Here is a 218837-nt window from a genome sequence, read left to right on the forward strand (position 1 = left end):
TTTGCCAACATATGGCATCAGCTTATTGTGTCAGCATGTGACTGGGGCAGTAGATGTTTGGGCAGTGGTTTATTTCTATGCGAGGGAAGGTGGTGGCTGAGTGGGGCTAGAAAGTGAGACCCAGGCCCTGCATTTACACTAAGGACTGTTATGCTGCATTGGCTCTCTGCTGTGTGATGGATTCTGAGGCCTTTCAAGTCCTAGAGGTCACTAGGAAATACCAGGCTAATCCCCCCAGCTGTGTTATAGCATAGTTGGCTCTAGTCTGTGTATATGGGACCAAGACACATGACATTAACTAGTTACTTGATTGTGATACAGACTATAACGTAGTTCACTGATACAGTGTGGTACTGGCTATATAAGCAGGATCAAACCAGATTATGAAGCTGCCAGTGAGCTACCATGTTACAACATGATTTGCCTCCCAGCGCTGTGAAATGTACTATGGAGACACCTCCTTGGTAGTAAGAAGCCAAACAGATAAGAATAAGTATCAAGTGGGAAGTGTAAGAATTGTGAGGTGTTCTGTAGTTCAGCAATATGTATTCCAGGAGAATTGGTGTCTGTTTTTTTTTTTTTTAAAGGTAGGACAGGCTTTTGTAGATCGTATTAAGATTTAAGGAGCAGGTTAAGTGCACTTGACTCTCTCTCTCCTGTTTGACTGGCAGTCCAGTCTAGAGCTGCTGACCTGTCTGGAAAAACAAGACCATTTAGCAGAGAACAACCTGGAAATACTGGAGAAAATCTGTATGGACATTTCACCTGATCTCCTGAAAACAGTAAACAAATACAAAATGGAAAGAGGTGAGTAATTCTGAGTGGGCTGCTGTGTGTGCCCCTCCATATGCTTATCCATTTACTAGAACAGATTGAACTAGTTGCTGTGTCTGGTAGCTGGAGCTGCTGTGTGTCCCCCTCCATATGCATTGCTCCACCTGAGAAACCTAAAACTGAGGCACTTGTGGTCTTTGCATATGAGCTCTGCTTTGCTGCCTCTAGTTTTTGCTACCTGCTAGCAGCAGTGCTGTACGAGTATACATAGTAGCTCCAAAATGGCTGTGGCCAGGCAAAGCGGTCCAGTGAATGGGGCATGGGACTGGAAGTCTGGAAACCCTTCTTCTGTCCCTGACTCTGTCACTGACCCTGCTGTATGACTGTGAGAAAGTCACTTCACCTCTCTGTGCCTCAGTTTTCACATCTGTGAAATGGAGGTAACAAGACTGACCCACGATTGGATAGAGCTTTATAGTGAGTGGATGAAGTGCTATATATTGACCTGCACAGGAGGCAGGGATTCGTTGATAGGTGACAGGCTAAATGAGTGTGTGCACATGCATGTATGTTATCTGTGGTTCACTCTCCAGTAGAGTCTGCGCCGTAGCTCTTAAGCTTATTTAGTTTAGGATCTGTAGGTTAGGTATTTGGATGCTGAAAGGGCACAATGTTTCATTTAGACAGTTATCTAGAACTAGTTTTGGAGAAGCTGGACAGTCATGTCCCCCTACTGACTTCACCTTACAGGCTTCTTATCCCCTTGGTGGAATTTCTGTACATTTTAAGCATCTCTCGCTAGGTGCCTCTTCATGTTTCCCTTATTAAGGAGGTTAGTTTGTGCTGAGCCGTTTCTCTTGTTTTCACAAATTTGTTTATTATGCCTCTCCTGTTAGTTTCTCTAGCTCAGCAAACTGCATCATTTTCCCATCACATCCCTGAAGGACTGTTTCATTCTGGAGGTGATGTCAGGCTATTGACTTCCTTACAGGTATGCTGCAGTGAGCCTATTTTCTTCACTCTTGCTTCTGTATTGTCACTAACTGAAGTCTAACTAAATCATTCCTTCTGATTTGGGGAAGGGAACAGAGTCTGCTATAAATGTGGCTACCAGGGACATCAAATAATTAGTAAGGCTACGATTTAGTCACGGAATCTGTGACTTTACCGGACCTCCGTGTCTTCCTGTACTTCAGCTGTCAGCAGCCGACGCCAGGGCTGGAGGCAGGACTGTGTACCCCTGCCCTGCACCTGGGCTGCATAGCTGGAACCAGTACGGTGCAGCCCCTGCCCTGAAGCTTGCGGGGGGGAGGGGGCTGCAGCCGGGTTGTGAGCCCCTGTCCAGGAGCTGCGGCCAGCTCCAGAGCGGGAGCTGTGTGCTCCCTGTGGCTGCACCTCCACTGCATCCAGGCCCACGGCTTCCGTCAGGGGCTGCATCGGGGGGAAATGTGCCCCGCTCGCGGTGTCCCAGGGCCTTGCTGCTCCTCCCTGCTGTGGCCAGGGCTTGGCAGGGGCTGCAACCGTGACCACGCACCCCTATCCCACAGCTGCAGCCAGCTTTGGAGCAGAGGCTGCACACCCCCCATGGATGCACCGCCGCCCATGTGCAAGCCCTGCAGCTTCGGCCGGGGGCTGCAGCTGGGACCATGCGCCTCTGCCTGGCGGCTGCAGTGGGGACCATGTGCCTCCCTGTGGCTTCCCAGGGCTGCAGGCAGGGCTTGGAGGGGGCTGCAGCTGATGCCGCCCACTCATGTCCCGCATCTGCAGCCTGCTGGAATGGGGGCTGCGTGCCCCCCGTGGCTGAACCCCAGCCTTGCAGCTTACGGTGGGGACTGCAGTGGGGGCCGCATGCCCCTGCTCAGCAGCTCAGCGGGGACTGTGTATCCCCCTCATGGCTTCCCAGGGCTGGTGCCAGAGCTTGACGGGGGCTGCAGCTGGGGCCGTGCACTCATGTCCTGGAGGGGGGATGTGTGCCCCTGTGGCTGGGCCCTCCACTGTGGCCGCTGGAGGCGGGGGGATTGGCCTGTTGGTCCCACCCCTCCAGACTCCATTCTTCCACCCCTACTTAGCCCTGACCCCGGTTATTTTTAGTAAAGTCACGGACAAGTCACGCGCTCTGTGAATTTTTGTTTATTGCCTGTGACCTGTCTGAGACATTTTTATTAAAAATTACCGTGACAAAATTTTAGCCTTAATAATTAGGGTCAGAGCATCCTAAAAGCCAGTTATGCAATATTCCTCTTGAAAATATTTAGTGTTAGGAAGGGGAAGTGTCAAAAGGGATGTGTCCTTAAAGAAAGAACAACTGGATAGCTCAGGGGATTGGGAATGAGGTCAAAGCTCCCTGTAGACAAGAGCTGAGGTACATTGGGTAATCAGGAAGTTTGTGCTGCTGCTGTTAGTGGTGTACCTGGCTCATGTATAAGTTGAGAGCTTCAGTTTCCACAGCTTTCAGTCTGGCATCTTTCACAATGGAAAAACTAGCACAATTGTTTTTGTTTTTAAAGCATGGGTTGCATGAGGCCATTTTTTACTTCTCGCCCCTTCTCCTGTTTCCCTTTTTCATAATATAACAATGTAAAGGCACTCAGGGAGATAAAAAGGTAACATTTAAAATGCTAAAAAAAATATATATACACTTTAGAATAAACCTGAGGAACTTGCTGCTGCAGCATGTTATTGAAGCAAGTAGCTTACTAAGATTCAAAAGGGTTTGACATTTACACAGGTGAGAATGGTATGTGCTAGGATGCAATTGCAAGGGTTCTCAATTCTTATCCAGGGCATAAACTGCTCATCAGCTGAGGCAGGAAGAAATTTCTCCCCATAGATTGTGTACAATTAGGTGCCTCATGGGACTGGAAGCCTTCCTCCTCTAAAGCATCTATTATTGTCCCATGGTTGAAGAGAGGATACCAGAGTACACAGACAGTTGTTTTGCTCTGATATGGTAATTCCCATGTTCCTGAACCATAGGGAATTTTTATCCTGAGTGAACTGTTAGCACCACTGACATCAATAAGTTTTGCCATTGACTTCAGTGTACCCTATGTGATTGTATGTGCTGCAACATCCACTCATAAGTTCAATGGAAGTGTAGTGTTATTTAAGGACACCATATATGCTTTTTGAGTGGAGCTTCCCAGAAAATAAAATCCACTCTGTGGGCAGCACTCTCCTCTAGCTGCGCACCTCTGATGGGCTTGCTGCAGCTGTGAAATGTCTGCTCAACTGCTAAACACATTGCTGTCCTTGGGGACTCTCAGTCTTGCCCCTGTCTGCTTCCCCCTGTCTCTTTCCAAAACACCATATGGCACTGACATTTATCAAGTCTTTTTTCCTGCTAAAATCACTATTAAAATCTATTTTATTGATGTTATTACATTGATTTTTAATGCAGGTATTCCCCTCTTCCTCCTTCATATAGGAGACCCCTATCAAATCTCTGGGTTCTAGTATTTATGGTAAGTCTTTCTGGGAAGTGTTTTTATTTTTAACATCTGTGTTTCTAGTTTTGTGCGTTTCTAACTGGTTTTAGTTTACTTCAGAAAATTTTGAAGGCTCCATTTACAACAGTAGTTTTAAAATAGTTTGACTTATTTGCTTTAGCTTGGCTTTTTCTTTTCCTGTTGGCACAAGCTGGTTTGGCGGGTTGGCTGCTCACATTTAGAGAACAGTTACAGGTAATCAGCAAATGCCCCTGCTGTGGATTGTCACTTGTGACAGGGAAATAGCCAACCTGCTTTCCAGAAAGTTTAAAGAAGGGTTGGTCTGACTAGAGGCAAAAAGCTGGTCCCCCTCCCCTTCCTTCTTAATTGTACACAAATACCATGAGAGAAGGCAATAGGACTATGTTACTGTTAGTATAACTACTGATAATGTCATATTGTTAATTTCAGGGCCCATGAGACCATTTTATTTCTGTCTGTCTTGCTTTTATAGACTCTGGGAGCCTGCGGGAACATGCTGGGAGTGTGCATTTCATAGCTGCCAGACAAGGTCTGTCTTAATACATTTTTCTGTGTTTTTATTTTAAGTAGTTCATATTGCTGTCTGCCTAAAACTAGAGAGTATGAACCTGCTCTGAAAATTCAAACAGATTTGGACAGTTCCTGGAATGTCACTTGAGCAGTACTATGGTCTCTTGCCCTGGCTTGGAGGGACAGGCCAGTTGAAGGAGTAACAAGGAGAGGGCTTATTTTGCAGCTTTCTCTTTCTAAGATAATTGAGAGTGCAGCCTCAGACAGTCAGGCACTCTTATGCATAGGCAGATCACCAGTCTCTTCAATCTCACTCCTTCTCCCCTCCCTGCCACACATACAGGCTCTCCACTGCTCTGCCCAGGAACAATCCCCCCTTTCTCAGCCCTTCTATCTCCTGCATATCACCAAAAAAAAACCCTGCTGCCAGCCCCAGAACTTTGGCAACTGCGTGTGACTGTGCTATTTGCATTTCCCTAGGACAGTAGCATGTTGGAGAAATGACAGTAAATTAAGATAATTAATCAACAGGGAGTCAAGGATGGGGTGGGGGTGAGATTGCTTCCTTTCACATGGTACATCTGTGGTTTAATTAGACTCAATTAAAATCCTAGAGCTACAGGAATCCTAGAGCTACAGGATTCCCTTAGTAGGTGTACAGTGGGAAACGAGAGCTCTAGAGAAGGCAAGGTGTGTGTGTGGGGAAATATTTCTTGCCCAAATAAAAGTAATTCTGATTGTTCTACTCAGCACAAATGGCACTATGAGATTTCATATTTGCCTCAGTGACTGAAGGTCAAATTGCTGTTTAAAAGTTTAAAAACAAAAAAAATCATTTTCCCCCTCTAACTACCAGATCTCTGAATGCAGCCTGGAAATTAGAGTCAAACTGGGCTCTTCCCTGCTTCCTCCTCATCCCCTAAAAAGATTCTGTAATTGGATTTAAGGGCATGCCTATACCACAAGTTCAGCCACCTTTGGGGACTCAGGTAGAACACAGTTGACCCCCAATCTAGTGAAAAATTCTCTTGAAGATCCATGAGGCAGAATCCACATCCTCATTCTCCCAGAGCTGTGTTGATTCTGCAGTACTAATAGGAGTAAAATCTTATTTTTGTCATTGAAGTGTGTGAACAGATATGACCTGGAATAAACAGGAGCGCTGCTGAGTAAGACAATGAAATTTTGACCATCATTTTTTTTTTAGTATAATAGCACTTTAAAATGCAGCAGTTTTCACGATTATTAGTAGAACTCAGGTTTGGTGCATCTACAGACAGTAGATTTCACCCCGTAAACATTTGTATAATTTTTTTTCTAGATGACAAAGCAGTAAATGTTATGCAAGGCATCTCTGAACTAAGCCAGGAACAACCTGTGAGAATCAGCAACCCAGGAAGCAAAACAGAGGTTTGAGGCACTCGCCTAAATACTTTCCTGACTAATCAATAACTTGGAGAATTTGATTCTCAGCTTAAAAAGACAGTGCCAAATTTTCCACTGTTCTTAATACCTTCTTAGAACCCTGATGTATTTTCTTTCTCTCCTTGTACCATTGGGCAACCATGGAATTCCCCCTCTTGTCGTCTTCCCTGTGATGTGAATGGAGTTTTGGTGGGAAAATTAACACTGCTGTTTTTATTTAGCCACTTCAGTTCCTAGAATTTCTTATACCAAAATATTTGTGTTGGTGCATCAGCAACATTAACTGATGTCTGCACTGCTCTAGAAATGGTGCAGTTTGGCACCAAAGGAGTACAAGGCGCTGACCCTGATTCTGTTCCCACTAAATTGGGAGTCACTCCATTATAAAGTCAGTAGGGTTAAACTGATGTAACTGGGAGCAGAGTCAAGTTTGCTGTTTTTGAAGACTCCCCTGATAATTAGTAGCTCTTAACAATCTTGAGGATGAGTTGTAGATTTAAAGAGACAATATTTGGAGTCCAGATGACTTTTCAGTTTTTGCCATAGTCACATTGGTGACTAAGGGCCAGCCCTAGGCATGTACCAAACTTGTGGCCTCGCTTGCCCCTGTTCTGTCAGTTTTCTTTCCCAGCACATGAGTAAAAACTGCGTATGACCCCCCCCACCCTGAGAGACAAATGAGGGGATCCATGTGTCTGTGGCTTCACAGTGTCAAGGGTCCAAGACAGCCCTCCTACTAAGTGTGGAAATAATCTGTTCCTGTCCCCTCATGACAGTTATCCCCAACTCCCTACCATCTGTAGAATTCTGTTGCTAAGCCCTGCCTCAAGTGCTAACCTTTTCCCCCTCAGAGTCAAATGTACTAACAAGTTACTGAAGGCTGCCTGGGGCGCCACATCTGTCTTCTCATACAGGATGATTCCTGAGGCCTAAATTTTTAAAAGTAACTCGTGATTTTGGGTGTTTGTTTCAAACTTTTGGGTGCCTAACTTGATACACCTTAAAGAGGCTTGATTGTTAGAGAGAGAGTGTCCAGCATTTCCTGAAATAACCAGCCTCTTTGAGGTTCCTCAAATTGGGAGCCTGAAAAATTGGAGCATCCAAAATCACTGCTCACTTTGAAAATCTTGGTCTGACTCTGTTATGGGCTGAGTCCTTGCCTGACTAGTAATTATTGTAGATGGTACAATAATATCACTTCTAAATTTTGCTTGGTAGTCCTACCTTTTATCATAGCTATTATATAAGCTGTAAAATAAAGAAGTTTCATTTACTAGAAGTCTGTGGCTTTTAAACAAAGCTTAACAGCACTGTGTGGTTCATTTTTAGAGAAGTTATATGATAAAGGAGTTTGGTCTCCCTTTTCTTCCCCTAATGGTATATACCTCCCATTAATGCCAAATGGAAATATATGCACTGTGGATCTCCCTCCACGCAATTGCTAGAGAAAATAAAATATCTGACTTGCTGCACCCAATCTGAGAGTGAAAACTCTGTTTTAATACAACAGCATATATCACGGAAGACAATATATTTCTTTTGGGGCGGGGGGAGGGTACAGCAAAAGGGGCATCTCAGAAACTCTAGGCAGTACAGGGGATTGAAAACCCCAGGGGGGATACAGAAATAGTAACCTCACAGGTGGATTGCACTCTTGAACCTAAAGGCAATAGATTGTCTTCTTAAAAATAAAATTCCTTCATAAAAGCTGTGAGCTTCTGTCTCCTTCCTGTCAACAGAAGCTGATGACCTATAAAATGGATGGGCCACACAGAGGCTATTGCCTCATTATTAATAATTGTAGCTTTACTGGGACTCTTCAGAAGAGGAGAGGATCTAATAAAGATGCTGGTAAGTCACTTCTGGTTTAGGGTCTGCTCTGCCTCTTCATGGGTTGTACTTCTAATGCCCGTATAGGTTTTATTTGCTCATATTTAAGTACATAGTTATAAGCAGTGTACACTCAGACAAGTCAAATAATGCCACTTGTATTGCAAGTGAGGGGGAAAAATGACACATGACTGATTACTAGATAGGAGTGAGTTTGCATTGGCATCTTTATCAGTGCAACCAAACTGTGTCATTCCAAAAGGGTGTCCAAATTAAAACTTCTCCAGGACTTACTGTAGCTAGACCGATGGTAAGAGAAATATGTTAGTTTTCTCGGAGCACTGAACCCATTATTGTATTAAATGTGACATCTGTTGTATGTAACTGTTAATAGTTCTTTCTCTTATTTGCAGAGGCTTAATGTAAATTAAGCTAATTCACAGATCAAAAATTCCTTCAGGTTGTGATTTATCTCTTTGAGATGAGCCCAAGATATAGAGTTCTTCAGTTATAACAATGCAAAGATTATATTGTTATAATCTTATATAAAATATATTACTGAATGTGCATATTGCAATAGTGTTTAGAGGCCATCCAGGTTGGGGGCCCATTGTGTTACATGCTGTACAGACACAAAGAAAATGACAGTTCCTACCCCAAAAATTTATACATCCAAGTCTTGGTGTGGTTTAGCCACATTGACTACAGTTGATCTATGCTAGTGCAAGTGAGGAAAAAATCAGGCCCTTTAGCTCTTCTTGTTATGTAGATAATTTTGTAATGGACTGTCCTTTTTGTTCGTTGTTTGTTCACATACTCTCTAAATCACCAATTTCTGTAGTATTCCAGAGTCTCCATTGAGTAGTATGAATGAGCAGGGTTCTACTTGAAGCAAACCCAATCTGAAATTCTGCAAAGAGTGCCCAGTGTCTACCAAGAATCCCAGTTTTGCTCATCCAGTTGTGCTGTTGCGCGCACACACACACAAAAGTGTCTGTAGACCTCAGGACTTGCTTTATGAAACTCTGGCCTGAAAAACTCAGGCATGTTTGAACCTCATGATTGTGCTGGGTTTGGGTTCCATTTATCCTGTTTGGCCTCAAATCTACTCTAGCGTGTGTGTTTGTTTGCAGGTGCCACTTTGTGTGAAGTCAGTTACTCTTCAGATTAGCTTGCATAGTGATTTTATATTATGATTATACTATTCTCCAACCCTCCCCAGCTTTTCTTTCTTTCTTTTTTTTTAATAACAGAGATGCTGGCGCAAGTGTTTACATGGCTTGGTCTGGATGTGCAGACTTATATTGATAAGACATCAGTAGAAATAAAAAATCTCATGCAGGAATGGCGGTCTTCGAAAGATCACAGAGACAGGGACTGCTTTGTGTGCTGTATTCTATCTCACGGAGAGTTGGGATTGGTCTATGGGACAGATGAACGAGAAGTACCAATCCGCACGATCATGTCCTACTTCACAGCCAGACAATGCCCACAGCTGGCTGAAAAACCCAAACTCTTTTTTATCCAGGCATGTCAAGGCAAAGAGATACAACAGGCTGTCTACATTGAAGCAGATGCACAGAATCCTGACTTGCTTCCCATTCAGCAACTAGTCTCCCCTTCCGAAAGCATTCCGGAAGAAGCTGATTTCCTCCTTGGCATGGCCACAGTGGGTGGTTATGCATCTTTCCGCCACATAGAGCATGGTACTTGGTACATTCAAGCCCTCTGCAATAAGTTACAGCTCTTGGTACCAAGGTAATACTTCTGTGTAGCTTGAGAGTGAGACCTTACTGATAACATAGAGCTGTATACGTAGCAGGTTAGTGTGTGGCATGCCGGGGGAGGGTGGGGAGAATCTACAGCACGCAAGCTTGCTGTGCAGTAACATCCCATGTAGACGCTGCTACGTTGCAGTGAAAGTCCCGGAGAGCGGATTGGTGTACTGCTGCTTGAAAGTGTAATATGCCAAGCACGATTCCAGGATTTTACTGCGCTGCAGCAGTGTCCACATGGGACTTTACTGCACGGCAAGATGGTGTGCTGCAGTTTTGACCTTGGCTTCCTGTGCAGTAACTTTCCTTGTAACAAGCCCCTATACCCCAGTGAGTGAAGAAATGGGAGTGATGCTGAGTCTTTGCTCACCAAAGGCAGGCCTAAGTCTAAGGGCTTGTCCACCCACAAACTTGCACTAGGTTTTTTTTTTTTTTTTAATTGGTGCAAACTCCTACATGGACACACATCAGTTTAAAACTGGCAGTCTGTTTAGCTTGTCCCTGTAAACTTACATAAATGTGTGCAGCACCAAGGCCTTAGGGATGATCTGAGGAGGCTGGGTTTTAGTTTTACCAAACCAAACTCAACACTAAGTCTGCTTCAGGTCCAGGTTCTCTTTTTGAGTGGGTTCAGATGGAAATATTTGGTTCTACCCAAAACACAGACCATGCAGATTTTAGATCTGTTGTTATATGAATGGCCAAACTTAAGGGGGTGAGGGAAGTTTTGAATGAAGCAGGCTGGCTTTGTCCCATCTGTTAGACACCTACACAGTGTCTTCTAGATGCTATGGTGGAATTATGGAAAACACTAGTCTTACAGTGTGTGTTTCTTTGCTGCTGCGAGGTGTTCAGTTTGAGCCTTTGTTGTAGTAAGGTGCATGATGTTCACATGAGTCCAGCCATGAGGAACTCTGATTGGGTTTGTCTGCTGTAGAGAGTGGCAAGCTCCGGGGGCCAAATTTCATCCCTTGTGTAACCTCACTGACTTGGATGGAGTTACAAGGGGGGAATCTGGCCCAAGAATGCAGATTTAGGTCATTACTTTTCTTATTTCATGACTGTATTGAGGAAGAGAAGAGAGAAAGTGTGCTGTGGATAAGCTATGGCATCAGAGAGTCTCTTGGTCCCAGTTTTACACACACACGAGACAAGATGTCAGAGAGAATGTACGAAAACTTGCAAAAGGGGTGTATTAGTAGTTTATCATAATCTACACCCAAAATCTTTAATTCCATTTCCCTATAGCTCTTACCTCTCAGGCACATCCAGAATTACCTAGGGAGGTAGGCCCCTGCCTATACCCAATTCTCCCCCGTGTGCCTAGGGCTGGAAATGCTAAGGTCAGGGCAGGCTGCAAAAGTGAGAGGAGATACTCCCAAGACTGGTGGGTAAAACTGAAGACAAACTCCCGCAACCAGTCTCAAACTTTGCTTCTGATCCTCCACTCTGGTTATCAAGAAGCTGAAAAAGAAATCACAGAGCCCCCTTTATTGCATTCCAGTTTCCAGGCTCCCAGTCAGCACATAGGTCCAGTACAGTGAGAAGGTATTTCAAAACTTAGTTCACCTATACAAAAGGTTCTTCTGACCCCAAAGGGTCAGCCACGTTACCAGATCAATAGGAGTTTGGCTCTTACCCAAAATACCTCACTTCGAACCAATCCTTTAGTGTCTAAAACTACAGATTCGTTATTACTCCAGAGGGAATTATGTGCCAAAAAAGTGTTCACACAATATTTTAAAATTTTGCAAATTTTATTTGTCAATAAATGTGGAGGCTCCAGCATGGCAGGGGGTAGCCCAGGGCACTGGCTTCACAGAGGTGAGAGATCATCCTGCGGGCCCCCCGGCCCCTGCCTGGGATATGGACTCAGCAGCAAAACTGCACCTGATCCTGACACAGTGCAAGGACCAGGCCTGCCCCAGAAATAGCCTAGGGCCCTGCCCTTCCATGCCAAGCACACTAGATGTAGGCAGGCAGGCTCAGCCCAGTAGGATCCAAGGGGGGGGGGCTTAGTGTGGGGAGATCCAGGTGTGGAGGGTCTTGGTGTGGGGGAGATCTGGATGAACAGGGGTTCAGACACAATGGGACTCTGCAGGGGGGTCCAGGTGAAAGGTGGTTGGGGCTCAGCAGGGGGTCTGGGTGTAGAGTGCTCAGCAGAGGGGTCCAGGTGCTGGCCTGGTGGGGTGCGGGTACTGGCTTGGTGGGATTCAGTGGGCTGGGGATCTGGGTGTGGGGGGCTAGTCAGGGTAGTCCAGGTCCAGGTGGGGTGAGGTTTGTTGGGGAGGGGTTTCAAGTGCAGGGGGTGGTCTCAGTGCAGGGGTGGGGCTCTGATGCAGGGACGTGGAGCTGGAGGGGTATCTGGGTGTAGGGGAGGCTTTGGATGCAGAGAGTGAGGCTTGTTAGGGTGTGGGTTTGGGGGGGTCAGTGGGGTGTTCTGGGTGCAGGGGCTGATCTTGATATGAGGTGGGTCCAGATGCATGGGGGTTCGGCGGACGGAAGAGCAGCTCCCTGTACACTGCCCCCTGCCCCACATGGCTGAGGAGCAATGGGAGCAGGAGGTGTGTGTGTGGGGGGGGGTGATGCGGAGCTTCAGCCAGAGAGGTTTCTGGGGGTGGGTCTGACCCAGCCCAGGCTGCTCCTTGCAGAGGAAGAGGAAGTCCCATCCTCCCCAGCCCAGCTGGGACTAGCAGCTTAGCCTGGCACAGGGTGGGAGCAACTGGCTGGGGCGTCCCCAGCCCCCTGCCCCCATGATTTACCTCTCTGCTAGCTGCCCCAGGTACCCAAAACAATTCATCTGCGCTGCTGGGGAGTGGTGCATGACTGCTCTTGCAGCTTCCCTTTGCTTCCCCATCAGAAAATCATTTTTCTGTGGGAAAGCAAAGAAATCTGCTGGGGACATGAATTCTGTGCACACACAGTGGTGTAGAATTCCCCCAGGAGTATATTATAAAGGAAGAAGAACAAGAAGAAAGTTGTTAGATGATAAAGCACTCAAATACATACAGAGACTTCAAAGTTCATCTATCAGGTTCTTAGCAGTATTGGTGAGTTTGCTGGCTTGAAAGTTCCTTTGGAACACATCCACAGCTTGGTTGGATGGATCATTTAGTCCCTTTGTTCAGAGCTTCATTTGTAGAAAAGTTACTCCAGTGGTAAGAAGCATGAATGAAGACAAAATGGAGATGATGCAGTTGCTTTTTATATTCTTTTGCCATGAGGCTTGTACTTCCTGTGTCCCAAACACAAACTTCACAGCACATGGAAAAGCCTTAGAGTACTTTGTCCATAGGCAGGCCCCTACATGGCTCGCTGACTCATCAGATATAGTCCCTGGTCTTTCAATGGGTTTATTGTACAGTTGCCTCTTGGTGGGCCGTCAAGCAGGCAAGGCAGTGCTGATGACAGTCTGTCTGGGGGTGTCACTCAGATGCACAAATACAGATAAACCCCACATATCTACAACTCATGATACAAACATATAAGCCAGATTATCATACTTAGCAAATGATAACAATTTCGCAGATACCATAGCATATCTGGCATGACTCATTGCAATTTTACAAGTCTAGACCCCTCACACTGCCAGCAGCCACTGAGAGGACTGGTTAATTGGAGTAATTGGCTTGCAAGGCTTTTCTTTTTTTTTTCTCTCCCCATGTGGCAGTTCATTCTGTCACACCAGTATTGTTTGTGTGTGATTCTTTGTGTTAGGTGCATGGGACACTATTCTACTACCATTGAGGTCAATGAGAAAGTTGCTATTGATTTCAGTGCGAGTGGGATTGTGACCTCCATAGTCTTGAAGCCTCATACTGAATTCAGAGAAGTGTTTAGTCTGGTTTAGTGTGTTTGTAGATTACTACTGCATGTTAAGAGTACAATGTTGCAGATATGTACTATTGACATTGTTTCTGTGAATCAGGGTTAATGATAACACTGTGATTAATCAGAGATATTGTCTTTTCTCTGGCTGTAGAGGTGAAGACATCTTGTCAATTCTTACTGAAGTCAATGAAGATGTGAGCAAACGTGCAGACAACTTGGGGAAAAAGAAACAGATGCCCCAGCCAGCCTACACCTTGAGGAAGAAACTGATATTCCCAGTGCCTAGAAGTCCACCCCCATCACAGCAGCAATAGGATTTTTTTTTCTCTTCATTCACGATCCCATCTTGCATTGGATACCATCCAGTACGGCCTTTGGATAAGCCAGCGCTCTTATTAAATCAGGTGGATGGTAAATTATTACCATTCAGGATGAGGTCTTCCTGAAATTGCTAACACATGGAGCTAAAGGAGAGTATGACAGGTACAACCAGTCGGCCAACTACTCACAATGTCTGTTTGCGGAAATGACTGGTGGCGGTGGTGGTGGGGTTTGCTGGCAATATGAATATATACAGATTTTTGCAAGCACTTGTACGTTTCTGCAGGTGAAATAGGTGCTGCATGTGTTACTGTGGACACAATAGGTGCACATGGCTTTCCATATCTACACCAGAGGGGTGTTAATGGTCTGCTTTAAGCCCATTTGTTCTTTTCTCTGTACATTAATGATTTGGAATCCTGCCAGTGAGCTCTCTTATCCTGTGGAATAGTCTCCAAAACCAGAATGAACAAGACATCAGCAAACGTAGTGTAGGGAGCTAATCCTACAATGGCAGGTGGACACTGGTCTATTCCCTCTCAAATTTAAATGACTTACATTCTTTGTGGAGCCACTAGATTCCTCATGTAAAGCATTTATTAATCCCACAGTGCATGCTGTTGCCTTAAAACTGGATGTTAATCTGGTATGTGGTTGGTTTAGCATTCATTGGCCAACATCAAATAGTTCGAGAAGCACAAGATCTGCATTATTGCCTCCTCTAGGAAACCAGCTTTCTCACTGCCTTATTGTAGGGTGGGGTGGGGCTTTCAACATGAAAGAACTGCTGATTATCATTTATCTGTTAGATGGGGCATCTAACACTGCTATGGACACAACAGGTTTTGGTTAGTTTTGTTTTTAAGCACAAAGGTCTATAGGGATTAATTTCTCCATTATTTAAAAAGACCACCACAAATGTGGACATAAGAGAAATTGGTGAGAGCTAGGCTGGAACAAAACTCCTGTCTTTGGGGTCAGGGTGACTATATCCCCTGTTCCAATGAGAGTAGACTAGAGTCTGTGTAAAATCCACCTTGCAGGACTGTCTTGTGAGATTAGAAGTGAAAATCAGTGTATAGTAAAATCTTCAGTGGTGCATCTCTTACCTGGAGGTCTTTTTACTTTATTGTTTCTTGTCCAGGGGTGTTAGTGTCCTCAGGTGGTGACTGGGGTGTATGACAACATAAATGGAAATTAATGTTGTTAAAACTAACTTACATTTCTATAGCTGCTTCCATTTCAAAGTGCTTTGCCAATAATATCCATGCAGAGCTAGCTCCATCAACAAAATACAGCCACTTCTGGTTTAGAAGGCAGCAGCCAGCTTTGTATAGCAGTAGGATGGGTTTTGGGGAGAGGGAAACTTTTGGCCAAGACGAACAGGGCAATTCCCTAGTCCCACAAAACATGCAGTGGGATTTTTAGCATATACATACAGCAGACAAAGCCTCAATATTTTTTAGGGTCTCAATCTGAGACGACTCCTATACAATAAACTGCATAAAACTCATCTACCTCAAAGGCAAGTAAGGTCAATTGGACTCTGCTGAGATATGAGTCTGTGGTTCCAGAAATGCTAGCTATTTCAAACTTTATGCTCAGATAAATCATCCACTCCTGCATGTATAATAAAATGCTGCTATTTTAATAAAAGCTGGTAACATTTATTTTTCTTGGGAGTGGTGTTTTGGATTCTAAAAACTATGCTGCTGAAAAATGATCTTCCCCACTTCACCCAAAAGCGAGGCCTTGAAGTGAAGGATTAGGGCTGGGATTTAAGAGGCCTATGTTCAATTCCTGGTTTTGCCTCAGACTTCCTATGTGACATTGGGCAAATCACTTAATCCCTCTGTGCCTCAGTTCTCTGTCTATGAAATGGGGGGACAATAGCATTGCCCTACACTCTGCTGGTCTGGGGGGTGGGATAAATTAACATGTGTGAGGTACTCAGATACTTTTTGGGATGTGGGGAAGAAAGCTTTGTAAATATCTAGACAGATAGACCTGGATCTCAGGCCACAACATTTAAAGAGAAGATACTTAGGAATAAGCAAGGACCCAATCCTGTAAGGTGCTGATGCCCCACAAATCCCTCTGAAGTAAAAGGGAATTGAAGGGATTCTCCACCTCTCAGGATTGGGTCTTTATTTGCTTTCAAGGCAGAGACTTTATCTCTGCCTATCTGTAGGGTTCCACATACACAAGGGCACTGTAGAATAAATAACCCATGCTGAAGCCATTTAGGAAGCTGGTGCTCTCTGTCTCCTCAGGCTGTCTTAGCAGCTCCATCACACCTTCCTTACTAGCTTCTACACCCCAAGCAGCTGAGCTGAGGGAAAGCCAGCTTCAGAACTCTTTCCACACACTTCCCCACCAGTCATTTGCTTTGCTCTTCTGACCTGTCTTCCAAATGCTTTTTGGGGGGAGAGTATCAGAACCTTTACCCAGGCTCTACTTGACTCTTCAGTGCTGATGATGAGTTTGTTATAGATAGAAAGGTCTCACAGGCTCATTCACACTAACCACAAACACCAAAAGAGAAACATTTCCTACTCAGAGATGGACCTGCTCTGTTGGTAGGTAGTGATGGTGCTAATGCCTTTGTTTCCTGGAAAATAGCCTTCCCTCTGGGACTCCTTTAGTTTCCTAGCCACCTTAATCACTACTAGCCATTCCTCTGGCCAAACAGGTATGGAGGGGGTTCTGTTTTCAGTGCTTCCTTTAATTACCCAGAAGAATTGAGTATGTTACCTCCACTACATTTCCAACTCATGCTAGTATAGAGAGGAAGGGCCAGTAATTAAACCCTGCGACTGCATTGTGGTGGGGCACACAAGCCTACTACTGGGGTAGAAACTTAAATAATTTCTAAAAGGTTGTATATTCCACCAAATTAATTCTCTCCTTCTTATGCCTGTAGCAGAGCTGCTTCTGATGGTTATCTCCAATTAGAACAACTTTTCTGGGCCAACTTCGAGTTTGTGAGATGGTCTTCTGCAGGGGTCTCAAAGTCCCGGCCTGCAGCCATCCGTGGCCTGAGAACCACCCCACTGCAGCCCATGGAAACATTTTAAAAAGTTCTTTCATCTGGCCCTCATGGCTGCCAGCTGAGAGGGACGGGGGTGGGTGAGGGGGTGGAGCAGGCAGGAGAGATTCACATGCCATTCCCTGCATCATTGCTCCATCCTGCTGCTCCTGGGACCCTCCCAGGGGTTGCACTTGGCAACATGTCATTCACCTGGGGCAGCTCCACTCCCTGCAAGCGATTCCCTATCCCTGCTATTGCCAGCGGCTGAGGAGAGACGTATGCAGCCATGCTGACAGCTGTCTACTACAGGCACCGCCCCTGCAGCTCCCATTGCCTGGGGGAGAGGGACCGAGATACTATCATTAGTTGCTGGGCAGAGTCAGCCATGGAGGCAGCGTCACTAGTCGCTGGGCAGTCAGCTGGGACAGCATGAGGCCAAGGGAGCGTGAGAAACAGGCTGGGAGGTGGTGTGAATACCATCTTCAGTGACGACGTTGGCCCGCTGGGAGGATTTGAGGACTGGCACTGGCCCTAAGGTAAATTGAGTTTGAGACCCCTGGTCTTCTGGGTGGTGGTCTGCTTTGGCTAAGCCTCTAGATTTTCTTAAAACACTTTGTCCGAGTGACAGTAGCTCTTGGCAGTTTTCTTTTAATTGGAAGATTGTCCCAAGTGTATTGGGACAATGTCATATTTTGTTATAAGCGTTTATTTTGTGTACACTCTCGTGTTTGCAATATAGTGTGATATTTGTGCTAGCCAAATACCAGCTGAAGACCTCAGCCTAAGTTCTCCCATTGTCTACAGCTGGCCAACACTGCTCACTTCAGTGGCCACTGTGAATGTGACCCAAAATGTCTTATCTGCTCCAAGATCATCCTATAATTCTACAAACTGGAGAGCAGCTCAGGTTCAATTATGGAAAGTATTGATTAACAGCTGCACTTTTTAAATGTTTTTCTTGCAGAATAGTTTTAGGTTCAAGTTGGTATTTGGGTGATAGCATCACCTGACACTACAGTACCAGGAGGACAGGGGAAAGCAATTCTTAATTTGCACTATTAGGATTTTAGCAAATGGCCTTGCCCTTGCCAGACGTGAAGAATTAGAATACATTTGCTGAGGCAAAACAATGGCGCGCTCTTTTTAATACTAAGCCAGTGGCACCCTGGCCAGGGGCATCCTCAGTTGCAGGCTGTTGGGGCCTGCCTGTGAATTCTGGGTTTCTCAAACTTCATTACATCGTGACCCCCCTTCTGACAACAAAAATTACGACATGACCCCAGCCTGAGCCCCGCCACCCGGGGGCAGGAGGGGAAGCGAAGACAAGGCTTGAGGGCTTCAGCCCTGGGCAGTGTGGCTCTGAATTCAGCTTCATCCCCAGGCCCCAGCCCTAACGACACCATTAAAACAGGATCGCGACTCACTCTGGGGTCCCGACCCACAGTTTGAGAACCGCTGCTCTACAGTATGGCAAACAACCCAGTCCTCCTATTCTGCCTATAGTCGAGCACTCAGGAATGTGAAAGGTTTAAAAGAGCAATGTATATACGTGTGTTGCATCCAACCTGAAAGTGCTGTTCTCTTAATATTTCTTCCATTAGTATTTGTATTAGATAACAAGTTTTACTGGTGCTGATGTGGACTAATCACAGGTATAGAGCTCTGCGCATCAGGAAGATGTTTCAAGAGGTCTGGGCAGAGTTCTGTGGGAGCCTGATTGCATCTCTATGGTTGTGCTAGATAGATAGGGAATACCTCCTTGCTCTCTGTCCTCTCTCTGGAGAGAGCTCTGCACAGTTATTTTCCAGTTAAAATATCAAGGTGGTTAACAGTGGGCAGAAGGTCCTCTCATCTTGATTTGTTTCCACAGGACTGTGCCGTAGATTGGTAACTTCAATTTATGCTACTGCCACAGTCTCCCACCATGGTGAGGGCTTGTCTACACACGCATGTTGCACCAGTATCATTGACACTGAGTTACTTAACGCCATACAGCTGTTTCAGTGGGATGTGTTCACACTGCTGTGCTTACACCATAGTATGGCACAATCCTTATGAGCATGTAGCAGCACGCTGCACTGATGTGAGCAGTGCAGTGTGGGGGTGGGTATCCCAGGGTCCCTTGGACCACCTGGGCAGGGAAGTTCAGAAAGCTTGCCAGGCAGGTCAATAGAGCTTGCTCCAATAACCAACATTTCTCCCCAAGTTTCTTTCGTTAAGGACCCAAAAGGGAGTGATGGGTGGAATAGTCTGTCCTCTCATTATTTTGTCCACCATTTAGACCTAGGTTCCAGCCCACTAATTTTAGTTCATTGATTTCCAGTTCTACAGTGTTTTTGTTTACCAGGCATGATCTTAACGGAGTCTTTGAATAACAATGTCAATCCTTTTTGTTTGGACTAATTTGGTTTTTGTCTCACTTTTGCACCTTTTCCCATCAATATTTGTTGTTACAGGTTATTGTGATGTTTGACACTTTCATAGTTGAGTTCACAGTTAAGGTAGACCCAATTATCACTATGGGGGACTTTGCACAACAGAGAACAAAATGGGAAAAAAAAATAGGAATTTAGTAGCGAAACTGGTGGGATACGTAGAGGAAGAGAGAGGAAGCAGCCTGGACACCGGAAAAAGAAGATGCCTCTGAAATTGCTACAGGTGATAAAAGACCAGCCTCAGAAAGAACTGTGTGTGTAAGTGAACAACCAAGAGTTGTCCAGTTGGTAAATAAAATAACTTTCTCCACCAGGCTCTCTCTCCTTTGTTTTCTCTGCTCTTGGTACATCTGTGCAAGTGGAAACTAAATGCAAGATGATACGCTGGACATTGCAGTCTTGCAGAGGCACTGATAAAGCCAGAGAAGTCCAGAATGACATGGAGGCTGAGCTATCCTCTTCTTGATGTTTCTGTTCTGTGGATGATGAGGACTTGTGTTCTCAGGGCTATCAATCCAGGACCTTTCATAAACACTTAAAATGGGCAGGAGGGGTTTGGGGTTTTTTTTGGTAGGAATGGGCTTTTTTTGGGGGGTAGGGGGAGGATCAACCTCCAAATTTATGTGGACTTATATGGCCTTAGCTTTATGGAAGGGGACATCTTATAAATCTAAAATATATTAATGCAAATCAACAAAGCTTATGCCAACCACAATAAGGTAATGGAACCCAGCTCTCCTGATGCCTGTTCTTGTGAAGCATGGATAGCATGGAGCACCAACAACTGGCTGTTTCTGTCCCTAAGAAGTCCCCACAGCAGAAAATGACCATAACCAGCAGAGCATGCCGGATGGATGCATATAGCACTGGAGGTAGAGATCTGTGCTGGGAAGGGATTGAAAAAACTCTTTAAAGCTAGTGCACTGCCTCAGTTATGTTAAAGGCAGTTGTGATGCCGGCACATCAGGTGCTAGCTTATTCCAAGGCCCCTATGTTATGCTCATACAAAGCACATGGGATCTTTTTGGGGGGAAAGGCAAATATGCCACATTTATTGAAAATACAACAATTAGCATATGCTTTTCACACACACGTTCTGCCAGTTGATGTTTATAGTTACCTGTCTGTTGTAGGTCAAGTCAATCTAATGGCCAGTTAGATTGAGCACGAGTGAGGAGCTGGGCTCTGTCGGTCTCAATCTGATGCTCCGAGGCTTTGCAGGACTGAACCCAGAGTTCCATGGCAAAACATCCTAGCTTTATAGTTGTCAATTCCCATTTGAGTCCATGCATTGTGCAATGTCATCCTGTAATCATTAGTCCTTAAGTGATATTAATCTTGGGGTTTTCTGCTGTTATCATTTGATAGTTATTGTTGGGCTTCCCATCGTTATCTCCTATTTGTTGTCTTGTCTTCGGGGGTGCCTGCCTCACTTCTGAGGTCGTCAATGTTGCTAACATGTCGGGCATCCGATACAATGGATGTTTTCTGATTGTCTCCTGGTCTTTCCAAGTCCCTCACTTTTTCTTGACCATCTGGACATTTGTGATGGCTTTCACACCTTATCTCTTCCTGATGCACGCATTCCTCATTCTCACAAACAATCTCTTACAGAAACCTTCAAAGGTATACAGACAGCAGTATTTTATATTCAGGAGAATACATTGTAAATCAAGCCTTGCTAAATCTTATAACTAAAACAATTCACATTGGGGCTTCAGGCCCTCAACATTCCTCTAATCTCCTTAACATAGACACAGTACAAGATCCCATCTCTTACTTTCTAAACCTTAAAACAAAGAAATGTATGTTTAACTAGAGTGCCTAATTTGTAATACATATAGGAAACCATAGCAGACATTATAACTTATCCTAAAACAAAAGGGTGACCATAGTCAGTCATAAGGATTGTTCTGGTCTGTCATTCCTTTCTGCTATTCAAAAAGGGTGTCTGACAGGATGAAATCAAATCATACATTAATTCTCATAGTACAGTTATAAAATCCTGCTCCTACACCTATGCCTCACTGAACACTGACAAAGGCATAGCTGCAAACCAGTCTAGCTCACCTGTGTGTTAGAATTGTTAAAATAGGTGGTATTAGATTTATAGAGATGTGTTTGGACTTTATTAAATGCTTGTGAGTTGCTGCATTGCATCAATTTCCCATGTTATAGGAAGTGTTCACGCTGTAACTATAAAAGGGTTTGCTATGAAACTGGAAACCCCCACAGTCAGAAGAGAAGCATTGCCAAGTGTGAAATACTGCCACGAGACTTGTCATCTCCTGACCAACAGAAGTAGACCAATAGACACCAGACAAACCATTGTGGAACATCAGTGGACAAAAGACTTTGCTGATTGTTTCCCCCACACCCATGAAGATTGGACATGCACCAACGCTGGTATTGAGACAGTATTCCTGTACTAATGGTGAAATCCACATCTGCCTACAATTAGAGATGGCATCATATGATAAATTAAAACAATAACTTTGAATGATCATTTGGAAATTACAAAGCTATGTAAGAGAACTGCTTGGAAATCAAAAGCAACTCATATGCTAAGGGAAATTGAAACTAGTGCTGCTCTCTAAAATGGAGAGGATCTTGGAGATCTTTTCTCTTCATGTATTCATTCTCTCTTTTCCTTGAAACCTCCATCCCTTCTCTGCCTAATTTTGGAGGTGAGGGTCCTAACCACTGAACGCTTGGCTATTTTGGCATTGTGTCTGCCTTGCTGGTGTTTTTCATGAAAAGTTTCGAAAGGTCTCAATTTTGTTGTTCAGCATTGGACCAGAAACGGATTTTGCAACCTGTAAATATATTGCAAAACAGAATTCTTGTTTTTCAGCCAGTGGTAATCACCAATTCATTACAATATATCTTTCTGAAACACCATTCAAGAGAGAATTTAGACTTTACAGTTCCATGTGTTCACTGAGTGCCGGTTGTGTATTTGGTGGTGGTGCCTGTCTCTCTCCTTTTTTCTTTTACATAAATAAAATAGTTTTCCATAAAAAATAATATTGCACGTTAAAAATGATCCAACTGCAAAGAAAAGATGGACACTATAGTAAGATAGATGGGACTGAAGCATGGGTGGGCAAACTACGGCCCATGGGCCGAATCTGGCCCACCATTTGTTTTAATCAGGCCCTGAAGCTCCCGCTGGGGAGCGGGGTCTGGGGCTTGCCCCGCTCCGGTGCTCCAGCTAGGGAGCAGGGTAGGAGGCCACTCCATGTGGCTCCTGGAAGAAGCAGCCTGTCCCCCCTCCAGCTCCTACTAGTAGGGGCAGTCAGGGGGCTCTGCTCTGCACGCTGCCCTGCCCCAAGTGCCACCCCCACAGGTCCTATTGGCTAGGAACCACAGCCAATGGGAGCTGCAGGGGCGGTGCCTGCGATGGGGCAGCGTGCAGAGCCACGTGACTGCACCTCCACATAGGAGCCGGAGAAGGGACATGCTGCTGCTTCCGGGAGCTGCTTAAGGTAAGCGCTGGCCAGAGCCTGGACCCCTGAGCCTCTCTCCACACTCCAACTCCTTGCCCCAGCCCTGATCCCCCTTTCTGCCCTCTGAATCCCTTGATCCCAGCCTGGCGCATCCTCCTGCACCCCAAACTCCTCATTCCCAGCCCCACTCCAGAGCCTGCACCCCCAGCCAGAGCCCTCACCCCCCTGCACTCCACTCCCCCACCCCAGCCTTGACCCCCCTCCCGCACCCTGAACTCCTCATTTCTGGCCCCATCCTGGAGCCCGCACCTGCAACCAGAGCCCTCACTCCCTCCCGCGCCCCAACCCCAATTTTGTGACCATTCATGCCCCGTCATACAGTTTCTATACCCAGATGTGGCCCTTGGGCCAAGAAGTTTGCCCACCCCTGGACTGAAGGATCCAATGGCAAAGCAGGGAAGTGAGACAGAGACAAACTTTAAAGTGGAAAAGCTTTTTGAAGCAAGCATGTTTTTTTCCTGACCCTTTTATTCTTCATTTAGAGGAAACAACTCAAGTCTCCCTTCATATTAGAAGGTGTCCTGATTATGCTACCTGCTGTGCTCAAACTCCCACCTTTTTTACCAGTTATTTATTTTATTTTTACAAGCTCTGTTTCCCATGGGCACCAACTTATATGGGCTCTTGGGGCTAAAGCCCCAGGAATATTCATAATCAGGGGCTCTGCTCCACCAATATTTGGAGCTAGGTTTCCCCCCCCCCAAGCTTCCCTGCCTGAATGTAAAGAGAGCGCACAGCAAGTGTCTCTCTCCCTTCCTTTTGCTGCCGTAGCCTAAGGCTACAGCTGCAGCATTAGCATAAGAACAATGCTAACTAACTGCTGCTGTAGAGGGGGAGGGGAGTGGAGGACGGACATCACTCACCTTAGCAGCTGCTGGGGCTTCCATGAGTGTTTGACCCTATGATTTTTTATTATATTTGAGTGTTTGACCCTATGATTCCCCCCCTGCCCCAGCCCCAGCCCCCACTCCTACCCCCAGTGAGGCGCAGCAGGCTGCGCAGGGGAGGCAGGAAGCCACATGTGAAGGCAATGCCCCCTCCCCCAGCACCCACCAACCCACCTGCCACAGGAGGGATGGGAGAGGGAGGCTTCCTAGACCTGAGCAGCTGGGGCTTGGATGAATCCCCCACCCCATAGCCAGCCACCACCCTGCCTACCCCACTTCTGCCCCATGCTGGGCAAGGGGCAGCCCCATCACCCATCCACAGTGAAGTTATGGTGAGGGGCAGCATGGAAGGCCACCTGTGATGGCAACCCCCCCCCTCCAGTACCCATCATAGGGGAGGGGAGTGAGCTTTCTGGACCTGAGGGGCCCTAGGAGCATGTGCAGTGATTGTGGTGCAGAGTGAGTGTGCTGTGGGGGATAGGGGAGCAGAGGAGGGGTCCCTCCCCTGGAGCTTGCTGCTGCCAGTGGTGGTGATGGGGAGTCCTCTCTGGCCCTAGCCCTGGGGCAGCCTGTCTTCACCCCAAGTTCCTCATCCTCAGCCCTGCCTCATCCCAAAGCCTGCACCCCCAGCACCGAGCACGCTCCTGCACTGTGAACCCCTCATCCCCAGCCCCACCCCAGAACCCTCACCTGAGGGGAAAAACATGCAACTTAAATTTGGTGGTCAGTTTGGAGTATCATTGTATTTAGCACAATATTTGATTATTTTACACCCTTCAAAGTATGTAACTGGTCATATACAGGTGTTTTCTCTGAATACTGTCTGTGTGCCTCAGTTTCCCCAATGCATTTCTTAAGGCTCTAGATGGTGGGATAAGGGGGTGTGATTGTTGTAAAGCCCTAGAGGGCCAGTGTGATGCTGTCTGCACAGAGAATGGCCGACACCCTGTCTCCAGGCAACTGATGGCCTGGGCCACCCCCCTGCAAGGTGCCAACTGAAGGTGTTGGAGAACAAAGAGATCAGGTGGCCTCCTAATGCCTGGAAAAGAGACAAAGGCCAGAGGAGGGAGAGTCAGTGCCTGTGCAGACTTCCGCGAAGCACATGGTGTGGAAGGGGATGCTTTGGAACAACTCCATACAAAGCCAGTCAGGACTCTGGGGGAGCCTCCTCTCTGAGCATACTGTCTCCAGAGCAAGAAGCTCACACATTCCTGGGTCTGACCTCAGAGCATTCAGCATGCCCTTCCACACCATGCACTTTCTGCAGCGAGTGTGCCCAGGCAGGTCCTGGGGGCAACCAGAGGTCCCTGCACCCCAACTCCGCAGTCAGATGTGACTCTCAGCCAGACAGTAAAACAGAAGGTTTATTAGACAACAGGATCACAGTCTAAAACAGAGCTTGTAGGTACAGAAAACAGGACCCCTCAGTCAGGTCCATCTTGGGGGGTGGGGAGCCCAGACCCAAGTTCTGGGCCTCTCCCGATTTCCCCAGCCAGCTCCAAACTGACACTCCCTCATCTGGCCTTTGTGTCTCTTCCGGACAAGGAGGCCACCTGATCTCTTTGTCCCCAACACCGTCAGTTGGCACTTTGCAGGGGAAACTGAGGCACCCACACAGTATTCAGAGAAAACATTAAGAACATTCCCACTTCATCACAACAGATGCAACAAAATTTAATACCGTATATTGAAGCAGGCAAGTGCTGCTTCTGACTTTCCACTTTTAATTGACCCTTGTAATCTTGTGGTGCTGACGCATTGTAGCTTCATTTTATATCAGCTTACAGGGTGAGAGCGGGGGAGGGGGGGGGACCACCATTTTGGGCCCCACCAAAAATTATACGAACCTGCCGCCTATGCGAGTCCATATCTGCAATGTTTGATTAACTGAAATTGTAATGATGACAAGTTCTGGAAGTGAACAGCTCTATTTTCATTGTGTTGATATCACAATTTTCATTCTGTTGTCACTTAACTTAACCTACTATTGTAAGTCACATGACAATACACTCAGTCTCGAGACCAGTCCTTTCCTGTTGCATGACTTCCTGTTGGGACTGAGAAGGAACAAGATCCAGAGGCATTTCATCCACTGAGCTGCCTGACTCCAAAAGTAAGTGGAATCCACATCCTTAAATTCAATCTCATTTTATGTTTGAAGGCAACTGAGTTTTGCTAGGAAATTTCATCCACTGATCTGCCTGACCCCAAAAGTAAGCGAAATCGACATCCTTAACTTCAATCTCATTTTATGTTTGAAGGCAACTGAATTTTGCTAGGAACAAGATCCAGAAGCATTTCATCCACTGATCTGCCTGACCCCAAAAGTAAGTGAAATTAACATCCTTAACTTCAATCTCATTTTATGTTTGAAGGCAACCGAGTTTTGCTAGACCAATATCTCTTTCTAGTTTTTCTCTTTCCCTGTTTTGGATTATAATCTAATGCCAGAAGACAATGGAGTTAGAATTTTTAGTACACTATCCGCACAGGCAGGCATACACACATGCAGATATACTGTCTATTCTGTATACATATATAAACTATAACGTTCAAAGTTTATAGAAAGTTTGAAAGTGAAAGTGAAATTAATTCCCTTTACCTAAAGATCATTTTTATGGCTATAAATTGCTTATACCTTAATCTAGGGGTATGCATGTGTGTCAGAGGAGACCTGTTCCCCCAATCCTATACTGACAATTAGCTATCAGGTGTGTATTCTCTTTTTCCCCCCAGAGAAGTAGCAAATAAGATCAAGCAGCTGAAAGCACCGACTCCTGTCTGAATGACTCATGTGCCTAGTCTCATTAGTTTTCATATGGCCCAGAGGTGCAGATTCTCATGTTTCAAAACTAATTTTACATACATTTAAAAGAGAAATGAGGGCTGCGGAACAGAGCTTTAGATAGTGTGCTCTGTAGGACAGGGAGTGAGTTTTACTGGGTTTTTCTAGACAAGAGTTTAAGGTCCTACTGTATAGTAACCAGTTAAATGATTGGTTTCAGAGTAGCAGCTGTGTTAGTCTGTATCCGCAAAAAGAACAGGAGTACTTGTGGCACTTTAGAGACTAACAAATTTATTTCAGCATGAGCTTTCGTGAGCTACAGCCCACTTCTTTGAATGCATAGAATGGAACACACAGACAGGAGATATTTATACATACAGAGAACATGAAAAGGTGGAAGTACACATACCAACTGGAAGAGTCCAATCAATTGAGATGAGCTATCATCAGCAGGAGAAAAAAAACCTTTGAAGTGATAATTGAGATGACCCATAGAAGGTGTGAGGATGAGCCCCTGATGGTGTGGCTGATGTGATTAGGTCCTATGATGGTATCACTTGAATAGATATGTGGACAGAGCTGGCATCGGGCTTTGTTGCAAGGATAGGTTCCTGGGTTAGAGGCTCGTTCACCTGCACATCTACCAACGTGATATACTCCATCATGTGCCAGCAATGCCCCTCTGCCATGTACATTGGCCAAACCAGACAGTTTCTAAGCAAAAGAATAAATGGACATAAATCTGACATCAGGAATCATAACATTCAAAAACCAGTGGGAGAACACTTCAACCTCTCTAACCACTCAGTGACAGACTTGAAGGTGGCAATTTTGCAACAAAAAAACTTCAAAAAAACAGACTCCAAAGAGAGACTGCTGAACTCGAATTAATATGCAAATTAGATACAATTAACTTAGGTTTAAACAGAGACTGGGAATGGTTGGGTCATTACACTAATTTAATCTATTTCCCTATGTTAAGTTCTCCTCACACCTTCTATGGATCATCTCAATTATCACTTCAAAGGTTTTTTTCTCCTGCTGATGATAGCTCATCTCAATTGATGCAACTTTACTATGCAGAAGAAAAATGCTGCTTTCCCTTTATTTTTTTAGTAGTTTACATTTAAGACAGTACTGAACTGTATTTGCTCCCCCCCCGCCCGCTGCTGATTGTGCACTTCCAGTTCCAAATGAAGTATGTGGTTGACTGGTCAGTTCGAAATTCTGAGGTTCTACTGAACGTGTGTCCTGCCCTAACTGTAACCCATGACTGAGAATTCAAAGGTCACTGGGGACTTTAGGGGCACACAGGGCAGGTGCAAGGATGTTTCGCACCCTAGGCGAAACTTCCACCTTGCGCCCCCACCTCCCCGAGCCCTGTGGCAGCTCTCCGCTCTAAGGCGCCCCCCCGCGGCAGCTCCCCCCTGTCCTGAGGCCCCCCCTGTGCCAGCTCCCCCCGTGCGGCAGCTTCCCACCCCAGCTCACCTCTGCTCCCCCTCCTCCCCAAGCACGCGTCACCGCTCCACTTCTCCCACCTCCCAGGCTTGTGGCGCCAATCAGCTGTTTGGCGCCGTAAGCCTGGGAGGGAGAGAAGCAGAGCGGGGCAGCGTGCTCAGGGGAGGTGGCGGAGCAGAGGTGAGCTGGGGCGGGGAGCGGTTCCCCTGTGTGCTGCCCCCCCCTTACTTGCTGCAGGCGGCCCTCCCCGCGTCCCCAGCTCCTTTCACCTAAATGCCAATGACGACTGGGGTGGTCGAAGATCCGGCCACCACGGTTGCCGCCAAAGGACCTGAAATGCCTCCCCCCAAATGCTAGCGCCCGTCGCCTAATGGGTTGCACTGGCCCTGGGTGCAGAGTGAAATGGGAAACGTATGGCTCTAGCCTCTACTTGAGCTTTGGAAATTATCAGTATGCTCTTTATCTGATCTATATCTTGCAAATGTGCAGTGTGATAGTAAATAGCTTAGCTTGTAAGTGAGCTGTAGTTTGTAAGTGCTAGAGACAATGAGTATAAAGTGAATTATCTTTCCTAACTAAATTGGAGTGGCCTGGTTGCAGGGACCTGCAGAGGCCAGAAAAAAAATGTTTATAGAAGCAGTAGTAGCTTAGGGAAGCTTTTACTACAATTGACACATACATCTGTGATGACAGGTTTCAGAGTAGCAGCCGTGTTAGTCTGTATCCCCAAAAAGAACAGGAGTACTTGTGGCACCTTAGAGACTAACACATTTATTTGAGCATAAGCTTTCGTGGGCTACAGCCCACTTCATCGGATGCATAGAATGGAACATATAGTAAGGAGATACATATACATACAGGACATGAACATGGTCCATGTTTTCATGTTCCGTGGGTCTCATTTATTGCTGACTTTGTTGATTTTAGATCTAGGGGAAATGGGTGTCAGATATATGGCTCTTGCTTCTGGGTAGCACTGAATCTTTAGAAAAAGAATAATGCTGACTTTCCAAAGAACAACAGGCGGGATCTAGGAAAGAAAAAAGGAAGCACTTGCATGCAGCTGGATTGATTCTGCTGCCAGCAAACCCCAAACATTCTCCCAGGGAAAGCAGGAGGAGCTTGTTTCCATGACATTTTCTCTTACCTTTGCTTCTGTTCCCAAGTGCAAATTCCTAAAGCTGATGAATTGAAAGGGGACAAAAGAGACCTAACATCAAAACTATGACAGGGGGACATCAGATGTGTATTTTGTAGCATGTATCCATTTATTATGGAGCATTCCACGTGACGTGGCTCCTTTGTAATTGTGTTGACCTCGCTCACCAATCACATCATTCCATCTTCATTTCACTTTGTGTTTAGATCTGATTCCTCATCTCTCAGCCATAAAATGAGTGCAGATATATACAAGCTTCTCTTCTTCATCAGTGAGGAACTGGACTCAGAAACCCTGATGGCTCTGAAGTTTCTGAGTCTGGAGTACATCCCACTGAAGAATCAAGAAGACATTCAGGATCCCAAGGATTTCTTCCAAAAGCTCCAGAACAAGAGACTGATAGAGGAAGATGATCTGTCCTTCTTAAAGGAGCTACTGTTCAGAGTAAACCGCATAGACCTCCTGACTGGTAAACTGAGCTCCAGCAGAGACGAAATGGAGAGGGAGCTTCAAATCCCAAACAAGGCAAAAGTTTCACCATATAGGTATGGAGTATGATTGTAAGGACCTTTTGGAGCCTCTTGGGCTTAAAAAGCCCAGGTACAGGTGTTCTGTTATGTCCAGCTTCATTCTTGTTTCCTACCTGAATTGTCAGGTATTTAGCTCTATGCTCTAATGCTATTGATTGTGTCCTTGGTACTATTCCGACAGAAGTGACATCTCCATTTTTCTAAAGAGACCCAGTCTCTGAGAAGGTTTTTTTCCTGGAAATTATCTCACAATCATAGTATTGTACTGTAACTAGAGAGGGGTCAAGCAGGCTTTGGGTTGGATTTGGTCCTCTCAAATCCAGACAGAGCCTGATTAGGCCATGGCTACACTGGCAAATTTGCAGCGCTGCAGCAGGGTGTGAAAACACACCCTCTCCAGCGCTGCAAATTGCAGTGCTGCAAAGCGCCAGTGTGGTCAAAGCCCCAGCGCTGGGAGCGCAGCTCCCAGCGCTGTACGTTATTCCCCACGGGGAGGTGGAGTACGGACAGCGCTGGGAGAGCTCTCTCCCAGCGCTGGCGCTTTGTTGCAACCTGATGTGTGCTATGTACTGTCTCGTTCCTGGAAGCACTGCCACCGAGTGCTTCTGAGAGCAAGTATTTTCACTTTGAACTGCACTGATTTTCTGATACCGTGATGTTGTTCTCAGCCTTGGCTTGCAAGGATGTTGTACATAGCAGTGTTAAGGACGAAGCAAACCCCTTTATGTGGACCAGCCCATCAGGCACATGGGGCATACCTGACAGCATTTAGGTAATCTTCATTTTGGCTAATTTACTTCCTTTCTTCTGTTATTGTCAGGCAACTACTTTACAGAATCTCTGAAGAAATAACTAGTGAAGAAGTTGCCAGTGTAAGATTCCTGCTGCAAAAGGAGCTACCGAAGAAGAAGCTTCAGGACAATGCTGTAAGAGCACTTGATTGTGGTGGCTTCCTGTGCAAAGTTGGTTCTGAGTCTCTGGCTATGGCTATGCTACACCTTAAATTGACATAAGTTATATTGCTCAATGGTGTGGTTAGCCACCCCGGTGAGCGACATAACTTATGCTGACTTAGTGCTGAGCACACCGGTGCGTAAATCGATGGGAGAGCTACCGTCAGCAGGGACTGGAGTAATTAAGCCAACGGGAGCTCTCTCCCATCAGCTTAGAGCGGCTACCCAGAGAGCTTACAGTTCAGCTGCACCGCTGTACGGTCTGTAGTAGCCATAGTCTAACTCTTTCCTCAAAGGAGGTAGAGAAAACAGGTGCATGTAAATCCCAGCCTGCAGTGGGGATGGCTCATGATAAGTGGAAGAGCTGTGAGATGGTCTCCATTAGAAAATGGGTCTTTCTTTCTCCCTCCTGTCTTAGTCTCCTTTCCCCACCATTTCATCAGTCTTTCCCACGTTCTCATTGTCTTAGCCACACCATCCATCTCCCTGCCTCTGCCTCCCACAATTCAGCACGCTCCTCTTCTCTACCCACTGCTTTCAGAGTATTGATGTTTGGGTGGCACCCGAAGGAGGAGGATGTGGTCTGGAGAAATTGATCCATTGATGTGGATGTTTGGGAGTCAGACAATCCTAAATTGTAATCCTGGCTCTGTCAATGACTCGTGTGGTCCTGGGAAAGTCACTTAACCTTTCTGCCCCTTTCCTTATTTGTAACATTGGAATAATGATACTTACCTAGCTGCTTCCCAGGCTATGGTAAAGGTTAGATAGACAAATAACTAGCTTTGATGCACCCTTCCTGAGTCCATCATCCACAAGGCCTGCATTAAAACTCTCCCTAAAAGCCCCGCATCTGCTATGGTCCCTATGGGCAGATTAGTTGATACAATTACAAATTTGGAGAGTAATTAGGAATAATTTACGTAATGGAAAACCTACAGCAGTGTAACTAAATTGTTTTTAAAAAATCCATATTAGTTACACATCTGGAATAGAGATGCACTTATCCAGGGTTATACCACACTTTTTATTCTAGTTTCATTTAATTTGGTCAATTACTGGATTAAGCAAAACCAGTTTAAGAATATCTACATTAGTGGTTTGCACTGCTTTATTGAAATCTGTTTTGTTACATATGTGCAGAAAAAACATATGCAGACCAGCTCTAAAATCCCCTATCTTAGCTTTAATTTATTTTCCCATGAGGTGGCTAATTCACATCTCGACACCCGCTACCACCTTCTAACTTGGTGTATTTCTCCACCCCTGCACCCTCCCAATTCTCTGTATGTTTCTGTCTTCAGCCTGTCCTCTCTTCCGAGCAGGGAACCAGGCCTTCCTTTTGGCTTGAGAAATGCCTAATATGTTGCGGTGGTACCTGAAACTAATACATAAGCATATTTTTTTAAACAGACCATATTGAAGCTCTTTATAGAAATGGAAAAAGCTGGGATAATGAATGAAACCAAACTGAAGGTGCTGAAGAGTATTTTACGGGATGTTAGACCTGACCTGGCGCAAAAAATTAATACCTACGAAGTAGAAACACAAGGTAATGATTTTAAACTACCCATTTGAATATTCTTTTGACTGAGCCCCGAGGATCAAAGGAAGTAGCGATGAGGGAGACATTCGATGTAGTCTGCCTGCCTTAGGAACGATTGAAAAATTGTTCTGCATAGTATTATTTTCTGTGCTTTGACCAGTCTAGTTTTAAATGTCTCTAAGATTGAGACCTGCACCGCTTCCCTTGGGAGACTAGTCTGTAGGCTTACAGATCTTGCTGTCAGTGAGTTGCAAGGCTTCATTTTCCATGAGCTAGTGCAAAGGTTGGAAAGAAGATTCATGGAAAGGTTTTGAAAGGGAGGCGTTTTTACTCAAGTCGGTGCCAAATGCTTTAAAACAGAAACTGGGACATTTCCAGCACTTCCAGTTACTATGTTCTTGAGGAGCTTTGGGGGCTGAAGCAGTGACTTGTTCACCTGACAGGCCCAACGTTCAGGAAACAGTTATTGAGAGGCACCATCTTGTGGCCAGGGGAAAGTGAGAATACACAGAATTTTTCATAGCAGGTTCTCATTTGCATTTGGCTTAGTCATGTGTGTTTCTCTGAGGCCCCCTGGATGGCTCTCAGAGCATTTGGACTCTTTCTCCCAGCTACTCTAAGGATGTACTTGTGAAGTGTCACCTGTTTGGTGAGTAGAGCAGATAGTGGCTCTGAGGAAGATAGTGGCTGCATCTAATCAGGGCTGGCTCCAGGCACCAGCTTAGCAAGCAGGTGCTTGGGGCGGCCACTTCGGAGAGGGGTGGCAGGTCCAGCTATTTGGCGGCAATTCGGCAGAGGGTCCCTCACTCCCGGTCGGAGCGAGGACCTCCCGCTGAATTGCCGCAGATCGCGATCATGGCTTTTTTTTTTTTTTTTTGGCTGCTTGGGGCGGCAAAATCCCTGGAGATGGCCCTGCATCTAATCTTGACTATAAAAATTCTCCCACCAGCGATAGCAACAGTGGAAGCACTAGTGTCAAAAGAGCATTGGTGCTTTACCACCACTTGTTGTCTAATGCCGCTCAGAGTAGGTGTAAACCGTACAGTAAACGTCAGTGGGCACCTGAATGATGTCTACTACACAGTCGTGCTCTCCACTGCTACCTCTAGAGGCATTGCAACAGTGGGAGATTTCCAGGAATTTCTAGTGTTGACAAGGACTGTAGCCATGGGGGAAAATTCATCAATTCATCTCTTTAGGTGGAGCAGGAAGGGGACATATTTTTCAGCCCTGTTGCCACTACAAAAAAAAAAACCTTTTCAGCACAGCCATGTTTAAACATGATTATGACTTATTTTTGCCGGTCTAGACAGTACAAAAATGTCATAACTAGGGATGTAAAAGTGTAACTGGTTAACTGATAAGCATCAGTCTTATTGCTTTTGGTTAACAATTAAATTCTGCTGCTGGCTCTGCACCTGGGATGCGGGGCCGACAGCCAGGACCCCTTGCACTCCTAGTTTCCCGCCTGTGTGAACTTCTTAACCGTTAACTGTTTGATAGAATTTTAATAGGTTAAACTGTTACTATTTTAAACCCTATTTACATCCCCAGTCATAACAGTGATGGAGAATTATGTTTTGACCCTAGTAGATGCCTGTGTTACAACCATTTTTCACAATCCTGTTTAAATATTGTTATTTCTGTAGTATAGACAGAGCCTTTAACTCAGCCCAGGGCAACAGAAATGGTCAACCTGTCAATGGGCTAATCCATCACCACGAGGGCACGAGGGGAACCCATTCCTGGAGGGGAAGAGAAGAGAATCATCAGTCACTAATGGGAAAAGGGATCTCCTCCAATATCTAAAAATAAAACCTCAAGGGAACCCTTATTCAGTGGGACGTGACAAATATAGCGAAGAAGCTGCAGAACTGGTACAGCCACAGGGTTTCTTTCCCATGTTGAAAACTGGTGTCAGTTGATCATGATCTAATGTATTGACTGTTTAGGTAACTTCACATAGAGAGCGAGGCTCACCAGAATTGTGTGTACACTGGATGAGTTGTTTCGTCTGCCCAGGCTGTTTGTCCTTTAAGACTTCAGGGTAGTTTCTGTTGAAGACTAGGCGTGTAGCTAACCTGATGCCTTGAGAGTCTTGCTGCACTGAGACCTGGGATAGCCTCCGTTGAATTTGTCCATCATTCTTCTTGTTTCTTCCCGTTTCAGCCCCAGATGAATTGATCATGAGCTTGGAACCTCCTTTTCAGAGCCTGACATTTAGCGAAGGTATTTTGTTACCGCTCCTTAAGTAGATTAATAAATTATAAGGCCAGAAGAGACCCTTGTGATCTGGTCTGGTCTACTGTATAACACAGGCCTTAAGACTTTCCCTGAATTAATTCCTGCATGAACTAGAGCATAGGCTCACTTGATTAAATGTAACGTAGCTAAGAGTCCAGTCACTGCACTAACCATGAAGCTGTTTGTTGCCTGCATTGTTTCCCACCTAGATTCTGAAGCCTGTACAGATTTCATGGTCAGTGCCATGGAGACTCAGCCTCTTGATTCATATGGTTAAAAATAGGGCTAATCATCGCTAACTAAATACACCTAAAATCAACCTGACGTTAAGCAGTGGTAGGCCCATAGGTGCTAAGGTATAGACGTTATCTAAGTGGTAAACAATGATGAAAATGTGAGCAGTTCTCCATGTGTTAGGGGTTGGAAGTTGTCCGCACCCCACTCCTTCAGAACATTTGGATACCATTCTTTGTACTGAATTACGTTAACGTGAAGACATCCCTTTTGACTCTAAATGTCTTTTCGTGCCCATTGTAGGTCATATTCACCAGGAAGTTCCCTGCCCTAAAACATGTGCGTTTGTTGGCCCAGGTGAATCGGGAGCAAAGGAAGCAGTGTCAGTGACAAAGGTGAGAAATCCTGATGTTTACCTTGAACTGCTGCTCTGTTCCTGACCCTGATGGGCATAAATCCCATTTACAAACCCCCCAACAATTGTTGGTGAGGCCCTAGGGAGCCCTCATCCAGAATACAAGAGTAAGCCGCACCCGTTGCTGTGTTGCCTGAGGATCAACACCCCATTAGGGTTAGTGGCAGGAAACAGAGCAATGTCTGCCATTGGGGGAAGGGGGAGAGGGGAAGAGAACCACCAGGACACCCTGAAGCAATTGGAGAGTTTCCGGCAGTCATGGTTAAGCACATCCCTCCCTCCCTCAAATCATGCTGAATCAATGGATAAGAACCAATTAACCACACCAAGCAAAGGAGGTGAGGAGCAGGAATCTCAAAGGTAGCCCCCACCATGTGCTCTTGGGGGGGCGGGGTGTTGGGCTGGGGACAAACACCTGCTCCCTTTCCCTCTACTCCAGAACACTAACCTCGCCTTGGGGGAGGGAGGGAGTGCTCGGGGGGGAGGAAATAGGGTTATTATTTCCCCACTCCCTTCCATCCCCCTGCAGGCGGAGGCTAGAACTGTGCCAGATTCACAGACTTCCCCTACACCGCGTCCCCAGTGCTGCAGCCTGTGGTATGTCTGTGGGGCTTAGATGAGGCAGGATAACAATCTGTGCTTAGTCTCATTTCTCTTTTGGGTACCTTAAAACCCACAGCTCTTTATGCTGCTTTTGAGATCTTGTCATTATGCTCTGTACATCCCTACAGCTCGAGAACCCCTACACGATGGAGAATAATCCTCATGGCTATTGTGTGATACTGAACAACTCTGATTTTAAAAATCCTGATGAAACCAGGAAAGGCACAGACAAAGATGCTGGTAAGTATTTTGCTTGTTGAACTACTGGGATTTTTTTTCAAAGTTGGACTTTGTCTGAGGGAACCATTTAATCTACCCTCATTTGTGGAAGGGATAAGCTCCGGTGTTGTCACTCTTTTCTTTCACGAGACCACTCTCACCAAGCTCCCTTCCCTCCACGGTTGGTCTGACAGACATGTTGGCCATTATGGTATCAGAAAAGCTACAGTCTCTTCACTGCCAAAAAGGGCGGTCTTGTTACAGCTTGATAATTAACCCGCGTTAGTGCTCTCCCTATAAAAGCCTAAGGGAGATAAAAGTAGTTTTTACCTTGTAGTTGTTAGGTGAGGTCAACACTACACTGGCCACCTGTGGATGACCTCACCTGCCTACACTGCAGTAACAAGAGAGGCTGTCTCTGCCAGGATTTTACAGCCTGAGAGCTGACTCAGATTAGTTATCTTGCTATAAAAACACTCCTTTTAGTCTCCTTGTCAACTCCTCCATTAGAATTTGTCTGTTTATAGCTGACAGGCTTCTTTTTACCCTCTTGGACAGAATATGCTAAAAATGTAGTTTAAGGAAGGAAAGTCTTTCTGTTCTGGGCACAAGCTATTGTTTATATAGAGTGTGTATGTATGTGTGTGCCTTTTCTGCTATGGCGTCTTTCTGCTTGATGACTTCTCTTCTCTCTCTTTTTTTTTAATAGTCGTGTTCTTAGAACTGCCAGAAAGTCCTTAAGCTCTCAATTCTGTGTTCACTTAACCTACAGTCTGCAACTGGAGGATATAAGGAGACCACACTGCCAGTTAGAAAGTGTTCTGATCCAGTAGATAGACACATCTGGTTGCAGCAATGCTCAAACAAATCCAACTATTTTATCATCTTGCCATTTGCCTCTAAGCCCTTCCTCCTGCAATAACTCTGTGTCTATCTGAATCCACACATCCTTCCTTCTTAATGCTGCATCTTAAAAAAGCATATATGGCTGAATTTTAACTCTGATCCCTTTCCAGTTGCTCATTTCCCAGTCACCCTCTTTTCTCTAGGAGACTCTTCTCGCCCATTACAAAGCTAAGTCAGCAGGTACTGGGAAAGCTGTGTAGGTCCTTACCTTTGCTAAGAGCCAGATTCTGCTGCTCTTGCTCTGCGCAGAGTAGTTAATTTCAACAGGACTATTTGCAGAATAAGGAATTACTCCTTGGAAGAGTGGCAGAATCCAGCCTTAAATAAGTACATCCTCCTCCTCTTGTTTTATCAAGAGCTATTCATAAGTATCTCATATCCCTGTGCAGCATGAAGTTGGTGAAAGATGCTTAAACAAACTCAACTCTCCTTATGTATAATGATTAATTGCTATGGAAGTGAAACCTGCTTTTTTCTGGGAGGACAGCATGATGCTCAAGGCAAAGGCATCGTATCAGAAGTAAATGAATAGCTGTGTATTTCTTGCTAGGGCAATATCAGTTTGATCCAAGAGGATTGACAGGGTGTGGGACAATAAGGTGGGCTTCTTCGTGGGACTGTAACACTTTCCAAACTGCCTGACAGTGTCTCTTGTTCTCCAGTGCAGTGCCTATGGTTTTATCTTCTTCCCTCTCCTCTGTTTATGTTAAATGGGTGCTGACTCTCCTTCTCACTTTCTCTGCCAGAGGCTCTGAAACGGGTTTTTGAGTGGCTGCAGTTTGAGACAATTGAGCACCGAAACCTAGAAGCAGAGGAAATCTGTAAGACAATCAAAAAGTATAGCAACATGGACCATAGCAACATGGACTGTTTCATTTGCTGCTTGCTCTCACATGGCGAAAAGGGTAAAGTACGTGGGACAGATTGGAATTCTGCAGCCATCAAAGATCTGGTCTCCTGCTTCACTGGATCTGAGTGCCCCTCGCTCGCTGGCAAACCCAAACTCTTCTTTATTCAAGCCTGCCAAGGTATGACAGGGCAGAAAAGTATCCCAGTGAAAGAAGATTCTTCTCGACAGCTGGAGGCAGATGCTTTACCCTTGCCTTCCATTCCTGACTGGGCTGATATCCTCATTGGTATGGCTACAGTGGAAGACTTTGAGTGCTACAGATACATAGAGAGAGGCAGCGCGTTCATTCAGTGCCTCTGCAAGGAAATAGAGTCTTTCTGCCCACAGTAAGTACTACTCATATTCTGCATTTTAATAGCATGTAGAGGACTGATGAAGAGGTGGAACGCATTTGTCCCAGAAACACTTTCTTAAACTAGCTTAATAGAAACCCATTGACAATAGTACTTTCCACTTACTGTATATAGCACTTCGCATCTTCAAAGCACTGCATGTTCATTAATTAGACTTCACAACCCCTCTTTCACGTCGCTAAGTATGTATTGTTATTCCAGTTTTACAAATAAAACCGACTTAAAGTGACTTCCTGAGGTTACATGAATCAGCAGCATAGCCAGGATTATATTGCTGGACCTTCAGGTGCCCAGTCAGTCCCCAGCTCAATCCTCCACGCTGTGCTCCCTCCCCAGATGTATCCTGTACAGTATTTTACAATATTAAATGACCAATGGTTTTGTTCTTCCAATGGGAATTAATGGGAGTCAGTGGAAGCAGGCAAATCTTTTTAGTAACGAACAATGGCAAGAACCTCTCTTCACTAGGCTGCTGGTCTATAAAAAAAAGAATTGCTAGTGTTTTGGTTTAGAAATGAAGGGAAATGGTGTCTGGTGATAAGTCTTGTGTAGCATCCTGGAGAGCTGGGTGAGGGATTGGATGATGTGTTAATTTGTTTCTCCATATTATCTAAATGCTGTTCCAAGAGGGAAGACAAATGTCACTTGGTAGAAAAACACACTGACTGGCCTTTCTGAAATTCTTTTTTCTTCAGATATATGTGGAGTGTAATGGTTACATAGTAGAGTATTCAAACTGGGGGACTAGCCAGGAGTATGGGGAAGCCATTGTCTTTGTCCCAAGGGATCATGGTATCAAGCAAACATGGATAACTTTCCAGACCAGCCTCAAAGTCCTAGTTTGAAAGTACCACGTATTTCTGTGTAACTCTTTTTTCTCCTTGTAATGTGTTTAAGGTGCGTGGATCTGCTGACCATCCTGACACAAGTCAACAAAAAAATGGGAGAAAAAGATTTTAATGGGAAAAAGCAGATGCCGGAAATAAAATCAACCCTGCGGAAGCGACTGATCTTCCAGGTGCCAACGCTAGACAATTAACCAAAGCAATAAGAAGTCTGGGATACACTAAATTAGGAGCTACTTTTTGGGATGGATTCAATTTGCAGTTCCAAAAGACAAATGGACTGGATTTGTTCCGTTAGGTCCCAGTCCTGCAAGGTACTGAGGGCCCTCAACTCTCAGATCTCCATCTCTGCAATGGCTCAGCGTCCTGATTTCCAGATCTGCAGCTGTCCGAGTCACCAAATGGCCTGACTATGTGCGTGACTGACCTGCATCTGTCTACTTTAGTAGGAGTTGAGAGTGCTCAGCACCTTCTAGCATTGACCCCTTGGTCCTGATTCCAAATGAAGATGCACTCTGCAAAATCTTGATTCCCAAACAATGAGGAATTGTACAGTTTCCATTTGTCAATGTTATTCATAGATGATAAGGCCAAAAGGGACCATTGTGATGATCAGGGATCCTATTTTTCTGTGATAAGAAAATCCCCAAAATTCTCCAGTAAAAAACCATAAAAATCCGTATTTTTCCACAATTAAAATTAAAAGCTGAATTTTAGTTTCTCTAGCCACAATATGTATAGGTATCAGTTCAATGCAATGGTTTATTGATATATTTACAATTTTTTAAGCAAGTTCAAAGCCTACCTGTACCATTGGGGGGAGGGGAGATAGCTCAGTGGTTTGAGCAATTGGCCTACTAAACCCAGGGGTATGAGTTCAATCCTTGAGGGGGCCATTTAGGGATCTGGGGCAAAAATCTGCCTGGGGATTGGTCCTGCTTTGAGCAGGGGGTTGGACTAGATGACTTCCTGAGGTCCCTTCCAACCCTGATACTCTATGATCAAACAATAAAATAAAATTAATAGAATTGCAATTTGTATTTTTTACCCATACCAAATATTTGTCTGTATTCTATATTTTCAGAAAATTTTGTTGTTTTTTTTTAATGCATAAACACTTGAATGATACAGTCACAGTGGATTGTTTCTTTACTGTTGCTGGTCCTGCAAGTTCAGCCTCTTTTTTTCATTTCTTTTCATTCAGTTTGTTTAACACTTTCCATGTGCTCTAAAACTGTCTGCCTTTGAATGTAATCTATAGCCTTGCTGCATACAGAACAGAACAGGACATTACCATCAACGTGAAATTTTTCCTTGCCAAACTCAGTGACACAATCTTTAGGGATGGTTTTAAAAGTTTTTGGCCTCTTTTCATAACTTTAATTACTCATGTCTGGAGGCTGAAGTGAAATTTGAGATGCATTAAAACGCAAACCCCTATATGCTGTTGAGTAACCTCTATACACTGGAAGCAGTTTATTGGAGTATATTTAGCTATGTAAATTTAAAATGCATTCAAAAATCAACCACAAGAGGGGGAGGTTGCACGCATTGAATAAGTGACACCGGTACTTTCAGTTAAATTTAGTTAATAGTTAATATATGTTTTTATTTTTTCACAAAATGTAAAAACTGTTTTTTTTTACAGGAAATCTCTAAATTCCATGTTTTTCCATGGCATATGGATTTCTAGGATCCCTGGTGATCATCTAGTCTGATCTCCTGTACTGGAGACGTAGGACTTTCCTGAATTAATTCCTGTTTCAACTAGAGCATAACTTCTAGACATCCCATCTTGGTTTAGCAAAATCCATCTTTACTATCTCAACCCTGCCCTTTCTGACCCCCCTCACCTCCAGAAAACCTTCCTTGATTTGCATTCTGGATTTACAGATCTGATCCTGGGAAGATTCCACATGGTTCAGACACAGTCTCCATTACCAGCATGGACAGAGAAAATTGAGCTATAAATTACCGAGGGGATCAGATCTATCGCATGGTTCTCAGGGGAAAAAAGTCCCTTTATACAGTGACCATTTAATTAAATCCACAAGCAGGAAACCCACCATTTAAATCATGTTTTGCATTTGTACTTTTTAGTAGTTTACTTAAGGAAATGTTGATTTCTCATTAGTTGGTAACCACCAAAGTCTGTTGACTTGCAACTAAATATAGCCTTTACACAAAATTTGGTGGTGATTTTTGCTAACTGGGAGGATACACTATATCTGTACGTATTTATTTAAGCAACAATATAGGTTAATTTATATTTATTCAGCTTCTTTGTTTTGACATTTTTGATTGTTAGAAAATGGTGAATGAGGCATTTCGTTTTTAGTAGATGATTAATTTTTTTATTTGTGACCTTTTTCATACTCTATTTGGGTGGAAATTCAAATTAAATTAAAATTCAGAAAAATAGAATTTTATTGTTTTTATTAAATAAAATGACCTTAAAAATGCTGTATACATAAGAAAAAAGTTTATCAAACCATTAAAACTAACCAATTTATTAAACAAAGGCAGTATTATCTGTGGTTAATGAATTTAACTGATTTGTTTATGGTTACTCTGTCCTTCAAGATTTTAGAACTAGTAGATCTTACTCTCTCAAACCTACTTTTTATTCATAGAGTGGAAGAGAAAAACAGCATTCCTCCTTTTTCAGCTTCCAGTTGGGTTCTTAACTTTGAATGAGCTAGTACATGAACAGAACTAGTTGAATAAACTGAAATGAAGAAAATATTCTCTCTGCACCTATAGAAGATTCAAATTTGTTTAGCGCTTTTTAAAAAATCTATTTGTATCCACCCAGACAGCGATCAAGGAACAGGATGATAATATAACACTTTGCACTTCTCTAGCTCCTTCCATGTGAAGGGTTCAGTGTGCTTTACAAACATGAATTAATTCAGCTTCACAGCCCCAGGATCCACAGGTTTGTGACCAAATGTAAAAGTTGAGGCACTCATTTTGTTTTTTCCCTGACTCCCTCCAATCTCTGTCTAGTGTAGTTTGTTGACTGGCATAGGCATTTGTCTTTTCAGTGACTCTCCTGTGTGTCTCTCTGGCTCTGCAAGTACAGGCAATCCCTTATGGGCAGTAGGGAGACATCCACTTTGAGTCCTGGACCTCGATCACAATAAATAAGTACTTGCTTTTACCTAGCCTTGCCTCTATTGTGTGTCTGTTTCTGCTTTCCTTGCTTGAGGTGAGGCAGCGGCAGCATACAGTAGGTCGCAGAGGAAGAGTCCAGGTATGGGTTCTTTGGTCATTGAAGACAATGGGGCACTGCACTGTATGTATATATATCCATCTCCATCAAATCTCCTCCCCTTCCAGTGATGACTCCTCTCATGTTCTCCCCTTTATGTCCTTAAAGAGTTAATTCTAACATCTCTGTAAGATAGCATAGTGTTATCCTTATTTGAAAGAGGGGGGGAACTGAAGCATAGAGGGGTTAAGTGTTCCAGTGTGTTAAATGTTACGGGGTTAAGTGGATAAATTATAAAATCAGGGTCTGTGCATAATGTCTTGCTTATCTCAAGTACTGAGAAATGTGTGCTCTTGTATCAGAGTAGGATCAGCGTTAAATCAGCCTTCTAATGGCTGGCTCCCTTTTACTCTCAAAAAGGTATTTGCATATGGTGGGCACTTCAGAGCCAGTGTTTACTTATGGTTTAAGCTTTCAAGAGGCCAAGTTTCTCTCTTGAGCCATTACAGATTTTGTTCATTGCGAATCATGCTCATTTATGTAGAGGATGATTTCCTGTTCCTATACATGCTGTCTGATGCAATGATTTTTCACTGTTCAAACTCTATGTTTACAGTTGCATGATGCTTCACATATTTTTTAACTTTTGAGCAAAAGGGAGATGGTCATACTCAATATTATGGTTCTGTTTATAAAGGGTTAATGATTGATTAGTAGCTATGTTTAGGGGGGCCATATTTCCCTATGCTGCATACGGGACACCTGGTAAAATTACTAGTATTCAAGCAAGTTCAACGGCAATCAATCAGAACTATGCAGTACAAACATTCAAATTAACATGAAGTTGACTGAGCCCGTTAAATAGAAATACAGCCTAGTTGGATTCTTTTTATTTATCTTATCTTTAAGGCTTTAGGGTTCACACTGGGACGGGGGATACACCCCCCCCACACACACACACCAGGAGAGGTGACACACCTACACACCTCTCTCACAAGGTGGGGGGTGACTGACCAAACGGACCCTCCCTGCTCAGCGCTCTTCACCCTCCATGCCTGGCTGGCCCCCAGGACCACCTCGCAACACGTGGGGGGAAGCATGCTGGGTCACATGCCCCCTCTTCCCTCCCCCCCCCGCTTTCTGCCAGGATTCACACCAGAACATGGCCAGCAGCAGCCTTTCGGCACAGTGCGGTATGGAAGGGATGGGAGCTGCTTCCAGCCACAGGGACGGGGTCGGGGGGGATATGGAGGAGCAGTGGGGCTGGGGTTTAAAGGGAAAAAGCAGGGAGAAGACAGCAAGAGGAGAGCATGTAAAGGGCTGATGGTTGGGCAGCAGAGGTGACATGTAACCGGCTGGCGCCTACCCACACTCACCAGCCATCGCAGCTCACAGCGCCCAGCCGGAAATAGGGAGGAGGGCGGGTCTTGCTGGCCAAGAGCCAGCATGCAGCGGGGACTGTGCTGATGGACCGGCAGGAGGAGCAGCCGGTCCTGTGCACTGCAGCTTTGCCCCACCGCTAGCCTTGCACGACCCCCTTCCCCTCCCTGCTGGTGGGCGGGGAGGGGAAGAATAGGGATCCACCAGCAGCAGGACCCGCCGGTACTGATGGGGTTGGGGGAGAGACAGCAAATACAGGACAATTTGCCCGTTTTTAAGAAAAAGTTGGGACACCTGTAGGAAGGCTTAAAAATGGGACTGTCCCTTTAAGGATGGGACATCTCGTCACCCTAGCTATGTTACAGAAAGGAGCAGTATGTCTTACAGAGGGTAATAAGCACATCAGTGGAAGGGGTTATGATTATGCCGTAGTTATAAGCAACCTAGTGACCCGCTGGATTCTAACATTTGATTATTTATTAAAACATCTATCAAGCATTTACTAATCCTTTATAAATATATTAAGGTTCCATTTATAAACTGTGTGACTAAGAGAATAGTGTCATGATGCCTTTAAATTAAACATTCTTGTCTATTCCTAAAGATAAGGTTAAATCTGTGACGTTTCTGCAGGTTAGCCTTGTCTCTCCTATACTTCGAGTTCCTTTGCAAATTCTTCAGATTGGCTTACAAAGTTGCACACGACACTTACTTGACACTTAGGGTCTGGCTACGCTTGCAGACGTAGAGCGCTGTGAGTTAAACCCTCCTTCGTAGAGTGCAGTAGGGAAAGTGCTGCAGTCTGTCCACACTGACAGTTTCAAGCGCACTGGTGGCATTGGGAGCAGTGCATTATGGGTAGCTATCCCAGCCAGGGTTGGCTCTGGCTTTTTTGATGCCCCAAGCGAAAAAAAAAACCAACCCGGGTTCAGGGAGCCCGAGCAGTGAACCAAAAAAAACAAAAAAACAATAGGGTGCAAACTTTCGGTGCCACTTACTTGGCGGCTCACGGCTGCCTCCCCTGGCTGCGCTGGCGAGCCTCTGGGCGGGCGGCGGCTGCACTCTGGCTAGCGGGACTCCCTGTGCTGCAGACATGCCCTAGCCAGTGGAGTGTGTGCCCCGGCTAGTCTGGGGGGAGAGAGAAGGGGGGCGGCGAGGGCTTCCTTCAACCGGGGCGCTCGCCACTCGACCCCTCCCGCTGCGCCACCTGCTGGGAGGGCTCCGGCCGCTCCTGCCTGCAGGTGAATTGAAAGTCGTCGGTTGGCAGGGAGGGAAGGACATGGGCTGCCGGCAGTGGTTTCCCCAGGAATTGAAATTAGGGGGGGTGTTCGAATTTACAGGGGGGGTGTCAGGACCAATGAGATATGAAAAGATATATGAATAAAGTAAATGTTTTGTTAGGATTATGCAAATTTAACATAAGAATAATGCAAGTTACACCAAAACACATAACACGTCTAGATTTCTAAAAAAATATATACATTTTTAAAAAAAGTATTTAATTTAAATTGACTTTTGAAAAGTAAGCCATCATAGGGTAAGAGGGAAGATCCTCTCATGGATCAGTAACTGGTTAAAAGATGGGAAACAAAGGGTAGGAATAAATTATCAGTTTTCAGAATGGAGAGAGATAAATAGTGGTATCCCTGAGGGGTCGGTACTGGGACCAGTGCTGTTCAACATATTCATAAATGATCTGGAAAAATGGGTAAACAGTGAGGTGGCAAAATTTGCAGATGATACAAAACTATGCAAGATAGGTAAGTCCCAGGCAGACTGCGAAGAATTACAAAGGGATCTCATAAAACTGAGTGACTGGGCAACAAAAATGGCAGATGAAATTTAATGTTGATAAATGCAAAGTAATGTACATTGGAAAACAATCTCAACTATACATACAAAATGAAGGAGTCTGAATTAGCTGTTAACACTCAAGAAAGATCTTGCAGTCATTGTGGATAGTTCTCTGAAAACATCCACTCAGTGTGCAGCAGCAGTCAGTGATTCCCAACATTCTGTTTGCTTCTTTAAAAAGAACAGGAGCACTTGTGGCACCTTAGAGACTAACAAATTTATTTAAGCATAAGCTTTCGTGGGCTACAGTCCACTTCAACGGATGTAGCCCACAAAAGCTTATGTTCTTTTTGCAATACAGACTAACACGGCTGCTCCTCTGAAACCTTTGCTTTTTTAAGAAAGGGATAGATAATAAGACAGAAAATATCATATTGCCTCTATATAAATCCATGGCACATGTACACCTTGAATACTGTGTGCAGATCTGGTTACCCTATCCCAAAAAAGACATACTGGAAATGCAAAAAGTACAGAGATGGGCAACTAAAATGATTAGGGGTATGAAACAGGAGAAGAAATTAAAATGACTGGGAATTTTCAGCTTAGAAAAGAGACAACTAAGGGGGGATATGCTAAAGGTCTATAAAATCTTGACTGATGTGAAGAAAGTGAATAAAGTAAATGTTTTGTTAGGATAATCCAAATTTAACATAAGGAAAATGCAAGTTACACCAAAACACATAACAGATCTGGATTTCTAAAAAAAAAATTTAAAAAAAAATGTATTTAATTTAAATTGACTTTTGAAAAGTAAGCCATCATGGGGTAAGAGGGAAGATCCTCTCATGGATCAGTAACTGGTTAAAAGATGGGAAACAAAGGGTAGGAATAAATTATCAGTTTTCAGAATGGAGAGAGATAAATAGTGGTATCCTTGAGGGGTCAGTACTGGGACCAGTCCTATTCAACATATTCATCTGGAAAAATGGGTAAACAGTGAGGTGGCAAAATTTGCAGATGATACAAAATTATTCAAGATAGTTAAGTCCCAGGCAGACTGCGAAGATCTACAAAGGGGTCTCACAAAACTGGGTGACTGGGCAACAAAATGGCAAATTAAAGTCAATGCTGATAAATGCAAAGTAATGCACATTGGAAAGCAATCTCAACTATACATACAAAATGATGGCATCTGAATTAGCTGTTAACTCTCAAGGAAGAGATCTTGGAGTCATTGTGGATAGATCTCTGAAAACATCCACTCCATGTGCAGCAACAGTCACAAAAGCAAACAATGTTGGGAATCATTAAGAAAGGGATAGATAATAAGACAGAAAATATCATATTGCCTCTATATAAATCCATGGTACGTGCACACCTTGAATAGTGTGTGTAGATCTGGTCACATATCCTAAAATATATATATTGGAATTGGAAAAGGTACAGAGATGGGCAACTAAAATGATGAGGGGTATGAAACAGGAGGAGAGATTAAAGTGACTGGGAATTTTCAGCTTAGAAAAGAGATGACTAATGGGGATATGATAGAGGTCGACAAAATCTTGACTGGTGTGAAGAAAGTGAATAAGGAAATTTTATTTAATCCTTCACATTACACAAGAACTAGCAGTCACCCAATGAAATTAATAGGCAGCAGATTTAAAAAAAACAAAAGGAAGTATTTCTTCAGACAATATAAAGTCAACCCAGGGAACTCTTTGCCAGGGGATGCTGTGAAGACCAAAACTATAACAGGATTTTAAAAAGAACTAGATAAATTCCTGGAGAACAGGTCCATCTGTGGCTATTAGCCAGGATGAGAGGGATGCAACGCCATGCTCTGAGTGTCCCTAGCCTGTTTTCCAGAAGCTGGGAATGGGCAACAGGGGATGGATCACTTGATGATTCCCTGTTCTATTAATTCCCTCTGAAGCACCTGGCCTTGACCACTGTTGTAAGACAGGGTACTGGGCTATATGGACCATGGGTCTGACCCAGTACGACCATTCTTATGTAAAAATTAATTATAATAAAAATGTTTAGTACAGAAACTCCCCAACATAATGACCTCTCAAGATAGCAACAATGTGAGATAACAACCTTGGCAAATACTGCATTTTAAAAATCTTGGCCTACTGGGAAACATATTTATATAAGTTTCCATTCCCAGTCACAAATCTAGCATTCTGGAGCAAAGTGACTAAAATATAGTCCAACAAACAAATGTTTATTTAACGTGCCCCTCACTTTTCCCTCCACCGCACTCCACTCACCGGTGTTGTCCTTGGTCAGTGGAGACTCAGAGTTCAGAGGTGCTTTCACGTGAGTACACCTTCCAGGTGGGGGACAAAAAGGCACAGTTTGCTCTGGCCACGGCTGTTCGTTGTGCCATGGTTCACTTTACCACTCTGTTGCCAATGGCCCTGCACAGTCACCTTCTGCTGTCACCTACCACTGTGACCTCTGCGAGTTGGTCTCTTGAGGTTCCACCAGCTCTCAGGGTATGGCTACACTGGCGATTTGCAGCGCTGGAAAGCCTCCACCAGCGCTGCAATTAGTAAGTGGCCACACCTGCAGGGCACTTCCAGCGCTGCAACTCCCTGGCTGCAGCGCTGGCTGTACACCCCTCTCGGCATGGGGAATAAGGATTCCAGCGCTGGTGCTGCAGTGCTGGTCATCAAGTGTGGCCACACACCAGCGCTGTGATTGGCCTCCAGTGTATAAGGATGTATCCCAGAATGCTTTTATAAATTACTCTCTTTGTTTTGTTATGCAGCCTCTCTTTGTTTTGTTATGAACGAGCTCCGATCGGAGCTCCGTTGCTTATCTAAAAAACAAACAGAGCTCCTGTTTGCTGTGATCATCTGTACCTGGCTGTAAACAATCAAATGAGAGGCAGGGAGGGAGTGAAACAGCGGGGAGTCGTGTTGGCTGCAGGCTGTTTGCAATTAAGAGTTAAGACTAAGGGGTTGGAAACATGTTCTGATTTTTCAATGCAGGAAGCTAAACACACAGTGTTGGCTCCAAAAATCCCCTCTCTCTTTCCCCCCGCTCCCTGTCACACTAGACCCCACTCCACCCCCCTCTTTTGAAAAGCACGTTGCGGCCACTTGAATGCTGGGATAGCTGCCCATAATGCATCACTCCCAACAGCGCTGCAAATACTGCAAATGTGGCCACACACCAACGCTGGTAGCTGTGAGTGTGGCCACACACCAGCGCTGGCCCTGCACAGCTGGATGACCAGCACTGCAAACTACCAGCGCTGCAAACCGTAAGTGTAGCCATACCCTCAGTGATTTCAGCTGAGCTCTCAGTGCGGGAACCTTGCTGCTAGTGCAGTCTGGGCTGTCTCTTACACAAAAACACTGTACCCACAGGAACACTGTCCCCACAACAGGACTAAGCAGATTGTCAGTGATTTCAGCTGCAGTGGTCACTTAACAGAACAAAAGACTATCTATAGAGCCTAATCAGCTCTGTCTTTAAACAGTGGAGAGGGACAGGTCCCCACCCTCTCTCTTGATGCCTTCAAATCATCACAGGCTAAGTACAGTTCTACTGCCCTTTACTCATACAATAAGAACAACATTTCATCCCCCCTTCCCCGACATTCAAGTGGTTTGTAACCCAACCCCAGCCAAAATCTATCACTTGGACAACACAGCTCTGTTTGCTGGATACCTAGGTAGATTAGGTGTGAATGTAAATATAATCTGGCCCTGAAGCCTTAGCCCCCAGCTCATCACTAGCTGTCAGGGAGAACTCATTTAGACTTTGCTTACAAATCATCATTTGAAATTATTAGGTTGGCCAACATCAACTAAATGAATGCACTGACATCATAAAAAACAGCTGTATAAGGAAGCAAGGAAGCTAGTCTATGTTCATACTTTTCAAATATATTATACTTTTTCAGATACACATATTTTATCAGCAAAGAATCCTGTGGCACCTTACAGACTAACAGACGTTTTGCAGCATGAGCTTTCGTGGGTGAATACCCACTTCTTCGGACGCAAGTAGTGGAAATTTCCAGGGGCAGGTACATATATGCAAGCAAGAAGCAAGCTAGAGATAACAAGGTTAGTTCAATCAGGGAGGATGAGGCTGTGAATGGCTTGCCAACTACAGAACCAGTTTCTCCTCCCTTGGTTTTCACACCTCTACTGGTAGAACAGGGCCTCATCCTCCCTGATTGAACTAACCTCGTTATCTCTAGCTTGCTTCTTGCTTGCATATATATACCTGCCCCTGGAAATTTCCACTACTTTCATCTGAAGAAGTGGGTATTCACCCACGAAAGCTCATGCTGCAAAACGTCTGTTAGTCTATAAGGTGCCACAGGATTCTTTGCTGCTTTTACAGATCCAGATTAACACGGCTACCCCTCTGATACTTGACATATTTTACCATACACTGTATAAGCTTTTAAAGTGTGTATTAATGTTTCAGTTTAAATTCAGATTTCCAAACAGATACTAAATTGGTATGTAACTAGCTCACAAAACTTGGGGGGGTGTTGGGAAAATTCAGGGGGGGTGTACACCCCCCCTGGGGGGGGGTGTAGGGAAATCACTGGCTGCCGGGCTTGTTGCAGACCTGGCACTGGCTGGGGCAGACGGAGTGCGCAGCCTGCTCCCAGCAGAGCACTCCTCTCCTCTGCACCGCCGCCCCCTACAGTGGCGCACTGAAAGTCATCGGTGAAACAAAAGAAAAACAAACAAACAAATAAAACTACCAGGGCGCAGGGTGGCCAGAGCGGCAAACCAAAAAAAAAAAAAAAAAAAGGCGGCTGTGACGGGTTGGATCACAGAAACCCCCCTCGGAGCTGCCAACCGATGTGCCAAGACTACTTCTTTCCCTGCCAGCTCAGGACTCCAGCACCCTGTCTTGCTGAGCCAGACACTCTTGTTTACTTCTACAAAGACCCAGAGTCTGAATTACCTGCCCCAAAGCTGCAGGTTTACCTGAAAACAGCTCACAGAAGTGTGCTAGTCTTTAGCACCCAGATGCCCAACTCCCAACGGGGTCTAAACCCAAATAAATCCGTTTTACCCTGTATAAAGCTTATGCAGGGTAAACTCATAAATTGTTCGCCCTCTATAACACTGATAGAGAGATATGCACAGTTGTTTGCTCCCCCAGGTATTAATACATACTCTGAGTTAATTAATAAGTAAAAAGTGATTTTATTAAATACAGAAAGTAGGATCTAAGTGGTTCCAAGTAGTAACAGACAGAACAAAGTAAGTTACCAAGCAAAATAAAATAAAATGCGCAAATCTATGTCTAATCAAACTAAATACAGATAGTATCAGAGGGGTAGCCGTGTTCACCCACGAAAGCTCATGCTGCAAAACGTCTGTTAGTCTATAAGGTGCCACAGGATTCTTTGCTGCTAAATACAGATAGGATCCTCACCAGTTCCAGAATGCTCCCTTTTACAGGCTAATCTCCTTTTAGCCTGGGTCCAGCAATCACTCACCCGCCCTGTAGTTACTGTCCTTTGTTCCAGTTTCCTTTAAGTATCCTGGGGGGGGGGGGAGGCTCCTTCTTTAGCCAGCTGAAGACAAAATGGAGGTGTTGTGTATTTGGTTGTCATGGGTTTTGTTACTATGGCAACTGAGTTAGACTATTAAGGGATAGCTCAGCCGGTTTCAACCGGCTGAGTGAGCTCTCTGTGTCTGTAAATAAAATGGAGGTTTTGGTTAGCTGTCTGCTCTCTGGCCTCAAGTGATTGTTTCCTACACCGGCTGCCCCAAGGACTTTACACTGGCGACGAGGGTGGGATCCTGGTGCTGCTCCAGTAACAGAAGGAAGTAGAAGTCAAGGTAAAGACCAAACAAAGAAAAAAAGCTGCTTGTTTGCACTGACTGTGAAAGTGAAACTAAAAATCATGGCTACTCTGACCAGGCCCCTGGAGCCTTTTGATGAGAATACAGAGCAGTGGCATGTGTATACTGAGCGTTTTGAGCTTTTTGGTATTGCAAATGACATTACAGAAGCGAAGAAGATGCCAATATTCTTAACTGTTGTAGGGGCTAAAACCTACTCTCTGCTACACAGCTTACTGCACCCTGTTAAGCCTGAGACTAAATCTTACAGTGACATTGTGGAAATCCTGGGGTCTCATTTCTCCCCAAAACCACTGGTAATTGCTGAAAGATATAGGTTCCACAAAAGAGACCAAAAGGAAGATGAAACAGTTGTACAATTTGTAGCCATTTTAAAAAGCTAGCAGAACACTGTGAATTTAAAGAGATGTTAAATGATGCCCTGCGTGACAGGTTAGTGTGTGGCCTCTGCAGTGAAGCTATACGGAAGCGCCTACTGACAGAGGCTCAGCTTACATTACAGAAGGCTGTTGATATTGCTGTCTCCATGGAACTGGCTACAAGGGAGGCACAATACATCGGTGCATCCCCTAGGGTGCAAAAAGTGTCACAAGAACTGACCCACAAAACGGTGCAGAGTCAAGAATGTTACCGCTGTGGTAAGCTGGGTCACCAGGCATCAGAATGCTGGTGTAAGGACCTGGTGTGTCGACACTGTGGCAAAAAGGGACACATTGAGTATGCCTGTAAACAAAAGAAAAAGAAGCCTGTGGTCTGGCCGACAAAAAGAGGAACCTTGCATACCCTAGAGCAGACCCAGGATGATCAAGGTGACACCTCCTCACAAGAGGAAGTGCCACTGCATGTTTTGTCTTTGGCAGCGGGCTCACATGAATACTGGGTAACCCCCTTATTGGAGGGCAAACCTATACGCATGGAACTAGACACCGGTGCAGCTGTCTCGCTGGTTCCTGAGACTGTGTATAAGGAAAAGCTACAGCATCTTCCGCTTAAGGCAACAAAAACTGTTCTGAAGACGTATACAGGTGAAGCTGTGCCCATGTTGGGCACTATTGATGTTAAGGTGGAGCTCAATGGAAAGGCGGCTAAATTGCCACTGTTTGTGGTGAGAGGTAACTACCCAGCCTTAATGGGTAGGTCTTGGCTTGGGAAGATTCAGCTGAACTGGGCAGAAGTGCACCGGATGACTAAAGAAGAAACCAGTCTAACCCCTATACTAAGGAAACATGCTGCTGTTTTTGGAGATGATTTGGAAAGTATGAAGGGAATCACTGTGACATTGAACATTAAACCTGGCAGTCCACCAAAATATCTGAAAGGCCGAACTGTGCCATATGCCATCAGGCCAAAAGTTGAAGCAGACCTGGAGCGCCTGGTCACCAATGGAGTCCTAATACCAGTTACCCATAGCTCATGGGCCACTCCTATCGTTCCAATAGTGAAGAAAGATGGCTCTCTCCGGATTTGCGGTGATTTTAAAGTCACTGTCAACCCAGTGTTGTGTGCAGAGCAATACCCGCTTCCCCGCATCGATGACCTCTTCGCAGGCCTGGCTGGGGGACAAAAGTTCAGTAAGATTGATCTGAGTCAAGCATATTTACAGATGCACATCGATGAAAAGTCCCAAGAGCTGTTGACTATTGTGACTCATAAGGGGCTTTATCGATACTGTCGCCTACCCTTCGGAATCACATCGGCTCCCGCCCTGTTCCAGAGGGCTATGGACCAGATCTTGTGTGGCTTGTCAGGAGTTCAGTGCTATCTGGATGATATCCTGGTCACTGGAAGAAATGAAGAGGATCACTTAAGGAATTTAGAGGCTACCCTACAAAGACTGGAAGAGTATGGCCTATGAGTTCGCAAAGACAAGTGTGAATTCTTCAAGCCCTCTGTTGAATATTTGGGACACATCATCGATTCTGCAGGTCTTCATAAGGCCCCTGCAAAAGTTAAAGCTATTGTGGAGGCTCCCCCACCTCGAAATGTAAGCCAGCTGCGCTCGTTTCTAGGACTCCTGAACTATTATGGAAAGTTCATCTCACAGTTAGCCACACTGCTAAAACCACTTCATGAGCTCCTTGGGCAGAACAAGGCCTGGAAGTGGACTGAAGCCTGTGATGTTGCATTTAACAAAGCTAAGGATGCATTGTTAAATTCTGAAGTTCTAACGCACTTTGATCCATCCTTACCCCTGCAATTGGCCTGCGATGCTTCCCCTTATGGAGTGGGAGCGGTCGTGTCACACATTATGCCTTCGGGAGAAGAAAGACCTATTGCTTTTGCTTCACGCACTCTAAGCAAAGCAGAAACTAACTACGCCCAAATCGAACGTGAGGCATTAGGAATTGTTTTTGGAATTAGGAAGTTTCATCAGTACCTGTTTGGGCGAAAGTTTACTCTTCTTACAGACCATCGACCTCTGACATCAATTTTTGGACCCTACACCGGCATTCCCCCATTAGCTGCTAGTCGTATGCAACGTTGGGCATTGATACTTTCTGCACACACATATGAAATCAAATATCGGAAATCCACTCTGCACGGCAATGCAGATGGCCTCTCAAGGTTGCCTTTACCGGTCAAACATCAAGATAGTGCCCAAAAGGAAATCTTCTACTTTGAACAGGTAGAGAATACACCCATCACTGCTACTCAGATAAAGAAGGCAACCCGCGTTGACCCAGTATTATCCCAAGTTATGGACCCGGTGATGCATGGAAAAACTCGACAAACCTCTCCGGTCTCACCCGACCTTGTTCCCTACATGTCCAGCCGGACGGAGTTATCGGTCCAATCTGGTTGTTTGTTGTGGGGGAGGCGTGTCATTATTCCACCACCCCTGAGATCACAGATGTTAGAACAGCTACATTCCGGTCACTGTGGAATAGTGCGCATGAAGGAAATTGCACGAAGCTATTTTTGGTGGCCTAGATTGGACAGTGCTATTGAAGAGAAGGCAAAAGCTTGTATGTCATGCCAGAGTGTAAGAAATGCACCCCAGTGGGCACCCCTACACCCATGGGACTGGCCTGAAAACCCGTGGCAACGTATTCACGTTGACTTTGCTGGCCCCCTTGAAGGAAGCATGTTCTTGGTGGCAGTAGATGCCCATTCTAAATGGCCAGAAGTCTCTATAATGCAGTCCACTACTGCAGAGAGTACTATCCAAAAACTATGAGGACTCTTTAGTCGTTTTGGTCTGCCAGAACAACTTGTGAGCGACAACGGACCGCAGTTCGTCTCTCAGGAGTTTCAAAATTTTATGAAGGCAAATGGGATACACCACATCACGTCAGCACCATATCATCCGTCCACCAACGGATTAGCTGAAAGATTTGTGCAGACAATGAAAAACGCTTTGAAATCAGCCAAGGGGCAACACTCCATTCAAAAGCGTCTGGATACCTTCTTACTTTCCTATAGAAACACACCTCATGCTACGACCCAGGCTTCCCCAGCCTTTCTAATGATGGGATGACAGCTGCGCACTTGCTTTGATCTGCTGAAACCTTCTGAACCCAGACAAACTGTGCAACATCAGCAGCAATATCAAGTCATCAGACGGGCACCCAGAGCAAAAGACCAAACCTTTAGCCCAGGACAGCCAGTTTTGGCTCGGAATTATACTTCCAGAGCTAAATGGGTCCCGGCCACAGTCATCACTCAAACAGGACCTGTTTCCTATACAGTCCGGACTGCAGAGAATCTTACCTGGCGGCGACATGTAGATCAGCTGTTGCCAGGTCATGCCAGTCTTCAGGACCCATCTGCAGTTGAGGGGTCTGACTTCACCCCTCCTGGTGAGACACCGAATCATGAGTCACCTGTTCCTGACTGTTCTCCTCCATTACTGCCGGCAGCTGAGATACCCCTTTGCCCAGCACGAGCTGATACCGCCTCCTCACCTATTCGTGCTGCGGACCCTGAGCCCCTAGTACTTTCGGGTGCAACAACACCAGAAGTTCGCCGTAATCCACCTAGAGACAGAAGGCCTCCTCATCGGCTGGATCTTTAGTTAGGGCGAACCCACGGTTATGGGGCAAAATAATCCCCAGGGTTTAGCCGGGAATGGAGGCAGTCTACCCTCCTTCTCTAGTTTAGTGTGTGTTTTATTTAGGGGATGTTCTTATTAGGGGGGGAGGAATATGTTGTGTATTTGGTTGTCATGGGTTTTGTTACTATGGCAACTGAGTTAGACTATTAAGGGATAGCTCAGCCGGTTTCAACCGGCTGAGTGAGCTCTCTGTGTCTGTAAATAAAATGGAGGTTTTGGTTAGCTGTCTGCTCTCTGGCCTCAAGTGATTGTTTCCTACACCGGCTGCCCCAAGGACTTAACAGGAGGGGTCTCTCACGGGTTTAAATAGACGCTGTCTTGTGGGTGGAGACCCCCTTCCTCACTCCTATGCAAAGTCCAGCTCCAAGATGGAGCTCTGGCGTCACCTGGGCAAGTCATATGTCTATGCATGACTCAGTCTTTACAGGCAGAAGCCAATTTACACATGGTATCTTGTATGTCTCCAGGAAGACCTCTTATACGGATTGGAGCCTTCCAAGCGCTTTTGTCTAAGTGCTTCTGAATTGAGCAATTAATTTGCACATTCCTTTCCCAAGAAGTGACCAAATGTTTTAATTAAGGCTACTTAGAAATCAAGCAATTATACAGCCAATGTTCATAACTTTGAACACACAAATGGTGCCTGCAAACAACTAGGATGAACATAACCAGTATATCATAACCTTTACATAGACGTGTCACATGGCATATGTAGCAAAACCCTACTCCAGTTATATCATACATACATTTATGAGCACCCCCACCCCATAAAGCCTTATGGGGTACACTGTCACAGCGGCCATGTCACCCTAGGATTGGACGGAATGCCGCCCCTTAGAATCTGCCGCCCCAAGCACGAGCTTGCTTGGCTGGTGCCTGGAGTTGGCCCTGATCCCAGCATGCAAGTGATGGCAACGTGCTTTTCAAATGGGGGGTGGGTTGGAGTGTGACAGGGAGTGTGTTGTGAGTATGTGGGGGGGCAGAGAGAGAGTGGGTTTCTGGGGTGCTGAGAGTGTGTCAGCATGGTGTCTTGTAAGTTCAGACCCCGCCTCTCTCTCAATCACTCAAAGCAAACAGTAAATGTTTGCTTTTCTTGGAGCTGATAAGCAGAGGGCTTCTCCAAAACAGAGCTTTGAAAGGGCATTTCTGCATTCCTGCAGCCATCTCATAACAATGAAAAGAGTGGCCACTTGACTTAAGGGGATTATGGGATGTTTCCAGAGGCTGATCACAGTGCAGTAATGCAACACCTTGTCCACACTGGTGCCGCGGCACTCCAGCGGGGGCGCAGCAAACGTTATTGCACTCGCCAATGTGCAGTACGAGCAGCGCTGTAGCTGCAGCGTCAGAGTGCTCTACGTGCCTTGCCAGTGTGGACAGGGCGTGAGCTAGGGCGCCTGGCGCTGCTTTATTGCACTGTAACTCGCAAGCGTAGCCTTATTCAGTATATACTTTCAGATGCAGTTGTCTGGAATGTGGATGGTGTTGGAAAGCAGGAAATGCTGAGATTAAGTGAGGTAGGAACCGATAGTTGTTCTGTTATAAAAGTAAGAGAAACCCTCACAGAACAGCAGTGAGATTTAGCTTGAATTTTATTTGCTACTTCCGTGACCATGGTTTTAGGTGCTTTACTCCCCCAATGTCTGTGACTGGATCGCTAGTGATTTTGGTGCCTCCATATTTGGGGGTCCAATTCAAGAAACCATAAAGAGACTTGAGTCACCTGCCAAAAATCAGATCCCTTTAAAAGTGCCTCAAACTGAGCACCCCAATCATTACTCATGTTTGAAAAATCTTAGCCTCGCAGGTGTTAAACTGTAGTTTAAAAAACAACAACAACAAAAATAACTGGACCTTCTGGACCAAACTCAACCCTGGTGTTAGCAGCAGGCCAGCAGCAATGCCATTGGCATCAGTGCAGAAAACTCAATTGGCATTCATGTGTGTTTGTACCAGGTAATACCAGGGCTCAATCTGGGCCTCTATATTTTGAGAGTTAATTGACTGTGGAAACAAGAAAATAGAAGTTTTGATGCAGACACTTGAAATGTTATTGGTTTATACCATTCTATATGTGGCTGTGAATTTTTCTAAGCAGGGAGGGGCATAGTGGAGCTGGGGGGCAAAGGGGAAGGAAAGGTGATTTTGGTCTTGGCAGGAGAGCTCTGCTGCAAGTTGAACTGTGTGAGCAAAGCATGCCTACAACTGTGCGGCCTGGCTGAACCTTTCTGCTTGCCTCTTGTCTTGCTTTTCCATTTGCTGTAAGTCCCTTTCTCCTTTTATTCAGCCCTGTTCAGAATGTCAGCCGTAAATTCATCCCAGCTGACCAGGTCATCGTGAACCACTCAGTTCGGTGTTCGGTGCAGTACCCTACATCTGGTCAAATTCCTTGTAAGACAGGCGTGATGATGGGGAGATTTCCGAGGTTCAGTTCTGGTCCCTGGTTTGGTGATAGTTGGTCTAGAGCCACTTAATCCACTCTTTGAACTGGTCACTGGTTCAATAAATTTCCAACACTGCCAGCATCTTTGCTATTTGCTGGTAGGCCTAGTCATTCCTGGTACTAAAATTGAGTGCTTTGCTTGCCTCACACCAGAGAGTCACCAAAATCTGTCTATGTTCCTGCAACCAGGATCATGCTTGGAAAAGGACTTAGTCTGGTTAGTGGCCATGGCAAAGGCAGAAGAATGTTCACTGTGTTTGCAGCTTAGCGATCAGAATAAAATGGAAGGGTTAATAAACACCAAACTGTACTTGAACAAACCGAGTTGGCTCTATCATCTGGGAGCCAAATGGTGAGGGCTAGAGAGGACAAAGAAAACCCGCCTAAGGGGTTGTGGGAAAGCACTGGCAGACTCCCAGGGCCTGAGTTCACACAGTGAAACACTAGGGCTTGAACCCTGGTTCCTGTTTAGGCTCAGGCTCAGACCCTCCACTCGCATATGGTCCTAAGACCTTGGCTCTGAGCCACAATCCAAGACATTTGTGTCTAGACAGGTGGGGGGTGGTGGGGGTAGCACCTGAGCCTGAGTCTCAGCTTGGGCTTGCATTGCAGTGTAGCCATACCCTCATATAGTGTAGCTAGGCAGATAGATAGGTGTTACCAAGACTCATACTGAACTGAAAAGTGGTTTTGTTTTTGTTTTTTTTTGTCCTAAATACTTTTGAGTAGAAAATTCTGCTTCATTGCTTTGTTTGGGAAGTCCCTAAATTTCATTCGTGGGCTTCCCCCCATCTTTTTCTCTTGCAGTAAAGCAACTACTCACCATGACACCACTTCAGGAATTTCCCCACCCAATATGCTATTTTAAGTGCCACAGATTTTCTGTAGGTAGAAAACTTTTTCCAGGCAGCACCTTTATTCCCACCTTGGCCTGAATCTTCCTTTACTTACACTGGTTTTAGATCAGTGGATTTGCACTTGATTTACACAGCAGTATGTGATTGTAGAATTAATGCAACAGCTGCTCTTTCTTCAGGATTTGTGTTCACTAGAAAATTAGGAGTTAACACAATGTTAAATGTGACTTTGCAATCAGTCAGACTGGCCCAAGCCTAAAACCCAGATCTGAAGGTATCCCCCACCTGACATGCCTAAAGTGACCTTAAGTCTATGTTTTTCACCTGATGTAATAGGATCTTCTTTTGGAACACCTGGGATGTCCTAGCGTGTTTTTTTTTATTATTACATCTATAAAAACCATTTTTCTTTGATCACGTAAACTGCTTGTTCAAGATAGAATGCTATACTGAGTAGAATGTTCTCTGTGTTTACAAGGAACAAACAGTCCAGTGGAATGAGAGTTCAGTGTGATGAACAGTTTTTTAAGGGCAGAGAAATACCAAGTACCTGTGGAGGCTTTCAAAGCTGTTCATTAGCTCAGAAGGAATGTTAACCACACTCATTGAGTGTTTCTGGATAGAAATCGAGGGCTGGACGGGACCTTGAGAAGTCATCAAGTCCAGCCCCCAGCATTGAGGCAGGACCATGTAAACCTTAGTGGATTTCAATCTTTCCAGACTACTGTACCCTGTTCAGGAGTCTGATTTGTCTTGTGTGCTCCCAAGTTTCAGCTCACTTAAAAACTACTTGCTTACAAAATCAGACATAAAAAATATAAAGAGTCACAGCACACTGGTACTGAAACATTGCTTACTTCCTAATTTAATTAGAATTATATAATTATAAAATAAATCAACTGGAATATACATATTGATTGTACTTACATTTCAGTACATAGAGCAGTATGAATGTGAATTAATATGCAAACTAGATACTATTAACTTTGGCTTGACTAGAGACTGGGAGTGGCTGGGTCATTACACAAATTGAATCTATTTCCCCATGTTAAGTATCCTCACACCTTTTTGTCAACTGTCTGAAATGGGCCATCTTGATTATCACTACAAAAGTTTTTTTTCTCCTGCTGATAATAGCACATCTTAATTAATTAGCCTCTTAGCGTTGGTTGGGCAACTTCTACTTTTTCATGCTCTCTGTCTGTATTTATATCTTCCATTCTAAGGATCTGATGAAGTGGGCTGTAGCTCACGAAAGCTTATGCTCAGTATAAATAAAGATGCCACAAGTACTCCTGTTCTTTTTGTGGATACCGACTAACACGGCTGCTACTCTGAAACCTATGAAATTTTAGTTTGCATTGATTTTGCTAGTGCTTTTTATGTAGGCATTGTAAAAGTAGGCAAATATCTAGATGAGTTGATGTACCCTCTAGAAGACTTCTGCATACCTCCCCTCTCCCCACCCCCCGGGTATGTGTATCCCTGGTTGAGAACCACTGTCTCAGACTATTCCTGACTGGTGTTTTTTCTACCAGTTCTTAAACACGTCCAATGATGGCGATGCCACAACCTCCCTTGGAAGCCTATTCCAGAGTTTAACTATCCTTATTGTTTGTCCTAATAGCTAATTATCGGCTGCAGATTAAGCCTATTACTTCTTGTCCTACCTTCAGTGGACATGTAGAACCGCTAATCACAGTCCTCTTTATAACAGACCTTAACATATTTGAAGACGGTGCAGCTCATTCAGCCACAAAGTGGTTGAAAACAAATCCACTGCCCTGTGAAATAGGTACGTCACTGCTGTTAAGTCAGAAGCTGGCCATAATGACCCCAGCATACATTTAAAACAACCCGCCAAAACTGCTCTTTTGAGCATTCCACAGCCCTAAAACAGATACCACTAAACTGCCCTTGTTTATGATTTTGAAAATATGGTGAAATGGCACACAAGTGTGTTAGGATTTCCGGGTGCTGTATCTTTTGGGGGTGGGGGGTGGAAAAGGAAATGACATTACAAGGCTCTGACTCCCCCATGCCACGCCCCTTTAAACATACTGCTCAAGCAATGTGGTTACAGGAATAAACATGCGTCTTAATGCATAACACTTCCCCTCAGCAACCAGGCAAGTCAGGCGACCAGGAAGTCTTGAGTTAGATTGTGTGTATACAGCTTGCCTTCATGTAAAAATGTGGCTGAGTTACCACTAACCTTAAAAGCAGCCTGGAGAACTAATTGCAGTGAAGACCGTGAGGTGGGACAACTTTGTAGTTAAAACGTAAGTACCAAGTATCTCAGGAGTTGGCTTTAGAACGGTTGGTGCCCTTTCACAGGTGACTCATGCTGCCTGTAAATATACAGCTGTCACTTTAGTAAGGTACCTCTCAGATTGCTCACAAGCAATTTTGTTCCAGCCTAAAAAAGGCTCATTGGGAACCACACATTGCCAGCTATTTCTGAAATGATATTTTTATTTTTTATTAATCTTAGGATAATATTTTTATTATTATATTAGGCTAAAGCCTGAGGTCTTTCCCCCAGTTCTTACTGACGCTGGTGAACTCTCGTTGACGTCAGTGGGAGTTTGCATGAATAAGGACTGGGCTGGTCATTTGTGTTTCAAGGAACAAAGGACAGCAGAATTTATTTTTATGGGACAGCAGCACATAATATTCTGCTTGTAGTGCAAAAATCATTAATACAGAACTTTTACTTTTCAGAGTGGTAGCTGTGTTAGTCTGTATCAGCAAAAACAACGAGGAGTCCTTGTGGCACCTTAGAGACTAACACATTTATTTGGGCATAAGCTTTTGTGGGCAAAACCCACTTCATCAGATGCCTGGAGTGGAAAATACAGAAATTTTACTTGTGTAGCAGTAATCTGCTTGGCACTGTACAGACACACAGGATACAATACAACCTAAAAATCATCTATTTGTTTATATCCCGCAAAGTATTACTATTATCATTTATTATTATTATTTGTATTACCATGGTCCCTAGGATTCATAGTCAATGACTAAGATCCCCTGGTGCTAGGTGCTGTACAATTACAGAACAAAAAGATGATCCCTGTCCCAAAGAGCTGAAAAAGCTAATCTTTTTTTTTGGCAACACTGAAGGTTCTATAGTGATATGGGAAATAGGCCACAAGGCATCAACTAAGGGGATGTTCCTTTAAGATATGGCACAGCTGGTTTCATCTGTAAGACGTAAGACTGATTCAGCAAAGCACTTAAGCCATGTGCTTGACTTTAAGTACATACATAAATCCAGCCCTAGGACTAACTAAGGATTTTGATATTTGGCATGTGGTGTCTAATCCATTTTACTGCAGAAGAAGGACATTCATTAAAAGTTGACTATAAGTGTTAGGTACAGCAGGAGGTCTCAAATTGGTGGTTGGGACCCCCCCCCAAGGAGGTCACAAGATTAGTACATTGGGGGGGGGGGTCACAAGCTGTCAGCCTCCACCCCAAACATTGCTTTTCCTTCAACAGTTATAATGGTGTTAAATATATTAAAAAGTATTTTTAATTTATAAGGGGGGGGGCAGGTGTCACTCAGAGGCTTGTTGTGTCAAAAGGATCACCAGTACAAAAGTTTGAGACTCACTGGAATACAGCTTGCTGTAAACTGACTTGTTATGAAACTCCATTTAAATTGTGTTAATCTATCAAGTTCTTCTTTGTTGTTGATTTTCCTAAGGTGAAAAAACATACTTTGCTTCTTTATGGCGCATTAAGAAGGCCTGAAAACCTTGGGTGGGTTTGGGCATATCTGCGTGAACCCCCTCTCCCCCTTTGTTGTTTTAAATTAGCAATTCAGCTATTTTGTAACCCTGAAACTCCAGAAAATTGGAGGATTATTGGGTTTATAGTAGCTATTAAATTAAAATGCCTGAGAAACATTTGTGCTGGCTTTGTTAAAGCTCCAGTACTTTTTTTACTGAGGAGGGGCAGGAGGAACAAACATCACAATCTACATTTGATCAGTGTTTAATTTGCAATGAAAGGGATGCTGGGCTCAGGCTATGAACTCCCAAGCCTAGCGGTGACCCGCCAGGCCTAGCGATGCCAGGGCTCAGCCCTCGCACACATTAACTCTGCACTTGAGCCCGCCAGTGAGTCACCTCCCAGCAGCCGGAAGAACTTTGCCGTCTCCCGCCTGCCAAGGGTAACACAACACCCAGCGCACGTGGCACTACGGGTGGAGGGGGGGGCGTGGAGCCATTTCGGGCTGCACCCAGCACCAAGGCCAGAAGCTGGGGCCGCCACTCCCCGCCCCGCCAGGGCTTCATGTGTGGCCGGGCTGAGCCCGGGCACGGCTTTCGTTGCGCCTCCGGCCCTGCCCCCACTCCCCGCCTCGGACTGGGTCGGGCCTGGCTTCGCCGCCAGCGCCGCGTCTCTTTGTTCCCCCCAGCGGCATGGGCGTGCGGGGCAGGGGAGGCGCGGAGCCCCAGCGGGGCGGGGCGGGGCAGCCCTGCGGGACGGGCCGGGACGGGCGGAGGGACGTTTTTGGGCGGCCGAGGGCGCCGTGGCGGCTTCTCCGCGCGGTGACTGCGGGCGTGTGGCGGGGCGGCCGGGCTGGTCGCGCCGCTGCGGGAGGCTGCCCGGGAAGGCGGGCGGCGGAGCCGGCTGGAGCGCGCTGGCGGCGGGCGCCCCTGCGGCTGCCGGAGCCCGGGGTGACGGGCGGGCGCGCCCCGGGAGCGGGCGGGAGGCGCTCCGGGGGCGGGGTATCGTTGTCCCGGCGCCTGGCTAGCGGCCCCTACGTCTCAGCGCGGCCTAGTGCCCGGAGCCCTGGACTGGGGGCGCAGGCCGGTGGGGCAAGGCCCTGTGCCTCAGTGTCCCCCGCTGTAAAATGGGGCAGTGGCTCATACTCGCCCTTGTGAGGCGCAGGGCTGAGGAAGGGCCAGGGCCCGTACACAGGGAAGGAGGGAGGTTGCACAGGGTGAGAGGGCGCCTTGCTCAGATTACATCCAGTGCTGGCTTCCCGCGTGTTTCGGGCGTCCTGGCCCTCGCCTGCCTTCTCCCCACAGGGCTGGTGGGAGAAATCAGAGAGTGAATGAGTGGGGCAGGCACAGGCTTGCCAACTTTCCAAGGCACAAAACCGAACACTCTTGCCCTGCCCTGAGGGCCCCCCCCCACTCACTTCAAACACCCCCCCGCTCGCTCTCCCCCCCCCACTCATTTTCACTCGCTGGGGCAGGGGGTTGGAGTGCAGGAGGGGGTGAGGGCTCTGGAGTGGGGCTGGGGGTGCAGGAGGAGCTCTGAGCTGGGGCCAAGGGGTTCAGGGCTGGGGCAGGGGGTTGGGGTGTGGGAGGGGGGCACCGACCTGGGGTGGGGGGTTAGGGTACAGGAGAGAGTTCAGGCTGCGGCTGGGTAGCGCTTACCTGAGGTAGCTCTCGGTTGGCAGCACAGCTGGGCTAAGGCAGGTTCCCTCTTCCTGCCCTGGCTCCGCGCTGCTCCCCGGAGTGGCCAGCACGACTGGGACCTAGGCTGAGGCGCAGCCAGGTTGCTCTGTGCAGTGCCCGCTGTGATGGGTTGGATCACAGAAACCCCCTTGGGAACTGCCAACTGATGTGCCAGGACTACTTCTGCCCCTGCTTTCCCTGCCAGCTTGAGACTCCAGCACCCTGTCTTGCTGAGCCAGACACCAGAGTGTGAACCACATGCCCCAACGCTGCAGACTTAACTGAAAGCAACTTACAGAAGTGTGCCTGTCTTTAACACTCAGATGCCCAAATAAATCCATTTTACTCTATTTAAAGCTTATCAAGGTAAACTCATAATTTCTTTGCCCTCTACAACACTGATAGAGAAAGATGCACAGCTGTTCCCCCCCCCGGTATTAATAATTTGGGTTAATTAATAAGTAAAAAGTGATGTTATTAAATACAGAAAGTAGGATTTAACTGGTTCCAAGTAGTAACAGACAGAACAAAGTGAATTACTAAGCAAAATAAAATAAAACACGCAAGTCTGCGTCTAATACAGTAAGACAACTGAGTACAGATAAAAACCTCACCAGTTCCAGTAAGCTTCCTTTTACAGACTAGTCTCCTTCTAGTCTGGGTCCACTCTCACCTCCTGTAGTTACTGCCCTTTGTTCCAGTCTCTTTCAGGTATCCTTGGGGTGGAGAGGCGATTTCTTTAGTCAGCTGACGATCAAATGGAGGGGTCTCCCACAGGCTTAAATAGACTTTCTCTTGTGGGGGGAGCCCTCCCCCGTCCTCTCGCCTATGCAAAGTCCAGCTCCAAGATGGAGTCACATGGGCAAGTCACATGTCCATGCATGACTAAGTGTCTTACCAGCCAGGCCACATTGCTGGGAAAGCTCCGATGTGGCTTGGCATCTTAGAGTTCATTGTTGGCTTAAGTGGTTTTTGATTGGGCATTTAATTTGCACATTCCTTTCTCAATAGAAATCAAGCAAGTATCCAGCCAATATTCCTAACTTCAAGTACAAAAATGATACATGCATACAAATAGGAGGAATGTATTCCATAGAGCATAACCTTTACATAGATATGTTACATGGCATATGTAGCATAAAACATATTCCAGTTATATCATATATATATTCATAAGCATATTCCCATGAAGACTTATGGGATACATCGTCACACCCATAGCTGCAGATGCTGCCCCCACAGCTCCCATTGGCTGCAGTTCCTGTCCAATGGAAGCTGTGGAGTCAGCTCTGGGGGTGGGGGCAGCACGTGGAGCTTCCCTGATCGCTCCTGCGTCCAGGGGTTGCAGGGACATGCCAGCCGCTTCTGGGAGATGCGCAGAAGTCAATTGAGATTTATCACTGACTTCAGTGGGTTTAGGACAGGGGTTGGCAATCTATGGCACGCGTGCCAGACATGGCACACGAGCCGATTTTTAATGGCACGCTGCTGCCTGCCGGGGTCCCAGCTGCCGGCCCCCACTCAGCCCGCTGCTGAACCTAGGCCAGTAGTGGGCTGAGAGGGGCCGGTGGCCGGGATCCCTGCAGGCAGCAGCATGCCATTAAAAATCCTGCTCGGCCCAGCCCACTCGTCTCTGCCCCTCCTGCTGGCATTTGCACATGCTTTCCCGACCTCTGTCAGTTCCGGCAGGAGGATGTGTTTCCGGGTTAGCATGTCCATACTGGAGTCTGAGCGGCCCCACCGGCTGTGGCAGGAAGAGGGAGCCGGCTCCACAGGAGTTGTGTGAGGGAGCCTGTGAGGCCTGTAAGTGCGGAAGGGTCCTGGGTCCCAACTGCGCCATGCGCCCGCCTCTCTCAAGGATGGCCAGCTCCGCTCCCTGGACTCAGGCAGACTGCCCTGGGGTTGGAGCCCCGGTGCCGGGATGAGCTTGGCTCTGTAGTGGGGCAGGCTGCGTCCCACAGCCCGATCCCGAGCCCGGGGGCTGTGGCTCGCCGCCTGCTGGACCCTGGGAACAGCTGGGTCGGGTCTCTTTCCCCACCCCAGGTCACTGGACCCCGCTCCCCTCTGGCATTGAGGGCAGAACCCAGGAGTCCAGAGCCCTAGTCTCTGTCTGCCCTCCACTCCCTTGAACAACTAGAGCCCAGCTGGAAACCTAGGAATCCAGAGTCCTTGCTCCCAGCACTCCTCCCCCGAGCGTCAAACACCAGCCCCTTCCCGGAGCCCAGGAGTCCCAACTCCCCCCCCACCCCCACTCCCCCTTGACCCTGCCAAGCCCCTGCCCTCATCCCTGCACCCCCCCCACACACATACCCAGCCCCCACACACACCATGCCCTGACTCTAATAGTAGAATGAATAAAGGCATGGCAGCTCCAAGGGACGAATAAAATAATAAATAGGTACAAAGTTTATTATGAGACTATTTGCAAATTGCTGCCATACCAGATACATGCAGCTGTTTTCTTATTCACAGTCTAAACAGAGGCCACTTGAGACCCTTCTTTCCTTTATCTACGACTGAAATAACCTTTTGTCAGCTGTCTGAGGAAGATGGACTTCCACAAGCTCCTCTACACCATCAGTGAGGCTCTGGCCACAGAAGACCTGGTGGCTCTGAAGTTTCTAAGCCTGGAACACATCCCACTGCGGAAGCAGGAAGTCATCCGCGATCCTGAGGCCTTATTCCTAGCACTCGAGGAAAAGGGCATGATGGAGGAAGACGATCTGTCCTTCTTAAAGGAGCTGCTGTTCAGGATAAACCGCATAGACCTCCTGACTGATAAACTGAGCTCCAGCAGAGAGGAGATGGAGAGGGAGCTTCAAATTCCAGGGCGGGCAAAGGTATCTCAGTTCAGGTAGGTAGCTCTGTGTCATATTAGTGGGGGATCTAATGCCTCGTGAAAAATTAAGTATAAATTATGGTAATGATTTTCATGTGATTTGTACCTGTGGTTTGTCCATAAGTGCTCTCTGAGGGCCTCAGTGAAATCAATGAAAGTTTTGCCTTTGACGTTAATGGGAGCCACATTAAGTCTGCAAAACAGTTATGCAATCCTTTGCATAATGTGTATAAATAAATTGCTATCTTGATGTGCATGTTACTGTACAGTAAATGTATGTGAATCTGACACTGATGCAACTTAAACAACTTGCAAATAATAAATGACAGAGTAAATTGCGCATTCCTTTAAATAGTAGATTGGAAACAGTAATTCATCCCAGGGGAGGGGTCAGATTCTCAGACCCATTAAGTCTGTATTTGCATTGCTCTAGCAGGGCAAAGCAGATTTACATGTGGCATAAGTGACCATCTGAGGCTTCTCCTAGAATGGGGGGAAATCCCTGGCTGGTATGAGCTTGACTTGCGTGCCCTTGTGTCCAGATGCTAGAATGACTGTTGGTGACAGTCAGAATATAGAGCAGCCCTGAGGCTGTCTACTTTATATCAGGGGCCAGGCCGTCACAAATTGGCACTAGGACCAAGAGCTGCAAAAGCAGAAAAGGTCTTTGCGCTATTGCCTTCTCAGCTGTTCTGTGTTTTACTGAGGATCTGGCTGCAGCTGTTTATTTAAATTGGAGGATTACATAGTATTAGTGCTCAGACTAAAGAGCAGCCTATTTTCAGAAAACCAAACTCCTGGTCTAGATAAGTGACATTAAACACTTTAGGGCCCAATTCTATATGATGTTTCAATTGGAGTTGTGGGTGTGTCTATCCGGAGCCTGAAAATGAAAACCAGCATCTTCATTTCCTAATTAAACAAATTCCTCTTCTCAGCAGGCGGGAATCCAAGGAGAGTGCACTTGGCTGATATAAGTGGCTCTCCTTGATGTGGAGCATGGGGAGTAACTGCTGTAACGTGGGATTTACAAGGAAACTGAGGCAAGAGGCTTGTATTCATTGTCTGTCTAGTTAGGACAGTTCAGTACACCCCTGATTCTAGAGCCGGTTGGGTTAGATTAGCTGCTTGCTCCTTAGAGAAGGGAGTCATGTGCAGAATATACAGCAGCTGTCTGCCTCCAATAAAAGCACCATTCCTTGAGGGCCCCCCCCATGACTTCTGCCCAGCTATGGTTTTGAGTTTGCCATCCATCCCTATTGCTCATTGACTGAGTGGAGATCGGCTGTACAGTAGTCCCTGGCTGTGGTCTGAGATAACATGCATACAATGCAAATCCTTCCTTCCTTCCATTCCCTTCCCTCTCACCAATGTGTGAGCTTCTGTCCTGAGAGTTCAGTAAAGGAGGATACCCTTCTCCACCAGCATCTGCCTTGAAAGTTGCCTGTCGTTAGTTCAGTGGCATCCTGTAAAGCCATTTAATGGTCCCAGATGTTTAAAGATCTGTACTTGTTTTTGGTGCATCTGCAAGTTACATTGCCTCCGCAGTGCTGGAGGACAAACTCTGGATTTTGTTCTATGAATTTGATTAAAATACACACATACACACACACCTCGCATGTGAATGGTCCCAGTTTGAGGTTTTTCAGCTCCACTGAGGGTCTTGACGCTGGCTGTAAGATAGATCTGGAACAAAGCATCTCTGTGGGCATTCACCTGCCAGTATAAATATGACTGCAGTGTAAACTGATCTGATATGTCTCAGTGTATTTATCATAGACTATAGCACGTTAGGAACTTGGGGAGTTACTGGTAAGTGATGAAAACTGAGAAAAAGCATTGACTAATAACTGAACTGTAAAAGCCATCAGCCCATAGTGGGTTTTGGTTGGGCAGCTCAACTTAGTTTTTAAAAACTAACTCATTTTGGCTGCATAAAAAGAACTATGTTTGAATTCCAGGTTGTCCTGGGACCAAGCGAGGTTAAAAAAAATCAATTTCCTTTGTGTTAACATTTGTGTCTGTGGAAAAAAAAATACATTGTGTGTGTGTGTATACATCATACAGTTTTCACATTTTATGCCATGTATACTTCTAGTGAGCGCTCAGTAGCTTGCCAGCACAATATTAAATAAAGCTCAGATACCAACTGGCTCATATTGAGCGAAGCAACTCCCTGTTTTCCTACCAGGCACCTGCTCTTCCAGCTCTCAGAAAACATAACAACAGATGAGTTGAAATCCTTGAAGTTTCTTCTGATCAAAGAGCTTCCGAAGTGCAAGCTGGACAATGAGATGGTAAGAATTGTTTCATTGCTTTTAGCAGATCCGGAAGTTGTTTAGGGTGTAGTGGGAGAACAGGGCTTCTTTGGGAATGGCCACCCTATGTTTCCACATCTTACCACTTCCCTTCCCCCCACCTCCAATCGGGAATATTTCTGGCTAGGGACTAGATGGCTTATATGCTTCATTATTATTAATCATGTTTTTTATTGTAGTGTCCAGACTGCGGCCCTGTTGTACTAGATGCTGTATAAACAAATAAGCAGTAGACAGTTCCCTGTGCTGAAGATCTTATAATCTAAACAGACAGGGTAGAAATAGTGGAACGGAAGGGGTAGTGGATTGAACACTTCATTTTCTCTCATTACAAAGAAAAATACACAAAAGTCACGTCAGATCCAATATGGAGATAGGGGCTCTGCTCTGCTGGAGGAATCATCTTTTGATGAGAGATGGAACTGAGGTCTCGGTTGCTTCTGCTGAGTCAGATGAATGCTCAGGCATGAGCCGATTCCTGTGTGGCACTGTTGCTCTGCCTGCCTACGTTCCACTGCACTTTTTGCTGTTGAGACCCCTTTGCCTGTTTTCCTTCCAGAGGCAGCTGCTCTTGAGGAGTAGTCGTAGTGATTCCAATACGTAGTTCAGCAATCGTTAGTTAGTGCCCCATGGGAATCCTTTAAATGAAAAGCACAGTATAAATATGAGATCACCACTGTGGGCCCCATCCTACCCGGGTCTGTGTAGCCAGCATTCACAGTGGTGTGGTGTGGCGTGGAGGGGAGAATGATCAGTGCCTCTGAGGCTACGGCTCCACAAGAGGAGGCACCTCTAGACTGAAGAATGTGGAGGGAAAGTAAATTCTCTCTCTAGCAGGAAATTGTCTTTCTAATTGCCCAGACACTGATCGATGTTTTCATTGAGATGGAGAAGAAGGGACTATTGGCAGAAGAAAACCTAGAAATCCTCAAAACTATTTGTGAGAAAATTGACAAAAGCCTTCTGAAGAAAATTGAAGAGTATGAATTAGACCGAAATGGTAAAAATGGCCTCTTTCACATCAGTTACCTATGAATTAACACATCAGCTTAATGTGCTAAGCAGCTATAGCTAAACAATTAATTTATTTCCCATGCAGTGGAAATGTACATCACGGAAGAACCTGGAGGCCAAACAAGAGTCTCTGAAGGTAACTGACAGATTAGCTTCCAAGGAGATGCCATTTAGAGCTTTCTTAATGAATTTTCACCTCTTTTTCCCACATCTGTCACATTCTTTTTAATCCACCTACCTGTCTTGTCCCACCTCTATATATAGTTACAAAGTGAGCTCTATTTATTTGATCATGTCTAACCACCCCCACTGTTTTAAAGCCCCTTATTTTTCATAGTTACTCTAGTGAGATTTTCTTTTAAAAATGCTCTTTATTGCAATGAATATGCAAGGAGTATCAGAGATGCCTGCTCTCTCTAGCAGGTATTTTATTTTACACACAGGCTGTAGTTCTGCCTCAGGCTCCATGAACACAGATCCATGCGCTGTCTCATTGACTTCACGGAGATGCTGATGCAGGCTCTGAGCCCCAAGGAGTCCAAGGAAAAAATGGTCCATTTAATATCAGTGTATCTAGTTAAGGACTCTAAGAGGTCTTTGTCTCCCCAGCAGACTATGTGGGGTAGTGGATAGAGCACTGTATTGGGACTCGAGTGATCTCTGTTCTAATACCAGCTCTGTCTGTGGCCTGCTGGGTGACCTGGGACAGCTCTGTAAAGTGGGAGATAATGATAATCTCCTTTTAAACGTATTTTGTGATCTATAGCTGAAGAACACTAGCTGCCAGGGAGGTGGTATTATTTTTCACTCTATACATTTTTTGGTGGTGGCACACCGAAAAGTTCAAAATCCATTCCTGGAGGCAAGGAGATTTCATAGAGTTAATCTGGTGTTAGCCAGAAAGGGAGTGGGTGCTATGGATCCAGTAGTCAGGGTCTGTGCAGTAAGGCCCTGTGATTTTAAAGCTACTCACTTACCATGTAATGCTTTCACCATTATGTACCAAAATAGGAAAGGAGTAGGGAGCCATAGAAAATTCATGCTTTACCTGTACTTTGGCTTTTGTCAGTACAGTAGATAGGGAGTTGAAATTCCTATTGGATAAATAGCTTTACCACTTCAGTATTTGGCTTGTCAGCACACTTGTGAGAGTGGATGAAAAACCCATTAGATAAATAGCTATTATCCTAGCAGCGTAGCTTGATACACAAGAAGCAAAGCGTTAGGGGCCTGGTCCTGCTCCCAGTGAATTCATTGAGCAGTTTTGTAATTTTTTTTTTCAGTTGGCACAGGATCAATTCCTGTGTCATTTTACTCCAGTTCAGCTACTTTGAAACAAAACACTTTTTACAACCAACCCCCTGCAAACCTTACTGAAGTCAGAGGGTACTGTATATTCCGGCGTATAAGGCGACGGGGCGTATAAGACGACCCCCTAATTTTTTCATTAAAAAATTAGTTTTGCCATATACTTGCCGTATAAGACGACCCCCCCCCCCTTCTGCGGGGGGAAGTCAGAGGGCTCTGGGCTGCCCGCCGCGGCGGGGAGCCCAGAGCCTTTTAAATCCTAGCCGCGGCGGGGAGTCAGAGGGCTCTGCGCTGCCCGCCGCGGTGGACAGCCCGGAGCCTTTTAAATCCCAGCCGCGGCTGGGGTGTAAAAGGCTCTGGGCTCCCCGCCGCAGCAGGGAGCCCAGAGCCTTTTAAATCCTAGCTGCGGCGGGAAGTCAGAGGGCTCTGCGCTGCCCGCTGCGGTGGGGAGCCCAGAGCCTTTTAAATCCCAGCCGTGGTCGGGAGTTTATACCCGGCGTATAAGACGACCCCCGATTTTTGGGGGTTGTTTTTTAGCCCAAAAACCCGTCTTATACGCCGGAAAATACGGTAGCATTTACTCATTGTACTATGCATTGCTGCTAACAGGAATTACACACGTGTCTCAAGAGCAGACTACTGGGCCTTTTAAAGGTAATTTCCCAGATGATGAAATTTTATGCTTTATCTAGTTCTATGCCTGACTCTCTCTTTCTGGATTATTTTAGTCCAGGACAGCCTTTGGCCTTCTCAGACTGCATCGGATTCTCCAGGCATCCAGGAAGAAATCCAGCAGGTAAATCAGGATTAAAAGTCACTTTAGGGGATCTGGCTGTATATGGGATATTGTTGTGTTGGGCAGATGGTGGGAAGGGAGAGTATCAAGCAGCAGACGGATCTGTGTATGAAAATAAAACCCTACAAGCTCGTGGCAACGGAGGGTAGCCATTCAGTGATTGGCATGAGCTGGACATTTTGATGCGAGTTTTTTGGTCTGTGCAGAGAGGCTGTCTGTGAGGTGGAAACAGGTCACTTATGGGATATTTGTTCTTCTGAAGCCGTGTCAGTTGGGGCACGGGCAGAATGGAGCAGTTATTAAGCTTCAGCAAATCTGTTACTAGAAAGTCTTTTGTTTCACGGGGTAGCTGGAAGGGGCCCATTTCTTGAACAGAGAAAGGGCAGAGTGAGTTAATGCTGCTGAGCAGTGCCAGAGAGTGGAGTGGCTCTGTGTTAGGGTTGGATGGTTGGGTTTTTCTTTTAAACAAAGATGAAAATTTTGATCGGCAGCTATCCTGCTAGATGCTAAATATCTCATCCTGACCCCCAGCCCATTTGATGCTTCCAAATATTGCCATTCATTATAAGAACAGAATGCTACGGTTTTACAGCGATGACAGCTCTATAAGGCCCTGTTTCTCTGCTTCACTCTCAGCCTCTCCAGGCACCATACAGGAGTTGCTCTTGCATAGGTGTCTCTCCTCATTTGCTACTCAGGGCTGACCTTACCTGTGGAGGTGGTGCATTGTTGTTGCTGCAGGCTCCAGGACTGGTCTCCGTCCTTTAGCTCAGGGCACCAGTCTCAGGTGGAACATGGTGGTGAATCAGTTTCTCCTGTCAATTTTATTTAAAATATTTGTTTTTATTCATTTTTGTGCAGTTGAGACTTCTAATCTTCCTCCTCCTCTGCCCCTGGATCTAGTGAACAGGAGCGTGGTGGTTTCAGCCACCTTGCCTCCTCCCTCCTGGAGTCCTCTGCCCCTGCTCTGGCAGGACAAAGCTGTCCTGTAAACACCCAGTTTGAAATCTAAGGTCCTCTCTCTGAAAAAGCATTTGCAGGCTCTACAGCAGGGGAGGTATGCCCTGCCTGGTCCCAGCCAGCTGACCCTTGTGCTGCTAGGGCCCAAGGCCCCCCCCTGCCCTCAGGAGCCACAACGCCAATGCAGAAATGTTCAGTGAGGCTTCCGAGGGAGAGTATAAGGACGAGGAGGAAGCGATCGGGCCAGTGCCGGGGGTAATCCCTGCGACAGAGCTGGGCTGGAAGGGAAAACCCCCTGAGAGGATCCAGTCCCTGCCAGGTGTGTGGGGGCTCCTACGCCGCTCCCCTTCCTCTGGCTGTGAGTCGGGGGATTCTCACGATTAAGGTTAAGATTCTGTCATGGGTATTTTTAGTAAAAGTCGGGGCAAGTTGCAGCCAATAAAAAGTTCACAGAAGCCCATGACCTGTCCCTGATACTTACCAAAAATACCGGGGGAGGGGGAAGGGGGGAGGCAAAGAGCGCTGCTGGGGCTTGCAGCGGGGTGGCCAAAACCGCAGGGTGGCACCTCAGCCTAGCCCTGAAGCCTCCAGCAGTAACAGTGGATCACCCCCAAATGCCACAGGCAGGGGCATGAGCTATGAGTAACGAATAAGGAGAGCAGCTGCTAACCGAGAAAAAAAATTCAGGTAAAAATTTTCTCCTTTGGCCGTAAACGCTGCAGTTTCGCTTCTGGACAGCAGAGGGTGCTCACACGCCCTTCTGCTCTCGGCCTAATAACCCTGTCTCTGCCTGTCCGGGGGGGGGGGGGGGGGGCCGGAAGGCTGAGGAGAACTGGGGGAAAAGGAGAGCACAGGTGTGAGAGTGAAGATGGCCAGACAGGGCCCTGTCGGGGGAGCAGAGGGGGCCACAGGGGTGAACACTGTCAGGAGGTGGCCATGGATGAGGAGCGTGAGAAGGTGCTGGAGGCAGAATGAAGGCAGAGGGAGATGTGATGCAGTAGAGTGGGGAAGGGCCTGGATGCGGGAGCAGAAGGGAGCTGTGTGATGGGGGAAGAGTCAGGGGCAGGCAGGATATGATTGAGGAGAAGGACTATCGGGGGTGGCTCCAATGGGAGAAGATACTAGGGGAGGGTGGGAAGCGATCCAAGGGTGAGATCTCACAGGAGGTGGGGAGAGAATCTAGGAGAATGGGGAGGGCAGGAGACTGAACTGGACAGAGAGGGTGGGAGCGAGGAGCAGGGTGTGGGAGGATTTATAGGGTGGAAAAAAGTTAAATGTAAAGTGGAGGCAGGGGAAGGAAATGGGCAGGTACAAGCAAAAGCAATCAGACTGAAAACCCAGGGAGACAAGGGGCAGGATGAATAATGGGTGTGAAGTGAGCAGTGAGGGAATGGTTGGAGGGGTAGCTGAGGGGGATGGTGGGGCCTGTACATCAGACAGCGGGGAAGGGGCAAGCGCTTTGTGTGATGATAAGGAGAGGTGAGCTGGAGCAAGAACATGAGGAGAGAAGAAGGTGGTTGAGGTAGGCAGAAGGGAGACCCCCCCGCAATGCCCCTAAGTTATGTCACTTGCAGCCATGGTGACTAAGTAGCTGATGGAGCATCCCGACCTCAGCACATCCCTACACCACGGAGGGAAGCCTTGTGGTGCACAGAGCCTGCAGTGAAGAGACGGTGGTGTAGGGAGAATCATTGGCTGCCCCATTAGTGCAGCTCTCCAGCTGCTGTGCACTGGAACCGGGCGTTAGGCTGAACCCGTTGAACGTGCAGCAGGAGTATATGAAATGTGAATGACGGTTGCCGCAGCTCAGGTTGTGGGTTGTTGTTCATCTGTTTTCCCGAACAGCCTGACATGTACAAAATGAGCAGCCGGCCCCGTGGAATCTGCCTGATCCTGAACAATCATGACTTTACAAAAGCAAGATCAGAGGTGCCTAAACTTCAAAACATAAAAGACCGGAACGGAACAGATGCCGATGCAGGTACAGCAAGGACTAGAAAAATTCAGGCGCAGTTTGCATATCTGTGAACTCCAGGGAAATTGGTGTAATCTGAGAGAGGGGAAGAGGTCTGGCCTATTGTCTGAAATGTACTTAACTAGTTACCATGGCGTTCACTGTCAAACTGAGATGGGATATATCAGGTGGGGTTCCACAGTGGTCTGTCCTGGATCCAGTACTATTTAATATTTTCATTAACAACTTGCATGATGGAGTAGAGAGTACTCTTGTAAAATCTGTGGCTGACACCAAGCTAGGAGGGGTTGCCAGCACTTTGGAGGACAGGATTAGAATTCACAATGATCTTGATACAATGAAGAATTGTTTTGGAATCAGTAAGACAACATTCAATAATGACAAGTGCAGGTTTTTGCACTTACGAAGGCAAAATCCAATGCCTAAATACAAAATGGGGAATAATTGGCTAGGCAGCCATATTATAGAAGGGGATCTGGGGATTATACCGCATCACAGATTTAATGAGTCAACAATGTGATGCTATTGGGAAAAAAAGCAAATGTAATTCTAGGATGTATTAACAGGAAAGTTGTAGATAAGACATAGGAGGTGATTGTTCTGCTGTAGTCGGCACTGGTGAGGTTTCAGCTGGAGCACTGTTTCCAATTCTGGGCACCACATGTCAAGAAAGATGTCATTTGCAAATTTGATAAAGTATGCTCTCTACTGTATCATGGAAGTTGTTAATGGAAATATTGACAATATGAGATCACTACTGTTCAGGCCCTTAGATCCCTCATTTCCTCTCTCGTGCTCATTGCTGTGGTAGCTAGATAAATTCCCACTCTGAAAACATAAGTGATGGGGGTGTGGAATTAAATGTATAAGGGTGGGGAAAAAAAGCATGAACCTAATTCTCTTTAGTTACTGATTAATTTATTTAGTAAAAGTTACAAAATGTCTCCCCCCATTGCCCCTTCTGTTTACTCTCCAGCGGCTCTGAGAAAGGTCTTTACCAAACTTCACTTTGAGATAGCAGAGTACAAAGACCTCACTTCAGAGCAAATCCGTCACACAGTGCACGCCTACAGGAACATGGACCACCGTGACCGGGACTGCTTTGTTTGCTGCATCCTCTCCCATGGTGATAAAGGCATCGTATTTGGTACGGATGGGCAGGAAACATCCATCCAGGAACTAACCACTTCTTTCACTGGCATGAACTGCCCCTCACTTGCTGGAAAACCAAAAGTGTTCTTCATTCAGGCCTGCCAAGGTGACACATTCCAGAAAGGGGTACATATAGAAACAGATTCTGCAGAGCTGGATTCTTCTGTAGAGGCAGATGCAAGATTCCAACTGGAGTGCATTCCAGATGAGGCAGACTTCCTGCTTGGAATGGCCACCATGAAGGATTTTGTTTCCTACAGAAGCACAACCCAGGGCACTTGGTATATACAGTCACTGTGCGAGCACTTGGAGAAGAGCTGTCCACGGTTAGTACAACTTATTTCTATCTTATTCATAAAAGCTTTAACACTGATTTGTATATGTACATACATTTTGTCACCTCTTCATTCTTAGCCTTACACCTTGTCTATACAAAATTGTACCCGTTGAACTTAAGCTGTGATTTAATTAAATAGGTGCAAATACCCATGCCGATACCCTTACTAACGTCAGTTTTTAAACTGACAAGTTAAACCAGTGCTAGCTTCTTGTGTAGACAAGGCTTTATACAAGTGGTGCAATTAGTGGGGTGGTTGGGTGTTCTCTGCACACACCTGCCTCACCTGGAGTGATTGTAGGGAGAGTACCTTACAACCGTCATTGATACAAGCGTTGTGTAAACCTGAGGATGAAGCAGTGACACACATGTATAATATAAAATCCTATTACAACTGATCTGTAATTGCTGTCTCCTACATAAGTGAGTTGCACCTCAGTCAGGTATCTGTGGATATATGTATGGAGGCAGGGATGGGAGCATGTACCTATACATGCATGTATTTGTACACACAGAGACAGGTCTCTCTCTGTATAAAATAATAGAGAGAATCTCACACACACACTGCTCCTACATACATACAAAGAGAAATACCTAAATAGGGTCCAACTCACTTGTTTAGAAGACAGCAATTACAGGTCAGCCACTGTAAGTTGTTCAGTGTAGCATAATAAAGTTAAATCCATTATTTGCTCGTTCCACAGAGCAAGCACTGCTGGCTTTGATCAGGATATGGAATAATGTAGTAGCATCTTTAAGCAATCAAAAGGTGTTAGTGGACAGCAGGTTAGGTGAACCCCTTTGCTGTTGCTAATGCTGGGATTCTAATTTTTTTGGCAGAGGAGAGGATATTCTCTCGATCCTGACAGCAGTGAACCGGGAGGTGAGCAGGAAGAATGACAGGCTGAACCAAGGGAAGCAGATGCCACAGCCCAGTTTCACACTCAGGAAAAAACTCATCTTCCCGATCAACTGAACAGGAAACTGTAGTCACCTCAACTTGAAATCTGCTATGGAAAAGTCTGCAGTCAGTTCTGGGCTTTCGTTTGTTACAAACTTACAGCTTTCAGTATGTGCTCTCAGCTTGGGAACAAATGTACCTTTTTTTGAAATGCAGCTTTCCAGAGAGCAGGCTATTTCATTAGAAGTGTTCACTTTTTGTAGTCTGTCAGAATTGTGAGTACAACCAGGTTGCTGGATAGCTCAGTGCTCTCACCAGTGCCTGTAGAGCAGTGTTTCTCAGTGACCAGTCCGTGGACCGGCACTGGTCCCTGATATCTCCCCGACACAGTTTAGGAAGGGAGCAAGCCAGTCCCTGGTATCAAAAAGGTTGAGAAACTCTGCTGTAGATGATAGCAGGTATTACTATAGAGGCACTTGGCCACTTTTTCAAATGATGTATTTTTCAGGAAGAACTATCTACCAAATTTGGAAAACAAGATATTGACTAACTTAGAATCAAGTTTAAGGTTGTGCACATATGTAACTAGTCTATGATAAGCTTGTACAAAAAGAAAATTAAGTTTGAGAAAATTTTCTATCCCTGAAAATAAGGATGCACATTTTAGTCCAACAGGACAGATTTGGAAAAAAACCCTGAAAGTATATGGCAAAGGCTTATACCAGAAGTGCCTTTTCAAAGCACAGTTGCTGTTAACCTGCCTGACCATCATAGTAAGTTCTTTTCTTAATAAAGTGTCCATTATACTTATTCAGCTTCTGTTCTCAATAAATCTAACTCTCCGGTTCCACACGCTGCTCTCCAGTATAGCCAGTCAGACAGTGACAGCAGGAGCCTCTGTTGTCCATATTTCAGAGCATCTGCTTTTAGCAGCCTAAGAATTAAATCAGTTGTGAAGGTGCAACCCTAGGGAAGCCTGAAGTGGTTGGGCAGCCCGGGGACACTCATTTACTTACCTCACTGGTTTTCAAATCCTACTTCTAGTACCAGAGCACAGAAGAATGCCAAATAGCCACAGTCACCACACTCACTTCTTGCAACACCTCCCTTGGTAGATGGGACTCCAAGCACTGCTGGGCTTATGAGCTTTGATGCTATTACAAGGTAAAGACGGGTTGCAAGTGATATAAAATAAAGCGAAGTTAGCTGTCCAGGCCATACAGCCTCAGCCAAGGGTAGGAAGGACTCTGACTAGAAGTCTGACTGCCTGGGAGGAGGAGCATCCCCATTTATAGCAGCAAACACGAAAGCTCATGCTAAAATAAATTTGTTAGTCTTTAAGGTGCCACAAGTACTCCTGTTCTTTTTGCGGATACAGACTAACACGGCTGCTACTCTGAAACCTGTTGTAGTAATGATTAGCGAGGGGGATAAAAACATTAGCCTCTGAGCACCCATTCATCTACACCACACCAACCTGGCCTGGCAAGAGAGAGCTTAAGCAGAGATAAGACTCAGCTGAGCATCATAGTGCAGCACATGCACTTGGGGCCAGCATCCATCTCTCTGTCTGGAAACAAAGCAAGAACAGTGATTTGCAGCAGACTTGTGGCCTGAAGCAATACAGGATAGAGAATAAGGAAACGACAGGACAAAAACATGACACCTTGGCTATGATTGATTGATATGGTTTTGGAAGAGTGAGGGACTGCAGATTTGGCATTGCCTACAGAAATGGAAAATAAACTTGAACGTATGGCTATGTTTGGATTTACCATCATCAGCAAGTTTCCCTTAGTAACAAGGTCACATTCCCATTAGAGCAGTACTGACTTTCGCCGGACTCTTTCGTTAAATGCTTCTTCGCTCTTTGTGATCAGTTTGCGTCTGTGGAGATAGGAAGGGGAAGTGTTACAAAAGGGACAGTAGAGTATCTACTCACATCTGCCTCTGTGATGTAGCCTTTTATTTTATTTAAAGTGAATTTTGTAATGTGGTATTACACCATCATGGGTTCTGCTCCGGTGGCTAGAGTTTCAAGCTTAGCAGAGTGAAAATCACCTCTGCTGCTTGCTTCCGATTTAGAGTCTCTAGGAACACGGAAAGACCAAGGGTAGTGACCACACGTACATTCACAAGTACAAGGTCTAGTCTGTTTTACAAGTTTTATTAAAGTTACAGTTAAAGTTAGGATTAGCCAAGCATATAGAAATTCTATACAGACATACACAAGTTACAAATATATTTATACTCACATCCTTAACAAAAGTGTTAAGATCTGATGGGTCTCCCATGGATTGATCATCAGTAGAGGGATGGTTCTTGCTGAATTTTCCCATAGCGAGCTCAATTTTCCCGCTCTGGGCACCCTTTTATAATGTGATTCTGTCTATAACTTTTTAGCATTTACGTACATTGTGCACCCTGCGGTTAGGGCATGTGTTAGAACAATGTAACTACTGGGTATCTTGTAAGCAAAAAATTACTCTATAAATTTTTTGCAATATCGCCATATGGTACATCTTTCCCCGTAATCTTAGGGCATCAGGTTATTCTTTGGTCACTTATATTAGCATTTCTTAACTCTGTTGCCTAGTATGGCTAAGCTAAAATCTTACAGGCCTCAGCCTGTAGGCCTTGAGTTTCAGCCTTACTTAGATATCCAATACACAATTATCCCTTCCACATATTAATGAGTCTCATACATCTATAATCCTACAATTTAACTCTGCTTAGCTTACAATGATTATATATGACACACGTTAATCATAACATCAATGAACAAACTAAAGTCATTGGCTACAGTTACTATACAGGCTACAGAATTTAAAAAGACTGCCGGGTAAGCAGGTGCAACTCCACTGACTTCAGCAAACTCACACTTATGATCAGTTTACTGATTGTTTGTCCCCAGATCTCTCACACGATAGGAAGCTCAGCTCCCACACAACCTCCACACATGGGTTTCCTTTGCCAGACACAAGCGGAAGCTCTATTTCTGTTGTAACTTAAGCCCTGATCTTTAGTAAACAATACATTAATATGCTTAAATCTTGGCCCAACAGATTCATCTTGGTTACTGTGGAACCTGAGTGCCATGTTCCACAGTAAGCAATGAGAATGATCATTGATGAGTTAAAATGAGGCCACCAAACTCAACAGTGGAAGTCCAGCAATTCATAGCATCCTCTCCCTTTATTAATTCCAGTAAACTGTGACAGTGGTAGCTTCAAGAAGGGAATGGAGATTTAATGACCAAGAATGGGAAAAAATTCCTCCCCTCCTTCCAAAAGACACAGCTTTTTTTCTGTGTTAACACCATCTTGTATATTAGAACTAGAAAATGTGTTTTGAACACTCTAACCTTGTCATCTCCATTTGTTTTTTCTTTACACTTCACTCACCTTAGTGAAACCAGACTGGTGAGTTTCACTTCCTGTGCCTCCGATACTGTCGGTGATCATTATTTTAAGGACTGGGATACTTTTGATAGGGTTTGGATAATTGTTTCACATGAAAAAAGTGCACTCTTAAAAATGTGGTTGGCATTGCTACTGCCAGCCTCTGCCTCACTGATATGCATATTGCTTGGAGGGGAGGATTTTTCCAGTAACTTTGTGTCACAATGGGTTTATCATGAAACACCGAACAAGTATAATTAACATTCTCTCTGTTGAGAGCTCAGATATGTAGAAACTACATGCAGCTGCACTGATTGCAAAGCCCATGTTCTGGAAGCTGACAGGCTGTCTAAGTTTCTTGTGGGGCTTTTCTAAGGCACCAAAGTTTGAGTAGGGGGAATGTATATACCCTCTTGGTGATTCCATGTGGGCAGCACAGCTCTGCTGAAACTGCTTGGCAGATGGCACTTGCATGAGAATGTTTGGATATAAAATCAGCTGTTACTGCGAATGAAAGAACTGACAAAGCCTCATAGTGTAAGTAGGAATGATTAAAAAGAGTGAACTAGTAAATGCTCATGTAGTTGGGTGCTGCTAGTTGAAGCTATCTGGGCTGAAATACTTAGATTTCATTCCTACCTCAGAACAGCATTTTCATCTGCCAAGGAAGTGATATTGAGCTGGTGTTTTAGTTCAACTGCCGAGATTTTCTGTTGAATGTTCTTCTCCAGCTCCAGCAGGTTGCTTTTCTGGGGAAAAAGGAGCACCAGGTAGTTATTCACTTGCTGTACCCAGATGGGATCAGTCGTTTTACACAACGTCCGGACACAAGACAGCAGGGATGACTGAGAAACACAGAAATCAGTCTGGACCGGTCTAAGCAGGCAAAAATTTCTGCCCCACACTTCCTCCAGTTTTTATACTATGGACCAGCCCAAGCTCGACATTAGAATGGTCAAACACTGACGGGAATTAGCCCAAGTTCTTTGCTGGGTGAGACAGCACGAACATGTAAGAAAGGTGGGCCATGGTGGTGCAGCATCAGGGTGCAATAGAAAGACTCATTACTAACAGGCAATGGGATCCCAGAGTAGCTAGTCACAAAAGGCTGACCTGCCAGCACAGTATAATCTGTCACACTTCTTTTAATTTCACATTTGCTTCTATGGTGGACACCACAGTCATCTCTGCAAACAGAATGCCACTGGTTACTGTTCTTATGGCAGGATGTACCCTACTTACAACTAACCCGAGGGCAATAATCAGACCATCACTACAGTTAAGAGTCTGTCAGCATATTCTTGGTACAGCTACTCCTCACTGGTTCCACAGAAAATTCATCACAAACAGAGTGGGGAAGGGAATCCCCTCATCTTTCTCAGACATCACTGAACGGGTCATGCAGCCAACTGGCATTTGTATTGTAACAATTCCTTGGGCCTCTAGTAATTTCACTGGCAGTGTGCCGAATGCTATGGTGTCTAGAAACTTCTCGGCAACGGTAACGATAGAACTCAGCTCCTCTTGCACCAAAAGCACAGGCCCCTACCACGTGAGCTATAGGAGAAGTAGTCAGTCAGCTATTACTGGCGTATGGGACCTACGGCATACAGCAGAGCAGTTCTCCGGTCATTTGATATAATAATAATGCAAATTCTGTTCTGTGCACCAAGACGACACGCCCCCCCGCAAGTCTGAATCCAGCAGCAGATATTAATAATGTCAAATAAATACACAGAAACAATCCACAAGAAAATTGGCTTTAGAAGTGCAAAAACAGCCACCTTTTCCGACATGGCCACTGATTCTGGATGTCTTGATTGTGAGGGCTCAACATGAGATTCTAGAAGTTGCACCCAACACACACATCCCCATTTCCTCAGCAGAGGGGAAATCCTGCCCACTGGGTGACAGGCCTCATTTTGCCAGGGAATTCTGAACCAGTGTCAGAAAGGATTCCCTCCCAACACAGAAACCCCAGGACCTGGGGCTCACTGGCCTACGCCCTCCTGCCTCTGCAGGCAGCCTGCAAATATCTTGATGACACTCATTAACTCCCCAAACAGGTTCTCCTCCCCTAACACCTCCTGCTGGATCTCCTATACCAGGCTCCTAATTCACAACTCTCCCCAGGGATCATACCAAAAGTCTGTCTTAACACCATGCTGTGCCTCACCCAACACTCTCAACACCCTCCTTAACACCTGTCCCCACCCATGCATCCCCTTGTCCTCCAGACCCCAACACTATTCCCCTTAGCACTACTGAGAAAAAAGGAAATTGGCCGACAACAAGGTTTGGATGGTAACAGTTGAAGTATGTTGAAGTGCTTGTCTAAAAGCTATGGATCAGCCCACACCTCGATAACCTCACCCCAATGACTGTAAGGCGTGGAACTTCCCACCAAAGGTTAACTGTGCAATTCTGACCCCAACCTTAACACACCACTCATGAGCTCTGAAACGTGACTGGAGACGATAAACGTGGGACTCAGGACCATTGTTACAATAATTCCCAGACCAAAGGTGCTCAGTTTAAAGGGTAAAATACAGCAGGTAACATCGTCAAAAGTAACTAAGTGACCTAGGAGCCTAAATGGTTCTGCAGTATTAACAAGATGAAAAAGCAGCAATGCTATCACTAATTTGACTGAGCAGCAGGGAGCAGCTCTGCCGAGGAGGAAGGTGTCATTGTTACATGGGTTCTTTTCAAAGCAAAACTGCATTTTAAGTGCTTGATTTAAATGCATAAAAGCAAAGGAATTCAGGGTAAGTCTGAAAGCCTGTTTCTTCACCCTGCCCCTTGTACTCCAATATTTCAGATGTCCGCAAACCCCAACTGATCTTTAGATATTGTCTGTGCTACAGTACATGTGAGCCATGTGGTTCTATCCTCACTTGGACTGGCCTGGTACTTACCATATTTTCCGGCGTATAAGGCGACTGGGCGTATAAGACGACCCCCTAATTTTACAGTTAAAACATAGGTTTTGGCCTATACTCGCCGTATAAGACTACCCCCCCTTCCGAGGGGGGGAGCCCAGAGCCTTTTAAATCCCAGCCGCGGCCGGGAATCAGAGGGCTCTGGGCTGCCCGCTGCGGCGGGGAGCCCAGAGCCTTTTAAATCCCAGCCGCGGCGGGGAGTCAGAGGGCTCTGGGCTGCCCGCTGTTTATACCCGGCGTATAAGATGACCCCCGATTTTTGGGGGTTGTTTTTTAGTATAAAAAGTTGTCTTATACGCCGGAAAATATGGTAGGTCAGAGCTATACCAGGATTTCAGTGGGCTAAGTACAGAATCATCCTGTTCTTCCTACAGGGGAGCAAGATGCTCTAGTTACAGTGCCATCCAGCTGAGCAGAGAGACAGAAAATCCTGCAGCGTGACTTGCCATAGCATTGCCCACCACAGCACACGCCCCTCCTACTCCTCAGCCATCTGCTGTTGCCCTCTTTTAATTCTGGATGCGAACAGTCTCCTCCAGGTGTGGGCTGACTGTATTCCAAGAACAGACAGTGTGCTGCAAGCAGAGATCACAGCCAACCCCTCATCCCCATCTAGCCGCACCAATGCAGGCATATTTCCAACCTCCCACCCACCCCTGTCCAGGTGACCAACTGCCAGGGCCGGCTTTAGGAACTGCAGGGCCCGATTTGAACACCTGGCGGTGGTCCAGGTCTTTGGCGGCACTTTGGCAGCGCGGGGTCCTTCACTTGCTCCGGACCCCCCACTGCCAAAGTGCCGCCGAAGACCTGGACTGCCGCCGGGTATGCTGGCATTGTTCAGTAGATGCGACTGTACAGTTAAGTGTGAGATGCACTGTCAATAATCCACCTTTCTTAGCAGCCAGAGCACAGCCTGCCTTTGAAGGGAAGGGAAGGGAAGAAGAAAGATATTTTACGCTACATGTCAATGGCGTTTGGAAGCCTGAGAACAGCAGCAGCACTTGGTATCTAAGGAGCCCCGTGTGCCATAAAGAAGGGAATGTAGCTGTTCAAGAGAGCCCACAGGCATGAACAGGAGACCAGTTTTCAGTACTCAAAAATAAGGCTACGATTTAGTCATGGATGTCGCAGAATCCGTGACTTCCAGTGACCTTCGTGACTTCAGCCTGCAGTGATCAGGAGCTGCAGGATCCCCGCCCCCCCCACCAGCAGGGGCAGGCAGCTATGGGGTTCCTCAGGCACCTCTGGCAGCCCCGGAGCTCCCAGCTGCCACAGGTGCCTCTGGCAGCCCCCAGCCCTGGTGGGGGAACCCCTGCAGCTCCCAGCCTGCCACCAACGGGGGTACCCCGCAGCTCCGGGCCAACATGGGCGTACCCTGCTGCTCCTGGCCCCCAGGGGCAGCAGGGGATCCCCAGAGCTGCAGGGGTACCCCGCACCCACAGCTGCTGCAGGCAGCTCCTAGCCCCTGCGCAGCTGCCCCACTTCAGGCGGTGTGGGGACCCGCAGATACTTTTACTAAAAATATACACCTGACAAAATGGGTCACAGACAGGTCACAGCTTCCGTGAATTTTTCTTCTTTGCCTGTGACCTGTCTGTGACTTTTACTAAAAATATCCGTGATAAAATCTTAGCCTTACTCATAATGACATCACACACGCTCTCCCACCTCTTTCTTAAGCTCCACCTGAGCGTTCTGCATCGTTGTGGTGAGAGCCTTGAGAATCTGGTCCTTCTCCTTCAAATCGGCTTCCAGAGACTTGATTGGATAAAACAGACACATTCACTTGGATAAAATGGGCTTCTCTCTCTCTAGCCCAATGTACTGTGCAGCCCCCCATCAGCCTCTCCCAGTCATTGCCATCCCGCTCCAATACCTGTGTCACGGTCTGCACTGCATGGGGGCGGGGGTTGGCCTGAACAGAAGCATGGACATACCATTGCCATGATTTTCACGATGCTTTTATAAGCTGGATTCATTCCTATTGGTAGGGGCCAGCTAGTGACCCACGCTGACCTTGTACTTCATTGGGCTAGAGGAGAGTCAAGCATAAGCTCTCCTGCATATGGACTTGATTTACCTAGAGGCCTCTCGAGATAACCCACCACCTTAGGCAAAGCTTCAGTGTTCCACACCCCTCGTGCTCCTTAGACCAGAGGCCGGCATGGGGGGCGAGGGGGCACGGCAGGTTTTCAGGTGGGGGGGGCATGGTGGTTAGGTGGCTATGGAAGAAGGGCAGGGGCTAGCACCAGCTCGCAGTGCCACTCACTCAGGCTTGGCCCAACCACCCCTCCACCATGGCGGGGGGGCGTAGCTGGGCCAAATGTGAGTGAGTGGCACTGCCGCCAAGCAGCTGGGGCTGTTGCGCTGCTCAGGTTTGGCCAGGCCACCCGTTGCCCCAGGCAGAATCGGCCGCCCTAGGGAGCTGTCCAGTTTGCCCACAGCTAGAGCGGTCCCTAGATTCACCCCTTCCCACGCAATGGTGCCGGGGCTACAAGTTACACAGCAGCCGCGTGTGACGCGGGAGCCGCTCCTAGAGGAGAGCAGACGGAACCACTCCCGCACTGAGGGGATGTGTCTACGCCTGGAGCGGTGGGTGCGACTCGCACTAGGTCAGTCAGAGCTAGCTCACTAAAACCTAGTGTAGCTGTGTGGGGATGGGCTAACCACCCTGAGGATGTGCCTAGGATCTTGTCTGGACAGCTGGCCCCTCCCACCACCCATTCTGCCACAGACACACTATTTTTAGCATGCCAGCACGACGAGAGCTAGCCTGGGTATGTCTCCTCAAGTGAGGTGGGAATCACACTCCAAGCATAGACATTCCCCTGAGGAAACCCAGAGCTCTGTGTTACTGTCAGGGGTCGAGAGCAGCCCAGCCAGCAGAGGCTGCACTAACCATTACAGCCTTCAGACACCCAGGCCATGTGGCTCACTGGCCCCCCAGGCCCCCTGTCTGGGGTCTGCCCTTATTTGGAAAGTTTTTTATTTCAGGTTTTATAAAAGCACCAGGGCTACATCAAGAACCCAGAATGAAGCTTCGTTTCCCAATGGAAATTACAGTGAAATTCCCCGAGTGGCTCCTTCTCCTATTACCGAACAGTGCACAAAAGGGGAGCTGATCAGTTTGCACTATCCCCTCCAGAAGCTTGAATACCTCAGCTAAGTCCCGTCCTGCTGACTGGGTGAGAGTGAGCTGCTCAGAAATCTAGACTGTACCATGTGACGCAGTTGCTCAGTGGCACTGCATTCCGTTTTTTGCCATACTTGCCTCCTTGATGTTTTGCAATTCTTTTATTTTCTCCACATCTTCCTGGTGCTGTTTAATAAACTCCTGAAAAGGACACACAGTTTGTGCACAGTTCATGGCATGTCTGTAACATTCCCAGGCTCATCAGTGAGCAGCCGATTCCAGCCACCCGCACAATCGGTGAAACCGAATACACGACCTTCCAGACAGTAACTGCTAGGCAGAAATACAAGTGACTGGTGATTTGGAAGGTGTCTGACATACCCCACACTCCTTAGGATCCCTGGGGTTTAACAGAATTATCCTGTGATGATGGTTTGAATCCAGCCTGTCCCTATCTCTCCCTTTACTCAGAGCATCAGGCCCTTGAGCCTTTGAGCAATAGGAGCCTTATAAACAGACATAAGAACAGCCATACTGGGTCAGACCGAAGGTCCATCTAGCCCAGTATCCTGTCTTCTGACAGTGGCCAATACCAGGCGCCCCAGAGGGAATGAACAGAACAGGTAATCACCGAGTGACCCATCCCATCACCTATTCCCAGCTTCTGGCAAACAGAGACTAGGGACACCACAGACGCATGGATTTTATAACAAACCTGCTACTATTTTACTGGCAATAAGAGTTCATGGGAACTGCAGCACCTCAACATGTAGCTTTATGCTTCCCTCAGGACTAGCTACCTCTCTTCCCTGCTGTGGGAGTTTATTCATCATGGAGTTACCACTCTGATGTGATTTCTTTAGATGCTCTCTCTCCATCTCAAATTTCTTCATCAATTCCTGCTCTGTGGAGAGAAAGAACAGAGGTCTGAGGACTTTTCCTAATCATCCATTTTAATTCTGTATAAGAGGCACACAAATGTACGTGACAACATGGATACGAGGTGTTTGACTCATTTCAGCTGCATGCAATATTTCTACCGCCCAAACACGATGGTGTCTAAGCACCCGATAACGAATGGCAGCGCTGAGTGGTGCCCTGAAGGAGAACGTTCTCATAGTCTCTTCCCATTCCCGTGTACAGACACATGCCCACACACTGGATCACTTTTCCAGTCATTGTCTTGCTCCCTTCTCCTCCCCTTGCAGTCTCTCTTCTTTGCATGGTAACTCTGTAGCTGTCGCAGGTGTTACTTTGTGAGGCTCTGGATGTGGCACAATGTACAATGTAGCCAGAACTAGGTCCTGACCCAGGGACACACTTCCTACAGAATGGGCTAGCAGGGAAGAGATAAGCACATTGCTGAAGCGACAATATGGAGGAAAAAGAACAAGAGTACGTCTGGCACCTTCGAGACTAAGACATTTATTGGAGCATAAGCTTTTGTGGGCTAAAACCCACTTCATCGGATGGATGCAGTGGAAAACACAGTAAATACAAGTGTCCTTGTGTACGCACTTTGCTTTAACAGTGCCTTCTCCCGCTCAGTCCTCTCATTCTTCTTCCAGTCAGCCTGCCTTCTCAGCCACTTCTCCTCCATTTCATCAGAAACACTGTCCTACACACAGACAATATGCATTTTCAGAAAATCTTCCAAAAACCCTGACGGCTCCTGAATCTCCCACATTGCCTCCAATTATGCTATAAAAAGATACACCTCTACCCTGATATAACGCCACTCGATATAACACAAATTCGGATATAATGCGGTAAAGCAGTGCTCCAGGGGGGTGGGGCTGCACACTCTGGTGGATCAAAGCAAGTTCGATATAACGCGGTTTCACCTATAACGCGGTAAGATTTTTTGGCTCCCGAGGACAGCGTTATATCGAGGTAGAGGTGTAGTTAGCAACTCTATAGCCAGTTCCATCCACAGATCCCAAAGTGATGCACCAGGAAGGTCTCCCCCAGGCTAAAGGAGCAGAAGGAGGGAGATCCTTTGGGGGGGGACAGCCTCTGTGGCCACTGCACACCACTCTTCCTCCACAGGGGTGAGGGAGACACCTCCAGCTGCATCCATCGTGCTGCTCCGGCTAGCAGTCACTGAAGTTATGCTCTGTAGTGTCCCCCACCCCTGGGTTTCGGATATCCTGCCTTCCTTACCCACAGTGAAACTGCAGTGAATCCAGCACATCGGGGACCCTGTGTGCCAATGGGGATGGCGGGGTGTGTGTGTGCACTCACTGCAGCACCTTCCTAGGAATCTAAGAGCTATTCTACACTGCAGTGCTACATCGGTGCAGCTGCACTATGCCGACAGGAGAGCATCTCCCACCGACAGAGCAGCAGTTTGGTCAGCGCTTAGCTTGATGTAACGTGCGTTGTTTGAGAGGTGGCTTTTTCACAGCCCTGAGTGATGTAAGTTACGTCAACTTAAATGGTAGCTGTAGCCAAGCCCTAAGCATTAGACTAACAGGACGTGATCCACTTTTGGAGATCACTACAGGGTTGCTGAAATCTCACCTGGTACATTCGGAATGCATTCTTCAGATACTTGTATTCCTTCTGCATCCCCTCTGAGCAACAAGAGAAGGACAAGATGTGTAGTTAATACAGCAATTTTAACGGGAATGTCTCAGCCATGGGGATTTGCACTAAAACCCTGAATAGGTAACATGAAAGCAGACTAGGCATCTCAGTCCAGACCCTACAAGACACGTCTATGTCACAGATTCCACCACATAGTATGAGATTAAGAATGAAGAAACTAATTCTGTTTTTTAAAGGAGGCTCAGAATTAGAAGTGGACTGAGGCTGCGTTGGGGCAGGTTGCATGGAATATCTGCTGACCCTACAGCTGGCCTGAAAGACACCTATCAGTGACTTTTCTGAGCACCAAAAGGCACCCAAAATTAAATAAATAAATAGCTGGGCTACAGTCATTGAATTGAAAGATTTTCTTAATTTCTGTTTACAAAAGTACCCAGCAAATTGCAAAAGGTCTGGCTGGCCATCCAAGAAGTTTTCTGGGCAGCCTCCGCCTGAAATCAATATCTGTTTGGAAACCTGAGCATTATTCAAGGCAGCAGAAATCTGATGAGCTCAGATGTTCTCCAATTCCCTCCTGCTATTTTGGACTGAAATCTCTCAAGACTGCATGAGACTTTGGCATAACTGAATCTCAACCATAACCCTAATTCAGCCTCAGAACACAGACCCCAGTCTAAACCTAATCCAGATCTGGACATGATTTCTGACGTCAGTTTATAATCCCAGCACAACGCTAGCATTTAAAGGGATGACACTCTACCAGCTGCAACCCACCTTCTTTCACAAGTATCCCTCTTCCCCAGTTAGTACTGACAGTCATAGCTCAGATCCCTCTTTGCTTTCAATAGCAAAACATGGAGAGGCAGGGGAAGCTTCCAAAGAGAGTCTGCTGCTGTGACTATGCTAGAGAGGGAAAGAACCCGACAGGAGCGTCTAGCTCAGAGTAACCATGAAAACAACAGGGCTCAGACTTCCCAGAAAGCCTGTCCATACCCATTTTCTCTTGTGCAGAGGCCCTCTCAGTCCTCAGTTCTTTCTTGTACTGCACTTGCAAGGCCTGGAGCTCAGCACAGTGAGCTTCTTGGAGTTCCCTGTGTGACCAATGCACAAGCACATCAATGCAGATAGCCACAGAGCACACTTTCCTCTCATCCACCCACTTGATCGTTTATAGTGATGGAATAATTACAGGAGGCGAATGGCCAGGTTACTGTAACTGTGTACATTATTTTGTTTTCTGTGTACTGCACATTTACATTTCTAGGACTCTGCAGGAGGTGGCTGACATTTTGTGGTCAATTCAGATGTAAATTGCCAGAGGGGAGAGAGACACTGTGCATATCCTGGAGTCTTTACTTTTGTTCTTTCTTGTTTTAAAATAAAAGTCAGCCAGGCTGAAAGTATATGGTTGCTCTTTGTGTGTGGAGAAAATATAACCTGGGGTGTAATTTGATAAGCAGAGAGGCTTGCAGATGTGTCATGCAGATCTTCCTAAACAAGTAGCCATTAGAAGCTTTATGGCATCTCACACCATCATCTATTCTGTTTGTGCTGGGCATGTCCCAGCTAGTCATTTATCTTATTTTATTTGCTCTTGGTACTATTTTTCTTCTTTCATCCTGCATTCTAAGTGCACTAGTTTCTAATGAGGTGATTGATGTGAGCAGAACCTAGTGATGCTGTACAAGGGGCGTTTAAAGTCAGTTTATATATTAGTTTCAAATGTGTATTTTCTGGTTTGTGAAGTAAGAGTTTACTGCCCATGGGGTTGCTGGAGGACGTCAGGTGTTGCTAGACTTAGCCCATCATCCCACCGTCTCAACAGGGCCGGCTCCAAGTTTTCTGCCGCCCCAAGCAAAAATATTTTCCTGCACCCCCTCCGGCCCCGCCCCGACTCTACCCCTTCCCTGCCCCATTCCAACCCCTTCCCCAAATCCCCGGCCCTGCCTCCTCCCCCGGGCGCGCCTCATTTCCCCTCCTACCTCTCCCTCCCAGGCAAGCCTGGGAGGGAGGGAGAAGTGGAGCGCTTGGGGGAGGAGGCGGAGGTGAGCTGGGGGGGGGAGCGGTTCCTCTGCACCCTCCCCAGGGTTACTTCCTGCCGCCCTCCCCGCGCCCCCCACCGCCGCAGCTCACCTCCACTGCCGCCTGCTCCCCTGAGCGCGCCGCCGCCGCCGCTTCTCCCCCCTCCCTCCCAGGCTTGCTGCAAGGCAGCTGATTCGCGTGACAAGCCTGGGAGGGAGGGGGAGAAGCGGAGCGGCGGCGCGCTCGGGGGAGCAGGCGGCAGTGGAGCGGAGGTGAGCTGGGGGGGGGGGGGAGCGGTTCCTCAGCCCTCCCTGCGCCCCCCACCGCTGCAGCTCACCTCCGCTCAGGGCCGGCTCCCAGCATTTTGTGCCCCAAGCAAAAAAAAAAAAAAAGAAAAGAAAAAAGGAGCCAGAGTGCCGCCCCTTGGAAAGTGCCGTCCCAAGCACATGCCTGGAGCGCTGGTGCCTAGAGCCGGCCCTGCTGCTCAATAACCTTTCCCAAGCTGACGAGCTCTTTGTTGGACATTGATACCACAGTGAGGAGGAACCTTATAAAAATGTAGCTTTATCATTTCCAACTCAGACTTCATAACTGGGTATAGTAGGAAGAAAGGACTGGGCCAAAAGGCTCCGTTAGCCATTTGAGAGTCCTGGGGGGACGGGGGCAGGAGGCACAATTGTGCCAAGCTGGCTCTATTCTTTCTTCAAGAGCGCGCTGATGGATCCAGGGTGACCATTAGCCATAGAGAGCAGCACAGCTCAGATTTTCCACCACTCATTCAACGAGTATGCTAGACCCCTACAGCAAGGTACATCATGCTGTGGACTCAGATGCCAACAATGTGCGGATGGCTCCTAGCACCTCATCAGTTGAAGGCAGCGTGGTGCCCTAAGTGTCTGGACAAAGTAGGGACATGAAAGAAACATTTATGTCCCCAACACAACATGAAGTCAAGGTTAGGCTGGTCAGTAAAGGAAAACAGTGAGACACTGGCAGACACACTGCTATGCCCTCCCATTACTCCAAGAAAGTGTCCAGCCTAAGATCTCACAAGAACAGCTGTTCATGTCACATTTTGGCCTATGGATGATGGAAATATCACGAGAGAATAAAATCTCACAATATCTTCACCAGTCATGGTACAAAATCTAAGTACAGATGGCCTCATGATACTGCTGCTCCCATGGTATCCAGGATTGGAAAGTGAGCCTGATTCTGGCCTGGATTTAAAGCCACTAGATCTGGATGCCCCAATAATAATTATGGTATAGAGATCACAGTGCATCAATCCCAAGCTTGGCTCATTTTGTAGAAGACATACTGCCATGTTGTCTCTTAGTCTGAACATCCAAAACCACACAAGATGTAAAACCTTGTAGAGAAAGCTGTGGTCTCCAGCATTCAGTTCACAAATGTGCTTTCTCCTTGCATAGTACAGCAGTTGTACCTGATCTTATTCTCATGCTCCTGTTGCATCTCATTGCATTTTTCTTCCATATCCTTCTCCAACTTGAAAGGAAAAAAGAGACAAGTTTTTAACTAAGGTGTAAACCAGGGGTCAGCAACCTATGGCACATGGCTCGCCAGGGTAAGCACCCTGGCGGGCCGGGCTGGTTTGTTTACCTGCCACATCTGCAGGTTCGGCCAATTGCGGCTCCTACTGGCTGTGGTTCGCTGCTCCGGGTCAATGGGGGAGGCAGGAAGCGGCACGGGCTGAGGGATGTGCTGGCCACAGCTTCCCACCACCCCCATTGGCCTGGAGTGGCAAATTGTGGCCAGTGGGAGCTGCGATCCGCCGAACCTGCAGACACGGCAGGTAAACAAACCGGCCCGGCCCACCAGGGTGCTTACCCTGGCGAGCCGCGTGCCAAAGGTTGCCGAACCCTGGTATAAAGGTACCTACCCTGCCATTTATTTGAGAGAAAATATCTGCTAATGACATAACTCCAGTCAGGTTACTAAAAATCCTGTCCACAGTGGGCTCAGAACTGTGATAGCTACAATTCCCAGTACAGAAAAGGCATTCTTTTTATTCATTTTCCCCTTGAAAAACATGCTGTTTAACTGTTTTCCATCTTAGGCTGGTTATGCAGAGATCTCTTCATTATCTAAGCCCTTGCTCTTTTTTCAGAGTCACCAATTGCAATCAGAGCAAATGCTTCTACATTTCAAACAGCAGTTGTTCAAGGTGGGCTTTCCAAAAGCGCTGAACTCACTTGGGAGCACAAGTCCCCGTGACTTTCAAGTGACTTAGGTGGTTTTAAAAATGCTGCCCTCCACGAAGCAGCTGTTTGGCTGTAAAGGAATCCACATTTATAGCACATAAATAATTAGCCAAGTTCCCCGCCTGCCAGTTCTCTGCACTAACCGCTAGACAACACTGCCTCCTGCAGGCATGTGGACACCTATCAATCTGGGGGCACTTTAGCCAGTCAGGCCTGGTCTACACTACGCATTTAAACCGGTTTTAGGAGCATTAAACCGATTTAACGCCACAACCTGTCCACACTAAGAGGCCCTTTATATCGATATAAAGGGCTCTTTAAACCGGTTTCTGTACTCCTCCCTAACGAGAGGAGTAGCGCTAATATCGGTATTACCATATCGGATTAGGGTTAGTGTGGCCGCAAATCGATGGTATTGGCCTCCAGGCAGTATCCCACAGTGCACCACTGACCGCTCTGGACAGCAATCTGAACTCGGATGCAGTGGCCAGGTAGACAGGAAAAGCCCTGCGAACTTTTGAATATCATTTCCTGTTTGCCCAGCGTGGAGCTCCGATCAGCACGGGTGGCGATGCAGTCCAAAATCAAAATCCAAAAAGAGCTCCAGCGTGGACCGTACGGATGTGATCGCTGTATGGGCAGGCAAATCTGTTCCATCAGAGCTCCGTTACAGAAGATGAAATTCCAAAGCATTTTAAAAAAATCTCCAGACAGAGGCCATAGCAGGGACTCAGCACGCTGCTGCGTGACAAGCATACCGGAAAGCCAAAGAATCAAATGGACGCTCATGGAGAGAGGGAGGGGGGACTGAGGACTCAAGCTATCCCACAGTTCCTGCAGTCTCCGAAAAGCATTTGCATTCTTGGCTGAGCTCCCAATGCCTGTAGTGTCAAACACATTGTCCGCGGTGGTTCAGGGCATAGCTCGTCAATTTACCCCCCACCCCCACAAGTAAAAGGGAAAAAAAATCCTCTCTTGACTCTTTTAAATGTCACCCTATGTTTACTGAATGCTGCTGATAGACGCGATGCTGCAGAAGTCAACAGCAGCATCCTCGCCCCCCCATGGGTGGCTGATGGTACAATATGGCTGATATCCATCGTCATCATCAGCCTTGTGGCAGATGGTGCAGCACAATAGGACTGGTATCCGTCCTCATCATCAGCCCGTGAGTGCTCCTGGCTGGCCTCCGGTGAGGTCGGCTGGGGGCGCCTGGGTAAAAAACTCCTGATCATTCCCAGTAGATGGTACAGAACGGCTGGTAACCATCTTCATCATAGCAACAGGGGGCTGAGCTCCATCAGCCCCCGCCCTTCATGTGTAAAGAAAAGATTCTGTACTGCCTGGACTATCATAGCAGCGGGATGCTGGGCTCCTCTCCCCCACACTGCTTAATGTCCTGTCTGGACTATCATAGCAGCTGGAGGCTGCCTTCCCCTCATTTTATCTCACTAACAAGTCACTGTTTCTTATTCCTGCATTCTTTATTACTTCAGCACTCAAATGGGGGACACTGCAACGGTAGCCCAGGAAGGCTGGGGGAGGAGGGAATCAACAGGTGGGGTTGTTGCAGGGGCACCCCCTGTGAATGGCATACAGCTCATCATTTCTGCGGGATCTGACACGGAGCGGCTGTGCTCTCTGGTTCTCTGATACACTGGATCTCTAGTACACTTGCCCCATATTCTAGGCAGGACTGATTCTATTTTTAGATACCATAAAGGAGGGATTGACTCAGGGAGTCATTCCCATTTTTGTCTTTTGTGCCCCTGGCCGATCTCAGCCAGGGGCACCTATGACAGCAGCAGATGGTACAGCACAAAAGGACTGGTAACCGTCATCTCATTGCCAATTTGCAATGGCATGGTAGATGGTACAGAACGGCTGATAACCATCTCTGCTGTCATGCAAAAGCAAATGCATGCTGCTGTGTAGCGCTGCTGAATCGCCTCTGTCAGCGGCATCTAGTACACATACGGTGACAGTGACAAGAGGCAAAATAGGCTCCATGGTTGCCATGCTATGGCGTCTGCCAGGGCAATCCAGGGAAAAAGGGCGCGAAATGATTGTCTGCCGTTGCTTTCCCAGAGGAAGGAGTGACTGACGACATTTACCCAGAACCACCCGCGACAATGATTTTTGCCCCATCAGGCACTGGGATCTCAACCCAGAATTCCAAGGGGCGGGGGAGACTGCGGGAACTATGGGATAGCTACGGGATAGCTACCCACAGTGCAACGCTCCAGAAATCGATGCTAGCCTCGGACCGTGGACGCACACCACCGAATTAATGTGCTTGGTGTGGCCGCATGCACTCGATTTTATACAATCTGTTTTACTAAACCGGTTTACATAAAATCAGAATAATCCCGTAGTGTAGACGTACCCTCAGTCACTAATAATGGCACTGAAAGGATCCAGGCAGTGCTGTGTGGTCTAGTCAGCCCTTTCCCTATAGTCTTCCTCAGACACTGACTTCATGGAGCACTTTCTGAAAAGAAGGGGTAGATGACAACCAAGTGGACTCACCAGTTTGCGGGAGGCCTGGTGATCTCTGCGCAGTTGCTCCATCATGTCTGTCAGCTCAGCAATCTGTTCCTCTAAGTCAGTAATAACATCCTCCCTACAATGATACACCACCTTTCTGTCATGCATGGGGCCCATTGCTGGGAGCAGTGGTGAAAATAGAAATATCACTACTAGAATTCAGCATCTGGGGCTGGTGTCAGCTCCCTCACTGCTTCTCCCACTCGAGGCGGCAGGGTTGCAGAATGGGTGTGTGATCTTCCCCCAGCCTGTCTTACCACCGGGTGTGAGGAAATGTTTATCAGTGGTTTACCCACTCAGTAGGGATTCTGTCCCCTTCCCTTTGGTAGGACTCCCCCTGGAGACCATCAATGCTGCCGCTTAATCAGCTGGAAAGACCATTGTTGAGCAACACGTGATGTGCTCCTCTCAAGGGACTAAACAAGCTGCTTGTTAGAGCTAAGAGAATGAAAGCTGGGCCCCAAACCACAGAGGGGCTTTTACTGAACACTTCACTTCGCTCTAGTATCCTCCCAATGGCAGCTAGATATCAGATTCAAGGTCACAAGAGCACTCCAAAGAGAGAAAGCAAATGGAGGGATGAAAACATTTAAAGGAAAAGACCAAACTTAATGATCAAATTATGTTAAACTTTAAAACAGAATAATCTGAAATGTTAAATGGGCTGCAACATTTGCACAAGGATTGGCATCTGATAGGCCCAGAACACAACATTCAAATCCAAATCACACAAAGTTAAGGGGTATTTGGCTCCAGATTTTGGGTCATCCCCATCTTCTCAGCAGAATGTATTTCATGTCACAGTAGTTTACAAATGGCTACTGGCTGAACAAGAGCTGAATATACACCCTATTTTCTTACTCTAACATCTGCTTTCCTCACAGGAGATCTACATTTAGACTCAGTTTCCAGCCCTCAACACAAAATAAGCAGTGAGACAACAGTGTTCCATCTCCATGGTGGAAGGAGGTGAGGGAGACACTTTGTATATAACAGCACAACTTGCTGTCACTGGTTAACCAAGGAACAGCATTCAGGGTAAGGAATGAGACCAGATTCCTGCAGGTGGTGGTGAGAAGGAGGTTAAGAATGTACATAAAGTTCATGGTTTTTTATTTTGACCCAAAACGAACACAAAACAAGCAATACTCACGTCTCAAGTTTCACTGGGCTTCTGCAAAGAGAGTGAAAGATTAAATGTACATTATCAAACTTCTGCAGGTTGAGTTAGAGCAGATGACATGAGTTTGTTGCAAAGCAAAAATCTGACTGCATCTAAGAGGCGGATCATTACTGAATGTTCTCTGAAGTTTGTTTCATTAGCAACTCCTCCCATAATGCAGGATACTATACAACACCCAAAAACCTATAATGCTTCTACACTGACTTTTCAGCCTCAACACCCATACACACACACATCCCTTGGTGGTAGATACTAAAAAATAGACCGTGAAGTGGATGGGAGTGCTTGGTGAGAAGGCCAGGTACAGACATTTCAATGCAAGTCAGAAACAAAGCATTTATTTGTCTTATATTTTGCCTGAAAGCAGAGAGCTATGAACACACCCTGGGCAGATGCACCAAAGTTACACTTTCTCCAGCTAGCACTGTGCTATAGAAATGGTCTCTTCTAAAAGCTGAGATCAGATCTCTTACTGGATCTTCAGTGTGGACCTGAATGATCCTCTCACACCAACCTGGGGCCCTCCCATTTTCTTATCGTTCTGTTTGCCTTAGCAACACTCCATCATTAAGAAAATGTTACTTTTGCTACAGAAATAAAACTCCCCTCATTAAAAAAAAATGCTATTTTGGTAGCATCCCTCACTTTGCTCCTTATCCCCCATTTGGGCCTTTGGAAGGCAGAGCACTATGGCTGAGACTCTACAACTGATTCTAAAATTGCAGCAGCACGATCAAATTCCAGTGCACACCTTGTGACAGCCCTGGGAGTGCCACGTGCAGAACAACAAACAGGACCCAACACTCTCACAAACCAGAAATCCAGAGAGAAGCTTGATTCTGCTCTCACTTCTATTAAGTCAATGGAATCGGTCCCGAGTTACTTAAATTAGAATCAGACTCTTCATCTCCCTCTTCACACACACACCAGGTGTTTACCTTGGGGCAGATTCTGATCTCACATCAGCTTTACATTGGTGTAACTCAGTTGGGCTAGACAAAGACCCCTTGTCTATGCAGCATGTGCTCATGAGGGTCATCTCCCCTCTTGCAAGCTTTCACAGGTTCCTCACACACTATTATTTTGTGGGGTGGGGGGTGGGACCAGAACCATTTTAACCATTTAACTGATTTTCTAAGATTACCTGGGAACAAAGTGGGGGGCCGGTTCTTCAGCAGTTTTTCTTTCAAAAAATTCCTCCCCTAGCGTGACGGAGAGATGTTCTTTACTTCGAGTCAAGGTATAACCAGGTGAGATTTCTATGAACTCCTCTGAAGCCTGGGGGCCAAAAGAGAAGATATTCAGCTCAGGAAATCGAGTGTCCGGAACCCTAAACTCATTAAAAGGATTTCTCTCTCTCACCTCTGAAACTGTCAGGAGTGTTTTCTAAAGTATTCCCTGTACCAGCAGAAGGGAAAAATGGGATTCCCCACCCAAGGACCCTTCCCCAAAATCAAGTAGGATCAGATCTGTGCCATTATATGGCTTTTGTGTTTTATGCTGGCCCATGGGTAAAGAGCAGCCCATACATTTCTGCAACAGAGCCTCCAGCTGCCTTCATAGCACCGTAGTAAGAGAAAACATCACATCCTGGGTCCAGCATTCGCCATGCACGGCATCTCTGCACCCAAGATCCAGGCAGCTACAATTTGCTTAATTTTCCTGCTGGCCTGGTGTCCCCAGCAGGGTCCCAGTGCAGAGGGCAGAACGTTAAGAATACTTTATCCAGATTAACTGCAGGGGGAAGTTGGGCAGAATTCTAATGAGCCAAGTTGAAGTTTGTTCAGGATTAGAGGGGCTGACACCCCAGCTTTTGCAAGTGCCAAGGGATCTTTAAGAACTACAGGCAGTGAAGGTCTTTATTTTCCCCTGAACATTGGCATAGCATGCCCTAACACCATGCCTGGTGGGGAAATACCTGCCAGATCACAAACATGAATGCAGGAAGTTATCCAAGATGAAATTCTTAGCAACGAGGCCAGAAGGACCCTTCATTCTGTCTGCTAAGGCCATGAATAGTTGGGTTAACAAACAAAATCATTTAGTCCTGTTTATGTAGAAAGCCAACGCTCTCTAACATCTATGGTGTACAGATGTTGCTCCTTTTTATTAGCATGTGGTTTTGGGTAACACACAGGTAAGTAAATTGTATGGTTATTATGAAAATCAGATACCACTTTAGAGAGAAATCTCAGATGAGGGTGCAAGTACACCTTATCCTTAAGAAAGATTGCATGAGGTGGTTTGGATGTCAGACCATGCAGTTCAACCACCCTCCTGGACACTGTGATAGCTACCAGGAAAGCCACCATTAGGAATAGGTGCAGCAAGAAGTATGTTGCTAGAGGCTCAAACAGTGGGTCAACAAAAATTAGGATCAAGTCCCTGGGTGGATAGGTTCCCTTATTTGAAGGGACAACTTTTCCAGGCCCTTCACAAACCTGATTCTCATATCATTAGGAAATACAGAATGGTTACTCATATAGGGATGGAAAATGGATCTTGCTGCCAGGTGGACCTTGATACTAGAAATCGCTAACTCCTGCTGCTTTAGGTGCAATAGATGGTCCGGGATATGCAGGATAGAAGACTATATTGGCAAGACCCCGGACTGATGAGCCCAGACAGAAAAACACCTCCATTTTGACAGGTAAGCAGTTCTGGTAGAGGGCTTTCTACTGTTTAACAAGACATGGCAAACTTGCTGCAAGCAAGACTCTTTTCTAGCATTTAGCCATGGAGCCTTCTGGCTGTTAAATGAAGGGCCCACAGGTTTGGGTAGAGCAGCTGTCCATGATCTTGGGAGATCAAGTCTGGGTTCAACAGAAATGAAATTGGAGCTGCCACTGACAGATAGCACTGGTTCTCCACTCTAGTGTATCGAGGCCATGCTGAGGCTATTCATATACCTGGGGTCTGGTCCCACTTATTCTTTAGCATCATTCTGTGTAGGAGTGGGACGGGGGGAAAAGTGTAATAGCGTTTGTCCAGGGTAGCATCTGTGATGGAAGCAGGACTGCAGCCTCGTAGGAAGCAAAACTGTCAGCACTTCATGTTCCAAATATGTCTATTTGTGGTGACTCTTAAATGATCTGGTTAGGTGGGCCACCAGCTTGTTCTGCACCCCTGGAGGGTAAGAGGCTTTGAGTTTGATTGAATTGGCCATGAAAAGTTCCATAGGTGAACTGCTTCCTGACAAAGCAGCGAAGAGCGAGCGCCCCCTGACTGTTACAGTAAAACGTCGCTGCACGTTGTCTGTGAAAACAAACAGGCTCTTGCCCTAGACGTGCGGTAGAGGAAGGCCTGGCAGGTGAGGTGGACCGTCCTTGGTCCTCTGGCTCTGATATGAAGAGAGATTCCTTGAGGGCCACAAACATTGAGCTCTGAGGGGGCCCAGATGAGCTGCCCACCCCAGAGCAGACAGGTCTGTCACCAGTCAGCAAAGGCTGAGGGCAGACAAAGGGAACAACTCCACAAACACTGAGTGGGCCTGTCCACCAATCTAACAAAGTTAGTACCCAGGAGGGCACCGAGTTCAGATCGTGGCAACTTAGTGAACAAACAGAGGCCAGCCAACTTTCAAGAGTCCGAATATGAGCCTCCCCTAAACATTTCAAGAAGCGCGAGTTTGGGTTTTTCCTGGGCATCTGCCTAAGGCAAGAGATTCATGGCTTGAAGCCCTATGACCACGGCATCCCTCAGTACCAAGTAATGGAAAAAAAACAAAAACCAAAAAACAACTGGGGCCAAAAACGAAAACTCACACTAAGTCTAGAAAGCGATCTGCAAATCATGTGTAACGAACACACCAAGAGTACTTTCACAGACCAGACAAAAAATTCCAACGATCCTCACAGGTACTAAGAAGGAACTGAGGGAGCCGAGGGGCAGCTGGGCCCTTTATATCGGTGCAAGTGGCACGAGGCAGTAGAGGGTGCTCGAGTTGCCCTGACGGGTAGCACTGAGGGAAAATTTTCCAACGACTGTGCGAGGGGCCCGGGCACACCAAGAGTGGAAGGCACATGTACAATCACTTGAAGAAATTCTTGTTAGCATTTTATGGCAAATGATCCCACCTGTTCTACTCACATCAGGTGGTTCTCTGCTTCGTAGTCGATATCCATATTTTCTGTGGGGCAACATCCCTCTGCAAATGAAAAGCAGCTCCTCAGAAAGTTGCAGACAAGTAGAGTTGCTCAATGACAAAAACTGCTCCACTTCAAACATCAGAGCCAGGCACACTCAGTTAAGCCCAGTTTTCTGGGCTGCCAGGGTGGTGAGAACAAAAGTGCCCCTTTTCGTAGTGATGCGTGAGTACAGCAATACTGAGTTTGCCAACCAGATTCCCTGAGAGCTGCTTGTGATCTATGTTATTACTTATCTGAGGGACTCAGATTTTGTCACATACCGTATATGTATGTACAATAACACCAGCCACATTCACAGAGGTTTTGGTGCTCTATACTAGGCAGTTACCACCACTCAGCTAGGGTTGCCACCCATCAAGTTTTCACCCAGACAGTCTGGTTTTCAGTGTATGCGTCCGGTAGGGTTGCTACCTGTCCGGTTTTCACCAGGACAGTCCATGTTTCAGCTTGTGTGTCCAGGTGCCATTTGACAAACCCTGAAATCCATTTTTTAAAAAAAATCTGTGACAAGCCTAAGTGGAAGGAAGGAGGCAGCGCAGCAAGAGTGGTTTCTGTAACGTGCATTCACTGGTGAGACTCCACATCACTGAGGCTTTAGTGCTTCATGTGTAAATTACCTTAACATCAGTACTATTGGGCTGCTAGTCATGTGAAGTCTTGGAACTGCTAATAAGAGTTCTCTGTTTTCTGCCACTCGTTAGCACACTGGAAAGCCATTTTATGTCACACACCACTCTTGAGCCCTCCACTCTTCTTCTCGAAAAAGACAAATACTTACTTGGATGTGCTGGGAGGTTTTAGAGCAAACAGGAAACTATTTTGGTTTTTCAAGATCATGCCTAGTGAGGAGGACCTGATTTAAAAATATAAACAGGATTCAGACATATTTATGGAACAGACACAACCCAGGTTTACATAATCATGGCCTTCTGAGAGCAGCCAAGCATTATACTTCCCGGAGTCCTTTAGCCAGCTTCTTTCATAGTGGGCATAGACTGTATCCTCGCAACACCCCAGGCACAATCACAATGCCTTCACAATAAGATTGCATTGGGTGTAATTTTGGACAGACTTTGGCCCTGAATCTATACTCGGATGTTACAGCAACTCTCCAGCTATTTGGTTTGGGTTATGGCCTCTTGGAATTCTGCTAAGATAAGCTGTAGTGTATCTAAACAGTAGCCTCTCAGTGGTGCCCTCCCGTAGTCCCATCTCTTCCCTCTGGGCTTGAGGGAAGCATGACAGAAATGACATACACAGCACCTGACACCAGCACTAAACTCATTACAATATAACTTGTGTAAAATACATTTGGAAAGGCGTACATAAAAGTGTAATACATTACTTGTACAAAAATCAGTATGCACACGAGTTACCTGTAAACTTTAAACACATTTCTCTGTAGGTATATATAACTTACCCCCCCAACTATTAATGAGGCCCGAATAAAAGATAAACACAAGAAACTGGTGTTAAGCATTAGAAAGAATGGAATTCCCTCTTCCTCCAATGGCTTCTGCTTACCTGGCTTTCTGATTCGGTAAGCCTGGCATGGTCTTTATTAGCCTTTTACCCCTCACATTCCAAGGGTCCCAACAGGCACAGTATAAAAACGGGGAATGAGACATGTTTGCATAGCAGGATCCCTGGCTGAGCAAAAGGCTGGAGATGAAATAAAGATATGACGATTCAGAAGCATTTACTGGTCTTGGAATTTTTTTGTAAGTCAGATAAAATATCACCTTCTTCTTATGGGAGACCAAGACAGCCACAGTATACACAGCAAATTCAGCCCTTGGATGCATACATGCAACTCCCATTGAGTTCTGTAAAAGTTACACACGTATATCTGAGCACAGAATTCACTCTTACACATTAAGGATTTCCAAGTCTGATCTTTATCTTATACTCATATGCAAGCACAGGATCTTTCCATCTTATTTACACCGACTACCTAACTCATACAGTGATCCACCCAGACACACAGTGGACAGGGGAGGGATTTTGGAGATTTCACAAACAGCTGGCTACTTTCAAATGGTCATGGAGATTCACTACTTTCATTTACAAGTAGGGCTGGGACATATCCATCCTTTGGCGATCCAAAGAAAGATCAATGCAATTTTGGCCTGCAGAGAGAGCTATAACATCACTGAGAAGGCAGGCAATCATCCTACTGTATATGCCTATGGTGCAACAACACCAGGATAACTGATCACTAGTGTAACCATAGGTACAAGGCTCTGGCTTGTCATGGTACCCAACCTAGTCTGACAGTTCCTAGTAGCATGCCAGGTGCATCATGAGTGAGGCTCTAAAGACCCTAACAACTGATGGGTTCCATTTTGCACTCTCCATTTGCCTTCAACTCTGTGCTCTTCCCAGGCCCTTGGCATCCTATCCCTGTGATCCACTCTTCAAAACTGCCATGCAATTTTCTCTTCCTGGCCACCTACCGTGCTCCACAGAACATGGGAAAAAACAGTAACAAATTTACCAGATTACCCTCTGCTGACACCATCACTACTCAGCCGTGGAATCATCAGACTAGAAAGAATTCAGAGGCACTTTAGAGAAGAACAATTATCGGGGAATACAGGAAAGATTAAAATAGCCTAGATTGAGCTAGGAGAGGACTAAGGGAAAGGTGGGGGTTGGATCATGGTAATAGCCTACACGTATTGGAAGGGTGTAACCAGCAAGGGATTATTGTGTGTGCTAACAAGGGAGGTAGAACTAAGAGTAATGAGATCACATTTAGAAATGGAAAAAATTAGGCCAACTATTCAGGCAAAACTTCCTGTTTCCAAGGTGTATAAAGCTGAGATTGTCCCCCCCGCACACCCTAATCTGCTGAAAAACGCTTAGAAACCCCATAGCTGAACAGAGCCCACAACAAATATAAATCAATTAGATCTCTTGGGTCCACAGTTCCAGCTGAAGCCAATGGGAGCTTCGGGTACTGGCACCTCTACAAATCAGGCCCGCTCTACTTGTAAAAAAGAAAGACAAGTTGAAATCTATTTGGGGCCTCCAGGGGGCCCAGCCCTCAAGAAGTTTGTCTGAATGCTCTGTTGGATTTAACAGCTTTTTAAAAACATTTCTGGGTCTTAACAGCAGTTTCAAGTTCTTTAGTTTCTAAAACACAAAACCCAAGAGCTCTGGACTGTGTCCCCTTTGCAGTTCTGAATCGCAAACAAAACAAGGGGGGGGAAAACAACCCTTACATTTTGTGTTACTCTCATACAGCAGCTGGCTTTATCCTTTGGGTCCAGACGTTTCCAGAGACTGGAACCCCTGGAAGTTTATCAAACAAAGCAGCCCTGGTAGGTTCTGTTTCTTATCAAGATCTTTGCTTCTCCCTAGACAAGGTTAGTTTCCCTTGTCACCATGGAAACAGGAGAGTGCCACTTCATTGGCTACTAATATTCATTCCATCTTAAAGAGAAAGTGCACAAAACTCGTTTGCCCAGAGAGTTTGTCTGAAATGATTTAAGGGTGTACAAGAAACTTGTGTGAGAGAAATAGGTGTACAGAGTGTAAGAAGCCCATTATTCCCAAGGAGGAAATAATGTTTTAAGGTAAATGTAATTTACATGAGAAGTTCTGGATTGACAACCCAGAGACTCTCATCCTCTGTTTAGCAAATGAACCAGCAAAGAGCAGGCATCAGCTGTGCAAGCCTCCCCTGGTTGGCATCCCAACACTTCCTTACCCTGAGCAGACAGGAACACCACAATAGAGGAGGTTACTCACCTTGTTAAAAGTTTCAGTCCTTGGCCTCTTTGTGAGGCTGGCAAAAGGGTGAAAAAATTGTTTGTGGTAGTGTATCTTTGTAATGTGACCTCATCTCCTCTAGGGACCAGACAGTAACCACCAACTCATTTTTATTGATCAGTAAACAGCCTTCGGATGTAATGTTTTACATATATGGACAGCAATCCCAGATTTCTCCCTCCCCATATCTGTGATATATTTGCAATGTTTAGACATATAGGGTTACATTGCTTCAGTATCTTGGGACTGACACTACTGTGGTCCTGATCTTGAAAACAGGCAAAGTAACTTTTCACCAGTGAGTAAACACCTGGAACATCCCAGGAACACTCCTGTCAGTATAACTTCCGTGCATGCTGTATTTGCAGGACTGGAGGCTCAGCAAGGAAATCACAGCATGTCAGGTGGAATGCTGACTAGGTACACAAGTAGTTTGCTTTCATCTGACAATGCGCATGTTCTGATGATTGGCTGGTGGATTAATTAGGAAGACAGGTACTCAACTGAAGGACAAAGAGGGCCCAACTCAGGAAGCTTTAGAGGGACAGGTGTGCAGAGATGGCTTTAGGCTGACAAAGAAATGGGTTTCTTTTCCCAAGGGTGAAAGGGTAAGATTTAAGGAAGGGAGAATTATTCATCATTAATTCAATTTGTTTCAGTTTCTCCTCCCATCCTATGACAGGTGTTCGGGACACTTAGCATTATGATGGCAATGACCAGAAAGGAGGTAAAAGAACTGCATGATCATTCCCCTAATTATAAAAGGCTCATTCAGTCCTCCCTTCCTTCCCTACAAGCATGAGAGTAACAAGAAGATAGGTCAGTGGTAGTAACATGGGGGAAGGATTCTTGTTTCCAAACAGGAGACAATAAAAAACTGGAGGCAAGGACTGAAGGATGCTGGTTGATTTTCCATAAATATATGGGAGGTAGTGCCATTCTCTCTCTCTTGGCTTCCTGCTAGAAGTCATCCTAATGCTAAGAGTCCTTAATAGCCATTGTGGGATGAAAGAAAAAGTATGCACAAGCATTAATTATTGCATGCAATCTGACAAGGAGACATTCACATCTGGATATTCTTTTTTTAAGGAAGATTTGAAATTCTTCATTCTCAATAAAAAGGTTTTTCAAACAGCAAAGAAGATATACAATAAACATTGTTATCTAGATTTAACCACCACTAAATATAGATCTACTGTATTTTAGCAACATTTCATTTTTTTAAATGCCAAATCTCCTTTTATAAGAGTACCCACCACCACATTACTCATGTTTTTATATCTATCTAAAAATAAAAATAAATACATGCATGGAACAAACCACAGTGCAACCAGTGTAATGTAAAAGGCATGTTTGTACATGTTTATTATCAAATTTACATTCTGCTATGAAAAATTAAGTGCCAAAAGCAGATGAACAAAAAAGGTTCCCAGTTTCTCAAAAAATGTTGTGCAACTATCCTATGCAGTGGCTAAATGGGTCTCAAACCCAAATCTTTGCTCTTTTCTATGCTGTTTGCTCTGATTAAGTAGATTTTCTTCTGCGTAAGTTAAAATATATTCCATCTCACTGCCCATGTATGCTTTAGTGCACAGGTTTGTATACGTTTCACATCAAAGAAGTTCAGATAGTGAAACTACAGCCCTGTGGTTCTAATGGCAGAAAATGAAATGTGTACTTTGCTTACTTGCCAAAAATATGCTCAAAACCTGAATAAGACAGACACTGAGGTTGGCAGACTGACATCGCAGGAAGCTCTCTCTGTTTCTGGGTCTTTCCTAAAAGGGACGGCTAAATTCCTTTCTGTCTTCTCTGGTGTTTGTTCCATGCTGCAGGTCTGTGGACACAGGACCTGTTTCAACTGCAGTTATTTGTTACTGTTGCCACTAGCTCCACCTAGCTGTCTAAGCAACCTTGAATTATATCAAGATATCCTTTGTAGAATCTTAAATAGATCATTCATGTAAATGCTTATCTCTACTGGGAGGCAGAAAATGCTAATCAATTCTTCCAACTCCACAGGAACTAAATATGCTACCAACATCATCATAAAGGCCTATGACAAAACGTTGTCTTCTAGGTTTGGCACAAACCACTGCTACATCCTTCAGGTCTAATTTTCCTTGACCGTGGAATTTAGGCACAAGTATACAAAATACACCTGGTGTATCCAGCGATATAAATGCAAGATAAAAAAAATCTTCAGCTTCAACTGAATGGATAAATATACAGCCACAATAGTGCACAAGTTCTGCTTTTATCACCTTTCTGCTTTGGACAGGTAGTTGGTGAGACACTGCTCTACGGAAACTTTATTACACATTAGGCTGGGACAACTTGGTATCATTCAAATCAAAACACGTTTTAAAAAGGCTTCATTCCATATTTACATGCATTTAATTATTGTGCTTTTAAATGAACTTAAACAGCAATCTGGTCTGAAAAGAAGTCTGACTCAGTTGTTTTGATTCTTCTGCTGTTAATACACAGCTATAGCAATCATAACAAAGCTAGTTAATATACATGTACATATATATAAATTCTAAATTATTTAATACATGTAAAAGTCTAGCTGTAGTTTACAAGTATTTCTATAATAAATGTACCTAAATTGAACATTAATTTGACACAAATGCTGTTCTCTGTATACACCAGACTGTCTAATTTTCTATTGCTTTGTCACCTGATATTTCCCTGGGAACTGCAAAATACGCAGATGATATACCAAATGCTCACTTCACTGGAGAACAAATACTCACTTTGTCAATTGAGGTAAGACCCTGTGCATGGTTAGGAAAGTACAACCCAAATGCTTTAAAATAAAAATTAGGAACATTTTTTGTTGTTAAAACAGAATTAACCCATATGCATTATTTTAAATTAACAGATTAATCTTTTACAACTATGTGAGCTATCTAAGCAAACTCCCAAAGGCCAACCAATGGAGCTTTGTGAAACCCTGTGAAGCAGTTAGCACTTGGAGTGGTTACTACTTTTCTTTTTTAGAAACAAGCTTTACTATCAAAAAGCATCATTAAGACACCTAAAGGAGTGTAATAGTAGAAAGTGTCATGTTATAAATGACAGAGAAAATATGATCGCTTTATAAATGGATTTTGAATCTGTTCCATTTAAAGTTTTTACAATGCCTGCAGTGCTGCAGCGTCTAGAACCCAAACGAGACTGGTTGTAACTCTTGCCAGTTATAACCAGTCATATGACTGCTTCACTCCAGGGGACCCGACGAGGATGTCACCTAGAGCCCCAACTACACAGGTCTTACAACCGAGTTTGGACATCCTAGTTAAGGGTGGCTGTTAAAACATGGTTGTGGCCAAATCTGACCCTATCACTGTGTGACTGGTCAGAATGAATGGGCCCACAGAGTATTAAAATGTCTATAGAAATTGTTCCAGCGCAGGTAAAGACCATTCAGCTAAAACATATATCGTTTTGAACTCTGGGTTGATTTTCCATCATGATTTGATCCCTTACACTACTCATGCTGGCCTGGTCTCAGTAGGTCTACCACAACTATATTTAACAGCTAGGGTAAAGTATAATTGTTAATTCACTTGTAAAGAAATGGAGACTTAAAATCATAATAATGAAAGTTCCTTGTAACTAAAATTAGGTTACAAATAAACTATTCTATTTCACAGAGATTAAGGACTTGTTCGCAATAGAATCACCTGCAGAGATCTAGCACTGATCAGTTTGGACAGATTTTTTTTCCTTGTAGCTACTTTATAAACCATGATATAGATTATTCAAAGGAACAACTTTTTATGCTTATAGCTAAAATGCTTCTGAATCCACTGGTGATAGGCTCAAAGCATCCTGCTATTTAGCACCCAAAGACACCAATATTTTTTTTTCAAGTGACTTGACTTCGGTCCATTGAGTTTTCCAATGCAGTGACTCTGCCTCTTAAGATCTTTATTACTTTCACTCAGAACAGTAAGGCTTTGACCTGCTCTCCTTCAACAAAGGAGAGGCAGATTATCTTCTGACAATGACAAAACTCATTTCTATTTGATACAGTGGCCACAAAAAACACTCACTGCTGTCTTAATTGTGCTTCAGTGCCAGAGTCTTGAATGTTAGGTTATGTACTGACCACAGTTCCAGGACAACTTTCAAGGACTGTTTCCTCAGTGAAATCTGTGTAACAGAATCCTGCCTAGAATCAGAAAGTATCTTAAATACCAAAGCCATTACTTTTATATTCTGTTAAAAAGCTCCCTCAAATGTAGAGACTATCTAGCAGCCAAGAGCAGAGTCAGTCACAAAACTTCTAACATTCTGTTGTCTTCTGTTAAGAATATGCTCCCCGTTTAGATCAAATAAAAACAAACCTAGAATCAAGCATTTATGTTTTACTCCCTTTTATAACATTAAAATGTGCCTGAGATTTTGTGCGTGTGCAAGCAAACCTCCTTTTATTAAAAATAGATGCATAGCATGCTTTGGAAAGGTTTCTTAGCTCAAAATAAACAATTTTTCCTAGAATATAAAATAATCTTCTGCTTAACTCCTACTGATTGCACTTTCCTCAGTGTGCTTTCAACAGCCTTCAGAAAGTTCAGAGAGAAATGTCATTCTGTTAATACTCCACTAGCACCATTGCACTCATCCAAAATAAAAATCCTCCCCCAACTCCTATTTGTACATGCAATGAGAAGTATAAAACTTAACATACAAAATATTTTGTAAAAGAAGAGGTTCAGTTTAATTTCTAAATTGGAAATGCAAAAAAAAAAAAGGAATCCAAGTTTTCCTGTGCTTGTTCTTCACTACAGAGATGGATTTGGACCGATTATTCGGGTGCAGTAAAGAACAGATTCCTTGTTCCTTTTACTAGTACCTTCAGTTGTACAATGTGACCGCTAACATTTGGCAAAATAATATGATCATGGTGGAAATGGGGAGACAGACCGTTCTACAAGACATTTATTGTCCTAGACACATACATTTGAAAGCAGAAGATAACTGATAAGCATTTGTTATGGTCTTTTATTCAAGCCAGGAAGTCAGATGTCTAAAGGGTCTCAAGATTTAGCTTTGGTTTCTTCTTTCCTGTGATCTCTTCCCAACTCCTCCTTCTTCCTTCCTCAACTCCCTGCAAACTCTTTCTCTCACCCCATCTCCCTTTCTTTTTCCACTTTAACATGCACATTCCTTCTGCAACTCTCCATTCCACACCTGTATCAGATGTTCAGCCGTAATGTATTATTTGTTCTGCTAGAAGTCTGTTACTTGGAAACCACTTAGTCTTCCTTTAAGATACCCATTTTTGATGAGGATGTACAAAATGGAGCTCCAAGTGCCCCAATCATGCCTGGAAGACTCTGATTTCTTCTCAGTCCACCCATCAGGTTTCTACCTGCACTTAAAAACACAGCTGAATCCTGCCGCTGCAGGCCAATTTCTGGCCCTTGATTTTTTCCATGGTCCCCTGTCTCAGGGGGTTTGACTGCTCTGGCAATACCTAACCTCTTCAGCCTGTCCACCAGGTTCATCTTCAATTGGTCTAGGCTAGGAGGGTTATGGGATGGTTTCAGGCCACACCTCTCCTGCAAGAATGTTTCAGCTGGTCGTGATGCCAGAAAGTTTTCAGAGAGATGCGCTCGAGTCTCAAAAGGTGGAGGGGAAGAACAAGGTGAGTGTGAGGGAGAATTTGGGGGAGTGGAGGGAATGGGAAGGGTTCGTAGGGTCTGTAGTACAGGCAGCTTTTCTGGCATGGGGCTATCACAAACTTTGGCAGAGATGCCTTGTTCATGCAAGAGTTTAGCCAGACTGGTGGTGGTGCTCAAGGTAGTGGAAGAGTCTCTTCTGTCGGTGAGGAATTCTCCAATACTAAACCTACAGGACATGGCTGGAGAGCTCACCGTTGTATTGCCAGTACTGTTGCCACTACTTCCAAATGATAATGGAGTATACATGGAGCTGAAAAAAATAAACACACACACACAGAGGATATCATTATTACTGCACCTTGCTCTCTCTCTCTGGAAACTTTCATATAACACAGGGCAAGATAATAACAATCATTTTTAAAATAAGGCTTGTGCTCAAATTAAAAAAAGGAGATTAACAATTCCGTATCTGCATATAACAAGATTCATTGCAACTTTCACAACCTCAACCTTTATAATATTCAGAAATACAAAACATTGCTTTGCAAATCCCACACTGCAGGACAAAAAACCATTAGAAAAAAGTGAGAAGGGGCCATATTGACAAATGTTTATAGGAAATGTTTTTATAGAAAACGCAGCAAATTTTACAGGATCCTACACAACCAAATTACAGGAATAATTACAGTCCAGTACTTTTAGGTGCATTCAAATCATCACGGAAGAAGAACCCTACTACACCTCTACCCCGATATAATGCTGTCCTCGGGAGCCAAAAAAATCTTACCGCGTTATAGGTGAAACCATGTTATATTGAACTTGCTTTCATCCGCTGGAGTATGCAGCCCCCCCCCCCAGTGCTGTTTTACCGCGTTATATCTGAATTTGTGTTATATTGGGTCGCGTTATATCGGGGTAAAGGTGTACTTTAAAATTTTAATGAGAGTATATTTCAGGATGGGGATGATTGCAAAGGTCATGGTATATGTTAAACTCATTTCTTTGTCAAGCCTTAATTTGGAAGAGTTTACCTTTTAAATGCCCTTGGCGCTGAAGCTAGAGATTAACACCATAAGACAGAACTTTCCAAAGCCAATTACTATTTAGGAGTACAGATGCTCCCCGGGTTACTCAAGACCCGACTTACGCAAATCTGCACTTACGGAAAAAGTTCCATAAGCTAGAAATAGGAGTGTGTTTTATTTTATTTTTTGTTTTTTTGCATAATGGTCGGAGATATGTTTCCCACTTACGCAAAATTCGAGTTACGCAAGGCGTTCCATAATGGAACGCTTGCATAAGTCAGGGAGTGTCTGTATATGGTTACATTTGATAGAAATGTTATTAAAAAAGCATACAAAACGTTTGCTCAGATGCAAAACAAACACATTGGTGGAATGAGGCTAAAGGTCTACGCACTTGCAAACCTGATTCTCCACAGCTGCAAACTGGAGGATCTTGTAGAGCTGTCACTTCAACAGAGATGATTCATTTCACGAAGCCAACGATTAACACTGTGTAGTACAAGTTTTTTTCTCTCTCCCATGTATCCCCTGTTTTTAATCCTTATCTTCCATCCCCAATACACAAACATTGTCATTATCACCTCCCATCTGTCTCTGTAACTATAATAACTCGGTGCTTCAGGAAGCAACATCTAGTTTTAATTGGGAAGGTGGGTGCTGGTTTCTGGTGCACCTGTTTATTGGAGGGAATAGGGAGAAAGCTCCGACCAGACTTGGAGTGCCTTCTGGGTAAGAGGTCAATCTCAGAACACCGAGATCCCATAGGATTTTAACCAGATCAGACCACTGATCCATCTAAACTCCTACCCTGCGCCTCAGGAGAAAACCACCAACACACACAAGATCCAACACAAAACCAACTAATAATGCTCCTGGCAAATTATGTAAGGTCACACATGATCCCAAATGCCACAGACGGTCATCTTACATCATCTATCCTGAAGTATAAAATGTGATCACCTTCACTGTATTAATTTGGATAACTACACAGGTGGCATGCAGCTGTACAAGTACATGAAATGAGTTAGTTCTTTTTAAAAACCCAGTCACAGTATAGATCTCAAATATCTCCTGCAAGAATGAATCCCATCAGTAGACTATATGCTGCATAAAGTTATATTTCCATTTACTCGTCTAAATTTACTTCCATAATAGGAACCAATGTGTGGTGAAATTAAAGGGGTCAGGGGTATATGTATTCAAGTGAGTGAGAGAGAGAGAGAGAAATCCATTTTCGCAATGCCTTTCATAATTAAAACCACTAGTAAGAACATCAGTCCTGAGTGCTCCTCTCTGGCCAGATACATCTATCATTCTTTTCTAGATCTGGTCCATACCTCAGGAGCAACTGATTCCATGCAATAACTCTCTGAATGTTAACAACCATCTTACCTGGGGGTAACCTGAGTGACATCAGAGGGGTGAAGGATCCTACAGGTAGTGAAGGTGAATGTGGAGTTTGTGGAGGAGAGACACTTTCCTGGATTTGAGGCTGCAATGCAGACAGAACACAGCCAATGAGGACAGAAAGTGAGAGAAAAGGACTCATTAAGGTAAGGTACCATTATTCCAGGATTTTTTGGGGGGTTTAAATAAAGACAAAAGAAGGGGAATTCCCCAAATATGTTCAATTGAAAAAGATAGTTCTATTTTAAGAGACTTTCCATTCCTCACTTTAATTTTTTTCAGTGTAAGATGAAGTGAAATTGAGACAGCTCAATATTAGAGTTTCTGCTTCTTTAGAGATTGTGTATCTTGGACACTAGCAAGGAGTGTTATATCTAGTGTTTTCAGTGCAGGACTGATCCTGGAATTCATTCCACACACTGATGCAGACTCCTCCCATGACATATCAAGTCTCTCTGTGTCTTGGTTTTCCCATGAGTAAAATAGGGGAGAGAAATACTTCTATGCCTCACAGGTGTGGCGAGGACTAGTTGCTGTGTCTAGTTTAGTGATGTGTCTAGTTGTCAAGTGCTCAGAAGATAGAGAGCACAATAAGTGATTATCTGATTTTGACTGAAGTGTGCTTCAGTTAACATTGTACGACTACTGTCTTCTGGTACTTGGATGAAAAGACTCCCAGCAGGTTACCTCCCCAAACAAGTATAAAATGGAGCTCTGCAAAGAAGTTTGCCTTTAAATTTCCCAGAGACAAATCCAGACTTCTTAATTCAGGAATCTCATATTTCTCAGTCTACCAGCAGGCTATTGTATAGAAATCACTGACCAAGACACCCCTACTGCAGGCAAGTGTATCTCCTCATACCAACATTGAGGGAGAAATCACAGAGTGCTGAAATCAGCAATTTTATTCCCTTACCACAACCTTATTTCTCAATGAATCATTTTTTGAAACTTTACTAAATTCAGTGTTCAAAATACAGTACTTTCCCCAACAGATTAAATTTCTTCCTGTCTGAAATTCTCTTTCATACCTTCTAGCAGGAAAATGTGAGTTGCCATGGTATAAAAAGTTTTAAATTTTTTATCAATATTTTTGTTATTTTAAATAAGAAAATGTCAATTGTTTTTGATACAGTATTTGTTAAGAACATAGGCGTTTTCTTTTGACAAATGTACTTGGTTAAGAATTCAGTTTTTGGTCACATCCAAAATCAGCTTTTCCAGAAGCCGTATGCTCCATTAACAGCACAGGCTTAGAGGGAGAATGCCACCTTCTGAATTGACAGTCTTATATCCTGCAAAACCTTGATGTTCCTGGAGATCCCCCATCCAAGAACTGACATGATCTACCTCTACTTAGCTTTAAAATCTGACTGGGGTAATGCACAACCTTATACAGCAATGAAAAAATAAGCATAATACGGAAGCATCAAGAGTGGAGTATAAACCACAGTAAGAGATGTATGCAAAGTGAAACCATAAACATCCAGGATTCTTACCAGCGAGTGGCACTGTTGCTGAAGTAACAGGTGGCAGGAAGATCCCTGCCTCTGGCTTTGGCACTGCATGTTTCCCTTCCTCCAGAAAGGATTGTTGCACTTGAAATGTTATACCTCCTTCCCCTTCTTCCTCATCTTCCTCCAAGTCAGAGATGTGATAGACGGCATCCTGAGGTAACGGTGTAAAGCCTTTTGTGACAACACCTGGCCGTGGGTCGAGGATGGTACCTAGGTTGGGCTGAGCAAGCTGCTGCCAGTGGAACAGAGTCTGAGATCCTGATGAAGCAAAAAAAGATGCAAGGGGGTGTTTCTGTTCCATCCTACTGAATCATAAAGAGTGGCCAGAACAAAATACCAAAACAACCTGACCAATTGGGGCTGTCATCATGATACGTGAGAAGAATTTAGACCAAGAGATTCAGAGAATTAAACAGGAATGCCTAGTACTGAAACAAGTTTGCTCCTACATTTGGGTCTCTTACCCTGAAGTACCAAGCTAGCAGATAATTGGCTTTAAAAAAACCCTCTCTTTCTCCAAGGGCTTCTGATTCTTGAGTACCAACCCATTCCCAGAGCAACACTGATTTAATTACCAAATACACTGATTCCTCCATAAGCAAAGCACAACATTTCCCTCTGCTAGAGAGAGAAGGCAGATTATTCTCTTACCTTCGAGAGGTTTAACAATTTGTAATTTCTCTGGCAGGAGCGCACGGAGGCAGGGACAGCCCGCAGAGAAGTCAGCGAATTCTGACTTTGTACCCACAGACAGACAACTCTTTGTTGGTGTGCAACAGCCACCAGCCACTTCTTTCTGGTCAGCCAGCAAATGCATTTTACGCTCCCATTCCTCCTCAAAGAACTGTTTTTCACTCAGGTAGTTCTGCTGACGGAGGCAAAGTGTGTGCAGAGCTGTAGCTAAATCATTGTCTCCAGGGGTTCCAGGCTGGCCCAGCTTTTGGTTGTCCCTTGGGGAAACATGAAATCAAAATAGGGAATTAAGACTAAATGTTTAAAGACTACACATCACTAAAGTAAACAGGAGCCCAGGTTGGATTTAGTTTTGGGATGAGGAAAAAAGATGAAGTTGTTTTAAAAACTTCTATTTAATTGGTGTAGTCGGTATCACAATATCTTGCAAAGTCTCAGACTAAAAATCTGCAGACAAATTTGGGAGGAGGCAGCATCTCACAGCTTCACTATTTAGAAACAAAGACAAACAGTGCATAAGATAACCTGTTTGCTTGCTTTTTCTCTGCAGTCACTGAATTTACTACATAAGGATGCTTATAATTTGTTGTATTGTTTGCTTGCTAACATTATCCTCTTCTGCCTTATATGCGCCATTTAATCTCTCCCCCTTCAACCCTGATGCACAAAGCCACAGACATATATGACTTGCTAGCACAATAGGTGCGGACAGCACTAGCAGGTTTAGTATTAAATCAGGTCATCAGTGGAGGAAGCCTCTGGTTCACAATATCCCATGGGGTGATATTGGGAAATTGGAACATTTAGCAGTTAAGAGAATAAGGGAAATAGTCTCAATCACACTGCAAAGTGAAAAAGCTGGTGAGAGAGAGCTATCTCCTCGAGTTTTGATGAGAGCAACATGATTATAGTTTGGCACCGAGAATGACAATTCCTATGCATGCATACAGACTGCCTACCATCAATACAAGTAACCCCAAACCACACTAATATGCTGAGTCTCCTACTTTGAGATTTCCTTGGAGCTGCTCCTCTGGTTCAGATGTGCCTTGCTCTCCATCTGTGGTAGGCCAGACTGAAAGGGCTTTGCGGTCATGATAACACTTGAACGATTAGATCCAGGGATTGGTAGCAGGGCAGGAAATGAAGAAGAGCGACCACGTGTAACGTTAGCAACCTTGACAGTATCAAACACCCGTTTCTGCTGAACCCTGAGAAAGGGAGAGAGAATAAATGCACACAATCCCCTTCTCATCCTTATAGCAAGGAACTGATCAATGACCAATAACGTTCTCAACAGCGTTTTGGGTGGGATACAGAAAAAAAAACAGTTTCAGGCAATCACAAGATTTCTACCAGGCTATCCAAGTCTAGTAAACAGTAAGGAATCAGAGCCCAGAAAGAGTGGAAATTGTCTGAGTGATGAAGTTGCTGAGGAGCACGCTCTCTCCTGCTGGAATAACCACTCTGTAAGGGCTTGAAAGAACAAGAGGAGGTGGCATTAATAAAATGTTTTAAGGTCAGACCCTGCAGCCCTTAGTCCTGAGTAAAGGCTCCAGGAAAAGGCCTTCAAGATACTGGGAATTGATATCATTTCTCTTCAGTTCTAGTTTCCCTTATAGGAAATTGCCAGAGAATTTAATAGAGATGAAACCAATGTGGTAATATAGAAATTAGTTTAAAAACCTACAGAATTCAGGAATAATATCCCTTCAGTAGATTTGTTAACCATTCCAGAGAACTCAATAGGAGGAGTATACATATTGTACTAAATACTGTATTAAATTCCATAAGATTGTTGAAAATAAACTCAACACTAGAAAGGTGATTTTCTATTCAATTATACTGAACCTTTGTAAAAGGCACAGAATATCTAGATTCACCCACTCCCAGCAATTACCTGAACCTCATTGACATTAGTCTTAGCCCTGGCATTGGCATGTCTAGCAACATGTTAAAAGATGATGTGTGTGGGAAGGTGAAAGCTGAACTTACTTTTGTTTACTGAGAGCAGATTCTTCATCTAGAATCAGCTCCATCCGCATTGTCCCCTCAATCTCTGCTGCAAGGGAATCCTGTAGGGAACAAACCAAACAAATAAAACAAAACTGACATTCAAATTTTGGCAATAGACACCCAGTAAAAAACGCACGTTCTGCTCCATTATTATTATTAGTGTCAGTACATAGTGCCCTAAAAGACACAGATAAAGGTCAGGTGCACACTAGAAAATGTTTCTGGCATAGCTCTACCAGCAAACTCTCCTAGTGTATATGCTGTTTATAGTAGCATAAAAGTGGTTTTGCATGTATAGCTTACATTGGTTCTCCAAGCAAAATAAGCTGCAATGGAAAAAACAGTTTTTGTAGTATAACTGCATCTATACCAGGCTTTTGCCAATATAAAAATGTCACCAGAGAAAAATAAAATCACCTCCCTGATATAACTATATTGACAAAAGTTTCTAATGTAATCCTGGCCAAAGACACAGTTCCCCAAAAAGATTATTCTAAAAGAAACCAAAATTTACAATAAAAAGTTTTCCACTGGTCATTTAGAACCATGTCAAGGCTATGCATTTTTTATTGGTGCTCAGCACCAATTTCATAACAAGGAGATGGCAGAGTAGTATATCATGAAGATAAAATCACAGCAACATTGTGCATTATAAAAGGGTGATTACTTTCAAGAACAGGTTTTTTGTTTTTTTTTAAAAAGAGAAGCTGTCAAGCTACTAAGGCAGGGGTCAGCAACCTTTCAGAAGCGCTGTGCCGAGTTTTCATTTATTCACTCTAATTTAAGGTTTCGCGTGCCAGTAATACATTTTAACATTTTTAGAAGGTCTCTTTCGATAAGTCTATAATATATAACTAAACTATGGTTGTATGTAAAGTAAATAAGGTTTTTAAAATGTTTAAGAAGCTTCATTTAACATTACATTAAAATGCAGAGCCCCCTGGACTGGTGGCCAGGACCCGGGCAGTGTGAGTGCCACTGAAAATCAGCTCGCGTGCTGCCTTCGGAACACGTGCCATAGGTTGCCTACTCCTGTACTAAGGTCTCACCAGCACTGCAGAAATTTACCAACTGAACCAGAGGCATTTATTTCTTGAATTTCCCTCAAGAAAACTTCTGAAATCTGCCCTGTTTGTAGCAGAACAGCCATTTAAAAGTTCAATTCATAGCATGTTTCTTTGGGGCTTCCACTGATATAACATGCTAGCAGTCTAATCTCTAAACTATTTAGGTGTGGAGAGACTGGGTTCATAAGATACTGGTTCAAAAAATTAAAAATCCTGAAAGGCATTTGGATTTTATAGTGATCAGCATGATATAAAACTGGGATCAACTTCTGAGAAAAAGAAAGAAGGTGATGTAAGTGTTTGTGATAGAAAGTAAGGAAAGGGAAGTAAGGAACACACATGCAGAGTACATTTTAAAAATCTCTTTATAGTGAATAAATGGCCCAAATGTGGCAAGGTTAAAAGATCACTTCTGACCTTAGAAATCAGAAACAGAAAAGATTAGCTCATCTAATCCATGCCTCTGACACCCGCAGGATTGTTTTCTTTGGCATTCTACTCATAAGAACAAGCAATTATGGTTTTGCCCTTGTGATTCCATGTCACTAAAGGCTGTTGATAGTATTACATGCCTACAATGTAACAGTGTGGATACACCATGCTAAGAGAAAGCTCAAGATTCATTACCAAAGGAAATGCCCCACATGACTGGGGGCGGCAGAGATGTGCAGCAGGGCTGGCTCTGCTGCGCAGCTCCTTCACTTCTTCTTGTAATTCATGCAACAACCCTAGACATTCTGCATTCCGATCCTGTAACTCATGCAGCTGCAACAAAAAACAGTGGTCATTAATGTAGCCAGCAGTCCGCAACAGAAGCAAAGACAGTACTACAATAACCAACAGAATTTGCCCCAGGATAAATCTATACAGACGAATATCATTGCAATGCAGTAATTATGTGTACAAAGAACAGAACAGAGAGCACTTCCCTACAAATTAGCAAGCTGCAATTCAGCCTAGATAACCAGAACTGTGCACATTCACTTGATATAGTCTTCATAACTGTCTGGAGCAGTAAGATCTCTCTCCATATACACCTTACCTATTTTGAGACTCATGTAGATTGTAAACACAGTCGGGATGAGTTATTAGAAGTACTCTGTTCTTTTCCTTCACCCTCTACCCACCATGAGGTTAACAAAACAAAAACAAAACAAACCAAAAAAAATTCCTTGTTCCCCTTTCCCTCCACCTTGCTCTTCTTTTTCTCACCCTATTTCAAATGGATAAATAGAAGCCCTCAATACCTCTCCTGTCAGCTCTCTCTGGGCATCTTTGGAAGCTTGTAGGTGAAGTTTCAGCTCCTCCTTTTCAATCACATGCTGTAGGTACAAAAAGCAAAGCAAAATAGGATGTTCAGATTATTTCCTCCTTTTTAACCAAACAGAAAGTTGTTCCTCTCCAGAACATCCTCTGAAATAACCACACTCCTAAAACAGCAGCCTGTCCCTCAGCCTCTCCTTGCGCTACTGCATGCACACACCTCTTTGAGTTTATGCTGAAGATCAACAATCTGAGACAAGAGGGTTGAGATCTCTTCCTGATAGCGAATCAGCTCTTCACTCTTTTCTGATAACTCTTCTGTCATTCTGGCAATTTGAGCATGTGTTTCCCCTAAAAACAGAGTAAAATATACATTCAGTACACAGCATTCCCTGATACACCCTTGGTAAAAGTGAACACTGTAGTCTTCAAAGGACAGTGAAATTCCTAAAGATTCAATTCAGGATGTACAACAGTGGGAGCTTCAGATTGTCAATATGGTGAAAAGCACACAGGCCCTGAATGTCTGTGGTTAACCTCATGCCATCTGTGGTTGACCTCACCCATTTTACCTTGCAGTAAAACCAAAGTGCCTTGTCTCCATGATGTTTTTACAGTGGGACAGCTAATGCATGTTAGGTATGCCAAGGTAACACACACCTTTTTTAATCACTGAAGACATAGTTCATAACTTCTACCAACTCCTTCATTAAATGGCATAGCTCACACCCTGCAAACACTCAAATGGGTCTTTAAAAAGGTGCAATAACCAATGCATGAGAAACCCAACCTCGCTCAGCCCAGAAGAGCTTGAAATAAAACACGGGGGTGATCTTTAATAACTAGAAACCAGAAAGGGGACAGAGATGCAGTTAGCCTTGTAACAGTAACATGAGGCAAGATACATTTAATTGTATATAAAGATTTCTGTAACCTCGGTTACATGATTCATTTTTATGGCAAATTACAACATAGTGGGATAACAGTAAATCTATGCTGTGAAGAGATAAATTTATGTCTAAAATTAGGGGTAAAAATAATATACTAGAAAGAGTTGAAAAGATGTAAAATAGGAAAAACTTCATAGTGTGCTTCCCCCTTTCTTTTTCTGTGTGTCATCTACGTAGACTATAAACTCTTTGGGCGCAAGATCCATTTTAGGAGTTTCTGAAGTGCCTAGCACACCTTTGGATTCTATAAAGTTAAACAAGAGTTACATCCCTCTTATTGGCGGTACAGTGAAATGGTATGTAGGGCAGAATCTAGCAACCTCCACTCACTGAGGTTACACAGTTTCTAGGAGGATACAATAAAGCAAGTAGACAATCAGATGGGCATTAATCCAGAACACTTGACTGTTATTGAAAATGAGAGCTCGCAACAGTGCAGAGTTCTTTATAGGGATTAATCAAAATAAGAATCTCACAAGATAAGCCTATCTTTCTAGTGAATATGGGAGGAGGCATAGATCAAATGAATACAGGTAAAAGTTTAAACTATCAGATTATCCAATTACCAAAGAAAGTAAATATCACTCCCAACTGCATCAGAGTGTTTACTCACATTTGTACAAGGACAGTGAAAGTTACTGAATTAAGTAAGTGCAAAGGAATGCAAGCATTCTTGTAGAGATTTTACTGCAAATACAGTTGATTTTACTGCAAATACAGTTGATTTTAATGCTCTATTATGCATTATATCAGAGGGAGTTTGTGTGTGTTTATGGAGCTATGAACATTTAGAATGGGTATCCAGGAGGCTATATATTGATCAGTTTAATACTCCAAGAACAGGTGTCATCTACTATTCAGAATCACAGATGTGTCCTTTACACTGATATCTGGGGAGTCTGAAAATCTGTCTGGAGCTCTCATGAGCACTTAGTTCTCTTTTTTAAGAACTCAGGTCTGCAAGAGGCATTCAATTTTTGGCAAATATCTATTTTCTTCTTTTGCACAGCTATACTTTGGTCTCCAAACCAAAGCTCCGTGCCATAGTGACGCTGAAAGAAATAAGTGCTTGTAAACAGAATAATCATTCTGAACTGGTCAAGTAGGTAGACTTGAAACACTGTTCATGGAGATTTCTGAAACTCATATCTGAACCTGGGGATAGCCAAAATATTCTAACACCGGGTGATCAAGCACCTTTTCCCTGGTTCTGCCGAGATACAAACTTGATACTCACGGAGCTCTTTGACACAGTCACTGACCAACTCCCTCTCTTTCGCTTCATATGTAATCGTTTCTGTCTTTAGATGACAAGCCTTCAAAAAAATTAAAGAGACATTAACTTAAAAATTACACTTCCATCTGAAAACATTTCATCTGCAGAAATTACAGGTAATATGCAAGATTATTATCAATGAAAGATTAGAGAACAAAATTTCCCCCGTTTTTTCCAATTTGATTATTTTGGGCATTTGACTGTACTTTCTGCTAAATTTATTTCACTACAGCTAGCTTCCCCTATTTGTGTGGGTTTTCATACAGAAACAGGAGAGAGGGCAGCAACTTAAACAAAAACAAACAGAAAATGTGGGTGTAAGAACATAAAATTTGGTAGGGGAACTCAGAAGCAGACGCAGTACCCGGAACTAGACAACTTGAATTTACTGCAAATAGGTGTCCTCAAAACAGAGGAATCCTGCAGTCTGAAAACTGAAATGATACGTTATTCACACCCACAAAGGCCACAAAAACATTAAAAAAACCTCTCAGAATAGGGACAATACTTTCCTTTCTCCCACCCTTCACCTACCTAGAATTGTAAGCTCTCTGGGCCAGAGATTGTCTTGCTCTGTAAGTATGTACAATAGCAAGCATACAGGGATCTCCATTTTGGTTGGAGTGTCTGAGTGCCACCGGAATAAAAACAAAACCATCAATAATTGCCTCTCTCCATCAGAGAATAATTGTTTGGGACAATTTGCTGACAACTAGTGCTGGCTTATCAGAAACCTCAGTGACTGGGTTTGAAGGTCTATTTCAGAGAAAGGAACTGCAGATAAAAACACTTCCACATAACATAATCACAATGAACTATAAATAGATCTTGGCATTTCTCATGAAATCAGGCCAACCAACAAGGAGCTCAATATGCCAGAGGATATTTACAATAGACAAAGGAAATTATATTAACAAAAAAACAATAAAACACTAGAAAAGCCTCAGTTAAAAGGCCTAGGCAAAATGGCAGGGTGAAAATTGAACCTATCTTTTAAGTGCCATATTTTCATTATAGGTTGGGCTAGTTGCACCACTTATTACTATAGTTACACTTCCCCCATTATAAGACCATTTCCAGTTGCTTATAACTTGGCCAAATTTTAACTGTTTGGGATGAAAATTTCAATGTCAGGTGTCTGCCTCAAGTGGATTATTTATTTATTTATTTAATAGAAAAATTTAGCCAAAATAGTCCAGTCATTTCCGAGAAGGAGCTTAGGGGAAAATGCATTGTTTTGTTCCAGTTAAAAATAATTCTAGGGATCTTTTCTTTGAGCAGCTTTAGTGCCCCAATGCTTAGGACTAGGAGGCTTGAAATGTGGCAGTGGGTGGTGGTCTGTGTGTCAGGGTTGTGCCTTTTGCCATCCCTGTGAAAGGCAGCGCATATTTGACCAAGATACAAACCTTTGAAAAAATCAGTTCACACACTCTCAGTTGAGACTTGCTGGAGCATGGCAGCTAGGGTTACCGCATTTCAAGTTCCCAAAGAAAGGCCACTGCCAGGGATGGGGATGGGGGAACTGGAGGGGGGAGCATGTACTGAGAGGGAGTATTTGGGGGGTGCTGGAAGGGTGTGTGTGTACTGGGATGGAGTATTTGGGGGGTGTTGGAAGGAGTACCTGTGGCCTTGCACTCGAGGTTGGGGGCAGTGTTGCACTACCTGTCATGGTGGCAGGTACAGGCCGGGAACGCAGCGTCAGCCAGTGCCTCCCTGCGGGCCTCTGCCCCTCCCGAGGGCAGGGAGCCAGGGCCTGGCCTTGTCCCCCTCCCAGCAGGCCTCTGAGACCCCACGGTGGGGCAGGCAGAGAGACACTTAGTGGCTCTGCTTACCTGGTGGGCTGGGCTGGGCGGGATCCAGCAGCTGTGGATGAAGGGGAGGGACGCAGGGCGCAGAGACGGTTGTCCCAGACATTTTCTCTTATTTGAAAAATCTGCGCAGACAGAGGGCTTGTCTATACTTCCATGGTAAGTCGACCTAAGTTATGCTACTCCAGTTACGTGAATAATGTAACTGGAGTTGACATAGCTTAGGCTGACTTACCACAGTGTCTGCACCACACTGCGTCAATGGGAGATGCTCTCCTGTCGACCCGCCTTACTTTTCTTGCAGTGGTGGATTACTGGAGTTGACCGGAGAGTGCTTTGCAATTGATTTAGCGGGTCGACACACGCTGCACTGATTGCAGCAGCACTGATCTACTGGTAAGCGTAGACTGGGACGGAGGATCAAAAAAGATGTCTTGTCCAGGAAAACCTGGATGTATTGTAACCCTAATCGCAGCTAAAATCCCAGATGTTTCCGTCTACACTAGGCATGCTTCCACATAGATGAGAGCAGGACTTTTCATTGCATTGCAGCTTCCCCCAGCCTAGGACTGTGACCCTCTCAACAATCTGCCCACGTCCGCTAGAATGGAACAGGGATTGGGAATGTACCAAAACCCTACTCTTAAAAAAGAGAAATGTGGCAGATTCCAACACACTGTTGGCTCACAGCACTGGCACACCCAGCAGGACTGAGGGGCAGTGTGAGAGGAGAGGACAGCATGACCAACAAGCCTGCAAACTGAACACAGCTTCCGGAGGACGACACCTGAAAGGCCAAACCTGCTGACCCATGAGAAGAAAGCTCCCCACAAGTAAAGCTGGAAAACCCTATGCCCTCGGATTTGTACTGGTGATGTGGGCACCACTGTCTGGGTTGCTGCAACTCTCTGAGGTGCACACCTCGGGAACGGCAGGCTACCCATAACACTTGTACCGCAGCGAGCAGAGTGACAATCAGAAAGAGAATGCCCTAGCAGTGCTGGTGGAATACAAAGTGCTCTCTCACAAACAACAAAAGGCTCTTCTTCTGTTTCCTCCAATTGTTAGTCAAGCAAAGTAGTTTGGGAAAAGGAAGTGGCAAGAGACAGGGGACAACGTGGCCAGAGGAAAGGAGAAGACTTTCCCCCCCTCTTTCCTCCTGCTTACAGCACGGAACCAAGATTTCAGTTCCCAAATACATGCAACTTCAGCCCCATACTGACACAGGCTTCTTAAAAGGATCTAATATTTTAAATGGAGGGGTTGGGGCAACTTGGAATTTTAAAAATCATGCTATGCAAAGATATGATGTTGGTTTAAATCCTGTAAATGTTCTCTGTCTCCCTAAGCTATTCGAGGAATCACAGGGTCTCCATCTGCCAAAGCCCAGGTGTTTGATAAGGGACTTTTAAAATGTGAGACATTCCACAGGAAAGGGAATCCCAGACAGCAGAAGAGACTGATTTAAAGGAGGTGCGATTCAGTTAATTTTGTTTTCATGATTCAACATTTCTAATGCTCTCCCGTAAATTAGTCGCAATAGGTTTCTATGTCACAGAGCTAATTTTAAATCTGAGATTAATGACAACTTTCATAATGAGGTATAGTTGAGAGGTTTGTAGATAATATTGGTGATTGACTAGGGCTTAAGTACATGAAGGGGAAGTCATATAAAGGAGAAAAATAAGGCCTGCAAGAAGACCCAGTTCCCACATGCCCCAGGCCTTAAATTCTGCGACTTGACTAGGTTTTCTTGGGTGCAAAGGCCCAAGCCTGTTGGGAACTACAGCCCTAGGGGTAAAACAAGATCCTCTCCTCACGCTAGTGATAATGGAGCACACCAAAACAAACGTATAATCCTTAATTGCGCATCACAAACCTAAGCAACTGCATGATCCTCTTACCGCAGGGTTCCCCCATCCTCTAGTTCTACTAATCCCATGTTCATTATATTTTGTCTTAAAAATTGGGCCTTGATCCTGCAAAAATTGAATACATGTGCAAAAAATTAAGGATAAGAGTATTCTCATTTAAGTCAATGGGATCACTCATGTGCATAAAGTGAAACGTGCACAAATCTGTGCATGACTGGGGCTTTAAATTGTAATATCCTGATCTAGAATACAGAATGACAAACAGTAACTACATAGTCAGATGTCAGCTCAACCGTATTACCAGAAGAGCACACCATCACACGATATTAGATCATACAAATCAGCAAGTCCTGCAGGCCAGTGTAATTCGGGTGGGTAGTTAAATGTGAACCTGTATTAGATCACATACTATAGGGAATTTGGGAACAGTTGGATGTAGCAACTTTTACACTGTCAGAGATGACCCGTGTCTGCCAATAGTGTGGGCGGGAAGTGAGGGCATCTGGCTTCTGCAGTGTTACTGAGCATGCTCGGTCCATGTGCGCATACTCAGTACAAGCCAAGCAGCATATCTGGAGGGTTGCATGACCCCACATGCCCCACCCCCCCCACCCATGCGTTGCCTCTGCACACTGTATATTACAGAACTTTAAAGTCAACTCAGAGTAAAGTGCCAAGTCTGAAGAATGCAGACCTGGGGTGAGATGGTGTATTTACAGTCCTTCTCAGGTAGAGAAGTTACACCAGAGAGCATGGAAGCTGTTTTTTATAACACTGTCCTGCAATGTTACGTATGTGGTACATAATAAAAATGAAGCCTACCTTTGATCGGAGATCCAGGTTCTCCTCCTCCAGTTCCCTGAGTTTGTCCTGCAAGACGTCCAGCTGCAACAGATCATGCGACAGGTTGAAGGAGTCATTGAACCGAAGTGGTGTAGAGCAGCTGGAGTCTGTCTCACTTTCCTCAGAAGCAATTGAAACAATACGAAGCAATGCATCTTTCTTCGATAGTTCATGCTGCAGCTGGTTAACCTATGTTTAAAAAGATAAGTATGTTTTGTAAACAAACCTAACATTGCAACGTATTATAATATATTATGTAGCTTTTGAATTCTCGGAACAAAACTTGGTCCAGTTTAAACTGAGGTAAAAACAACCCCAAATATTATGACAAGATTTTTATTTATTTTTATGCTGGAAATTCAGGTTTTGTCTAGCTTTGAAGACTATGCTGCTATAGAGGAAGTGAAATTATGATGTCATAAGAGACTGGAACTAAGAACTTGTGTAAGAAAAGCCAAGGGAACATAATTACAATGATCTCCAATATGATGAACGCCAGAAGCTGTAGCCTAGCTGGGGAGCCTGGGATGGGCTCCAGCTTCCAGCCTGGCCTGTGGGGCGTCGGGGGGAAGAGGAGAGGCAGGAGGCCAGGCCTGTCCACTTTCAAAAAAGTGGGAGGGCCATGGCCCCTTTGCCCCCCGGCCTCTCCTGGTCCAGCGCCTCTGGGTCATATCTTCAAAGTTAGGTGTGTGCAACCTCGCACTTCCAAGTTCTGGCACAAATACCTGATGTGAATCCACAAACTAAGTCTTTGAACATACATGTGGCCAGTTGTGAGCACACATTTGGTACCTGTATGCTGATCTGTGCTTGCAGTTGTGCTCATTTCACTGAAAAATCTGGCCCTGGTATGCACTGGTCACATCAACAAGGGGAAAGTGTTTTTGATACAGTTTATAATCCTTTGCATGATCCAACAACCTCTTGGTTCCAACTATCAGTGAACACAGGGGATGCATAGGAATTTACAGGGATCCCACGGTGAGGTATATGCATAATAGCTCACCAAAAGATGGCATGTAGATCTCTACAGAGATCCAGTAGCCCATTGGTGGTCATAATAATTAAAATATATATACATGTTTAAGGATACTATTTAAGGAGTTATGTATCTATACTGAAAATTATGTTCTTAAGGTTTTAGAGTTAAGGCATGTTACCAGGAGGTGAAACACTTTGGACATGTTCCTTTCAGGGTGGAGCTTACAGACACTTATCTCCCTGTCTGGTCACATGTACCTCACAATGCAGGTCTATTTTCATACTGAGCCACAGGCAGGAGAAAAGACTGCAAAATCTATGAGAGGAAATTCACAGGAGAAAACAAGACAGCAGGGGGTGTCCTGTTTATGACTAAAAAAAAAAAAAGTTAGGCTTGAATCTGTGGGTACAAAGAAACACACAGAATCCACCACCAAGGATACAAGCTGGATAGCTCAGTGATTTGCGCATTGGCATCCTAAACCCAGGGTTCTGAGTTCAATCCTTGAGGAGACCACTTAGGGATCTGGGGCAAAAAAATTGGTCCTGCTAGTGAAGGCAGAGGGCTGGACTCGATGACCTTTCGAGGTCCCTTCCAGTTCTAGGAGATTGGTATATCTCCAATTATTACCTTTATAACAGTGTCTTTGTCTTGTGAAAGAAGGGTCACAATCAGCCTGTCTGTAAATGCTGCAAGGATTCTGGGTGAGCAATATTCCACAAGATGTGTGAGTATCTTGTTAATTAAGTCAAGGCTCTAGAATGTGAGTAATGATTTTGTTTTATAAGTGGGCTTGGCGGGATCAATTTTTATTTGTAACTTAAGTGCTGACTGATGATTTTAGCGCGCATACATGAACTGACAAAAATATTTCCACTGATGATGACCAAAAGGTAGACAGGCAAAGAAAGAAAATGCTGCTTCAGAACTTATTAGAGTTTGATTTAAGGCTGTTTGCCTTGTACATTTTGACATATGCTATCGAATGATGAACTGTAGAGCGACACAGGGGCCTGCCAGGCCAAGAGGGGAGTGCCGGTGCTGCTGATGGCCAGTGGCGTTGGGGAGCTGACTGCAGGGAAGCACAAACAAGGCCTCTTCACACTAAGGGCTGGTGGCAGCGAGGTGCCTCACAGCCTTCGGTATCCCTGGCAAGTGTCAGACTTTGGTAACCATTTCATCCTTCATTAGTTCCTTTGTTGAGATAGCAGCACGTGAGATGGATTTGAGCAACAGTGGGGAAAAAAAGTTACACGAGACTGAATAAACATGGAAAGATGGATGTGCTTGTGTTTAAAGCATAAGATGGAGGCAGAATCTGGAAGAGATTCCAGGTCTCATGCTACAGACCTCTTCTGTGATCCCAAGCGAGTCACCTCATCTCTTTGGCTGTTTCATCATCTGTAAGATGGGAATAATACCTCCTACTTCACCAGGGTGGGGGAAGCTGAATTCATTGTTTATAAAATATACTGAGTTTCTTGGATTCAGAGATAGTAAGGTCAGAGGGGACCATTATGATCAGCTCAACCTCCTTGAAAACTATTCTAAGTGTGATGTATTATATTTACAAAACCAACATATCACATTCCCCTTAATGACAATGTACTGAATTTCCATAGTTGGATACTGGAATGATGCACTTGACTGGAATACTTCAGTTCAGATACATACTTTTTTTTTTTTTTTTTTTTAAATAAAGGATCCCGCTGTGGCTGTAGAGTAAATGCAATTACCTGCCTCTACACAGTTAAAAAAACCAAAACCCTTTACTCTACATATCTCTCCTCTCTCTGTTTTAAAAATCACTCACTTGGTCAAAGGCTTGTCCCAGTTGTTCTTCTAGTACTTCATTCTGTTCTGTCAGGGCATGGTTCCGCTTAAGAAGGGCTTGTCCAATCCGAGCTGCTAGCTCCAGGTCCCGATCCCGCTGCTCACAAATACCGGGAAATAAATCTTTATTTGTGATCAGACTACATTTAAATTCAACCTAAATTTAAATTCATCCTAATTAATTTAAGATGCTTCTGCCTCATTCACAAAGGCCAAATACTATAGGATGTGTCCCCAGCTCATTTTAAACTGCACTGGCGGTGAACTACTGCAGCAATACATGCCAGTGCAGTGTTTCTCAAACTTTAACCATTTGGGATCTAGAATACACACTGGCTTCCTGACATGACACATCCATTCCCACAATCCTTTGCAACAACAGAGAACTGGGGTCACATTAAAAAAATTAATTTTGGGTGCAGGAATTTTTTATTGTGGTCCTGGATGGTTTGACGTGGGGACTTTAGAGTCGCTACTGAGGCATCATTTTAAAGAGCTGTAGACACCAGTTCCACAGTCTTTGAAGCACAGCGTCCCTCAGAGTAGAGCACAGGTCTGGGAATGGGAGAGGTATGAAGGGGACAGAGTAGAGGTAGCAGAAAGAGGAGAAGGGAAGGAGCAAGTTGCTACCTTCCTCCTCCTCCTCGTCATGGGCTCCCACTAGGTTTGCAGGATTTTGCTAAGTTATTTTGTTTCTCAGCTGGTGCAGTTCACAGGGCTCTCTCATGCCCCATGCCCCGCTGCTCGAGGAGTCCTGTGCTATCGTGTCTAACGACTGAAAGTCAAGAGGCATTTCCTTTTCGCTCTCTAAGTATCAACGGATGCTCATTGGAGAAACAATGCAGACAGGTGGGTGAAGGAACGCTTGTATCCAAATGTATGGTTAGCTCACTACAAATTAATACAACAGTAAGTGGAGATGACTGTACCTCAGCTAACAGATGTGTGACCATGTCAACGTCATTGTAGGTTTTTGTCATCTGCTCCACTCTGTCTGTGCCGAGAACTGAAAACCAAATCCAGAAACATTCACTGCAGTAGTTTATATAAAAGTAGAATACAAGCGGGTAGATGTAAAACTTGCATAGATTACCTAACCAGTATGCAACACAGGGATCTTTGAGAGGATTAACAAGCAGGCTAAGAATATTTAGCTTAGGAAGCACTGGAAAGTTTGAGGATACCCATTTGAGGCAACCCATATGAAGCCTGATCCAGGGAGGTGCAACTCCCAGTTAAGTCAGCTGAAGTTGAGGGAGTTTTACCAGAACCTCTCAGAATTTGGCCCTTACTAAGGTAAATGGGGGAAAATCAATTTTCTGGATGAAGCGCAATTATTGAATGATCTGGTTTGCACTGCAATTGATTGCGGGAGGGGGCAGTCTTGCATACCCCACGTGGCTAAGGATGTCTGTGGGCTTTACCCTTGAAACACAATGAAATCAAGGTGACTGTGTGGTAGTTACAAGCAGGAAGACAGAAAAACCTTAGGGCACTAAGACTGCTGGGACTAATTCATGCGAGTCCCGTAATGCGTGTGTTTACAGGATCAAGCCCCAAGATTACATGGGATAAGAGGAAAATATGCATCATTTGCACCTCCAGATAGCCTACTAGCGCAAACTCGTTGGAACGGTAAGCATGTCTTCTTTGGAAAGCTAATGTCTTAATGAGCTTTTAGATGCTGTTGAAAACTATTAAAAACAATAAGTATTACTGAGAAGTGAAACTGCACTTTCAAAATACTTTAAACACAGGGTTGAGTCAGGAAGAACTTCTAAAGACTAAGGAGGAATCAATGATTACAAGGATCAAAACTGAACATCAAAAACATGAAGTACCAGCGTCTGCTATCTCCTGTCCTTACAAGAAAAAGATGAAAATGGAAAAGAAACCTGAATTACCTTGTGCACATTTCTGAGATCCAGCCAAAGAGGAGGGGGGAAGTTCAACAAGAGCTAGGAGAGCAGAAAATGGAAAACAAAAAAAAAGGGCGAGAGGAAGAGAAAAAATTAAAAGTTAAGAAAATAGATGAGTGTGAATTTGTTTTTCAGTGACTATTGTTGATGCATGTATTTTATATATAAAATCATAATTTCACACTTCTAAAAACCTTCCTACAGCTCTTTACAAACAGTAATGAATTATGTTTTTAAAGTATCAGCTTATTATGTGATACAACCACCAACAGGGGAACTATGTCCTGCACTTGGAGGGGATGGGTATAGGTGGTGGCCTCCACTCACCAGAGCTTTTCCATTTATAGCTTTCATGATCCGAAGTCATAAAGGAAGCTACAACACAATTAAAGCAGCAATAAAAGTTTAACGGAGCCATGAAACTTTTCCATCAGATAAACGTCTCTGTGAACGTGTGCTGAAACTACTTGCAAATGGTATTTTTTTCTATCAGCAGTCATGCCCCCTTTCCTCAAGGAAGTTAGCCATTGCTTGATTTGCATTATGTAAGGGGCTTTAAACTAATATTTTTTTATAAATCAAACTACACACATATAGAATATAGACTATGTCCTTTCTGGGCCTCGGACTTAACTGTGACACAGGGTTGGAGTAAAGCAGATTTGGTATTCAGTCTGGAAGGAGTAATTATGCAGTGAATTGCAAAAGAGAGGAGAAAAGGAAAGAATAGCAAAGAAGAACAAAGTTGCACTGAATTGTTTTCTAAAATACTTTCCTAAAAAGTGAAACAAACCAACCCCCTAAATCAAACATTTTTCACCCATGTAGCTCAGCAGGCATTCTCTCCCCCCTCCCCAGCTCTTTCAGTTTCTAGCGTGTGTGTGTGTTCGTTCTAGTCTTAGTTCTCATAATTTCTAGTCTTAGTTCTCCTAATACTGGATATACAGCATATGCATCTTCCTGTGATCTTATTATGTGCTTTATTCCTCCTTGCTTGTCTCTTTATACCGCCACGACTTCTAGTTCAAATATAACTATGCTTCCATAAGCATGTGTCAGCTAGCATGAGTTATGTTTTCGAAGTAATACTTTTCTTTATTTACATACAGTAAATACTTATGGATTGAACAATGTATATATCATTGTTTCCAAATGATCCTATGACCATGTGAAATACACTAGTGCTCCTATGCCTCTGATGTATGTACACACACACACACACACCCCTAGTCTGCAACCCACCATGTACATTACACATGACAAACCACTAGGAATCATTAAGATACAATAGTGTCTGTAGCACATCCCTGTACAAGGGACCCCCTACAAAAAACAACCCCGAACAGGAAAACAAGGATTCCCTTGTGCAGCCCAAAGACATTTTTCTTTTCCCTGACACACTATACCTGCTTAGGACTCATCATGCCAGACATATTTTCAAAGGCAAGTTCAGAGAAAAGCAGAACTCTCATTTAACCTCTTGTTTAAAAGCCTTTAAAATACCTTTGACAAAAATATTAACTAATTATTCACTTCCTGACCGAAATTAACAACAATTCACTGCAGTCAGTACTTTTATTCTGTTTTGAATTGTTTTTGGGAACTCTGAACTTATTGCAATGTAAATTACAAATTGTGTTTCTGAGCAAGACAGAATCAGAAAAGCTTCCTTATCAAATGCCAAATATTCCCCATCTTATTAGCAAGATGTGCACTCGACAGGTGGGATTTGTTCTACCACTTTAACAAGAGTTGCCTGTACTTACTGAAAGGAGAGGAGACTCCACAGCAGGCGTTAAGTCACTAGGCAGACTGTGGGCCAAATCCAGACTGCCAGATGCTTTTGAACGGACCCCAACATCTTTTTATTTACTTGTTGTTATTTTCTCTGGAGTCTGGACCTTGACTATACCTTGACCAATACATTTGGAACTTGCCAAAAAATAACTGACTACCCCTGCTCCAAAGCCTCATTTTACTCACTAGTCTTGATGATTCAGGTGCCCACTCGCACACAAGCTTCAGCCATTGCAGGTGAAAGAGCATAAAAAGCTCTGTTTTGGTAGATGTTCCTACCATGCCTCATTTTAACCAGATCTGGTCGGTGTCCTAATCAGTACTCACCCTTCTTAGTGAAGGGTTACATTCAGTACATGGCTACTATATCCAGGCCATCTTGGGATTTCCATCATGTCCACAAATACATATTACCCTGGTAACTAATGATTTATGGAGCGAGAATGGCTTTGGTGCTTTGCTCCATATTCTCAACATTTCCAGAAAGCTTAGGACCATGATCACATACAGTTTGTTACACTTTCCTCTCTCTCACACACTCACCTTGCATAGCAAATGCTGTAAGTAACTCTTCATTTTGATTAGTGTCCTTGTTATCTAGTGCCATGTTGCTGTCTCCATTCACATCTACAAAGCAGACGTGAAGAAAGATGCTTTGTAGCGGAGGATTATTAAGATAGTATCTCCTGTTGCAGCACAGAGTCTTCCTGCAGCTCACTGAAAGGCACTCTTCACAGTGTGTACTCAGTGGTTTATTAGAAAAACATGCCTTCAGGCAGCAGTGGCCATAAAAAGGAGGAGCTTAACAGCAATAATCTAGGGTTTTCCCTAGATTAGGGTGTAACGCTATACAGACATTGGGAACTGGCCTGCTTTATGTGCTTCAGAAGCTTTATCAATCACATTTTCTTTCGTACAAGCACAAGACAAGTTTGGGGTTAAAGATTTATCAGAAATGAGCTGGTATAGAATTGTGGAAATCAAACCTAGCAAATGCTTAGATATTATGTAGCAGATTACACTTCAAAGATGTACTCATACTTTGCTTTCATAATGTACATGTAACACAAAACACCCCTCAAGGATAGGATGATTGTAATCTAGTTTCACAGTTTTGGACCAATCTCTTGCCCCCAATTGCTCTAACATACGAAAGAGACAAGGTGGGTGAGGTAATATCTTTTATTGGACCAACATCCAGAAAGCAATGTATGTTTGCATTTCAGTGTGCTTGATTCTTTCCCACTGATATGTGACTAGACAAGGTATAGGTGATTTCTACTAGGAATCACTTTGCACTGGATCAGTTGATTAAACTAGATGGAATAATCCAAAGGGATTGTTCAGTGTAAAGACCATCATTTCTCCTCTAATCACCTCCTTCAGACTCATTATCTCTTCTGGTTTATGTCCAGACACACACATTTATGTACTAATGATAATCAGTCTGAGCTCTGGTATTCCCCGATGCATTTTAAGTTTTAGAATTCTAGCCAGTAAACAATATCTTGTCTCAGATTTATCTGTGATGTTCACAGTGGACAAGGTATTACATTTATAGAGGGCTTGTCTGCACTGTAATGACTTCTACGAGGGTGTGATTTCTACTGCATGCTAATGTGTTGCGATTTGGGGAAGAGTTCCTCGTAAAGGGGGAGAAGGCTATTTAGTAGGATCTGGGCAAGGATCTTCCCTGCGATGGAGAGGAGGGCAATACCTCTGTAGTTCCTGCACAAAGATCCGTACCTTTCTTGAATATTGAAACAATGTTGGCATTCTTAAAGTCAGGTGGAATTTCTTCACAGGTCCAGATTTTGTCGAGGAGTTGGCAAAGTTTGTGCTGGAGCACTGATCCACCAGCTTTAAAAACCTCAGCTGGAATGCCATCTGGGCCTGGTGCCTTATGATTTTTTAGTCTGGGTGATGGCATATTGGACTTCCTCAGAAGATGGGGGAATCAGCAAGGTGTTCCACTGCCGAATGTTGTGGAATAGACTTGATGGTGTCTTCAGAGACCGTGGATTCGCTGTTTAGTAGGCTCTCAAAGTGTTGTTTAATGGCTGCATTTTCCTTGAGGAGGATGCAGCCATTCTGGGAACGTAAAGGGGTTGAATGTTTGGCCCATGTATAGCTTCTCATGTCGTCCTAGTCTACGAAACCCTGAATCTCTGAGGCCTTCTTTTGCCACCACTTAGTTTGGATGTCACTTAGCCTCCTTTGGACTTTGGTTTTGCACAGGTAATAAGCCTCATGTTTTCATTGGTTAGAGGAATAATTTTGCCAGTTACAGAATGCAGTTCTTTTCTGTTGAATTAATGCTAGGATTTCCTTGTTGTTTTCGTCAAACCAGTCTTGGTGCAGATGAGTGGAATATCCTATAGTTTCAGCACATGCACTGTGAATTGTGTTTTTAAGTTGATCCCAGTGCTCTTGAATGTCAATGATGTTATCAGGCAAATTAGAGAGTTTCTCAGACAGGTGTTGGTGCAACATCTCGCAGCTGGCTTGGTCCTGAAGTGCTTTGAGGTTGTACCGCTTTCATTTAATCTTTGGGTGTTTGTGGTGTGGTGGAGCGAGCCGCAGGTACATGACTGATCTTACTAATCGATGGTCTGTCCAACAGTGCTCTGTACCTCTCATGGCTCATGCTATACAGACATCGGCGTAATCTTGAACTCTGACTATAATAGTCAAGGAGGTGGCAGTGTTTGGACCAAGGATATTTCCAGGTGGTGTTAAATTTGTTATTCTGCCTAAAGATGGTATTTGTGATGAGCAGATTATGCTCCACAGATTTGGTGAGGAAGAGAATACCAATGGGGTTTACATTTCCTACTCCTTCTTTGCCTATTGTGCTGCTCCAGAGTTGGGAGGCCCGTCTGACTCTGGCATTGAAATCTCTGAGGAGGATGAGATTGTCTGCCTTACATGTGGCTGTGATGTTATGCTTATAAGAAGCACACAAGATCTTTTTTAGGGGAAAAGGCACTGCATTTACTGAAGATACAACAATTAGCATATGCATTTAATTACACCACACACACACACACACGTGATCACGGGTAGGGAGGAGCCAGGTACATGATGCACCGGGGAAGTCTTGGCATGTAGTAGTAGGATTTTGTGTTTGTATTTTGTATAATTAAAATAAAGAATAAAAATGAATAATAATGTGCATGTATTAAATGTACTGGTGTATAATTTTATTATATTTTGCCAGCCACCCTTTTTTTTTGGTTTGATTTTTTTTGTGCTGCCATTTATGGGTAGTTTTTGTTTGCTTTATTAGTTCGGTAATTTGCATTAACACAGATGCTTTTTGGCTTGCTTTTGGATTTAAAGCCATTAGCAGCTCAGAGACTCTGTTTTAAAAGGGACACAATTAACTTTTACCAGAGTTTTAATTATTTTTTATTTTTAACTTTTGCTTTTAAAACACAGCGATTTGAAAAAGAAAACACAACCTATTGTGGCTCCCTTTGGAGCCATAACAGGATTTTAATAAAGTAGTATGGTATATGTTATTTTATATTTAAAATAATATTTATTGTACATGTTTTGGGGAAAATGCAAATTTTTTTTATAGTTGAACTTTTATAACATTAGCCATATTAATTTTTATATAAGGTGTAACTGGTTTTTTTGTGCTTACAGTTTTTATGTACCCTTACTAAAGTGACAGTTTAATTACACAGAGCCACCTTAAGGCTCAGTGTGGGGCTTTTTTTTTTTTTTTTTTAAACTACATCTTTTATTTGCTATTTTGTTACTAAAAAACAAATCCAGATTTTTTTGATTTTTTTTTTTGGTTTTTGACTGTCCTGCTGCAGCCATGACTTTGGTCTTGGTTTTGCAACTTTGAATGAAAGATTCAACTGGATTTTAGTGGTATGATTTAAAAACAAAACCAATTTATTTTAAACCTACAAAACAAGAGTTTTACAAACCAGGAATGCTGGTTTAGATTTTAAACACTCCACATATTTACACAATATATTTATACACACTTTTTTTTTTAAAAACATTTTTTCTATTGTTCTAATTTTTATACAGCTGTACGTAGATTACGTTTGTATACATTTGGAGGCAGTTAAGTTTTAATAGGGAACCCCCCCCCCCCTTTTTTGTTGTTGCAAATTTGACTAAATTGCTTATAGTTAAATGATTTAAATTTGATTTATTTTTTTTTTTGCCTGCCTTATTTACAGACATTCCTTTGGAAAAGGGCCCATTTTTTCTTTAGAATGGCTGCAAAGAAACCAAGATTTTTTTTTTTAAATAACACTTTTATAATGTTTAATTGCTTAATTTTTTTTAGCCTTCACAGAGTTAACTTATTTTTTTTTAAATTACTTGCTTATTTTTTAAAATAACTCCTTTATTAACTTAGATTTGACTATTTTGAGTATTGTTTTAGGGATCTGAATTTTTTATGCTTATACTTACTTTTTTATTGTATTTTTGCCATTATGCCCTCAGGGCTTTTAAAGTATTTTTAAATGTTTTGTATTTGTTGCTTGCCTGCTTATTTGGGCCCGATTTTGCTTTTTTTGCTGAACCATCCCTTTTTATGGACACAGAATTTGTTTTACTACTAATTTACCAAGGAGGGTGGGATCCTTAACTAGCCCCCACCCGTCCTGGTCCCTTTTTTTAAACACTTTTTTTTTTAAATTGTGAAATTACCACAATATTACTTACAAAAAATACTACACTGCCAAACTCCTACTTTCTTCAGAGTTTGGTTTAACAGAACAACTTCTGTTTAAAAGGAGTAATCTCTTGAACAAAGTATTATCTTTGGATTGCTTCCTTTTAAACATTTTTTACACAGGTGCTACCACTACAGGCCCACACTCCTATATTTTTTAGAGTTGGGTTTTACATAGAAAATACCACTTAAAAAAATTCATTATAAAATATGTTCATCTTTATAACTCTTCCGTGCCCACGCTTGTGCTGAGACTTACAAAACACAGAAGTTTATACCCACTAAAAAGGAACTTTGCCAGACAGAGCAGGAGGAGGAAATGCTAAGCCCCCTACCTTTTCGACTTGATTTTGCTATGACTGAGGGTACACATACCTATGCAATTTTTCCCCGACAGACAGGTACCAGTGAGGACTTTAACCCCTTTTTATGGCCTGGCACTTTTATGACTGGGGGTGTATACTTAGATAGTTTGTATATATTTCATTTGTATAGTTTTTTCCGACAGACAGGTCGGAGCGAGGACTTTTTTTTTTTTATTTGCTCAGTACTTTTACGACCGGGGATGTGCACATCTGAATGCTTGATTACTTTATACATACAGTATACCTTTTAGCAATATTTAGCAGTATTTTTAATAATTACAGTGCATGTTTTCCCCCCTTTCTCAATTCTTCACTAAAAATTATGCTTAAAGAAGCACACGGGATCTTTTTTCGGGGAAAAGGCAATATGCTGTGTTTATTAAAGATACAACAATTAGCATATGCATTTAAATTACACCTCTCACACACACACTTCCACCAGTTGATGTTATAGTTACCAGCTTAGAGTCCAGATCAATCTAGTGGCCAGCTAAGTTGATCACAGGTAGGGAGGAGCCGGGTGCCATTGGTTGCGACACGATCCTCTGGGGAAGTCTTGACAGGAAGAACCCAAAGTTTTATGACAAGGCACCCTTTTCTTCATTGGGACCAATGAGTTTTGCACCGTCATGCTGTAATTAATTGTTGTTTGACGAGTGCTTGTTTTTTTAAATTGTCCTTCTCATTCTTTATCACAGCTATCTTGTTCCCATTGATAGGTGCCTGTCTTATTTTTAGAGCTGTTAATTTGCTCTCCTTTGACATTTTAATACGAGTGTGTTGCAGCCTCCTGGCGCTCTTGCGTTTGTCTTTGGTTCCTCCCTCGTACATCTGGCTCAGTGATGGCTTTCATACTTCTCTCTTTACACATACATTCCTTATTTACACACAAAACAGAATTAATTTACACAGAACATTTTGAACAGGAACATTAAATTGCAATGTAAAAGAAAACAATCATGGCATTCTTTTACTTATTTTAAAATCCTAAACCTACAACAAATTGGTGACCCTCAAAGGTCTGTTACGGCCTTGAAATCAGTTCAGACAGATTTATTTTTACTCATTGTCCCATTAGGCCATTCCTTTTTGTTATTCAAAAAGGGTGGCTAGCAGGATATGATCAAATTATACACCAATACATTTAATACATGCTACATTATTTTTTACTCTTTATTTTAAATTATACAAAATACAAACATAAAATCCTACTACTACAGTGACGACTGCATCAAGAGCACTATAAAACTGCTCCTCGTCTTCCTCATCAAGTGTTGGGGCATATGCACTGATGATCGTGGCATGCTGGTTGTTGCTGAGCTTGAGCCGAAGAGTCATGAGATGTTCATTGATCCTCATGGGAAGCCCCAAAAACTGACTGGCGATCTCATTTTTGATGGCAAAGCCAATCCTGTGAATGCATCTTTCTTCGGGTCGCTTTCCTTTCCAAAAGAAGGTGTAGCCACCTCCATCCTCTTTTAATTGGCTATCATTGGCCCAGCGAGTCTCACTAAGAGCTGCAATGTCAATGTTGAGTCTTGCCAGTTCTCTGGCAATTATGACAGTTGTTCTTTCTGGACATTCACTGCGCTGAGAGTCCAAAAGGGCGCAGACATTCCAGGTGGCGAAATTCATCATCTTTTGTTTTGGCTACGGAGTTGAGTGATCCCACTGGATGTGGCCATCCAGTCAGAAGTGTGAGAGACAGCCTATGTTTGGGGCTCCTTTTCTAGTCCCCTCCCCATCTGGGGTCAGCAGAGGGGATCTTAAAAAAAAGTCTGCTCATTCACAGCCACTTCTGTCTCATCCAAGCACAAGACGACCATCACATGGTTGCCGCCTGTGTACAGATTTGTGACTAAAGATTCCCAGAGATCACTGCTCCTATTGTCACCTCAGGGCTTTGTGCAAGTGAAAGCCCTTTGACAGAGGCCTGCACATGAAATCTTTTAGAGTGGGGAAAGTGGTGCGCAGGCGGTGTGTGACCACACGTGACTTGGCAGGAGGAAAACCCTTGCCCAGTGGCAAGGAGATCCAAGACAACCAGTGGCCTCCCTCCTGCTGCAGCCCTCATCTGCGTTTATAGCCGCAGAGTATTAAAAGGTCCTCTATATGTGCCTGATCCATCGCTGGGGTCTTGTGAAGTTTGGACCGCGATTAATCAGGAGCCTGGCCTCAGACCTCCTCGCCAAGGGGGACCCTACCAGGAGCACAAAAGCTCCGGACTACGTTGCTCTGAGGGTCTTAAGCCAGTGTGATTTCAGGCCATCCCGATGCATAACTGATGTGATCTTTGTGGCACAACAGATTCAGGAGAAGTGCAGACAGCAACACGAGGAACTGTTCATGGCATTCATCAACCTAACCAAGGCCTTTGACTCTATTAATTGTGATGCCCTATGGAAGGTGTTGTGTATGTTTGGCTGTACACAGAAATACATTACCATCATCAGACTACTCCATGATGGGATGACTGCCACTATTCTGTGCAATGGCTCAGAGACCGAACCATTCATCATTTGCACTGGTGTCAAGCAGGGCTGTCATTGCTCCAACACTCTTCCCCATTTACCTTGCTGTGATCCCGATTCTCATCCGTGACTGCCTTTCTGATGGAATCGGGATTGAGTATCATATGGACAGTCAACTCCTCAATCTCTGACATCTCCAAACAAAAATCTAAGGTCACGAGAATTGGCCTCAGTGACCTTCAGTATGCAGATGACTGCATCATTCTCTCTCACACACACACACACACGGCAACCTGCAAAGTACCCTAAAACTTTTTGCAGATGCCTATCACAGCCTGGGTCTCTCTCTCTCTCTCTCTCAACATTGGGAAAACCAGGTACTCTACCAGCCCTCATCTGCACAAACTACTCCTTGTACTCCACAAATAACCATCAGCGGAGAACCCCTGGAAAATGTGGATCATTTTCCATTCCTTGGCAGCCACCTCTCCCAAACAGCCAGCATTGACACAGAAATTGAATACAGGATCCGCTGTGCCATCACATCCTTTGGAAGACTACTCAACTGAGTATTTAAAGATAGGGATGTGCAAACAGGCACCAAGATCGTGGCTTACAAGGCAGTGGTCATCCCCACCCTTCTCTATGGGTGAGAGACCTGGGTAACCTACAGATGACATCTCAAGTGGCTGGAGTGGTTCCAGCAGCTCTGCCTCAGGAGGATTCTCAGGATCAACTGGGAAGACTGATGCACTAACATCCGCGTTCTCTCTGCAGCCAACATGAGCAGTATAGAAGTGCAGGTCATGAAACACCAACTCTGCTGGACTGGCCACTGTGTACAGTGGTGCCACACCATACACCAAGGCACAGCTCACTTTGAAGAGAACAGACGTACTCATGAGACAGAGAATCTACAAAGGAGGAAAGAAAGGGCACAACAGTCCAGCCAACAACTATGTCTCCTCCAAGATTACACCTGTCAATTCTGTAGGAACATCTGCAGGGCACATATTGGGCCTCCTCAGCCACTTAAAAACCCACCAATGAACCTCCGTGGCAGACATCATCCTTGCATTGAGGGACAGCCGAAGAAGAATGTATTGCACGTTAATTTGTCCATGTTGACCCAGCTGATGCACACTAAAGATTCCTTAGTGTGCTCTAACATAGTTTATAGCATTAACATGTAGTTAGTGAGCATCAGCTGGGTCTACACAGACTAATTCAAGTGCAACACATTAGTGTGCTTTAGACAACACATCCTTGTAGAACTCATTAACCCCTATGTACACAAGCCCATAGAGTGAAATTTCCAGTGTTTAAATCAGTATTTATACAGTGATACTAGGATCTAAGCTACTGTTAATGCATTGGGCCAAATATACTTTAGACCTGTTATTTTTTACAGGAACAAAAGTAATACTGATTTGAAGATGGTCTCAAAAGAATCATCTCAGCTAGCATATGGAAGCTCTTTTGAAGAGGTCTAGAAAAAGCTAAAAGCATATTGCTAAGATTGTAGGAAAAAGTACAAGCCACTGAGTAGGTCAGATTCTGCTCCCAGTACACCGGCATAAATCTGGAATAATTTCATTAAGGTCAATTCAGTTACTCAGAATTTACACACGTGTAACAGATTAGAATATAACTTTTGGCTTTATTAATGGCTGCCCCTTTCCTGCTTTTTTCTTTTCAGAAAATGTGCATTTGACTCTTTGATGTAACACTCATTAGTAGTTCCTTCTGTGACAGATGTAACAATATCCTGCAACATCTTGGACAAATCTTAAGGAATTATGATAAACCTTACGGTATTAAGTTTAATACCTTTGGGGTCCATTGTATTAAAAATGCAGTTGTGTATGTGTTACTGTGGAATTGTATGCAACTGCTCTAGAAGACTGACTAATGCAATCTTTGGGAAGGATTAGGAACTTCAAAGCACCAAAAAGACAATATGTATGAAGTGGAGTTCCTAGAAAATACCTGGGATAAGGAGAACGCAAATGATCCACCTCAGAGTCTATCGTTTTAAAGATGGCCTTGAGAAAAACCCATTCTCTACTAATTAGCAGCTTCTGGAAACTCCAGATCAAAGACCCCTGAACTATAAAAAGGATAGACTAAACTCTTCATGAATGTGCTAGTTCTGAGATGAGGCTGCAATGAGGTGGTCTCCAACCTTTTTACGCCCAAGATCACTTTTTGAATTTAAGAGCAACCCAGGATCTACTCTGCCCCTTCCCCAAAGCCCCGCCCTGCTCATTCCATCCCCTCCTCTCTCCGTTGCTCGCTCTCCCCAACCCTCTCTCATTTTCACCAGGCTGGGGTAGGGATTTGGGAAGGGGTGCAGGCTCTGGGCTTGGGCCAAGGGGTTTGCAGTGGGGGAGGGGGCTCCAGGCTGAGCCTGAGGCAGGGGGTTGGGGTGTTGGAGGGGGTGAGGGGTGCAAGCTCTGGGAGGAAGTTTGGGTGCAGGAGGGGGCTCCGGGATAGGGCAGAGTGTTGGGGTTTGGAGTGCTGGCTCTAGGAGGGGGCTCAGGGCTGCAGGAGGTGGTTCGGGGTGCTGGCTCCAGGAGGAGGCTCAGGGCTAGGATGTGGCCTCCCACCAGGCGGCATTTACCTTAGGCTGCTCCCGGGAGGCGGCGCAGCAAGACCCAGGCAGGCTCCCTGCCTATCGCAGTCCCATGGCGCTCCCGGAAGGGGCCAATGCGCTGCTGCAGCCCCGGGGAGGGAGAGCAGGGGGCACTTGGAGCTGTGCGCTGCCCCTCTGTGCAAGCACCACCCCCGCAGCTCCCACTGGCCACAGCTCCCTGTTTCCAGCCAAAGGGAGCCATGGGGGTGGTGCTTGCAGGCAGGAGCAGCGCATAGAGGGAGACCCCTGCCCTCCCGCCCCTAGGGCTGCACTGGCTGCTTTCAGGAGCAGCATGGGGTTGGGGCAGGCAGGGAGCCTGCCTTAGCGGCAGCCTCACTGCACCACCGGAGATCGTGATTGACTGGGAGATTCTCTAGGATCGACCAGTCGATTGCAATCGACTGATTGGTGACCACTGCTGTAATGGAATCTGTGACAAAGATGAGAGCCCCCTGAAGGGATTGAAGGACTTATCTCCTGACAGACCCCTTGATGGCGTTGAAGTGATGATCTCCATTTTCTCTGTAATGCTTTTATCCTAACAATAAATAAGCTTGGACAGAAAGAACTATGTGGTATCTTAACTGTGGCCAATTACATCGTTGTTAGTCTCTGAAGAGAAAGCAAGGAGGGCTGCTCATGCAGTCTCACTTTGCCAGTGAATTTACAGCATAATCAGGGAGCTGTGCAGCCTGGAAATACCCTAGTCAGAAAGGAGAGACGCATCTTCACCCAAGAGAGGCAGCAGCTGGGGAGCCAGAAGCCTAGACTGGGTGCCCTTCCTGGACCATCGAGGGGGAATACAGGTGCAAGTGCCCTGAACTATGACACCTTCTATTATTTTATTCCCAATTATTATCACTTCTAGTGTGGAACCCCATTTTGCCTAACAACTGTTTAAACTGATGCAGTACCCAAGGTTTTTAAACTGAATGACTGTACGTGGATCAGTTCTCTCCATATCCACTGATACAGTTGCTATTGGCTGGGCCCTTCTGTTTGTCTGTAGGATTGCGCTTATAGGGGTTGGTATCATGTGTCTCAGAATCCACGGCCTGTTACTCTGAGCCAGTGTCTGTAAATAAATACAATTGGCAACTCTCCTTGGAAGTGTCCAGAGTTCAGCAGGCGTGCCAGTCATTAATGACAGGATTAGTTATTGTGGGTCGTCTTTTTTTTTTTTTTTTAGTTCCTATAGGGTGCCCAGTGACCATTGTAGGGACAAATCCTAACAATAACAACAATAAAAATATACAAAACCATCCAGACTACATGGGACTCTAAATCCTAAACTGGAGTAGTTCTTCTTAATAACAAGAATTCATCTTACTTGGATGGCGTTTCACTGTATTTGTTAAGGAATGCGTTATTTTGAAAACTACAGGAGTATTCCTACCGTAACATCAAGAATCTCTCTCCTAATCAGGTTACATTTTTCCTTCTAGAAGGGATATTTTTCTTTGAATTTCCTTCTTTTAAGATTTCAGAAAAAATAAATTCCACTGGATGAACTGGAAAGTCATGTTTAGTCCCATTTTGGAGATTTTTGTGAAAGGAAGGAATCCCAATGAATAACTAAGTAAAATTACTGTCTCTTTCTTTGCAAAAATACCACCCACTCTACTACCTTGATTACAATCAGTTGTTAGAACAATTAATTTTCCGAGGGTTTTTTGTTTGTTTTAAAAACCTTGCATCTTACTCCGAAGGTTACGAATTCAGTCTATGATGGACTGCTCAATGGGCCTCTTGTGTGAGAACAGTTTGATACTGAAAAATTGCACTTTCAGACACTGACAACAAAAGTACCTCAGTAAAGCTTGCAAAGTTGTTTTCAACTCTAAGTGAACTGTGGTCTCAGTTTTTCTGGACTCAGAGGCAAGAACACACCCTATTGATACACAGCAATGTGCTTTAAGACAATAGTAAAGCTTTCACTTGACTTGCTTTTTAATTTTTCTTATCAGAACATTAGGGCAATAAAACAGTCTAGTCAATATTTAAACATCTGACATTTAAATAGAATTCTTAACTGAACCTTTGAGTTAGAGAACAAAATTCTGTTTAGATTGTGGGACATCTCAAGCCAAATTCAGAGGATAATTCTTTTTATTACTATACTCCCTAGGAGGAAGCCCACAGACTAATGACAAAATCTTCTTAGTGAGGCATGTACAAGGAACATTTGTTTCACAACGAATATTATATTATATCCAAACACAGTATTAACCTCTACTAAAAGCTATTTTCTTCCAGTTGCTGTTTGAGAAGTCATTTGATTTCCCTATTTTCCTGTGGAAAATATGTACCTAGTGTCCCTACCAATTCATCAAAATACTCAAAGATTCTCCCACCCCCACATTCAATCCTTTTGGGAGCCTATTATGCCATTTCATTTTAACAAATTCAGACTCTTCAAAAATGCTCTATGACTGGGCCATTTTCTCTCTGAAAAGCTGCCAGCTTTACTATCAGGACTAGGGCTATCGATTAATTGCAGTTAACTCACACGATTAACTCAAAAAATCACGATTAAAAAAAATTAATAGCGATTAATCACACTGTTAAACAACAGAATACCAATTGAAATTTATTAAATATTTTTGGATGTTTTTCTACATTTTCAAATATATTGATTTCTATTACAACACAGAATACAAAGTGTACAGTGCTCACTTTATATTATTTTTATTACAAATATTTGCACTGTAAAATGATAAAAGAAATAGTATTTTTCAATTCACCTCATACAAGTACTGTAGTGTAATCTCTTTATTGTGAAAGCATAACTTACAAATTTAGATTTTTTGTTACATAACTACATTCAAAAACAAAACAATGTAAAACTTTTAGAGTCTACAAGTCCACTCAGTCCTACTTCTTGTTCAGCCAGTCCCTAAGACAAACAAGTTTGGTTACATTTACAGGAGATAATGCTGCCTGCTTCTTATTTACAATATCACCTGAAAGTGAGAACAGGCATTCACACGACACTTTTATAGCCAGCGTTGCAAGGTATTTATGTGCCAGATATGCTAAAGATTCATATGCCCCTACATGCTTCGGCCACCATTCCAGAGAACACGCTTCCATGCTGATGATGCTCGTTAAAAAAAAAAATGCATTAATTAAATTTGGGACTGAACTCCTTGGGGGAGAACTGTAAGTCTCCTGCTCTGTTTTATCCACATTCTGCCATATATTTCATGTTATAGCAGTCTCGGATGAGGACCCAGCACACGTTCGTTTTAAGAACACTTTCACAAAACGCAAAGAAGGTACTAATGTGAGATTTCTAAAAATAGCTACAGAACTCGACTTAAGGTTTAAGAATCTGAAGTGCTGTCCAAAATCTGAGAGGGATGAGGTATGGAGCATGCTTTCAGAAGTCTTAAAGAGCAACATTCTGAAACTACAGAACCCAAACCATCAAAAAAGAAAATCAACCTTCTGCTGGTGGCATCTGACTCAGATGATGAAAATGAACATGTGTCGGTCCACCCTGCTTTGGATTGTTATTGAGCAGAATCTGTCATCAGCCTGGATGCATGTCCTCTGGAAGGGTGGTTGAAGCCTGAAGGGACATATGAATCTTTAGAGCATCTGGCACATAAATATCTTGTGATGCCAGCTAAAACAGTGCCATGCAAATGTCTTTTCTCACTTTCAGGTGACATGGTAAACAAGAAGCGGGCAGCATTATCTCCTGCAAATTGTAACCAAACTTGTTTGTCTGAATGACGAGGAGTCCTTGTGGCACCTTAGAGACTAACACATTTATTTGGCCATAAGCTTTTGTGGGCTAAACCCCACTTCATCAGATGCAGATACAGACTAACACGGCTACCACTCTGAAACTTGTTTGTCTGAGTGATTGGCCGAAATAGGACTGAGTGGCTGTGTAGGCTCTAAGGTTTTACATTGTTTTGTTTTTGAATGCAGTTATTTTTTGTACATAATTCTACATTTGTAAGTTCAACTTTCATGATAAAGAGACTGCACTACAGTACACCTCTACCCCGATATAATGGAGTCCTCGGGAGCCAAAAAATCTTACCGTGTTATAGGTGAAACCACGTTATATTGAACTTGCTTTGATCTGCCGGAGGGCGCAGCCCCACGCTCCTGGAGCGCTGCTTTACACGTTATATCCTAATTAGTTTTATATCGGGTCGCGTTATATCGGGGTAGAGGTGTACTTGTATTAGGTGAATTGAAAAATACTATTTCTTTTGTTTATTACAGTGCAAATATTTGTAATAAAAATAAACATAAAGTGAACACTGTACACTTTGTATTGTGTTGTAATTGAAATCAACATATCTGAAAATGTAGAAAACATCCAAAATATTTAAATAAATGGTATTCTAATATTGTTTAAATGCACGATTAATCACGATTAATTTTTTTAATCGCTTGACAGCCCTAATGGGAACATGACCAATTGATAGTCACTGAATTTGTCTGCCTTTCCAGCATGTGAAATGAGTTATGCTGATTGGATTCCTAATGAAGTTAAAAAATATTTGCCATTCGCAGGGAATCTTCTACCACACAAAGAATCCCGAAGCACTTCACATGTGAGTCCAGTCCTGCAAGATACTAAGCACCCTTACTTCTGAACAGCAAATAGGAAAAGAGGTTGGTCAGTATCTCCTATCATCAGGCCCTACACAAACAAAGCAGCAATGAAATGCAGCCACCTCTGAGGTGGAGGGTGGCAATGAACTGGCATTCAATAAATTACTACACAGCATGACAAGAATGGACATTTTTGCAAAAGGCAATGGGGCACACCCTTACTCTTACCGAAATGGCCATAGGATCATTAAGGTTCATGTCAAGTAGATAGCAACTTCGTTTTCATTTGAAAGACGTTAACCCCTGCAACTCCCTGGTTAAAGCCATTTTTTCAATTTCAGAGATGTAAAGCTCCAGGACAATGCTGTGATTTACACCTGTGGATCTAGGGAGTCTGTGCCTACCTACAGTGCTGAGACACTGTTACCCCGCAGAAGAAATATCAGTTTTTTCAACACTAGCTGAAGGGCAGGGAGGGGGGGAGGAATGGCACACAGCAGTATAACTTCATCCCAAGCATGAACTATCATTCTCATGGCTTCAGCATTTTGGAATCTCATTAAGGATATTTCAGGTTAATACCTTCATCAACTGACTGCTGAGGATTTGTGACTTAAAGGTTTAGTAAAACCTCAGTTTCTCTCTCTATAATAACCAGGAGTTATGGGGTAGTAGCCACTGTCAATAGTGAATTTAATTTTAATGTTCCAACTACTTTGCTGCTTACTTGAAAACCTATAAAGTCTAAATGTAAAGTGCTTCCATTTCAGTTTATCTAGTAATTTATTTATAAAAGATCAGAGGGGTAGCCGTGTTAGTCTGGTTCTGTAGAAGCAGCAAAGAATCCTGTGGCACCTTATAGACTAACAGACGTTTTGCAGCATGAGCTTTCGTGGGTACTACTTGCATCCGAAGAAGTGGGTATTCACCCACGAAAGCTCATGCTGCAAAACGTCTGTTAGTCTATAAGGTGCCACAGGATTCTTTGCTGCTTTTATAAAAGATGGTATTACGATATCAAACCTTGACTTTTAAATGTTCTCAATTAAAGTTAAATTGTTAAAGCTAAGAATGCACTCAACTGAAATTAGGTCAGGGGTCGGCAACCTATGGCACGCGTGCCAAAGACGGCATGCGAGCTGATTTTTAATGGCACGCGGCTGCCTGCTGGGACTCCGCGTGCCATTAAAAATCCTGCCCGGCGCGGCAAGCTGCGGGTCCGCGGTCCTGGGCTGGAGCACCGGGCCGAGTGCAGCAAGCCGCCGGCCCCTCCCCTGCTTTCTCCCCTCCCCTGGACCACTGCCGCCGCGTGCGCGGAGCTCTGGAGGCCAGGGCTGTGTTCTCCCACAGGGTAGTGTATCTGGCTCTGCTTGGAGCCTCAAGGTAAGGGGTCTGGGGCTGGGGGGGTGGATAAGGGGTGGGGGCAGACAGGGGACAGGGAGCAGGGTGGGTTGATAGGGGGTGGGATCCCGAGGGGGGTGGCTGGGGCAGGGGTCTCTGGAGGGGGCAGTCAGGGAGCTAGGGGGGGGGTGGATGAGGCATGGGAGTTCCAGGGTCTGTTAGGGGGCAGGGAGTAGATAGGGGTCAGGGCAGTCAGGGGACAGGAAGAAAGGAGGGTCCTGGGGGGGCAGTTAGGTCGGGGGGGTCTCTGGAAGGGGTGGTCAGGGGGCAAGGACCTGGGGAGGTTGGATGTGTCGTAAGTTCGGGGTGGGGGGGCCGTCAGGAGGCAGGAGTGGGGAGAGGGGTTGTGGCAGGCAGGGAGAAGGGGGAGGGTTGGATGGGTCGGGAGTTCTGGGGGTCCTGTCAGGGGGCGGTTGGATGGGGCATGGGAGACCCGGGAGTCTGTCGGGGGTGGGGGTGGGGATAAGGGTTGGGGCAGTCAGGGGACAAGGAGCAGAGCGGCTTAGATAGGCGATGGGATCCTGGGGGGCAGTTAGGGGCAGGGGTCCCAGGAGGGGGTAGGCAGGGGACAAGGAGCGAGGGGGTTGGTGGTTCTGAGGGGGGACCAGTCACCCAGCCCTCTGCCTTGAGCCCTGACCCCCCCCCACACACCCAGCCCTCTGCCTTGAGCCCCGCACCCCCCCACACACCCAGCCCTCTGCCCTGAGCCCCGCACCCCCCCACACACACCCAGCCCTCTGCCCTGAGCCCTGACCCCCCCCACACACCCAGCCCTCTGCCCTGAGCCCCGCACCCCCCCCACACACCCAGCCCTCTGCCTTGAGCCCCGCACCCCCCCCACACACCCAGCCCTCTGCCTTGAGCCCCGCACCCCCCCCCACACACCCAGCCCTCTGCCCTGAGCCCTGACCCCCCCCACACACCCAGCCCTCTGCCCTGAGCCCCGCACCCCCCCCCACACACCCAGCCCTCTGCCCTGAGCCCCGCACCCCATCCCCCCCCCACACACCCCTCTGCCCTGAGCCCTGACCCCCCCCACACACCCAGACCTCTGCCTTGAGCCCTGACCCCCCACACACACACCCACCCCTCAGCCCTGAGCCCCCCACTCCCCCACACACACACCCACCCCTCTGCCCTGAGCCCCGCACCCCCCCACACACACCCAGCCCTCTGCCCTGAGCCCCGCACCCCCCCACACACACCCAGCCCTCTGCCCTGAGCCCCGCACCCCATCCCCCACACACACCCAGCCCTCTGCCTTGAGCCCTGACCCCCCCACACACACACCCAGCCCTCTGCCCTGAGCCCTGACCCCCCACACACACCCAGCCCTCTGCCCTGTGCCCCACCCCCCCACACACACCCAGCCCTCTGCCCTGAGCCCCGGACCCCATCCCCCACACACACCCAGCCCTCTGCCTTGAGCCCTGACCCCCCCCACACACACCCCCAGCCCTCTGCCTCGCGCCCCGACCCCCCCCCACACACCCAGCCCTCTGCCTTGAGCCCTGACCCCCCCACACACACACCCAGCCCTCTGCCCTGAGCCCCGCACCCCCCCACACACACCCAGCCCTCTGCCTTGAGCCCCGCACCCCATCCCACACACACACCCAGCCCTCTGCCCCGCACCCCATCCCACACCCCAGGCCCCCACCCTGGGCCCTGTACCTCCCTCATACACATCCAGCCCTCTGCTTGACTTCTTCACCCCCCTCCCATGACCCCAGCCCTGACTCTTGCACCCCCCACATCCCCAGCCCCCCCACACCCCATGTACCCCCCACATCCTCACCCTGAGCACCAAACAGGAGCTCCTGCACCCCCCCCACATTCCCACCTGCACCCCTTGCATCATATGGGAGCTGCCCAGGTAAGTGCCCCACACCCAAACCTCCTGCCCCAACCCTGAGCCCCCTCCCTCATTCTAGCTCCTGCCCAGACCCTTCACTCCCACCCCTGTGCTCAGTCCACTCCCACCCTCAGCTCAGTGCAGAGAGAGGAAGAGAATGGGCCAGAACCAGGGAGAAGGTAGGTACCCACTGTATGTGGGCAGGGCCGGGACCCCAGACTGGCAGCGGGCTGAGCGGGTCCGGCAGCCGGGATCCCGGCTGGCAGGAGCCAGCGGATGGAACCCCTGCCGGTCTGGGGTCCCAACAGCCGGCCCCGCACAGCCCGCTGCCGGTCTGGGGTTCTGGCTGCCGGACCTTTGCCAGCCGGGGTCCCGGCCACAGGCCCCGTTCAGCCCACTGCCAGCCTAAGTGAACAGAACCCCCGACCAGCAGCGGGCTGAGCGGGCCGGCGGCGCAAGATCAACATTTTAATTTAATTTTAAGTGAAGCTTCTTAAACATTTTGATAACCTTGTTTATTTTACAATACAACACTAGTTTACTTATATAATATATAGACTTCTAGAGAGAGACCTTCTAAAAAATATTAAAATGTATTACCGGCATGCGAAACCTTAAATTAGAGAATAAATGAAGACTTGGCACACCACTTGTGAAAGGTTGCCGACCCTTGCTCTAGGTAGATTAGAGACAATTTAACTTATTAGAGGATACTTTGAATGATAGAACCAAACTTTATTTAAGGGAAAAATGATTAGTTAAGAAAACAGGCATACAATTACCATTTATACTGATGCAACAATTATACTCACATTAAAAGATGAAATGGTGCAACATTGGGTTATCAGACCACTGACAACAGAATGAAGTATAATCCTGTAACCTAATGGTACCTTTTAGTGTTAATTTGCGCTCTCCACAATTTAGCAACGCTACTCCTATAGTATTCCATTTTAATACTAATTAACACTAAACCTAATTATTATAAAACCCTATATTTAGTGCCCTACCAAATTCACGGTCCATTTTGGTCAATTTCACGGTCATAGGATTTTTAAAATCATAAATCTCATGATTTCAACTATTTCAATCTGAAACGTCATGGTACTGTAATTGTAAGGGTCTTGACCCACAAAGGAGTTGTGTGGGTGGATAGGGTTTTGCCAGTTTATTGTAGGGGGGTTGTGGGACTGCTACTCTTACTTCTGCCGGCGGCGGTGCTGCCTTCAGTGCTGGGTGCCCGGCCAACAGCTGCCGCTCTCCAGCCGCCCAGCTCTGAAGGCAGTGCAGAAGTAAGGGCAGCAATATCGCGACCCCCCCCTAAAATAACCTTGTGACCCCCCCTGCAACTCCCTTTTGGGTCAGGACCCCTGTGTGGGAAACGCTGGTCTCCCCCCGTGAAGTCTGTATAGTATAATGTAAAAGCACACAGAAGACCAGATTTCAAGGGGGGGGAGACCAGATTTCATGGTTGTGAATTTGGTAGGGCCCTAACTATATTCTAATTTCCACCACCTTTTCATTGGCTCTTTACATTACACATAATTTAAATTAACATCTGCACCAATAGCCTTCCATGCTATCACTTCAGACAGCATTTTAATAAAATATTCAAAATTCTCTAAACACTTGTTAGAAACTCGGCTAGAACCAGTTATAACCAGAAACACAGCCACAACATAACCCCGAGTCATTTCCTCATTAAATTAAATTTTCCCATCTTCTTGTCTCCAACTTTTACTCAAACTAACAAACTCAATTTCCCATACTCTTCTATACAGTACTTAGCCTAACTTAACCAAAACCTAATTTCTACTTATTTCTCAACCTACCATCCTATAGGCTACAAATGTTTTATGTAATAAAAGTTTTCTAAAAATGTTTTTCCTGACAGTGAACGTGACAGTATATTTATATAGTGAACATTCAAGTGTACATTAATTTGAAAAGGAAACCACATCAAGATGATTTAGGCTAAAAATTAGCTTTGGTAAGAACAAGGTTTTACCAAATTAAAGCAGAAATATTGTAAAAGACGGTTACTCACCGTAGTAACTGTTGTTCTTCGAGATGTGTTGCTCCTATCCATTCCAGTCAGGTGTGCGCGCCGCGCGTGCACGGCTCTTCGGAACATTTTTACCCTAGCAACTCCGGCGGGCCGGCTGGCGCCCCCTGGAGTGGCGCCGCTATGGCGCCTGTTATATACCCCAGCCGGCCCGTCCGCTCCTCAGTTCCTTCTTGCCGGCTACTCCGACAGTGGGGAAGGAGGGCGGGTCTGGAATGGATAGGAGCAACACATCTCGAAGAACAACAGTTACTACGGTGAGTAACCGTCTTTTCTTCTTCGAGTGATTGCTCCTATGCATTCCAGTCAGGTGATTCCCAAGCCTTACCTAGGCGGTAGGGTCGGAGTGAGACGTGGCGGAGTGTAATACCGTGGAGCCGAAGGCTGCGTCGTCTCGAGACTGCTGCACCAACGCGTAGTGGGAGGCGAAGGTGTGGACAGAAGACCAGGTGGCCGCTCTACAGATGTCCTGGATGGGGACATGGGCCAGGAAGGCGGTCGACGAGGCTTGTGCTCTCGTGGAGTGAGCTGTGAGGCGGCATGGTGGCACGCGAGCCAGCTCGTAGCAGGTCCGGATACATGCTGTGACCCAGGAGGAAATCCGTTGGGAGGAGATCGGCTCGCCTCTCTTGCGGTCAGCAACCGCTACGAACAGCTGGGGCGAACGCCGGAAGGGCTTCGTCCGCTCGATGTAAAAGGCGAGCGCCCTGCGGACGTCGAGGGTGTGAAGCTGTTGTTCCCGAGGCGAGGCATGCGGCTTCGGGAAGAAGACCGGGAGGCGACACCACCTTGGGGAGGAAGGCCGGATGTGGTCAAAGCTGCACCTTGTCTCGATGGAAGACGGTGTATGGTGGACCAACCGTTAGAGCACGGAGCTCAGAGACTCGTCTCACTGATGTAATTGCGACGAGGAAGGCTGTCTTCCAGGAGAGGTAGAGCAGGGAGCACGTGGCCAAGGGCTCGAAGGGGGGACCCATCAGCTTGGCCAGCACGAGGTTCAAATCCCAGGTCGGGGCAGGATGCCGCACCGGCGGGTACAAGCGGTCCAGGCCTTTAAGGAAGCGGGAAACCATCTGGTTGGAGAAGATGGACCGACCTTCCACAGATGGACGAAAGGCGGACACTGCTGCCAGGTGAACTCTCAAGGAGGAGACCGCAAGACCTTGCTCCTTAAGGTACCAGAGGTAGTCCAGGATGGTAGGGACAGGGACTACGAAGGGATTGAGGCCTCAGTGGTCACACCAGAGCGCGAACCGCTTCCATTTCGCCAGATAGGTGGAGCGAGTGAAAGGCTTTCTGCTCTCTAGCAGGACGTGCTGAACTGCCACCGAACAGTCCCTCTCTGTTTGGATCAACCACGCAGGTACCAAGCTGTAAGATGGAGGGACTGCAGGTTCGGATGGCGGAGTCTGCCGAAGTCCTGGGTGATGAGGTCCGGCCATAACGGAAGGGGGATAGGATCCCGAACCGAGAGCTCGAGCAGCAGGGTGTACCAATGTTGTCTCGGCCAGGCCGGAGCCACGAGTATGACGCTGGCTCTGTCCCTCCGAAGCTTCTGTAGCACCCGGTGCACGAGCGGGAACGGAGGGAAGGCGTAGAGGAGGTGATCCTTCCAGGAATACAGGAAGGCGTCCGACAGGGAGCCCGGCGAATGACCCCGGAACGAGCAAAACAGGTGGCACTTCCTGTTCGCCTTGGAGGCGAATAGGTCTATCCGGGGAAACCCCCACCTCCGGAAGATCGTGTGTACGACGTCGGGACGGAGAGACCACTCGTGGGAGAGGAACGATCTGCTGAGATGGTCGGCCAGCGTGTTCTGCACTCCCAGAAGAAAGGACGCTTCCAGGTGAATCGAGTGGGTTACGCAGAAGTCCCACAGGAGCATCGCTTCCTTGCAGAGGAGGGAGGAGCGGGCTCCGCCCTGCTTGTTCACGTAGAACATTGCCGTGGTGTTGTCCGTGAACACTGTCACACAGCGGCCTTGCAGGCGGGTGCGGAAGGTGTGACACGCCAAACGGATCGCTCGCAGCTCGCGGATATTGATGTGCAGAGCGAGCTCTTGGGGCGACCAAAGGCCTTGGGTGTGAAGGTCGCCCAGGTGAGCTCCCCAACCGAGCGCTGAGGCATCCGTGGTCAGAGTGGCGGATGGACGAGGAGGGTGGAACGGGACTCCCGCACACACGACCTCCGGGTCGAGCCACCAGCGGAGGGACTCGAGGGTAGGCTTGGTGATCGTGACCACCATGTCGATGGGATCTCGATGCGGCCGGTACACCGACGCGAGCCAAGACTGGAACGGGCGGAGGTGGAGCCGCGCGTACGCGGTGACATACGTACACGATGCCTTGTGGCCCAGGAGGCGGAGGCAGGATCGCACCGTCGTGGTTGGGAAGGTGACGAGGTCCCGGACGATAGAGACCATCGTCTGGTGCCGAGATCGCGGCAGGCAGGCGCGGGCCAACAAGGAGTCGAGGACTGCTCCAATGAACTCCACCCGCTGTGACGGAATCAAGGTGGACTTCTCGGCATTGATGAGAAGACCGAGGCGCTGAAAGAGGGACAGGATTTCTGTCATCTGGCCCATTACCAGGCACCGAGACGTTCCGCGAACCAGCCAGTCGTCGAGATACGGGTAGACATGTATCTGACGACGGCGGAGGGCTGCGGCAACCACTGCCATGCACTTGGTAAACACTCTCGGTGCGGTGGATAGGCCGAATGGCAACACTGCGAACTGGTAGTGTGCGTTGTTCACCACAAAACGCAGGTATCGTCGATGGGGAGGGTAGATCGCGACATGGAAGTAGGCATCCTTCATGTCGAGGGCGGCAAACCAGTCTCCCGGATCCAGAGAGGGAATGATGGTCCCCAGGGTGACCATGCGAAACTTGGGCTTGAGCAGATATTTGTTCAGCTCGCGGAGGTCCAGGATAGGACGTAGCCCTCCTTTCGCTTTGGGGATGAGAAAATATCGGGAATAGAATCCCCTACCCCGCCTGTCTTGAGGCACTGCCTCTATGGCACCCACGCTCAACAGAGTCTGGACCTCTTGTAAGAGGAGTTGCTCGTGAGAGGGGTCCCTGAAGAGGGACAGGGAGGGTGGGTGGGAAGGGGGGGGCGAAACAAACTGAAGGCGGTATCCCGATGGACTGGTTGAAGCACCCAGTTGTCCGTTGTTATTCGGGACCACGCCGAAAAGAAATGGGAAAGGCGGTTGTAAAACAAAAGGGTAGGATCCGGTAGGGAGAGTGATCGGCCGTCCTCAGGCATCCCATCAAAAGGCCTGCTTGGACCCTTGGGGGGCCTTGGAAGGGGCCTGGGCCTGATTGCGCCTGTTGCCGGATGGTCGACGGCGATTCGGGCCTGGTCGCCTGCTGTTGTACGGGCGGTACCGTTGTTGAGGGAAAGACCGGGAGGGTTGTTGCCGGAAGGGCCTGCGTTGAGGAGCCGGTGTGTGCATCCCGAGGGTGCGGATGGCGATGCGACCGTCCTTCAGGGTCTGGATCCGGGAATCATCTTCTCAGAGAAAAGACCCTGTGTGTCAAAGGGCAGGTCCTGTAACGTATACTGCACCTCCGGTGGCAGGGTGGAGGACTGCAGCCAGGAGATGCGCTGCATCGTCACCCCTGAGGCCAAGGTCCGAGCTCCCGAGTCCGCAGAGTCAAGGGCGGCCTGGATGGAGGACCTGGACGATTTCGTCCCCTCCTCCAACAATGCGGAGAATTCCTGGCGGGAGGCTGTTGGTAGGAGCTCTGTAAATTTCGCCAGGGACGCCATGATGTCGTAGACGTACCTGGCGAGGAGGACCATCTGGTTGGCGATGCGAAGTTGCAAGCCGCCCGCCGAGTAGACCTTGCGGCCTAACAGGTCCATTTGTCGCGCATCCTTCGACTTTGGCGTAGGGCCAGGTTGACCATGCCTCTCCCTGTCGTTGACCGACTGAACGACCAACGAGTCCGGGGTCGGGTGAGTATACAGATACTCGTAGCCCGTGGGGGGGACAGAGTACTTGCGCTCAACCCCACGGGCCGTAGGAGGGATGGACGCAGGCGTCTGCCAGAGTGTGGTGGCATTCTTTTGTATCGTGCGCACGAACGGTAATGCCACGCGCACTGGAGCCTCTGCTCCAACGACATTGGTTATGGGGTCCTCGTCCTCCTGGACCTCTGCCACTGGGAGAGCCATAGCCGTCGCCACGCGGCGAAGCAGGTCTTGGTGCGCCTTTAAGTCTATCGGCGGAGGCTCCTTGGCCGACGCTCCGGCCACCGCCTCGTCAGGTGAGGACGAGGAGGATAAGCCCTGGACGACAGCCTCCGACGATGGATCTGCTGTCCGCTCGTCGTCTGGGTCGGGCTGCGTGTGCCTCTGGGGTTCAGGCGGTATGGAAACCGCGCCTGGTGACCCTGCGCTCAGAGGCAGGGGCTCTTGGGGGGAATGGCACCCCCTGAGTCTCGTACTGGGCCCAGGGAACCCAGAAGCCCCACTGCTGTGCCCCACTGCTGTGCCCCTGAGGTCGGCCTTGTGGGGTAGGTGGCAAGTGCCCGTTACTGTCTGCCCCGGAAGCAACCGACGCGGGACGGGATGGCCATGGAGGCGCCGAGGCACTGACGAATTGCGCCGCCGACTGAGGTAGTCCGTCCCCGGACGGTGTTGAGGATCGGTGCCGGTCCACACGGTACCGGGATGGTGACCGAGACCAACGTCCGCTGCGGTGCCGGGAGCTCGACCGGTGCCGGGAGCTCGACCGGTGCCGGGAGCTCGACTGGGATCCGGACCTGCGGCGTCGGGAGCGGCTGCGCGAATCGCGGTGCCGGGAACGGTGCCGGGAAGCAGACCTCCGTCGGTGCCGACGCGACGGCAATCGGGACCTGGAGCGACGCCGGGAGTGCGACCGGTACCGCGATGTCGAACGGTACCGGGACTGCGACCGGCGTCGAGACGGCGACCGGTACCGCGATGGCGAGCGGTGCCGAGATCGCGAACGACGGGACGGTGACCTGCGGCGTGACCGGGAGCGTCGTCCGTGCCGTCTGTCTGGAGAGGGGGGCCGAACCATCATTGCCGGCTTTCCCGCCGAAACGACAGCCCGCACCGGCGGTGCCGGGGGCTCGGTGCCTCTGTGAGCTCTATGAGCTCGCGTGCCGTGGAGAAAGTCTCCGGCGTCAATGGCAGCCGGAGCTCAACCGCGGCCGGTGCCGGGGAGCATGGCGGTGCCGGACTCGACGGCCCTTGCGGCGCCGGAGTCAACGGCCCGGTGCACGTCCTGTGCACAGCCACAGCGGGGACCGCAGGTGGCGCAACTGTCTTGGCTGCTGGGCCCTCAGCGTGGGGCTTGGCACCCGCTTTCGCCGGCTTGCGCTTCCTTGATGGCGAGAGGGAGCGGTGCCGGGCCTTCGGTGCCGGTGGCTGAGGGCGCGTAGTCTCGGTGCCGGAACGGCCCGGGGCCGGCGGAGCGCTCCGGACCGATGAAGCCTTCGGCGCCGGCGCGGACGGTGCCGGGGGCTGGAGCGAAGCCTCCATGAGGAGCTGCTTTAAACGTATGTCCCGCTCCTTACGCGTCCGGGGTTTGAAAGAGGAACAGATAGAGCACTTATCTGCCCTGTGACTCTCGCCGAGGCACCGGAGGCAGGAGTCGTGCGGATCCCCTACTGGCATAGGCCGCTGGCAAGACGCACAGGGCTTAAAGCCCGGTGCCTTGGGCATGAGCCCGCACCGGGGGAGGAAAGGGAGGGGAAAACCCCCCTTTAACCTTATCCTAAGAACTAACTATCTAACTAACAGAAACTATCTACACTAATCACTAAATGAACTATATACACGAGAAAGTAGCGAGAGCTAGGGTTGTGGAGGACAGAGAGCACTCCACAGTTCCAACTGGCCGTCACGAGCGGTAAGAAGGAACTGAGGAGCGGACGGGCCGGCTGGGGTATATAACAGGCGCCATAGCGGCGCCACTCCAGGGGGCGCCAGCCGGCCCGCCGGAGTTGCTAGGGTAAAAATGTTCCGAAGAGCCGTGCACGCACGGCGCGCACACCTGACTGGAATGCATAGGAGCAATCACTCGAAGAAGAACTATAGGTTTGTTTCAAATGTCAATGGAAACAGTGATTTGGATTTAAATGTTGCCTTCTAGTGATTCCAACCCAAAATATCTCAGGTCAGAGCTATTACACAAGAATCAAAGTCAAACTGCCCACAAGCAAAAGTAAAACTGACTAATCAGTTTTCATTAACCAATCTGAGAGAAACACTCAGAGCAAACAACAAGCATTATTGTTTTTTGGCTTTTTAATAAATTAGGTTTCCCTAATCTTAAGATGTTACTGATAACAGGTAAAGATTTTTTTAAATACAAGTTTTAATTTGACAGCATCTCTTTAGTTATATTGGCTGATCCAACTGCTTTATAACAATAACAGTTCACATTTGTTTTTGTTTTTTTAAATAAGTAAAACTTGTTATTAAGAAGAAAAGGTGGGTTTTAGGTTGTTATCTCATCTCTTCACACTTGTGTTTACATAGCCGTATATTTTAAAACAAAAGTGATATTTTAAAACAAGTTATAACTGGGACAAATTATGCATGACACTGAGCAATACCTGGTATATTCCAGGTTTGCTTCAACATACTGAGGGTATGTCTACACTACCCGTTGGATCGGCGGGTAGCGATCGGTTTATCGGGGATCGATATATCGCATCTCATCTAGACGCGATGTATCAATCCCCGAACGCGCTCCCGTCGACTCCAGAACTCCACCAGGGCGAGCGGCAGTAGCGGAGTCAACAGGGGGAGCTGCGAGGACAGGAGGTAAGTCGAAATAAGATACGCAACTTCAGCTATGGGAATAGCGTAGCCGAAGTCGAAGCATCTTACATCAACCCCGCTCCCTAGTGTAGACCAGGCCTTAGGGAACCACATGCACTAATATCATTTCTGCTCCCAATTTCCCCATGAAGCCCAAATGACTTCAATTGCAATAAAACAGGACTATATCTATGACTCGCAGAGCATTACAGCAAGACCCTTTACTGCTTATGCACAGACTCTAGCTTCTTGGAACAGTGAATTAGAAAAATTTCCCTGTGAACAGAGCTTTTTGTTTTGCCTGTGTTCACAGTGCTCTGAATCTTTCAGTAAGAGAGTACTTTTTAATCACGTTAATGACTTCATCACGGAGCTCTTTGCATCATATGAAATGACCAGAAATACTCACTCATGTAACGGAAGGTCTCCTCAGCAAGGACAGGAGAGATGGTTTGGGGGACATGGCTATAGCGGGAGGGGGCCTGGAGCCAGTCTTGGTTGTCATACGGATACAGAGTGTCCACTCGCAGCTTATACTGTGGTAGCTGTTCTTCCAGCATGTTCACCAGTTCTACTTCAGGAAGGTCCTCATTGGAGCAGACATCTAAAGATGAACATGTGCCATGAAACCAAAGCATGCACATTACTATTAAATCTGCTACTTTAAAAACCCACAGATTTGAAAAGAATTGTTCTACATAGGAGGGATTACACAAGGATATTTCACTTTGACCAGCAAATGAATTTGCACTAGAAGCATGATTTTTTAATATTAGTATTTGCAATATCCTTATTCTCCTTAATTGATCCCTTTACTTCTAGTGAATCTAGCAGACTCACTGATTCTCACAGGCTTCCTGGCTCTGACATACTTAAGTTTTATTATTTGTTTTTATGTCTGGCTATTAGCTCTCAAAGTCCATCACAGCTCTCCTAACTTCCATGTTACATTTTACCTGCTATAGGTTGTACTACCTTCTGTAGGCTTTACTCTGGCTGCATTTCCCTTTTCGGAAGGAAATCTGTTTGTCTTGAATATCCTCTTGCACCATTCAATTTAACCACACTTTTTTCTTGCCTTTCTGTTTCTCTCTCAGTTTAGTGATGCATATCCCTTCTGTGACACCCTAATGGTAGAATACATTTCATTTATTTAAAAACTTCACTTTTTTTTTTTTTTAAACCATGAGAAATGTTATGGATTGGAGTGAACACGTGGAGTGACTCCTCCTCACCCTCCAGAATGGACGGCAGTTTCTAATTCTATCTTTGTATTCCACCAATAGCAAAATGAAAGGAAAACACCTAGTAGTATATTACATTTATATACCATCATTTAAAGCACAAGTACACCTAGTTCAGAGGTGTCAGAGCTTTTCAGCCTGAGTACCAAATGTATTTCAAAAGGGACACAATCAACACATAAGGAGAGATTCTCTGTCTTGTTCTGGTCCCTCTGCACTGTTTGAGGGAGGGGAAATGCAAGAAGCCTGCTGAAGAGTCTCCCTGCCCAGAGGTCAGACCCAATTAAGCTGCTCTCCTGGGCATAAGACACCTGCTCTCCTAGGCATAAAGGATGGGAAGTGGCTGGGGCATGCTGTATTCTGTCTATACCTAGCTGGTGTAAGATCCTTTGGGGACCAGACCCAGCTAATGCAGAGAATCAAGGAGCTGTAATTGGTTGCTGTTTTTTCAGTTTTTCTTTTTCACCTCTCCTGGGTTGCCCTGTGTGGGGGAGGGCAGCCATCCTTTGCCAGGCACTTGCCTAGACTGAGGTACAGCCAACCAAGTTCCTATCCTGCTCCTCCTAGGGCTCCCACAGCCCAGCAGGGAAGCAGGCAATGGAGCAGCTAGTGTTACACTCTCCTCCCTTCCCTCCAATGCAGCAGGTGGCCAGTAGCAGTAGGCAAGGGACAGCAGCAGCTCAGAGCACTCACAGGTCTTAACAGGACTTCTCCTGGAGTTCCAGTGACGGCACTGGGAAGCAGTGCCCCTGAACTCCCTCCTCCATGGTGGCAGGCCTGATTCAAACATGTCAGTTTATAAGTCACAGGGCATACATAACTGAGGGTACACATTTTCAATTCATAGTCAAATACAAGTTTTCTTCTCAGGGCCAGTCTTCTTTAAGGGCCACATATTGGACACCACTCCACCGGCTGTCAACTGAAGGGTTGTATTTATACCTCAACGCGCATTCTTTAGAAACCTCAAAGTTTTATCAATGATCTCTGGCATTTTTGAGGCACAACCTCCTCTGGGTTACAAATATGAAAAAAAGGCACATAATTCAGGGGAGTCTGAATAAGTCACAGCAAAGAAATCCAAGAGGAAGGAAGGAACTTGGCCACAATTCTCCACTCACCATGGATGGAAAGGGAGAGGCAGCAGGGGCCTGGATTACGGTCAGGCTTTTTACTTGAAAATATAAAGTGTTCTTACAGCTTCAACTACCACATTTGAAGCCACATCTTTCTTCTTCTGTCAATTCCCACTATTCCTTCAAAAATCACTTGGGATCTCCAACACTCATTCATTCCATCCGTGATAAGAACAAACGTTTATCTACCGGAGGAAAGTTTTATGTGGTGAGAAAAATATAATAATGGATGGTTTGGAGGGGTGGGGAATGAATTAGTTTAGTTTATGAAGAATCTACTCTTCTTGTTCATGTGCACTACTGGATGACTGCTTCACACAATTTCAAGCTGAGATCAGGGGTTTCAGGCTAGCTGCACTGAAAATACTCCATCAATTTGTGGTTCAGACTGGAGCTGCCCTTCCAACTTACCAGTGATGCTCTCCGGATCTCCGTGGTTGATATTCATGAGGGTTTCTTCACGCTTCAGTTATTTAAGAATAGCATTCTGTGTTCATGTTGTGCATGGTCCCTTTCTTGCTTTGGTTGAAGGATGACTTTGGTTTGAAGTGAGATCCATCAAGCTACCTAGGCATCAATTACTCTGGTTTTCTTAACTCACTTCTATAGGCTGGGTTATATTCTTGGTCTACTATTGCCTCATTTGACACTTGATACTTCATCTGAGGTACAGATCAGTAAAATTTTTATGACATACTGTGCAAGCTTCATGTGATGGTTTCTCTTAGATCAGCCATCATCTAGAAATCAAAGACATGGAATATGTTGGATTGTAATTTATATATTACAAGCAAAGAGCAGCATGAAATGAAACAAAACAAAATTCTCTATGAAGACAGTAAATCTCCGTTTTGGTAACTCACAATTCTCATCTATTGCTGTCTACTCATTCCCCCTTCCACCAATCAAATATTTAATGCCTGACAGGGTTGTTCACTGCTGTAGGACATTCTCTTTTGCCCTAAGACATGGCTGCTTCAGCTAAGTAGATTCCCTGCAGCCTCATAGACAAAGGGGTTTAAATTATTTTTCAAGTACAGTAACAGTTTCTAAAGGGCAGGACTCAGTCATCTCTTTAGATAAATAAAAACAACACTCTAACAAACACAAAGCTGTATGACTCTGCTCTTTAGTAAAATTATTTTAAAAGGGAAAAAAATCAAGTGCGTGCCCTAACAGGAAAAAATCACATAATGGGTTCACCATAAAAATCTCACACAGCTGGCTGTGTCTGCTTAGCAGCCCAGGTCTAAAATAGAAGTGATGTTACAGTTTAAGATTGAGGTGAATTGTCAGAACAGTTTAAGGAGCCAAGCTTTTGCTGTCCTCTAGCCAGGACTGCTAGTTTATTATGTAAACTTACAAAAATAGATCTCCCCCCCCACACACACACACACTTGCACAGACAAATAGGTGTTAAAAAAAGAAAATGAATATAACAATCAAAATATAAAACCATTTCAGTTAATCAAATCTCACATGCTTGGTATCAGCAATACTAATGCTTGGCATCAGCAGTACTAATTCTTTAGTCACCCATCAGGCTACACAAGATCTAATTGTTCCAACTTAAAAATAATAAAAAGGAGAAAACCTTTCAAGCCTTCTTTATATAAACCAAATGTAAAAATAGTGAAGAGGACATAAATCGTTTTTCCCCATTTGCAAGTGACCTTACAGAAAATCCACAGGGTTTGAGTTAGTTTTATTCTCAGTACATGACAGTTTGTAGTTAAATCTGAATACTTGATTTCTCCATTTTTTTGCCACCACCTTTCAGTGTTTGTTTCCCCCAATCCTACATAGCCACCATCTGCTACTACCTCTTGTAAAACAACTCCTTTCCCGTTATGGAGAATGCAAACAGGTCAAGAAATAGAGGCAGCAAGAGCACCCAGGCTGCACTTACGCTTTCACAATGGATGCATATCCCTTTCATATAAGCTACTCTGCCCTCCTCCAGGTAATATATATCACTACAAGCACCCTCTAGCCAGCTGGGCTGAATGCAGCTTCTTTACTGCCATATTATGGGTAAATATACACATCGAAAAGCCTTGAAATCTGTAAGCAGGGTTTCCTTCCACCAAAGAGTTAGTAAAAGAGGGGAGACTTCAAACTGTGGAAACTTTTAAAAGACAAACAAGCAAACCCAGCTTTCATTGGCTGTCACAGCTCTGACCCATGACCCCTTCTCAGTCATGCCCCAATCGCTTCAGAAATGCTGCCAAAGGAACAAATTTAGTCTCATGTCGGAGAATAAAAAGCCCTGGTTAGTTATAAGAACAAACCAATATAACTACTAGTTCCGAATACTGATAAACCCTGAGGCTAGTTACAAATCCATTTAGAATGACAAGCCCATATATAAAGTAACCCTGCCATGTGACTACATAAACCAAAGTCTGTACTCCTAGCTCCTCTCCACAGTAATCACGCATGGTGCATACTGTCTATTACACTGCAATAATGAGACAAGTTAATAGGAGCATAAACATGTGACTGTTAGATTGTTCCCCATAAAGTATCACCCCAGGAAGGAAGAAGCACAGAAAACTGATTTGTATATGGAAGCAAATGAGCCACTGTGTGTAACACCCATTTTTGTGAGAAAAGCTTATAAAACAGATTGTTACGGTTTTGTTTTTAGTCTTGATTACACATGCAGTTGTCATTTACAGAGCCAGCATTAGGTAAACGTATGTGACAGTGCCACCTAGAGGTCGTCACTGTGTCTCATTTATCTTAAATCAGTGGTTCCCAAACTGGGGTTTGTGAACCCCTGGGGGTTCGCAAAATGTTACAGGGGGTTCTTGGGAAAAAATTTCCTAATGGTGGACAGAGCTGGGGACCCTGGGAAGTATGGGGCCAGCAGCCTGTAGCCCTTGGACTTCCAAGAGCTAAGCAGATCAAAGCAAGCATATCTATCATACTGAGGAGATTGAAACTTCAAGACTCCTTATAAGAAATGGAAAGGGAGGTAGATATTTTTGGCTGTTTTTAAAATGAAATAGGCAGCTAGTGTTTTTAAATTATTATGAAGAACAAGTTTAAGTTTGTTGTAACATGCGTTGTTTGCCTGGACTGCTCAAGATGAATGCTTGTGTAGGAGGAACTCTTTGAGTTGGCTTCTTAAATACCTTCATGCTGTTTCACATCTGATTCTCCTTGATGAAACATAGGAGCCTTGTTTTATAACAGGCTTATTCAAAGTGATACAAGCCACGAAAGTGAGATCTTGGATGAGTGTTGCTGTTTTCATAATGTAATAAAAATACTGTCATGATAAATAATAATAAATAGTGCATAATAAGCGTGTCACAAAAACAAATTTTATAATTCTGAGATCACTGCTTTTATAATTTATACTCAGGTAAAGGAGAAAATCCCTGAAAATGTTAATTTTTAGGAGGGGGTTTGCGATACTTGACATTTTAGTGAAAGGGGTTCACAGGTTGCTAAAGTTTGGGAACCACTGTCTTAAATGAATGAGCTTCAAACTTTGGAAACAGTCTCCGAAACCAAGCATTTATGATGTCCCTTTATCAATATCTACAATACATGAGCTTTTTAAGGACCTTCATATTGTCTGTGAGAGTCTATTTCTTACAAAAGTCTCACTCACTGCGTTCTCAAAATAGGCTCTGAAAAGTATAATGGAGAGATGCTAGTCATAACATTTGAAACAAACTTCAATAATTGTTTCCACATTCCCTCATGTGTTCAAGAAAATCTTGTTCATAGGTCAAATTCCACATGTGATTTGTGGTGTGAGGAGATTTTTTTGGTCAAAATTTGAAGGGAATCTGGGAAGTTGTTTAAGCTATGAACTTAAAAAAAGATACATGCTTGCCAACAAGCCAGAGAGAGAGAGAGAGAGAGACACACACAGACAGAATCTCCCTCCTCTTGGCTACTGCAGCTCACTGGCGTGTAAGGGTACTGCTTTTTATTATGCACGAGCCAGGCCAGAGGCACAAATGTAGCAGCCCTGCCTGAGTTAATGGATTCATTCTCTGAGACACTAGCAGCCTGACTGTGTAGTTAGTAACATTATTAAAGCTACTGTTTATGGTTAAGTGATCTCATTCTCTGAGGCAGAAATGTAGCGCCCGACTTTTAATGTTAATGTTATTAATGTTTCTATTGTTACTTAACTGTTCCCATTCTCAGTCAATTCCCTCAGGAGCATAAAAATCTGTAAAATTTTAAGGCCCCTACATTGCCAGAGTGATGTAAAGGTGCCTTATTATAAATGACAATTAAGAGCATCCTCACCTAGGAAGATCTATGTGCTTTCTCACTTTTCCTGTGCCAAAGTGGCACAAGGGGTTAGATTACTGCTCAGGATTTATTTTAGTTACCCATTTAAAAACAAACAAACAAACACACACGTTGAGGGCAAATAATACATTTACCAAGCAGTCTATAAAATGTCAGGACAATCAGAACCAAGTACTTCCCCAAGTACCCAGCCAGGTCCAGGACAATGATTAGCAAAACTAGATCGCTGTCATATGTGAAAGTCTGAGCAATTTAAAATGACATTCAAATTTGGGGAGGGGGGGGAGAGGGGCGGCTGTTCGGTGTTGGGTAATGTAATTTAAATGAAAATCCAGGATTATAACTGGAATGCAGATTATTAGTTACCAAGTGTTTGTAACGTAACTTTCATGTGTTTAGGAAATGCTAAATTCTTATTGTGACTTTTTTTCTGTATTGTAGTTTAAATAAATTACCAAAACAATTGACACTGGTATGATTATATTCCATTATTTTGGCAAATAAAATATGCAGAATTTTGAATTGTTTGGCGCAGAATCCCCCCAGGAGTAATAACCAATTAAACAACTGCAAACAAAGAGTTACTATTAATGGAATGATATCAGATTAGAGGGAGGACTCAAGTGGGGTTCCACAGGGATCTGTTCTGGGTCCAATGTTGTTTAACATCTTTATTAACAACCTGGATGTAGGAACAGAGAGCATACTGATCAAATTTGCAGATGACAAAAAGTTAGGCGGGGTAGAGGTTGCCAACACTTTTGAATTTTAGCTCTATCTGCCAATCTTGATAAATTGGAGAACTGGGCGATTGACAACAAATGAAATTCAACAAAGACAAATGTAAGGTGCTAAATTTACGGAAGAAAAGCAAAATGCACAAATATAGATGGGGGATAACTGGCTTGGCAACAGCACTGCTGAAAAGGATCTGGGAGTTGTGATGGATCACAACCTCAAGATGAGTCAGCAATGTGATGCTGTTTAAAAAAAAAAGGCAATTTAAGGTTGTATTAACAGAGGCATAACATGCAAGTCACAGGAGGTAACAGTACTGCTCTACTCAGCACTGGTTAGATGCTGAAGATTCATCACACCACCTTACAATAAACCATTTTTTTCCTTTGCATTTTTATTAATTATAGCATCAAAAATGTCCTCCCCCACCCCAATCCGTGCAGGATGGCACTTTAAATCTCTTCTAAATAAAGTAAGAGCAGAGCTACTACAGATTGTAATCAACAGTGTCAAAAGCATAGTGTTGTTCAAACAGCAGTCTAGTCAACACAAAGAAAATTACTTCCCATTCCAGAAACTCTCTGCAGCTTCTAGGACATCATGCAAATATTAAGCTACAGCATTGTCCAGACAGAGAAAGGCAAATCCATAAGCAGAACCCTGAGAAATTTACTGAAATGTACCAGTACCACAGCATTTCATCTTATTAACATTTGTGGGTTTTCTTATTGCTTTAATACAGCTTGCCATGACTTGGCATTTCCAGGGATTAGAACAGACAGCTCACTGCACAGTACAACCCGTCAAGAGTAATCACGCTCTATTTGTTGAGTGCAACTTGCTTTTCCAAGTTACAAATTTAGTTAGATTTATCCACCTAGAAATCACAGGAATACCCTATTTCCAGCCTGGCTTCATAATACTTAACTTTGGCACAAACAGTTACCACTTCTGGAATTTATATAAAGATGTCTTTTTTGCACAATTTAACGTGTATAATTTTTTTAAAAGTGCTATTAAAGTTAATATCTGATGCAAGTGCCAGACAAGGTTGCTCATCTCTTCCATGATTATTTTATTCATGATATAGTTTCTATCCTCTTGTCTTCTTTTTCAGAAGCAGCATGGCACAAAAAAGTGATATAAGACAAAAGGTAATCGAAATCTGTGGCTAATACAGTTTAAAGAGAATGTCACAATTAAATCCAACATTTGGGGATGATTAAAAATAAATGGGCTGGGTTTTTAAGACATACAATTAAAAAAAATAATGAAAATCACCTATTTGAATTTTAACATTCACCTGGCAGTGACCGTCTCCTAGACATTATGCTAAGGGATGAAAAACCCGGGAGCAGCACGCGATGCAACAGCCGTTCCCCCGCATGGCTCCCTTTCCTTGAGACCCAGCCCCTGCACGGCCCACTTTCCTTGACACCCTGCCCCCATGCTGCCTCTTACCCCCAGTCCCCGCCCTCACGCTGCTTCTTCCCTGCAAGACCACGCCCCCCGCTACTCTCTTCCCCCCCATCGCTAGCCCTTGTGAGATGGTTTGCTGCTGCGGGTGCGGATACGCATAGAAGATGGTTAGTGGATCACGGGTCGGATCATGGGTTGATTCTGGTGGACGAAGACCCACATTTTTGTATCCGCGCAGAGCTCTACTAATTATCAGACACGTAAGTCAGGCAGGATACTATTCTTCCAGCACTGTCTGGCTCTCTTGCAATTCTACTCCTAAAACAGCTGTTGTGACAGATCTGGAGTTGCCCCTGGCTCTGTCATTTTGTCATATTGTGAAGAGCTGTCCTAAATGTGTTTCTTCTGTACAGCACTTTCCTTTAAATGACTAAAGATTTTTTTATCTGATTGTGAAGAATAAGTTTATTTGCATATTCCCTCTCCCTTATTAATGCTAGTGTCATGATTATATAATGAAAGGGACTAGCTCCTTTTGCTTAGACAGTGTTTCTCTGTCATTAAGCAACTGGGTTTTAGAGCCAACTGTAAATCCCACACTATTTTTCTTTATACGTAAGGAACAAAATCTTCAGTCCCTTTGCTGCTAATGAAACAACGTATGTTCTGAAGGAGAGATAAGCTATTAAAATGTGAGGTCCCTATGTTCTTCCTTGGTTTTTTGATGCATACGGGTGGCCTTATGGACTTTTCTCCCTACTGATGATTCTTTCACTTTAGAAAAGTCAAATGTCAAATCTGGTTTCACTGGAAGACTGTGGTCTCAGATACGGATTGTAAGCTCTCACTCGCTTGCTCTCTCTGCCCTTACAAGGGCACCATCAGTTTAACAAGTCCACGCACAAACAGAATTGTTTTAAATTTTTTAACTACTGTTGTACCACATAAAGTTACCATAACTAAAAGATATTGAAGAAAAAGTCTCTATATGTCCAATTTATTTTGCCCATTTAACATAACTTTGTGTTTAGTCAGTTGCATTGTTTCTCCTTTACAGCCATTTTCTCTCATTTATGTAGGTCTTTCACAGAAATAGGTTTGCTTTGGACTTATTAACAACAACATTTCTCTCTGGGAATATACGAGTATTTCCTAATATTTGAGTTGGGGGTTTTGAAGTTTCATGTCCCAAAGAAGTAGAAGGAACAGAGGTACAATTAGGCAGCAGTAGCTTTAAATCCTTCTTAAAAGTTTTTAGTAAGAAAACGTCATTTTAAAAAGTAAAATGTGATTATAAAGCAATCAAAATTGGTGGGGGTGTCTGGAGAAGGTTTCATGTGTGAAACTATTTTTGACTTATTTTTGTTTTTTAATTTGACATATGCCTGTAATTGAAGGACTAGAGATTCTGACTATATAAACAAAGATGTTTTCTCAAGTGTTATCACCTATTCAACCACAAAAATGAAAAAGAAAGAATTTTAGGGGACAATCCTGTGAACACTCATACACATGTAATAACTTTACTCATGCGAGTACTTCAAATGAAGTCCCAGAGACTATGAGATCAATGGGACTATGCAAGTTAAGCAGGCATGTAAATATTTGCAGGATCATGAAAGAAAATGCAGGCAGCAACAAACAACTCAGTCTGTTCACTTGTCCCAGCTGAATAACTGCAAGACTACATCTAACTACATCTAATTGCAGAACATTTCAAAGACTTAAAACCATTAGACATGACTAGGGGCTTGTCTACACAGGAAAGCTGACCAGAATAGCTATTTCAGAATAAACTATTCCACAACAGCTGTCTGTGTGAATACTTTACACTGGAATAAAAGTGATTTTATTCCAAAATAATTCCTCTACCTTATTGTGCACCCACAATAAAAGTCACATTTATTCTAGAATAGAGTCTTCATACGGGAGCTAGCAGAATAGCTTATGCTGCAATGGTTAATCTGATCATTTTCCCAGTGTAGACAAGCCCTTACACACTGAATGCCAGACTACCAGTTTTCTGGATTTAAAGTGTAAAGCAACTGGGAACGAAACATAACCATATGTATGTGTCTCCCAAGTGCCACCATTTCAAGAATAATTAGTTTAATGACAGTCATTAATACCCACTGTGACGCTGACAGGCCAGCTGCTAGCTCTTGACCAGGCTGCAGGCATTAGCTAAGAACTCAGAGCTGGAGACCAGAACAGGTCACTTGTATGTTATTTTGAGCAAAACTAAATATTATACGAATGTATGAATGTATTAAGAAAATATGTAAGTTATGCTTTATACCTTTGAAAATGTTTGCTCTAAACTTGTGAACTCAGGGACGGGAATCATTCCCACTGCCCATCCAGAAGGACTATCAAAATCAAATGGGCCACAAAGGACCACTGCAATATTAAGGACCGGTTAATGGCTCTATCACACCCCTGGAGGAGTATGTGCAGAAGGCCTCATCCCATTTCTCTGAATGCTGGAAAAGGGACATAAAAATAGCTGATGTGAAAATGTTCCATCTTTTTGGCTGTTTGAACTCTGAAGGGCCAAAGATTCTAAATTGGAGCCAGAGATCCCTACAGGCTGCCTCCTGAGTTTGCCCAGAAAGACGCTTTGAACTGAGAGATCACTACAACTCTGTCACTCCTAGGATTTAGATGGCAAAAACTTGTGTGTAGATGTTTGCTTGCTTTAACCTGTAAATAACTCTCATTCCTTTTTCCTAGTTAATAAACCTTTAGATAGTTTGTTACAGGATTAGCTGCAGCCGTTGTCTTTGGTGTAAAATCTAGGGCATCAATTGATCTGGGGTAAGTGACTGGTATCTTGAGATTAGAAGCAACCTGAATGTGGGGTGATTTTTGGTTTATGTGAGCATTTATCACAAAGTCCAGTTTGTCTGGGTGGCAAGATAGGCTGGAGAGTCTAAGGGGATTCTCTGGCCGTCCATGTTAAGACTGTTATAGTGATCTACAAGAACAACAAGGAGTCTGGTGGCACATTAAAGACTAACAGATTTATTTGGACATAAGCTTTCATGGGTAAATAACCCACTTTTTCAGATGGTTTTTACCCACGAAAGCTTATGCCCAAATAAATCTGTTAGTCTTTAAGGTGCCACCCGACTCTTTGTTTTTGTGGATACAGACTAACACGGCTACCCCCTGATGCTTATATTGTGATCTAGGACAGTGAGGGCTGTGGGAAGCAGTGCGGGCTGAGGGATGTGCTGGTCGCCCTTCCCGCAGCCCCCATTGGGCTGGAGCGGTGAACCACGGCCAGTGGGAGCCATGATCGGCCGAACCTGCGGACGCGGCAGGTAAACAAATAGGCCCCGCCTGCCAGGGGCTTTCCCTGAACAAGCGGCTGACTGGCTTTGAGAACCACTGATCTAGGCATTCTCATTTGTTACTGACTTGGTGGAAACTAATTATAGAACAGATCACCAGTTTAGGGTGTCCACCCTGTTTTTGAAAGTCTGCCCTCAAGTAGGCTCTCACAGTCATGAGCCACTCCAAAGAGCATCACACCCATGACAGCTTGAAAGTTTTGTAATGAAAACAGATTTAGTAAATTAAATTGGTAGATTCTAGGCAAATTAATTTAGCTAACTTTTATCTAAGAATTTTTACTTAAAGCAAAGACACATTTCAGATATTTAAATCAAATAATTTGACGCTCTTCACACACTACAATGACAGTACAGCAAAAATACAGGGCAAACACGCTGAAAAAAGGAATATGCTCAGGTAACTGAATAACAGTATTTAAAACAGGAGAAAGCAGAGTTTCTGTACAAAACCATGGCAAAACAAACTGTTCTTATTTTAAATCGATCTACTACAACTTCTGCAAAGTAACCATGTCATGATTATTAGTTCCCAAATCTTTTCTGCACATACACAACAGATACATCACCATTTTGGCAATGTGGGTTTTCTTTTCCTTCTACTTTTACCAAAAGCATCCAGTGAGGCCTGGACCTTTATTTCAGAGAACAAGAAAATATCATGAAACCAATACTTTGGTTAGGGAACACAGCAGGGAAAGCCTGCAATGAAATTCTGATTTCTCCATTCTAAATTTCTGACTCTTTGGGAAACAAAAGGCCCTTAGGTACATGTCTGAGTTAGGTCTGGGTGGCTCCAGGGAAAGTCAGCAAGTGGTGCCTTCATGTCCCTTTGCTACAAACAGGGTATGTCATTTCTTAGAAATTGAGTGAATTCGTGTCAGAAAATAAATATTTTAGCAATGACTAGTGGGGAATCATAGAATAATATAAGCAGCTGTTTCCTTTTATTCTTGGAGGACACAAGCAAGAGATTGGATTTCCCCAAAATAGTAACCCAAATGTGGTTTTCATCAATATGTTATATCGCTGTTTTTATATAAAGATCTTTAGGATAAAATATTCTTACAATATTAAGAGTCTTACTGTACAAGTTTGTTTCACTGCAACACTTAAAATGAGCATGCTGTATTCAGTTTTGTTGAGCATTTAGGGTCACTGACAGATAGCTAGTAAAACACACAATCTGGAAATACTTATCAGTCAAGAGATTGATTTCTTAATATACCTGAAACAGTGCATGATATCAAGATTATAAACAAAGCAAGCAACTTTTTTTTCTTCAACTCAGAAGCAGTAGCTGTTACTTTCATCTGATGCCATTATTTTTTTAAATATATATTTGTTTAATACATCTCTATAGATTTTCAATCACTGTATTTGTAGAGGTCTTCAGAAATTCTACAATGTGATATTTTTTAAATAGTTTGAGAATTTTAGTTCAACACTCAAAAATAAACAAATTCTGCACTACTGTATTTTAAAACAAATTTTGCACTATTAAAATACTCCAATAAACAATAACCTTGCTCGCTGTCTATTATTGAATCGCCAGCCTCAAAATGAGTATAGCCACCATTTTAAGTGATAGAAAGGTTTTGCTGTCAGTTCTGTAATCATCTCTGTGGAAATGAACAATACTTGTCAGTGAATCACATATCCCTAGGCTTCCTCCAGGGACAGGACACAGCAGAAAGGTATTCCTCCCCCAAAGATCCTCTCTTATGGAAGCAAATCACTGTCACGAAAAGTTGTGCTGCATAAGAACTTTAGTCATATAAAGCCTAGGCCTTAGAAATACCTAATAGAGATTAGATAAACTAGGCTACGCAGATATAAAAATATTATGGCAGCATCACCTCATACAGGGGAATCAATACATCAGGCAATGGGAACAAGATTATTTCATATTTACTTCAACAATTTATATGAACAGGCATCTATTCAACGCCCTAGCACCCCTGCCATAAATTACAAGAACAAATTACTTTGATCTGTGACCAATATAAGTGAACTACTCACATGTCACTATATGTCTATTCAAGGAAACAAAGAAATCCAAGAGACAAGACAGTGCTGAAGTGTGTATAAAAAGAAGGGGGGAGGAGGGAGGAGACAAGCTCATTACAAATGATGTTAAATGATGTGTTTCAGAAAAAACAGTAACACGACTAGCCACTAGCTTTACTGCTCACTCCACACAACTCCCCTAAAACACAGAGTATATTTTCCAACAAACAGTTTCTGTTTCTTTTGTAATGTTATTATATGAATAGTATTAACAGTATTGCATTTGTAACTGGGTGACATCAGCTACTGGTAGCAACAGGACTGGAAGGAAAAAAAAATCAACTATCTTTGAATTGTATTATCTGGTTCATTCTATGTAGAGCCAGTGGTAATGATCCTCAATAAAGAGTTAAATGGTTCGATTTAACCCAAAGCACAGAAAGTTGAGGGCTTTATGTAGAAACAAAAGTTTAAGAATTTTGTTTCTAGAACAGGATCTGTAGATGTGAAACCATAAATAAAATACAAATTGTTCTTTATATAGCACCTTTCATCTGAGGCTTTCAAAATGGGTTACGATCACTGACCAATACTGACAACATGCCTATGAGATGGGTATATTTAAAATACCTCTTTAGAGAATACTGCAACAAGAGCAGCTACTTCAAATACACAATTTTTTTTTAGATTCAGCTTAAAAAAAATTATGCCCATATAAAAGCATCATGACAATAATTAGATTTACAACACTAAATATACAAGTAAGTTAACTCTGCCAGCCAGCAGCCTTAGATAAATAAAGATAAATAATAATCTACTGGCTGAGATAAATTATTATTTGTATTACTGTGGTGCCTAGGATAAAAAGTGGGAAAAAATCCAAAAAGTCATTCAACCCTAATTTATAGCCAGTAACATACCCTTAACTTTACCCCACAAATGGTTTTGCAGCATTTCTGAAGGTAATCAAATTCAAGGTATTTTCAAAGGGTGGTTTTTTTCCATCCAAAGTCCCATGAGTCACTCAGTAACACACAGATGTTCTATGAAAAATTCTCTTGTCAGAATTGGTCAAAAATACTTCCGAAACCAAGACAAAAGAACAATGTGTATTTGACTCCATATAATTGAGGACTGATTTCAAGAAAAGATTAAAAGTTGCATTCAAAGTGTAATTTTAACAAAGTATCATTTGAAACAGACCAGGTAATTCATGAAAAACAGGGTTTCTAATAGAAATTCTTACGGTATCACTGTTAATGCCATAATACCACTTTGCAGTGAAGAAGACTGTTGCAAAACCTGGTGAAGTCTGAATCTCTTTTGCACCAGATCTGCACACGAGCAGAGCCACAACAGAATTTTAAACAGCTTTATTTTCTATCAGTAAATATGTAATCTCTAATCATAATATGATTGAAAGGTACTCTGAATGCATGAATGAACTCTTGATTAGGAGCTTAAAGTCATGCCATCTGGCATGTTTGCGGCTACCACTAAAATTTACAATGAAGTATAACATTTGACTGAAAGTATTACAGTAATTTGAGCATTCTTAATATATGTATTCTATATGATGGCAGAGAATACTTCCATGGGTTCCTATAGAATTTTCTTTTATTAAAACAAAGCTCACACTTTAGAGGCTGAAATGCTTGTAATAACTAATAGCTGAATGTTCAAGCTGCTGCATGGGTGCAATTTGTAAAGTTGTCTGTAAAAAAGCCAAAAATGGCTGAGAACTTAAAAAATTGATGGTAGCAGACCACGAAACCCAGAGATGATTCAGCCTGGTGATATTCTGAATAAATAAAATAAAAAAATAATAATAATTGGAGATATACCTATCCCCTAGAACTGGAAGAGACTTTGAAAGGTCATTGAGTCCAGCCCCCTGCCTTCACTAGCAGGACCAAGTACTGATTTTTGCCCCACATCCCTAAGTGGCCCCCTCAAGGACTGAACTCACAACCCTGGGTTTAGCAGGCCAATGCTCAAACCACTGAGCTATCCCTCCCCCAAAACTGGGTAATTATCTCAGTGATAACCGATCCTGGTGATAATCTAAACAAAAGGAGCTCTCAAGCATACTTGAAGCTGTTTTCATTGCTTCCCACTGGCCTAACATAATTTAAAGCCTTGACCCACATTACACTTTTCTAGAGAATCTCCCAAGAAGCAGTAGCAACAGTGGGAGCCCTAGTGTAGATAGGACACTTGCATTTTTACACTGTATTATCTAGTACAGGGGTCAGCAACCTTTCAGAAGTGATGTGCCCAGTTTTCATTTATACACTCTAATTTAAGGCTTCACGTGCCAGTAATACATTTTAATGTTTTTTTAAAAAGGTCTCTCTATAAGTCTATATATTATATAACTAAACTACTGTTATATGTAAAGTAAACAAGGTTTTCAAAATGTTTCAGAAGCTTTATTTAAAATTAAATTAAAATGCAGATCTTATCAGTTTAGTGTGATCCTTGCCCTTGCTTTTCCTTGCTGAGTTTTCCAATGTCTGGCAGGTATTTGGATACTTTAAGCTGCACACAGGCTTCTGAGTGATCAGTTGTTAACCGGCTGGCAGGAGGTCAGTGGCTGGAACCCCAGAGCGGCGGCATGCTGAGCGTCTCAGCCCACCCCCACTCTGGGGTTTCGGCTGCTGGCTCCTGCCAGCTGGGGTCTCAGCCCGCTTCCAGCCTGGAGTTCCTTCACCCAGGCCAGCAGCGGGCGCTGAGTGGGACCGTCGGTGGGACCGCAGCTGGCAGGAGCCGGCGGCGGAAACCCATAGGTTGCCGACTACTGATCTAGTAATATCCTGAGCAGGATTATAGGATATGGCCTACATACAAAACACAACATTGTAATTACACCAATGGCAGCGGAAAATTTCCCCCCACAAAAGGATGGCAATAGAGTAGACACTGCATCAGAGGGTAAGAAATAATTTTCCCCAAGCCATGTAGCAAGTCAACAACAGAAGCAGAAACAAAATTCAGTCTCATGCTCTAGGCTACTCAGTTTTATTCCCTCTGAAACAAAGTGTAAAATAAAGCAAACCTCCCCTAATTAACTTCTTTCAGCAAATGCCAAGAATAAAATGTTCTATTGAGAAAAATCTACCAGGAATCTGTAAACTGAATTAGCTTTGACAGTATAGCCACAGTAAGAGGCCACATTATTGCATTAAGAACAGGAGTACTTGTGGCACCTTATACACATACAGAGAATAAGAAAAGGTGGGAGTTGTCCTACCAACTTTAAGAGGCTAATTAATTAAGAGAAAAAACTTTTGTAGTGATAATCAAGATAGTCCATTACAGACAGTTTGACAAGAGATGTGAGAATACTTAACATGAGGAAATAGATTTAATGTGTGTAATGGCTCAGCCATTCTCAGTCTCTATTCAGGCCTAAGCTGATGGTGTCTAATTTGCATATTAATTCAAGTTCAGCAGTTTCTGGTTGGAGTCTGTTTCTGAAGCTTTTCTGATGCAAAATTGCCACCTTTAAGTCTGTTACTGAGTAGCCAGAGAGGTTGACGTGTTCTACTGGTTTTTGAATGTTATGATTCCTGATGTCAGAGTTGTGTCCATTTATTCTTTTGTGTAGAGACTGTCCGGTTTGGCGAATGTACAATGTACACCATGAGCCATTACATACATTAGCCTCCCACCTTTTCATGTTCTCTGTATGTGTATATATATCTCCTCACTATATGTTCCATTCTATGCATCCAATGAAGTGGGCTGTAGCCCACGAAAGCTTATGCTCAAATAAATTTGTTAGTCTCTAAGGTGCCACAAGTACTCCTGTTCTTTTTGCGAATACAGACTAACACGGCTGCTACTCTGAAACCTGTCATTAGTTATTATTCAGAAACTAATAATTAATAATTAATGCACCTTAGCCATACTCATCTGTTAATATGTTAGCAATCTGCATTTTGAATCATCAACAGAGGAAAGGAAAGGGTGTTAAAAAACCCAAAGAGTAACTACGCCTTCCCACACACATACCTCTTGGAAGCCCTACTTGAGACCATTATAAGAGAACAGGTTTATGAAATGCTTCTTCCAATTTAGTACAACTCTTCCCCCCCACCCCGCCCCCTTCACAAATGGGAAGGAAGTCCCATTGCTCCCTGTTCTATGTCTGTCCCAGCAATCATACTTCCATAGCAGGGCTGGAGAAAACTCATCCTTGAGCCTGCAGGGATTTATCCCAGTCACACAACTGGGGATTCATTCCATGGGTGTCACTCAGAAAAGAAACAGGCCCATTGTTTTCAGTTAACAAGGACGTGGTGGTGAATAAAGGGGGACCAGGAGGATGAAAGTGACTGGATGGGGAGTGGAGATGACTGGGGGTGGGTGTGAAAGGGGGGTGGGTTTGAAAGACCAGGGAGAGGGAGGTGACTGGGTTAGAGGTGGAGGTGACCGGAGGCAGGGTGGAGCTGACTGGGGGCAGTAGGGGGCTTGAGGCGACGGAGAGGGGGGGTGAGTGGAGGGAGCGGGAGAGTGAAGGGGGGAAGGACGAGATAGAGGAGACAGGGAGAGCTGAAAAACTGAGGGCAGGAGGGGGCTGAAGGGCCGGGGAGTGGAGGGCGGGGTCAGGAGACCGTTGGTTGGAGGGCGGCCGGGGAGGATGGAGGGGGCTGAAGGACCGGGGAGATGGAGGGCGGGCGGGGAGGATGGAGGGGGCTGAAGGACCGGGGGGATGGAGGGCGGGCGGGGGGGATGGAGGGGGCTGAAGGACCGGGGGGAGGGAGGGCGGGCGGGGGGGATGGAGGGGGCGGAAGGACCGGCGGGCGGGGGGAGGAGGGAAGGAAGGGGGCTGAAGGACCGGGGGGGATGGAGGAGGGGTGGGGGGGGCTGAAGGACCGGGGGGGGTGGAGGGCGGGGTCAGGTGACCGTTTGTTGGAGGGAGGGAGGGGGCTGAAGGAGGGATGGGGGGGTGGAGGGGGCTGAAGGACCGGGCCGGGGATCACGGGGAACGGGGGGATCATGGGGAGCGGTGACCAGCCCGGGCCCCTCTTACCCGCTCCGGGGCGAGGTTCCCTCCTTGCCGGCGCTTCCGGCCGCCTCCGCTAGCCAGACAACAGCCTCAGCCGCTCCCCGGGAGCAGGGGTCGCGACCCGCGGGGCAGCAGAGAGGCAGGAAGAAGGCGGTGACCGCTGCTCTGCGTCATAACATAGCGACCGAACGCTCCCTCAGGCCAACCCGGGGCCTACAAGTCCCGGCATGCAGCGGGCGAGGCCGGCGATGGAGACTACGACTCCCAGCGCGCGCTCGAGGCCGCGTGGCAGCCTGGGGCTCGTAGTCTCGCCCGGGAGCCGCCGCTCGGCGCTGGACTCGGCTGGGGCGGGGCTCAAAGTTTGAGGCTGTCGCCGAGCGGAGGGATCAGAGGGGCTGTGGCTCCGCGCTGGCCCGGGCCGGGAGGCCGTTACACTGGCAGCGGGGGAGGGGCTGGTGAGCCCCCTCCCCGGCCCCGGCCGCGCTGAGGTGAGAGGAGGAGGAGGCGGGAGTTATGGGGCGCGGTGAGAGGGGGCAGTAGGGAGCTGTACTCCGGGCGGGGCCTGCCTGTGGGGTCCTGAGGCCAGGACCGACTATGCTCTAGCGGGCGAGGGAGTGGGTGGTGCTGGGTCCGCGAGGGGGGCGGGGGGAGAGCGACCAGCTGTCCCGATAAAATCGGGACTGTCCCGATATTTAACCCTTTGTCCCGATCGATGTACGATCGGGACCCCAATTGTCCTGATATTCAGGTAAGGAGGCGAGTGGGAGGGAGGCACCGACTCCGTGGGTGCTCTGGGGCAGCCAAGCTCCCCCCCTCCCCAAGTGCACTGTGTCCCTGCTCCTCTCCCTGAGCTGCTGCTGCCTAACAGCTGTTTGGTGGCCATAGACTTTCTGGGAGGGAGGAGCGGGGACCCAGCGTGCTCAGGGGAGGAGGTGGAGAAGAGGCAAGGCAGGGGCAGGGACTTGGGGGAAAGGAGTGGAATGGGGGTGGGGCAAGGGCAGTATAGGGGCGGGAGGCGGGCGGGGAGGGGTGAGCACCTACGAGGCAGAGGGGAAGTCAGCACCATAGAGCAAGTGGCGAGCCAGTGATAGGTGCGGGATGTGAGGAGGTGAGTGGCAGGCCAGCGGGGGGTGTGAGGAGGCAAGTGGTGGATGGGGGACTGCAGAGGGATGCAGCAAGCCAGCCTCACGCCAGGGGATGAGGAAGGGCATGGTGGTGGGGGGGCCAAGTGGGGAGGATGTGGGACCTGGGGCAGAGTGGGGTGGAGCCTGGGAGGAGTGGGGTTGGACTGTTGGCAGGGCTGACAGCGCCCCAATGTGTCCTAATATTTTACTGTTGTGGTCTGGTCACCCTAATGGGGTTGGGGGTGGGGAGTAGTGGGACAGGCGGTGCCAGGTCCACTGGGTAAGTGGGTGGGGGAGTAGCAGGACGGGCAGTGCTGGGTCCGCTGGTGTGTGGGAGTGGCCAGATGGGGTCTGTTGCGAGGAGGGGGGGAGTGGTTAGCGGGCAGTGCCTAGTAAGTAGGGCTTTAAACTAGGTTCACCAGGGGATGGTGACTTGAGCCCGGAGGGAAGTGGGATACCGGAAGGAAACGCAAGGAGGAGGGTGCCACAGCGGAGGTCTCCTGATTCATACTGAGAAGGTAGGGCAATCTTAGGTGCCTGTACACAAACGCAAGAAGCCTGGGAAATAAGTAGGAAGAATTGAAGTTCTGGCACAATCAAGGAACTATGACGAGATTGGAATAACAGAGACTTGGTGGGGTAATTCACATGACTGCAGCACTGTCATGGATGGGTAAAAACTGCTCAGGAAGGACAGGTGGAGGAGTTGCACTGCATGTAAGGGAGCAGCATGATTGCTCAGAGCTCCAGTATGAAACTGGAGAAAAGCCTGTTGAGAGTCTTTGGGTTAAGTTTAGAGGCGAGAGCAAGAAGGGTGATGTCATGGTGGGCATCTGCTATAGACAGGCAGACCAGGGGGATGAGGTTGATGAGGCTTTCTTCAGACAACTAACAGAAGTTTCCAGATCACAGGCCCAAGTTCTCATGGGGGACTTCAATCACCCTGACATCTGCTGAGAGAGCAATACAGCAGTGCACAGACAATCCAGGACATTTTTGGAGAGAGTTGAGGTCAACTTCTTGGTGAAAGTGGTGGAGGAACCAACTAGGTGCCGTTCTCCTCTTGACCTGCTGCTCACAAACAGGGAAGAATTGGTAGGGGAAGTAGAACTGGGTGGCAACCTGGGCAGCAGCTTGGTCAAGGTTGGGAAGCACTGGATGGTCAAGATCAGGATCCTTACAAAAGGAAAAAAGGAGAGCAGCAGAATACAGACCCTGGACTTCAGAAAAGCAGACTTTGATTCCCTCAGGGAATTGATGGGCAGGATCCCCTGGGAGGCTAATATGAGGGGGAAAGGAGTCTAGGAGAGCTGGCTGTATTTTAAAGAAGCCATATTGAGGGTGCAGGAACAAACCATCCCGATGTGCAGAAAGAATAGCAAATATGGCAGGTGACCAGCTTGGCTTAACAGAGAAATCTTTCCTGAGCTTACACAAAAAGGAAACTTACAAGAAGTAGAAACTTGGACAGATGACTAGGGAGGAGTGTAAAAATATTGCTCAAGTATGCAGAGGTGTAATCAGAAGGCCAAAGCACAACTGGAGTTGCAGCTAGCAAGGAATGTGAAGGATAACAAGAAGGAGGTCAGGCAAAGTATGACCCTTACTGAATGTGGGAGGCAACCTAGTGACAGATGATGCAGAAAAAGCCGAAGCACTCAATGATTTTTTTGCCTCGGTCTTTACAGACAAGGTGAGCTCCTAGACTGCTGCACTGGGCAGCACAATTTTGGGAGGAGGTGAGCAGCCCTCAGTGGTGAAAGAACAGGTTAAGGACTATTTAGAAAAATTGGACATGCACAAGTCCATTGGTCCAGATCTAATGCATCCGAGGGTGCTGAGGGAGTTGGCTGAGGTGATTGCAGAGCCATTGGCCATTATCTTTGAAAATGCTTGGTGATCGGAGGGGAGGGGGCGGCGTATGATTGGAAAAAGGCAAATATAGTGCCCATCTTTTAAAAAGAGGAAGAAGGAGAATCCGGGGAACTACAGAACGGTGAGCCTCATCTCAGTCCCTGGAAAAATCATGGAGCAGGTCCTCAAGGAATCCATTTAGAAGCAGTTGGAGAAGAGGAAGGTGGTCAGGAACAGTCAGCATGGATTCACCAAGGGCAAGTCATGCCTGACCAACCTGATTGCCTTCTATGATGAGATAACTGGCTCTGTGGATATGGGGAAAGCAGTGGATGTGATATATATTGACTTTAGCAAAGCTTTTGATACGGTCTCCCACAGTATTCTTGAGAGCAAGTTAAAAAAAAATATGGATTGGATGAATGGACTATCAGGTGGATAGAAAGCTGGCTAGATTGTCGGGCTCAACAGGTAGTGATCAATGGCTCGATGTCTAGTTGGCAGCCAGTATCAAGAGGAGTGCACCCAGGGTCTGTCCTGGGGCCGGTTTTGTTCAACATCTTCATTAATGATCTGGATGATGGGATGGATTGCACCCTCAGCAAGTTTGCGGATGACACTAAGATGGGAGGAGAGGTAGATATGCTGTAGGGTAGGGATAGGGCCCAGGGTGACCTAAACAAATTGGAGGATTGGGCTGAAAGAAATCTGATGAGGTTCAACAAGAACAAGTGCTGAGAACTGCACTTAGGATGGAAGAATCCCATGCACTGCTACAGGCTGGGGATTGACTGACTAAGCGGCTGTTCTGCAGAAAAGGACCTGGAGATTATAGTGGACGAGAAGCTGGATATGAGTCAACAGTGTGCCCTTGTTGCCAAGAAGGCTAACAGCATATTGGGCTGTATTAGTAGGAGCACTGGTAGCAGATCGAGGGAAGTGATTATTTCTCTTTATTCAGCACTGGTGACACCACATCTGGAGTATTGTGTCCAGTTTTGGGCCCCCCCACTACAGAAAGGATATGGACAAATTGGAAAAAGTCCAGTGGAGGGCAATGAAAATGATTAGGGGTCTAGGGCACATGACTTATGAGGAGAGGCTGAAGGAACTGGGTTTATTTAGTCTGCAGAAGAGAGGAGTGAGGGGGGATTTGACAGCAACCTTCAACTACCTGAAACGGGGTTCCAGAGAGGATGGAGCAAGGCTATTCTCAGTGGAGGCAGATGACAGAACAAGGAGCAATTGTCTCGAACTGCAGTGGGGGAGGTCTAGGTTAGTTTTTCCTAATATCCATGTCACTAGGAGGGTGGTGAAGCACTGGAATGGGTTATCTAGGGAGGTGGTGGAATCTCCATCCTTAGAGGTTTTTAAGGCCGGGCTTGACAAAGCCCTGGCTGGGATGATTTAGTTGGGATTAGTTCTACTTTGAGCAGGGGGTTGGACTAGATGACCTCCTGAGGTCTCTTCCAACCCTAATCTATAATTAAGCTCTCTCTAAGTGGTCTCGGTACCACTAGATGGGACAGAGCACCACACCCAGGAGCTGTGTGGGTTACACAAGCGCTGCCACCTCTCCCAGCGTATAGTCAGAGAGATTAGGGGCCTACTTTTCAGAGGTGCCAAGTACCCACAACGTGAGCTGGAGTTGTGCGTGGTGGGTCAGCATCTTTGAGAATCAGGCCCCAGGTGACTTGCCTAAACTCCCAATGGAAATCTGTGACAGAACACTAAAACTCAGATTTCCCATGCACGGTTTTATGGTTAAGGCAATCCTTCTTCCAGACTTCAGCTACATTAGTCACAGTTTAATTAGCTGAGTTCAAGAGAAAATGAGTCTATCATATGTGCTTATACAAAACTTCCTGGCTGTTTGGGTTTGGAGGGGTTTCTGTAAGCATGTTGGCAGTGCTGTCTTTCACAAATTGTCCCACCATTTGGCCAGGCTAAATTTAATAAAGTTTCTTGAAGTAATAAATTCATGGAATTCTAAACGGTTGTTTGTTTATTTATTTATTTATTTATTGTTGTTCACATCTGGAGTCCTTAAGCCGTGCTGAGTTAAATCCTATGTCTATTTTTTATTATACTTAACTATGCATTGCAGGCACTTGTGTACACTCAATCTGTACATGGTAACTTCAGGAGTTTGCCTGGAGGAAAGCCAGAAGTTTGTGACATAAACAGAAAGATCAATGCTTTCCCTTCTAGCAAGGAACAGACATACCCAGGTAGAAGGGTGGAGGTAGACAGCAAAACAATTTTACATTTCTCATTAATCATCTTATGTCAAAATACCTTGCCAAATGAATTTAAATAGACAAAGATAACAGAAACAAAGCAGCAATCAGTTTGAAATCCCTTGGTTTGCTTGGCCAAAGGAAAGTTTTGGGTTTCCCCCCTCACTGTTGCCTATAAAATCATCCTACGCTCAGTATCACTGCTGTTTTAAAGTTTGGAAGTAAGATGCAGTAGCAAAAATAAAACTGGCTTATGTTTTAAAATTTGGGAGTATGCTATAGTCTCTAATTATATCCTCTGACTGAATTTCAGTTTAGGTTGCCCTGCCAGAAAGTGCATCTCTAACTCAGTGTAATTTTATTCAAGTCAGTGGAGTTTCATTGGGTATAAACTTGGTCCAGTGTGCTTTGAAAAGAAATATTAATGTGAATCACTAAGTACAGCCCTCTGTCAATGATACTGTTGCTGAGGAAACTGATAAATGGGGTTTAACAATGGCAACTGGAAGATGATCCTCCTTTAAGATGCTTCACGGGAGTAGACCTCTTACATGTGCTCTGATACTTCACATCACAGAGGTTTGGTTCTTATTTAAAAAACAAAACAAACCCTCAAAATAGTATAACTGAGGACTATTGATATTCTAAATATCAGAATACGCAATGAGCTATAGCCCACTGTTGTTGGTAATAATGGGTTACAATAGGCTGTGCACATTCAGAGCATTTTCAGGTACTGGGTTTCCCAAAGGCATCCTCTTAGATGGAGATGTCACTTAATCACTCCCTTTACATGTGAAACCTGAAAGAAGTGTGTTAATCCATTTGCTTACCACTCCTGTACAATCCACAGGTTTAGAACAACAAAGGCTAGATAGCAAAACAAATAAAAAGAGAGATTTGGAAAGGGGGTGCTGGAATTGGGGAGCCAGGGCCCCATCACTTTTAAAAGTGGGAGGGCTATGCCACAGTTTGGGTGCCAGTACTGCCCCGACCCCTTTTTAGGAAGCCTCTAACTTCTTCACAGAATAATACTGTTGCTTGGAAATATAGACTATAGTGACATGATCCACAAAGTATTCCTGAACAGAGGAAAATGCTGAGAATTATAAAAGTGCAAAAAGAATTAATAGGAAGATATTCCTTACATAGCTTTACCTGCTTGGCAAAATTGGATTATAGGTAGACATGTTAACTTTGTACTTTTATTGTATCTCTGTAATAAACTTACTTTAACAATTAAGGTAGGTCCTAATGACTATATTTCACAAATTCATTCTCCTATTGTGGTTTCATGTTGCAAACTAAAGAGTTTATTTCTGATAGAACAGAATAGCATATATTTTTCCCAACTAGGAGAGGAAGGATGATCCAGGGGTTAGTATGCTGGTCTGGGACTTGGGAGATGTGGATTCAACTCCCTGCTCTGCCACAGATTTCTTGTGTGACCTTGGGTAAGTCACTTAGTTTCTCTCTCTACCTCCATTCCTCATTTATAAAATGGGATACTAGCACTTAGCTACCTCCACAAGGATGTTGAGGATGAAGATATTAAAGATAATGAGGTGCTCAGATACTATGGTAATGGGGGCCAAATAAGTACCTTAAAAAAGTTTGACCAAATTAAATATGATATATAATAAAAACAAAGACCCTGAGAACTGAGTAGTTAGCTGATATATTTTGTGTTTCTTCAACACTTTTACTAATGGTGGGTTGCTTTGCTAAGGGTTATTCCTGCATATGATTAAAACATAATCATTTTATTTCAAGCCTGACAACCAAGGAGAACAAAACAAACTGCGAAGAGTTACAAAGGGATCTCACAAAACTGGATGATTAGACAACAAAATGGCAGAAGAAATTCAGTGTTGATAACTGCAAAGTAATGCATATTGGAAAACATAATCTCAATTAGACGTCAAATGATGGGTCTAAACTAGCTATTACCACTCAGAAAAGAAATCTTGGAGTCACTGGATAGTTCTCTGAAAACATCTGCTTAGTGTGCAGCAGGAGTCAAAAAAACTAACACGTCAGGAACCAATAGGGAAGGGATAGATAAGACAGAAAATATCATAATACCACTAAATAAATCTATAGTACACTCACACTTTGAATGTGGTGTGCAGTTCTGGTTGCCCCATCTCAGAAAAGATATATTAGAATTGAAAAAAGTATAGAGAAGAACAACAAAAATGATTAAAGGTATGGAACAGCTTCCATGTGAGGAGAGATTAAAAAGACGAGGACTGTTCAGCTTGGAAAATAGACAACAAAGGGGATATGAGAGAGGTCTATAAAATCATGAATGGTGTGGTGAAAGTGAATAGGGAAGTGTTATTTACCCCTTCATATAACAAAAGAACCTGGGGGTCAGCCAATGAAATTAACAGGCAGCAGGTTTACAACAAACAAGGAGGTACTTCTTCACACAATACACAGTTGATCAGTGGAACTTGTTGCTGGGGGATGTTGCGAAGGCCAAAAGTATAACTGGGTTCAAAAAAGAATAAGTTCATGGAGGATAGGTCTATCAATCAAGGGACTGACTCTGTGGATGCTCCAGGGCTGGAGCACCCACATAAAAAAGTTAGCAGGTGCTTAGCACCTACTGGCAGGCAGCTCTGCTCCCTCCCCCGCACTCCCTCTCCTTCCCAGTACCTCCTGCATATTGCAATCATCTGTTTCATGGTATACAGGAGGCGCCAGAAGAGGGAGGAGCAAGGACAGGGCATGCTCAGGGGAGGGAGCAGAACTGGGTGGGAAGGAGAGGGGCCTTGGGAGAAGGGGTGGGGCAGTGCCTGCAGTGGAGGCAGGAAGGGATGGGGTGGGAGCAGGGCCTTGGGCAGTAGTGTAGCTAGGGGGGGAATGGGGCAGCAGCCACTCTCCCACTGAGCACAAGTGGCGCCTGTTCAATTTCTTGGCGCCTTTTTAATTTTTACTCACCAGACGGTGCACCGGGTCTTCGGCAGCACTTTAGCGGTGGGTCCTTCACTCGCTCCAGGTGTGTTCGGCGGCACTGAAGAACCCACGCCGAACACCCGGAGCACCGCCCCGTGAGTAAAAGCGCCGCAGCGGGTGGCGCCTTTTTTGGTGATCGCTCCCCCTGTTCGTTCCACCCGGCTACGCCACTGGTTGAGCACCCTCTGGGCCCATAGGAAGCCGGCTCCTATGCCATCAATGGCTATTAGCCAAGATGGTCAGGGATGCAACCCCATGTTCTGGGTGTCCCTAAACTTCTGACTGCCAGAAGCTGGAACTGGATGACATGGGGATGGATCATTTCATAATTGCCCTGTTCTGTTCATTCCCTCTGAAGCATCTGGCACTGGATACTGGGCTAGAAGGACCATTGGTCTGACTTAGTATGGCCATTAATTTGTTCTTAAGGTCAAGGAGAAAATGTATAAATCTCTATTAGAGCAAAGGGTTGATCAAAGGAAAACAAACAAACTACAGCAGATGATCCATCCTAAAAAAAACTGGGGCGGGAGGAGGAGCAGCTCTTGAGCTTGGAGTAGGGAACAAAATTAGGATCACAATAGTGAGAATGGGGATATGTCAAAGATGCACTCCATCATGCGATTCCAAATGTTCTTTATTAATTTCAACTTGGCTGGGAGGGATCTGTAGAAATAATTACCATGTAGATGATAAAATAGTGGCATCTCACTGTAAGTGTTTCTGGAAAAATTAGAGGATTTACCAAAAAATCCTCATGTGTTTCAAGGATACTCATGATTATTTCTTTGGTGCCTTTTTGAAAATCTCTCCTTGGATCTGATCTAATGATATAAATTCAAGAGCCAATGTTTGGTGGTTAGTGATAATTTTGGGGGGAAAATGAGCTGGTAACTAGTAATTAGATTATGATCTTTCAAGCAATCTCCACTTGATTTTTAAAAAAAATATTTGTTAGGACATTTTAACAGGTTTACAAATCCGTGCCAAGTATGTATCAGGGACAACACAATAATTATAACAGTGAGCTTTTGTTTAGAGAAACATACAGTAATAGATAATCAACAGCTCTCGCTATTCAATGGGGTGTTACCACACTACAGAATGAGCATCTTTATACTACCCATGACATGCTGTTTCTCTGTACCCAATTATTACACATCAAAATGGAACTACATATTCTAGTAGGCCAATAGTCAGCAACTTGGCTAAGAATAACAGAAAGGTAGAAAAATAACATTTGCTAAAGTCATTCTACTACTCCCACTGTGCAATTCATCAACTTGAATAGGTTTCAGCTGGAGATGGTATAATTGTACTTCTCTTTTTTCATGTTTTCAGATTTTTCAAAGAACTCCAATAGCCTAATTTTTTTTCTGGGCATGAGAGTTGGTGGTTAATGCTAAATTTCCTTTTAAATTATGAAGTCTTTTAACCTGAAGTAGGAGGGGTACAGTGAAGTGATTGTATACCTGCCTGGGATGCCCTTTTTTCTAACTGGGTCTAACAGCAGTTTTGTCCTCTCCGTTAACTTCTGAAATGCAGTTTTGCTTGCTTTTCTTGAGTGCAAAGTCCGCTGTCCGTAGCTGGAACTTGATTAGCACAGCTGTGCTCCTTTCTACTGGAATAACAATGTGGTTTTCTTCCCTACACACTGTCAATGATCCATGAATCCATTCCTTCTATTTCAGCCTCTGTTCTTGTAGTTGATTTGTAGGTAACCAATCTACCTGTTCAAAGAGTGACTCCAAATACATGAGTTAGAAGGGGGAACTGCTTATAAGATGAGGTTGCCTATATGATAAAAATGAGTATGTCTGACCAGTGCCTCTATAAACTGTTTAAGACTAGTGTCCAGAAACTTCGGTGAGAGTAAGCAAGTCACTCGCATTCATACTATAAGCTTTCACCATTATGTACTTACTGACAGAATTAGTAGCAGAGGAGGATGCCTTGGTGACACTTTTGTAAAATGTTGGACTTCCCATAGTTTGTGACTAAGAGGAAAGACTGACATTTAGATTAGGATTTTGTTGCAATATTGGGTCATGGGTTGACATAAGAACAACTATGCTAGGTCAGACCAATGGTCCATTTAGTCCAGTATCCTGTCTTCTGACAGTGCCCAATGCCAGATGCCCCAGAGGGAATGAACAGAACAGGTAATCCTCAAGTGATCCATCCCCTGTCGCCCATGCCCAGCATCTGGCAAACAGGATAGGAATGCTTCTAATAGCCATTGATGGACCTATCCTCCATGAACTTATCTAGTTTTTTTTTAACCCTGTTATAGTCTTGGTCTTCACAACATCCTCTGGCAAAGAGTTCCACAGGTTGACTGTGCGTTGTGTGACTAAATACTTCCTTTTATCATTGATATTACTGTAATATTTTATTTTTAGGATAAATGGGTGTGCATGACTTTTCCCTGAACTAAAGCAGTTCCATGTCTTGTTTGGTAAGTATACATTTAATATGGCTTATTTTATGTCATAGTTTTTGACAGTTGAACCTTGTAATTCAATCATGTATCATGAAATAAAACTTCTGGTGATATTTCTTGCTATTTGCTGAGGGAAAACTCCATTCAAGGGATTCTAGCAGTAAACAATAACAAATTCCTAATGTAGATGCTAGCAAAGGGTTCAGGAGAGTGTGAGTTTCTCTTCTAGCACCACAGAATAGTCCAGAGAGCTGATTAGAGTGTTGGTGCTCACTCTTATTAGAATGGGGCTCATTAATATTAAGAAAAAACTTAAACAGCTTTGGAATTTTATACAATGTATTCCTCCACTCTGAAAGGTAGGTCCTAGTAGAAGATAAAATGTCATGGAAGAGGGCAATTGCATTGGGCCCTTAAGTGCTACTGTTCTCAGGGGGACTCTTCCACCTCTCTGTTCCTGGTTTACTTATGTCAAGAGACTATCTGACACAGTGGTCCCAAACTGTGGGGCATGGAAGAACGTTGGGGGGTTGTGGCAGGGCCCAGGCCAGCCCTCTTAGGGAGTGGGGAGGGAGTGCCACACAGCCTCGACCTGCTCCTGGCCCCGACTGCAGCCCCAGCTGCTGCTCTGGCTCCAAGTGGGGCCCTGCTCTGGCTCTCCACCGTGACTCTGGCCCCTCTCCCAGCCCCAGCTCCTGGGGGTGGGGAAAACCAGGTAAGAGAGGTTAGCATAAGCAAAAAAGTTTGGAGACCACTGCACTAAAATGATGTGCACAAAGATTCTTTTTGATGAGGTCCTGGATAACTGGAACATGGCTTTGGGTAACATCTCCCACCCCGTAATACTCTATTGATTACAGTACGTCCATTGCAGTTCATTTACTGATACAGTACTATGTATTTCAAGGATTGTTCCTGTATTCTGCGGACAACAGTTGAATCAATCAGACAAGAAAAGCAATCAGAAAATAGCATCCATCAATACTTGGTAAGAAGAAATCCAAATTGATTTAAGAGTTAACCTGCAAAATTAAATGGAAAAATGTAAGGCTGAGAAATATCAAGCACTGTACATCAGGAATTTCCAAAGATTAAGCTTACTATTGCAATGTTAACTTGGCAAGGTTGTGGGTAGAATATGTAGTATTTTCTAGTCAAATTTTTCTTACATCTAAAGCTTGAATGGATTACTCTTCAATCTGTACTAGAAAAATTCTGAATGGACAATGTCGCCAAATCTCATACTGTGATAGAAAAAAAACGGTTACTCACCTTCTCGTAACTGTTGTTCTTCGAGATGTGTTGTTCATGTCCATTCCAATCAGGTGTGTACGCGCGTATGTGCATGGTAGCCAGAAGATTTTCCCATAGCAGCATTTGTCGGGTCGGTCTGGGCACCCCTTGGAGTCGCGCCTTTATGGCACTCAATATAGAGCCCTGCCAACCCGCCACCCCCTCAGTTCCTTCTTGTTGGCTACTCCGACAAAAGGGTATGAGGATGGGTATTGGAATGGACATGAACACCACATCTCAACGAACAACAGTTACAAGAAGGTGAGTAACTGTCTTTTCTTCGAGTGCTTGTTCATGTCCATTCCAATCAGGCGACGCACAAGCCCATGTTCAGGAGGTGGGGTCAGAGTCATCCACTGATTGGAGCACTGCTCTTCCAAAAGCCGCATAGTCTCTGGCCTGCTGGGTGATCGCATAGTGCATGGTGAAAGTGTGTATGGAGGATCACGTCACTGCTCTGCAGGTTTTCTCAGTGGGATCCTGCACCACGAACACCATTGAAGAGGCCTGAGCGCTGGTGGAGTGCGCAGTGATTGAAGGAGCAGGCACCCCTGCCAGGTTGTAGCACTCCCGGATGCAGGATGTGATCCACAACAAAATCCGTTGAGAAGAGACAGGAAGACCTTTCATTCCATCCGCCACTGGCACAAATAACTGCACCAAGTTTTGGAATAGTTTCATTCTCTCGATGTAGAAGGCTAGCACTCTGCAGACTTCCAATGAGTGAAGTCTTTGCTCCCTGCCACGCGAGTGCGACTTAGGATAGAACACTGGGAGGAAGATGTCCTGGTTGATGTGAAACTGGGAGACAACCTTCGTGAGGAAAGCCGGGTGAGGTCTGAGCTGGACCTTGTCCTTAAGGAACACAGGGTAAGGGGCTCTAAAGTCAGGGCCTTGAGCTCAGACACCCTCCTGGCTGAGGTTATCACTACCAGAAATCTACCTTGTATGAGAGATGGAGCAGGGAGCATGTCGTCAAAGGTTCAAAGGGCGGTCCCATGAGTCTGGAAAGGACCAGATTGAGGTCCCAAGCTGGGACAGGCTGCCAGACATGCAGGTGTGACGCTGCGGTCTATATGGTTTTATAAAAATTTGATGGAGTGAATATAATGTAACTGGAATATGCTTCATGCAAAAGATCTCTTGTAAGGTATCATTACAAATCTTATAATCCACTGAGTGTGATAATCCTATTTGTATAAATGTACAACTCTTGTATCTGAAACTAGACATATGAAATATAACTCTGAGGGCCTATTGTAATTATGCAAAGTGTGGGCCATTAATGGTGGTTTGGAATCTTGATGACTCCCATTAACCAGAACAATTGTCTGCAGATGGGTGTGTTTTACCTGTAAGTCTTCCTGTATACGTGTGTGCTGGCAAGTGGGCAATGAAGTCTTGCAGTGACATGTGATCATGTCACCTGAACTGGAATCCATCTTTAATCTGGTGTCTTTCCATTGAGAAGGAGTGGGTGGAAACCCAGAGAGGGACAAAAGATTCCTGCCTTATGCAAAAAATATATAAAGGGGTGGAACAGAACAAAGAGAGGAGAGAGGAGCCATCATGAAGAATCCCCTAGCTACCACCTGAGCTGGAACAAGGGCTGTACCAGGGGAAGGAATTGTGCCCAGGCCTGGAAGGTGTCCAATCTGAGAAAAAAACTTACTGACGCATTTCTGAGGGTGAGATTATCTGTGTTCAGTTTGATTAGACATAGATTTGTGCATTTTATTTTATTTTGCTTGGTGACTTACTTTGTTCTGTCTTTTATTACTTGGAACCACTTAAATCCTACTTTCTGTATTTAATAAAATCACTTTTTACTTATTAATTAACTCAGAGTATGTATTAATACCTGGGGGAGCAAACAGCCGTGCATCTCTCTCTATCAGTATTATAGAGGGTGAACAATTTATGAGTTTACCCCGTATAAGCTTTATACAGGGTAAAATGGATTTATTTGGGTTTAGACCCCATTGGGAGTTGGGCATCTGAGTGTTAAAGACAGGAACACTTCTGTTAGCTGCTTTCAGGTAAACCTGCAGCTTTGGGTCACGTAATTCAAACCCTGGGTCTTTGTTGGAGCAGAGAGGAGTGTCTGGCTCAGCAAGACAGGGTGCTGGGGTCCCGAGCTGGCAGGGAAAGCAGGAGCAGAGGTAGTCTTGGCACATCAGGTGGCAGCTCCCAAGAGAGTTTCTGTGATCCAACCTGTCACAGCAGGTATAGCCTGTCGAGCCCTTTAAGGAAATGGCTGACTTTAGGGTTGGCAAAGACCAAGCGGCCCTCTGCACCTGGATGAAAGGCAGAGATTGTGGCCAAGTGAGCCCTTATTGATGACATGGACAGTTCCTGCTGCTTGAGATGGAGGAGATAGTCTAATATAAGTGGCACAGAGGCGAGCGTCAGGAATGACTGATGCTGCGCTGACCAGATTGAAAATCTCTTCCACTTATCAAGGTAGGTAGCCCTGGTAGAGGACTTGCCTAACTCATTGGGTACAGCCATGGAACTTCCATGCCATGACGTGCAGCAACAGGAAGATATTGCTTCAGAATTTCCCACCTTTGTGGACTGCTACTGAAGAGATTGTACATTTGCTGAATAGTTTCAAAGTAAGTAATTGCTTCCTTGCCTGATTCAGCACAGTCACCTACAGCACAGTCAACACCTACAAGGTTTAGTGTGTGATTTCCACAGCTGGAGAAAATACAGTTTGAATTATGCTCAGGCAGAAGAGAAAGTTACTCACCTTGCAGTAACTGAGGTTCTTCGAGATGTGTGTCCCTGTGGGTGCTCCACTCTAGGTGATGGTGCGTCCCGGCGCTGTCGATCGGAGATTTTCGGTAGCAGTGCCTGGTTGGGGCGCATGCACCCAGATGGTATCTCCCGTCTAGTTGGAATCTTCCTGAGTGCATGCGCCCCACACCCTCCTCAGTTCCTTCTCTACCGTGGAGAGTCATCTCAGTACTCCAAATTAGAGGGGAGGAGGGTGGGGAGTGGAGCACCCACAGGGACACACATCTCGAAGAACCTCAGTTACTGCAAGGTGAGTAACTTTCTCTTCTTCTTCGAGTGCTGTCCCTGTGGGTGCTCCACTCTAGGTGAATGTGTAGCAGTACCCACTACGGTTGGTGGGACTTTGGAGATACGGCAGGGAGTACTGAAGATAGTACTGTATGACCTACTAGTGTGTCTGCCGTGGTGTCTTGCATTAAAGCATAGTGTTTTGCAAACGTGTGTTCAGATGACCATGTAGCTGCTTTGCAGATATCGGGAATGGGAACGTTGTGTAGGAAGGCAATGGATGCCGACATGGCTCTAGTGGAATGAGTTCTAACGCCTTCAGTCGGTTGAAGATTCTTCGCACGGTAACAGGATCTGATGCAGTCAGAGATCTACTTGGATAGGCGTTGTTTAGAAATAGCCGTGCCTTTTGATCTTTCGGCAATTGAAAGAAAGAGTCGTGGAGACTTGCGAAATGGTTTAGTCCTGTCTAAATAAAAGGCAATTGCTCGCCTGACGTCGAGAGTATGCAGGGTTGCGTCCTGTGGCGTTTTGTGAGGTTTGGGGTAGAAAGTTGGTAAATATATAGGTTGGTTGAGGTGGAAGGTCGATACCACCTTAGGAAGAAATTGAGGATGCGGTCTCAAAGTGACTTTATCTTTGGAGAAGATTGTGTATGGAGGGTGGGCCATCAAGGCACTTATTTCTCCAACTCTCCTTGCTGATGTTATGGCAACTAGGAAAGCCACCTTCATAGACATATGGAGATCAGAGGAGGTAGCCAAGGGCTCAAATGGAGGTTTCATGAGAGCATGAAGAACGAGGTTAAGATTCCATGTAGCCACTGTTGTGTGAATTTCAGGGTAGAGATTTTGCAGGCCAGAGAGAAAGCGTTTAATGGTGGGGTGTGTAAAGAGTGAGTACCCATCCAATAGTTCGTGGAAGGTGGTAAGCGCCGCCAGGTGCACTTTGATGGAGCTAAGCGAAAGTCCGTCCTGTTTTAGTTCGAGGAGGTAATCTAGAATGTTAGGAAGGGTCACATTGTTGGGTGCTAAATGTTTATGAGAGCACCAAAGAGCGAAGCGCTTCCACCTCTGAAGGTAGGTTTTGCGGGTGGAGTCTCTCCTACTGTGCAGGAGGACATGTAGGACTTGCTCGGAACAAGCTAGTTCATGGGTTTGGAACCATGAAGGAACCAGGCCGTGAGGTGGAGCTTCTGGAGTTGGGGATGAAGGACCCGCCCGTTGTCCTGGTAAAGGAGGTCTGGCCTGTTGGGGAGAGCCCATGGGTGACGGGAGGACATGCGGAGAAGGTAAGGGTACCACGTCTGTCTTGGCCAAGCCGGGGCAATAAGGATGACCTGGGCCTTGTCATCCGCGATCTTCCGAATAACCCTGTGTAGTAGAGGGATAGGCGGGAAGGCGTACAGGAGGTAACTGTTCCATGAAATGAGGAATGCATCCCCTAGGGATGCAGTCCCGAGTCCCGCCCTGGAGCAAAACAGGGGGCATTTTTGATTTCGGGTCGTGGTGAAGAGATCTATTGATGGAGTGCCCCAGTGGGAGAAAAGGTGTTGGAGTACTGTGGGGTGCAGTTCCCACTCGTGTTCTGTGGAGAAGTGCCTGCTGAGTGCATCGGCAGTAGTGTTGTGGCAGCCTGGTAGATAGGAGGCGATGATCTGTATTCGATGTTGTATGCACCAATTCCAGAGTCGAATGGCTTCCATGCAGAGGGAATGTGATCTGGCACCCCCCTGTCTGTTTATGTAATACATACATGCTATGTTGTCTGTTAAAACTCGCAGATATCTGTTCTTTATAAGGGGAAGAAAGTGAAGGCATGCTTTCCTCACTGCTCTGAGTTCTAGGAGATTTATATGTAGATGCGTCTCTGATGGAGACCATCGACCTTGTGCTTTGTGTTCTCCTAGATGCGCTCCCCAACCTATCAGGGAAGCATCCGTGGTGAGCATGAGCGTTTGGGGATCGTTGCTGGAAGGGAACCCCTGTACAGAGGTTTTCTGGACTTGTCCACCATTGTAGGGAAGTTATAACATTGGGAGGAGGAGTTAGCAGCATCCCTAAGGGATGTCTGCTGGGTTTGAAATTGGAGTTGAGCCAGCCCTGGAGGCATCTCATATGTAGCCTGGCATGTTGAAACCACGAAGGTGGTAGCTGCCATGTGACCAAGGAGCTGTAGGCAGATTCTTGCTTGTGTCCTGGACGAGTAGAGAGTGTGCGTATGAGCTGTGTGATAGTGAGGAATCTGTTGTATGGGAGCGAGGCCCTGCTCTGGGTTGAGTCGAGATGAGCTCCAATGAACTCTATCTGTTGCGTGGGTATCAGGGTGGATTTTTGGGTGTTTATTTGGAGACCTAGGCTGTGAAAGAGGGAGATGGTGGACGTGTGGCTTGAAGTGTGTCGCCACAGGAGTCGCCCTTGATGAGGCAATCATCTAGATAGGGGAAAAGTGTGACTCCGTGTTTGCGGAGGTGAGCCACAACGACGGCTAAGGTCTTGGAAAAAACTCTTGGAGCCGTGGAGAAGTCCGAAAGGAAGAACTCGGTATTGGAAGTGATCGTGACCGATTGTGAATCGTAGGAAGCCGTCTGTGAGCTGGATGAATTGATATGTGGAAGTAAGCGTCTTGTAGGTCGAGGGCTGTGAACCAGTCCCCCATGATCCAATGCGGGTATTATTGTGCCCAGTGTGACCATCTTGAATCTTTGTGTCCTCACGAATTTGTTCAGGTCGGCGTAGGTCTAATATAGGCCTCCATCCCCCGGTCTTTTTCTGTGTTAGAAAGTAATGGGAGTAGAAACCTGTCCCCTGGTGTTGCAGAGGCACAGGCTCCACTGCGCCTAATTGCAGAAGGTGAGCCACTTCTGTGCGAAGTAATTGCTCGTGGGAGGGGTCCCTGAAGAGGGACGGGGAAGGGGGATGGGTAGGAGGGTAGGAAATAAAAGGAATGGAGTAACCGGTCTGAACTATTTCGAGGACCCAGCGGTCCTGTGTGATCCGCTGCCAGGCATGTTGGAAATACTGGAGGCGGTGGCCAAATGGGAAAGTAAGTGGTGGAATCAAGGGGTGGTCGTGCAGACCCTCGACCAAAGCTTCAAAACTGTTGTTTATTGCCCTGTGGACGGAAGGTGGTGGCTTGGTTTTGATTTTGTCTGCGTTTGGGAGGTCTATTACGATTCCGAGTTGTGTCGTACGGTCTGGATTGAGGGCGATAATACTGACGTGTTCTTTGGTAGGGTTGGTATCGCTGTCTCTTGGGAAGAGATGGTTGAATGCCCAGGGTGCGCAGTGTCGCTCTGGAATCCTTCATGGTATGGAGGGAGTTCGTCAGTTTTTTGGGAGAAAAGTTTGTCCTTGTCAAATGGGAGATCCTCCACTTTAGTCTGGAGTTCTTTAGGAATGCCGGATGCAGAGAGCCATGAGGTTCTGCGCATAACCACAGCAGTTGCGGTAGTACGGGCTGCTGTGTCCGCCGTGTCTAAAGACGCCTGTAGGGCTGTTCTGGAGATTAATTGTCCCTCAGACAGGATTGATTTGAAGTCTGCTCTTCTGTCCTCTGGTATGTAGGAGGCAAATTCGAAAAGCTTATTGTAATTATCGAAATCATAACTGGCGAGGAGGGCAGAGTAGTTAGCAATCCTGAACTGTAGTGTAGAGGATGTATAAACCTTGCGTCCCAGGACATCAAGGCGTCTAAGGTCTTTGTCCTGAGGGGTGGGTCGATATTGTGAATGTTTCCTACAGAGATCAGGGAAGAGAAGGCAGCACTGCTCCGAGTCCCGTCTTCAGCCGAGGACGGTTGAGAAGGAACTGAGGAGGGTGTGGGGCGCATGCACTCAGGAAGATTCCAACTAGATGGGAGATACCATCTGGGTGCATGCGCCCCAACCAGGCACTGCTACCGAAAATCTCCGATCGACAGCGCCGGGACGCACCATCACCTAGAGTGGAGCACCCACAGGGACAGCACTCGAAGAAGAACTGCTTCTACACCTTTGTACTTCCCAGCTATATTAGATCCATTGTCATAGGCTTGACCAATGCAGACTTGAAAATCTAACTTAAAACCTTCTAGAATTGCTAGTACTTGAACTGCAATTTCTTTTCCAGTTTTTCTTTTGAAATTATCAAACAAAATAAACCTTTCTTCAATTGAAAATTTTGAGCTGTCTACAAACTTAACATATCGAATAACCATAGTAGTCTGTTCCTTGTGAGAACAATCTGGAGTGGCATCAGCAATGATTGAAAAATACTTGGCATTTCAAATCTCATCAAGAATTGTAGTTTGTATGAATGACCCATATAGCTCAATAAACTTGTTCTGTATGTGTGTGGAGAGATAATGGACTTACATGTGCTTTTGACTCTCTTGCAATTCTCGAACACGTTTAACATGCTCTGATAAAAGTGGGTTATATTTGCTGAGGAGCTCAACTATGCCTAGAAAGTTTCCATTTGCACGATCACCTATATGTTGACTGGAACCAAAGAAAGCTAATCCCCGCTCAGAAAAAAGAATGACATTCAGGATGCGCTCAAGAAGTTTTTTCCAGTTATTAGTTTCTGTAGAGAGTTTAGTCAAGAGTAAATTCTCAACTGAATTTTCAGCTGATGCTGCCCTACTGGCTGATTTCCATTCAACACAGTTTTCTTTGTGTGATGGTATTCGGTCTTTCAACTTCCTCCAACCTCTGTTGATGCTCCATCCTGATTGATCAAAGAGAACTGATGCATTTTCAGTGCTTTTGTTCAAAATGAAGCAGGGTGCACAGTACAGAGATTGTTTCACCGTACTCCAACGTAACCAGTTTCTTGTGCAAGTCTCACCATTTGGAAGAGTTTTTGTCAGCAGATGAGTAAGGAAAGCATAATTATCAGCATCTTGTGAAATGTTACTTGGAATTTCAAAACACCTAATTTGAAGAAAAGATTGCATTTGGGCAGCATTGCTCTTGTCATTAATTCCAATGTCAGTTACAGTCAAACTTGTAGTACTCATGAATTGCTCTCTCTGTGTAAGATCTACATCTTCCTGTTGCTGTTGAGTTTCTTGATCATACACAGGATCTTCTGCTGCATCTGGTACTGTTGGCACATCTCCTTATTGATTACTGTCCTCGTGTTCAGGTATTGGCATTGAAATATCACCTGTTGCAGTTGCAGAGTTTTCATTATCTGTGCTATTGTTTGTTGGGTAAGGTGTGTTTTCCAGTGGTTTGAGAAATGAAGTTATTGGTTTTGAGCTCTTAGCTGCTGCTTCACTCAGTTGTTTTCGCCTCTCTTGCTTGCACCATTTTCAGAGCTCCTCTTCATAGTGATCTATTTGATCTATTTACACCTGAAATGTTCTAAAGTAAATATGTAGCCTATCCACACTTGAAATATTCTGCTGTAAATAAGTAGCCTATCTACACTTGAAATCTTCTACTGTAAACATGTACACAAATGCTGAAAATATATAAAATGAAGGAATACTTAATTAAGAACATAAAATGAAACAGTCAGTCACGTTATTATCCTTATCACTGAATCAAAACTCAAGCATGGAAGGTATAATATAACAGGCTGAGCTGAAGACAAAGGGATGACATATATATAGTAAACCCAGACATGGATACAGTCAGAGGGATAATGTCCAAAAAATTTCAAATGTATGTCCTCATGAAACTCACTGTACAAGGTTGTTCTCACAAATTTTCACCTTGAATCTGGGCCTATAAACTATAAAAGCCTATGATGATGGCCAAGCTACCAAGCTAGGGCTCAACCAACCAAGCAGTCACCTCTTTTAGTTACCATATGAAGATGATAACGAGAAATTCTCACACATAAATAATTCCTTAGTCAACTAGATGTAAAACTATAAAGACACTAAAATGTAACAATTCTCTACCTTTCTACACAAACTTGATCCAGCACCAGCCACTAGTAGTGGTTTGTTTATATAATCAGCTGATCTGAGAGGACATGTTCATCACAGTGTAATCTTGTGCCATCAGAACTTATATATTTTTATTAATATTTATGAACATTTTTAACTCTTTAATATGAAAAAAACTATATCAGTTAACAAAAAATTGTCTTTTACCAAATCACATCTCTTATTTGCTTAAATTTGCAGCTCTAAGCTGAGAGGGTGCGTCACATTTTGGTCTGATAGGGATGCGCATAAAAACACGTTGCGAAACTTCTTAATTTTTTGGCATTTGATAAGTGTCTAAATTTGAGGCCCCCTTTGAGCTTGAGGCCCAGGCCAAATGGCCCTCCCAGCCCTCCCTCTGATTGGCCCTGAGTGCAGCCTTCATTAACAGGACCTTCAGGCACTGATCTCTATCCTTTGATGTCCTGGGCCGAAAGGTCTTGCAGATGGCACAACGAGCCTTCTGATGACTCTCTCCTAAACACTTCAAACATGAAGTGTGAGGATTGCTTCTGGGCATACACTTGCTGCAGGCTTTGCAGGCTTTGAAGCCAGGAGATCCCAGCATGCCCCAGCACCGAGAGAGCTTAGGAGGGGAAACCCATGCCCCAAAGGAAACTTAATCTAACACTGAGGGCTACTAACTATTTAATTAACCTACAGAGCTAATGAAAACTATGTATATAGACTGCTAAATGTGCTTGCTGAGACAAGATCACAGGGAAGTTCCAGCTAACCATCACTGGAGGTAAGAAGTAATTGAGGGGGAGGCAGGTCTGCAGGGCTCTATACTGAGCACCTTAAAGGCACGATTCAAGGGGGTGCCCAGACCGACCTGACGGATGCTGCCATGGGAAAATCTTCCAGCTACTGTGCACGTGCACACACACACCCTTGATTGGAATGGACATGAACAAGCACTCAAAGAAGAACTGTAATTTCTTGAATCTCAAAAATTGAGTGCTTGATTTTTCCCATCCACACATTTGCACTAGTGTGTATTTATTTATTTTTACATACACAAATGTGTGTACCAATATTAAAAACTAATCCTTTTACTACTAGGCAGATGAACCTGAGTTATCTTGGATTTATCCATATGCAAGAGATGAAACGGTACTTTGTTCTTCTGACGTCTCCCATTATGAACTCCAGGTGGAAATAGGTAATCTAAATCTATGCTGAAATATGCTTTGTCCATACAAGATTTTTCCTGCAAATGGCCATTCTTTATATATATTTAAAAAAAAAAAAGTCCCCTGTGGGGAAAAACTAAAAGCTGAGAAAACATATGTTCTCCTTGTTATAGAGCCAGCCAAAACTATTTTAAGATCTCTCTAAATGTTTGCACACTTCTTGACCTCTGTTCTTAGCTGATTATTTTTCTAGTGTTGTGAATTTCACTTAATGTTTAAAGAAATACAATAGAAATTCACAAAGATACACAAAAACCTGCCTGAATCTGAAATCTCTATTCCAACTTGAAGAGATTTTCCGCTCATCTTGCTGCTAATATTTTTTTTAATAAGTGACCACACTAAATCAGTTACATTGACTGTAAATATAGTAGAGAGCAAATCAGCATTGCGGTTCTGGTGGCTGTGGCACTTGACAGTTGCTTATCAGTCAACAGGCGTGGTAGATGGTCCTAAAGATGGCTGTACTGCATCTCTATATTTAGAATGATTGCCAGTGGTGATAGTTCTTTAAGTTGGACATCAGCAAAGTAGTCAACATTTGTAAGATACTTTATTGGTCCTCAGAAATAAGACTTGCTTAAACAAGTTTCATTAGACTAAACAGAAGCAACAACCATGGCTTGGCTAGTTTTCTGGCTGATGTTACATGTAAGAATGCACTGTTAACTGCACCGTTAAAGCCATAGATTCATTGCAGTCAGCAGCAGTCTGTTAGAATTCTAGGACTGTTTGACTACTAAGGCCTGGTCTACACTAGGGTGGGGGGGTCGAACTAAGTTACGCGACTTCAGCTACGCGAATAGCGTAGCTGAAGTCGAACTACCTTAGTTTGAACTTCTTACCTGTCCAGACGCCGCGGGATCGAAGTCCACGGCTCCCCTGTCGACTCCGCCACCGCCGTTCGTGGTGATGGAGTTCCGGAGTCGACGGGAGCGCGTTCGGAGTTCGAACTATCGCGTCTAGATTAGACGCGATAGTTCGAACTCCGAGAAGTCGAACGCTACGCGTCGACCCGGCAGGTAAGTATAGACCTACTCTTAGTGAAGAAGCAATGTTGTGGGTTCTTTTTAAAACTACCTTTTATAACGTTAACGAAAGGCAGTTGGCTTGCTTCTGGTTATAGGAAGAGGATTCAACAATTTAACTTCGATCTACCTTGCCCGACACACACCTACAGGAACGCTTGTGGCTGTAAGGATCACAGACTTAGAAAGCTGCTCTGAAGAACATTTGAAAGCTTTACAGGTAAAACAGTGGGACTTATATAGATGTCTGAGACAGAAAATATAATGTATGTGAGTATATGCAGTTAACCAGTACCAGAGATAGCCTTGTTATATGAACTGGTGCAAACTAAATTAAGTGGCTTCTTGATAAGGTACTAGAAAATAAACTGAAGTCTTCTGCCATACAACAATTTCTAGCCATGCAGGAATCCCAGTTTGAAACAAACTCTATGCTCTTCACTAGAATAGGGGCTCAGAATTAATAATAAACAAACAGAAGTTCAGATAGACATTGAAAGCTTCAACAGTTTGTTTGAATTTCCATTGCAGGATGTGCAAAGCATCTGCAATTTACATAGTGGGACTCCAAACTTGTTAGCTAGTAGAACTGCATTTACAAAACTGACTTTTTTAAAGTTACTGAGGACCTGTGTAGTTAAGGTTTTGGCAAGATAATTATCTTCCAAATAATGTACTCACTTTTGTTTAATTCTCTAGAATGAGGTGGTGCTATCCCACTTTTTCCAGCACCCCAACATACTGACACTTTGGACAGTGTTTACTACTGGCAGCTGGCTTTGGGTCATCTCTCCGTTCATGGCCTACAGTAAGAATTGTAACTACAACTTGGGAAAAAGCTTACTGAATTAACTCTGGATTAGATAGTTCAGTCCCTAACACCAGGTGTGTGGCTATGGAAGAGCACGAGACAGAGCAATTCTATATTTCCTTTCAGCATCTCTTCTCTTGTAGAGCTTGGATGTGTCCTAGTTCCTCTGTGCCAGCCTTATGAATTTTGCTTCTCTTGGAAGGCAGTGTGGATTGGCTATACAGGTGAAAGAGCTGGTTTCCAGTTCATGGAAACATGACTTAGGATGTGGTAGGCTTCATTGTGATCTTTTACTACTGGAAGAATCACTTTCTTTCAGTGATATACTCTGACTGAGGTGACTTTCTTCATCAGCAGTTGCCTCCCTGTATAAGTCATTATAAAGAGAGAACAATGTTTCTTCTAGGGGGTACATGAACAGTGGAGAGAGTGCTGTGTTATAGTAGGAATAAAGATTTGTCACTAACAAGACCCGAATGCTTAGCGTGATTTTTTTTTTCTTTTCAGATTCAGCTAGTCACCTACTGAGGACCTACTTCCCTGAAGGAATGAGTGAAGCTTTGATAGGAAACATTCTGTTTGGTGCAGTTAGAGGGTTAAATTATATGCACCAAAATGGCTACATTCACAGGTATGAGACAATTAATACCATAGGTAAGAAGTTATAGCAACACACAAGCTTCCAAACTGAAGCTACTCATTAGTCTATTCAGTTTACCAGAAGCCTATGCCTGATTGCTTTAGAGGAAGGGGAGCTCCCTTTCAACACCCATTTCTCTTGTTACTCACAAATTGTTCAGCACTGTGGAGTAGACATGCCCTTCTCTGAGCATTTTCTTGGTTTGATACCCTCCAGGCTCTCCAGCATAGCTAGTTTAGCTGAAGATAGTACTTTTGTTCCTATAAAATGTCTAATCACTTTTGAGCCTTCCTGCCCCAATGACTTTCTGCAGCAGTACATTGCAGAGGTTGAACTATAATGCTTTGTAAATAACTTCCCTTTATCCATTCTAAATGTGTTGCTGTTCAATTTAATTGTTCTTTTACAGGGGGCTGGATGAATGGGAGCACTTGCTTGGTCATCTTTTACTGTTTATACAATGCTTTGGAGATGTAAAGCACTCTAAGTTTTCAGTAGTGTTATGGAGTTTGTTGATAAATTGTATAGTCAGTTGCTTTACCACACTTTTGTTTGTTATGAAATATAATCAAGAGTCCAAATAACCATTGTCAGGTTAATTAATATGGTACAGGAAAATATGTTCTATACAATGCCAATCTCCAAAGGACAGTCCTGTGCAGCAATATTACACATTCACCTTACACAGAAGGTGTGCTCCCCAAAGTTACATCCTTGAAGTCATCTTTTTATAACTTACTTGTTTACCAGAAAAAGGAACTGTATACATCACCTGCAACTGGATTGAATTAATAAGCTTTTTATCTTGTTTGTTTCTGGTACCATGGTGTACCCCGTTATCTCTTGTTCTGAACCCATGCATTCCAGGTACTAAAGAGTGTAAAGATACCTCCTAGGCTTGTAGCAGGATAAATAGGTCTGTCTGGGGATTGGTCCTGCTTTGAGTAGGGGGTTGGACTAGATGACCTCCTGAGGTCCCTTCCAACCCTGATATTCTATGATTCTATTAAATGTCCTGATACTGACAATTTTCCTATCTTTGAAAGCCAAAGTTTACTTCAGCTAATGCAAGCTATTATGGAATACTTAGCATAAGTGAACAGAATTATAATAAAGGTACAGGCCAATTTGGGCTATATAACTGCTATATTAATGCTTAATATTATGTATACTGAAATGCTTGGAACATATATTGGGGGTAGTATTATCAACATATTATATATGTATGCTAGCCAGTGTATATTAGTCAACAGGTTGCAGCACTGACTTCCTAGTTATGGTTATAACTTTTTTTTAAAGATTAGAAAGCTGACACTTGAAGCCTAACTCCAGTTTCCTAAAAAGCTTCACTTGTTCAAACTTTTCATATGGCTTCTAATAAGAGGAGGATTCATGGTGAAAGTATTTTTGAGCTATGGAACTCCAAAAAGATTGTTCACTTTTCCCAAAGACTTCTAAAAAGCCTGAACTTCTCTTAACATCTTATTTTTAAAAGTAACAATTTTGTCCAGAACCTCCACATTTGTCTTATACTAGTTCTGACTATTTAATATCAGACTTCATGGTTTATAGTGGAAGTCAACTTTCCTACAAGTTTTGGGGGGAGGGATAGCTCAGTGGTTTGAGCATTGGCCTGCTAAACCCAGGGTTGTGAGTTCAATCCTTGAGGGGCACCACTTAGGGATCTGGGGCAAAAATCAGTACTTGGTCCTGGTAGTGAAGGCAGGGGGCTGGACTCAATGACCTTTCAAGGTCCCTTCCAGTTCTAGGAGATAGGTATATCTCCAATTATCTTTTTATCTCTTATCTCTCTATCTTTCTACACAAATTCTTACCTCCAAGAACAGTCTGGTCTTAAGCAAACTTCTTGTTGGTTCCTTAACTTGAAGCGTCTATCAAACTGTGAATTTACCAGAAATCTGAAGTGGCACAATGATGCTGCTTCAAAACTGGAAATATGTTTACCATAAACTAAAAATAGGGCCTTATTAGGAAGTTACAGATTAAAAAATAAGGCAAGTCTTGAAATGCATAGGAATAATTTGAAAACAAACCTTAATTTGGACTCCATGTCCTTGTTCACCTCAGTCTGTAGACCAGAAACTTTATATTTCTGCCCACCCTTTACATATCCAACATTCATTCTTCTGTATCTATTCTCTTATACAGTGTTCACTGTATCTGACATACAAATCACCGAACACTAGCTAAAGACACAACCCTGCTCTAGAGATAACAGCATCTTGTATCTTAACTCTGGAATAGAGTTCAGAGAATGTCTCCTTCCCCATCCCCCCAAATCCATTATAAACCAATTATTCCACATTGACCACCTCTCTATGCAGATGCCCCAATATATGTACCTCATTTTTTCTTGTATAACTCTGTGGATGCCCCCATTCACTGTACTCATTGACTGCAGGTGCCAGAGTACTATGTTCACTGACACAGACGGAGGACCTATGTATACTTTACATACATGCTGGCTTGACTGTCTCCTCCATTAGGGAGTATGTGACTACAAATAAAACTGACTATTGGGGAGAATTTAATTTGTTGTATTATAATACCTGTATGCCAGTATATGTGAATGCTAATGGAGACATAGTTATGGTGGCATGCAGAACCTTAGCTTTGATATCTACCTTTTCAAATAGCGATTTCAAAACTCTTTCAGTGAGGCACCGTGGGTGTGTGTGTACCCAAAACATTTTTTTGTTTGGGGGCAGGGATCTTATATATAGGAAAAACTCCAATTTTTAGAATGAACACCATATAAAAGCTTCAGATGGCAAAGTCAGGGTTTTTTAACCATGCATTTTGGATAAGAGATTGTGTTTATATAGTTTCTCTTCACCCATCTTTAACATGCGTCTCAGTCAGCTATAGCATGACGACGTGGTCAGGCTATCTCAGAAATATTTTATAAATATATGGCAGGCTTTCTACTGTAGTAATAAGTAACATTCATTTGAGTGATTTTTTTATAACTACATTTTATCACTTTTTTTCAGGAATATGAAAGCTAGCCACATTCTGATTTCAGGGGATGGTCTGGTTTCTCTGTCTGGCTTAAACCATATCTACAGTTTAGTTAACAATGGACAGAGGTCAAAGGTTGTGTATGATTTTCCCCATCTTAGTACTTCAGTACTTCCTTGGCTGAGTCCTGAGATACTGAGACAGGTCAGTACAGTATAAACCAGTTAATTTTGCCTTGAGTCTCTGGAGATGGCCGTTTCCTTTTTTTAAAGTTTGTACTTAGTAGTCTCGTGAAAGAGCCATAAAGGCTATTCATTTGCAACTTCCAAACTAGATAGTGTACAACATGTTTAGGAACCTTAAAATAAATTGTGGCTTTATGGTGGACCCATGTAGCTTAATGTCTTTACCTCTTGCCTCTTTGTTACAAAGGTTCTAAAAGACGTGATCCTAATGGACACATTTTTTTCCCATAGAAACCTGAAAATAATTGCATTGATTTAACTCTCTCTTCAGTACAAATATCAACTATGAAATCTATTAACAAGAGCTGTGTGCATTAAATCTTTCTTACAGTCAGAGGGTCCAATCTTATATAAGCAGCTCACCCACAACTTGTTGGCTATGGGATATTAGGATTGGGTCCTGAAACTGTATTATATCTACAGTATATTTGCATATGCATATTTTTGCAGTACATATTCAGTAGTTCCCAGTGTGTTGATATAATGCTTTTTCTCTCCCACAGGATTTGTATGGGTATAATGTGAAGTCTGACATTTACAGTGTGGGGATAACAGCATGTGAATTAGCCAATGGATATGTACCATTTCAGGATATACCTTGTGCAAAGGTAAAACATTAAATACTCCTAAATCCTTCTCAAAACTTCATTCACAGGACTATTTTTCTCTTACAGATACTGTCTAATAATAAAGTTACTACGAAATATATTAAAGGGTGGCGCTTTTTTAAAATTTCAAACATATATGCTGCTTCCTAGGTCAAAGGAGCTTCCAACTCCTGGTTTTTCTGAAAGGTCCTATTACAAAAACTCTGTCTCTGGATCTTGACCAAAGTGCAGCCACTACCACAATTTTATGGGCCCTAGGCCAGTGTTTCTCAAATGCGACCACCGTGGCTGCATGTGGCCACCAGGGCTTTTCTTGCGACTACAGTCTCCTGAGCTGTTATGCTGGGGCCAAAGTCATGAGTGGCCCCTCCCTGTTACTTCTGGATGCACCATCTTGGTGCCAGCAGGGGTTGGGCCCTGTCCCCCCTTTGGAAACACCTGGGGCACAGTGCTGGAGAACCAGGCAGCTGGTGAGTTCCCCACCTTCCCGCGGGCTGTTGGGCTGAGGCTTGAGGCTTCAGCTCTGGAGTGGCAGGGCAGTGGGGTAGCAGGTTCTGGCCACAGGGCTTCGTGCGCCAGCCCCACACTGCCTCCCATCCACCCCCATTGTTCCTGGCCCCTGCTGTCTCCCCCGACCCCGCCATCCAGAGCTTAATTTATTCTGAGGCTTGACAGGACTGAGTAAGTCTGCTGTGAGAAGCAATACTGGTATGTTTGTTATTATCACTTTTCACAACAGATTAGCTAGCCAAAAAAAATTATAATGATTTGGACATATATATGTGCATATTTATTTGTTTTTCCTAAAGCTAATTAAGTATTTTAGGAAAAAGTGTGAGAGCGGCCAACAGCAAGAGTTGGTGGCTGCACTCTGAGGCCACCAAAACATTTGTCCTGAGAACCCCTGCCCGAGGCACACACGTGTGACACACTTCTGAAAGAAGGAACCACTTATTCAGCTGCCTAGCTCCTCTGAGCACAATGATGACTCTTTGGACTCTCCCATACTGACACACCCTCTTCCAGAAGCAGTTCACACACTAAATCATACAAAGCCAAGAAGAGTAGATCATACAAAACAAACATCTTAACCACAATGCCACTTTCTAGCTCACCCTTCCCCTGGGAGTCCTTAGGGACCACTGATATCCAGGAAGGCACGGTACAGGTTGAACCTCTCTAGTTTGGCACCCTCAGAACCTGACCAGTGCCGAACCAGAGAATTTGCCAAACCATGGGAGGTCAATATTGTAGCGAGCGGGTCTCTCTTTATTTTTATCTCGCTGAGGCAAATAAATAGAACAATGCTTGCAACACCACCTAGCCAAGGCTTACCGGCTCTCTTCATAACAAAGTGTTAGAGTTGTTACGCAATTTTACTCTATTGACACAAGGAGATATGTAGATAAAGCATAAAAAAATAAAATAATATGAAAAAGAAAGATAATAATACAGGTAAATCTATAATTTACTCACCTAAAATGATGCCTGAATTCTGCTTCGAAAGTGATGTGATAAGAACTGCTAACTCAAATTACATTCAGGTTACATCTGAGGTCTCTGCTGTAGGTATATCTGGGGTAGATGAAGTGGAGATACAGGATTTTCGACTGTAGAGTGCTGCTCACCGCTGCTCTTCGCTACCTTTAACCAATCTTCCAGCTTGTCTTATGTATTTTGGTTTTTCTTTAATGAGTTTTTCTCATATCATGTAGAGCGACATGATCTCTTGCTCAGAAATGAAATGTCTTTGCTCCAGTCCTTTTATTAAATTTGTTGCCAACTGAATCCATTTATCTATAGAAATTTTTTCTGCAACATCCTCATCATCCTCTTCATCACCATCACTGGCTTCTTCGTTATCTTTGTTTTTTCCCTGCTGTACCATTTGCACAATTTCTTTATCCATCATTTGAGTAACAATTGGTTCATCTTTGTCCACTTCCATCCAGTCTAGTAAATTTTCCTCTCCGAAATCCCTGGCCAGCTCAAGCACTACAGGGTGGGACGTACCCTGGTCATCCAGGGAATTAGCTTTTCCAGCCTCCGGAGCACCCTCTTCAGGACAGTGTCCCGCTTGCTGCTGGGCCCGAGTCCCTCCTGGACCCCAGTGCCCCTTTCAGGCCGGGGTGCTGCCTCCCAGCAGTTCCCCCACAGATCTGGGTCTCCCCTCCCCGGGGAACCCCCACCCTCTATCCACCTCACGTCAGACTATGGCTACTGCCAGTCTCGATCTAGTCCCCGTTCACTGGGGCAGACTGCAGTATAAATGCCACTCATCACCGGCAAGGGGGGTTTGAACCTGCTGCCTCTGCCTACCCCCAGGCTGCACTCCTAGTACCTATTTGGCCTTAGACAAGGCCTGCAGCCTGGGGGTTTTCCAGGCAGGAGCTCCCCGGTTCCCTTGCCCTATTCCCCAGCACTGCTCTACTCCGGTACCTTTCATGAAGGCAGGGGGCTGGACTCGATGACCTTTCGAGGTCCCTTCCAGTTCTAGGAGATTGGTATATCTCCAGTTATTATTTCCCAGGCAGCCTGGTCCTCCCCTCTCTACTGCTAGAGAGGGACTCTCTGTGCTCCTGGCCCACTGCCCTCTTATAAGGGCCAGCTGGGCCCTGATTGGGGTGTGGCCACATCTGTGGCTGGTTCCCCAGTCAGCCAAGGCTTGCTGCTTTTTCTAGCAGCAGCCCTCTCCCAGGGCTGATTTCAAGCCCTTCAGGGCAGGAGCAGGTGACCACCCCGCTACAATTTGATTCTTTTGTTTCTTCAAATCATACACTGTAGATGACCCTATATTGTAAAACTCACACAAGGCACATACCAATGTGCCCTTTTCCAATTTCTGCAGCAATTCCACCTTTTGCTGTATGGATATTGACACATGCTTACGCTTAGCAGCATTACCAACACTGCCACTACTTGCTGGTCTCCTAGAAGACATATTTAGGGGTCAATTAGAACTAAATAACAGCACAGAACATTGAGAGCCAGGACTGGCGGGACTTTGCTGGATCGCAGGAAACTTGGCCCCACCCATGGTAAGCAGATATCCAGCTAACTAAAATCATGCCAGACCCCAGATGTTGCCAGACCAGAGAGTGCAGGACTAGAGATATTCAGCCTGTATCCCTTGCCTTGTACAGGGGGTTACATGGTGGGTGATCTCTCCCACAGCTTCTGTGACCTTGCTCTCTCCTGTCCAAGGCTTCCTTTTCCTGTCTGGTTTGGTTTTAAACACAACACACTTCCCCTGGCTTCCTTGATTCTGTCTTTTGGGTAAGTTTCCACTACTCCTATCTACCCCCTCTCTTCAGAGAGTTAGGCTCAAACTGTTTTTCTTAAGGATGCATAATCTTTGTTGGGTTTAAGTACTGTGGTTAACCTCAGGTATTGCCCACTGTCCTGTTTGCTGTGCAGTTGCTATAGAACCTGTCAGAAATGGTAGATCCACATAGAGCAGTTTTTCATAATATCAATCAGATTTTATAAATTGTACAAACATACTGCCAATTCATCACAGCCCCTAGAGGCTAATACAGCCACTGGACTCTTATACTGTCTTTCTCTTCTACCAGATGCTGCTGCATAAGCTGAAAGGTCCCACTTATTGTCCCTGGGATATAAATACCTTCCCACGTGTGGAATCCAGAATGAAGAATTCCCAGTCAGGTGTGGATTCTGGAATTGGTGAAAGCATGACGCACACAATGACTAGTGAGAGATTGCAAACTCCCTCCTCAAAAACATTTTCCCCTGCTTTTCACAACTTGGTAGAACTCTGTTTGCAACAGGACCCTGAGAAAAGGTAACTTACTTCTGAACACTAATATTCACTGTCACTTTAACATAAGATATAGCATAATCTCAGGTGAACTTGGAATCTACTAAGTTGTATACAACTGACAAATTCAATGTTAAGATGAAGTGCATCTGGGTTTCTTTTCACAATAGTAAATTGTCAAAGTGCCAGGCCAACATTGTCTTGGTCTGAAGAATGATCTTCAACATGCTTTTAAAATCCTTTTTCATCAGTGATTCTGAAGCTTTCTTGGATAATGGATTGCTTGTTTCTAAAAACACGTTCGAAAAACCACAGTTTGGGAAGGAGACTCAGGAAGGGCTAGTTCCAGAAACTAGTTTAAACTGTTAAATTCTGCTAGATTTCAACAGGATAATATATCCCTCTAACACTCTGTGGCTACTATGGAGGCTGAAAATTGAATGTACTGGATCAATGAACTCACTGCCTCTAGTAATGCCCTCACAGTAAAGTTGAGGCACAGAATGAAGGAAGCTTGTGCTGCCTCTGTTCAGGTTGCACTTGTTCAGTGGACAAATAACCGTAGGGTCTAGATCAGTGATTCTCAAAGCCAGTCTGCCGCTTGTTCAGGGAAAGCCCCTTGCGGGCTGGGCCGGTTTGTTTACCTGCCACGTCCCCAGGTTCGGCAGATCACGGCTCCCATTGGCCGCGGTTCACTGCTCCAGGCCAATGGGGGCTTGGGGAAGCGGCGCGGACCAAGGCATGTGCTGGCCACCCCTCCGACAGCCCCCATTGGCATACAGCTGCGAACCGCGGCCAGTGGGAGCCGCAATTGGCCGAACCTGCGGACGCGGCAGGTAAACAAACCAGCCCAGCCCACCGGGGATTTCCCCGAACAAGTGGCAGACTGACTTTGAGAAGCCTTGGCCTAGAGTGCATGGTCAATCTGGCATCTTCCACAAACACCAACGCTTATTTTCAAAACATAATCTTGTGTTTTCTATTTTATGATCCAGGCCATCAGCAAGCAGTTTGCTGTCACACAGTTTCTTCAAACAGGTGAGTGTACTAAATTCTTACTGTTGAGATGGGTTAACTGCAGCCTAAGTAAATGGCAAAATATTAAAAAATTGGGTAAAGTAAAAGCAGTTGTAAAGTAAAATCACCCTCTAACAGCCAGGATGCTGCAGACAGCTCTTTTACAAAATGTCATATCATCTAGAATCTTGTGCAACACATAACACAGCAATCGTGTCCTCTGTTAAATGAAATCTGAAAGCTTATTTAAAGGATTAAAATTTATTGAAGTGAGCTTAACCACTGAGATATTTTGGTTGAAAAACCACATTTTAAGTCAAGCTAATCATTTAACTTGACTACAAATTTACAAACATTCATGGTCAATCTACTCTGGAGTGATGAAGCTAGTCTCAAACTCTGCCTTCTCCAGCATTATAGCACACAAGGCTGCTGCTATACCTCTTCATGCACTTTTAGTAAAGATGTACACAGTGTTTCAGTGGACTTGTATGTACAGCACTATTTTATCCTGTTTGTTTTTTCCCCTCAGGTAAAAGAACAAACAAGGAGTTCCTTACTTTCACTGTTGCCACCTCCCATCCAACACAATAGACCGCAATTCTTGCCACTGCCCTCAAGAACAAGCAGGCCTGAGCTTGGGTGTTTTTGCCCAAATCAAAGAGACACAGAGTGGGACTTTTAAAACAATGACAAACCATCATACCTCCCCCATGCTTCAAAGAAGGAAAATGTGATTTCTACTTGCTGCTTTTCTCTGTATTGGTTTAAATACAAATACAAGAGCTATACTTGAACATCTGTGGCGTGTACATGATTTAAAGCTGGCACTGTAAAAATGCAGTGGGCCTCACTTTCCTAACCTCAGGGAAAAAGTTAATCTTAAGAATATTGATGCTTTTTATCCTTCTCTTCTCCCCACCCCTTTGGACTTACATCCCTTGGCAGAAGGCTCCTTCTATAGCAGGGGTCGGCAACCTTTCAGAAGTGGTGTGCCAAGTCTTCATTTATTCACTCTAATTTAAGGTTTCGCATGCCAGTAATACATTTTAATGTTTTTTAGAAGGTCTCTCTCTGTCTATATTATATAAGTAAACTATTATCATATGTAAAGTAAACAAGGTTTTCAAAATGTTTAAGAAGCTTCATTTAAATTAAATTAAAATGCTGATCTTACGCCGCTGGCCTGCTCAGTCCGCTGCTGGCCTGGGGTTCCGTTCTCCTAGGCCGTCAGCAGACTGAGTGGGACCGGCTGCCGGGACCCCGTCTGGCAAGGGGCTGGCAGCCAAAACCCCAGACCGGCAGCGGGCTGAGCGGGGCTGGCAGCCGGGACCCAAGACTGGCAGTGGGCTGAGCGGCTCATCCTGCTGCCGGTCTGTGGTCCCGGCCCTGCCCACATAGAGTGGGTACCTACCTTCTCCCTGGTTCGAGCCCATTCTCTTCCTCTCTCTCTGCACTGAGCTCTTCTTCTAGTACTAAGGCTGCTCTTCCTCTTCCAACAGCTGCTTTTAAGTTAACAAGTGGCCTTTTTGAAGATCTCAATTAAGGCGACTCCATATTTCTCTGATGCACACAATGGAACACACAGACAGGAGATATTTATACATACAGAGAACATGAAAAGGTGGAAGTATGCATTCCAACAGGAAAAGTCTAATCAATTGAGATTAGACTTTTTCTAATCAATTGATTAAACTTTTCCTGTTGGTATGCATACTTCCACCTTTTCATGTTCTCTGTATGTATAAATATCTCCTGTCTGTGTGTTCCATTCTATGCATCCGAAGAAGTGAGCTGTAGCTCATGAAAGCTCATGCTAAAATAAATTTGTTAGTCTCTAAGGTGCCACAAGTACTCCTGTTCTTTTTGCAGATACAGACTAACACGGCTGCTACTCTGAAACCTGTCATATTTCTCTGGAATATCAAAAATCCTTGAACAATTACAAATCCAATAGTAAAAGAAATCAAATAAAGTTTATTCCTCCTCATACACACTTTGTGAACTACTACTAAACAGCACTACTACAAAGCAATACATTAGATTGGCTACCTAACCTTCAGAAAAACAGCTGAAGTATAGCTCTGTAAACTGTCTGGTTGACAGATGCCCAACTACTTCTCCTGATCCTTTATGAATAAGAATGACAACAAATGCAAATTCAAACAAAATACACACACTACACCTATCCATAGTGAGGCAGATCTCAGATGGACACACAATAACAGCTGTATTGTGAAACTAAGTTATTTGAAGTGACAGATTTCAGCTCGGGATTTAGAAAAGGATGGACAAATGGATAAATATAGTTGCAACGCAGAACATCCTGTTTGTATAACCACCGCTCATATATTTCACTCAGCTGACACCATAATTCAATCTATCCAGAATATTGAGGTTAGAGAGGAAAGGTTGCTCATCAGTAGATATACAGGGAACCTCCCACCTCTATTCCCAAATTACAAAAATTGATCCTATTATACATATTGCCTGCCACAAAATAAAAATGTGATTCCTATGTGATGTCACATAACCTTCAACACCAAAATGTTTTCAAGTGAGTTACTCAAGTATTGAAGTCTTAAGGATAGGGTTCTAGAAGGTTTTCATGTGTCTCTAATAATTTTCCAAGTTTTGATCCAATTTATCAATAAACCACATTCAAGAGCTAAATGCTCAGAAAGCTAATATAGTTAAATGAACAGGTATTCAACAACATAATTCTGTTGTGCAACCTGTTCTTTTTAACAATTTGAAAGGCACAAATTTGGGTACCAAAATCATTACCTATGTTTGTTTGTTCATTCATACATAGTTCTGATGCTAAAACATATATTACCTGTCAACATTTCACTGGAGGTTCCTGAATAAATGCCATATTGGTACATCCAAATTTTAGTTGTGACATTTTATTTTTAATGGAATGCTGGAGATCACTAGTACAACTAAAGCATCTGGGAAAAAGTCCTGGCCCCACTGACTTCAATAGAGCCAGGATTTCATACCCAAAGTTTTAGGTGGTTGGGCAAAGGCAGAGTTGCTAATAATAAAGAAATAGGAGAAGGCAAAATAACTGAGGCAGGAGGAAAGGTTGTCAAAGACCAGAGTGCAGCAAATCTCTAGGAAATAACTTTGACAAAGCTGTGAAAATACTCCCTGCCTCCACTCCCCTCTTGGTTATCACCACAGTAAAACATTCATTTGAAAATACAGGCATAAAATCTTTAACATTAAAAGAGCTCAATATTTTTCTTTTCTATATGTACATATTTCTGAAATGTAATACAGACACTTGGTATTCTGTACACCTGACTGATACTAGGAATACAGATGGGAACAGTGGCGCACCCATAGGGATAAAACATCTCAAAGAACTCAAGTTACTGGGCAGGTAAGTAACCTCTCCTCCTTTTATGAGTATATGTCCCTATGGGTGCTCCACCGTGGGAGACTACCAAGCAGTAACTCAAGTGGAGGTGGGTGCTGAGGAGGAAAATCCAAGACAGATTGGAGGACTGTGTCACCAAATGCATCAGCTCTGGAAGCAGGTACGATAGAGTACAGCTTGTCAAATGTATGGATGAAGGACCAAGTTGCAGTCCTGCAGATTTCTGCTATGGAACATCTTTCAGAAGGTCTAGAGATGTTAACCAAGCCTTTGTGGACTGTACTCTCACTCTGTGAGGAGGCTGTATTCCTCCAGGCTCATAGCATGTTAAGATGCAACCTAAGACCCACTTTGATAATCTTTTCATGGAAATGAGCTGCCCTTTCATCTTTCAGCAGAGGATAGAAAGAATATGGGAGATGTCCTAAAGGCCTTGGTTCTAAGTAGAAGTTGAGAGCCCCTCTGACCTGAGGCTTTGGGTAGAACTCCGGTAGATGGATTTCCTGATTAATACAGTATTATGAAGAAACCTTAAGGAAGAAACAAGGATAGGGACATAATGTGACCTTGTCTCTGTAGAATGTAGTGAATGGTGGGTCTGTCATGAGCACACTGAGTTCTCCCATCCATCTAGTGAAGTGATAGTTATAAGGAATGAGGTGTTGAGAGAACAGGTAGCCAATGGTTCAAAGAGAGATTTCCTTAAGGACCTGAAAATTAAATTAAGGTCCCATGAGGGAGCAAGGAATCTGATAGTGGTAAGATGGGCTAAAATTCAGAAGTTCTCAGTAGGTGAGAGGAAGGCTTTAATAGCTGCTAAGTGTACTCTGCTGAGCTCATTGACAGACCCTGTGTCTTTAAGTCCAACAGGTAGTCTAGGATTTTGGACATCAGAACTTCTGAGGCTGGAAAAGAGTGGCAAGAACATCAGGAATGACAATGTTTCCTCTTCTACAAGTCAGTTTTGCAAGTAGTAGGTTTCCTGATAGGTAAGAGGACTGATTGGACATCATCCTGTGATGCTATACCCCATATTCTTCAAAGAAATATTGTTATGATATAAATAAGGCATAACTAAGATGTGTTTTATGCAAGATGGGTCATGTAAGATATCATTGGAAAGGTTAGGATAATCATATTCAGTGAAACCTATTTGTATACACGTATCACTTCTGTATCTGAAGTTAGGAATATTGACTATGTAACAATTACAATGGTGGTTACACTTGGGAAACACTCACCAGACAGTATACAATCAGCCTGGATGAGCCATTAGGAAAGACAATAGAATGGGTCTTTGCAGATGCTGATCTCTCATTTTCCTGGAGTTCCTTCCTATGGACGTTACAAGTAAACCCTGTCTCATGGTTGCCTTAACATTGCAAGGTCATGTGATAATGTCACCTGGTACGGAGTACCATCTTGGACACTGCTGGTATTTTTCCACTGGAAGCAAAAGATTCCCATATTATGTAAATCCTATTTAAGGCGGAGAAGTGAGTCAATCAAGGCTCTTCTCCATTGCCTCCCCACCCAAGAAGGAAGACTGCTGAAAAAACCTGAAGAAATGAAGAAACAAAGGAACTAAGCTGGGGAAAGGCAAGGGCTGAGTCCAGGCTGAAACAGGGGTCTAGCCTGTGAAGAGACATAACTGGAACTCTGAGCTGCAAAAACCCTGAACTTGCCTAAAACAAAATTTAGGGTGAGAAATTACTATTTGTAACCTGTTTCTTTAGTGTATTGGGCTAGTTTGCATGTTTTGTTTTATTTGCTCAGTAATCTGCTTTGTTCTGTTTCCTATCCCTTATAATCACTTAAATTTTACCTTTTGTAGTTAATAAACTTATTTTTTGTTTGTGCAATTCATAACCGGGGGGGGAGTTTGGGGGGGAGCGCAAAGAGCTGTGCATATCTCCCTCCATATTAAGGAAGGGGGCGATTTTTATGAGTGTACACTATGTAGATCTCTATACAGTGCAAGACAATATAATTTTGGGTTTACACTCCAGAGGGTGTGTGCACAGGAGACCTGGGCATTCCCCTAGCTGGGCCCTACCACAGAAAGCTAAATCGCAAACTCTGTGTGATTCTACAGCTGGGTGTGTCCCTGACTGTGTGTGTGCTGGAAAGGGGCTTGAGAGTCTGTCACAGAAGCACAGAGTAAAGGAAACCCAGGCTAGTAGGACAAGCAGGCTCAGTGGAACCCCAGCACATCCAGTGGCACCCCAAAAGGGGAGGGGCAACCCATCACACATCCAAACAGGTCAACTCTATGCCCAAGAACCATCTAGGAACTACGCCTTTAGATTCAAAAATAAAGGGCTGGGATGGTTCAAGGTGCCTGAGTTTTCTTACAGGAGATCCTTCTTGAAGGGATGGCTGAAAGGCATTGCCACTGAAAGGTGAAGGAGGTTCACAAGCCACACCTAGTTCGGCCATGACGGTGCTCTGAGAATAAGCCTCACTCCTTCCTTTCTCAGTTTGATCAACATCTTGACAATCAGAGGTAGAGACAAGTAAGCATACAACAGGACATGCGGCCATGGTGTTATCAGGGCATCTTCCAATGAATTGCAGTTGCAATCACCTCCCTTGGAGCAGAAAAGAAGACATATTATATTGGTTGGGGTAGCAAAGAGATCTGTTCCTGGGAGACCCCATGATTGGCAGATGCTGTAGAAGACAGAATTGCAGAGCTTCAGTTCTTGGTTCTGATGGATATTCCGGCTCAGGAAATCTGTAGTTGTTTTTTGGAGGTACATAA

At 44.8% G+C, this 218837-nt stretch overlaps 6 protein-coding genes across 21 annotated transcripts in view; 4 read left to right on the plus strand and 2 right to left on the minus strand.

Moving 5' to 3' along the window:
- LOC123378789 (caspase-10-like) overlaps positions 1 to 15623 on the plus strand; it is a 22576-nt gene extending 6953 nt beyond the window's left edge. For all 6 annotated transcript variants that reach the window (XM_045032945.1, XM_045032948.1, XM_045032946.1 and 3 more), the window contains 8 exons: positions 672 to 807; positions 1671 to 1765; positions 4202 to 4238; positions 4717 to 4773; positions 6076 to 6164; positions 7919 to 8030; positions 9263 to 9767; positions 13767 to 15623. In XM_045032945.1, coding sequence (XP_044888880.1) covers positions 672 to 807; positions 1671 to 1765; positions 4202 to 4238; positions 4717 to 4773; positions 6076 to 6164; positions 7919 to 8030; positions 9263 to 9767; positions 13767 to 13929 — 1194 coding nt within the window. In that variant the 3' untranslated portion in view covers positions 13930 to 15623. The remainder of the gene's footprint in view (positions 1 to 671; positions 808 to 1670; positions 1766 to 4201; positions 4239 to 4716; positions 4774 to 6075; positions 6165 to 7918; positions 8031 to 9262; positions 9768 to 13766) is intronic.
- A 10192-nt stretch (positions 15624 to 25815) lies between these two features.
- On the plus strand, positions 25816 to 42070 carry LOC123378534 (caspase-8-like). Of its 2 annotated transcripts, XM_045032467.1 has the most exons (11): positions 25816 to 25911; positions 26060 to 26125; positions 29407 to 29745; positions 30551 to 30656; positions 32097 to 32235; positions 34399 to 34458; positions 35011 to 35102; positions 35854 to 35965; positions 37597 to 38086; positions 39011 to 39131; positions 40607 to 42070. In XM_045032467.1, exons 3-11 carry the CDS (start codon positions 29435 to 29437, stop codon positions 40649 to 40651), a joined length of 1476 nt encoding a protein of 491 aa, XP_044888402.1. In that variant the 5' UTR covers positions 25816 to 25911; positions 26060 to 26125; positions 29407 to 29434; the 3' UTR covers positions 40652 to 42070. The 2 variants fall into 2 exon arrangements, with proteins under 2 accessions (XP_044888402.1, XP_044888401.1); XM_045032466.1 differs by lacking the exons at positions 25816 to 25911; positions 26060 to 26125 and adding an exon at positions 28388 to 28491.
- Positions 42071 to 60695: 18625 nt separating this feature from the next.
- On the plus strand, positions 60696 to 78388 carry LOC123378536 (caspase-8-like). Of its 4 annotated transcripts, none has more exons than XM_045032469.1 (9): positions 60696 to 60843; positions 66451 to 66832; positions 69009 to 69114; positions 69997 to 70135; positions 70235 to 70285; positions 72186 to 72253; positions 75059 to 75194; positions 76165 to 76666; positions 77518 to 78388. In XM_045032469.1, the coding sequence occupies exons 2-9, from the start codon at positions 66528 to 66530 to the stop codon at positions 77651 to 77653; spliced, it is 1443 nt and encodes a 480-aa protein (XP_044888404.1). In that variant the 5' UTR covers positions 60696 to 60843; positions 66451 to 66527; the 3' UTR covers positions 77654 to 78388. The 4 variants fall into 4 exon arrangements, with proteins under 4 accessions (XP_044888404.1, XP_044888405.1, XP_044888403.1 ...); XM_045032470.1 differs by lacking the exon at positions 60696 to 60843 and adding an exon at positions 62611 to 62741; XM_045032468.1 differs by lacking the exon at positions 60696 to 60843 and adding an exon at positions 62787 to 63008.
- Positions 69426 to 105098, minus strand: FLACC1 (flagellum associated containing coiled-coil domains 1). Of its 4 annotated transcripts, XR_006582657.1 has the most exons (18): positions 104957 to 105098; positions 103254 to 103391; positions 102508 to 102582; positions 101671 to 101728; positions 98726 to 98859; positions 97552 to 97572; positions 96381 to 96474; positions 93074 to 93135; positions 90598 to 90695; positions 89578 to 89630; positions 88573 to 88672; positions 87855 to 87958; positions 87193 to 87255; positions 85590 to 85679; positions 81619 to 81728; positions 79354 to 79465; positions 72964 to 73068; positions 69426 to 69773 (listed from the first exon to the last, which is right to left on the minus strand). XR_006582657.1 is itself a non-coding variant. In XM_045032474.1 (17 exons), exons 2-16 carry the CDS (start codon positions 103355 to 103357, stop codon positions 79396 to 79398), a joined length of 1236 nt encoding a protein of 411 aa, XP_044888409.1. In that variant the 5' UTR covers positions 103358 to 103391; positions 104957 to 105098; the 3' UTR covers positions 69426 to 69773; positions 79354 to 79395. The 4 variants fall into 4 exon arrangements, 3 of the variants coding, with proteins under 3 accessions (XP_044888409.1, XP_044888408.1, XP_044888410.1); XM_045032474.1 differs by lacking the exon at positions 72964 to 73068; XM_045032473.1 differs by lacking the exons at positions 69426 to 69773; positions 72964 to 73068 and adding an exon at positions 76462 to 76594.
- Positions 105099 to 106842: 1744 nt separating this feature from the next.
- On the minus strand, positions 106843 to 179668 carry TRAK2 (trafficking kinesin protein 2). 3 transcript variants are annotated; one of them, XM_045032634.1, is made up of 18 exons: positions 179532 to 179668; positions 163098 to 163426; positions 160716 to 160910; positions 133959 to 134042; positions 131604 to 131657; positions 130629 to 130705; positions 129680 to 129796; positions 126864 to 127073; positions 122321 to 122399; positions 120354 to 120484; positions 120118 to 120192; positions 119498 to 119635; positions 117783 to 117862; positions 116795 to 116998; positions 115746 to 116044; positions 115077 to 115352; positions 113563 to 113662; positions 106843 to 111455 (listed from the first exon to the last, which is right to left on the minus strand). In XM_045032634.1, exons 2-18 carry the CDS (start codon positions 163132 to 163134, stop codon positions 110777 to 110779), a joined length of 2835 nt encoding a protein of 944 aa, XP_044888569.1. In that variant the 5' UTR covers positions 163135 to 163426; positions 179532 to 179668; the 3' UTR covers positions 106843 to 110776. The 3 variants fall into 3 exon arrangements, with proteins under 3 accessions (XP_044888569.1, XP_044888570.1, XP_044888571.1); XM_045032635.1 differs by lacking the exons at positions 133959 to 134042; positions 179532 to 179668 and adding an exon at positions 178665 to 178799; XM_045032636.1 differs by lacking the exons at positions 131604 to 131657; positions 133959 to 134042; positions 179532 to 179668 and adding an exon at positions 178665 to 178799.
- Positions 179669 to 179871: 203 nt separating this feature from the next.
- On the plus strand, positions 179872 to 213482 carry STRADB (STE20 related adaptor beta). 2 transcript variants are annotated; one of them, XM_045033004.1, is made up of 13 exons: positions 179872 to 179995; positions 186082 to 186179; positions 190092 to 190147; positions 191040 to 191120; positions 201443 to 201542; positions 202700 to 202821; positions 203301 to 203409; positions 203920 to 204043; positions 207067 to 207238; positions 207783 to 207887; positions 211463 to 211692; positions 212664 to 212706; positions 213218 to 213482. In XM_045033004.1, exons 3-13 carry the CDS (start codon positions 190136 to 190138, stop codon positions 213368 to 213370), a joined length of 1251 nt encoding a protein of 416 aa, XP_044888939.1. In that variant the 5' UTR covers positions 179872 to 179995; positions 186082 to 186179; positions 190092 to 190135; the 3' UTR covers positions 213371 to 213482. The 2 variants fall into 2 exon arrangements, with proteins under 2 accessions (XP_044888939.1, XP_044888940.1); XM_045033005.1 differs by lacking the exon at positions 186082 to 186179 and having other exon boundaries at positions 179874 to 179995.
- The last annotated feature ends 5355 nt before the right edge of the window (positions 213483 to 218837 follow it).

This window comes from Mauremys mutica, chromosome 10 (assembly GCF_020497125.1).
Source record: "Mauremys mutica isolate MM-2020 ecotype Southern chromosome 10, ASM2049712v1, whole genome shotgun sequence".
In the NCBI taxonomy this organism is placed as follows: Eukaryota; Metazoa; Chordata; order Testudines; family Geoemydidae; genus Mauremys; species Mauremys mutica.

What these genes read in the sequence shown, in the direction of transcription:
- LOC123378534 (XM_045032466.1), top strand. Translation starts at nt 28,412, where the DNA reads ATGGGTTGCACTGGCCCTGGGTGCAGAGTGAAATGGGAAACGTATGGC. An exon ending in CTACGAAGTAGAAACACAAG is followed by an intron (nt 32,236 to 34,398) that starts GTAATGATTTTA and finishes TTCCCGTTTCAG; the next exon opens with CCCCAGATGAATTGATCATG. An exon ending in GAGCCTGACATTTAGCGAAG is followed by an intron (nt 34,459 to 35,010) that starts GTATTTTGTTAC and finishes TGCCCATTGTAG; the next exon opens with GTCATATTCACCAGGAAGTT.
- LOC123378536 (XM_045032469.1), top strand. Translation starts at nt 66,528, where the DNA reads ATGGACTTCCACAAGCTCCTCTACACCATCAGTGAGGCTCTGGCCACA. An exon ending in GTATGAATTAGACCGAAATG is followed by an intron (nt 70,136 to 70,234) that starts GTAAAAATGGCC and finishes TTTCCCATGCAG; the next exon opens with TGGAAATGTACATCACGGAA. An exon ending in CCAAACAAGAGTCTCTGAAG is followed by an intron (nt 70,286 to 72,185) that starts GTAACTGACAGA and finishes GGATTATTTTAG; the next exon opens with TCCAGGACAGCCTTTGGCCT.
- FLACC1 (XM_045032474.1), bottom strand. Translation starts at nt 103,357, where the DNA reads ATGTCTCATTCCCCGTTTTTATACTGTGCCTGTTGGGACCCTTGGAAT. An exon ending in TCCCACAGCAGGGAAGAGAG is followed by an intron (nt 87,256 to 87,854) that starts GTAGCTAGTCCT and finishes TGTCCTTTTCAG; the next exon opens with GAGTTTATTAAACAGCACCA. An exon ending in AGGTGGAGCTTAAGAAAGAG is followed by an intron (nt 81,729 to 85,589) that starts GTGGGAGAGCGT and finishes CTTTTTCCCCAG; the next exon opens with AAAAGCAACCTGCTGGAGCT.
- TRAK2 (XM_045032634.1), bottom strand. Translation starts at nt 163,134, where the DNA reads ATGAATATCAACCACGGAGATCCGGAGAGCATCACTG. An exon ending in AATTGTTAAACCTCTCGAAG is followed by an intron (nt 115,353 to 115,745) that starts GTAAGAGAATAA and finishes TTGCTTCATCAG; the next exon opens with GATCTCAGACTCTGTTCCAC. An exon ending in GTCACTCAGGTTACCCCCAG is followed by an intron (nt 111,456 to 113,562) that starts GTAAGATGGTTG and finishes TATTTTTTTCAG; the next exon opens with CTCCATGTATACTCCATTAT.
- STRADB (XM_045033004.1), top strand. An exon ending in TGAACTCCAGGTGGAAATAG is followed by an intron (nt 201,543 to 202,699) that starts GTAATCTAAATC and finishes TTCTGGTTATAG; the next exon opens with GAAGAGGATTCAACAATTTA. An exon ending in CAAAATGGCTACATTCACAG is followed by an intron (nt 204,044 to 207,066) that starts GTATGAGACAAT and finishes ACTTTTTTTCAG; the next exon opens with GAATATGAAAGCTAGCCACA.